Genomic DNA, 262,154 nt, shown 5'->3' with positions numbered 1-262,154 from the left:
GTGGGGGGGGGTTGAACGAGATTAATTGATTTTTTACATATACAATTTAAAGTTTAACCTCCAGAACTTGTGTAATTTTAACCCTTGCGCTATCAATTCCTAACTATTAAAATTCAAACTGCGGGTTTACCGTCTCTTCTGTAAAACTCAGAGTTCTCCAACCCTCTGAGAGATTACCTCTTTGCCATCTCCCACTTCAGTTTTCGCTGGCGCCACAAATAAGCCTCTTGGAAGATCGTACGGCGTGTTGCTCTGGAGTGAACACTGGACGGACTGGAGATAGCATAATTTAATACTCATTTGTAAATGGATCACTTTACACAGTTTAGCAAATAGGATTACTTTTGATCTAACTGGAGGTTTCTGTGGATCTCGAACCAAAGGATGATTGATAAAACCATTGCCCTCAGCTAATCTTACCCAAACAACGTCATTTACAAAACTGGGAACCGAACCCTTTTCTGAAGGGAACCCCTTTTGTTTTAAACATGGCAAAATCCGCCGTAGCAATTTAAAATGTGCGATTCCGCCGCATATTCTTAGTATGGTTCTTTGAAAAGTGATGGCACTGGGTCCAAACGCTGCAAGCGTTTCAGAAATAAGCAGGGTCAGGGCGTTCCGAGGTAGGACAGGTCAATAGTTTCACTGTTCATGCAGAGAGTTTCTTTACATTCACATTGTGTGCAGTGGCTTGGATTCCCCGGGTTAACTGCGGGGAGTAAATCACCGTGTGTCCAGTCTGTGGAAATGCTCGTCCTTTCATTCTACTCAGTGAGCAAGTGCGAGATTGTTAAAACGAAAACAGAAGTATTTTGGATTTAAGTCACTAGCTCCCCAGGACATTGAATAATAATGTTAGAAAATAATAGCTATCAGCTCAAAGAAAGCATAATATTATTGGAAGTGAGCTGGATCAACCTGTGCATGTATCAGTAGTTGGAACATTTTGCTGATTATTGATTCTTTTAAACAATCTTCATGTCAGCATTTTACATTTAAAAGTGCTGAATTAAATTCAGAACTCCTTCGAAATGTTGTCCCAACTTTTGCAAAGTGTGCTTCCTTGTATTGCCCAGATTTTAGAGGCTTGAGCAAACCTTAGGCCAACTCACGCTTAGTCGCATCACTCAACGGAATTTCAGTGATGCGATATTTAATGTTGGAATTATTAACGTTTGCCAAACTGGGAAGTGTTAAATTGGGCGCGACTTGTGATTGATGAGGATGGAGAATGAGAAATTCCAGAAATTCCTTGACATAGTCATCCGGAAGAAAATAAAGTCCCATCTGGAGTCGAATGTTTAAGCACGTTTCGCCGGTGGTTTCCGCCGTACGGGGCAGTTTCGTTGAAAGCCGTCTTTAATGGTGTTCATTAACGCATAGAAAATCATTCACTCCTTTCATCCTCCTCGCTTCTCTCTTCAAAAATTAGTTTGTGGGCTATTTGCTGATCTACAAGCTTTTTTCATGCGTAGAACCTTCGCCCCCGTTACAATCCCAGCTAGTTACTAACTAATAGTCAACCCATTACAGTATACTTTCAGGCATGAGCTGATAGAAATATACGACTGACTGGAACTAAATAAATCCATGATTGAGAATCAAATCCAATCTATTTAAACATTTAATGCCAGGACAGCCTCCGCGTTGATTTGGGGAATGAAGGGACCGTGTGAAATAAATAATTATGGTCAAATCTGGTAAATTTCTGCAATGAGTGATAAGAATTGTAATTAGTCGCTGTAGTGGGCGCTATGCCTTAACTGATGACCATTGACAAAGTAACTTAATGCCAGGAAAGATGGAAACTATTTAAGGGAGGGAGTGATTACGCAGAGTAGTTCAGCGATCTGGGGCGCTTGGAGCAGTTGGCGCTTTAGGAGCTACTTACAATGACTCACAAAACAACAGAAGCGGAAAGGTGTACAAGACGGTGAATGGACAATTTGGCGGGTGGAAGGGGCCAGGTCTAGTGAATATTCAGAGAGCACACAAAAGTGATCGCTTGATTAAATTTAACAAAGGATCATTCTAATGAACTATTTCTCATCCGAAATGAACGCCTCTGTTGTGGAAACGGACGTGGAAACATCCTTTAACCCAGAGGCTGAAGCCAACACCTTCGACGGACCATGGCCGGAAAATCACACCGAGGACTTCAAATATGACATAACTCCCAGTATGGCCGACCTCCCGATCCCTATTCTCTATTGTCTGGTCTGTGTGGTGGGGCTGCTCGGCAATTCCTTAGTGATCTTCACCATTGTCCGACATGAGAAGATGAGGACGGTGACCAACATTTATATCCTGAACCTGGCCCTGGCGGACGGCTTATTTATGTTGGGGTTACCATTCCTGGCGTTGCAAGTCGCTCTCCATCGCTGGCCTTTAGGCCACTTACTGTGCAGGTCGGTGATGATTTTGGACGGCATTAACCAATTTACCAGTGTTTTCTGCATCACGGCGATGAGCATGGACAGGTACGTGGCCGTTGCCTACCCCGTCGTATCTTCTAGGTTGCGGAGTTCTAGCCTGGCCAAGAAAGTCAGTGTCATCCTGTGGTTAACTTCCTTCGTACCTGTGATCCCCATGGCCATCTATTCGGGGGTGGATGACACTTCAGAGATGTGCACCTTAATCTGGCCGGAGCCCAGTTTTGTTCGGAGAACTGCCTTCGTTGTGAGTGCCTTTGTGCTGGGATTCGCGTTACCTTTCACCATTATCTCGCTCTGTTACATCTTGTTGCTGGTAAAGATAAAGACCACGGCGGGATCTACGCACAGCCCGGCGTCAGTGAGGTCGGAGAAGAAGATTACCGGCATGGTGATTGCCATAGTGGCGGTCTTTGCCATTTGTTGGCTCCCCTTCTACACCTTCAACATCTGTGTGGTCTCCATTTCCGTCTCCTGGAACGTCTCCCTGAGGAAGCTCTTCGAGTTCACGGTGGTCCTCTCGTACTTCAACAGCTGCGCCAACCCCATCCTCTACATCTGCTTGTCGGAAAGTTTCGGGAGAGCTTTCCAAATGATGCTATGTCCCAGACTTGCGAAGATCGCCGCACATCACCAGACGGCGGATCAGACCGAGACCTCCGGTGGGGAGTTGGAGACCGCGGTCAGATAGCCGCGCTCTTCCCGTCGTTGGCCGCCCACTCCCGCAACCAGGTTCCCTAAAATCTCCAGTCCAGAAGGAATTCCCGGTCCGAGAATTTTTGATAACTTTGGGAAGCACGGAGCCGAGCACCACAGCCGAGGGCGACGTGAAACAACCTCTTGTACAACTGCAGGCCTCCCCCTCCCCGCCCCCGCAGAGAACGACTGCGACAGCCGCGAATTCTCGCCTGATTCCCGCTCGCTTTGAATGCATTCTTGTTTAATTTGCGAATCATTTATGAAGAAAATTGTAATGCAAACTGACAAAAGACTCTCGGACGGGACGTTTCAAATTCAGTGGCGATGGATTGTCGATGCTTTATGGTCATCTTATCTGGAGAACATATTATAAATGCGCCTATAATAATATTACGGGAGAGCGTTTAAATAGATCCCCGCAAAGTAATGGTAAAGTGACGTTTATTGATTTCGCTCTGAGAATCTACCAAGCACATGAATTATTTTGTAATCTAGTTGTTTTTGCAAATAATGTGAAGACAGTCACACAGTTGTCGGAATTCGTGTCATAATGTCGAGTTTGGTGGAAGTTAACAATTAGTAATTAACAATCTGCCAGAAACTTCAGTGTTTGTGTTTTCAGAGCGAAATTAATAAATGCTACTTTACCAATAATATCCATTTATAGGTGGCTGCGGTAATTTATTATAGGCACGTTTATCAGTCTTCTCCGAATAGCTGTTCACCTAGGACCGAAAGCGATTCCCAAGAACGAATCCCCGTCTCTCCAAGACCAGTGGATTGAAATTGAAAAGTAATTTTTAAATTTAATTAATTTTAGAAGTTATATAAATACGGATTAAACATCTCTTGTAAAAATGTTTTAAATACTCAACAAAGTGCAGTGCACAGTACTGTACTGACAGTCTTTTTAAAAACAAGTATTTGCATTTTTATGAAACTTACCGAATCAAAGCGTTTCACATACAGTGATAAGTACAAAAAAGTTAGTTACCGACCTCTCATCTTTTTCGGACGGCACTGGCCGATTTAAAAGTGCCAAATCCATATCCTGCCCTGTTATTACAGGCTTTTGGTAGCAGAACCTTCCCTCAGCCACAACGTGCACCAGTTGTTTCAATTCAGACATCTCCATTCTTAACTACTTGAAGTTGCCCATTTTACAAACCAGAGTCAAAGAAAACCTAACTTTAATCAATCTTGGATTCTCAGGTGAGATGTGTTAATTCATCTAGGGCAGGTTTTCTTTCAAAGTACAAAATCAAAGTATGTATACTGTACACAACATTGAGATCGGTCTCCTTACAGGCAGCCACAGGGATACTCAATTACAATTGTAATTACATTTAAGGATCTGCAGTCTGATATCACAGATCTTAGCACTCTACCTGAGCAAATGGATTCAGACTGATAAATTACCTGACATTCTGTTAGTTAAAATGTTTTTGACAGGCCTTGAATATTTTATCAGTTAATTATAAGGTTGTAACCTGGTGCAAACATGTTTGATATTATCTTGTCAAAAGGTAAACATAAGTTAGGGTTGAGTAAGTTTTGATTTTGGCTTATAGTTTCAATGGGTTTGACAATGACCTCAACAAATTAATTCATAAAAATATACTTGACTAATACAATGCCAATCATTGATTGAGAAAGGACAGTTATGTCTATCCTCACCATTTATGAGTCATCTTATCATCAGGCTGATATACAGTCTCACATTTGCTTTATCAGCAGCAGGTTTATCTAAGCCTTCTGTGGTCCCACCAAGCATTAGTACAAATTTATGACATTTCCTGCCTTTTACATAATTGCCTATAATTATCCTGATAATGATTTATAAAATCTTACATCTAGGAAATTGGTTCAGTTTAGTGACCAATTTTGCTTCCTTAATGTAAAGAAATTCTTTTCAGTACAGTGGGGAAGCAGTGACGTCCAACTCATGATGTAATGTTAACTTATTTCCAAATATTTGGTACTGAGATGGTGCCAAAAGTTTTACATGCTAAATTTGAATTGGCAAGAGGATATTTATCTAAAACTCCATGTCAATCTGCTGTTGGACACCAAACATTTGTACTTTCCATATGCAACACATCAGAATTTAGGTCTTCCAATTCCAGTATTAGGCCAAATCAACAACTCAGTTGTAAATCTGCAAACACCTACCTTGTAATAATAACAGGCAATTAATGAATACACATTGACCAAATGATAAACCAGCCTTTTATATTATGATTTAAATTTTAATACATGAAGAAATAAATACTTTTTAAAATGGTAGGTTTTTATATGAGAATATTAATACCTATATTAAACTGTATTAAATTTAGATTATGAAGACATGCAGTCCTCTTTTATTGTCATTTAATAATGCATGCATTAAGAAATGATACAATATTTCCTCCGGTGTGATATCACAAAACACAGGACAGACCAAGACTGAAAAAAACTAACAAAACCACATAATTATAACATATAGTTACAACAGTGCAACAATACCATAACTTGATGAAGGAGTCCATGAGCACAGTAGAGTTCAAAGTCTCTCAAATATCCTACATCTCACGCAGATGGAGAGAAGGAAGAAAAACTCTCCCCGCCATACCCAACCACAGTCACACTCTGAGTCATCCAAAAACTTAGAGCACTGCTCAGCTCTCCGACACCGAGTACTGAGTGCTATCACTATCTGAACGATTCGACCCCCTTCTCGGTCGCCAACAGCAGGCAAAGCTGGGGATTTTGAGGCCTACCCTCCGAAAGATTCCCGACCACGCAGTAACGACAGCAGCGAACGAGCATTTCAGAAATTTTTCCAGATGTTCCTCTGTGATTTCACGCCCATCTTCATCAAATCAGAATTGTCCACAGCCCCTATTTAGTCAGCCTGTTAAGGGTTTACCATACTTTGTGGGCAGAACTACAAAAATAAAGCATTATCAAGACAATTAGAGTCTATTTTGAGTTTGGATCTCAATATGTTAGCTGAGTGTATGGCTTGAAACAGTATTCACGTATTTACTGGACTCAGTTGACGTAGGTATATTAAATGCAATCCAAATAATGATCATTTGGAGACGATGAGCTAATACACATGTTCTCTGAACAGTATTTTATTATGTCATGGTAAATTGCCTTGACTATATAATATGTTGAATCATGCAGGGTCGCTTGGAATTTGCTGCAGATTATGTTGACATGTTGAGCTCTGGGATCTTCGCAGAAAGCAAGGTCCTTGTTAATGAACCAAAGCACCAGATTTATATTGATGATCATTGGGATTTCAACTACCCAGGTACTGACTTGCATAGCAGCAACACAACTAAGGAAAGCGCATGGAGGCAAGGGAATATTGTTGCATTGCATTGTTGCTGGGTAACTAAAACCAGATGTTATTTTAGATTTAATGATGGGGAGTCAGACATAAACCTGAACAATGCCCAAGTCCAATAACTTTGCAGACATGAAATCCCTATGAGGATAAAAAGAAAGGTCAGCAGCATAAGAAGATTGAAGTTCAATAGACCTGATATTTATCCCAAAGGAATTTTACTATATCTCAAATTCCAAAGTACTATATGTGAAAAATTTATAATGGTGCTTGAGGCAACAACAAAATTCAAACGTGTAATGTAATAACAAAATAGAGAAATGAAAACTAGTATTTATAGGACAAAATAGAATAACCTAAAAAGAGTTTGGACAATTGTTAAGAATCCAAGTCTATCTAAAAATAAAGAATATTTGTCGTAAATATGAGAGATTCTGCAGATGCTGGAAAGCCAAAATACCGCAGACAAGGAGCTCAGCAGGTCAGGCATCATTTATGGAGAGAAATAAACACTCAATGTTTCAGGCCGAAACACTGTCAGATACATGCTAATACAGAGAATGGATAAGGGGAGATGGAGAGCATCAGAGAATTTAAAAGTGAAGGCAGATTTTTGAACCAAGTGCATAAGAAAAAGAATGGTTTTTAAATAATTATTTGCATTTGCTACACTTACAGGTTGCATTTCAAACTCATTTCAAACATGAAGATTTCAGAAATTTACAAGGATGTTGCCTGAACTGGGGAGCATGCCTTTTGAGAACAGGTTGAGTGAACTCGGCCTTTTCTCCTTGGAGTGACGGAGGATGAGAGATGACTTGATAGAGGTGTACAAGATAATGAGAGACATTGATCGTGTGGATAGTCAGAGGCTTTTTCCCAGGACTGAAATGGCTAGCACAAGAGGGCATAGTTTTAAGGTACTTGGAAGTAGGTACAGAGGAGATGTCAGGGGTAAGCTTTTTACACAAAGAGTGGTGAGTGCATGGAATGGGCTGCCGGTGACAGTGGTGGAGGTGGAAACGATAGGGTCTTTTAAGAGACTCCTGGATAGGTACATGGGGCTTAGAAAAATAGAGGACTATGGGTAAACCTAGTTAGTCCTAAGGTAAGGGCATGTTCAGCACAGCTTTGTGGGCCGAAGGGCCTGTACTGTGCTGTGGGTTTTCTATGTTTCTATGAAAAAAAAAGAAAGACTTTGCAGTGTGCAGCAAATTTTAGAAATGTTTACTGAAATGTCAGCCGATTTAAGTTAAAGAAAATAAATATGGAACAAGAACATAAGAAAGACAAGTAAGTACAAGCTGACATCTACAATTGCTTGAGCCTGCTCTGCCATTCAAGAAGATTTTGGTTAATTTAAACTAGGCCTCAGTTCCAGATTCCTGTCTGTTCCTCACAGTCCCATAGGAACCCATAACATGCAGGAAAACTGGGCCAAAAGTTAACAAATCTCTAGACAATATTTTTACAAGTCAATTTGTTTGGAATGTGATCTCAAAACTCTGAAAAGTCAAAAGCATATCCCCTTTGCTGCAAAGTTGCCAAAAGGGATTATAGGATCAACCTGTAGGGAAATCAGCAAACAGGATCCTGAATGGTACAAATAATTGAAAAAAGACCGACTTGATTAAATGCAACTATTATGTGAACAAGAAGGGTTAGTGATCTTAAACTGATGTTTTGGACAACCATACCAAAATTGGCCCAAATTTTGCAAAACCAATTATGGCATTATTTGTAAACTATAGCAACTTGGTGATGTTTGCATATAGAATACAGAAATCTCAAAGCTGTTGTCAGTGACCAGTACACTTTCATATTCAACAGAGTGTGCAGCCTTCTCCAAAGGTGTTAAGCACAATTTCTGCAGTTGCTGTTGTAACAATTAGTCAGATAATCCTAACACTTATTACAGATATCACTGCAGTAGCAAAAATATCTAGAACTGCTATTAAGAAAATATGACCATTGTAACCATTTTCACAAATTGGTGGCAATGATTTTATCAATGAAGAATGACTAAAGGATCCAGAAATTCACAGATTATCTTGATTCACCATATATATTTACATGTATTAGGAATTTGCCGTGATGTGGTGGTCATGGTGCAACATGCTACAAAAACAATATTCAATAATTATAAATAAAGAAAGAATTATATAGAATGTCGGGTTGGAGGATATTGATTAAAATGTGCATAAATACATAGATACCAGCACATATTTATAATGTAAACAACATTATAAATAGTGGTTTAAAGTGTTTACAGTGCAGTGAGTGGGATAATAAATAGAGGGTCTGGGCTAAAGTATAAACCTAAGTTACTAATACACCAGGGTATCATAAATGAGAATGCCAAAGGTTGCAAATAATTACGCAGAAGGAGGTGCAACTTGTGGAAAATGGGAAAATTAATTAAAAATGCAATGAAAGGCATAAAATTAATTTGCAGGAAATGAGAAAAGGAAGCTTAATCTAAAACGCAAAACATATGAGTAATTCAGAAAAGGAAGTATGATCAACATCTTAGAAATAATTAAAAGTATTGGAATAGATTGTAAATTAGAATATTGACTAATCAGATCTCCTATGGAATTATGTGCATTATACTGAGAATGAAACCCACCCCAGAAGAATACTTTGAGCAGATATAGTGTAAACCAATTAGCATGCACAGGAACTTAATGAGGTAATGTAAAGAGAGTTTGTTCTCATGGAAAATAAAAACATTTGAGGTGATTTTTAATGCTGGTATCATCTTTTGTTACATTTATTATTGTTGGGTAAAGACTTCTTGTATTAATGATTCAGCCATTAACAACAGAGCACTGTTCTTTTAAGCTGGAGTTGTTGTCAAATCTAATTCCTATGCACTGAAAGAAATTTCAAGTTAATGTTTCAATGTAATCTCCAACGCAAGAGGTGGTATAGCAGTGGTCCCCAACCTCTGGGCCACGGACCGATACGTTGCTGCGAAGAATGCAGTGGTGCAGCGGTAGGCGGAACGCACCCAGCACATCTTTAAGAAAAAAGACGAAATAAACGAGCTAGTTAATTAGGTGCCGCCTACAGCTGCACCACTGCATTCTTCACAACAATGTATCAGTCCGCAACCTGGAGGCTGGGGACCACTGTGGTATAGTATGATATTTTATCAAAATTCAACTTGTAACCATTTTAGATCATTTCAAGATGTGTCATCACTGTGAGGGTCATGCACTTCTGGAACAGACAAAGTAATTGAACCAGTCCAGAAAGCAACTGGGAAAAATATAATCAATTAAACAATCTTACAAGTTCTTTTTGTTTTTAGCCACCCTGTAAGATTAACGCAGTTCTATTTGTAATAGTATACAGAGACTATGAAAATTATTCGGCCCCCTTGGAAGTTTTCATATTTTATTGTTTTACAACATTGAATCACAATGGATTTAATTTGGCTTTTTTGACGCTGATCACAGAAAAAGACTCTTTTGTGTCCAAGTGAACATATCTGGACAAAGTGATCTAAATTAATTACAAATATAAAACAGAAAATAATTGATTGCATAAGTATTCACTCCTTTCAAGTCAGTATTTAGTAGATGCATCGCTGGCCTTGATTCTCTGTGGTTAGGTCTCACTCAGCTTTGCACATTTGGACACTACAATTTTTCCTCATTCTTTACAAAACTGCTTAAGCTCTGTCAGATTGCATGGGGATTGTGAGTGAACAGTTCTTTTCAAGTCCATCTACACATTCTCATTGGATTGAGGTCTGAACTCTGACTTGGCCACTCTTGTTTTTAAGCCATTCCTGTATAGCTTTGTCTTTTTTGCTTGGGGTCATTGTCTTGCCGGAAAACAAATCTTCTCCCAAGTCACAGTTCTCTTGCAGCTTGCATCAGCGTTTCCACCAGGATTTCCCTGTACTTTGCTGCATTTGTTTTACCCTCTATCTTTACAAGCCTTCCAGGGCCTGCTGCAGTGAAGCATCCCCACAGCATGATGCAGCCACCACCATGCTTCACAGTAGGGATGGTGTGTTTTTGATAATGTGCTGTATTTGGCTTACGCCAAACATAATGATGGCCAAAAAGCCCAATTTTGGTTTCATCAGACCAAAGAACCTTCTTCCAGCTGACTTCAGAGTCTCCCAATTGCCTTCTGACAAACTCTAGCGGCGATTTCTTATGAGTTTTATTCTACAGTGGCTTTCGCTTTGCCACTCTCTCATAAAGCTGTGACTGGTGAAACAACCAGACAACAGCTATTATATGCACAGTTTCTCCCATCTCAGCCGTTGATGCTTGTACCTCCTCCAGAGTTGTCATAGGTCTCTTGGTGGCCTCCCTCACTAGTCCCCTTCTTGCACGGTCACTCAGTTTTTGAGGATGGCCTGTCCTAGGCAGATTTACTGCTGTGCCTTATTCATTCTATTTCTTGATGATTAACTTAACTATATTCCAAGGGATATTCAGTGGCTTGGAAATATTCTTGTAACCATCTCATGATTTGTGCTTTTCAACAACCTTTTTGTACAGTTGCTTGGAGTGTTCTTTTGTCTTCATGGTGTAGTTTTTGCCAGGATTCTGACAATTGGTCCACCCGCAGTTGGACCTTCTGGAAACAGGTTTATTTTTATTTTACTACAATCAATTGAAACACCTTGACTACACACAGGTCTCCAAAAACAGATCTCCATTTAACTCATTATGTGACTTCTAAAACCAATTGGTGGCACCAGTGATGATTTGGTGTATCATATTAAATGGGAGAGGGTGAATACTTATGCAATCAATTATTTTGTGTTTTATAATTGCAATTAATTTAGATCACTTTGTGGAGATCTGTTTTCACTTTGACATGAAAGAGCCTTTTTCTGTTGGTCAGTGTCAAAAAAGCCAAATTAAATCCTTTGTGATTCGACGCTGTAAAACAATAAAACAAGAAAACTTCCAAGGGGGTTGAATACTTTGCAAAGGCACTATATATCTACCTGAAGGCTAAAATTGTCATCTCATTGAATTCAACCTAAACTTCAGGAATTGTAAACCCTACGTTAATGACTCAGGTGATTTGAACCACAGAGACACATAGCTCCTGAATAATTAATTTTGTATGCTAATTGTATAATTTTCATTCAATTTATTCCCTCAAACTGTGAATTTAATTAGATCCCAAACTGCATTAGAAACATAAAACAGTATTTGATTTAATTAGTTCTTTAGACTGTTGGGTCTTCGGAACAAACTTTGTTAGATCTAATAATTGATACAATTTGTTAACTGTTAATACAAAATAAGAATGCTTTGTTTAATATTAAAAGCGGCAGTGTAATTTTAGCTGTACACAGATTTTGAGTATATTATGGAATTTAAAGTTATTACACCTGATTAATGGAAAGGCTTGAAATTTGAAGTGTAAGGTTCTCCCAAGCAATCGAAAGCCAAACTTATGCACAGCCTGCACGTACAACTGAGTAACACACAAAATGCTGGAGGAACTCAGCAGATCAGGAAGCACCCATGGAAGTGAATAAACTGTCGATAGCTTGGGCTAAGACCCTTCACTGTGACTGGAAGGGAAGGAGAAAGGTGCCAGCAAGAAGGTGGGGGAGGAGAAGGAGAACAAGCCAGAAGGTGATAGGTGAAGCCAGTTGGTTGGGGGAGGAGGGTGAAGTAAGAAGCTGGGAGTTGATAGGTGGAAAAGGTAAAGGGCTGGAGAAGGAGAATGGACCAAGGGAGAAAAAGGGAAGCAGGAAGAGCACTAGGGGAGATGATAGGATGAGGAGAAGAGTGGGGAATTGAAAAAAAATGGAAAGGGGAAAGGGAAAATTAGTGGAAGTTGGAGAAAACATTGTTTGTGCCACCAGCTTGGAGGCTACTTAGATGGAATATGAGGAATACATAAGACTGTGATTGGGACACTACAGGGTGGATTTTCCGTCTCCTAAAGAGCTTTAGACATCTTCAGTTGCCTGGGTACTTCACCTGTGACCATATTAACAACTTTTCAAATTGTTTGCATCATGAACAAATTACCCCTCAACCATCAGGCTCTTGAACCAGAGAGGATAACTTCAGTCACCCCAACACTGAACTGATTCTACAGCCTATGGACTCATCTCCAAGGACTCTACAACTCATGTTATCAATATTATTTATTTACTTGTTTGTTTGTTTGTTTTTGTGCGTATTTGCACAATTTGTTGTCTTTTGCACATTTGTTGTTTGTCCATCTTTGTTGTGCACAGTTTTTCATGGATTCTATTGTGTTTCTTTGCATTCACCGTGAATGTCCACAAGAAAATGAATCGCAAATGGTGACAAGTATGTACTTTGGTATTAAATTTGAACTTTGAACAAGGGAGCAGAGTTCTGTTGTAACCTGGAGACAACCTGTACTCTTCTTTGGAGATTTAAGTCCTTCTAGGATAGAATGTATATGCACAGGGAAGAGAAGTGGGATTAGGCCCTTGTGCCTGCACTACCATTCATTAAGGTCCTCACGGCTACATTCCCAATACATCTTTCTTGAGAACTTAAGAAGGAAATTAGGTGGGGAAAATGGTGCCATGAAATATCTTTGGTAAGTAAAACTAAGGAGAATACCTGTGATGGCAGAGGGGAAGATGCTGTTTGTGAAATGTTAAATATGTGACATTAAGCTCCTGTACCTCTTCCCTGGTGATAGTGATAAGAAGAGGGCACATCCTGGATGATAAGGATCCTTAATAAAGGACACTGCCTTTTGAGACTCACTTTTGAAGTTGTCCTCGATGGTGGGGAGGTTAATGGCCATGATGGAGCATCAGGAGCAAAGGGTAGCCAGAGAAATAGTGGATCTCCTAAGGGACCAAGTGGTAATCTTGTGTGGAGCCAGGCAATGTCAGCTAGAACCTAAATTAATACTTCTCATCTGCATTGTCCAAGGAAAGGATGCAGAAGATAGTAAGTTCAGGGAGGAGCACAGGAGTAATCAAGAGCAGGTCAGTTTTAAAAAGGAGGAGTTAGATGTCATGGAATGCATAACGATTGGTAACTTCCCAGGGCCTCATGAGATCCATCCCAAGGTTGCTATGAAAAGCAAGGAAGGGGATACATGGGCACTGACAGAGATTCTTCCACCTCTGCTAGCCACAGGTAACATGTCGGAAGACTGGAGGATAGTAAGTGTTGTTCTTTAGTAAGAGCCAGGTAACTGCAGACCCATGAGCCTTATGGAGGAAAATTACTCAAAAAATCCAAAGATATATGAATTATGTACATAGGGGCTTATTGAGTATAGTCTGCATGAATTGTGTGGAGGAAATTTTACCTCATTAATTTGAGTGAGTGCTAGAGAAGACGAATAAGAATATTGATAAAGGCAGAGCAGTAGACATCTTTATATGGCCTTTCGTAATGCATTTGACGATCTTCACATGGTTGATTGGTCCTGAAGGTTAAGGCATATAGGATCCAAGGCAAGCTACCTAATTGGATCTATAATTAGTTTGGTTATGAAGGCAAAGAAAAAGATGCTTTTCCAAATGGAAATCTATGACCAGTGGTGTATTGCAGGTTCTGAAGCTGCACTTCTTGCTAATGAATGCAGGAGGTCCGAATCATCCATTTGTGGATGATACAGACATTGATGGTGTGGTGGGCAGCAAGGCAGATTGTCTACATCCACAATAAGGTATAGATCAGATTGAAACTTGGGTGAAGTGCTGGCAGATGGAATTTAACCCCAACAAGTGCAAGGTGATCCATTTTATTTTTTAGAGATGCAACACGGTAACAGACCCTTGTGGTCCAATGAACCCGCGCCGACCATTAAACCCATGTGATTAATTAACCTCCTAACCTGTACACATTTGGAATGTGGGAGCAAACTGGCACGCCCAGAAGAAACCCACATGGGGAAGAACATGCAAACCTCTTACAGACAGCGGCAGGAATTAAACCCAGGTCACTGGCACTCTTGTAGTGTTACTCTAACTGCCATGCTACCATGCCAAATAGAGATGGGACATGCACAGTAAATGGAAGGGGCACTAAGGAATGTTGATGGACAGAGGGACCTTGGTGTTCAAGTCCATGGTTGAGGAAATAGCAGATAAGGTAGATGAGATGCTGAAAAAGGCAAAGGAGATGCTTACCTTCACAGCTCAGGGGCAAGAGTAAAGGTTGAAATATAATGTTGCAACTTTATAACTAGACTACCTTTGGAAGAACAAACAATCTGCTAGAAGAAATCAGTGGGTCAAGTAGCATCTATGGGAGGAAAGGAATTATCAATGTTTTAGGTGGAAACCCTGCATCAGGAAGTCTGCAGACCTGACACAGGAAAACTTTGACAATCAACCTGAACTGATCTCACCAGCACTTTACGCAATCAATGCAGGATATGTCTAATCTTGCATTCAAATTATCTTGCAATAAATGGTGAAGTGCTATTTGCTTTCCTGCGTACAGTATTTGCTCTGTCTCCGGATTAGCTTGCAGTGACTCATGTACGAGCACATCCTGATCCCTCTCAACACCAACACCTTTCAACTTCTCACCAAGTAAATCATATCCTTTTTCTATTTTATCTGCTAAAGTGGGTAATTTCATATTTTTCCATATTATATTTCATTCATTCATTATGTCTTTGCCCATTCCCTCAGTCTGTCCATAATAGCTCAAAGTCTCTTTACATCCTGATCATTGCCCACATACCAATCACCTTTGTATCATCAATAAACATGGACATATTATACATGATTCCCTCATTCAATTCTCTGAAGAGTTGTGAACTGAAGCCCCAGGATCAGTCCCCATGACATCCAACTGGGCACAACTTCCTAACCTAAAAATCAATCCATTTATTTTGTCTCTGCTTTCTGTGCATTAACCATCTGCACCTCCACATGCAATACAACCACGCCCCTCTTACCATGCATCTTAATAATCTCTTTCATGCAACTTATCAAAGCCCTTTTGAAAATCTAAATACATGATGGCTTTTAAAGCAAAACTCTGAAACATGCAGTACTTGTCATAGATAGTCATAGAGCACTGTAGCACAGAAAAGGCCCTTCAGCCCATCTAATCTAAGCCAAACTATTATTCTGCTTAGTCCCAACAACCTGTAACTGGACTCCAGCCCTCCCTACCTGTCCCATCCATGTGCCTATCCAAATTTCTCTTAGATGGTGAAATCAAACCTGTATGCACCACTTGTGCTGGGCGCTCGTTCCACAGTCTCACCACCCTCTGAATGAAGAAGTTCCCCCTCATGTTCCCCGCAAATGTTTCACCTTTCACGCCTAACCTATGTGTCTCAACATTATTTAGTAGAATTTCCAAAGCAAAAATGTAAAGGAGAACAAAACAATTGTTACTCCAGATCTGATGAAGCACAAAAAGAACACAATAATAAAAAAAGCACAATGAATGCACATACATAAGATAGTTTATATATACATAGATAGACTATATGTCCATAAAATGACACTTGGCTGTACATTAGGTGACTGATAGGAAATAGTGGTGGAGTTAACAGGCAGAGGAGTTGATCAGACTGGTGTGGATGTGACATATTCTCCTCCCTGAAGGGAGTGGAATAAACAGAGAGGGTGGGATCCTTCATGATGTGTCTGACCCTTTTCTGACATCTTTCTGTAGTGAGTAGACTGGTGCCACTAATGCAGTGGGCAGTCTTATGCTCAAGTTCTAGTCTTATCCAACCTCAGGAAAAGGCCTATCTATATCCATCATAACTTTGCATATCTCTGTTTCCTCAATCTCCCGAGAATAAAGTCAAATCAAATCAAATCAAAATTAAATCAACTTCAATTATCATTCAGCCACAGATGAACGAGACAGTGTTCTTCTGGGGCCAAGATGCAAAAACATACACACACAGTCAAAATAGCAAGAAAGTAAAAAAGAACATAGTCACACAAGAAAGCATATTTTTAGTCTAAGACCTTCAGTGACAATTACTGCAAATTGATGGTTTCTGGCAATCCAGCTTGTAATTCCACCGATCGAACACTGGAGGGCAGCACCAATAGAAGAGGCCACATCCAACCAAACATGGACACCATGCTATACTACCTTTGGCGTTTCCTCACCTGGACTGCAGCAGCAGGCAAGCCCATGCTTGAGGCCTATTCCTCACTACAACTAAAGCAACATTGCTGCTTTGCCTCTTGTCTCTCCTCCAAACAAGGGAAACAGGCCTGTGGCAATCAATATCCACTAGGGTCTTGCGAATGCATAAGAAATTTCCAAGGCAGTCACTCACGATTTCACTGCATGCTGCCTTTGCGCCCCAACTCCAGTGCCTTCGAGTAGCAGGCAGCAGCACGGTCTGCACCCAGATCAGCTCCTCCAAACCCAATCTGGCTTCTCATGCAGCCCGCTGGTCAGACTCTCCTCTTGCAGCCCACCTGCCTGACTCTCCTCCTATGGCCACCCGCCGGCCACCTCTTCTCTGAACCACTGGCCGGCTCCTACAACATCCCAGCCGGCTACTCCGAACAACGAGCTGCTCACTGATGTAGCAGGCCTGCTGTACCCATAGTTATCGGAGTCCAGTATAGTCTTACGACTAAACAGTACACATTTAACAAAGAGGCTGCTGCATCTAATTGCACCGCCATCTTACCAAAGTCCAACTTTATTTGCTAAGATTTGTAAGATATGACTTCCTTTTTCCATTTTGTGTTGACTCTGCCCAATCCTATCTGGTTATCACTTTCATAATTATAAATGCCAGCATTTGCTCCACTATTGAGAGCAAGATTTTTATATCTTTGATTGTTCACACCAAAAAGTCATGTGTTATTGCAGAGTTCAAGAAAAACCATTGCCAGAATCTGTGGTTAATTATTGCCCAGACATTTGGGTGAGAGTGCATGGGGGACAGCCATTGAACACTGCAGCCGTGTAATTGTCTACTATTGTATGCAATGGCTGGCATTAATGCTACATAACACATGAACGGTGACTTCCTTAAGAGTGCAAACAACATCAATGGAACTGTACGGAGATGCAGAGACACCAAGAGTATGGCGCTCCCAATCACTGAGCACATTTACAAGGGTTGCTACCACAAGACAGCAGCACCTGAATCAGAATCAGGTGTACCATCAATAGCATATAAGACCATAAGACATAGGAGCAGAATTAGGCCATTTGGCCCATCAAGTCTGGTCCACCATTCAATCATGGCTGATCCTTTTTTACCCTCCTCAGCTCCGCTCCCTGGCCTTCTCTCCATAACCTTTGGTGCTGTGTCCATTCAAGAAACTATCAAGCTCTCCCTTAAATACACTCAACGACCTGGCCTCCACAGCTGCCTGTGGTAATAAATTCCACAAATTCACCAATCTCTCCACATCTCTGTTTTAAATGGACGCCCCTCTATCCTAAGGCTGTGCCCTCTTGTCCTAGATGCCCCCACCATGGGAAATACCCTTCCCACATCTACTCTGTCTAGGCCTTTCAATATTCAAAAGGTTTCAATGAGATTCCCCCCCATCCTTCTAAATCCAGTGAGGACAAACACAGAGCTATCAAAAGTTCCTTCTATGATAACCCTTTTGTTTCTGGGATCATCCTTGTGAACCTCCTCTGAAACCTCTCTAATGCCAGCACATCTTTTCCTCGATGAGGTGCCCAAAACTGTTCATAATACTCAAGGTGAGGCCTCACCAGTGCCTTATAAAATCTCAGCATCACATTCCTGCTCTTGTCTTCTAGACCTCTTGAAATGAATGCTAACATTGTATTTGCCTTCCTCACCATTGACTCTACCTTTAGGGTGTTCTGCACAAGGGCTCCCAAGTCCCCTTGTATTTCAGATTTTTGGATTTTCTCCCCATTTAGAAAATAGTCTGCACATTTATTTCTTCTACCAAAGTGTATGACCGTGCCTTTTCCAACATTGTATTTTATTTGCCACTTTCTTGCCCATTCTCCTAATCTGCCTAAGTCCCTCCGCAGTGTTCCTGTTTCCTCAACACTACCTGCCCCTCCACCAATCTTCATATCATCTGCAAACTTGGCATCAAAGCCATCTATTCCATTATCTAAATCGCTGATATACAGCATAAAAAGAAGTAGTCCCAACTCCAACCCCTGCGGAACAGTTCTAGTCATTGGCAGCCAATCAGTAAAGGATCCTTTTATTCCCATTTGCTGCCTCCTACCAATCAGCCAATGCTCTAACCATGCCAGTAACTTTCCTGTAAAACCACGGGCTTTTAACTTGGTAAGCAGCCTCATGTATGGCACCTTGTCAAAGGCCTTCTGAAAGTCCAAATATCCAACATTCACTACATCCGCTTTATCTATCCTACTGGAAATCTCCTCAAAGAATTTCATTAGGTCCGTCAGGCAAGATTTTCCCTTAAGGAAACCACGCTGACTTTATACTTTATTGTTGCCAAACAATTGATACTAGAACGTACAATCATCACAGCGATACTTGATTCTGCGCTTCCCGCTCCCTGGATTACAAATCGATAGTAAATATTAAAAATTTAAATTATAAATCATAAATAGAAAATAGAAAAATGGAAAGGAAGGTAGTGCGAGAAAACCGAGAGGCAGGTCCGAATATTTGGATATTCTGGATATTGTCCTATCTTGTCTTGTGTCACCAAGTAATCCATACCCTCATCCTTAACAATTGACTCCAACACCTTCCCAACCACTGACGTCAGGCTAACTGGTCTATAATTTCCTTTCTGCTGCAGTCTTCCTTTCTTAAAGAGTTGAGTGACATTTGCAGTTTTCCAGTCCTCTGGCACCATGCCAGAGTCCAGTGATTTTTGAAAGGTCCTTACTAATGCCTCCATAATCTCTACTGCTACCTCTTTCAGAACCCTAGGGTACAGTTCATCTGGTCCGGGTGACTAATGTATTCTTAGGTCTTTCACCTGAGCACCTTCTCCCTTGTAATAGTACTCACTGCTAGTGTCTTCCACAGTGAAGACTAATGCAAAATACTCAGTTAGTTCATCTCCCATCTCCTTGGCCCCCATTATTATTTCTCCGGCCTCATTTCCTAGTGGTCCTGTATCCACTGTCATCTCTCTTTTATTTTTTACATACTTGAAAAAGCTTTCACTATCCACTTTGATATTGCTTGCTAGCTTACTTTCATATTTCATCTTTTCCCTCCTCATGATTCTCTTAGTTGCTCTCTGTGGGGTTTTAAAAGCTTCCCTACAGAGAAGTCTTCCCACTAATTTTTGCTTTGTTGTATACCTTCTCTTTTGCTTTCACTTTAGCTTTGACATCCCTTATCAGCCACAGATGTACTATTTTGCCGTTTAAGTATTTCTTCATTTTTGGTATGCATCTATCCTGCATCTGGCTCAATTTTTCCCAGAAACTCATGCCCTTGCTGCTCTACGGTGAAATTTGTTTTGCAGCTGCAGTACATTGCAATACATGATAATTAAAACAATAAATTACAGTAAATGTGTGTATATATATATATTACATAAGTAGAGAAAAAGAGAAAAAAAACTCTGAGGTTCTGTTCATGGGTCCAATGTCCATTCAGAAATCTGATGGCGGAGGGGAAGAAGCTGTTCCTGAGTGTGTGTCTTCAGGTTCCTGATCTTCCTCTTTGATGGTAGCAATAAGAGAGTACGTCTTGGGTGATGTGGGTCCTAAATAATTGATGTCACTTTTTTGAGGCATCGGATTTTGAAGGCATTATTTGCTTATATACTTTTCAAAATTTATTTTTTCACGATTTGCTCTCTTTTGTACATTGGATATTTGTCAGTCTTTGTCACGCATGGTTTTTCATTAATCTATGTATTTCTTTTTTTCCCTGTAAATGCCTGTAAGAAAAATAATCTGAATGTAACATATGGTGACATTTATGTACTTTGATAATAAATTTACTTTGAATTTTGAACATAAGGGTACGTAGTTGCAGAATGAAAGCAAATGAAAAGCATTGAAAATAACTTCCATCATTCCAGCTGACGCTGAGGATCAAATAATATTCATCTTTTGACAACGCAGTTCAATGTAAAGGTATTTTAAACACTGGCTTTATTGTACACATGCGGTGGTGACAGAGGAGATATATTGTTCACAGGCCCCACTGGAGCCACAGGCCAATCAAATTAAAACGGTGGCAGGATTTGTATTTTTGAAAACATAATGTAACTTCTAAACTTGTTCATTTGTCCTTTCACTTCCTATTTTTTAAAACCAACACTCTAGTAATCTGCAGCAATTAGTTACAGAAGATATTAGCTGGAAGACACTTGTTAGAACAAGAAAGTTATAATTTGGTTTACATGGCACAGAAAAGACCTGCAGACATTGAACCCTTCTGTATCTCTCTGCAGCTGTTCACCATGGTGCCTTCTCTCGTATGCAAAAGGCCTTCAGAATTCCATAATCCATTTATAAACTGTCAATCCATGATGAATATCTAGTAGGTCCATATAATTCAATTTTTAATCCCTTCTCACCTATTTTTGAAAGCAACAGCCCAAGATAGAAAAGATCGCCATCTAGTGGTGTAGCTGAGCAAGTGTCAGAACCAAGTGATCAGAATCAGAGTCGGAATCAATTTCACTGGCATATGTCATGAAGTTTGTTACCATGCGGCCGTAGTACAATGCAATACATAACAATAAAAACTGTAAAATTACAGTAAGAAGTGTGTATATGTATATTTAAAAAGTTTAATTGAATTAGTGCAAAAAGAGATAATAAAAAGTAGTGAGGCAATATTCATGGATTCAATGTCCATTTAGGAATCTGATGGCAGAGGGGAAGAAGCTATTCCTGAATCATTGAGTATTGCCTATGTAACATAGAAAATGCAATAACCATTGTGAGATGCAGACAACAATCTACATCAGATATATACCTTCTGAAGAAATAGTAGAACTTAATTTATTTAACACATTTATTTACTGTATTTATGTATTATCCTTTCCAGCATTTCCCCCCCCCACCTTCCTGATAAAGGGCCTTGGCCCAAAATGTCGACTGTTTATTCCCCTCCCTAGATGCTGTTGATCTGCTGAGTTTCATCAGCATTTTGTGTGTGTTGCTCTGGATTTCCAGCATCTATAGATTCTATTTTGTTTAAGTATTATCATCATCCTTGCTTGAAAACAAATGAACAATAAAAGATTATGCTGGTGGCTGTGGGCTCATTAGGAGGGGAATAGTGACCTTGGAAGCGATGCAAGAGAACAATATTGCTGGGGCTCCAAGATTGGAATCATAAGTGATTACATAAAATAACCCTTTACTTACAGGAATGAAGATATCCAGAGTAGGATGAGCTCATGTAGTGTGTAATCATTGTACATTCAAACAGAACTAGGTTCAATGTGCATGTATGATAGTAGCAATAACTTTCAAAGATGATTTATACAAAGGCTTTGATAAAACGAGGCATTTTATGTACAATATATCATGGTGCAGTGGTTAGCACAACCCTTTGTAGTACAGGTGACCTAGGTTCATTTTGTGCCACTGCCTGTAAAGAGGTTGTTCTTTCTCCTCATGAGCACGTGGGTTTCCTCCGGGTGCTCCAGTTTCCTCCCACAGTCCAAAGCCGTTCCAGTTGGTAGGTTAATTGGTCATTGTAAATTGTGATTAGGCTAGGATTAAGTCAGAATATTGCTGGGCGGCGTAGCTCAAGAAGGGCTGGGAAGGTCCATTCCACTCTGTATCTCAATAATGGTGGCATCCATTAGTCTCACTAGACCATGGATCTGCACCTGGGTTCTCCAGGGCGCAGGCCTGGGCAAGGTTGTATGGAAGACCAGCAGGTGCCCATGCTGCAAATCTCCACTCTCCACGACACCAATGTTGTCCAAGGGAAGAAGAGCAAGGGCCTATACAACTTGGCACCAGTGACTTCGCAGAAGTTTCCAGAATAAGGTTGAAGACAACATCGGACTGCCTTAGGGACTCTAGCTCCAGATTTGTCCTCAGGATTTACTCCCGAAGCCTTTCCCAGGAGTGGGTATGGCCGCAAGGCAGCGGAGGTTTGAAATCAGAGTTTCCTTCCCTTAGATGGACTGCCTTCCCAGGCTGACGAGCTCCATCTTCCCGAAGCACTGGTCTTAAGGTGCCAGGACCCACCTTCACCCCTTCTCCTGTCAGTAGAAACAGTTCTGCAGGACTTAGAGACTAAACCACATGAGAAGGCCAGGAGTTGGACTTGTTGTCAGAGGCTACTTGAGTTGCATGTCGTGAGGAGCAGTTCTCAGGTAGTGGGAGCTTGTCCCCACTACCACCCCTCGGCTTGACAACCTCAATAAATAAACAAACAAAAATTGCCAGAGTTGCTGTACAGCACCAAACTGTCCCTTCAGTAATATAATCTCATACATGATTTATGTAACAGGATTAGAAGGGAAGGCAATGAATTTGGACACCATTTACAAAATTCAGATTCCTGGAACCGAAATATTTTACCTTTGAAGAAAACTATTTTCATTTTGACTTAATTCCAGGTAACGGCTGTTATACCCTGACTTGAAAAACAGCTGATGCATATTTAAAAGATAAATCAGGTAGATGTGGAGTCCAGAAGAAACAGGCTGACCTTGGAAGAGACGCAACATTATTCTAATTTAAAAGTAAGTTATAAGAAGTTATACATAGAATGGCACTGTGCTTCCTGGAATAAAGAAGGTGGCGTGTAAATTAAAATAGTTATTTTAGATATGTTTAAGTATTTGAAAGCTTTTTTCCCCTGCTAATGGGAAAATCCAGGACAAAGGAAAGTAACCTTAACACCAGAGCCAGTCCAAAGAGGGAGGATGTTTGTCACGCTTATGCGGATGTTCCCTCACAGCAGGCAGTATGCCGCCATCAATAGATTTAAATCTATTAACAGACATTTGCATTAAATGATATAGAGTGAAGCCAGGTGGATGGTGGTTTGGATCAGCAACTTCTGAATTTGAAATAGGCTGGAGAACCTTGGGGATTTTCTCCTGCTCTGATATTCTTGATGGTGATAGTTTTCCAGAGTTCCATGGTCACACGGAGACAGCAATATTTTACGTAAACTGGTGCGCAGCATTTACAGAGTGATCTCCCCATGTTTGATGTGTGTTATCAGTGAAATGAGTCTCTTAGATTTATAAAGTCAGTTTATGAAAAAAAAGCTACTGCACTGGATTAAAAACTACAAGTCTTTTGAAATCCTACTTCTCCTGTTCTTGTGAGACTTTTTGTGTTTGTGTCCATGTTAACTTTTCTCACCTTCCCTTCTCAGACTGTCTGTAATCTCTAACAGCGCTGACCATATGCCAACCTCCTCTGATTCATCTGCTCTTCTTCTAGCCTGTGGGTCTGACGTGGCCCAACTCTGATTTGATCTAAAAAGTCACATTACATCATCTGCAATGACTTCTTTGGCACTCCTGCACGATCAATTTTGTAATCTTTCTGTCTCTCTACTTTTTCCTTTTGCATGCTGCCACTTGGAAACATCAATAAAATTTATTCTTCGTTGCTACACCAATATTAATAGTCTCTGGATCTTTTTCGCCACTCCTTTGCTTGGTCACTTTCTCAGTTCTGGATTAGCAGAAATTTCCTGAAACAAAATGTTTACAAGGTCTAAACCATTATAGCCAACATGTTCCCTTTCTCCTCTCTCCCTCCCCAAAACTATCTGATACCAAGTCAGGTAGTGTGCAGCCTTAGAGTTGTGTTTAATTTGGAGTTAAGTTTTCATCATCTCGGCTCCATCATAAGAATAGTCCTCTCATTCCTTTGCGGTGTTATCATTTTCAAATTGAACCTTAATCCATAAACCAAACTTGACTATTCCTGCGTTCTTCTGGCTGCCTGCTAACTAACACCTTTCACAAACCTCATGCAAAGCTCTGCTGCCTCTCGTCTCTCTAATTAGTATCAAGTCTCGCTCGCCCAGCACAACTCTGTTCTGTGAGCTCTAGTTACAGGTGCAAAAACACCTCATTTTAAAAACTAAATCCTTATTTCATTTCCCTCTGTACCTCAGTCTTCCCTAAGTCTGTATCCTCTACCAGTCTTAGAGAACTTGAGATTCCTGTGTTGTTCCTTTACTGACATGGTATTGATTGCTTGATTGCTTTGATTGATTCCTTGCTTGCTTTCTCTTTGGTAATTGTGCTCTGAGTTCCAAGGTATTGTTGCCAAGGCCTTTTGTTCTGGACTCCTCCTTGAAACCCCAACTAATCATAAAGATGCTCCTTAAAATCCAAATCTATTTGCAAGATTTTTGTCGTCCATCTTGGAAGCTAATTCTCCAGCACAACATCAGTATTTTATTACTGATAAGACACTTGTTAAATGATGCGAGGAACTTAGGCATGTCACGTACATTAAATAAATGAAGATTGATCAAATACACAAGAGAGATTTTGCGATGCTACAAATCTTAAGGAACGCACACAAAATCCTGGAGGAACTCATCAGATCAGGCAGCATCTACGCAGAGGAATAAACAGTCGATGTTTTGGACCAGGTCCCCTCAACAGGAGTGGAAAGGAAGGGGGAAGAAGAGTTGATTTTAGTGGTAGTCATGGTTTCCTCCTTCAATCTCCTTTAGAGTCCTTCCTACTTCTGATAAAGGGTCTTCAACCAGTACAATTAACATCGCTTCTCATTGCTCAGAAGTGGCCTCGCCTGTTCTGTAGCTCTGTTCTTATTTCAGATTTCCAGCCACTTGGTGGTGGTCTTTGTTGAATGCTGAATGTTGAGAAGGAAACAAGGTCAATTGGATCTGCAATCACACCTAATACTTGCAATGCTTCTATGATATTATACATTTCTTTATTAAGTGGCCAAATGTTGATTAATTCAAAATGTATTGAGACATACCAATGCCCTCACTTGGAAAACCATTTCCAGGAGAGAGTGATCTGCCATTAAACCTTCAAGTTAGTGGGCAGTACTGCTGTAAGTACAAGGAAAATAAGATATTTCAAACACATTTGTACTTTCAGATGAATCTACAAACAGCCTGGAAACCTGGCAATTATTTTTCTCTTGTTCAATATTGATCGGGAGTCACCAACCCTTGTTAGTTCTTTAGTAGGACTATATGAACAGAAGTCTGTTTATAATTCAATTATGTCATGTTACAGTGTTTTTACCTCTTTGCCAATCTGAATCATAAACTGAATTCTGTTCATAATTTAGGTCAGCAAAGAGGTAAAAATACACTGTAAAATGACACAATTGCATTATAATTACTTCATACTTAAGGGAAGAAGTTGATGCTCATTCCAGTAATGCCTGCTTTGTTATGATTCAGATAGTGTTGATGCCATCTTGTAGCAATCCTAGCCTCATCTGAAAGGAACTGGGGCAAAAATAATACTTTGCCTTGGGAAAATAATTAATTCACGTTTCCTAAACTGTGGCTTTCCCCTATCTCAGTGGTCAGGGCCTTCAGCTATGACAAATTTCTTTCCTACTATAATCACCCAAACACCATCATCATTACCCAATCCATCCTGTCCACCTAGTCAGAAAAAGAACTGCCTTTCTTCTGCCTCATCTTCTGTTCTCTCTATAACTTCCACCATCTTCAATCGGGTCCTCCCACCAAACACATGTTCTCTTCCCCTTTCCTTTCTGCATTCCACAGGCTCCTTTCCCTCTGCAACTTCCAGGTCCATTCTTTCCATCTCCTCCATTATTCCTCTTCTCAAAGCAATTAGTAAATTGGTTTAATATTATACATGTACGGAGATAGAGTGAAACACTTCCTTTTGCATGCTGGCAATACTGATCATTTCATCGCCTCAGTACAGGGAGGTGGTTCAAGGGAAAAGCAGTAACACAATGGAGAATAAAGTTTTACAGTTACCAGGAAAGTGCAGTGCAGACAGGCAATAGAGGTGCAATGACGAGGTAGATTAAGCCGGCCAGTAATGTGGTGGCATCCGTGCTGGACTTCAAGGTGAATGGTCCGGGGTTCGAATCTGGCCGGCTCCTTGCGCGTGTTCCATCCACGCTGGGTTGAGTGTTGAGTTATCATCTCAACCTCATTTAAAACAAACAACAAAAGCTAAAGAAATGGCAAGGTTGTCATCCAATGCACCGCAAGGTGTGGAAAGGATCGACAGCAGTAAAGTAGATTGTGAAATGAAGAATCCATCTTATCATACTCAAAATCTATCGTAAAATTGTGCCATTCTACAGTTTTTTAAGCAGAACAACACCTCTTTGCTGACTTAAATTGTATACAATTTCCCTTGACACTGCAGGAGATGTAAAAGCTGTTACATTCCTTCATCCAGGGATCCAGGTGAGGTAGTTGCAGTTCATCCACGACAATGCCAGAATCAGAATCAGGTTTATTATCACTGCCACGTGTCGCGAAATTTGTTAACTTAGCAGCAGCAGTTCAATGTAAAACATGACATAGAAGGAAAAAAAAGTAAAAATTAATAAATAAGGAAATCAGTTACAGTATGTACTGTATATATTGAATAGATTAAAAATCATGCAAAAACAGAGATATATATATATATATATATATTAAAAAAGTGAGGTAGTTTTCATGGGTTCAATGTCTATTTAGGAATCAGATGGCAGAGGGGAAGAAGCTGTTCCTGAATCGCTGAGTGTGTGCCTTCAGGCTTCTGTACCTCCTTCTTGATGGTAAGAATGAGAAAAGGGCATGTCCTGGGTAAATTTACAACCCTCTGCAGCTTCTTTTGGCTCTGTGCAGTAGCTCCCCCATACCAGACAGTGATACAGCCTGTCAGAATGCTGTCCATGGTACATCTATAACAGTTTTTAATGTTTTTGTTGATATACCAAATCTCTTCAAACTCCTAATGAATTATAGTCGTCGTCTTGCCTTCTTTATAGCTCCATCAATATGTTGGGACCATGTTAGGTCCTCACAGATCTTGACACCCAGGAACTTGAAACTGCTCACTCTCTCCACTTCTGATCCCTCTATAAGGATTGGTATGAGGGGTGATTGATAAGTTCGTGGCCTAAGGTAGAAGGAGTCAATTTTAGAAAACCTAGCACATTTATTTTTCCTACATTTACACACTTAGTCCAGCAGTCGTGGAGCATATGGATCTCTTCTTGGTAGAAGTTGGCGTCTTGGACCTCCAGAAGTGGTCCACAGTAGGGGAGATTGATAAGTTCATGGCCTAAAGTAGAAGGAGATGAGGAGAAACTTCAAACTTCCTGCATAATCACTCAAAGAGTTGGACTGCACGTGCATGTAACGAGAGCTGTATAACTCATCTCCTTCTACCTTAGGCCACGAACTTAACAATCACCCCTGCTGTGGACCACCTGGAGGTCCAATACGCTCTTGTTGCATGCATGTGCAATTCAACTCTTTGAGTGATAATGCAGAAAATTTGAAGTTAATAACCCACCTCCTTCTACCTTAGGCCACGAACTTATCAATCACCCCTGCTGTTGACCACTTCTACAAAGAAGGGATCCGTATGCTCCACGACTGCTGGACTAAGTGTGTACATGTAGGAGGGGACTATGTTGAAAAATAAATGTGCTAGGTTTTCTAAAATTGATCCTTCTACCTTAAGCCACGAACTTATCAATCACCCCCCACCCCCCCATATGTGTTCCTTCGTCTTACCTTCCCTGAAGTCCAAAGTCAGCTCTTTCATCTTACTGACATTGAGTGCAAGGTTGTTGCTGCGACTCCACTTCATAATTGGTATATTTCACTCCTACGCCCTGTCATCTCCATCTGAGATTTTGCCAACAATGGTTTGTACCATCAGCAAATTTATGGATGGTATTTGAGCTATGCCCATCCACACAGTCATGTGTATATAGAGGTAGAACGGTGGGCTAAGCACACACCCCTGAGGTGCATCTCAGGAGTTTGCCTCAAATCAGCATTTGAGTTCTCCAAAGTAGTGGAGTCTACTTTGATGGATTTGGCGACAATTTTGAAGAACACCTCTGACTGGTCCTGTTCTTCCAGTTGCTTGTAATTGTATTTGTAATAATTTTTGTAATTGTATTTCTCCATCCCACTCCCAGTCACACTCTGATTTCACTGTCTTTGTACTCTTAAACTGTTCCAACAATGACCACCATGAGCTTCAGGAACTGGAACTCATGTTTGACTAGACACAATATAACAGTTTACAGTTTCAAGCATTCCCCATTTTATTTCTCTGCACAGACCCATGCGTACCATTCTATTTCAATTTATTATGTTCCAAATTGTTTCTGACTTATTTTGTTTCAACTGCCAATTTTTAACCTAGTTGTTACCTTGACAACTTTGGTCTGCAAGCCATTGCAAGCATTTTCTCTGTTCTCTCTGTCTCTCTTCAGCCTTTTCACTTTGTCAGTCTGGTGAAGGGCTGTTGACCCAGAATATCGAGCTCAGTTTCTTCCCTCGCTGGCACTGAGGACTTGCAGCGTTTTCTGTTTTTGTGGCACTTCTTTTTCTGTTTGTTTGCATACAGATTACAATATTTATACTGAAAAAGAGAAGCATTATAAAATGATTCAGTTAATGTGCTTGGAATCCTGCCCTGCTGCTAACAATTCTATACCTGCTCCCTTGCCAATAAATGACGCGGCAAATGCTATATATCTGCCTTATTGTTGTTCCTGATCATAAGGTGCATTATACAAACAATTGGTGGATGCAGCCCAGTTTATCACAGGAAAAGCCTTCCCCACCATTGAGCACATCCTCAAGGAGCGCTGCCACAAGAAAGCAGCATCCATCATCAAGGACTCCCACCATCCAGGCCATGCTCTCTTCTCGCTGCTGCCATCAGAAAAGGAGGCAGAGGAGTCTTAAATCCCACACCACCAGGTGCAGAAATAGCCTTCAACCATCAACCTTTTGAACCCGTCTGGATAACTTCACTCACCTCAACACTGAACTGATTCCACAACCTACAGACTCACTTTCAAGGACTCTACAACTCACGTTCTCAGTATTATTTATTTACTTATTTATTATTGTGCTTTTTGCACAGTTTGTCTTTTTCCGCACATTTTTTTGTCAGTCTTCGTGTGCAGTTTTTCATTGATTCTGTTGTATCTCTTTATTCTACTGTGAATGCCTGCAAGGAAATGAATTTCAGGGTAGTAGATGCAGTATGATGACTCGATTTGAGTATGATGTTCTCCTGAGATTGCCCGTTTAATGTGGGGAGGCTGATGCGTGGGCATCCGCCACACAGTCCTTGACAGATCGAGGGCAGGGTGCAGTGGCATGGAGTATAAGATGCCTGGCGACCCTTCACTGCCGCCATCTTCCTTCACCTTCACTGCCATTGTGATATGTCATCATCTTCTGCCAGCTCCAGTGTTGTGGTCTTGGTTGGATCACTTTGTCTGGAACCTCATCCTTGTCTATACTACCATAGGTGATCCTACCAGGAGCTAAGCTCCACATGATATTACTCATAGAATCTCAGGATCTCACAAGGCTCTCCACCACAACAAGGTAACCATTCTCAGTGAAGGGATCTCAGGGTAGTACATGGTGACATATATGTACTTTGATGAGAAATTTATTTTGAACATTGAATTTAAATATCAGCAAATGAGTATGTGCAGTCATTATGTCTCAGGTAACTTTTGCTGTAAGACACAAATAATCTCAAAGTCCAACTAATGCTACCATAGCAAATCAAAGTGCAAAATATTACTGTGTTTGTCCTTATGCTGAAAGTCCATTTTAAATCTAGATAATACCAAGCTGAAATGATCAAAGTAGATGAGATGATACATCAAAATGGCAAGTTAGAATTAACAGAAAGGGTGAGGGAATGATTGATGGAAGATATGATGATTCAGTTTACTGATCCTACAGGAGAAATTTAATGATAGCTGCATGACTGAACTTATATTTTTGATAAATATGGTTGACAGTATGCACGTTACTTTGAGTTGCGGATAGATGCCAACATTTTTAATTATCATTTAATGTTAAATTTGAAAACATCATTGCAACAAACAATGAATTTACTTTTTGATTTCTCCAGTTATCAGTTACATGTTTCAAGATTGTAGTAACTTGAAATATTTAGTCAGCAAAGTCATCTTTGAAAAATCACAAAAACTGCAGTGCTGGAAATCTGAAATAAAAGCAAAATCCTGGGAATATTCAGAGGATCAGGCAGCATCTGTGGAGAAATGAACAGCGTTAATGAACCATGTCACAGAACGTCTGTCAGAACAGGGAAAAAGAGATAAAAATGGTCATTTTAGATTGCAGAGAAGGTTATGTAGGACAAATTAAGTAGGTACAAGGGGGGTACTTAGAGGTGATCATGCTTTTTTGATTTGCTATGCATTGCAGGGCAGTGGAAAATGCCCAGTAGACAGGCATTAATAATAAGGAGAAAAATTCTGAGCCAGAAGGTAGGGTCTTTCAAATTATCTTCCCTTTCACTTTAATAGTAAGAAGATTGTCAGCTGCCAAAAATAAAAGCAGCAACTAAATTACCACTATGCTGCGTCTTTGAAAAAGATTCAGTTTTAAGCTTTGTTGTTTTAAATTGAGGCAATCAATATAAAAATAATTGCTGTTCACAGAGGGAGAAGATTACTTACCTTTTCTGTAAAGTTCTTTACTTTTGATCCTATGAAGAAGGACTAAAAGAGACTTAAGTATGCTTTGATGAAATCCCTCTCCGCTTTCCATGTGTCAGACCCCAAAATGTTGACTGTTTATTCCTCTTCATGGATGTTGCCTGAACCACTGAACTGCTCCAGCACTTTGTGCGTGTTCCTCAAGATTTCCAGCATCTACAGAATCTCTTGTGTTTTCGTTCAGCCTCCAATTATTTAATGTCTGTGATATGCCGAAATATTTCACACCATTTAACAAGTGCCTTATCAGTAATTAAATACTATGTTGGGCTAGAGAATTAGTTTCAAAGACAGATGACCAAAGCCTTGTAGACAGATATAGATTTTAAGGAGCATCTTATTGGTTGGTTGGAGTTTAAAGAAGACCAGAACTAAAGGCCTAGGTAACAATGCCTTGGAAATAAAGACACAGCTACCAAAGATAGGTAACTACAATCATCTCAGCCATACAACTTTCTTCAATATATAATTATATTTGAATAAGCCTGAGAAGGTAAAAACATCTGGGGTGACATGAGATGGACAGGAGTCTGTAAGTAATCCGGTAGTAGCTTGAGAAAAGAGAGAACTGTTGTTGTAAATTATTCTAGTTCCAATAAACTATCATTCATGCAGGAAGACAAAGGGAAAATACATCAAGGGAGCACACTCAAATTGAAGGAAAACTGCTCTTAGTTTTATTTCACAAGCAGTACAGTTTAAAAAGAAATCTTGATACTTCCCAGTATTCTCCAATAATGGCAAATGTGAATAATTCAGCAGCATTTAATGTAGTTATTTAATGTACCCGGTGTTTTTGATATTTCAAGACTAATCATAAAAGGTAGATGTGAAGACGCTGCAGTCAGTTATTGTCAATGGGAAAACAGGCTGACACACATCAATGGAAATGTCTGAAAGTGTCATTTTCTGGCTGTTGCTCTACATCCATCAGATGTAGACAGTGATGGGCATCACTATCACTATAGTGCTAGTGTGGGTAACTTCACTCACCTTAACACTGAACTGACTCCACTACCTATGGACTCCTTTTCAAGGATTTTACAACTTATTTTCTCAGTATTATTTATATGCTTATTTACCTGCAGCGTTTGTTTTCAGAATCAGAACCTGGTTTATTATCACCAGCATGTGTCGTGAAATTTGTTAACTTAGCAGCAGTAGTACAATGCAATACATGATAATATAGAAAGAAAAAAATAAGTAGATAATTTACAGCTAGTATATCTATGTAGATTAAATTGATTAAAAATAGTACATGAACAGAAGGAATATATATTGAAAAAAAATGAGGCAATATTCATGGGTTCAATGTCCGTTTAGGAATCATTTGGCAGAGGGGAAGAAGCTGTTCCTGAATCATTGAGTGTGTGCCTTCAGGCTTCTGTACCTCCTTCCTGATGGTAACAATGAGAAGAGGGCATGGCCTGGGTGATGGGGGTCCTTAATAATGGATGTCGCTTTTCTGAGTCACCGCTCCTTGAAGATGTCTTGGATACTACAGACGCCAGTACCCAAGATGTAGTTCCTCTGTGCACTGTGTGCCAGTCTTTGTGGGTAGTTTTTCATTGATTCTATTGTATTTCTTGGTTTTCTGTGAATGCCTGAAGGAAAATGAACCTCGAGGTAGTATACAGTAACATATAGTATACAAGTTCAAAGTATACTTATTATCAAGGTATGTATACTATACACAACCTTGAGATTCATCTCAAGGTTGTTAATACACATACTTTAAAATTCTTAACATACTTTGTTAATAAATTTACTTTGAACTTTGATCTCACTGTGTATGATATTAATCAAGGAAATTTGATACCGGATCATCAGCTGCAAGAGCAAAATAAAACCTTCAAAGAAACAAAATTCTGTGAGGCAACGGGGGCAGGTACAAACAAGAGAAAATCTGCAGATGTTGGGAATCCAAGTAATGCACACAAAATGCTGGAGGAACTCAGCAGGTCAGGCAGCATCTATGGAAAAGAGTACAGTCGACATTTCGGGCCAAGACCTTTCAACAAGGACTGGAGGGAAAAAAGCTGAGGAGCAGATTTAAAAGGTGGGGGGAGAGGACAGAGAAACACGAGGTGATGGGATGAAACCTGAAGGGGGAGGGGATGATGTAAAGAGCTGGAAAGTTGATGGGTGAAGGAGAGGCAGGGCTGGAGAAAGGGGGAGTCTGATAGAAGAGGACGGAAGGCCATGGAAGAAAGAAAAGGGAGGAGCAGCACCAGAGGGAGGTGATGGATGGGCAAGGAGGCATGGTGGGAAAGGGAAAAAGGGATGGGGAATGGTGAAGGTGGAGGCGGGGGGCAGGCACTACTGGAAGTTTGAGAAATCGATGTTCATACCATCAGGTTGGAGGCTACCCAGTCAAAATTTAAGGTGTTGTTCCTCCATCCTAAGCGTGGCCTCATCACGACAGTGGAGGAAGCCACGGATAGACACATCAGAATGGGAATGGGAAGTGGAATTAAAATGGGTGATCACTGGGAGATCCCGCTTTTTCTGGTGGACAGAGCATAGGTGCTCGGCGAAGCAATCTCCCAGTCTACGTTGGGTCTCACCGAAATACAGGAAGCCAGACCAGGAGCACCAGACACAGTATATGACCCCAAGGGACTCACAGGTGAAGTGTCGCCTCACCTGGAAGGACTGTTTGTGGCCCTGAATGGTAGGTAGTATGCCAATGTGAGGGGGAAAGATTGCACAAGGCAGTCAGAGAAGGAAAATTTAAAACTTCCTACTGGCAGTGGAAATCTGAAATTAAAAAAAAACAAAAATGCTGGCATCGCTCAGCAGGTCAGGTGGCATTGTGGAAAGGTAAACAAAACGGGATATGGAGGGCACTGGTCCTGTGGTGCAGGTCAATGGGAGTAAGCAGATTAAACGGTTCAGCATGGTCTAGATGGGCTGAAGGGCCTGTTTCTGAGCTGTATTGCTCTATGACGCTATGACTCTATAACTAAAGTTTTAGGTTGAAGACTTCATTATAAACTGCAACAGGGCAGCTTGCCCGCTGAACTTTGAACTGCAGCACAGCAGCACATTGTGCCCCAACACATTAGATGTAGCCACATGTCATCAGCAGATCAGTGTGCCTAACCTCTGCAGAACACAGACACGCCTCATAATGACCGTTTGCTTGCAGAGGGAATATAGAGCAGCTTTTCAGGTTTTTGCGACTAGGTGGGATATTCCCCTTACAAGAACGAACAGTGGTGATATGGATTGTTAATCTTTTATTTTGCTTCGGCAATGTCACCTGAAGCATCTCCTAAAGGCAGGTACTCCGAATATCCAGTTGCTTCAGCAACCGACGTAGCAAACACTGTTTCCAGTGCCAATTTCGCCAAACTTTGTGGAACTTATTTAAGAGCATTTCATTTCCTTTATTCAAATGAAACAAAATGCAAGAAACATTTATAGAAAGATGACAAGAACTAGGATGAAGCCTGTGTCAAAGTAAAATGCTTCAAAAAGATTTGATTATCTTTCACCCATGTTCTATTTTTTTTTCATCCCAAATGTTTTGAAAGGAAAGCTTTATCAATTGAAATTGAGAACGGTGTTATAGTGAATTCTGGGTCAGTACTGTACGGGTGAAGAAGGGATGTAAAGGGATATGGGAAAAGTACAGAGACATCGATTGGGAATAGGATCCGGAGTTAAAGAAGAGGGAAGATCCAGGCACAGAGGTTAAAAGTCATTTCTGCCACAAATGCCACGATGGTGTCTTACTGAGGCAACCTTGCAGCAAATCTTCACTTGACAAAGTGCCTCTGCCATTCCTCTTCATAGAGGCTGCCTGGCCCGCTGAGTTCCCCCAGCATTCATTTTATGTGTGTTACTCTGGATTGCCAGACATGTCCTGAATATTTTTTTTATTTTTAGAAAAACAGCACAGTAACTAACAGGCGCGCCTGGCCCACCGAGCTCGTAACGCCCAATGACACCCATATGACGTGGGGGGAAACCGGAGCACCCGGAGGCAAGTCACGCAGTCACGGGGAGAACGTACAAACTCCTTACAGACCGGGTACAGAATTGAACCTGGGTCGCTGGCGCTATAAATTGTCACACTGACCACTATGCAAAGTTAACCTCTTCTCTTTGCTAGACTCAAAGATAACCAGTCGTTTCCGGAATACGACAGAAACTCATCCAATCAGTTTCTAAATCCAGGAACTAAGGCAAGCAGTAATTATTAATGAGCTTAAGCAACAGTTGAATTAATTTCACAACACGAAGTCTCCAGCATGCGGGCAGCATCTTCTCGGGTAAGTGCAGTGGTTATTTATCTTTCGCTTCAACTGAAGCATTTCGAGAGGCGCACATAGAGCCAGTGAAAGCCTTGGGGAGATCCTGGGATAAAGGACACGCGACCTATTCCTATGTCAATAGAAGAGTTCTCTACCGATCTCCTCAAACAGAGGTGTGTAATTGGCAGTGTTGAATCCGCAACAGCATCAAATAAAGTCCAGTTACATCGTACCGAGAAAGAAAAATATGTCGGTACTACTGACGAAGGGTCTCGGCGCGAAAGGTCGACTGTACCTCTTCCTAGAGATGCTGCCTGGCCTGCTGCGTTCACCAGCAACTTTGAAGTGTGTTGCTTGAATTTCCAGCATCTGCAGAATTCCTCGTGTTCGGTACTACTAGAGATTTATTTTTAAATAATTTGAGTTTGAGAAAATGCCAAAAAAAAAGCCCATTCACTCCCGCTGTTCTCTCAGTTTGCGCTCTGACGGGTTTTCCCATTGGCGTGTCCGCGCCAGGCCCGGCGACCGTTCTCAGCTCCCGTTTCCGAGATTCCTTCCTCGCTTCAATCCCGAGACTGTGACCTCAGCGCTTCTTGAATCTCGCACACGCGTTAACAAGATTGTTAGACGGGATTTAGCCTATTTACTGTTACACCCACCCGCGAAATGCATCCAACTCAACAAACTAAAACTTCCAGCCGGCATTTCTATATTGTCATTTCTCGCCCAATTATCAAAGTTGCTAACGTTCTGCATCTCTCCCTAGTCTTGCCAGTCTCTAAACCGCTACGAACAGATGTTCTCAAGTGTCGGTTCAGTGCGATCCCCAAATTTTAGACTGAAGATCCCCACACCTCCTGGGAAAAAGTGCTCCGCCCTTAATCTGGAATACAATGTTGCCGTTTACTCCAGGGCTCGAAGTATCGCGAATCAGAGCCAGATACGTATCAGGATACTTCATGGGGTTAAACTTCCAATGTCATTTACCAGTCACTTTAGGATAATGATATCCCTTTAGCTCCTTCTCCACGTGTGTGTGTGTGTGTGTGTGTGTGTGTGTGTGTGTGTGTGTGTGTGTGTGTGTGTGTGTGTGTGTGTGTGTGTGTGTGTGTGTGTGTGTGTGTGTGTGTGTGTGTGTGTGTGTGTGTGTGTGTGTCTGTCTGTGTGTCTGTGTCTCCTTACGGCTCCCCGACTGCCGCTATCTCTCTCGAACCTGACGTAGAAGAATACGTTGGAAACGCCAGAGACACTTAACATGAGTTGTAAGCAGCATGCACAGATCTCTCTTTCTCTCTCGCTCCGTATGTGCTTCCAACAGCGGAAGCAAAGTGCGGCGCCGGCAGTCACTCTCGCTGGGAACGAGCGAGATCTCCAATAAACCACATCCACTTCGGCAACACCAAAAGAGGTGTTAATAAAATGCGACAGGACTATATAAGTATCGTCCTTGGCTCTGTATGAAATTAAGCGGTTTAGGGTTTTTTCTAAAAAGATAATTTCGACTCGCTTGATTTTATTCCGCCGCCGGGACGGTAAGTGTCTTTTACAGGTGTTTTGGTTCCGTTGTACCGGTCGTGTCTATGGTTTAGTGTGATCAGGAGCGAGAGTATTTCAGTGTCCAGTGTATGCCTTCTAAATGTGGCGTCACGTCTTAAACATCGCTAACAAGCAGGATATTTTCCTGTTTCTCCCTCTGGCTATCGTGAATACCAACCACAGGTGGTTTACCTTCGCTATACCAACTCTCATCTTTCTCAGCGAGCCCTCCTCAATCTCAAGACGCAGTTCATGAGATCTTTACCATTCTAGTTGCTCCGATTGCAAATGTCCTGGGGTTCTATAACGCCCTTAGACACGTCCGCCCGTGAAGCGTTGGTTAGAAACCAACTCCCCATTCTGCTGATCAGAGAAGAGATTCAGGAAGGTGGCTCCCGGAAATTCCTGGCAAGTGACTGTTAATAATTTGTTGTCATGTTGCAGTTTCTATATTTTAAAAAAAGGGGGGGGATTTATTTATTTTAAACTCAATTGAATCCGGTTTTCGTCAAATAAATGGAAAAAGGTTTCCTAAACGGCAGAATCAGTTTAAGGTTCTGGTCGCGTAAAGGTGTTTTACATATACATCATCTGTTTAGGGAGAACGGACAGGGAGTTAATTACACCGACACCCAGTCAGGAGTGCAAGATGTCCTTTCATGAATAAGAATTTAGGAATAACAGTTGAAGCGGTATTAATCGATTTCCTACATCGAGCCGTGTGTAAACCTGCTGAACACTCAGTGTTCGGCAGCGGTTACAATTAGTGTCAGGAACCCGTGATAATTTTTTTCTCTGACTGATTTCTTTTTCTGGTTTTTTCTTTGAAGTTCAATACCCGTCTCTCCCTGCGGCGGCGCGGGATGAGCATCTGCAGTGGCCGGTGCTGACTAAACCTGTCTTTGCTTCAGGTAGAAACGGTCAGTGAATAGCTCAGCCGGGTAACTTGCCATGGCTCAGGACACATCGCCGCAGCTTTCTCCGATACCCGAGTGGATACTAGCAGCCTACGAGGGGAGCAATGCCTCCACCGACATCCAGTCCAATCTCACCCAAAACAACACCAAGCCATTCTTCCTAGACATGAGAGGCAGCGTGCTCCTACCATTCATCTATTTCGTGGTGTGCGTGGTGGGACTGAGCGGCAACACCCTGGTCATCTATGTGATCCTGCGATACGCCAAAATGAAGACAGTCACCAACATCTACATCCTCAACCTGGCGATCGCAGACGAGCTCTTCATGGCCGGGCTCCCCTTCATCGCCATCCAAGTGGCCATGGGATACTGGCCCTTCGGTCAGGCTTGCTGCAGGATCCTGATGACCGTGGACGGCATCAACCAGTTCACCAGCGTCTTCTGCCTGACGGCGATGAGCGTCGACCGCTACCTGGCCGTGGTTCACCCCATCAAGTCTTCGCGGTGGCGCAAGCCGAGGGTGGCCAAGTTGGTGAACGTGGCGGTGTGGTTCATCTCGCTGCTGGTCATCCTGCCCATCATGATCTACTCGGGAGTGGTGCAGAACGCCCCCCGAAACAGCAGCTGCACTATCATCTTCCCCAGCGAGGACCAGATGTGGTACACCGCCTTCACCATCTACACGTTCGTGCTGGGCTTCGTCCTGCCCTTCGCCATCATCTGCCTCTGTTACCTCATGATCATATTCAAGGTGAAGGCTTCGGGCATCCGTGTCGGATCGTCCAAGCGCAAGAAATCCGAGAAGAAGGTCACCAAGATGGTCTCCATCGTGGTGGCCGCTTTTGCCTGCTGCTGGTTGCCCTTCTACATTTTCAACTTGGTCCCGCTGGGGGTGAACGTCCTGCCTACACAAGCCTCCAAAGGCGTTTTCGAGTTCATAGTCCTCCTCTCGTACGCCAACAGCTGTGCCAACCCGATCCTTTACGCCTTTCTGTCCGACAACTTCAAGAAGAGTTTTCAGAACGTGCTGTGCCTGCAGAAGGTCAGTGGCCTGGACGAGGTAGACCGCAGCGACAGCCGCCAGGACAAGTCAAGGCTGCAGGACGTCACCGAAACGCAGCGGACTCTCCTGAACGGCGACGACCTCCAGACCAGCATTTAAACCCAAGCTGGGATCGCCGCGTACGAGGGTCCCAGCCCCGTCCCACGGGAACGCCTCCAGGGCTCCGGTTTGAGATTCCTGGTGAGTCCTGTTTCCAACGAGGTCCACCCAGCCTCAAGCCCGGCCCGTGGCTCGCAGGGTCCCGTTCCCTAGCCCGCATTTACGGCTCCGCCAGTGTTACGAATTCATATGATTTAATCTTATGCCACACTCGCGATTCGTTCAATCCATGTGTCAACGTTATGTAAGTGTGCGGATTGTACAGCGGCTGAGGGCGAATTGAAGTAATTCTCCGATGGTTTCTCAATTCTGCTTACTGGAGAGGATCAGGACGTAGCGGGTTTTCTGCAACTCCGGTTTGCGAGACCAAATGATGCAAACGCCCCGCAGTCCCGCAAACAGCCTTGTGTTTTAAAGCTCAAACATCATGAATGCCAATTGAAAGTCCAGTATGCATTCAGCTGTTCGGAAGCGTTTCAGCATCGTTTGCTTATGAAGGCTGCTTCAGCTAATTCGTCTTAATTATAATATGAAATATCTATATTACGGTAACCTGCTTCTCTGGGGGAGCAGGCAGGCTGAAAACTTAATCGCGAGGGACCGACCGAATTCGCTTTCTATGAGGAAGCTCCACACACAGCGTGTCAATGGGATTACAGCCCCGGCTCTTCACTTATTGGAAAAGTTTGCAGATTGATCAAATGAACACTTCTGTAAACATATTTTCTACGGCCCAGTAATTTGCTAGTCTGTACTATCATGCTCGGCGTTAGCTGCTTTAATCCAGGTGTGGGTTCTATTTCCAAAACCCGCCGTTGTCGGCGTTAACATGTTTTAGTTCTAACGCCCTCACAATGAGTGACCTCACCCATGTGGACCATTTCAATCGCTTCCTAACTAGATAATGGCAAAACGTGAACAACAACTTTTCATATTCTCACTGCGGATTTTTAAACATGTAAGTTCTGGGAAAGATTTTCGTTTGAGGTGCTACATGGCATTGAAAGATTCCCCCACAACAACAGATGCTGGAAGTCTGAAATAAAACAAAAGCAGGTCAGGCAAACTATGTGGGAAGGGAAACAGTGAATGTTTCAGGTCAAACATCCAAGGGAATGTTGTCGTTTAAAGTTAAATTGGGTAGATATATGGACAGGAAAGAAATGGAGGGTTTTGGGCTGAGTGCAGGTCGGTGGGACTGGGTGAGAGTAAGAGTTCGGCACGGCCGTGTTGTAATTGTTATATGGTTATATGGATGGCTGGTTATGCTTGATATGCTAATTAGAGTCGAGGGAAAATTCAAAGTATTATCAGAATAGGTGTATGTCATCACATACTATATTGAGATTGATTGAGAAAGGGTTCTATGCTAAACTTGTCAAAGGAGTCCACGTCCACGGAAAAATTAGAACTTAATATCTGATAAAATTCCATTAACTTCACATGAACACATAATCAATCTTTTTTTTTGCTTTTGTATATTTACCGTTGTGCTCTAATATGTGGTTTTAGTGGGTGTGATTGTTTAGAAAAGGCCTGAATTACTGAATGCCTGTGACGTATAGAGCTTGTGGATGAATCAAGACATTCTTTAATAAGTGGATGTGGTGAGATAAAAAAAACAAATGTTCACCTTCTGACTGTTTTAGTTCATGACAAGAATACCCAAAGATCTAAGGGTCGTTTTGGCCCACCAAAATTGTGTTGAGTGCCAAAAAATTATGCGCTTATTTGAGCGGCTTTTATTCTCTAACTTCACCCTGTTTAAATGGTGTCCGCCATACAAACCCAAAGCTAGAGATTCGTGCTGCACATTGTGTTTGTGAGCTTTCAAACAAGAACACACAGACTGAGCTGTTTAATGGATAACATCACTGCAAAATTAAAAAAGCCTCACTTTATCACAGTTTTCATATTGCAAATAGGAATTCCCCAAGGAAGAAGATAATTGGAAATCGGTTTACTTTGATGTTAGAGCCCTAAGTAGGAGGAGTTTCTATCTACTGCCACAATTTTCCTTTCAATATTTCTATTGCTTTCTTACCTAAAAGGATACAGAGTTCAGGAGGATATATATTATATATCAATTACAATATATTTAAATCACACTTATAGTCCCATTACCCCATATTCATGTAAATTAAATTGAATCGTAATATTGAAAATAATAATTTTATTATACAAAAAAATCTAAACCCACTACCAAGAAAAGCTGTTCGGTAAAGAAAGAAAAAAGGAAAAAATCCTTATCATGTAGTAAAATATATTATTAGCCAACATCTGTACATAATAACAAATCAAAGATTTTGAAAATAATTCAGAAATGGTACCCACAATGTTAGAAAGTCTTGTCTCAATTTTCTAAGCTACTTCCTCATCTAATGTGAACATAAACAAAATCAAAATTATTCGAACATATCTAATGGATATGCTTTTTAATTCCGCTGTTTTAAGGCACTTTATTGGGTTTTGAACTCTAGATTTCAAAATACTTTCCAAGCAATGTCACTGATCCATATGAATCATCAGTTAAAATTATACTGACATTACTTGTATAATTTATTAAATATCCTTCTATCCTTTAAGAGCATGCTCTCCTATGTCTGGTGCTCCATTATTCAAATTCATTTTATTCCATATTTATTACTTCCTTAGAGTTAATTTTTTATCTATTGTAAATACTGCAGCCATATATGGTAAACACAACTCTCTTATCTGTTGGATTGGCATACTCTACACTCAGTTAGGGTATTAAAAAGAAAACATTCTGGTTTATACAATCTGTAGCTTTAAACCTGGTTTTGAGCTGCCAGAAACTGCGGTGCAGTTGAGCCCTGAGAAAAGTCCCCTTTCATCAATAGCTGCTAATGGTTATGTCTGGAGCAATATCTATAGTTAATTCTGACAACAATATTTACTGCAGTAGAGGACCTTTCTATTCTAACTGAACTCACTGATGCAGTGAAGCTTTTTCTCAGTTCCAGTACATTATATTGAAAAGCAAGGTTATTGAAACAGTGAAGAGGCTGCTGTACTCATTTGACTTGGATTTTCTGTTGGTGCCGTGTAGTGAAGTATATTTTTAACTGTACATTTTAAGTACATATGTAGTCTATAGGTTAAACAAGACATACAACATTTACTAACTGTGTAGTCTGATAGATGGCTGCTTTTTAAAAAATTTTCTTTACCCTCTTCAACACACACAAAATACTGGAGGAACTCAGCGAGTAGGGAGCAGCTATGGAAATTAATAAACAGTCAATGTTTTGGGCCAAGACCCTTCTTCAGGACTGGAAACTAATGGGGAAGATGCCAGAATAGAAAGGGAGGGGGAGCGAGGGGGGGTAGGAGGATAGCTAGAAGTTGATACCTGAAGCCAGGTGGGTAGAAAAGATAAAGGGCTGGAGTGGAAAGAATCTGGTAGGAGAGGTGAGTGGTCCATAGGAGAAAGGGAAGGAGGAGGGGACCCAGGGGGAGGTGATAGGCAGGAGGATAGGTAAGAGCTCATTATCGGAATAGAAGACGAGGGGAGGTGGAGGGAATTTTTTTTTAACCAGAAGGAGAAATCGATATTTATGCCTTCAGGTTTGAGTCTACCCAGATGGAATATAAGGTGCCACTCCTGCACCTGAGGGTGGCCTCATCTTGGCACAAGAGGAGGCCATGGACCAACATGTCAGAATGGGAATGGGAATTGAAATTAAAATTTTTCCTCCTAAGATACAGCCTCAGGGATGGTAGTAGCAACTACTTCCAATATGCTTCAGGTCAGATAGAGAAAAAGAGTTGAACTTACCTGGCCATATGCTGTCTGATGGAGAGACCCAAGAGTGGTCTGACAGAAGCATGTGACCTTATCCACCTACATCGAAAATGGAATCCAAGTCAAGCGGCCAGCAAGGCAATCAGAAGTTAGCAGCACTTTTACAAATCTGTACATTTTTATCTGTCAGTTTTATAAGATCATGGAACCCACAGCGCAGAACAAATTGGATTTGTTAGGAATGGAACAAATTATCCTTATTAAAGGAAATAATAAACCTGCCACTCACAGAGCCAAATTTCTGAATAGAATAACATTCTTGATTGATAATTGTGACTTCATCAAAAAGGTAAAATAAATGCTGATTTATTCATCCACATTCAAAGGCTCACGATCATTTAATTATGAGTTTTTTAATATATTAAAAAAATTTCAAAGCAGTGGGCATTATTATAGACCAAGAATTCCCAACCTGGGGACCATGGACATCTTGCTTAATGGAATTGGTTGACAGCATAAAAAAGGTTGGGAACTCCTGAATAGATAGATTTTGTCACCTATACTCAAATATAGATTACCCAGGACTTCAAAGTGGAATATGTTAAATTTTCCAGATTGATTTAGATGACAGTCTTGCACTGGGCCAGACAATACTCAAGTTTCAGCTGTGCTAGGAAAGTGGGCTTGTGATAATTTCAGTTTTAAGCAGCTTTTCAATGATATTTATAACGTTTAGACTTGGCAATGACCATGGGAATGCCTGAATCTTGAATCCACCAGAGACAACTCAGAACTTCCAATTTCAAATCAGAAATTAGTACCGACACTCTGTGGCAACTTTATTAGGTGCAGGAGAGGAACCTTCTGTGGTCCTCGGCTGCCGTAGGCAATCCACTTCAAGGTTCGACACGTTGTGTGTTCAGAGATGCTCTTCTGCACATCACTGTTGTAACGTGTGGTTATTTGAGTTACGTCACCTTCCTGCCAGCCTGAACAAGTTTGGCCATTCTCCTCTGGCCACTCTCATAGCAAGATATTTTCATTTACAGAATTGCCACTCACAACATGGTTTTTTTGCACCTTTCTCTGTAAAACCTAGAGACTGTTTTGGTGAAAATCCTATGTAATCAGTAGTTTCTCAGATATCAAACCACTATGTCTGGCACCACCAATCATTCAAAGGTCAAAGTCACTTAGGTCACGTTTCTTCCACATTTTGATGTTTGGTCTGAACAACTGAACCTCTTGACCATGTCTGCATGCTTTTATGCAATGAGTTGCTGCCATGTGATTGGCTGATTAGATATTTGTATTAACGAGCAAGTGTACAGGTGTACCTAATAAAGTGGCCACTGAGTGTAATTTTAAATTGACAAAGAGCAAATGTCACTATAAAATGTAACAGGTATTACAAACACTGAGCAAAGAACCTACCTTTGCATTAAGAAAAAATGTCTGTGTTAATACAAGACATCATCTGCTTGTTGTGATGAGTGTAACGTATGAAAACTTATCCTAAGTTTTTGCAAGTTTATCAGAGCTATAACAATAGCATTTCAAGTACTAACAAAACACAACAAAGGGGAACATTGCTACTAAGTTGCTGAAGATAAATTGAAAAAAGTTTTATTGGGAAAATGAGTGTATGTATTTATTGCAGCTGCAGTAGAAACCTCTCTTCCACTGATCACTTTTTACAAGGTAAAAGAATGACTGCTTTTCTCCATGGTCAGGTATTACATGGAATCTCTGCAAGGAATATATTGTGAATAATAGTTTCATTTTAAATAAATTGAAAGTCTGTAATTTTCCAACAAAAATCTTTTGACCTCTGCAGGAATTCCCAAATGCCACGTTATATGGCTTAGTTTAAATGGCTTGGCATGGACTAGATGGGCCAAAGGGCATGTTTCTTTGCAGTACTTTTCTATGACTCTACATAAACTTAAAGCAAAATGTACTACATATGCCGATAAGACAAGTATTTTTGAAAAAGACATGATTTTTCATTCAAGGTTTCCTCTTTGTATGTCTCAGTGAATATTTGTTGCAGTATGAAAAAACTGTATTGTGTGAGATATTTTCAATATCTGTTAAGATCTATTGTAGAGGAATTTGTTAAATATAAGGGTCAGAAGTTCACTTGTGATCAGCAGTGTTAAATATTTTTAAGAGTATCAGTTACAGGTTGTATTCACTTAAGACCGTAAGATGTAAAGCAAAATTAGGCCATTTGGCCCATCAGGTCTGCTCCGCCATTCTATCACGGCGGATTTACTATCCCCCTCAAACCCATTCTCCTGTCTTCACAGTTCCAATAAAATAACAGAGTTAAATCTGGGAAACTGAGCATGACAGACAGCGGATATTCTCACATACAGTTAGCACGTGACCAAAGATGGTGTCTCATCCAAGATTTTTCGTAAAAGCAAACTTGACAACAGTGGTGTCATTATTATATTTTTCTTCCAGGGAATAATTGCCTTCTGCTGCAAGACGCCGCATATATCAAATTTAGATCACATTATTGAAAGTTTCAAATAAGCTATCAATGGAATTGATCCAATGCAATGATTGACCTTGGCCCAGTAATAACCAAGTAGTCAACGTTTTCAATGAGGCAAAGAAAAGTGGCAACATAAGCCGTGTAAATGGGAAGATAAAAAGATTTAAAAGACAATAATAGTCTGACATAGAAATAGCTTGGTACTGAGACCATCGTGATATGCTCAGCCTTTTTAGGTTTCAGGCCTTTCTTGTACTGCCATCTAATGTTCTTTGCATGTCAACTTCAAAAACTGTGGCTTTATCTGTTAGGAATCTTTTACATCACCCAGCTATAGATTCTTTCTGATATAAAATGTTCACTATTCTAATCATTTGCTGTCATAAACACTCTTGAAATAATGTATATTCTATAATTAGAGAAAGGAGTAGCACTGTAATATCATTGTCCTGAGCAAAGGTAATAAAGCTCTAACTAACAATGATAAATGATAACTGAGTCATGTTCCACACATACTATGTCTCAATGTTGCAACAATAACAGGAAAATTCACATAAGTGATTATGTGGATTTTAGATAACATATCTACAGCATAAAAGGGTCATGGAATGTTCTCTGATGAAATTGAAGAGAGTGTATATCACATGTATTTAATTTTCGCAACATGATTGACTGTACTGATAGAAATATTGCTTTACAGCAAAAATCAGAAGATAAATTTAATATTGATACTGTTATTATGTATGTGTTTGGCATTGGGGATGGTGCTGAATAGTAGAAAAGTAAATTACTTACACAAAAGCAAGGTGAACCAAACAAAGCCCTTTAAAAACAAATCTGGAAAAGGAAAAACATAGTGGCAGATTTGTTCAATAATTAATATGTCAATCTCCACAGCTGAAAAGAGAATAATGTAGATACATAATAATGAATCAATGACTCTTCTTCTTAAGCCCATCAACCATACTGGGGCACAGGCCGCCAACAGCAGCTCACCAGAGTCAGCTGTCCTTGGCCAGTCTTTCACGTTGTCCCCAGGTGTTCCCAGGTGCCCATTTTTGAATATCCTCCCTCTGTCAGCGATGAGGACTTTGGAGCTTCTGTTGGCTTTCTGTAGCCCTGGGTTTTTAGGAATGAAGTTGCTAACTCCATGTTCAGCCCTCCTCTTCACAGCCAGGCTTGGGACCATCCATGGCAAAGTTGTATCAACATCTCAGTACTGTTTAATCAAGTTAAGCAAGGAAGAAAACTATGCTGTAAATGATAATTACATGAAAGGTTGAGAAATATTCAGGTTTCTGAAGAAAGCGAGCAATGAAGTTGTAAATGCTTTTGTCATAATCTTCCAAAGTTCTCCCAATTCAGGAATAATGCACCAAGAATGGAAAACCTGTATGTGTAACTTCATAATTTAAGAAAACTAAAAGAGAGAATTGCAGAAATTGGTCTAACTCTGTAAGAATCTTTTAGAATCTATAATTAAGAACAGAGGGACCAAGAACTTTGAGAAATTTGGAGTAATTAAATTAATATAACTTTTCATCAACTTCTAGTAAGGTTCTGCATTAAAAACTGCAACCAAAAATAACCATCAAGGAATTAAAGTTATGACATACGTTATAAAAATATTTATAGGCAGCAGAGGATAGAGGGAGAATCAAATCATACTCTAAGATCAGCCTTTGACACCTCAAACAATTCTAACAAAGTAAATTGATGGATTAAGCAAGTTGCCAAAACACGGGTAAATGCAACTAAACACAAGTAAATGCTTTGGATCAAAAGAATGATCGATCTATTACAAGTTGTGGTGGTGGTAGTAGAGGCAGATATATTAGGGACATTTAAGAAACTATCAGGATAGACACATGGATGTGGATGATAGAACAATGGGGGGCTATGTAGGAAGGAAGGATTTGATTAATTTTAGGGTTAAAATTAGGCACAACTTCATGACTCAAAGGGCCTGTATTGTGCTGTGATGTTCTACAGTATTTTCTATGTTTTACAGCAATTGAAGACAAATGAGATTTGGGAACTTGTGTTTGGTAATTATGGATAAAAATCATCAAAGCTACTAATGGAATACTCGCTTTTACTCAAGAAGATTGCAATATAAAGGAAATGTTGCTTTGGATATTTAGTGCGCTGGTTATTGAGCACTCTGATTGGCACTTGGAATGCAGCACTGATTCATCAGAAAGTTTCCAGGTTGGATTATGAAGATAGATGAGACTTACAATCAAAGGAATGTGGAATGTTAAAGGTTGATTTACGCATGAGACCTAGGAGAGGAACTGATTTAGACAGGAAGTTATTTTTTATTGATAGGTGAAACGAAGGCAAGAAAACAAGCCAATCACACCCAAATGCTTCAGTAGTAAAGAACCATAGTTATAGAAAAGTACAGCATAGAAATAGACCCATATAACTCACCTTGTACATGCCGATTGTTATGTCTATCTACATTATTCCTGTTTGCTGGCATTAAGCCCATATCCCTCTTTTCCTTTTCTATCCAAGTACCCGTCCAAACATCTTTAAGTGCTGTAATTGTACCTGCCTCCACCATACCCTTGGGCAGCTAAATTAGATGTTCACTACACTCTGTATAAAAAAAAACTTACCTCCCCCCTCCCCAAATTTCCTTTAAATTTCACACCTCCCACCTTTAACCTGTGCTCTCTATCTCTAGATTCCACTGCCTGGAGACAATGAACCTGACTATCTATCTTTTCCAACCTCGTATTTTTATAAATCTTTATAAGGTCATCCCCCCCACCCCACTGGATCTACGTTCCAGCGAGAATAATTTCAGCGAATGCATCTCTTTTTGTAATGAGAGTGTTCCATTCCATATACCATCCTGGTGAATTTCTTCTGCCATCTCTATTGCTGCCACATCCTAAGTGTGGTCTGCCCGGTGTGATGTTCCAACTCTGATACTCAATGGCTCTGCCTATGAAAATAAGCATTCTAAATACCTTTGCCATTACCCTATCCACCTATGTTATCACTTTTAAGGAGGGGTGGACTTGCACCCCAAGGTCTCTCTGTCCATCAGTACTCCTGTGGTCTTGTCACCTTTCTATATTTCTGACCAGAATTTTACTTCCCAAGTTTCATGACCTTACTCATGCCCGGATTAAATTCCATCTGCCACTGGTCTGCCCAACTTTCCAGCTGACCCCTGTCCCACAGTATTCTTAGATATCCTTTTTTCATTATCTATCCCTCCACCAATTTCTTTGTCATCCATAAAGTAAGGACAAACTTTAGTATAGTTAGAAATAACGTTGCTAGTTTTGGGAAAACTTTTTCATGGTGGAGGTGTAAAGCTCTGTGGCAGAGAAAAGAGTTGGTAGTTTTAACAAAGTGATCAATAGGCTTTTGCTCTTCTTGGGTATTTTGGATATATTGAGCCAAGGCGAGGTGATGTGGTTGAGCTGTGGTCCTGATGTGACTGACTGGGTTACTGAAGTTGGTGATATAAAGGCCTTTATTCAACTCAACAGATCCTCTGGAGAGAACCTAATTCTCCTCTCCTCACACAATGTGTGAACACCTCAAACACCTTTCAAACACAAAGATTACAGTTAACTACAGTTTCAATGGCAACAGTCATCTACTTTAACATTAGAAATGTAGACAGGTAACTGCAGAATTAAATATTAACAATGGGATCACATCCCAATTAGCAGAACCCTTTGAATATTCCAACACCAGTAACTGGTTCAAGCACATATTCCAGATACCCAAAATTTACCCTTTTTGCTACAGTGTAGAGGAATGGCTCCCTGAATATACAACTAGCCAGACTATTAAGTGACCCTGTCTTAAACTGTGCATTAATTGGCAGGGATATATGTTTAACAATGTGCTAATACAGGAGAGAGCAGCACTGCCTGTAAGGAGTTTGTATGTTTTCCCTAGGTCCTCTGGTTTCCTCTCACAGTCCAAAGACATTCCGGTTGGTAGAGTTAATTGGTCATTCTAAATTGTCTCATGATGAGGCTTGGGAAGTTCCTGAGTGGTGTGGCTCGAAGGGCCAGAAGGGCTGTATCTCAACAAAAAACAAAACAATGCCTTCCCCGATCTCGTCCTGAAAATTTCAATGACCTCCAATTAACGTGAATCTCTATCATCTTTCCCTGAATAGTTTCTCAATGTAGAATCTGAATATCTCACACCCTGATGAAGGGTCTCAATCCAAAGCATCAACTGTTCACTTCCCTCCATAAATGCTGTCTGACCTGCTGAGTTCCTCCAGCAATTTTTTTGCATTCTTCCACCTCCAATGAATGGTTTCAGTAGCCTTAAAATATCAGTTGAAGATAAATTTAGTTCCTGAAGACTCATTCTCATTTTGCTTAATGCATATTCATAATTATCAGCTCCAGAATAATCTCGGAGAGTTTCCATTGGATGAAAAGAGGTATCTGAAAAGCCTCCTCTTAGTCTTATTAAGCTGCCTCCATTTTTCAGTTATGGAAATAGCTCATCCCTTAGTTGGGTCTTCTAGTTTCAAATGCTCATGTGGCTGTTCATAATCTGTTTAACTTCAAACCTCTGCACAGTGTGTTCCAGTTAATTAAAGACTGAGTAAATGTTTTAGCATGTTTGTATAAAGGGGACAGAGAGCTTTACTATTTAAAGATACATGAAATGAACTGGCCTAATAGGTCAGTTGCAAGGTATCGCTTTCAATGTTTTCTGTTTACCATCCATGCTCCAAGTTGGATGATGCACTTTCATTAAAATTAGCTATTTTTATGATAAAGAATTGTAATATATAACAGTGGTACCTGTTTATAGAGCCTTGCTTACATCACTTTTATTTATTTTTGTAAAACCCCTTAGCTGGGTCATGTAGAAATTCCATTCCATTTATTAAGTGCTTGTAAATTAAAAGGTTCTTCCTAAATATTGTGTCATTGAGATAGCTGAACCTGGTGCTTCTATATTATTTCATTATTATGCATAAATGTAAATCAGATTTATAATCGAGTTGTTTACAGGATTGTGTAGTATGCTGCTCTTCATTGTACAATTGTGATGAATAAAAACAATGGAATTTTTAAAGTTTATTTTTAAATTTAAATTTCTGCGTTATTAATTAACCTCTTTCTAAATGGTGCTTGATTTTACCTTGAAAGAAATTTGAGCAATTTCCAGGGGATCTGATAAGTGCTGATATGGAAAATAATCTTTCTTTATACACACACTGAACTCAAGTACAGAATTTGAGGGAGGAGGGTAAGGCCAATAAAATGTCACCTTCACGGCTTTTAAGAATAATCATTTACAATCACCTCCAGTAGCATGGAGTTTTAATCACAAAGATACAAAAACAGAATTTGAAGATCAGTTCTAAACTAAAAGAATTTTAGGCACAAACTTTACACAAGTTTGTAAATGAATTCTAATGTACACATATCATTCATTGATTTGCAAATTACAATTATATAATACTGAGTTCCTTTGGCTTAAAGTATCGCTTCAGATTTCCACATTTAAGTACTTGCTGTTGCAAATTTCACATCATATAAGACAGTGATAAGAAACCTGATTCTGATTCTAAAGAATTTAAAATCTTAACATTTATCATATATTATCCCAGTATTATTAATCCCTCCAGAGGATGAAGTAACCTTTCCTTTAATTAGCCTTTGCGGTGTGGATTAAGTTTTGAACTATGTTTTTGAGAATGAAATTTTCTTGGATTGATCTCTTAATCACAAATATTACTGTAACTTTTCATCCATACCTCTAAATACTGTAATATCAGAAAAGATTCACAAAGTTATTTGTGGGGAGTGAGGAAATTGGAAATGTCCTTGAATTAAGATTGTTTTGAAAATGAACGTTGATACTGTCCTGGGGTTCTAGTTAATCACAATTGTCTATTAAAAAATATCTTTGGGATTCTCATCAAGCTTGCCACTCAGCAAATAATTCTAGATAGAAACAAATTTTCAATTCTTTCTGGTCTTCTTGACATATAAATGTATACAACTTGCTTTGTGATCTAAAAATAGTTTCTTACTGTTCAGAACTGTTTGGTAACACACTTTGATTTTATTGTAAACAACCCCATTACCTATTTCACATTTTGTTCCCTGTACTACAATGTGACATGTTTTTGCAGTTTTGGAGATGCAAAGCTCCTTTAAATTTGCACGTTACAAAGTCTTCTCTGAATTCAATAGAAACCTCTATACAGGGAACTAGATGGCCCATGGGGTCAGAGTTGCATTTTATTACCTCTCTGTGCAACCTAACAGAAGTGCAGAGAGATCCTGGATTGCTGTTCAGAACCTGCAGTTCATGGAAATACCAAAACAAGGCACGGGCATAAGAAGCCTATGGCGGCATTTACACTCAATTTGATCATATTCACACATCTTGCTCCCTCTCTTTCTCATCTGCATATCCAATCTCTTCATGAAAGTTTCTATCTTAACTACCAATCCTGGGAAGGAATTCTACCTTTTCACATCCATTTCCATCCGTTTGTTCTTAACTTTATTTTTGACTCTTTTTAGGACTCCCTTCCTCTCAGATATCCTCTTCTCTATTGGAGATCTGTAAAATGGTATCAGTAAATAGATAGGTACCTTGAAGGATTGAATGCTGCAAACTTTTGGATGTCACCCTCAACAGAATACTATGTATCTATGTGTTGATCAACATCAGGCTGGGGTTCATTTCCCACTGCTGCCCTTAAGAAGTTCATACGTTCTCCCTGTGGCCGCATGGGTTTCCTCCAGGTGCTTTGGTTTCCTCCCACGATCCAAAGATGCACATGTCAGGGCTTGTAAGATGTGGGCATGCAATGTTAGCGCTAGAAACCTGGCAACACTTTTGGGCTGCCACCAGCTCATCCTCAATGCAACAACGCATTTCATTGTACGTTACAATGTACATGTGACAAAGCTAGTCTTTAATACAAATTTAAACATTTCCCATCTAATAGATTTATTCAACAATGTGCATTATTGCAGAAACTATTCAACCATCTCCCAGTTCTGAATCCACATAGTTTTTTCTTCATATGAAGAGATTGCAACTGCACAAGGTAGTGCAAACTATCTCAAGCCTGCCTCTGGTCAGCTATTGTTTCAGTCCACCAGCTGCACATCAGGCAACATCACTCACTGGGGCCTCAGCAGCATACAAAGCAGGTAACCCTGTGGCAAGAAGACTAGCTTCAGTCGCCAGTCAGTTCCATGTCACACACCCAAGTGGTTGTGGACCTTAGGTGAACTGTCAATCAATCAGAGGACCCTTTACTCTTCAGCTTTTAGGCCGCACACAGTTTTTGTGTGATCAACAAACAATGCTGGATGATTGACTATTGACCGCATCCAATTAAATGCTAGAGGACTGGACCTCATTGTCAGGTATCATGTAGCCCAACTTGCAAATACTAAATATATGAAAACAATGCCCCAGGTACATATTCCACCATTGCTGCAAATTGACAATATTTTCCTCTCAAGGATTCCAATTCCCTTTTAATTATTTTATTAATGTTCTATATCAGATACAGCAACCACCAGTCATGCAAGTCCACTAATACTGCTTGATAAAGGAATTCTGTACAAGTTGTTATTTATTTATTTAGAAATGGAGCCAGGTAACAGGCTCCATGCACAAAAGATCCTTCAGAAGGGTTTTGGCCTGAAACATACTCCTTTCCATAGATGCTGCTGGCCTGCTGAGTTCTTCCAGCATTTTGTGTGTGTTGCTTGGATCTCCAGCGACTGCAGATTTTCTGTTGCTTGTGAGGTAACAGGCCCTACTGGCTCAATGAGCACCTAATTGCACCCATGTGACCAATTAACATACTAATCCATATGTCTTTGGAATGTGGGAGGAAACCAGAGCACCCGGAGAAAACCCAAGCATCCGTAGGGAGAACATAAAAACTCCTTATAGACAACAGTGGGAATTTTGAAATTTTGCATTTCATATTGACATCATTCCCTCTGCCTGTCCTAATAATGAAATTATAATCAGAATCTTCCAGATAAGTAATTTTCCTGTTCTACTATCTAACCTGACTGAAGATGTCTTATTCCATTTTGTTACTCAGTTTGGAGGTCTGCCTATGAAGTGCATCTGAACGATCCCACAGATGTAGTTTAAAGGAAAAGCAGCTGAGTTATTTCCATTGCCCTGGCCAATATTTAATTAAAATGTCTAAAGCAGTTAATCTGTCCTTTGCAACAGACACAAAATGCTGGAGGAACTCAGCAGACCAGGCAGCATCTATGGAGGAGAATAAATCGTCAGCATGTGGGTCTTAGTCCGAAACGTCACCTCCCAACTTCTTCATCAACCCTCCCCCACCCACCCACCTTTCCCCCTCACCTTGCTTCACCTATCACCTGCCAGATTTTACTCCTCCCCCTCCCTCCACCTTCATTTTCTGGCTTCTGCCCTCTTCCTTTCCAGTCCTGATGAAGGGTTTCAGCCCAAAATGTCGACTGCTCATCCCCCTCCATAGATGCTGCCTGACTTGCTGAGTCCCTCTAGCATGTCGTGTGTGTGTGTTGCTCTGGATTTTCAGCATCTACAGAACACCTTGTGTTTGTGGTCTGTTCTTTATCAGTTTGCTGTCTGCAAATTCTTGCTGCACTTCCTCTAGCAGTTCCTTACTCCAAAGCTATTCAACGGCCTTAGAATATCATGAAGTGAACTTGAAAAGCACTCTGTAAATGTAAGTCTCACTTTAAATACAGCACAGCCAAGAAACTCGTTCTACTTCCTTTTGATGGCATTGACTAAATGGCACCTTGCCACTGCTTTGCAAATGTCCCTCAGGTATCAAGATCTTTAGTTCTGAGGTTTGCAGAAGTACACTTCCAGGTTTCCCTGTACAGTACCACTCTGTGTTAGTTTTTGTGCAGTGCTCCCCAGGCAATGCTTACAAGTTCTCAGAGTTCACAGGGCCAGGCCTGAGTATTCTAATTCTGAACATCCCGCAGGCGTTGCTGATCCGTGCTGCTTCTACGGTATCTTTCACAGCTGTATGAAGAGAGTGAGATCAATAGTTCTTTTCCCCTATTTGAAACACATTGTAAAATAAATTCTTATGATTTAACTGGAATTCCTATCCCACTTACTCAGGTAAATTAAAGACACACTTTGGAAGTGTTGCCATCAAAATGCAGCCAGTATAGTACTGACTAATTATGTGTAGGTCCAGTTCTGTTAACAGAAAACATGGAACAGTACAATACAATATAGGCCCTTCGGCCATCAATATTGTGCAACCCCTTTAATCTGCTCCAAACCAATCTTCCGTCCGTGGAGTCACTTTACACCGCACGCTGTCGGAGCAGTGCTGCCAGGATAATCAAGGACACGACCCACCCAGCCAACACACTTTTTGTCCCTCTTCCCTCCAGGAGAAGGCTCAGGAGCTTGAAGACTCGTACGGCCAGATTTAGGAACAGCTTCTTTCCAACTGTGATAAGACTGCTGAACGGATCCTGACCCGGATCTGGGCCGTAGCCTCCAAATATCCAGACCTGCATCTCAGTTTTTTTGCACTACCTTACTTTCCATTATTTTATTTTCTATTTATGATTTATAATTTAAATTTTTAATACTTACTATTGATTTGTAATCCAGGGAGCGGGAAGCGCAGAGTCAAATATCGCTGTGATGCTTGTACATTCTAGTGTCAATTGTTTGGCGATAATAAAGTATAAGGTATAAAGTATCTAACCCTTCTCACCCACATAGCCCTCCATTTTTCTTTCATCCATGTGCCTATCTAAGAGTAGTTTGAATGTTTCTAATGTCCCTGCCTCTACCACGACCCCTGGCGGCACCTTCCACGTACCTACCACTCACTGTGTAAAAAACCTATATGTAAACTCTGACATACCCCATATACTTTCCCCCTGACACCTTAAAGTTATGCCCCCTTGTATTAATCATTTCCACCCAAGGGAAAGTCTCTGGCTGTCCACTCAATTTATGCCTCTTATTATATCATCCACCTCTATCAAGTCACCACTCACCCTCCTTTGCTCCAAAGCAAAAAACCCTCGCTTGCTTAACCTATCCTCATAAGGCATGTTCTCTACTCCAGTATTCATCCTGCTAAATCTCCCCTGCACCCTCTCTAAAGCTTCCACACTCTTCCTATAATAAGGGGGCCGGAACTGAACACACAATACTCCAAGTGTGGTGTAACTGGAGTTTCGTAGAGCTGAAACATTACCTCTCAGCCCTTGAACTCAATCCTCCAACAAATGAAGGCCAACACACCATGCATCCTTTCAATGTGGGCTACAACTTTGAGGGATTTATGGAGGTGAAAATTATGTTGACATAATTCTCACCTAAGAACAGTTAGATTTTATATGTTTTGTTTCTGAAGAGCTTGGAGTGGCCCATTAGCACACACTTTAAGAACTGCAAAGGTTTCAACAAGTTATTTAATTCAAGGAGGTAGCAGCAGATTTTTAACTGAAAAACAATTGAAGTGTAGTTAAAATTCTGACTCTGAGCCAAGAGCACTTAAAGGGAATTGGACAAGAAGGGAGTGAGAGTAAGGTCTTCTGTGCAATGTTTTCCTTTCCCCTGTGCACATGATTAACATCATCTCAAGATACACCCGGAGCTGCCACGCCCGTGCGGTCGGCTCAACTTTTGCTGTCCCCAGTATTTTCTATTACGCAGTTGGACTTGCAGCTCTGCCCACGCAAGCCATGCCCTCTGTCTGCCCCGACAAGGCACAGCAATAACCTGGATCTGATTGTTGGAACTCAGTGTTTGCAATACCAGAAACCATCACAACCTATGGACTCACTTTCATGGACTCTACCACTTATGCTCACTCTAATATTTTTTTTCATTATTTGCACAATTTGTCTTCTTTTGCATATTAGTTGTTTGTCAGTCTTCGTCTATGTATAGTTTTTCACAATTCAAATTTCAGGGTTCGAAGTACATTTATTATCAACGTGTTTATACTGCATAAACCTTGAGATTCATCTTTGTGCAGGCGGCCACAAAAAAAAACACAACTGAACCCATTAAAAGACCCCACACAACAAAGACACTCAAACACCCAATGTGCAAAAAGAGAACAAATTGTATTGTGCAGGCAATAATAAATAATGTGCAGATTATTAACCACAGAGTCCCCAAAAGTGAGTCCACAGTCAAGGAACGTATTTAGTTCTGAGGTGGGTGAAACTAGTCCAGGAGCCCGATGGCTGCAGTCCCTAGCCCATGGAGCCAGTTCAGGGCTGAGGAGAATGACAATGGTTGCAGGCCTCAGCTGCAGTTAGTTCAACGCTGCAGTGAGTAAATCTCACATAGTGAGCCGGTTTGTCCTTCACCCTCGGCCTTGAATCCTTGATCAAATCACTCAAATAGTTTTTTTAAAAAAAGAGTAAACAAAAATACATGGAACATGAACTGCTAAGGCCCCGGAAGTGAGTCCACAGCTGCAGAGCCTGTTCAGCGCTGAGTAAGTGAAGCCAGTTTGGGAGCCCGATGGCTGCAGGGCAACAACTGATCCCGGACCTGGTGGTGTGGGACCCACGACTCCTGTACCTCCTGCCTGCTGGGAGCAGCGGGAGGAGGGAGACTGGTCAATTGTAGGCAGACGGCATCGAACTCCTGTTCATCTTCAGCTCTTGTCCACAATCATTTTAATCTTGCTCGATGTTTTAATCAGCATGAAGTACTGGAGCTGAACATGGGCTTGTCGTTCGCCATTAGGCCTCAACTCAGCGTCCATCCCCAAGCAATGGCTGCCCTGGTTTTACCTGCACTCTTGAGAACCTAGTTTGCCAAAACCTCCAGGATATCAGAAAAGCACTGGATCGTTTAGTCAGTTCAAAAGAACATACTTAAAAGGAAAATGACAGGCTGCAGATTGCAGTGATCTCAGTTCCAAAGAAGTATATCTACTAAAGTATCTAGTAGTTTTATGAGCTGTTTGCAAACATCGCCATTTTGCCCTCTGTTTAATTTCTTTATTTTCCTGTAAATACCTGCAAGAAAAAGAGTCTTTATTTTCTTTCTTTTTTCTGATATTTTTATTGATTTCTATATAGAAGAATAAAGTCCAAGAGAATACATATTATAAAACAAAAAAAAATATAATAATACCAGATACAGTATGTTGCATCACATTAGTGAACTCCTTACTCTATATTCATATAGATTAGATTATTTCATGTATTAGAGTATAAGCAATTTTATTAAAAAAAGATCTACACCCACTACCAAAGTCAAAGCTGTCTGGGAAAAAAAAGAAAAAAAAACCTTATCAGATAATAAAATATACTATTAACCAATTTCTGTACTTTAACAAGAAGTCAAAGATTATGAAAATAATTTAAAAACTGCCCCCACAAATTTTGAAAATCTTGGTTAGATTAAATCTCAAGGTAGTACATGGTGACATATATGCACTTTGATAACAAATTTACCTTGAACTTTGTAAGTGCTCTAGTCTGAGTTAAGTCAAGTTTTAATTCTACTGTATTACGCTATTATTTTCTTTGGAACTGTGCAAAGGATTTTCCAGTGCCACATCCTTCTATGATAAGTTTGGGACTTGTGAAGATTTTGGTCTGGTTAGGGTTAATGTTATGAAGCCTGAAACTTTCTGGAAGAGAATTGTCTTCAGTTTATTTCCCACAAACGTTGTAATAATTCTTACCTTTGAACCACTTCCTTTTGGTAAAAAACACAACTCCCTCAAAACTCATATATCTTGATAGAATGGTGCAGTATCCTTTCAGTGTTATATTTTAGAAATAGCCAATCTGTTCTACGTTGAAGTTTCTCACTGATCATAACACAGTTGACTTACAGCACAAGAGATTCTGTGGTTGCTGGAAATCCGTAGGAACAAACACAAAATCCCGGAGGAACTCAGCAGGTCAGGCAACATTGATGGACCATTCATTTGTCTCCATCGATGCTGCTAGACCTGCTGAGTTTGTTCCTTTGGCTTCCAATAGATCTTTCTCTTTTCAACCCAAATCCAATCCTCACTGATGTTTTTTTAAGGAATCCTTAAATCTTGCTCCTAACTCACCCATTCTCCGAGCTGCCCTTGGATGAAGTCATGGGGTTATGCACTCAGAGAGCCATTCTTCACAAAAACAAGTCTTTCTTCCCAATGGTCCATGCCAAAAAAGATTCGCATCTAAGCTGGACACATTTGTCCACATTTGGCTCATATCTATCCATGTACCTGTCCAAGTGCCTTTTAAATATTGTTAATTACCTCCGTCAAACACTTCTGCCAGCAACACCTTCCATATTTTGACCACTTTGTAGGTCAAAAAGTTGCCCTTCAGGTTCCTATGAAATCTTTCCATAAGACCGTAAGACAAAGGGACAGAAGTTGGCCATTCGGCCCATCAAGTCTGCTCCGTCATTTTATCATGAGCTGATCCATTCGCCCATTTAGTCCCACTCCCCTGCCTTCTCACCATAACCTTTGATGCCCTGGCTACTCAGATACCTATCAATTTCTGCCTTAAATACACCAATGACTTGGCCTCCACTGCTGCCCGTGGCAACAAATTCCATAGATTTACCACCCTCTGGCTAAAAAAATTTCTTCGCATCTCTGTTCTGAATGGGCGCCCTTCAATCCTTAAGTCATGCCCTCTCGTACTAGACTCCCCCACCATGGGAAACAACTTTCCCACATCCACTCTGTCCATGCCTTTCCACATTCGAAATGTTTCTATGAGGTCCCTCCTCATTCTTCTAAACTCCAAGGGGTACAGTCCAAGAACGGACAAATGTTTCTCATATATTAACCCTCTCATTCCCAGAATCATTCTAGTGAATCTTCTCTGAACCCTCTCCAATGTCAGCACATCCTTTCTTAAATAAGGAGCCCAAAACTGCACACAGTACTCCAAATGAGGTCTTACCAGTGCCTTATAGAGCCTCAACATCACATCCCTGCTCCTATACTCTATTTCTCTAGAAATGAATGCCAACATTGCATTCGCCTTCTTCACCACTGACTCAACCTGGAGGTTAACCTTAAGGGTATCCTGTACGAGGACTCCGAATTCCCGTTGCATCTCAGAACTTTGAATTCTCTTCCCATTTAAATAATAGTCTGCCCGTTTATTTCTTCTACCAAAGTGCATAACCATACACTTTCCAACATTGTATTTCATTTGCCACTTCTTTGTCCATTCTCCCAATCTATCTAAGTCTCTCTGCAGACTCTCTGTTTCCTCAGCACTACCGGCCCCTCCACCTATCTTTGTATCATCAGCAAACTTAGCCACAAAGCCATCTATTCCATAATCCAAATCGTTGATGTACAACGTAAAAAGAAGCGGCCCCAACACAGACCCCTGTGGAACACCACTGGTAACCGGCAGCCAACCAGAATAGGATCCCTTTATTCCCACTCTCTGTTTCCTACCAATCAGCCAACGCTCTATCCACGTATGTAACTTTCCCGTAATTCCATGGGCTCTCACCTTAAACCTATGCCCTCTTGTTCTTGATTTCCCAACCTTGGAAAAAAGACTAAGTGCATGGCCTGGTAATGTAATGATTAGCACAACACTATTACAGCTTGGGGCGTTGGAGTTCGAAGTTCAGTCCTGGTGTCCTCTGTAAAGGGTTTGTACGTCCTCCCTGTGGAATGTGTGGATTTCTTCTGAATGTCCTGGTTTCCTCCCACAGACCAAAGACTTATCACTTAGTCGGTTAATTGGTCATTGTAAATTGTCCCGTGATTAGGCTAGGGTTAAATCGGGTCATGGGTTGCTGGGTAGCATGGCTTGAAGAGCCGGAAGGAACAGTCCACTCTGTATAATCAATAAATAAATACAATGATTTTAAAGACTTCTATAAGATCATTCCTCATTCTTCTACATTCCAGTGAAAAAGATCCTAGCCTGCTCAACCTTCTTGACTCAGTCCCTCAAGCCCCTGCAACACCTTTGTAAATCTCTTCTGCACTCTTTCCAGTTGAATGGCACCTTCCCTATAGCAGGATGACCAAAATCACATTCCAAATGCAGCCTCACGAACGTCTTGTACTATTGCAACAAAACATCCCAACATCTGTACTCAATACTCTGACTGATGAAGGCCAATGTGCCGAAAGCCCTGTCTACGCATGACACCATTTTCAGGGAGCCATGCACTTGCACTCCTAGTTCCAGTTCTCCCCAGAGCCCTACAGTTCCCTGTGAAAGTCCCAGCTTCACTTGTCTTCCCAAAATGCCACATCTTAGGCCTATTTGAATCAAACTCCATTTGCCGTTCTGCAGCCAGTTACCCAGCCTTCAGAAAATCCTGATAACCATCTTCATTGTCAATGCCACCACCCATTTCAGTGTCACTCACAATCACTGACCATACCTTGTACATTCCCATCCAGATTACTGAAATAGATAACAAATAGCAACGGTCCTAGCACCAACTCCTGGGGAGCACCACTAGTCACAGGCCTCCAATCTGAATCAAGCCAGAAATCTTTATTCATTTTGCAGATGCAAAGCAAATTACACCTACACCTAAGAACTTTCTATAGGGGCATGACTGAGGGATCCTGACTGGCTGCATCACTGCCTGGTATGGGAACTGTACCTCTCTCAATCACAGACTCTGCAGAGAGTGGTGCGGACAGCCCAGCGCATCTGTAGATGTGAACTTCCCACTACTTAGGACATTTACAAAGGCAGGTGTGTAAAAAGGGCTCGAAGGATCATTGGGGACCCGAGTCACCCCAGCCTCAAACTGTTCCAGCTGCTACCATCCAGGAAACGGTACCACAGCATAAAAGCCAGGACCAACAGGCTCCGGGACAGTTTCTTCCACCAGGCCATCAGACTGCTTAATTCATGCTGATACAACTGTATTTCTATGTTGTATTGACTATCCTGTTGTACATAATATTTATTATAAATTACTATAATTGCACATTGCACCTTTGAATGGAGACGTAACGTAATGGCGTATATGAAGGATGTAAATAATAAAGTCAATTCAATTCAATTCATTCAATCACCAGCACAGAAGACACTTGAGGGACTCAACAGGTCAGGCAGCATCCATGGAGGGAAACGGACTGTCTACATTTCAGGTTGAGACCCTTCATCTGGACTGATCTGGAAGTCCAGTCTCGACAAAGGGTCTCAACCCAAAATGTCACTTGCCCAGTCGCACTCATAGATGCTCCTGACCCACTGAGCTGCTCCAGCATTTGAGTGTTGCTCCCGATTCCAGCAGCTGCAGTCCTTTGTGTCATCATTCGGTCAGCTTCCAACCACAAACTGAACTGCAACTGCAACGTACCTTCAGGTTGACTAATACCAGCCGCCAGATGACCTGGTGGGCAATAAGAATGTTCTAGGTTCTTTCCTGTCACTTCTGGTTTCAATGGAGGATGGAGGCTTCTGGTTAGCGCGCATAGAACATATTCACCTTTGATATTTGTGGATTGGGCCTCCTTGGCAGTAATTCTGAATGCAAGTGAGCCCAGTGAATGTCAAGATGAAGAATATTGGCTCTGGAATCTGACAGGCCCTCTGGGATAAGATTCTTTATATTCCTTTATAAGTTAGGGAATGGAGGTTATTCACAGCCCACATGGACCTGTGTACTCTTGATATACTTCACAAAAATGCTGCAAGAAGTGACATTGTGGAATAATTAAAACTGGAAATACATGTCAGTTCTGCTAAGAACTATCTTCCTAGATAACATTTCCAACCAGGAGGTGGCAGATTAAAGCCTCAAGGCTGACCATTTTGTCAAAGTCTAAGTCAAAGCTCCTCGTGAATTCGGGCCACCTTAGATGCACTGAAATACTTTTTATCAGAATTGACTGTGGGGGCACAGAGTCCATCTCCTCTGCAGTTAAGCTGACTCGGCTAGGATTCTTTGGAAGTCTCCCATCTGAATACCAACCAGGAGTGAGTCCTCTTACAGAATGAAATTACATTGGATCCGGTGTTTCCAGATGAGCACCTTCCTCACACTTACCGCATTATTCTAGATCTCTGGATTACTGGGAATCATGGTGCCAATATACCTTTTGCACCACATTTTATTTCAAAAACTACAGATGACAGAACTCGAAAATGTGACAAGCACGTTGGTGCATCGAAGGTGGCCGCAACTCCTAAGGAGCTTTGACTTAGGTTTTGACAAGAATGGTGAGACTTGGGACTCAAAGCTGCCGCCTCCTGGTTGGAAATGTGATCTAGCGTGACTGAACTCGCAACGATGTTTGACAGAATTTCCATATTTGCAGTTTCTAAAACCTAGAAGGAAAAGAGATGCAAAGGCTAGGAAATACCACCACCCGCAAGTTTCCCTTCAACTCCTACATCTTCCCGATTTGGAAGCAAGTCGTGCATAAAGATGAAAGATTAGATTTGTTGGTCACATCTACATTAAAACACGGAGACATACAGTGAAATGTGTCGTATTTCATCAACAACTAACACAGTCTGAGGATTGTGTTGGAGGCAGCCTGCAAGTGTTGCTGCGCTTCCAGCGTCAAAATAGCAGACCCACAGCTCTAGAACCCTAACCGTACCTCGGTCAGGTTGGGCACGGTAGCATAGCGGTTGGTGCATTCGCACCAAACCTTACCAAGCAATCAACCTAGCTGAGCAGTCAATAACCAGGAGGCAATCATTGAATGTAACAGGGAGAAGGATTAGAATACAGTACCAATTTTTTCATCCAGTGGACCCTCAAGGGTGATGAAGATGAACAACTTCAATTCATTTAAAATAGAGGACCTGGGTGAGTTCTTTAAGCTCTGACTAAACACTATGGATTGAGATCTAGGATGTGGGAGCAATCTGTATTGCTCTTTATTGGTCTGCAAGGTATTTTAACCCAATTGCTTCCATCTGGGACATTCGTGATTCTGTCGAATAATCTTTGCAACAATGAAGTGAAAACTATTTTCCAGCTGTGCTGTGCCAGTGTATCTGCATGCTGTCCTCATGAAGTCAGAATAACATTTTAGTAACATGATACACAGTGCCACCTGGTGAGAAAAAAACATTAATACTGGAGATAATCAGATAAGGATGTCTCTATCATTGCTATCTATAGAATACTCCGCCTGCTCATTGCATAACATGGGTACAGGCACAAGACTGAAGCTTTGCGCGACACGTTTTCGAAATGATACACTTGACAGGACTTTTATTTTTCCTGTTGTCTTCTAAACGTTGTTGTATTCTGAGTGGCTTTGTTACATTAGGAGTTTGTGGAGATTTTGTATTCTGAGCAGCTGATTAGGAGGTTTGGCATCGCACCTAAAACTCCAGCAGATTTCTACATATGTACCATAGAGAACTTTCTGACTGGTCGCATCACCATCTGGTATGGTATGGAGGCACCAATGCACAAGATCAGAGAGAGCTGCAGAGGGTTGTGCACTTAGCCAACACACATCATGAGCAGCAGCCTCCCCACCATCAAGGCCATCTTCAAAATGCGATGACTCAAGAAGGTGGCATCCATCATTAAGGGCCCACACCAACTAGGACATGCCCTCTTCTCATTAATACCTTGGGGGGAAAAGGTACAGGGGTCTGAAGACACATACTCAATGTGTTGGGAACAGCTTCTTCCCCTGTGCCATCAGATTCATGAACCCATGAACACTAACTCACCATTTTCCCCTCTTTTTGTACTACCTAATTTTTTATATATCCTTTTTGTAGTTTAAAGTCATTCTTATGTATTTCACTGTGCTGCTGCCACAAAACAATAAATTTCATAATGCATGTCAGTGGCAATAAATCTGATTCTGATTTTGATGTCCTTGGGCTGAGAAAAGGACAGGGTGACTGGCCATAATCTACCCTGGTATTCTACCAACCACACGGTACAAATCAGGAGCATTTTGGAATACTCTTCAATTGCCTGGCGAATGCTGCTCCTCAAAGCTTTTTGCCATCAGGATAACGATTGAATTGGTACTCCTTCCTTCATACCAAACACTCATTCCCTCTACCAATGGCTGTAGCGGGTGCTACATTAAAAAAGCACACCTTAGTCACTTAACCGGGATCAGCTGACAGCCTCTTCCTAACTTATGACCACTCCTGCAATGAAGGACAGGGGAAATGGGGACAGAGGCACATTCCCACAGGTTCTCCTCCACATTTCATATCTTCTTGGTAGTGCATTCTCAGTCCTTTATTGTTTCTGACCCCAAGTTTTGGAATTCTGTTCGCTTAACCACTGAGGGAACAAATTCACCAGAAGGAATGCAACTGGTCAAGAGGACAACTCACCTTCACCTACAAGAGAATTAAGGCTGGGGAATGAATGCAGTCTGTACCAGTAATGCATTGTTCACAGAAAATGAGCAAAACCAACAAGAGCCTACTGCTTGAAGCCAACCTGTTTGACAGCAACAAGACCTAGGATGGTAATATAGTGTGGGGTGGGTGGTTTGGAGACACTAAAACAAGCCCCATCAATAGAAGGACATTCAGAGACTTTCAAAAACTGTTTAAAAATAAAAATGCGTCTACAATGTTATGAAATTACTTTTAAAAATTGTATAATTAAAAAACAAAAGCAGTTTTAGACAACGGTGAAACTGAAGGAAAATCAGTAAAGATGTAAATGACCTCAAACTAAAGCGAGTCCCTCACAGATTTTCTTCACCAGGGAAGATTCTTATCTCGTGTAGGTTCAGCAGCAGATTTCCCTATATAACTCCCACCGTCAGCAGCTGAATGTCATGAATAGTCACTATGTCATAGAAAGAGGCCATTCAACCTGAAATGTCTGCATTAACCATATTAATCCCACCTGGTTCATAGCCCTTTATACCTAAGTGATTCAGGTGCATATCTGGAAACTTTTTGAATGCCATCAGAGACCCAGCTTCAATCTCAGGTAATGTTTTCTGTATATCGAAGTCAAAGTAACATCTATTATTGAAGTATATATACGTAACCATCTAACACACATTGACGTTCATTTTTCTTGCAGGCATTTGGCAGGAAAATAAAGAAATACAATAGAACCTACCAAGAACTATACATAAACAAAGAATGACAAACAACCAACGTGCAAGAGAAGACAAATTGTACAAATATGTGGGCACGTGGCCAAGTGGTGAAGGCATTGGACTAGCGACCTGAAGGTCGTGAGTTCGAGCCCCAGCCGAGGCAACGTGTTGTGTCCTTGAGCAAGGCCCTTAATCACACAGTGCTCTGCGACGACACTGGTGCCAAGCTGTATGGGTCCTAATGCCCTTCCCTTGGACAACATTGGTGTCGTGGAGAGGGGAGACTTGCAGCATGGGCAACTGCTGGTCTTCCATACAACCTTGCCCAGGCCTGCACCCTGGAGAGTGAAGACTTTCCAGGCACAGATCCATGGTCTCGCAAGACTAACGGATGCCTTTACTGTACAAATAAAATTAAATAATACTGAGAACGTGAGTTGTAGATTCCTTGAAAGCAAGTCTGTAGTTTGTAGGATTAGTTCAGAGTTGTGCTGAGTGAAGTTATCCATGGTGGTTCAGGAGCCTGATGTTCGTAGGATAAGAACTATTCCTGAACCTGGTGATATATCACCTAAGGCTTCCTCTGTACCTAATGGCCAATGATTGTCATAAGAATAGAGCAAGGCCTGGGTGATGGGGTCCTTGATAATGGATGCTGCCTTCTTGTGGCAGCACTCCATGTAAATGTGCTCAATGGTGTATACTTACTACCATCTGGGTGAAGAAGGTCTCACACATATCTTCCCTAAATCACTTTCCCCTTTCTTTTAAATCTATGTCCTCTAGTATTATGCACTTAAGAATTAATGTTGGAGTGCTACTGGCAAGATCTGGACTTGCAAATTGATGCAGGAATCCTGACATGAAAATACTGGCAGTTTAACCTCTGAACTGCTGGTGTTTCCCAGAAAGGTCTGATAACTTTCGTTAAAAACAAAGATAAGGGATAAATACCACCAAAGATACTACTCTGACTCTACTTCAAAATTGTGTCATTGCATCTTTTAGATCCATGTGAGGGGTTTGAAATAACTGGATGCATTTCCTATTGTGCTCTTCTGGAGCAGCAGCCTACAGCTTAGGCGAAACCTCTTAGAGCATGACTTGAACCAAGAAGATAATCTGACTGAGGGGTAAGAATGCTGCCAACTGATCCTCAATTGGGACAAATCAGAAACACAAAGAAATTACTGGATTTGTGAGCCGCAGCTTTCCCTCAGTGAATGCATTCTTGTCTCACAACTGAACTCAATATGTCATTGCTGAAGTAGGTTTGGTGATTATGGGGTCATCAGGACTTCATGACACCCAAGACCAAAAATTGACAGGATGCTACAATCCAATATGTGTAATCTACTCAAAAGTTTTGAGTAACCTTTTTATCCATTTTTACCATGGTACATCACCAAGGCTGTTTATGATACAATAGAAATTCACTCCTGCTGAGGGGATCCACAATCTGTATTTGTTCAGAGAATTACTATTAATAATTGAAACAGCCACTCAAATCAAATAAATAACACCTTTATCAGTTGTAATATTTCTTAAAATGATCCTTTGCAAACTTAAAACAGTCATTAAAGCCATTCAGGTCAATAAATTCCAAGACTAAGTAGACAGATTATTTTAAAATACTCTGACAAAATAAAAGGAAATTAAATATGAAATGAATTTCATTTCTTAATGAAACACTCACAGTGAAAGTGTATGAAACTAATAGAAAGGAAGTGTGTTACATTGACAAATTCCCTTTGGATTAAGTTGCCAGATGTTAGATCCATTTTCACATAAATCACATAATTTCTACATACGTTGTGCACATAAATCAACTCTGCCTAGTTTAAAGTGTTAGGGATAACTTACTGCAGTAGTCTTCTGCATCATGGAATTGAAGCAAGATCTTGTTGGAGTCATGCATCCTAATGTGTTTATTTGTCTGTCATATTCCATATGTGATGATTTAATACCATGTGTGGCATGCTTAACTCTTTTACTACTGAAATTGGGCAAACAGATAGAGATCTGTGAGCTTTCTAATTAATTCAAAGGTTCAAAGGTTCATTTATTATCAAGGCATACAACTCTGAAATTCTTCAATTCTCTGGGTAGGCATGAAGTCAAGAAAGAAAAAGAAAGGCAGCACAGTTATCAATACTCTAATCCTGCCCCCCCCCCGCAAAAAAAGAACAAAAATGAAACAGGTACGTCAACCCTCAAATCTCTCCTCCTGCACAAAGACTGAACAAAACGGAACGGGCGCGTCGACATCCAAATCTCCCTTCCTGCTAATAAAAAACGAACAAAATAGAGCATGCACATCAACTCCCAAATCCCTCCACCCACCCAAAAAAAACAAACAAAACAGATCAGGCACATCAAATCCCTCCTCCCACACAAAAACACGAACAAATACGGATCGGGAACATCAACCCTCCAAATTAATTGAGCATTATATCGTGGGAAAAATATTGAACGTGTGTGATTTCAAGTATTAGGGAAAACCAAAATTGTATGGGCAAGTCTCTGATCTTTTCACCAAAGAGGTCTTGTGGAGCCTTAACAGAGATTTCTGCATTTTTGCAAGTCCCAGGTAAGGTACCAGTAGAGAGATAATGAAATGTTGTTCCCTTTTACAAAAAAGGTCAGTAGTGCTCAATCCTGGAAACCACAGGATACTGAACCTTAACATCAACAGAAATAAAATTATTGGAAAAGGTTTCTGAGTTACATTTATTTAGAAGGGTACAGGCTGACTTGGAGTCAGCATGGTTTGGTGCAGCAGAAATCCTGTCTCACAAGTCTGATTCAGGTATTTGTAGAGGAAGCTAAGAAAATTAATGAAGGCAGGTTGATAAGCAGTGTGAGAGCTGAATTCTGAAGGAAGGCAGTTTTTAAAAAAACTTCTTCAAGTGCCAGAAGGACGAGACTGTGTGGAGAGTTTAAAAAGGAGACCACCCTATACAGCAGGCAGCGAGTGAGTGATAGCAGAGTGTAGGGCTTTGGCTCAATGGACTTAGGCAGAAACAGGAAGCGGCGAGAGTGAGGCACCAACTCTTTTTTTCCCCTTGGCGAATCAGTCCAGACAGACAGAGGAACAGCAGGACTCACACAGATAACGGTACAAGATAACAGCTTAAAAAGTTTGTGTGTTTGGCGAGGTAAGTGGGTGAGCAGACTTATTTTTCCTTGTTTCACTCCTGTAGAATTAGATAGCATGCCTGCAGGTTTAGTGCTTTGTTCAAGGTGTCGGATGTGGGAATCCTGGGAGACCTCCAGCCTCCCTGATGGCCACATCTGCGCCATGTGCACCGAGATGCAGCTCCTCAGAGACCGCGTTAGGGATCTGGAGCTGCAGCTTGATGACCTACTGCTTATTAGGGAAAGTGAAGAGGTGATAGACAGGAGCTACAGGGAGGTAGTCATCCCTAGACTACAGGGGTCAGAAAACTGGGTGACTGTCAGGAGAGGGAAGGGAAATGCCTGGATAGTGGAGAGCACCCCTGTGGCTGCCCCCCTCAGCAACAAGTATCTCATTTTGGATGCTGTTGAGGGGGATGACCTGACAGGGGACGGCCACGGTGACTGGGTCTCTGGCACTGAGCCTGGCATTGTTGTGCAGGAGGGAAGGAGGGAGAAGAGGAAAGCTGTGGTCATAGGGGATTCCATAGTTAGGGGAACAGACAGGAGATTCTGTGAGCCTGATAGAGATACCTGCATGGTGTGTTGCCCCCAGATGCCAGGATACGGTATGTTTCAGATCGGGTCCAGAATATTCTGAAGGGAGAGGGCGAGCAGCCAGTTGTCTTGGTACATGTTGGTACCAATGACATAGATAGGAAAAGGGAGGAGGTCCTGAAGAGAGATTTCCGGGAGTTAGGAAGGAAGCTGAGAAGCAGGACCTCCAGGGTAGTAATCTCGGGATTGCTACTTGTGCCACGTGCTAGCGAGGGCAAGAATAGTAAGATCAGCAGATGAATGCGTGGCTGAGAGACTGGTGCAGGGGGCAGGGCTTCAGATTCTTGGATCATTGGGATCTCTTCTGGGGGAAGTATGACCTGTTCAAAAAGGACAGGTTACACCTGAACCCAAAGGGGACCAATATCCTGGCAGGAAGGTTTAATAGCGCTGTTAGGGAGGGTTTAAACTAATTTGGCAGGGGGATTGGGAACAAGAATGATAGAGTGGAGGAAGGGGAAAACAGAAATAAATCTAAGATAGTGAGCAGCAAAAATGTGAGCAAGGACAGGCAGGTGATGGGGCAAATTTGTAGCCATTGGGATGAGTTGCAGTGCAATCAAAGCAAAAATATCAAATACTGGTCTTAAGGTGTTATACTTAAATGCATGTAGCATAAGGAATAAGGTAGATAATCTTGTCGTACAGCTACAGATTGGCAGGTATGATATTGTGGCCATCACTGAGACGTGGCTAAAGGATGCATGTCTCTGGGAGCTGAACGTCCAAGGATACATGGTGTATCAGAAGGATAGGCAGGTAGGCAGAGGGGGTGGCGTGGCTTTATTGGTAAGAAATGATATTAAATCACTAGAAAGAGGTGACATAGGATTGGAAGGTGTAGAATTTTATGGTTTGAACTAAGAAAGGACCCTGATGGAAGTTATATACAGGCCTCCTAACAGCTGCAGTGATGTTGGCTACAAATTACAACAGGAAATAGAAAAGGCTTGTCAGAAGGACAGTGTTATGATAATTGTCGGGGATTTTAACATGCGAGTGGATTAGGAAAATCAGATCGGCACTGGATCTCAAGAGAGAGAATTTGTAGAATGTCTGCGAGATGGCTTTTTAGAACAGCTTGTTGTTGAGCCCACTAGGGGATCGGCTGTACTGGATTGGGTATTGTGTAATGAACCAGAGGTGATTAGAGAGATTGAGGTGAAGGAACCCTTGGGGGACAGTGATCATAACATGATTGAGTTCACTGTGAAATTTGAGAAAGAGAATCCGAAATCCGAAGTGTCGGTATTTCAGTGGAGTAAAAGAAATTACAGTGGTATGAGAGAGGAACTGGCCAAAGATGACTGGAAAGGGACACTGGCGGGAAGGACGGCAGAGCAGCAGTGGCTGGAGTTTATGCGAGAAGTGAGGAAGGTGCAAGACAGATATATTCTAAAAAAGAAAAAAATTGCGAATGGAAAAAGGATGCAACCGTGGCTGACAAGAGAAGTTAAAGCAAAGGAGAGGGCATACAAGGAAGCAAAAATTAGTGGGAAGACAGAGGATTGGGAAGTTTTTAAAAGTTTACAAAAGGAAACTAAGAAGATCATTAAGAGGGAAAAGATAAACTATGAAAAGAGGATCAAAGAGGATACTAAAAGCTTTTTCAAGTATATAAAGAGTAAAAGACAGGTGAGAGTAGATATAGGACCGATAGAAAATGATGCTGGAGAAATTGTAATGGGAGATAAAGAGATGGCAGAGGAACTGAATGAGTATTTTGCATCAGTCTTCACTGAGGAAGACATCAGCAGTATACCGGACACTCAAGGGCAGCAGGGAAGAGAAATGTGCGCAGTCACAATTACGACAGAGAAAGTACTCAGGAAGCTGAATAGTCTAAAGGTAGATAAATCTCCCAGACCAGATGGAATGCACCCTCATGTTCTGAAGGAAGTAGCTATGGAGGTTGCAGAGGCATTAGCAATGATCTTTCAAAAGTCAATAGATTCTGGCATGGTTCCGGAGGACTGGAAGATTGCAAATGTCACTCCGCTATTTAAGAAGGAGGCAAGGAAGCAAGCAGGAAATTATAGACTGGTTAGCTTGACATCGGTGGTTGGGAAGTTGTTGGAGTCGACTATCAAGGATGAAGTTACAGAGTACCTGGAGGCATATGACAAGATAGGCAGAACTCAGCATGGTTTCCTTAAAGGAAAATCTTGCCTGACAAACCTATTGCAATTTTTTGAGGAAATTACCAGTAGGCTAGACAAGGGAGATGCAGTGGATGTTGTATATTTGGATTTTCAGAAGGCCTTTGACAAGGTGCCACGCATGAGGCTACTTAACAAGATAAGAGCCCATGGAATTACAGGAAAGTTACATACGTGGATAGGGTGTTGGCTGATTGGCAGGAAACAGAGAGTGGGAATAAAGGGATCCTATTCTGGTTGGCTGCCGGTTACCAGTGGTGTTCCACAGGGGTCCGTGTTGGGGCCACTTCTTTTTACATTGGACATCAATGATTTGGATTATGGAATAGATGGTTTTGTGGCTAAGTTTGCTGATGATACAAAGATAGGTGGAGGGGCTGGTAGTGCTGAGGAAACAGAGAGTCTGCAGAGAGACTTGGATAGATTGGGAGAATGGGTAAAGAAGTGGCAAATGAAATACAATGTTGGAAAGTGCATGGTTTTGCACTTTGGCAGAAGAACTAAACGGGCAGACTATTATTTATATGGGGAGAGAATTCAAAGTTCTGAGATGCAACGGGACTTGGGAGTCCTCGTGCAGGATACCCTTAAGGTTAACCTCCAGGTTGAGTCAGTGGTGAAGAAGGCAAATGCAATGTTGGCATTCATTTCTAGAGGAATAGAGTATAGGATCAGGGATGTGATGTTGAGGCTCTATAAGGCGCTGGTGAGACCTCACTTGGAGTACTGTGGGCAGTTTTGGGCTCCTTATTTAAGAAAGGATGTGCTGACATTGGAGAGGGTTCAGAGAAGATTCACTAGAATGATTCCGGGAATGAGAGGGTTAACATATGAGGAATGTTTGTCCGCTCTTGGATTGTATTCCTTGGAGTTTAGAAGAATGAGGGGGGACCTCATAGAAACATTTCGAATGTTGAAAGGCATGGACAGAGTGGATGTGGCAAAGTTGTTTCCAAGATGGGGGGAGTCTAGTACAAGAGGGCATGACTTAAGGATTGAAGGGCGCCCATTCAGAACAAAGATGCAAAGAAATTTTTTTAACCTGAGGGTGGTGAATCTGTGGAATTTGTTACTACGGGCAGCAGTAGAGGGTGTATTTAAGGCAGAGATTGATAGGTATCTGAGCAGCCAGGGCGTCAAAGGTTATGGTGAGAAGGCAGGGGAGTGGGACTAAATGGGAGAATGGATCAGCTCATGATAAAATGGCAGACCAGACTCGATGGGCCGAATGGCCGACTTCTGCTCCTTTGTCTTATGGTCTTATGGATAAATATGGTTTACTTGGACTTCTGATGCATTTACCACACAGTCGGAGGGTCCAGAAGGTTAGGGCACATGGGATCCAAGGTGTTATTGCAAACTGTATACAGAATTGTCTTGGCAATGGAAAACAGAAGGTTGTGGATGAGTGCTTTTCTGACTGGAATTCTGCAACCTGTGTGGTACCACAGAGATTGGAGCTGGGACCTTTGTTGTTTGTTAAAACTACACTTAATGGCCACTTTATTAGGTGCAAGAGTAGAACCTAGTGTGGTCTTCTGGTGCTGTAGCCCATTCACTTCAAGGTTCGACATGATGTGTGTTCAGAGATGCTCTTCTGTACACCACTGTTGTAACGTGTGGTTATTTCAGTTACAGTTGCCTTCCTGTCAGCCTGAACCAGTCTGGCCAATCCTTCCTGAGTTCTATCATTAACAAGATATTTGTTTTCAGCATCCTCTGGATTTTTTTTTGTTTTTCACACCATTCTCTGTGAACTCTAGAGTCTGTTCTGCATGAAAATCCCAAGCGATCAGCAGTTTCTGAGATACTCAAACCACCCCATCTGGTACCAAGGGTCAAAGTCACTTAGATCACCCTTCTTCCCCATTATGATCTTTGGTCTGAACAACATCTGACCCTCTTGACCATGCCTGCATGCTTTTATACATTGAGTTGCTGGCACATGATTGGCTGATTAGATATTTGCATCAATGAGCAGGTGTACAGATGTACCTAATAAAGTGTCCACTCAGTGTGTATTAGCTTGGACAAGAAAGCAGGTGCAGCTTGACGATGTCACGAAAATTTCTCTACGTTTAAGCTCGTAGAGAAAGCAGTGAAAGGAAGCAGAGAGATGTTGAAAAGCTGGGCAGAGTGGTGGTAGATGGAATTTAATTCAGACAAGTGTGAGGCAATGCACTCTGGGAGGCCAAGTACTAAAAGGCCATATATAGTATATGACAGAGGCGTCAAGAATGTTCTTGTACAGAGGGAGCTTGGTGTGCAAGTTCATCTTTCCCTAAAGATGGTGACAGAGGTGAAAAGGGTATGGAAGAAGTTATTTGTCATGCTTGTCTTCAGAGGCCAAGGCAATGAGTATTAGAGATGAGGTATCATGTTTCAGCTTTACAAGACCTTGGTTAGCTGCACCTACAGGACAATTACTACTACAGTACTGGGTACAGTTCAGGTATTGCACTACAGGAACAATGTGGTAGCGCTGCAAAGAATGCGGAAGAGATTCACCAGGATGTTCTCTGGAATGGGTGTCTGTAGTTACAAGGAGAGCTCAGAGCAGTTCAGTTTATTCATTTGGGACAATAGGAAGCCGACAGATGACCTTGAGGTTTATAAAATCAAAGACTAGTCAGTCATATTTGGAGCTTGCAGGCCAACAGAATGATTTCTAAATCATTATAACAAAATAGTAAGGGTTCATTAAATGATAAAATAGACCATAAGATATAGGAGCAGAATTAGGCCAGTTGGCACATCGAGTCTGCTCCGCCATTTCATCATGGCTGATCCCTTCCCCTCTTATCCCCAATCTCCTGCCTTCTCCCCATAAAATGGAGGGGACTATTTCTTTTGCTGAAGTGGCCCAGAACAAAATAAGGCCTCATCTTGAAATTTTGGAACCAGATCATTTAGGAACGATGTCAGGATGGATTCCTTCAAAGAAACTCTAATGGAAGCCTGGACAACTCCCCAACATGAAAACCATTAATGTAAGTCATTACATTTATCAGAATACCTTGAGTAACATTTTTGATGTCAAGTGTGTAAAACGTTGATAAGACAATGGCCTTCTGCTCTTCTTTCAGCAGATGCCGCTTGATCTGCAGGAGCTTTGAGTGTTCTGTTTTAATTAGAATACGGATTAGCCATGAACATGTTGAATGGTAAATGGGCAAAGTCTTGGTCCAACACCACACTGGGTTCTCCATATTTTCTTATGACGAAGTAAAAAATGTTTGGCTCATTGAGTCCATGTCAGTTCACAGAGTAATCCCAACCCCTCATTTATCTTCCCTGTACACTGTTCTCCCTATACTCCTATCAGATTCTGCCACTTATCTACACACTGGAGCCAATTTGTCTACCAAAACACAGATAAAGAAGGAAACCAGAGCACATGGGGGAAATCAGTGAAAAATCAACAAATATTTAATCTGTGCATGATCCTGTTGGAAAAAGTCTTGAGACTTAACAAGCCTAAATGCAAAGAAACCAAATAAAATCAATTTGCATTTTCTTTCTAATGAAACAAAGATATCAAGACTTTGGTTCGCTTTGTCTTCCAATGCAAGTGGCAGTGGCACCAAAAATGGAACGTCCACACTGAACCCCAGTGGACCTCAATTTAGATGGCTGTCGTCCTGTCAGAAATGACTACTCATTAGGACCATAGTCCCAGTTTTGTTAAGTGTTGGAATTTTATTGTGATCACAATCACCAAGTTTCTAAGAGGTGGAAGAAAGAAGCCCAGTGAACAACTATAATGTTGGAGCTTACAGGTCAACAGAATTTGTATAATCAAATCCCTAATATCTTGTTGACAATGTTCTCCTCCCTTCTCCCCAGAGCCTGAACACGTTCCATTAATCACGCCCTGGGTGCCTCTCTCTCTGCCGCCACAATCCCTGCTCTGTAGCACCCGATTCCAAGCTCTTATTAAATTAAAACTAGATAGCTATCTATTGGTAATTGTACATGAGAGTCAATCATTGATCTCTTTCAGACTTTTCATTGGCAATAGAATATCCATGGCATCTACTAAATGAACCGACAGATTAAAATCAATTCAAATCCATTCCTCAACAGCACCTTACTAGACAAGTAAACTTAAATAAAAAATGTAAGCAGCTTTCTGAAGAGTTGTTTATTTTCATCAGCATCTTCCCAGCATTTTCACAAACAGTGCAGAAAGTAAAGCCCCTTGGCCCACAGAATTCACACAGACCATCAAACTCCCATTTACAGAAATTCCATTTTATTCTACCCCACATTTCCATCTCCTCCCTCCAGATCCGACCACTCACCTCAACACTAGGGGCAAATTACTGTGGCCAGCTAACCGAGCTGTGCAGCTTTCTTATGTGGGAGGGAGGAAAGTAGATCAGCTTGAGGAACAGGTGCAAACTGCAATAGACAGCATCAACAGGTCTGGGCGGGATTAAGGTGAGGCAGGACTTCCACCAACGGGGCCAGCTCTTCTATTTCAGATTTCCAGCAGCTGTAGTTTACTTCCAGGGAAGTAATTTATTCTCAAATTGACCCAGAAATGAATGCAGTCACATCTTCTGAGACTTCAGCATAGAACTATGTTACCTGAGAACCAAATGGTGGCATGTGTTCACTGCAGTAATTTGTGAAGCTGTCAAGTTTGTTATTCTATTTAAATGGCCTACTGCTTTGTACAATTTTAAATGTACCATTTTGTAATCGAATATTTCCCATTGTATAACCCATTCAAGAAATTGAATTTTCTCCTTCTACAGCATATTTATTGTTAAATAATTCACTACAAGTAGTCACCTATGAAATTAGTGCAATATTGAATAAGAGCACTATTATAACAATCTCACAGTAAAGGAAATTTACCCAATTTTATCATCACTAAAACAGCAGTGCAGAAACGATGCTGCATATTTGCATGAGCGACCCTGTCAAATGGCTTTCTTGAAATCTACTGCAAGTATCCATGTGTGGATTGCTTTGGCTAGAGTTATTCCATCAGAAAGATTTTCTTCCAATCCTGGGAGGGTGTCAACACCTTTGGTGTCCAGGTAATTTGAAAGAGTTTGATTGAGACTGAAAGAAAAACAAAATCAGTGTTACGAACATTAAACATTAAAGAAAGGTTGTATTTATGTAACCTCTCTCTCTCGGTCTCAACAAATCACAATCTACTTTACAACCAGTTATACAAAGGCAGCCACTCAGTTCATCATATCGTAGCACACTGCAGCACAGTAACAGGCCCTTCAGCCCACCTAGTCCATGCTGACCTAGTCCATGCTCTGCCATCTAGTCCATGCTCTGCCTACTTCCATCGACCCACACCTGGACAATAGCCATCCATATCTCTCCCATTCATGTACTTAGCCAAACTTCGCTTAAATGTTAAAGTCAAATGAACATTCACCACTCTCACCACCCTCTGAGTGAAGAAGCTCCCCCCCCATGTTCCCTTTCATCTTTCACCCTTAACCCATGACCTCTGGCTACAGTCTCACTGAACCTCAGTGGAAAAGGCATGCTTGCATTTACCCTATCTATACCCCTCGTAATTTTGTTTTCCTCTGTCAAATTTCCACTCATACTCCTATGCTCCAGGGAATAAGATCCTAACCTATTCAACATTTCCTTATAACTCAGGTCCTCAAGTCCCAGTCTGTCAATTCAATCAAGAACCACCCAGACTTATTCTACCCGATAATTCTGAAGTAATCTGAGAAATTTGTCAGCCAATTTATGGCAACAAATTCTCATAAATGGCAATGTGATGACGACCAGAAAATCTGTTTTAGAGATGTTGATAAGAAATTAAGTATCACCCAGGACATTAAGGAAATCCTCCCTGTTCTTTGGATTTTTTTCACACAAAGTGATTGGAGTCCGGAAAATGTTCCCTGAAGAAGCAGTGGAGGCAGGTCTTACCAGGACATTTAAGAAGCATCTGGACAGATACTTGAACTGAAAGCTATGGACCTAGAATGGGATTGGTGTAGATTTGTTCAACATGTGGCTTGGACATGGTAGGCCGAAAGTGTGAATCTATGACTCCATGTGGGCCTGCAAGGCTTGGATCAGCACCACTGCAGGGCAGCTACCCTTTGAAGGGGAAGGTTTGCTGAGGGGACTGATGCTGCACATTCTCATTTGATGTAGAAAATATTTTAAGATTTCTACTTCAATCAAAACGATCCACGTCCAAGTCACAGTTGGTATGTAAATGTCAGCCAGCTCTTTTGCCAGTAGCATAACATTTTGGATTAAATAAAAGGGAATAGCTTGCATTATGTAATTTCATTGTCTTTGTCCTAATATAAAACGTGTTCTGTGAATAGCCAAATCACGTCCTGTTGGAAATTTTGGACCACATCAAACACTGAAAAACACCTCAAAAATGTCATCTATTCACTGCATAACCCACCAGGAAAATCAGCCTCCACTTTCTAAAGGTTTTAAATATGTTTTTTCTGTGTCTGGCACCCTGATGCAAAGCAAGCCAGACAATAAATCTAATCAAGATTCAAAGAGGATGAGTTCATAAGGAAGGAAAAGAGAACGAAAGATTGCAGCAGGGAGGGGCTACACCAAAAATATTAATGGGCTTACTTGAATTTCTGTAAGATGTTAAATACAAGACATTGAGTTTTTGCAAAATGTTAAATAATTTTAAATTCCAACTAAAATAAAGAAATTCAGGTTTGAGGGCTCAAGAGTTTAGCTTTTTTTCCAGGCCTAGCCATTGGTTCAAAGTTTAGCTGGCATTTAGAAAAATTGATCAAGCGAGATAATATGAACAAACTCATAGGATACCATGATCAGGTGAGTTAATATATTGAGCAACACACAAAATGCTACAAAAACTCAGCAGGCCAGGCAGTGTCTATGGAAGGGAATAAACAGTCAATGTTTTGAGGTGAGACCCTTTATCAGTCCTGGAAAAGGAGAGGGAAGAAGCCAGAATAAGGAGGTGGGGCAAAGGGAAGAAATACAAGTTGGGAGGTGGGTGGGTTGCAGTGGTGGGGTGCGATGAAGTAAGAAACTGGGAGGTGATAGGTGGAAAAGTCCAAGGGCTGAAGAAGAAGGAATCTGATAGGAGAGGAGAATGGACCATGGGAGAAAGGCAGAGGGGCACCAGAAGGAGGTGAGGGGCTGGTGAGAAGGGATGTGGTATGAGGGGAATCAGAATACAGAATGGAAAAGACAGAAAGGGGAGGGGGAGAAGTTATTGCAAATTATAGAAATCAGTGTTCATGCTGTCAGGTTGGAGGCTACTCAAACTGAGTATAACATGCAGTTGATTGGATATATCAGTTGATAGATCGGAAAGACAATGTTCTCACAAATTAATAGATACTTTGAGCCTGATATCTTTACACAATAGCCCAGAATTTCCAGTGAATGGAGAGTCAACAACACACAAACATACAGCTCTACTAATTTGGCAATCATGTAGACATTCTGAACCTCCTGTAACTTATCAGGGGATGACAGGCAATTCTCAGAAAATCTTTGGTGTATGAAATATTTTCCAAGGATCATTCTTGAAAACATTCAGACATTACACACAATTACCTCAAGCCAACCAGCAGGAAACTGAAAGACACTGAAGGGTTGCCATTTTTACATTTGATTCAATTTTATAATTCATTAGGGAAAATAGAAAGTAAATCAGGCAGCATTGGGAAGTGAATATATCTGCCTAACTTAATGTCTCTCTCAGATGCCGAGGAGCCGACCAGTTGCATCGTTTCCTTTAGGAACACTGTAACTACAGGTATACATTACCCCCAAATAGGTTGAAAGTTATCCTCGTCATTGCTCTGCGTAGTCTTCAGCATCAGGATCTCATGGAGCTCCCACAGAAATGCATTCACGTCAGTAGTTGCAAAAAATGTCTTCAGCTCTGCCTCTTCAGTAGGCAGCAAGCGCTCCTTGTAAGTCTCAGGGATTCTCTCAAATGGGTCCTGTCAGGGCGAAAAGAAACAATGTTAACAACTCTCTGAATTTTCAGGAACACTGGATGTGACTAGAATCTTAGTTGACTAATTTGGATTCCATGCTGAAGTGACCACTATTTTAGACTAAAAATATAAAATAGTTACTGATACGTCCAAAAGAACATGCTGCCAAGGGGAATATTCTGAGCATACGGTACAGGTAACTTCAAGGAAAAATTAATTAAGCACATTAGGATGAAAGGAAAGAATATTAACCTATGCAGTTAGAAGAAAGGTCAAGAGGATTCGAGCGTAGAGTGAAAACACCACATGGAATCATTTAATCAAATGCTTCCTTTCTCTGGTGTTAATACTCCATTGGAGCATGTTAGCCTGTTCATTATGGAATAGTGTTCGAATGTAATATATAACATATATACACATTAGAACACCAGAGAGCCACGGGAGTGGAGCGGTTAGCGCAATGCTATTACAGCTCGGGACGCAGAGTTCAGAGTTCAACTCCTCTCTTAAGTAGTCTCTGCACGTCCTCCCTGTGCAACACGTGGGTTTTCTCCAGGTCCTCCAGTTCTCTCCCACAGCATCCAAAGACGTACCAGGTAGGTTAATTAGTCATTGTAAATTGTCCTGTGATTAGGTTAGGGTTAAATTGGGGCTGTTGGGAGAGGGAGAGAGAGTGAGAAAGGAGGGGAGAGGGAGAGGGAGAGAGGAGGGGACAGGGAGAAAGGGTGGCGATGGGAAGAAAGGGTGGAGAGGGAGAAAGGAGGGGAAAGGGAGAAAGGGGGAGAGAGAGGGAGAAAGGGGGAGAGAGAGAAAGGGGAAGAGAGAGGGAGAAAGGGGAGAGAGAGGGGGAGAGAAAGGGAGAGAGAGAGGGGGAGGGGAGGGAAAGGGGGAGGGGGAGGGAAAGGGAGAGGGGGAGGGAAAGGGGGAGGGAAAGGGAGAGAGGGAGGGGGAGAAAGGGGAAAGAGGTTAGAAAGAGAGGGAAGGAGAGAGAGACGGAGAATGGAGGGATTCCCAGGCATTCTTGTTCCCAACTGTAGTTGGTTCAATGGACAAACAAAATCTTAACAAACAGCAAATCTCACTCTCAAAGACAATTTTAGAATTAATCATAACAATAATTATACCTTGTAGAGTCATGATGATGCGATACAAGTGAGATTTACAGTATACTTACAAGAGATTCTGCAGATGCTGGAAATCTTGATCAACACACACAAATTACTAGAACAGCTCAGCAAGTCAGGCAGCATCAATGGAGGAAATAAACAGCTGACATTTCAGGCTGAGACCCTTCATCAGGACTGGAGAGGAAGAGGGCAGAAGCCAGAAGAAGAAGATGGAAGATGGAGGGAGGAGGAGTACAAGCTGACAGGTGATAGGTGAGCCCAGGAGAGGGGAAGGTGTGTGGGTTTAGGAGGGACTTGATGATGTGAGATGCTGGGAGGTGATAGATGGAAGAGGTAAAGGGTTGAAGAAGGAGGAATCTAATAGAGAGGACAGTGGACCACGGGAGAAAGAGGAGGAGGAGGGTAATCTGAGGGAGGTGTTGGGCTGGTGAGGAGAATAGGTGAGAGGGTAATCAGAATAGGGAAGAGAGTGAGGGGAGTGGGGGAGGAATTACCAGAAGTTAAGAGAAATTGATGTTCATATCATCAGAGTGGAGGTTACCCAGGCAGAATATGAGGTGTTGCTCCTCCAACTGGAGTTTGGTCTCATCCTAAAGGAGACCGTGAACAAAATGGGAATGGAAAGTCAAAAAGTCAAAAGTCAATTTTTTTTTCGTCTGTGTTTACTAAGGAAACTGGCATGAAGTCTATGGAATTAAGGGAAACAATTAGTGAGATCATGGAAACTGTACAGATCGAAAAGGAGGAGGTCCTTGCTGTCTCGAGGAAAATTAAAGTGGATAAATCCCCGGGACCTGACAGAGTGTTCCCTTGGACCTTGAAGGAGACTAGTGTTGAAATCGCAGGGCCCTGGCAGAAATATTTAAAATGTCGCTGTCTACAGGTGAGGTGCCGGAGGATTGGAGAGTGGCTCATGTTGTTCTGTTGTTTAAAAAAGGATCGAAAAGTAATCCGGGAAATTATAGGCCAGTAAGTTTAACGTCGGTAGTAGGTAAGTTATTGGAGGGAGTACTAAGAGACAGAACCTACAAGCATTTGGATAGACTGGGACTTATTAGGGAGAGTCAACATGGCTTTGTGCGTGGTAGGTCATGTTTGACCAATCTATTGGAGTTTTTCGAGGAGGTTACCAGGAAAGTGGACGAAGGGAAGGCAGTGGATATTGTCTACATGGACTTCAGTAAGGCCCTTGACAAGGTCCCGCATGGGAGGTTAGTTAGGAAAATTCAGTCGCTAGGTATACATGGAGAGGTGGTAGATTGGATTAGACATTGGCTCGATGGAAGAAGCTAGAGAGTGGTGGTAGAGAATGCTTCTCTGAGTGGAGGCCTGTGACTAGTGGTGTGCCACAGGGATCAGTGCTGGGTCCATTGTTATTTGTCATCTATATCAATGATCTGGATGATAATGTGGTAAATTGGATCAGCAAGTTTGCTGATGATACAAAGACTGGAGGTGTAGTAGACAGTGAGGAAGGTTTTCAGAGCCTGCAGAGGGACTTGGACCAGCTGGAAAAATGGGTTAAAAAATGGCAGATGGAGTTTAATACTGACAAGTGTGAGGTATTGCACGTTGGAAGGACAAACCAACGTAGAACATACAGGGTTAATGATAAGGCACTGAGGAGTGCAGTGGAACAGAGGGATCTGGGAATACAGATACAAAATTCCCTAAAAGTGGCGTCAGAGGTAGATAGGGTTGTAAAGAGAGCTTTTGGTACATTAGCCTTTATTAATCAAAGTATTGAGTATAAGAGCTGGAATGTTATAATGAGGTTGTATAAGGCATTGGTGAGGCCGAATCTGGAGTATTGTGTTCAGTTTTGGTCACCAAATTACGGGAAGGATATAAATAAGGTTGAAAGAGTGCAGAGAAGGTTTACAAGGATGTTGCCGGGACTTGAGAAACTCAGTTACAGAGAAAGGTTGAATAGGTTGGGACTTTATTCCCTGGAGCGTAGAAGAATGAGGGGAGATTTGATAGAGGTATATAAAATTATGATGGGTATAGATAGAGTGAATGCAAGCAGGCTTTTTCCACTGAGGCAAGGGGAGAAAAAAACCAGAGGACATGGGTTTAGGGTGAGGGGGGAAAAGTTTAAAGGGAACATTAGGGGGGGCTTCTTCACACAGAGAGTGGTGGGAGTATGGAATGAGCTGCCAGACGAGGTGGTAAATGCGGGTTCTTTTTTAACATTTAAGAATAAATTGGACAGATACATGGATGGGAGGTGTATGGAGGGATATGGTCTGTGTGCAGGTCAGTGGGACTAGGCAGAAAATGGTTCGGCACAGCCAAGAAGGGCCAAAAGGCCTGTTTCTGTACTGTAGTTTCTATGGTTTCTATGGAAATGGAAAGTCAAATTGAAATGGGTAGCCACCAGGAGATCCTGCCTTTTGCAGTGGACACGCTGAAGGTACTCGATGAAGTGGTCCTGATTTGTATAGGGCCTCACCTATCGAGGAAGGCACACCAGGAGCAGTAGATACTACAGATGGCCCCGAAAGACACACATGTGAAGTGTCCCATCGGTGGGAAGGACTATTTGGGCACTGAATGGTGGCGAGGAAGTAAGTGTAGAAGGAGTTGCACTTGTCATGCTTGCAGGGATAAGAACCAGGAGGAAGATCAGTGGTGAGGGAAGAGTAGACAAGGGAATTACATAGAGGTGATCCCTATGGAAGGCAGGGTGGAGGGGGGAAAGAATTGAATTGTATTGAATTGACTTTATTTCTTATTTCTTATATCCTTCACATACATGAGTAAAATTATTTACGTTACATTCCCATCTGAATGTGCCATGTGCAATCATAGTAACTTATAATAAATAGAACAGTCAATGTAACACAGAGTACACTCAAGTCAGCGTGAGTTCATCAGTCTGGTGGCTTGGTGAAAGAAGCTGTCCCGGAGCCTGTTGGTCCTGGCTTTTATGGTGCGGTACTGCTTCCCGGATGGTAGCAGCTGGAATAGATTGTGGTTGGGATGACTTGGGTCCCCAATGATCCCACAGCCCTTTTTACACACCTGTCCTAGTAAATGTCCTGAAACATGGGAAGTTCACAACTCCAGATGTGCTGGGCTGTCCACACCACTCTCTGAAGAGTCCTGCGATTAAGGGAGGTACAGTTCCCATACCAGGCAGTGACGCAGCCAGTCAGGATGCTCTCAATTGTGCCCCTGTAGAAAGCTCTTAGGATTTGGGGGCCCATCCTTCTTCTTCAGATGTACAAGGACGATATGTATAGCAGTGGCCATTGCATCATCTGTTGATCAGTTGTGTCACTAGGTGAATTGTACGGGGTCCAGTTTGGGCGGTAGCAAGCAGCAGATGTAATCCTTGACCAGCCTCTTGAAGTATTTGCTTATTATTGAGTTGAGTGCAACAGGACGCTAGCCGTTCAGGCATGTTACCTCGGTCTTTTTTGGTACAGGGACAATGGTGGATAACTTGAAGCAGGAGGGCACTCTACACTGGGAGAGGGAGAGATTTAAAATGTCTGTAAACACACCTGCCAGTTGTGCTGCGCACATCCTAAATACTCGCCCTGGGACGCCACCCGGTCCTGCAGCCTTGCGACTGTCCACTTGTTGGAAACATCTGCATACCTCAGCCTCAGAGATGACCAGGTTGCAGGTTGTAGCGGTGGATTTCCTCGGAGGCTCAGAGTTAGTGACATCGAACTGAGCATAAAAGCGATTGAGCTCCTCTGGGAGAGAGGACATGATGTTGGTGGCACGATAATGTTTTGGCTTTGAAATCTGCGATGGTATGCAACCCTCACAAGTCACGTGTGCTATTTGTTGTGGATCTTGACTCAATCTTCTCCCTATATTGTTGTTTCGTAGTTTTGTGCGGATCATAGCCGCTTTTCTTGAGCTCTAGTTGATCTCCAGTGACGTAGGCTCGGTGTTGCACTGTAAGTGCTGCTTGCATGGAACTACTGATCCAGGGTTTCTGTTTCGGGAAGACCCTGACCAACTTCTGTGTGCTTTGTGGTAGCATCTCGCTTAGGTGGTGGAAGTTATGGAGAATGAAGTTCTGGATACAGGGATCTGTGGGGTGGTAGGAAAGGACAAGGAGAACCCTATCCCTGTTATGATGGTGGGAGGGCAAATGCATGTGTGATGGAGGGCAGCATTGATGGCTGTGGAAGGAAAATATTCTTCTTGAAAAAGGAGGACACCTCAGATGTTCTAGACTGGAAAGCATCAACCTGAGAACAGATATGGTGGAGACAAAGGGATTGAGAGAAGGGAATAGCATGTATACAAGTGACAGGGTGGGAAGAGGTTTGCAAAAGATGTCAGCAAATAGTCTATGTCCAGAGATTGAGACAGAGTAATCGACAAAGGGGAGAGAGATGTTCAAAGATGGATCAAGTAAATTTAGAACACCTCTAATGTAACTTAGAACAATCCATCATATGCAGGTTCCTTCCCCATACACATGCCATTGCTTTTTTCTAATCTGTGTAATTTACTTGGCTTGAATTTAATAAAAGTGCTGATAACATGAATTCAGGTTCAAAATTCAGGGTAAATTTATTATCAAAGTACAAACATGATACCATATTCAACCCTGAGTTATGTTTACTTGCGGGCATACTCAGTAAATCCAAGAACCATAATGTAATCAATGAAAGACCGCATTCAACAGAGCAGATGCCCAATGTGCAAAAGACAACAAACTCTGCAAATACTAAAGAAAAAGGAAATAATGGTAATTAATTAATAAACAATAAATATCGAGAACATGAGATGAAGTGTCCTTGAAAGTGAGTCCATAGGTTGTGGGAACAGTTCAGTGATAGGGCAAATGAAATTGAGTGAAGTTATCCCCACTGGTTCCAGAGCCCTAAGGTTGAGGGGTTAATAACTGTTTCTGAACCTGGTGGTGTGGGTCCTGAGGCTACTATAACTTCTTCCTGATGGCAGCAGCGAGAAGACAGCATGGCCTGCGTGGTGGGGGTCTCTGATGATAAATGCTGCTTTCCTGCTCCACACAGATGTGCCCAGTGCTGGGGAGAGCTTTACCCGTGATGGACTGGGCTGTAACCACTACATTTTATAGGATTTTCTGTTCAGGGGCATTGGTGTTTCCATACCAGGCTGTAACGTATACTCTCCACCACACATCTATAGAAATTTGTCAGAGTTGGTATTCTTACCTTTTTGGTGCCCAGCATGACCTCAGATTTCCAAGATGAGAGAAGTTGCCAAAGGGAAACAGCATGTTTCAGTTTGCATGCTTCAAATGCCTGGCAGAAAGGTACAAAAACATCTCAAATTATACAAAAGCTCCAGGAATTTACATGAAATGGTAAATAAAGCTACTGTTCTGATGGAAGCCAAGTTTGTGTTTAGCAGTATGATAGATTAACTGCAGATAGCGTGTTGCAGAATCATATATACTTTGTACTCTTGCTCATAGTCTATCCACGTGCTGGAATATAGAACATAGAATAGTACAGCACAGTACAGGCCCTTCAGCCCACAATGTTGTGCCAACCCTTAAACCCTGCCTCCCATATAACCCCCCCACCTTAAATTCCTCCATATACAGTACCTGTCGAGTAGTCTCTTAAATTTCACTAATGTATCTGCCTCCACCACTGACTCAGGCAGTGCATTCCACGCATCAACCACTCTCTGAGTAAAAAACCTCCTCTAATATCCCCCTTGAACTTCCCACCCCTTACCTTAAAGCCATGTCCTCTTGTATTGAGCAGTGGTGCCCTGGGGAAGAGGCGCTATCTATTCCTCTTAATATCTTGTATACCTCTATCATGTCTCCACTCATCCTCCTTCTCTCCAAAGAGTTAAGCCCTAGCTCCCTTAATCTCTGATCATAATCCATACTCTCTAAACCAGGCAGCATCCTGGTAAATCTCCTCTGTACCCTTTCCAATGCTTCCACATCCTTCCTATAGTGAGGTGACCAGAACTGGACACAGTACTCCAAGTGTGGCCTAACCAGAGTTTTATGGAGCTGCATCATTACTTCGCGACTCTTAAACTCTATCCCTCAACTTATGAAAGCTCACACCCCATAAGCTGTCTTAACTACCGTATCGACCTGTGAGGCAACTTTCAGGGATCTGTGGACATGTACCCCCAGATCCCTCTGCTCCTCCACACTACCATCCTGCCACTTACTTTGTACTCCGCCTTGGAGTTTGTCCTTCCAAAGTTAACCACCTCACACTTCTCTGGGTTGAACTCCATCTGCCACTTCTCAGCCCACTTCTGCATCCTAGCAATGTCTCTCTGCAATCTTCAACAATTCTCTACACTATCCACAACATCACCAACCTTTGTGTTATCTGCAAACTTGCCAACCCACCCTTCTACCCCCACATCCAGGTCATTAATAAAAATCACGACAAGTAGAGGTCCCAGAACTGACCCTTGTGGGACACCACTAGTTACAACCCTCTAATCCGAATGTACTCCCTCCACCACGACCCTCTGCTTTCTGCAGGCAAGCCAATTCTGTATCCACCTGGCCAAACTTCCTTGGATCCTATGCCTTCTGACTTTCTGAATAAGCCTATCGTGTGGAACCTTGCAAATGCCTTATTAAAATCCATTTAGATCACATCCACTGCACTATCCTCATCTATATGCCTGGTCACCTCCTCAAAGAACTCTGTCAGGCTTGTTAGACATGATCTGCCCTTCACAAAGCCATGCTGATTGTCCCTGATCAGACCATGATTCTCTAAATGCCTATAGATCCTATCTCTAAGAATCTTTTCCAACAGCTTTCCCACCACAGACGTAAGGCTCACTGGTCTATAATTACCCAAACTATCCCTACTACCTTTTTTGAACAAGGGGACAACATTCGCCTCCCTCCAATCCTCCGGTACCATTCCCGTGGGGAACGAGGAAATAAAGATCCTAGCCAGAGGCTCAGCAATCTCTTCCCTCGCCTCGTGGAGCAGCCTGGGGAATATTCCGTCAGGCCCCGAGGACTTATCCGTCCTAATGTATTTTAACAACTCTAACACCTCCTCTCCCTTAATACCAACATGCTCCAGAACATCAACCTCACTCATATTGTCCTCACCGTCATCAAGTTCCCTCTCATTGGTGAATACCGAACAGAAGTATTCATTTAGGACCTCGCTCACCTCCACAGCCTCCAGGCACATCTTCCCACCTTTATCTCGAATCGGTCCTACCTTCACTCCTGTCATCCTTTTGTTCTTCACATAATTGAAGAATGCCTTGGGGTTTTCCTTTACCCAACTCGCCAAGGCCTTCTCATGCCCCTGTCTTGTTCTCCTCAGCCCGTTCTTAAGCTCCTTTCTTGCTACCCTATATTCCTCAATAGACCCATCTGATCCTTGCTTCCTAAATCTCTCACGTATGCTGCCTTCTTCCACCTGACTAGATTTTCCACCTCACTTGTCACCTATGGTTCCTTCACCCTACCATTATTTATTTTCCTCACTGGGACAAATTTATCTCTAACATCCTGCAAGAGATCCCTACACATCGACCACATGTCCATAGTACATTTCCCTGCAAAAACATCATCCCAATTCACACCCGCAAGTTCTAGCCTTATAGCCTCATAATTTTCCCTACCCCAATGAAAAATTTTCCTGTCCTCTATGATTCTATCCTTTTCCATGATAATGCTAAAGGCCAGGGAGCGGTGGTCACTGTCCCCCAAATGCTCACCCACTGAGACATCTGTGACCTGACCCGGTTCGTTACCTAATACTAGATTTAGTATGTCATTCCCCCTAGTCGGCCTGTCAACATACTGTGACAGGAATCCATCCTGGACACACTTAACAAACTCTGCCCCGTCTAAACCATTGGAACTAATCAGGTGCCAATCAATATTAGGGAAGTTAAAGTCACCCATGACAACAACCCTGTTATTTTTACACCTTTCCAAAATCTGCCTCCCAATCTGCGCCTTGGTATCTCTGCTGCTACCAGGGGGCCTATAGAATACTCCCAATAGAGTAACTGCTCCCTTCCTGTTCCTGACTTCCACCCATATTGACTCAAAAGAGGATCCTACAACATTACCCACCATAGCTGTAATAGTATCCCTGACCAGTAATGCCACCCCTCCTCCCCTTCCCCCCGGTCCCTTTTAAAGCACTGAAATCCAGGAATATTGAGAATCCATTCCTGCTCTGGTGCCAGCCAACTCTCTGCAATGGCCACCACATCATAATTCCATGTATGTATCCAAGCTCTCAGTTCATCACCTTTGTTCCTGATGCTCCTTGCATTGAAGTACATGCACTTTACCCTTCTACCTTACTACCTTTACACCCTTTATTCTGCTTCTCTTTCTTCAAAGTCTCTTTATATGTTAGATCTGGCTTTACTCCATGCACTGTACTTGCAGTTCTCGCATGACCTTTATCCTCCTCCACCTCACTATCTGCTCTAACACTCTGGTTCCCCTCCCCCTGCAAATCTAGTTTGAACCCCCCCGGAGCAGCAAACCTTCCCACAAGGATGTTAGTCCCCCTCCAGTTCAGGTGCAACCCGTCCTGTCGGGACAGGTCCCACCTTCCCTGGATCAAGGTCCAATTGTCCAGAAACATGAAGACCTCCCTCCTGCACCAACTCCTTAGCCACGTATTTAGCTGCATTATCTTCCTATTTCTATCCTTACTAGCACGAAGCACGGGTAGCAATCCTGAGATTGCAACCCTGCTGTTAAACATTTTGTGTGTGCTCGCTGATAAATTGGTTACAGCACCCAAAAATGGATATACCCCCCCTTGGATGTTTTCATGTTTTATTGCTTTACAACATTGAATCACAGTGGATTTAATTTGGCTTTTGTTTAACACTGATCAACAGAAAGACTCTTTAGTGTCGAAGTGAAAATAGATCTCTACAAAGTGACTTAAATTAATCACAAATATAAAACACAAAATAACTGATTGCTTAAGTATTCATCCCATTCAAGTCAGTATTTAGTAGATGCACCTTTGGCAGCAATTACAGACTTGAGTCTGTCTCCATCAGTTTTGCACATCCGGACACTAATTTTTCCCCATTCGTCTTTACAAAACTGCTCAAGCTCTGTCAGATTGCATGGGGATCATGAGTGAACAGCCCTTTTCAAGTCCAGCCACAAATTCTCAATTGGATTGAGGTCTGGACTCTGACTTGGCCACTCCAGGACATTAACTTTGTTGTTTTTAAGTCATTCCTGTGTACCTTTGGCTTTATGCTTGGAGTCACTGTCTTGTTGGAAAACTAATCTTCTTCCAAATCACAGTTCTCTTGCAGACTGAATGAGGGTTTTCTCCAGGTTTTCCCTGTATTTTGGGCTGCATTCATTTTACCCTCTACCTTCACAAGCCTTCCAGGCCCTGCTGTAGTGAAGGATCCCCACAGCATGATGCAGCCACCACCATGTTTCACGGTAGGGATGGTGTGTTTATGATGATATGTGGTGCTCTGCTTATGCTGAACATAGTGTTTAGTCTGATGGACAAAAAGCTCAATTTTGGTTTGATCAGACCATAGAACCTTCTTCCAGCCAACTTCAGAGTCTCCCACATACCTTCTGGTAAACCCTAGCCGAGATTTCATGTGAGTTTTTTTCCAACAGTGGCTTTCTCTTCGCCACTCTCCTGTAAAGCAGCAACTGGTGAAGCACCCGGGCAACAGTTATTGTATGCACCATCTACCCACCTCAGCCACTAAAGCTTGTAATTCCTTCAGTTGTCATAGGTCTCTTGGTGGCCTCCCTCACTAGTCCCCTTCTTGCACGGTCACTCAGTTTTTGAGGACAGCCTGTTCTAGGCAGATTTACAGCTGTGCAATATTCTTTCTATTTCTTGATTGATTTAACTGTACTCCAAGGGATATTCAGTGTCTTGGAAATTTTCTTGTTTCCATCTTCTGAGCTGTGCTTTTCAATAACCGTTTCGTGGAGTTGCTTGGAATGTTCTTTTGTCTTCATGGTGCAGTTTTTGCCAGGATACTGACTTAACAGCAGTTGGACCTTCCAGATACAGGTGTATTTTTACTACAGTCAATTGAAACACCTTAACACAACATACATCTCCAAAAACAGATCTCTATTTAGCTAGTTATGTGACTTGGCTGCACTAGTGTGTCATATTATAAAGTGGAGGTGGGGGGGGGGTGAATTCTTATGCAATCAATTATTTTGTGTTTTATATCTGTAATTAATTTAGATGACCTTGTAGAGATCTGATTTCACTTTGACACGAAAGAATCTTTTTCTGTTAATCGGTGCCAAAAAAAGCCAAGTTAAATCCACTGTGATTCAATGTTGTAAAACAATAAAACATGAAAACTTCCAAGGGAGGTGAATACTTTTTGCAGGTACTGTACATGAAAACAGTATGAATGTTTATTATGGGGCTGCTTATTTCTTTAATTAAAAGGCATAAATGCTTGTTATGTAATATAGAGATGAGAAATTTGTTTATCTGTAATATGTACGGAACATTGCCCACGAATGCTCCTGTTCGCTAAAACCACATTAGCATCCAAAGTCATATTTATTAGTCAATACTGGATTATTGTCTGATAAATATGGTTCTGGACGCTAATGTGGTTTTATGTGCCAAGAAAAACCCTCAGAGAAATGAGGAAGAGGTCTCCAAGTACTTCCTCCAGACAATTCTGGTTATTATCCAATCTGCTCTTTGTTAAGAGGCATTATGACTGGAGGCAGATTTTACAATTAGTCAATACTTCCTCTATCTGTGCTAAACATTCCCTAATTCAATTTAAAGTTGTTCATAGAGCACATATGTCCAAAGATAAATTAGCTCGCTTTTATTCTCATATTAATCCTTTTTGTGATAGATATCCGGGGCAGATAGCCTCTTTAACTCGTATGTTTTGGTCTTGTCCTACTCTGGAAACTTTTTGGAGAGACATTTTTAATATTACCTCCAAGGTATTGAATATAGATATCTCTCCTCACCCTATTACTGCTATCTTCGGACTACCTAAAATTTCCAGTAATCTTTCTCCTTCAGCCCGTAGAATGATTGCATTTCTTACTTTAATGGTGAAAAGATGTATCTTACAACATTGGAAAGAGCTTAACGCTCCAACTACCTTTTTTTGGTTTTCTCAGACGATATTATGCTTGAATTTGGAGAAAATTAGAAGTAATCTTTATGACTCCTCATTTAAATTTGAACAGACCTGGAGATCTTTTATTCAATATTTTCATTTAATGTAATATATACCCTTCTTGTTTTTTTTTTACTGTTCTTAATGGAGGTCGGGATTGAGGACGTGATTTTAAGTTTTTTTAACTCTGCTTGGTTTCAAGTTAGCCCATTGCTTTGCTTTGCTTTGCTTTTAGTTAGTTGCACGGTGGGTTTTTTTTGGGGTTTTTTTTTTCCTTTTCTCTATTGATATATATATATAAAAATTAGTATACTATTATGTTACCTTGGTACGTTATGTTTAAATTACATTGTTTGTATCTTTTTTTTGTATTAATATCTCCTGTAATTTTATTATATTCTAACAGTGTATTAGTGCCTATATCGCTTACCTTTTTGTATACTTATTCAATAAAAAGATTTAAAAAGAAAGAAAGAGGCATCAGCTGTTAAGAAATTCAGTCAATGAAACAGCAATGGAACGTTGGGAACATAGAATAGGAAAATGGGGAAGGGCAGGCTTGCTCTGCTATTCAAAAAGATCACGGTTGATCCTCAAACTCAACATCAAAACCCTACCCCACTGAAGCTTTTAACATCCAGACATCTTGAACATAACTAGCAGCTTGGCCTCCTCAGGCTTCGATGGTAGATACTTCCACAGATTCACCAGCTTCTTACCCAGCGCCCTGAGGCTGAGACTGAATTTCTAGGCCTCACCACCAGAGGGAACATCTTGCCTGCACACAGCCAGCCAAACCCTGCCAACTTTTGTTCCCTGCACATGAAGGGCAATGCTGTCATAATCAGATGGCAAAGGGGAAGAAATTGTTCCTGCACACGATTCAGGAACAGTTTCTTCTCCTCTGCCATCCGATTCCTATATGGACATAGAACCCATGAACACTACCTCACTTTTATTATATCTGTTTTTACACTATCTTTAATGTAATTATTTAATATACATATATATAATAAATATAATTGATTATTTTTTCCATATTATTATGTATTGCACTGTACCGCTGCCACTAAGCTAACACATTTCACAACAAATGCCGGTGATATTAAACCTGATTCTGATTCTGACAATTTAAAGACAAAAAGGCAAACATTGTGTCTGTCTTGGAGCTTCAGTGTTTTCCGCATAGCAACTGCAACAGTAACCTTGAGCACTGACCTTGCTGACACAGGCTAAGACTCGACGATCCATCCGTAGGGTTTCTTTGAGATAGGTAAGAAGCTGGTAATCACGGGCTCCTCCTGCGGTCGCGAGGAATCCAACGACAATCTCAATGATATCCAGAGCATCACAGATGTCACTGTAGGACTTCAATGATGCCGTTACTGCAGTGCTGAGGGAAGGTGACAGTATTTCCTGAACACAAAGGAAAATAAGGATTAATATTCTCTATTTAATTTATTTTTAATGAAATTAAAGGAACTCTTAAGTGTACAGTGAGTAGATGTTTGTTCTTGATCTGGAGGATAAGAATGGAAGAGGTCTGCAGGATATGCAATGCAGTACTTCCAGTCCATATGGTAAGAATGCTGACGATACAGCAATTGGGAATACTATACCCAAGAAGAGCAGAGCAATTAAAAGCAGAATAACAAGAAAAGCAAAAGAAACAGATGTGTGCCATGTTAGCTTGATCAGTATAGTGCGATCACTCTGATTGGTTTTGTGACTCCACAACATTTCCACTCTCCTATCAGATTCCTTCTTCCTTAGCCCTTTACCTTCTCTACCTATCACCACCCAGCTTCTCACTTTATCCCCACCCATCTCCCCTGGCTTCACCTATCACCTGCCAGCTTGTACTCCTTCCCCTCTCCCACCATCTTATTCTGGCTTCCTTTCCAGTCCCGATGAACGGTCTTGGCCCAAAATGTAGACCGCTTATTTCTTTCCATAGATGTCATCCTATCTGCTGAGTTCCTCCAGCATTTTGTGTGTGTTACTCTGGATTTCCAGCAACTGCAGAATCGCTTGTATTTCAGAATATGTGCACCATTAATGTATGTCAGTTTACCTTAGATAGGTAAAGATTTAAACAATGGAATTAACACTAAGACTGAAAGAGTACTGAGAAAATTTACAAGGATTTTGCCAGGACTTGAAGACCTGAGTAATAGAATAGGTTAGGACTTTATTCCCTGGACCGCGGGAGAACAAGGGGAAAGTCGACAGAGATATTCAAAATTATAGATTGGGAAAATACAAGCAAGCTTTTCCCACTGAGGTTAGGTAAGACTAGAACTAGAGGTCAGAAGTTAAGGGTGAAAGGTGAAATATTTGAGGCGAAGTTTCTTCACTCAGAGGGTGGTGGGAGTGTGGAATGAGCTGCCAGCGGAAGTGGTGGATGTGGGTTCGACTGCAACATTTAAGAGGTGTTTGAGCAAGTACATGGATGGGAGGGGTATGGGGAGGGGTGCTGTAGTCCAGGTGCAGGTCGACGGGACTAGGCAGAGTAACAGTTTGGCATGGACTAGACGGACAAAAGGACTTGTTTCTCTGCTGTACTGCTCTGTAAGGGCGGCACGGTGGCATAGTCCTTCGCTCAACACTTTACAGTACTGGCGACCCGGGTTCAATTCCTGCCACTGCCTGTAAGGAGTTTGAACGCTCTCCCCACGATTGCGTGGATTTCCTCCGGGTGATCTGGTTTCCTCCCACAGTCCAAACATGTGCCGGTTGTTAGGTTAATTGGTGGTTGTAAATTATCGGCTACAATTAAATCAGAGGTTTGCTGGGCAGCACGGCTCGAATGGCCGGAAGGGCCGATTCCGCACTGTATCTCAATAAATAAATCACTCTATGGTTATAAAATGTATCCATATTGGAATCATTGATCTACAAAGATAGAATAATTAAGGTGTTGATATGGTGCTGAAAGCCCACTTTCATGCTGCACAGCAAGCAATTTATTGCCATGGATCAACTCACTGGCTAAACAACACCACCAATAATCAGAGGGAGAGCAAGGGCTGGGATCTGTTTGCACATGCAGGAAATATGGGAAGGATCCAGTTGCCAGAACTAGACGGGAAGTGGGGCTGTCCTCTGCACTGTCCCTCTGTAAGTCGGAGCAGGGTGAGGATGAATTCATTAACCGTGACTGACATGAGGGCTCACAAGTTCCCGAAAAGAGAGCTGCATTTTACTCCATGGTACAAGAAGAAGAATTGAGAATGTTCTGTCATGACACAAACGTGAATAAACTGAAAGACATTACAATACAAGAGCAGGAGTAAAGTTCAAAGTTCAAAGCAAATTTACTATCAAAGTATGTATATGGCTCCATATACCACCATGTTTTCTTGCAGTCATTTACAGAAAAATAAAGAAATACAATGGAATATATGAAAACCTATGAGTAACACAGACTGACAAGCAACCAACGTGTAAAAGAAGGAAAACTGTGCAAATTAAAAAAAGTAAATAAATAATATTGAGTTGTCAAGTCCTCGAAAGTGAGTCTGTAGGTTGTGGAATCATTTCAGAGTTCAGGTGAGTGAGGCGATCTACACTGGTTCAGGAGCCTGATGGTTGTAGGTTAATAACTGTTCCTGAACCTGGTGGTGTGGGATTTAAGGCTCCTGGACCTCCTGCCCGATGGCTGTAGCAAGAAGAGAGCATGACCTCGATGAAGGGAGTCCTTGAATACAGATGCCGTGTTCTTGTGGCAATGCTCCTTGTGAATGTGATGGGGAAGGTTTTGCCTGTGTAGGTCAGTTGGCCCCTCTAGACTGCTGCACCATCCAATGAGATCATAGGTGACCCAATTTGACTTCAAGAACGTAACCCATTTCCCTCCCTCTGTTCCAGGAGTTCTTTGTAGATGAAGTATCTGTCCACCTGCAAAGTTCTATGGGGTAGAGTATTTGCTCAAGAGATAATAACTGTGCCAATTGCATCACCCTGAATGTAACCAAACATACTGCACACCTAATTGGCTGGTAATAAACTCACATGCTGAGCTCTTGCCAATCAGTGGCAGTGAGAACAAACCATTAGACAGTGCAGTAAAGCAGTTGCACCATAAAGAAATCTACAGACTATCTACCTTGACTTGCAAATAATAGAAACATAGAAAATAGGTGCAGGAGTAGGCCATTTGGCTCTTTGAGCCTGCACTGCCATTCAGTATGATCATAGCTGATCATCCAACTCAGAACCCTGTACCTGCTTTCTCTCCATACCCCCTGATCCCTTTAGTCACAAAGGCCATATCTAACTCCCTCTTAAATATAGCCAATGAACTGGCCTCAACTGTTTCCTGTGGCAGAGAATTCCACAGATTCATCACTCTCTGTGTGAAGAAGTTTTTCCTCATCTTGATTCTAAAAGGCTTCCCCTTTATCCTTAAACTGTGACCCCTCATTCTGGACTTCCCCAACATTGGGAACAATCTTCCAGCATCTAGCCTGTCCAATCACTTTAGAATTTTATACGTTTCAATAAGATCCCCCCTCAATCTTCTAAATTCCAGCGAGTATAAGCCTAGTCGATCCAGCCTTTCTTCATATGAAAGTCCTGCCATCCCAGGAATCAATCTGGTGAACCTTCTTTGTGCTCCCTCTATGGCAAGGATGTCTTTCCTCAGATTAGAGGATCAAAACTGCACACAATACTCCAGGTGTGGTCTCACCAAGGCCTTAATGGATTAAGTCATTTAATTCTTGCAATTCTACCATCTTGCAACCAGATTGCAAAACTGGTTTTGCTAGAGCAAAATAAATACCTGAGGTATTTTTGTCTTCAGCTCCTGAAAGATGGTTGAATAATTTCTTTCTCGCCTGGCCACAAATTTGGGAATCTTCTGTAATGGGAAAATGTGAACATAAATTAGATCAGAGCCTCCAAATTGAACAGAAACCTCATTCAAAAACAAGCTTACCGAATGAACGATTGTAGGTTTCCCTTTCAGGTATTGTCGTATCAGCTGCTTCTCAATGTTTCTGATATCGTACTCTGGTAATGCCTCCTGCCCTTTCTCCAGGGTGTACTGGCAGTTTGACAGGACGAGTGGGATGAAGTCTTTGTCAGGGTCGCAGAGAATTAAATGTGCATCTAATAGTGCCTCTGGATTGATGGTCAGTCTACCAGGAAATATAAGAAACTGTAAATTATCCATTTATTTTTCACTCCTAAATACAAATGATAATGTTGATGAAAAGCAACAGGCCATATTATCCTGGGCAGATCCCAGTGGCTGGACTTGCTCTCTGTGGCTCCCGCCTGTATATTGGTATATCCTGTCTCTCTCTTCAGCACAGCGTGTTCCACCATCAGGCCGCAGTCAGTCGGTTGCCCTGGCACCCGGCCTCCTGCTCAACTCTGACTTCCATGCCTAACACACGTGTAGGAGTCCTGGAAGAACTGGACACCGGATGCCTCGTGCGGTTAGCACTATGTTTCACAGCACCAAGTGTGGTTTGATTCCTACCACTGTTTGCAGGGACTTTATTTATTTTCCCCTCCTAACCGTGTGGCTTTCCTACAGGCGTTCTGGCTTCCTCGCACATTCCAATGACATATGGATTAGAGTCAGTGAGTTCTGGGTACGCTATGTTGACACTGGAAATATGGCAACATTTCCGGTACAATCCTCTCTGATTTGATTTGGTGCATAAAGAAGCATTTCACTGTAACCACCCCCCTCTGCGAATGTATGGCTCCTCCGTAGAGAGAGTTAAGTGCACCGTTCACATCACGGGTGACCTCACCTGGTCCCTCAATATCACCTCCCTGAACAGGGCAGCACAGCAGCACCTCCATTTCCTAAGGAGACTGAGGCAAGCGAGTCTCCCCTGCAACTGTCGTAACTGTGTTTTACAGGAGCACCATTGGAGTGTCCTCACCAAGCTGAATCTCCAACTGGTATGGGAGCAGCCGAGCATTGGACTGGAAGTCCCCACAACGGACCGTGAGAACAGCTGAGAGGATCATAGGGGTCTCCATACCATCGGAGACATTTATCAGTACCACTATGTTCGCAGGGTCTTTGGTATTATTAAGGATCCCACCCATCCATCCAGCAGCCTCTTTGACTTTCCACCATCAGGAAGCAGACTCCGAGGCATAAAAACAAGAACGGTCAGGATGGGAAACAGTTTCTTCCCTCAGGCCATTAGACTTCTGAACTCCCTGCTGTATCGCATTCGAAGTGTCACCGGTTAATCTGTTCTGTACCTTACAACATTTAATTGAATTGAATGATCTTTACTGTCATTATACATAGGTACAATGAAACTCTGTTTGGCTTCCTCTCAGCCAATTAAATAAATCGGTAGATAAAAACAAGACAGTAATAGAAAAACAGTATTAAATAGATAAGTAACAGAAAATAAGTTGCAGCAAGAGCAGAATTTCACAGTAATGCACAAAGTGCCATTAGTGCAAGTATTTGAGTCCCTGTGTGTGCATGTGTGCGCTCACTGTTCCAGTCATTGTTCTGTGGGAGTGGTGTGATGGAGGCCACAGCTCTGGGATAGAAGCTGTTCCTCAGTCTATTTGTTCTGGCTTTTAGTGTCCTGAACCTTTTGTTGGACAGCAGCGGGTCAAACAGGGTGTGGCTGGGGTGTGTGGTGTCTCTGGTTTTTATGCACTTTGTTTTTTTTTGTGTGTAATTCATCTGTAGATTTTATCTTTACTTTCCCAAGTTATTTTGTGTTATGTGTACTATTGAGCTTTACACCCTTGTCCGGAGAAATGCTGTCTCGTTTGATGGTATACATGTATATAGTGAAATGAAAATAAACTTGACTTTTTTTAATGCAATGTACATGTGATGAACAGAGCTAATGTTCAGCTCAGGGTTCCCATTTAATTCACTGGACAGCAGTCATTAGAATTTGGTCTAGTAAAGTATGTTGACTGATGCACTCTCTGGGAAACACTCAGTAGGCATTGCACCAGACCAATATCATATAGATTCACTCATGGTGGTGATGGGCGGAAGGTGTGGGGATTGACTTCGCATTCTCCTTAAAGCATTCACATGAAACCAAAGCAGGAAAGTACTTACTTTTTACGCTCACTAATAGCCTCAATGATATTATTTTGAACCTCAATGAGGAACTTGGTTAGCTCAGTGGCACAAAGCCCCAGACCCTGTTGTTGGGGCAACAGAACTTCGATGGGACTCTCAAAAGTCAAATCCTGACACACTTGTTTTGGAATCGCTGGTTCTGAAAAATATTTAAAAGTACAACTTGATCAGTGATAAATACACACGGTGTGACAGTGTGGGCATACAGTACACTCAGAGCCACTTTATTAGGTCCAGGAGTGGACCCATTTGGTCTTTTGCTGTTGTAGCAGATCCACTTCAGGTTCGACATATTGTGCATTCATGGATCCTCTTCAGCATTCTAATGTTTGGTCTGAACAACGACTGAACCTCCTGACCTGTCTGCAAGCTTTTATGCCCTGAGTTGCCACCACATGATTGGCTGTTTAAATATTTGCATTGAGCAGGTGTACAGGTGGACCTAATAAAGTGAGTGTAGATTAAAAACGCAAACACGAGGAAATCTGCAGATGCTGGAATTTCAAGCAACACACATAAAAGTTGCTGGTGAACGCAGCAACTTTTATGTGCGTTGGTTGAGTGTAGATTAGTTTGTCTTCAACAGGACTAAGCAAAGCTTGAGCCGAGTTGTGTGTTAGAAGAGGACTTAATGTCAGATATGTATCTAGTTATAGTATCTAGTCAAATGCTTAGAGCATTAGCCAACACTTGTTGGATTAACGTAGGTGCACAGAGAATTCTGGAATCCCTGGTGCCCTGGCTAACTGAAGGCCACTGTTGAATTTGGTCAGGTGCCTCAGCAAGTCAGGAAGAGTGTCACCACCCAGCATGAATCCAAAAGAAAGAAACCCAGAATAAAGTGGAGCCAATAGCTACAACACACTCACTATCTTTTTCCAGTAACAGTCGCAGCTCATTCCACAGCTGTAAGAAAATCTTGATCCGTTTCTCAAAGTTGTGCTTATGACCTTGTTGATCTAGAAACATAAAAATAAACCAAAAATAATCTTTGTGTCTTTAAACAGGTTTTTAATAGCACTACTGCGTTCACAATGAATCACCCCATACATCTACTCCATGCCTTCCAGTGACTGTGTTTCACAGACTGCCATTTTGCAGATTAGTCAAGCAAAAGGTTACTCCAACAATCTATTGCACAGCGTACCCTGTGTAACATGTCAGTAATACTAGATTGCAGATCAATATTGCGAGCATTAAAAATAAAATCAAGAACCTCTTACCTGAAGGAAATTGTTGAAGAAATTGGGAAATTGTCTTCGATTTCACATTTGAGCTGCATTGGAGTTTCCTGATTAACTCATACTGAAGCTCAACAAGGTCAGGCAAATACTTAAGCATCTTGATATAACGCTCCTATAAAACAACAGCCAGGACATATATCAAATTCAGAGTCGTACTGTTATTGTAATCAGTTTAGATATTCTGTGGCACTGACCAAAGAACCAGATACATTCTCAAATGTCTTTTGTAATATTATTTCAGGTAATAAATATGTTTTGTAATAAAAATGGCTCAGTGATTAGATTAACTTTATTTGTCACATGTACATCAAAATGTCAAGACATAGAGTAAAATGCACCATTTGTGTCAAATCAAATCAATGACCACGTGCCAGGCAGTCCGCAAATATTGCCGTGCTGCCAGTGCCAAGATAGCATGCCCACAACTCGCTAACCCTAAGTGTATGTCTTTGGAATGTGGGAGCAAACTGGAGCACCTGGGGAAAGCCGCGCAGGTCACGGGGAGAATGGACAATCTCCTTACAGACAGCAGTGGGGAGTGAACCCCACTGCAAAAGCAGTACGCTAACTGCTAATGCTACTGTGCTGGCCCGTGATGGAGATGCTGGCCCTAAAACTCCCGGGCTTCTGTGAAAATTCATGTGATGACAGGTTTCAAAGGGGGGGGTGGGGTTTGAGGATTGTTATGAAATATTAGCTGTGCTAACAAGTTACCTTAAGCTATGAGTGTATTTTCCCCATCTTGCTGCTCTCTACCAATTGGTGGAAGTACCATGCTACTCGGAATAAATACAGAACAAATGGTCAAGCAAATCATCCAACTACCTGATGGATATTGAATTCGTTCATTTCAGCTGACTTTGTGGAACACTGTGAATTTGACTTTGGGAAGATTTAATGAGCATCACAAAATAGAACAAAGCATGGTATAATCTGTGCATCAATTTCGGCAGAACTGGTACTTAACAACAGCATGTTATTAATCTCACAAAATTCACTCATTTGTTTAAACTTTGCAACAACTGAAAGTCCAATCTGAGAATTCTCTCAAGTAAAATGTTTGAAGTTTGAAGTAAATTTACTATCTAAGTATGACACATGTACTATTCTGTGAAGACACAAAAAAGTTGCTGGTGAACGCAGCAGGCCAAGCAGCATCTCTAGGAAGAGGTAGAGTTGACGTTTTGGGCAGAGACGTCGACTGTAGCTCTTCCTAGAGATGCTGCCTGACCTGCTGCGTTCACCAGCAACTCTTTTGTGTGTTGCTTGAAATTCCAGCATCTGCAGATTTCCTCGTGTTTACTATTCTGTGATTCATTTTCTTGCAGGCATTCACAATAGATATAAAGAAACACAATAGAATCAATCAAAGACTACAAAGATGGACAAACAATCAATGTGCAAAAGATGACAAATTGTGAAAATATAAAAAGATAAATGAAATGATAAAATAAATAAGTAATAATACTCAGAATATGAGTTGTAGAGTTCTTGAACGCGACTCCATAGACTGTGGAATCAGTTCAGTGTTGGGGTGAGTGAAATTATCCACACTGCTTCAGGAGCAATAACGCTTCCTGAATCTGCTGACGTAGGACTTAAGCTCCTATACCTCCTTCCCAATGGTAGCAGCAAGAAGAGAACATGTCCTGGATGGTGGCTGGCTTTTCACAATCAACTGCAACCGGCTGAAAACATACTACGCAGGAAAAGCAAACCAGAAGAGGGCATGAAGCTCGGAACAAGTTACTAGGCTATAAGACATAGCACCTGACCTGAGCCAGGCAGATGCTGGCAGAGGCTACCTTCAATGCAGTACAATCAGCTCTGGACCCACCCAAAGGGAATCTTCCCTAAATCAGCGTAGAAGACTCCATTAAAATTATTTTTTTACCCGGATTTGGAGGGAGATGCAATCATGCAACAGAAAACGATAAGGCCATAGGACATATGAGCAGAATACGGCTAGTTGGCCCATTGAGCCTATTCTGCTGTTCCATCATAAATAAATCATGGCTGATTTATTATCCCTCTCAGACCCATTCTCCTGCCTTCTCCTCGTAACTTTTGACGCACTTACTAATCAACCATAACCATAAAACAAAGGAGCAGAATTAGGCCATTCAGCCCATTAAGTCTGCTCCACCATTCCATCATGGCTGATCCCCGATCCCACTCAAACCCATACACCTGTCTTCTCACCATATCCTTTGATGCCCTGACCGATCTGGAAACCGTCAACTTCCGCCTTAAATATACCCGTGGACTTGGCCTCCACCAGTCTGTGGCACAGCGTTCCACAGATTCACTACTCTCTGGCTAAAAAAAACTCCTCCTTACTTCTGTTTTAAAAGGTCAACCCTCACGAATCTACAAACTTCACTTAAAATATATCGAATGACTTGGACTTCACAGCCATCTGTAGCAATGAATTCCACAGATTCACCACCCTCTGGCTAAAGAAATTCCTCCTCATCTCTGCTCTAAAGGGACGTCCTTTCTATTCAGGTTGTGTTCTCTGGTGCTGGACTCCTCCACTATAAGAAACATCTTCTCCACAAACACTCTATCTAGCCCTTTCAAGATTCGATAGGTTTCAATGAGATCCACCCCTCACCATTCTTCTAGACACCAGTGATTTCAGGTACGGAGCCATCAGATGCTCCTCATATATTAACACTTTCATTCCTGGAATCATAGTCATGAACCTCCTCTGAACACACTGCAATGCCAGCAAGAGTAAATGCTTTCCTTTTGTTCCAACCACTCTGTGCCCTTGGAAGAGTGGGAGGTGGGACAGGAGAGGACCCAAGAGGAGCCCTTGCTACAGCAAACCCGGATCTTGACCCTCCTCATCCAGCTCTCTGCCACCATTTCCTTTTGATAGTTGGCAGAATGTCACAGCTCCAGTGGCCCGGGTTCCATCCCGATTGAAGGTCCTGTCCATGTGGAGTTAGCACATCTTCCCTGTGGCCACACCAGATTTTACCCAGGTATTCTGGCTTGCAAGCAACACCCCAGAGACGAGTGGGTTTGTAGTTTAATTGGTCCTTCAAGTGCAGATGAGTGGAAGAAACTGGGGCAGTTGATGGGGAAGGGCAGAGTAAAATTATAATTAGTGTCAATGGGTACTTGATGGCCAAAGTAAACGTGGCCTGTGAAGGGTCCGTTTCTATACTGAATGACTCAATGATTTCACAGAATCATTCCCTGGCCCCGAGCCTCCAAGCAGCCTAATAGTAACGGCTGACAACTGTTTCCAGAAGTTTCGGTTCGGTCACAAAGCATGCTAAAAAAGGCTAAAAGGCAGCTGAGAGTCATCCTGAAACCAATCCCAGACATTATGCTCAGCAACATTCCCACCAGAGAATAAAATTTGCTCCTCAAATCTCTGTGCGGGATGGTGTATTTTAATACGAGAGTCCCTGAACCAACCACAGAACAGCCAACATGACAGTGTGATTAAATAGACCGGAAGTGCTAGTACCCATGACATCAGAGACCACATTACTCCTAAGTATGCTCAAGACATTAAAAGTCAAGTCACTTCTATTGTCATTGAACTATATACATGTATATAGTGTTGTGACACCGACCCTTGATCCGCCCGTCTCCAGAGCCCCGGGATCCTAGGCTTCCGAACTTAAGCTGAACTCTTAGGCTGAACCTTTAGCATGCCGAACAACGGCCAGTTACGGAACCTCAAGAGCGGGTCCCTTTCTTTGGGGTAACTGCAAGTCTGTGTCTTTACTATTGCTTTGCTCACGCTTGAGGGCTCGGTGGCCGTGCTGATGCTTTTTTATGCTGGTGGGGGGGAGGGAGGATTGTTGATCGCTGCTACTTATGCGCGGGGGGGGCACTTCGGGGTTCTAACATTTAACTGTCATTCATTCTTTGGGGCACTCCTGTTTTCTTTTTTTTTTAAATTTTATTGTTATTTGGATAAAGTATTCACAAGTAATACACAAACTTCTTTTTACATATATAACCTTTTCCATTTTTTATGTGAGTAAATTTGTACATTCCCAAGTGCACATTGAGATAATATAGAAAATAATTAGGCACTCAAATAGATGTTTATGTGCAATTGTAATTCCACTCTATTAAACTAAATAATGATAATGGTTATAAAAAATTCTAATGATAGTGGTTGAATACTAATTTCCATGTATCTCTTCCGGTCCATTTCTTTCTGGTCCAAAATTTCCCCAGATCTTTTCTTTACTTGTGTTAATTCCACATTTTCCAAAAAAAAAGAACAGTAAACATTCGAGCCAAGGGTGCTGACATTAACACTATTACTATGTTGGTGAGACAAACAGTATAAACCATTAGGAGAGTCATCTAAAATCTGCTCACTCTGGGGTTATAAATTCAATCCATTTATTCCAAATTTGATAAAAATTTTTCCTTTTGAATTCTCACGAGAGTAGGTCATCTTTTCCATTTTAAGTATTTCCAAAATGATAGGCACTCCCGTTTTCATGAAGAAAAGACATTACAGGATGTATATTGTATACATTTCTCTGACATTAGATTGTACCTTTGAACCTTTGAGGTTTTTAAGATGATGAGAGATTCCATTATGCTAATGTGTCAATTATTTCAGCTGGAGTGCTAGGGAGCACCAACAAACAGACAATGATTACGAAGTGTAGGACCAGTAGGACTTTTAAACACTGGATTTGGACAAATAATATTTACTTAATCTACTTTACAGGATATATGCTGAGCTAGCAAGGGCAATATTATCAGCCACTCTTAGTGGTGAAAGTGTCAGTAATCCCACACAATGCTGGTGGTTGGGGAACTAACCGAAGATGATTGAGTAGCGGTACATTTATAGTGACAGTAGTATCTGACTTGAAGACTATGCAGCGAGGCTGATGTGTTGCAGTCCTTCAAGAACGGGAAAAGTTTCTGACATATTCTACCACTTTGGCACTTAAAAGTCAATTTATTAAACGCTTTGTTATTGTTTTGTTCTCCCTAGTGATTAAATGAGCGAAAAAGCACTTCAGTTACCTTTTGAAGAAATTGCCACAGAATTGGTGTCAGTTTCTTCCCACCTTTTTGCTCGACAACGTGAGTGAAGGTCTCGATACATGTTCGGCGCTGACACTTCCAGGCAGAGGAACAATCCAGAATGTTACGAGGAAAGGTCAGCAAATCCGATGGGTCCCCGTACAGCATTTTAACAATTGGACTCCCACCAATTCTGTCATCAGAACTCATCTGCTTGGCTACTTCTGGCAACTTTTTGTCAAGATTCTGGGGATGAGAAGAACAGAGAAACACTCCCACTTTACATATTCAGTAACTTAAACGTTCATCAGCAAATATTCTTAGGGACAGAAGGTAGGATACACTGTTATCCATTACTGCTAATGGAGTAGAATTTTTAAAAGTCACATTGAATTTTCAAAACTCACTAGTAATCTAAGCTTAGACGTGCTTTGTCTGACTCATTCAGAATGAAAAGTTACATTTAATTATTGTGTAAAGGCAATAGAAATTATTAGGCTGTCTTCCACATCGTAATCTTCCACACAGCATGCTAAGCTGCACACTATTTGGCTAAGCATACTGCCAAACAAGCGAGGTTCTAGTTACCTGGCTAAGCTTTTATAAATGTTTTATGGGAAGCTGTTACTGGCTCCCACATCGGTCACCTACATCACAACATGTGCTCGGGGACTCAGCCTAGTCTGGGACAGCAGATTGACCTCGGGGCATTCACAAATTTAAACACGGGACCTTTTCCACGGGCGAGCATGGGCAACATACCAACCAGAAAATCTAGACATATTTTAAAGAGAAAATTGCCCAAAAAAATGATGATCTAAATAATTTTAATCATGAACACTGGATAACTCAAAACCAATTTGTGGAGGATCTCATAAGTAGCATGTTCTGGCCAGTAAGTCTCGGAGAGGCAAAAATAAAGAGCTTGAATTAATTTAGTGCCATTATTGTTTTCAGAACATCTGAGTTCTTCACAACAAATTAAAAACAAAACTTAGCCAACGTTAAATCAAAGATCAACGAGACTGCTAATTTTTAAACAGCAAGGTCTTGCAAACCTTGATGAGAGAAATGTCTAAATATTTTGTTTAAGAGATGCTGGTTGATGGATTATGGTTTGCAAGCTTTTCTAATTTTGCAACTGTATTTTTTATGTCCTTTTTACAGACTGGACAGAGCCTCAGTTTACCACTCACAAAATGCTGAAGGATCTCAGCAGGACAGGCAGCATCTATGGAAAAGAGTACAGTCGACGCTTCAGGCCAAGGTGTTGAAGGGTCTTGGCCCGAAACGTCTACTGTACTCTTTTCCATAGATGCTGCCTGGCCTGCTGAATTCCTCCAGCATTTTGTGCGTGTTGCTTGGATTTCCAGTATCTGCAGATTTTCTCTTGTTTGTGCTCAGCTTAACACTGTTAATTAATGCTCTTCCCCTGTTATCCGATTTCTGAATAGTCCATGAACCTCTGAAAACTACCTCATTATTCCTTTTTATTGTAGTATTTATTCATTTTGTAATGAATGGTAATTTTATGTAGAGCACTGTACTGCTGCCGCACAACAACAAATGTCACTGCATGTAAGACAGTGATAATAAACCTGATTCAGATTCACACTGACCAAAACAGCACCACCTCACATGGTACTGCACTAACACAGCAGCCTAGATCAGATGACGAAGCTGAGATCGAATCGACAGCCTGGGTTATGGACAAGGTCTATTCAGTGAGACACAGGGCCGAATAAGCCCTCCCGGTCCTTCAAGCTGCTCCATCCATCAGCCCCCGTTTTCACCACGGGGCAACTTACAAAGACCAAGTAACCTACCAACAGGTATGTCTTTAGACTGTGGGATGAAACAAGAGCACCCGGTGGAAACCCATGCAGAGAGAACATGCAAACTCTTTACAGACAGCAGCAGGTATTGAAACCTATTCGCTGATACTGTAAAGTGTTGTGCTCTCCACTATGCTACTGTGCCAGTTAATAATATGCTAAAGTTAATTAAGCAATGATAGAATAGTTAGTTTAAGTATATAGGTAACTGATGAGTGGTTTGAAATAGTTAACTCTGCACTCAAAGAGCATCTTTCTATGATCGTGGTCTGTTCTCACCATTTTTCCCCACTCCTTCTCACGTTTGCTTTGAAATACTCTTTAACAGTTTCCTGTGTATGATGAATCCAATAAATTGGTTGATGTTGCTACCTGTACTTCATCCACACACAACAGTCTCTAGAATTTACAGAGAATATCGCAAAAAAGAAACCATCCAGTGAGTGGCACTTCTGTGAGTGAAAGTGCCTTGTTATTGAGCGAGGTCAGAGGAGAATGGCCAGACTGGTTCAAGCTGACAGGAAGGTGACAGTAACTCAAATAACCATGTGTTACAACAGTGGTGTGCAGAAGAGCATCTCTGAATGCACAGCACAACGAACCTTGAAGTGGATGGGCTACAGCAGCAAAAGACCACAAACGTACAGAATATATTCACTGGCCACTTTATTACATATTGGAGGTGCCTAATAAAGTGGGCAATGAGTGTAATTTTGAATTATGAAAACTGAGTTGTATTAATGGACACATGTACACGATCTAGGCATTAGAAAGAATTTTTTCATTGTTTAACTTAACTAACCTCTAACAGTGGAGAAATAATAGTCTTGATGAACTGGCTCTCCCAGGCATTTCTAGCTTCCTTTGATGATAGGGATTCAGTCCACTTTGCTGTTTGTCCTGGGAAAAAAGTCACCGAGTTTATAATTTAGTTTCAAGTTTGTTCTGTATGTTATAGCGTCATAGGGCATTCCAACACAGAAACTGGCCATTGGATATTCTAGTCCAGTGGTCACCAACTGGTCGATCATGATCGACCGGTTGATCTTTGAGACTTTACCAGTAGATCCCGAAAAAGAATGAAAAATAAATACACAAATACCGTTGTAATGTGAGCATTAAAAAAGTAAGTAATACTAATTAGGATAATGGTAATATAACAACACTCTCGCCACTGAAATCTGTTTGTAAAGAGAGATCGTTTCCGGGTTGCAGGGTTTTAGTTCTGTTTTTTTCTGCCCAGAGCGCTTGTGTGTGTAGATCCCCCACTATGCACCGCGGTAGAAAAGACCGGAAGTAAAACCATGCAACCCGGAAGCAATTTCTCTTTACAAACAGCTTTCCATAGCAGGAGTAGTGCTATATTACCATATTCCTAATTTGTATTAACTTATCTTTATAATGCTCACATGACAACACTTCTCCCCCTTCAAATTCCAGCATTCCCCAAATGTAAATAACTGGGAAACAAAAAGCAGTGGTGTCATTATCTTGCGTACCTCTGAAACTTATACTAGTGTCTCAGTAACAGTTTACCAATACAAAACACCTGAAAGTCGTGGCAGATTCAACATTCAGTCTAACAAAGGAAACTGTCCATTCAAATATTCAGTCTGTCAGGTGGTTTGCGAGGGCGCTGTGCTGCAACTGATGAAAATTATGAAATCTAAGTACAGGAGCTGTCTTACTGACAGACACCTCACAGACTGTCTCAGACTGGCTGGCTGTAGTTATGAGCCAAATTTCAGGGAACTAGCAGAAAGTATTCAGCCCCAGTCATTACACTGACTGCAACAGTCAATTTTTATTCATTTATTTTTCGAGTTGAAATAAAATTAAATAATGAAACATAGAATTAAAGGTGTTGTAATGTAAGCATTATAAAAATAAGTAATACTAATTAAGATAATGGTAATATAGCAATACTCCCGCTGCGGAAACCTGTTTGTAAAGAGAGGTTGTTTCCGGGTTGCGGGGTTTTCCTGCTGGTCTTTTCTGCCTGGTGCGCATGCGTGTGACTAAACGATTTAGTAGGTCGATCTTGCCTTTCACTAATGCCGAGGTAGGGGATCTTGGGCTTAAAAAGGTTGGCGACCACTATTCTAGTTCATACCAAACTGTTACTCTGTCTAGTTCCATTGACTTGCACCTGGACCATAGCCCTCCATAACCATCCCATCCACTTATCCAAACTTCTCTTCAATGTTGTAATCAAACCCACATCCGCCACTTTCGCCAGCAGTTACTATAGACTGATACCTGCATCTCTATTGACTGAAAATGAATCACATTAAACCCATTTTTTTCTATTTAAGAAGGGATCGTTACATCTGAAGTTTTTTTGAGAACAAATATATATAACTACAATGGGCACATTAAACTGCAGCCTTGCTGAAACACAGGATATAAATTATGTACTTTTGAAAGGCTGATTTAAGATTCAGAAGAATATTGCAGTAAATGCATTGTATGAATCAAAGAACCAGAATGGGACAGTAATTAGTCCATTCAGCCCATTGAGTCATGCCTGAATGAATCAAAATACATTTTCTCAGCTGACACAAACGTGTTTTGCCAGGTTAAACTACTTCACGACTACAGTGACAGCTTCACAAGCAACTCAGGTCTGAACTTGCCAAACAATCGTGGCAAGTTTCAAGTTGGAACACCTGCCCACCTCTTACTTGAGGACCTGTGTCAGGGAAATGCGGCAATGGCTGAGATTCATAAACCTTTTCCTGCAGGTGAGCTGTTGAGGGAGGAGAACTGCAATGGGATTTAACCTTTTTGATAATAAGTCCCATCAGGGAATCTTCCTCTGTAAGCTATATCTCAGACCGACCTGCACCTCACAAGTGTGAGATAGATTGGTGACTGGTGCTGCAACAATAAATTGCACTTAGTGCAAGACCGAGGAATTAATTGTGTATTTCAGGAAGGTCAAGTTGATGGAACGCACATCAGTTCTCCTCAAGGGGTCAGCGCTTTATGAAACGGTGTGCACTTTCAAGTACTTGGGTGTCAACAACTCTGAAAATCTATCCTTGGCCAGACATATTGAATTAATTACAAAGAAGGCACATCAGCAGCTATACTTCATGAGGGGTCTGAGGAGATTAAAGACTCCTCAAAGACTAGCAAATTTCTATAGATGTATGATGGAGAGCATTCTGACTACTTGCATCCCCATCTGGTGCATGCATTGGATTGGCGAAAGTTACAGAAAGTTGTAAATTCAGCCAGCTCCATATGGGCATTAGTCTCCCCAGGACACCGTCAAAAGGTGGCATCTATCATTAAGGACCCCCATCACTCACTTCTCATGGCTATCATCAGGATGGAGGTACAGGAGCCTGAAGACACACACTTAATATTTTAGGAACAGCTTCTTCCCCTCCTCCTTCAGATTTCTGAATGGTCCATGAATCTATGAACAGCACCTCACTATTTTTACCCTCTTCTTGCACAACTTATTTATTTCATAGGTATATTGCTTATTGTAATTTATAGTGTTTTTATATTTTGGCCTGTACCGCTGCAACAAAACAACAAACTGCATGACATAAGTCAGTGATAATGAACCTGAATCTGATTCACCTTCCCTTCCTCCCATCCCAGCACCAAAGGTCCACGCATCTTGGATTCGCCCAATGCCTTCGCAAATATTGTTGGGACTGGGTGTTGCCGCATCTCATCTTATCCTTCCAAGGGATGCTAATGTCTTACTTTTACTCAAATCTTTTACTTTTTCAATATTTTTTTAACTTGTGAGAAAATGATTAAACCGGATATTACCAATATTGCATAAAATACCATCAAAAGCCCAAAAAGCAACTAAATGACACAAATGGAAATATTTCAAAAGGTTTACTTAGTTGGTTTCAAGGCTATTGACATGCCTCTGGTACCCAATATATTCAACTGATAACTTAAAGTTCAAGTTTAGCTATTGTTGTCACAGGAACACATACACAAGGCTTAAATTAACTTTCTCCAGCTGCAGGAGGGTACAAACTGAAGACAAACATAAGTTAACATAAACTGAAATTAAGATAAATTGCATATAAGCTTCATTTGTGTAAATTAAACAACAAAATAAACACAATGACACTCGAGTAAAGAGCTCAACGTAGAACAAGTCCCTTTCCAGAAATCCTAAAGTAAGAAGTGGACAACTTGTTCCATTGTCTTGACATGAAACTCAGTATAATCCTGTGGGGACTTCAGCACAAGTCCTCTCACTGTTACCTTGAGGCTCATTCAGCAGTTGATCGATGACCAGATGAATGCAGGTGGCTACATCGTCAATGTTCTTTCCCAGTGACTTTCCGAGTTGGTCCATGTCTTTTTCCAGGTGGCCCCACAAGAACTCCGACACATTTAACACCGATGGTGTAATCATTTGTGCGATCATCTGCAAAGGTAGTTAGAAGAAGGCCACTTCTATTTTATACAAAATGGAATTGGTCTGGTGCCCTTGCCTGGATTGTTGCTTACAGGATTCCCTTGCAGAATTCCCTTACTTAGTGGCTTGAAGTGTCCTAAACCCTGACTGATTGGGCTAGGCAACAGCAGGATTTTGGCAATTAAGTTCTGCTCCAAAAGCCGAACCAAGTGTTTTGGCATCCAAAAAAGCTCTCTTCCTACTTTTACTGGCTAAAAACGTTGTAAGTGTTAACAGTTAATACACATCTTTGATATTCAGATATTCTAAAATTAAAATAGAAAGAAATAAGTAAAAATTTTATTCATTAAAGAAATAAACAAAAATACTACAATACAACACTTTATTAAAGCAAGCTGAACAAGAGGCCTCCTCTTTCCCATTTTATATTTACACCCCAACAATTGCCAATGAAATCCAGAGAGGCTGTAGGTTCTGTTCTAGGCCGAACCTCCAGCTGATGCTTTTGAGAACTGTTGGAGATCCTCAGCAAGGTGAAGCTTGCTGAATCTTAGCAGCAGACCAGACTGAGAGATTCCCATTTGATCGTGAAATCTGGGATCTGTGCTTTTGAAAATGAACTTGCCCAACCCTAAATTCACTTCCATTTAATGCCAAATGACAACAGTTCTGGTTGGGTTCTACCATTCTGTGAGATCAGAAATACATCAACCTCAAATTTAAAATGGATCCCAGACTAAGCATTGATTGCCATATACAGTTAGCAGAGCACGTCTGATGCTGATTCTGCACATCAGCTTTGAATCAACACAATCCACAATATTAAGGTGGACTGTTGAAGACCCCTACCACTCTCACACATGGTTAAGTTCAACTGTTCTCTGATCTTGGCAGTTTACTTGCAAACGTTCAGTAACCATGCAAGGGGACCTCATCAGTGCGCTGTCGATTGTGGTGCGTCCTCCAAATGCTTGGCCTTTATATACTTATCAATCAGCTGATTGGACATGTATAAGTATATAAAAGTATTTAGATATAAAGTCCAAGCATTTGGAGGACACACCCAATCAACAGCACACTGATGAAGTCTCCTTGCATGGTTACTGAACGTTTGCAAGTAAATTGCCAAAATTGGAGAATAACTCAACCCAAGCATCGACCACCCGAGCTACACATCATCCAAATTGCTCTCATGTAGTTCCACTGTGACCTCACATAATTGAATTTAAAGATATTGTACAAGATAGTTTAACCTTAAAGTCCTGGGAATAAGAACATCAATATCTGAGCACAGCCCATTCATACAGAGTGGCACAGATAACAGCCCGGGTTTGATTCTGACACCTGATGCTGACTAAACAGACCTTCCTTTTCCTCCCCGTGACATTTCCTCCTGGCGACATGTTCGCCTCCCACAACGTCAAAAATGTGCTGGTTAGCAGATAACTCGGCCCAAGTGGGTGGTTATTTGGGAGAATAAAATGGGTGCTTGGTGGCCAAAGTGGATCGAAGGGCTTGTTTCTGTAGGGTAGGACTTGATGATTTTATGAGAAATTCATGATAGTGTACTTTTAGTGGGGGCAGGATCTATTTCCTTTATAAAGGACCATGAACAGAATCTGAAAGAGTGACATTCTAATAAACCAGAAGTTAGTTCTGTTTATACCCAAAATTGCTGGACAGAATCCTCGTTTGAAGATCGTTTGTCTGTTTTCCGGTAGGTACTGACCTGATCCTCAAGGCTGGGATCTGCGCAGCCGAAGGCCCTTGAATGAGATAACAGGTCATGGGGGTCAGGATAAGCCCCGCCCACAAAACAGCAAGACAAAATCCGGTAGTTCGCTTTGCCAGCTGCCAAACCTGCCAAGGATCAAGAATGCTCCTAAATCTGTCTCAGTTTCAGGCACCAAGGGGTTAGTATTGAAGAGAAGGGCCAAGTTACCTGACGATGTTGAACTGTTCCAAGCATCATTGATACATGTGTCAGAATTCGCATTAACAGGAAAGCAATAGGAGACATCTGTCGATCAGGGGCAACAACTTGACCTCTCCGTGAGGCATGTCCCAAGATATGACCAGTCTCAATTTGATCTTGGGGACTAGAAAAGAAACATAAGCTGGTTGAGTCAAGAGATCCATCAATTTCAGCTCCACTATAGGATGTGGGCTTTTTACGCACTTACCTTCCTTTATCTGATCCCACAGTCCCTGGGTCAGACCTCATCGGATAACAGGGGCAACGTTTGCATAGCTTACTGCTCCAATGGGCAAGGGTTGTCACATGAACATATCTTCCGTAGGTTTGGTTACTAGACTTCATTAAGAGTTTGGGAAGATTTGGCTTGTCACCAAAGGCTAGCAAATTTCCACAGATGTATAGTGCAGAGTCTCTGACTTGTTGCATCACTATCTGGTACAGAAGCTTCAACAATCAGGACCAAAAGAGGCTTCAGAGTGTTGTGGACTCAACCAGCTCCATCACAGGGGCAACCCTCCCCACCATCAAGGACATGTTCAAATGGTCAGTGCTTCAAGAAGGAGACACATTATCACTAAGCAGAATCCAACCCTCAGTATCTGGGACAGGCCCTCTTGTTATTGCTACCATCAGCGAAGAGGTATAGGAACCTGAAGATCTACACTTAATGATTTAGGAGTAGCTTCTTCTCTTCCATCAGATTTCTGAATGGTCCATGAACCCACGAACACAACCTCATTATTCCTCTTTTTGCACTATTTATGTATGTATGTATGTATTTATTTATTTATTTGTAATTTTTATGTCTCGCAATGTACTGCTGCAACAAAACAAAATAAAAATCATGATATATGTAGGTCAGTGATAGCAAAGTTGATTCTGTTTAGGCTGCTCCGATTTAAATTTTTAAAGTTTAAAATGAAAATTTTACCAGTCCATCTTGTACCATTTCTGTAGTAGCAACCCTGACCTTGCTGCCTACGGAAAGCAAATGCTGTTGGTCATTGTAATGTCATAGAATGTCATAGAAACATTTCGAATGTTGAAAGGCATGGACAGAGTGGATGTGGCAAAGTTGTTTCTCATGATGGGGGAGTCTAGTACAAGAGGGCATGATTTAGGGATTGAAGGGCACCCACTCAGAACAGAAATGCGAAGAATTTTTTTAGCCAGAGGGTGGTGAATCTATGGAATTTGTTGCCACGGGCAGCAGTGGAGGCCAAGTCATTGGGTGTATTTAAGGCAGAGATTGATAGGTATCTGAGTAGCCAGGGCATCAAAGGTTATGGTGAGAAGGCGGGGGAGTGGGACTAAATGGGAGAATGGATCAGCTCATGATAAAATGGCGGAGCAGACTTGATGGGCCGAATGGCCCACTTCTGCTCCTTTGTCTTATGGTCTTATGTAATATCAGCACAGGAAAGGCCATTCAGGCCCTCAAGTGTGTTCTACCACTCTGTGAGATCTGAAATACATCAACCTCAAATTTAAAATGGATCCCAGACTAAGCACTGATTGCCATTTACAGAACAAAGTTACACATTTCTACTACCCCCTGCACGTGACAATGTTTTCCAGCCCCATTCCTGAAAGGTTTAGCTTTAAAATTAAAATCCGTGCTCCCTCATCCTAACTTTCCCATCTAGCAAAAAGTAACTTGTCCCTATCTATTAATCCCCCCTGAATATTTTAATAACTTCATTCAGATTACCAATCTTTGAATCTCCAATCTTTTATGTTCCAGAGAATACTGTTAGAGTGGATTTCTTTTTGGGTAGATGATTTGTTTAATTTGGCCACCAGACTTCTATTTTAACTGTTTGACAAAGGACTGTGGATTGAGTCCACCACAATGGGCTTCCTAAAAGGTGTAAATACCAAATGCTTCTGGTGCCTGACGCTGTAGTTTCAAAGACAGTCTTATCTATACATTATAAATATTAATTGTCTTCTATGTTAGCACATAAAATGCCAAATAAATATATTGTGGATTGAACTAAAGGCTGTGGATACCAACACAGACATGTTGGCGTCAGAAGGATGAAATCCGAAGGTGTGATGATTGTATGTAACTTCAAAAGGAAGCATTGTCTGTAACTTTTTAAGTAGCGATTGCCTTTGTGTTTAGCATATAAATATCGAGCCCACATTTTAGCTAGCAGACCTTTCTGCAGAAAGCGTCTCTGTCCGTATGATGCCTACTGTACCTTGTTGTGTCGAATAAAGAAGCTGCTTTGTATCTACCAGTGACTCTGTCTCTCCAGTGATTTCATCCACGCCACAACAAATACAACACTAGTTTTTGTGCTATCTCTTCATAAGTTAAATCGTCTATCCTACATCACCCTTCCTCCACCTAGGCCAATGGATCCTTCCTAAGGTGTGGCATCTGGAATGGTTCACTATGTTCCAACCCAGCTCTGCGTAGTAACACAACTGTTAATCTTGTCCTCTCAAGTTAACGGCCAATGCTCCATTTAACTATTTATTATTTTTTGTACTTGTCCATAACATTCAAATGATCCATCACTACAGCTCATCACTTGAGCTTGACTGCATCCAGCTTCACGCTCGGTTAGAGAACATAAAAATCTACAGCACATTACAGGCCCTTCGGCCCACAATGTTGCTCGACCACATAACCTACCCTAGAAAGTACCTAGAATTTCCCTACCACATAGCCCTCTATTTTTCTAAGCTCCATGTACCTATGTAAGAGTCTCTTGCAAGACCCTATTGTATCCATGCAAGACCCTATTATATCTGTAGTAGGAATCCTGTTGGACGCTACTGTAAACAGTTCTCTTCGTTTTTTTTTAGCTACAAAGGAAATGACATCCAAATTTTCAACTCAAATACACCTGCTCCACATACAGCAGGCAGAGTGTGTTTGGTTCATGTTTTCTGAGGGAAGGCCTATCTCTGGTCAAATTTGCCTTCCAAAGTGGTGCAAAGACAGAGGCCAAACAATTCCTAGCCTAGAGATTTGTCATAAAACAGAAGAGTTGTCACAGATGAGGATACGTTGACGCAGTATTAACTGTTTTGGGCTTTTGTGTCAGATACATTTCACCTGCTGGGTGGCAGGGAGGAGATACGTCTCTACCAAAGGAGGTGTAAGGAACACTTTCCCTCTGCTAGCCTGAAGGCAAGCTGCACTATCTGCTTAGACCCCTGATCAGGATCACGAAAAGCCACGGGTGTAGGTGGATGGTCACCTGAGCAGATGGTGCACATCACAAGTCCTGGTTATGCGACCACTGATGCCAGGCAGACAACCTCTGACGAGTATTGATAATGGCTGGGGTCGCCCTCCTCGTAAAGACACTGCCCAGAAGAAGGCAATGGGCCAACCACCTTTGTAGAAAAATTTGCCAAGAACAATGATAGTCATGGATAAGACCGTGATTGCCCATGTCATATAACGATGATGGCATTTCACTTGCACCACTCACTGTGCCCCCTATTTTACTAAGCTCCATGTACCTATCCAGGACTCTTGAAAGACCCTATCGTATCCGGTACTGTCAACTGGCACAGGAGAATGTACTGACAGACCACTAAGGCTCTGTACAACTACTGCAAAGGCTCATGGGGATAGACAACAATCCAGAGACCAGCTTTTCAAATGCTTCCCTGGTGCAGTGCTGAAGGGTGAACTGTCAGTGATGTTGACGTGTTGTCAGTGAATGTGTTAAATTGCTTGGTACAGTAAACAAAGAAAATGACAAATTTTAGTTGTACCGTACATATAAGGATATATTTGGGAAAAAAAAGCATCAGCAGGCCCAGAAAGGACCCTGAGGCAAGGTCTCTGACAGTGAGGACTACAATAACCTCAAAACCAATGCAATCACTTGCGTGAACTTCCTTGCAGTTTTTAGAGGTCACAGATGCCAATGAGGACCATCTTTTACAACAACAGACTGCAGAGAGAGCGACCTGGTAAAGATTAGAGTTCAGCTCCTTACAGGCCTAGCTGATGAAGGTTTTGGTGCCACCTCCTTTGCCTTCTATTGAACACGGGAACACTTTCTTTTCAGCAGGATTTTCTCCACCATTTCTGACTACATTGTCCCAAGGGAGAGCCAACTGAAACTAGTTAGGCATGTGGTGGCTGGGAGCCCAACTGATGTTTGCCTTTTAATTTTTGAGAGCGAGCGTGAGAGAACACGCGAGAAAGAGCGAGAGAGCGAGCACGAGCAAGAAAGCAAGCGCAAGACGAGCGCGAGTGAGAGCGCAAGAGCGAGAGAGAGCGAGCAAGAAAGTGAGCGTGAGTGAGAGCGACCACAGGAGAGCGAGAGCAAGAAAGCAAGCGCGAGAGAGCGAGCGCGACTGAGTGACGAGAGAGTGAGAGAGCGAGAAAGCAAGTGCAAGAGAGCGAGCGCGAGTGAGAGCGACCACGAGCGAGAGAGCGCGCGCGCGAGAGAGAGCAAGAGCAAAAGCAAAAGCGAGAGTGTTCCAAAAAAAGAAAATATGAATCATACGTCACCCCAGACTACACTAAAGTGTACCCCTGCCTAATAGGGGTCAAAAATAATGACAGTGTTGCTCGCTGCACTGTTTGCAACAGTGACTTTTCTATTGCCCATGGTGGGTTAAGACTGCAAAAGACATGTTGAGGTGAGTTTAACAGGTGTCATTCGTTCATTAGCATAGCTAACGTTATTTAAACTAGCTGGCTAGCTGCTAAGGAGCTACTCTATTGCAGACATCCCACCTCTCCCGGAAGTTCCGGGAGTCTCCCGCAAATTGATGGTGCTACCTGCCTGAAATGAGTTTTTGCAGGGTGAGATGTCTGAATTAACATACTAGCCTGTATGTCTTTGGAATGTGGGAGGAAATCAGGGCATCCGGAGAAAACCCACGTAATTATGGGGATAACGTACAAAATCTTCACAGGGAGCGGCAGGAAATGAACCCGGGTCGGTGGCTCAGTCAAGCGTTACGCTAATGTGCTGCCCAGGTCACATGCTTGTCTGTGATCTTCCCCCACCAGTTACAGTTAGGGTTCATATCGTGTTAAGTACTTACCTGTCATTCTATGCCTTTAAAAAGCAGTCCTGAGTCAGCAGAACCACCATTTGCACTGGGCAGTTTGCAAACCAGCTGCAAAGTTAACCTGATTATAAATGTTACATACCTTATTGATTTTGTAAATCCAGCAGTAGGTGTGTGATTCACTCCACCAACCAGTGCATGGCAGTTGGGACATCCAGTAAGCATCATGGGTTTCCCACACTGTCAATCAAACAATTGCATTATTATTGATCAGCTTGACTCTGTTCACCAGAACAATGAGGCTACATTTATTAACGCGACAATCACTCATAAGCAGCCAGGAGAAAACATTACCTTGGCACATTCAAAGAAAGAGAGAGTTTGGACACTGTCAGCAATAGGTGAAAATCTTGGTTAGGGCTGTTTGACAACAATTCATTATGACAAACACAAGAAATTCTGCAGATGTTGGAAGTCCAAAGCAACACACACAAAATGCTGGAGGAACTCAGCAGGTCAAACAGCATCTATGGAAATGAATAAACAGTCAACGTTTTGGGCCGAGACTCTTCTTCAGGACTGTAAAGGAGAATGCCAGAATAAAAAAGTAGGGGGCGGCAGGGGAAGGAGGTTAGCTGTAAGGTGATAGGTGAAGACAAGTTCCCAGGAAGGATTTTTGGCTATGGTAGCAGGTCTGGGTGAGTATATGGTCGAAGAGTTGGACATTTAATACGAATTGTGGCAAAAGGGGGAAAATTCTCTCACACACACAAGCATATCAAAACCTCACACAAAACTCCCTCTCTCTCTCTCACACACACACACACACACACACACACACACACACACACACACACACAGAACCATGCATGCACAAATTGTTTCACAAATTGTTCAAATTGGATAACCTCACATAATACAGTGGCCAATTAACCTAAAAACCTTCATGTCTTTTCTCCAGGAGGAAATCTATGTGCTCACAGGCAAATCATGTAGACAGTTCACTAACACTGAACCCAGGCCATTGGTGCCTTATGGCAGCAACTTTACTAGTAAAGTTGTTTAGTAGTTTACAACTTTTACAACTAGTACTACAACCTTTCTATTGTTTATTGAGATACAGAGTGGAATAGGCCCTTCAGGCCCTTCGAGCCACGCCACCCAGCAATTCCTGGATTTAATACTAGCCTTATCACAGGAAAATTTACGATGACCAATTAATCTGCCAAACAGTCTGTCTTTGGACTGTGGGAGGAAACCAGAGCACCTGGAGGAAACCCATGTAGTCACCAGGAGAACGTACAAACTCTTTACAGGCAGTGGCGGGAATTGAACCTGGGTCGCCGGTACTGTAAAGCGCTGCGCTAACCACTACGCTACCATGCCGCTACTAAGCTTATTGAGAAGTGATGTAGTAAAGTGGGTGGGGTGCTGGACCATGAGGAGGCATTGGGGGGGGGGGGGAAGGAAAAATGAAATTCATAGGCTAGATCTATGGGTGCTGAACTAGAGCCAGCACTCTGGATATGGTGGGATGGTGATTTAGTTACTAGATTAGAAGAAAAACTAGGGTGGGTTTGATGGGAATGACGGGGGAATCTAGCAACTAATTAACTGCAAACGTCAGGAATCCAGTATTGCAATCATGCTTCAAGACATAAAAAAAGCATTTATAGGCACCTGAAACAGAGGTCCAACTGAAAACTTGTGACTGAAGAAACGGATGGTGCACATAAAGAGTACAGGAGGTCCAGCAACTCACTGACAGCCATGACATGTGTAGGCCTCTCAGTACGGTCAAGGCCCAAACCTATCATTAGGCATGAGATATTCTGACTGTAATTGGCAAGATGGATATTCAGGAAGCCATCTCTCTACACTACACATGGCTGAAAAAAATGGAGGGCCCTGTGGGAGAGAAGCGTTAGATTGATCTAGGAGTAGGTTAAAAGGTTGGCACAACATTGCGGGCTGAAGGGCCTGTACATAAAAAGTAGCAGGAGTAGGCCACCTAGCCCATTGAGGCTGCTCCGTCATTCATTAAGATCACGGCTGATCTGACCATGGACTCATCTCCACCTACCTGCTTTTTCCCCATGTACTGTGCTGTAATGTTCTGTGCTATATACACTGTAACAAATTGGTATTTGAATATTTAAATGGGTTCTGCTAGTTGGGCTGGGTTAGGGTTACCCTAATCATTTGAGTTAGGGTTCCCTCTCGTAGCCATTAGTGTCTCTTGTACGTGAAGGGTGTTCTTCAGTCTGCTCTTTTCTTCCAAGAAGGCCAGTGCCAACCCGCTCCCATCATTATAGACTATTCATTCCTTGTCAATAGTCAGAAGAGTGACATTTATGATGTGCTCCCATTATAAATATGTAATTCTGTGCATGTTCCGCACAATCTGAGGAACTCAGTGAGCCATGCAGCACTGGTGGGAGAAAATAAATGGTTGATGTTTCTGGTCAAAACCCCATGTCATGGCCGAGAGTGAGATGGCCAGGATGGAGTAATAAAAATTACCGGTCTATATTTAAATTGTAAAGATAAGCGTGTAATTATAGCTGTTAAGCCTGTAGTTGATCGTTTATTGCCTGCTTTAAAAAAAATATAAAACAACGTGTGAAGAGAAGAGACATAGATTTTCCCAGCAAGAGCTTCGATGTGGCTCATGTCAGTCGTCACTGTTATGTTTTGGATTTACATAAAACGAACTCCGAAACATAAAATTAATCAAAAAAAAACATGGAGCCAGGGATGACGCGTCTACTCCTCGTTTTACTTTACTGCAGCATGCACTTATGATGTGGTGGTGTAATAACAAATGCCATTCACATACTTTTATATACAACTCAAAATGAATTATGTAAACAACAGAACACTTCATCAAACAATATATTTACAATATTACTCAAAATAGTATTACTGAAATATTAAATAAACAACAGTCGCAACATTTGCAATTCACAAATTCTTACCAACCTGCCTCCATTGAAAGGCACTTTCCAATATTAAGGGTTCACAGCAAGGTCCTGATAAAAATGAATATTTCTCATACCTTAGAATCATCTTTCAACAAAGACAGAAACTGATAATAAAATTTACCATTGACTCCATTGCACCAGCTCAATGTTAGACCTCCAGAGGAAAAGGATCATTCTTTGCTGCTCAAGCATGTTCTCAGGGGATTGAAGATCAAGACCTCAAAACTGGCATGGTCTACTGGGCAACAGTGATCCTTGCTCTCTTATGCTTCTCAGATTTATGCTGCTTGTAACTTGCAGCTTGTGGCCATAGAGAGAAACTATTAACACAAAACTAGCATAATCTTGGGGGACTTGTTCCAGGCTAAATTCCTTAGCGCTTAGAGTGAGCTCTATGTAAATCAGGCCAAGTCGACTTACAATCATGACACTAGATGCCTAAAACTGACAACCTGGACAACTAATTTGGAGAGTGTGGTCAAATTGCAAAACAGCAACTGAGAAATTCAAATCAATAAATACTTAAGTTAGAAGTGAAAAGGTGGGATCAGGAATCGTAACCACAAGATAATAGGTTGTGGTTAAAGATTTCCCATCAAGAGAGGGGAAGTCTACCGTTGTTATCTAATCTGACCTACACATAACTCCAGGTACATAAATGCAAATCATCTAGTTCAAGGTCATTTGAGGATAGACGATAAATGTCCGCCTAGTCAGCACCTTGTGAGCAAAGTAAAAAGACCAATATACATGAAATGTAAAGGAGAAATGCTTGAATTCTTGCCCTTGATGAAATTTTACCATTAATCTCCCAAACTCTGAAAAATTCCATCCTGCTCAAGTGTGCCTTCAAGGAAGAGTACAAAGAGAAACCATGTTCCATAACCAGTCAATGTCAAGCTAATACCTAACGTGTGCCGAAGTACAGCACACATGATGTCACCATTAAATTAAAGCTACAAGTTGCAAATAATCAGTTAATATTTTAATACTGATGCAATGAAGTGACTACAGGAAATGCAAAATATTATTTGTGCAAGTTAAACATTGCTAAATTTTGTACAACATGCTAATCTTATGCAATAGATTAGCAATTGTGCAGATCCTTACCTCACCCACTGGAATTGCTTCACCACATTTACAATCTGGACAGAAACACACAAAGTGGAAGTTACTTTGGAAATGAAGCAAGAACAACAAAATTTCTTTTTGTTAAACCTTCTCTGTATGAAGCATTTTAAAAATAATTTTAAAACTGAAATACTCTGCATCTGAAAATACCTTGAATGTAAACTAGGCAAAAAAGTAGCTTGTGACTTCCTTACAAAAGCATAAAAAGCCTGCACTGTGCCTGCCCAATACCCGGCTGGTGGTGTAGTGGCATCAGTGCCGGATTTCGGGACAAAAGGTCCTGAGTTCGAATCCAGCCGGTTCCCCTGCACTCTTTCCATCCGTGCTGGGTTATGAGCTGGTGATCTCTTTGGAAACTCACCTGGCAGAAGGCAAAGGCAAACCACTGCTGTAACTTGCCTCGTACGTGGTTCCCCACTACGACAGAGAGGAAGGAAATTGTCCGCTAACCGGAGAAACTCCGGATGCGACATACCTTTTCCTGTGCCTCTCTGCAATTAGTGCCACTTCATGTGGTATGTGGAATGTTCACTTGGCAAGGTAACTGCTGAATGGTAATGAATATCAGAGAAATACCAGAGAATAGATGAGGAGATGAAGGTAGGGCAGTGGACATTGTCTGTAATGGATTATAGCAAGGCCTTGGCAAAATCCCATGTGGCAGGCTAGTCTGGAATGTTATGTAATGCCCTGGTTAAGATCTTTATTGCTAATGCTTATAAGGTATTTCATTTTGTAGCTTTCTGTAGGAGTGTGTCCCGCTGACAGTGTTAGGGTTTCAGTGAAAGGCAAGGGGTTGTGATGTTCAACTTAGGAATGCTGTGTCAGCCAATCAGGATAATGGAAGGTTCTAGAGAAAACTGGGTGGAGAGGATTCTTGATAGACACTGGTGGGGTTCAATCACAATCAAGAGAAAACCTGCAGATGCTGGACATCCAAAGCAACACACACAAAATGCTGGAGGAACTCAGCAGGCCAGGCAGCATCTATGGAAAAGGGTAGAGTCGACATTTCAGGCTGAGAACCTTCATCAGGACTGGAGAAAAAAAAGATGAGGGGTCAAGAGTAAGAAGGTGGGAGGAGGGGAGGAAGAAACACAAGATGCTAGGTGAAACCAGGAGAGAGGGAGGGGTGAAGTTGATTAGCGAAAGAGATACAGGGCTAGAGAAGGGGAGATCTGATAGGAGAGGACAGAAGGCCATGGAAGAAAGAAAAGGGGGAGGGCACCAGAGGGAGGTGATGGGCAGGTAAGGAGATAAGGTGAGAGAGGGAACTGGGAATGGGGTATGGTGAAGGAAAGGGGGCATTACCTGAAGTTCGAGAAATCTATGTTCATGCCTGTCTGTCTGTATCTTGTTTTACGGCGGTTGGCATCCAGCTTAATGGTGCATTACCGCCACCTTCTGCTCTGGTATGTGCACTAGGCATATATTCTAAATCCCTTCACCCAATTGCGTGCGCGCACACACACACACACACACACACACACTTTACCCTCCCATCTTTGACCGTCCTAGTACCCTATTCATGTTTATCCGTCATATCCTATAAAAAATCCCTGTACCCCTTAAGAACGCTAAAAATACCCGGACCTGTGCTCTCTCACCCATGCCCAGCAACCCTTTTAATGTGAATTCCTGCACCTCAACTCCCTTAGTTTAATTCTCATCATCTCCCTCTGTCTCCCATACTTCCTGCAACACAAAACTACATGTTCTACTGACTCCTCTTCCTGCCATTCCTCACACAATCCTGTCTGGTGTTTCCCTATCATTTTCAATGTTTCGTTTAATGCACAATGCCCCAGCCTTAACCTAGTCCACACAGTCTCCTTCTTCTGTTTCCACTACCTACCCTAGTACCTGCAACACTCTTTTGTATTTGATATAAATGCCTCCCTTTCCCCTCCCTGTCCCACTATGTTCATGCCATCAGGTTGAAGGAGCAACACCTTATATTCCGTCGGGTAGCCTCCAACCTAATGGCATGGACATCGATTTCTCAAACTTCTGGTAATGGCCCCCCCCCCCCACCCCCCCACCATCTCCATCACCATCTTGAAATTGTACAGGGCTTTGCATTGGAATACTCTATATAGTTTTAATGTCTGTACCCAAGGAAGGATACACTAGCTTTCATGTCAGTGCCATGTTGATTAATAAGGTTGAGATGAAGAGGCCAAGGACACTTAACTTTGACTTGAGTTCAAAAAAAAACTCAAAGGTAACCTTAAAGAGACATGCAAGATTCTGTGTTGAATTAATAAATTAGGTGCTGACAAAATGTTACCTCTTGGAGGAGAGCACAGAATTAGGTGGCACTGTGTCAAAATAAAAAAAATACTTCTTTTAAAAACTATGAGAATATAATAAGTTTGTTTTTTGTAGTGGTTTGCAGGTATTTGGAATTCTTTTCCTCAGTGTGCTGTACAATATAGGCAAGACAGAGCCATAGACCTTTGGATACAAGGGGAGGATCAGAGCAATGGAAGCTGGCCTGAGATCAGTTCTTACTAAGCGGTGAAAAGGCTTCAAAGGATGAGCTTCCTTTTATTGTGCTCTCATGCTTTTGATACGTATCATTTCATAAGAGGTTATGACAGGCACAGCAGTTGGGCACCTTCCTGCTGTGTCAACCTGCAGCCAAATGACAGTCCTTGGTCCTCTTCACGTGCCCAAGCACTCCCGCTTAACAAGCCAATGGGCCAAATGACAACTACGAAACAAACAGCAGCAACTGGTGCCCCTGCTAAGATTAAAAAATGTGGCAGTAAAGACTTTAAGGCACAAATACATTCTCTCACCATCACATTTTGGAAAAGGAGGATACACCAAGGAGAGGCAGTAATCACATCTTCAAGAAAGTCTCTCTTGTTTACTCATTTAAAAAAAAGGGCTGCTGAAGATTAAGTTGTCAGAACCAGCACAAAATCATGGTCATTGGGACAGCAGTGGATTTTGCTGTTCCTTCCACTTTTGAGATTTGGACATCCTACAAGAGGCACCTCATAGAACTGGAAGTACACCAGCTTTGTTGCTTCCACACTCTTCGGGAGGATAAGGGAGCTAAGTTAGGGTGTATTCTGGAGTTATGGCGCATAGCAAGTATTAATTTCAAGAGCAACCAGTCTTCAGATCTGAATGTGGCCTGTAGATTGAATGTAAAATGCAGCTCTTATCAGTCGTCTTCCTGGAACTGCAGATTGGGGTTGATTGCAAACCAGGAAGCACCCATTCACTTGAAGTATCTGCATATGCGTGAATGCAGCTAGAGAGACAATGCTGATTAACATTTTACCTGGGGGGTGCCTGAAGATTTACGAATCTGAAAATTATATGTAACTTGAATGAAGCACTGTCAACCCATTGAAGTAAACCATGTCATTGTAACCAGTGAAAATGTATTGAGCTACCATTGATCTTAAGGGTATGAAATTGTGATGTACTTCGAGTTTAGGAGGCATCTTCTTCCAAGAATTTCTCGAGCTTGTGTGCTGAATAAAGGCTTCTTTATCCACCAGCTGCAGTGACTCTCCGTGACTTTGTTCACAGTCATGACAATCTACATTATTGTTCGCTCCTGGCCAAAACATTTCCAGCACTGAGGTTCTAGCTGCACAGGGTCACCTCCCTTGGGGCAAGCGTTTCATCCGCCACCCTAGACTCCAAAGCAGACAAGCGATTTTGAGTTTTTTCATGGGAAAAGACTACCAGCTGTAAAGGGGAATAAGCTCCCCTGAAACTTTGCAAGGTAAATTAATTTTCAGCAAACCCACTAGTGTCCTGAAATTAATGCTAACGAGGGAGACAAGTTCCTCCTGACCATTGCATGAGCTGGCATACAACTTGAACACACTAATCATCCTTTAGTCAAAACAATTAAAGCGGATATTCCTTAGGCAATGACATTTCCGTTCACATTTGTACGCCTAATCTTTTATAGTGGGAGGTGAAAATAGGCACTTCATAAGCATAAATGTAAGAAAAGACTTCTGCACTTCATCTGTATGGAAATTTCAGATGTAGGACACTTACTGTACCACGTCAGCTTTTCACGAAACCACCTTCTAGCTTCTTTCTTAAGATCTTCAGGCATGGTGGGTATGTAAGCGTTCTAAAAATTATACAAATAAACCATCACAGTGACTTAACCATTCATCACAAACACCCTTCTCTCCTGCAGAGATTGATATAAAATCTAAGGATGAGCATAGCAGGTCTATTCTATTGAATCCCAATCTCAAGCACTCCCGGTCTAGTTGCAGGTGTAGGCCAATTGAGAAATGGTTGAAAATCTGCCTGATCTCTTTAAAGTTGGCAGAGTGTTCATGCAACATTGGGAAAATTTAATGAGTTTCATTATACTGGTCTTTGAAAAGAACTAACCATTGCTGGTAACTCAGAGAAAACAAATTTTTATCATTATTTCATTCATCTTTATTTTGTGTATGAAATGTGTTACCTCAAGTCCTGGTCACTGAAAAGGCCAGAAGGTGAATCTTACCCCACAACACACCCAACCCTCAAGTACTGGATGACAGATTGTCCCTAAAGAAATAAGGATGTCTTTGTTGACTTCTAGACCAACACCAATCTTGGACTGGGGCTGTGGGAAGGGTAGGGGCTGCTCCATGCAAGGAAAATAAAGTCATTCGGGATCAGTTACTTCCAATGACCAAATAACTTTCTTGGCAGCCATGAGATTCATGCAAAGGCAGGAAGCATTTCAACGAGCATAAAGTTGCAGCAAAGTCTACACTTCACAATGGCAGCAAGGAAGATGATGCTGTACTTAACACATTTAGTCTAGGGAAGGACAGTGTCTCTTTTGTAATGTTAATACCAAAAAATTAAGGTACAGTGGGAAAAAAAGGTACAGTGAAATCAAGAGAGAATAATGAAAAAAAATCTGAGGACTATTTCAGAACATAGACCGAGGAAAAGCTACCAAATTTATGGTAATCTTATTGTACATGCTCACAGCCCTGAAGTAGGGCATTCAGCCCTCTTTGCAATGGTTATCAAGTACCACCCTTTGCTCCCTTCCCACTGACTTGTCCTCATCAAATGGGGGTGGCATGGTAGCACAGCTGTCAGTGTGACGCTATTACAGCACCAGTGACGTGGGTTCAATTCCCACCGCTGCCTGTACATTCTCCCCGTGACCACCTGGGCTTCCTCCAGGTGCTCCGGTTTCCTCCCACCTTAAAAAGACGTATGAGGTAGTCACAAGGGTGTCATTGTACAGCACGGGCTTGTTGGGCTGCAAGCGCCTGTTACCATGCCATATCTCAAAATAGAATAAAATTAAGAAACCAAAAGGCATGTGTAAGCTTGATGGCAGTCTTAAGTGTCACTACGAAGGGCAATGAAGAGCAAAAAGCAAGGCACTGGTACAGCAACCCTTGTGTGGGGATTGAATGTCCACGGATTCCTCACCTGCATCTTTGAAGGATTGAAGGCGAGACTGCGGAGCGGAAGTGACAGAACACTACTCCCACAGAGCAAAACCAAGGCTGTGTGAACTATTATCTCAATCAGGGTGCGTCGGTGGTTCGACTGATCTGGTGTGATCCTCAACGAAGATTCTGGGCTTCCAAGTTCATTCTTCACTAAAGCAATGCAGAAATCCTTCAGGTGTGGAGCCTCTAGAAATGTACTATCCGCAATAAATTTCTGTAGCATGCTGATTGTCTGAAAGAAAACACAAACAGTTAATAAATTCATTCTAAAGTGGACCATAGTGCATTTCCTGTTTATCAAGTAGACCACTGATTTTTAAATTAAAGGTGAGTGACGAAAATTCCAATTTTATCTGCAAATTAAAGATGCACACCTCCATCCTGTCTACACAGAATCAGCATCAGCCTGACTAGGGCGTTTTAGGATTATCCCAAGTCATATTTTCATTTGGAATCAGAAATTCAAACAGCATCCTGAAATAAGATGTCTTTTTTAATATTGGTGTTATTTTGAATATTTAGCTCAGAAATGTGGAATGCAGAGAAATATGAGCATTCTAGCTTTGATGGTGCCATGGTGCAGAGATGGGCTAACTTTGCAGTGAAATGCTGACAGCTTTGTGGGGAGCCTCAGGCAAGAAAACCTGGACTTACCCTAATTCAAACAGGCCAATGTACATTTGAGTTCTGGAAAAGCATGAATGGAACAGCTGTATTAGCCTATGAACCCAAATGAAGATTATACAGCTGTGAAGAAGAAAGGTAAAAATAAGACAGTTCACAGTTTTTTTTTATTGTCTAAGATTGTTTTATTTAGTTTTATAACTAAAACTAAATCCTAGTGTCCTAGTGTCTGAGTCCACTAAGCAAGTGGTGCTGCTGGAGCTGACAGTCCCATGGGAAGATAGCTTGGAAGAGGCCTTTGAAAGGAAGCTCTCCAAGTACGCAGGACTGGTCAGCAACTGTCAGCAGGCTGGATGGGGAGCGAGATGTCTCCCAGTGGAGGTTGGTTGTAGGGGATTCACAGCCCGTTTCTTAGTTAGAGCCTTCAGCATTTTGGGCATCGAGAGAGAGAGGAAGAGGAGAGCCATACCACCGATGCGGCAGAGAGGGCCTCAAGATGACTGTGGCTCAAAAGAGGGGAGCCATGGAGTCATAAGTAGCTAGCCATCTGGACACAAGCTGGGGTCTGATCAGCCCCGGCTGGGTCACCTGGAGGAGGTTGTATGATGTTGAAAGACCCGAAACACCTGATGATTCCAGGAACATCACTGAAGATGTGTCCAGAAGCATCAGTAGATGTATGTACACAACATATTTTTAAGTTTGCCATAATTTTAACATTTAATTTTAATGTTTTTTGACTGTATCAGACTATTGGAAGCTTTGAAAAATCTTGATAGCTTTAACAAACAGCAGAGCCTGGGACTTAGACTTGCTGTCTTTTAAAGATTACTTCAATCATATATGGGCAGCTTGTTCTGGCTGTCAGCGAGGCAAGATACTGTCAAGCAGGATGTCAGCCAACAAGTTCATCTCCATGGATACAGGCAAGGTAAACAAGGAGAAATTGGGACTCTTAGTGGTGGTCTGCATTCAACAAGATTTTGACCATTACCTTTGCTAAAATGGTACAGTGGCCTTTCGCCTTCATAAAACTTCAATGGCACAGTATTTTAGATGGACATCCATAATATGAAGCAGGGCCTCTGCTACCAGGGTGCATAACTGAGCATTAAGTTTGTATTCTATGGTGTCTGATTCCCATTCCATAAATAAAAGTGAAAAAGAGCATTTTGGTTTTATCTAATACTTCTTGAACTGCCTCTCAGGAAGTATAAGAGTAAGCAGACAACGAGCACTTCCGTTAAAATTAGCTCTTGCATGTGCACCTGTTGAAAACTGAAATAAGTGACTGTTTCTACTTTGTTTAACAAAATTGCCTATATTGCAGTTTGCTGTTGTTTTATTAAATAAGAGATTTCAGCCAGCTAGGAAACATATGTGGCAGAAACATATTATTGAAGGTCGGGAATCCCATGTGGCTCATTGGTAATGATTCTTACCGTTGGTTTACAGTGCAGGCTGAGATCTTCCACTGCAAATGAACACGTTACTTCACGAAATAATGCCAAGGCCAGGTAAACCCGATGATGACTTGAAGAGCATTTCAGACCCTTTGAGGAACAAAATGGTTTTAAAAAAATAGTAAAAATGTGGGTTTATAAAACATTAAAGGTACAAAAATGTTCTATAAGGAAAGAGTGCCTTAAGAAATGGGAGCTCCCTGCAACAACCTTTATCTTGTCTGTGACAATATTCATGTGGCACCTTGCGACTGCCTCAGTGGTTGCATCACGGATGGCTTTGTATGACTGCCCGCACAGTATATAGCGATCCAGTTGTACCCCACGAGAATGCTGGAAGAAATGGCCAACTTGCATGTCAGTGCACAAAGCAATACATAACAGATAGAAAAAGAGAAAATGCTGATTGAAACTACTGGAACCTTAATTTTCTTTCTCCCTGCATAGGTGCTGGCTGATGATGATTTCCAGCACTTGCCGTTTAAATTTCAGGTTTTCAGCATTTTTCATTTGTAAAGGAAGAACCTAGTTTTCCATTGGGCACTAGGCAACAAGAACTTGGCAGATGAGTGGCACATGCCATCAGAAACAGGAACAGGAGTAGGTCAATTGACCCATGAGCCTGCTAGACAGATACTCTAATACAAACCTGGTACTTGCCACAGTAAGCCGAATGGCCACCTTGCGGGCATTTTACAGATGGACAGCGCCCAGCCAGGCCATTGCATCTCTGCCAACCCTTCCCCTAGCTCATAACCTTTCAAAGTTTACTTCCACACATTTTTACCAATTTCTTTAATGAAGCTTCAATACGTTTCCAGCACCCCCACTGGGAGATAGTTCCACGTCTAGCTCTGTGTTTTTTTTGGGGGGAATGATCTGAGAGCCATTGCTTCAAGAAATATGTAAAATTTAATATGCCATTGAAAGCGTCTTTCTGCTTCACTTTCTGTTGAGGGAATTTTTGTAAAAGAAATCGCATAAAAACAGCATGTAGAGAGCAACTATAAATTCTCTGATTGAAAGAGTGATAGGATGAGCTGGAAAAGTGATTAACAGGGTTGATCTTACAGAAGGTAAGTATGAGATCAATAGGCCAAATGGGCTCCTGCAATGATTCAATGAATTTAAGGGTTATGAAAGATACAACAAAATAACTCTTCCACATTAAAGATTAATTTGAAAAGGTGCATGTGAAGAATTACAGATGTTTCTTTGATTAATCAAATCAATTGTGAGATATTGCCTAATTTGTAGATGTTAGGAAGTCCCTTCAAATCCATAAAATGTCCTACCTGTTTTTCAATAATCTGGTCTGGAAATGACCAGTGATACTCTTGAAGCTGTGATAAAGATTGAACAAAATCCATTCCATACTGATCATACACTTCCCTCATCAAATAAACTCGGTACCAGTCATTGTCGGAATGCAAACAAATCATTTTCATATGTTGGAAGAAATTTTCCTTTGTGGCCTTGTGCATTATGTCTGCAAATACAAACTTATAAAAATTACTAAGTAAATTCACATATTGCTGGAGAACAACTGTGCTTAAAGTGTGTGTCTAAGCAAGCTGTTTCCCATTTGTTAACAGTTAATAGGTTAACACTGTGGAATAGTTAACAAAAAGCAGAGGAATAAGACAATAAGATATAAGAGCATAATTAGGCCACTCGGACCATCAAGTCTGCTCTGCCATTTCATCATGACTGATCCAGTTTTCCCTCTCAGACCTAATCTCCTGCCTTCTCTCTGTATCCCTTCATGCCCTGCCTAATCAAGAATCCAACAACCTCTGCCTTTAAATATACCCAATGACTTGCCTTCCACAGCCCGCTGTGGCTACATATTCCACAGATTCACCACTCTGGCTAAATAAATTCCTCCCCATCTCCATTTTAAGAGGATGCCCCTCTATTCTGAGGCTGTGTCCTCTGGTCTTAGACTCCCCCACCATAGGAAACATCCTCTCTACATCCACTCTATTGAGGCCTTTCCCTATTCGATAGGTTTCAATGAGGTCACCCCTCATTCTTCTGAATTCCAGAGAGTACAGGCCCAGAGCCATCGACCACTCTTCATATAACAAGCCTTACAATCGTGGAATCGTAAGATGCTCACTAACTCATTAATCATCATAGCCAGTGAGCTGTAACTGTGACACTCAGCTCTGTATTAGTATACATGGGATCCAGCCCCACTCCAGGGGTTTTTAGTGCAGACATCAGAATAATGCACAGCAGTGCTAACAGAATGCTGTATCCAGGCACAGCTTTTATACAGATTCCCACAGGATGTACGACACATGCCTGGCTATGAGCATTGGCCGATTTCACCCTGTTTAAAGCTACAGAGCACCTTTGAGAGAGGCTAGGGGCAGCAGAGCATTGAGATCCTTTTGGCCACAGAGCATCTTATATCGGCGGAGAGCATGCAATGACTAAAAGTTGGCCTTGAGTACTTTACCTTTCCTGTTGCACGATTCATACATCAGCTGAGCTGTAAGGCTGAAGCAGAAGCGTAGCCTGGCAGCGTTCTGCAGGTATTCAATGGCATTTTCTTCACAAGTGGCAACTTGCTGCCGAGCAAACCGACTGGCAAAGCCACAATTCTGTTTGAGGAGTTCGCCACTGTCAAGTCCTCCATGATGCTCAAAGTGGGCATACACCGAGTCCTTAAAGGCAAAATACAGTCTCAGACGCCTGGCCAATTTAAATGATACTGTCAGCAAGATTTTGGAGTGAAAGAGCTCAAATGGCTCCTGTTTACCTCAAAGCATCTGATGAACAGAAGGTAGACTTCCTTCAGGTGATCTTTTGAGAATATCTTCTCCTCCAGGTTTGAAAGGTATGTCTGCAGGAAGTCTTTCACCTTATCAAAACTATTGAGAAATGTAGAATTTATAACATCCTGAGTCTTTATTGCAACCTTATTAAATGTATTTACACATATATCTGCTATAGTTGCATTTATACACAAGATTTCTCATCAAAGAGTTGATGCTTCGGGCTGAGACCCTTCATCGGGTACTCAGCCAGAAACATCAACACTTTTCCCCTTCATAGCTGATTCCTGACCTGCCGGGTTCCTCCGGCGTTTTGTATGTGTTACTCTGGGAATCCAGCATCTGTAGAATCTCATCTAATGTTTAATTGATTCACCTTTACTTTATTCAATTTATCTCATCACCTACATTAATCAAAGCTATGTTCAATCAACAGCAGTACGGCCATGAGCATAATGCAAAGTGATTCAGTATACTCTCACTGAAGAGTTTTCAAAAAGCTAATTTCGCTGCAGAAATAAGGTGAATTTTCTCAGAACAATTTATGAGCTTGCAAAGTGTCGCAAATCACTTTTAAATATTCGGAGTGCTAACAATGAATCTCACAACATTACCCTCATATTGCTCTCAGATGGCAGATGTGATATCATGAACAACACAGTGGGCTTGGAGACAGAAGCCAATTTCATGCACAATGAATTCTACAATGTCAGTTAAACTGCTCTGTCTCTGCCCCTGATCCACTCAGCATCTAACCACCAATTCTTTCCCCTCCTCCATCCACTCCACCTGCATTTCCTCTCCTACACACTCCCGCCTGAAAGTCGACTGCTCAGTTCCCACCACAGATGCTACCTGATCCACCGAGACCCTCCAGCATTTTGTGTGTGTTCCTTCCATGAGATTCTCTCCACCCACAGTTCTCAACTGCCCACCGCACCTCCCTTTACTTGGTTTCTATGCTTCACTCCCTTTCCCATTGGATTCTACTGGCTGCATCTCCCAGCCTGTCACTACTCCCAATCTTCCTTCCTCCACCTGCCTATCAACCTTACGCACCTGGACCCCCCCAATCACTGGGCAGCTCTTGCTCCACCCATCCCCTCATCTCTTTATATTGGCTGTGTCCTCTTTGCCTTTCAGCCCATTCGAGAGGCCTCAAGCCTAAGTGTTGGCTGTCTACTTTCCTCCATTGATGCTGCCCAACCCACTGAGATCCTCCAGCACATGGTCTGTTGGCATACAAAATATTTGCTGATCAGGGGATAAAATTCTAATACATCTTAGAAAGAATTTTTATTTGTACCACATGTTGTGTGGAAGTCAAGGTAAGGCAAGGATTGCCTGGGTCGTACGGCCAGTGATGTTGTGGGGATGGAACTGGACTCTCTGACGGTGGTGTCTGAAAAGAGGATGCTGTCCCAGTTGCATGCCATCTTGGACAATGTCTTCCATCCGCTACATAATGTACTGGGTGGGCACAGAAGTACATTCAACCAGAGACTCATTCCACCGAGATGCAGCACTGAGCATCATAGGGAAGTCATTCCTGCCTGTGGCTATCAAACTTTACAACTCCTCCCTTGGAGGGTCAGACACCCTGAGCCAATGGGCTGGTCCTGGCCTTATTTCCATCTGGCATAATTTAAATATTATTATTTAATTATTTATGGTTTTATATTGCTATATTTATACTCTATTCATGGTTGGTGCAACTGTAACAAAACCCAATTTCCCTCCGGATCAATAAAGTATGTCTAGCTATCTATCTGAAATCAAGCGAGACCTTTGAAGTGAGACGGCCAGAGACACCATTGCTTGCTACAGATGAGATAGTGTGTAGTTGTACCAGATGGTTGAGGCCTCTATGTGAGACTTCTCCAGAAACATCTTCCTAAAAAATAGCTTCCTTTAACATAATAGTGGGTAGGCAAAATCACAGAAGGATGTGAAAGATACTCAACAACTAGGGCTTTATTGCCTTTACTAACTCCAAAATATCATTGGTGTCCGCTTAAAGTTTCGATTGACTTTAACATCATTATTGTGAATACCGTTTGATCTTGCGAGTCAGGAATTTAAACATATCCAATTTACAATATCCGTAGCTGATAAGCCAATTCCGTATTGGTATCGCAGTTTTCTTTTCAGGCTTCGGAACAGTCCGTGTGGCAGGGGTCCATGCTGTTCTTCTTCAGCACAAGTAAGACAAGAAGAATGGTCGAGTAGCAAGTGTGCACGCATTCTGGGCCCAGTTACTTTAGTTATTTTATAATTGGCGATGACAGTTACTTCGACAGTGTCACTTAGGACACATGTTTTCTCATTCAACGTTTCTTTCTGGATTCCCTGCTGATTCTCTTAAACCCAAAAAAAGTTTTTGAAAAAGCAATTTGAGAAAAATTGGCAGGTAATTTGCCCATCACAAGCTCCAGCAAAGTGCAACAAGATGACAATTACATAACATGTTTTAGTGATGCTAAAATACGGACAAAATACTGGCCCATAAGAACAAACTCTTCCTTTAAAATAATGTACTTGGTCTGCTTTCCTTTTAACCTAGATGTTAGTAAAGGCAAAGCTTTCCCCACACCAAGTTGCCTTTTTGGCATTTCTGGGGCCCCTCAATGTTAAAATTGCCAAGGAGGTGGGAATGCAGTAGGGGCAAATGAAGCGAGGGGAGAGGAAGAAAAATCTTCCTTTACTGACTCCATATTAGCCCAGGTGAACAGGAGTCAACTTGCATTTGCATTAGCAGCTTCTTGTGGCACCTTTAATGCCAGGATCGATCAGGAAAAATTGACCAAAGCTCTGGTTAATCCCAGGTGGGGGAGTGGGTGTTACAGGGGGGAAGAATTGGTGGTTGTAAATTAAAGTCCTTGTAAACATCAACACTTGTTTCCAGCAGGTAGCCAAGAACATGTATTTGTGAGGTGTTAACTTGAGAATGTTACACTTTTGGGGACAATGAGATGCATCAGGAAAATTACCTCTTCCAAAAAAGACCATGTGAAGTCCTATGAGATTTCAAGAAGATAATTTCTGTTTTTTTTAAAAGGTAGATTTTGTCTAACCCTTATGTTATATACAATGTTAGACTGTGCCCCACTCTGCTTCAGTGGAAGTGAAGACTTGCTTGGAGTTTAGTATTTCACAATGAACATTTCCCAGTCTGTTCCCGCGCCATAAGCTTAACAGCATCACTCACCCTCTGTTAGACTCACAGACGTACTCATTTGATTTAATGTCAAGTCAAGTCACAGTTTTAGCTATTTTCTCACTTCTGTTCTTGCTCATCTCCTGTCTGCATCTCTCGCAGACAGATCAGTTGTGACTAATAAATTTTCACCCTATTAGACTGCATCGTCTAACCTCGCATCATGCAATCTGTTTTGGTCCCCACTCCCAAACATTCACCCTGTTTGCTCCAGTTCTCGTTCTCTGAAATTTAACACACATGCAATTTCTACCTTTTTCCTTGTTTCTATGCAAAGTATCAAAATGAAACCTTAACTCAAGCAACACACACAAAATGCCGGAGAAACTCAGCAGGCTGGGCAGCAATCTACGGAAAGGAATACAGTTGGTGTTTCAGGCCGAGACCCTTCATCAGGGCTAGAGAAAAAAAGATGAGGAGTTGAGTTAAAAGGTTGGGGGATGGGAGGGAGAACTACAAGGTGAGAGGTGAAACCCGGAAGGGAGAAGGTTGAAGTAAAGATCTGGGAAGTTGAATGGTGAAAGAGGTACAGGGCTGGAGAAGGGAGAATCTAATAGGAGAGGACAGAAGGCCATGGAAGAAAGAAAAGGGGGAGGAGCACCAGAGAGAGGCCTTATCGCAGCAGTAGAGGAGGCCGTGGTTCGAGAAATCGATGTTCATGCCATCAGGTTGGAGGCTCCCCAGCGGAATACAAGGTGTTGTTCCTCCTGGTTCTGGGCCTGTCGCAATGAGGTCACACTCAGGCAAGAGGAGAAACACCTTATATTCTCTTTCTTACTCAACCAATGCTGCTTAATCTGATGAACATTTCCAGCATTTGTCATATTCACTTCAGTCCCAGCACCTTCAATAACTTTTTTGCTTTTGTTTAGACATTTAATTTTCCTTACCTGTAATGCATTAAAAGCTTCAGTAAAACAGAACGTATCACAGGATTGATGTCCACGCACTCAGAGAACGGGGTTAAAGTTCGAGTCATGTAGAGGTGGCCTAATTTTAGAAAATAATCTTTAGTATAAGGTACAGATTTACATTTTAATTTTATGGTTGACCGATATAAAACCTACAATAGCAAACCTAATCAGCGCAATTCAAATATGGTAGCTTAACAATTAACAAAGAAAACTAAAATTGGAGCACAGAATTACAGTATTGTGCAAAAGTCTTAGGTATATATATAGTGCCTAAGTCTTTTGCATAGTACTATACATTGGTTAAAATAGGAAGATGGTTGGGAAACAGAAGTAAGGGGTCTTAGCTTAGTAGTATCAAGTATTATTTAGTAACTAGAAAGATATAATATACTATAATATACAGTACTGAGCAAAAGTCTAGCTCAGGCTAGCTATATAGCACCCCAGCTATACATCTACACAGAAGACTTTTGCACAGTACTGTATGTCATGTGCCAGTCTATATTTTATGTAAATTTTTCATAATGGGATGCGTAATAAGAACAAACGGATCTGCTGCCTGGCAGTGGACAGCTTTGTGAAGGAGATTTGCTTTCAGAAGCACAAGAGCCTACAGAGGACAGTAAAAACTGTGAGAAGATCACCGGGGCCTCCCTCCGTCTATTTGTGACATTACTGGGGGCATTATAGCTGAAAGGCCTACAGCATTGTAGAGTACCCCTACCACCCATTTTGCATTTTCTTTGACCCACTACCACCAGGAAGGAGGTACAGGTGCACCAGGACCAGGACTGCCAGAATGGGTAACAGCTTCTTCCCCCCAGGCTGTCAGACTAATGAACACCCTGCAACCAGCATCACTAGGACAGTGAGCTGTTTATTGTTTACCTTTTACCTGTGCTGCACAGCATGTACCAAGGTAGAACGAAAGCAATAACAATGCAGAATAAAGTGTAAAAGCTACCAAAAAAGTACCATGCAGGTAAACGATAAAGTGTAAGATCTTAGCAAAGTATATTTACATTTTGAATTTTATTAACTTATTTGTAATAATATTTTATGTGCTGTGTATGATACACAGTATTAATGTGTAACTTTGTGATTAGAGTTATAGAAAATAAATCAAAACCTAGCTCGCTAAACCCTGACTGTGATCAAAATACTGTCCATGTCCATAACACTCCTTACACTCAGCCAAGTTTCCTTCAGCATCTCAGCTAATTTGTGGAGAAAGTGGCAGAGGTAGCCAGACACAAAATAAACCAAGATCATGAATTCGTTGTTTTCACTTTAGCAACTATTGATTGGCATTTCAACCTGTCTATTGTCAGTTTTTCAAATGCTGCAATGGTTCTGCAAACGTAATGCAGGGATTAGGAACATGGTCTGCACCACTGCCGTGAGCTGATGCCAAAAGAATTGAATTTATTACAAAATATGGCCAGCCTACATGTTCAGGTATCTCTAATTCCAAGTACATCACTTAAGACAGAGCAGGTCTCACCAGTCAGAATTGATGGAATCCTGAATAACTGGTGTGGATTATGCTTTTATATGTGCTTGACAGCAAGGGAAACTTTCGATAGGTTAAGTGAGTGGGCAAGGGTCTGGCAGATGGAGTGCAATGTTGGTAAGTTCGAGGTCATCAAAAAATGAAAGAGCAGATTATTATTTAAAAAGTAAAAAATTGCAGAATGCTGCTGTGCAGAGGGACCTGGGAGTGCTTGTACATGAATCACAAAAGGCTGGCTTGCAGGTGCAGCAGGCTATCAAGAAAGCAAATGGAATGTTGGCCTTCATTGCTAAAGGGATTGCATTTAAGAGCAGGGAGGTTACGCTGCAATTGTACAGGGTACTGGTGATGCCGCACCTGCAGTACTGTGTGCAGTTCTGGTCTCCATACTTGAGGAAGGATATACTGGGTTTGGAGACGGTGCAGAGGAGATTCACCAGGTTGACTCCAGAGATGAGGGGAGATTGAGTCGCCTGGGACTGTACTCGCTGGAGTTCAGAAGAATGAGAGGAGATCTTATAGAAACATATAAAATTATGAAAGGGATAGATAAGGTAGAGACAGGAAAGTTGTTTCCACTGGTAGGTGAGACTGAACTAGGGGGCATAGCCACATGACTCGGGGAGTAGATTTAGGACGGAGATGAGGAGAAAATGTTTTTCCCAGAGAATTCTCTGCCCAATGAAGCAATGGAGGCTACCTCAGTAAATATATTTAAGATAAGATTGGATAGAGTTTTGCACAGTAAGGGAATGAAGGGTTATGGGAAAAAGGCAGGTAGGTGGAGATGAGTCCATGGTCAGATCAGCCATGATCTTATTGAATGGCGGTGCAGGCTCGGCAGGCCAGGTAGCCGACTCCTGCTCCTATTTTTTACGTTCTAATGAACTGGACAAGAGGCAACAAGTGGACTGGGCAGAAGGAGCAGGTAAGGGTCATGGGCTCAATTTGTTTATTTATATACACATATCAAGAAACAAAGGAAGAAACACATTTTGCAGATGTTTGATGACTGACTAGTTTTGTTTATGCTCTATTAACTAATTCAACCACATTATAGTGCGTGATCTCAGGAGTTTCTGTGAAAGCTACTGATGTCCACAATTGAACCCTTTAAGCGCTTTGTAGGAACACACACAAAATGCTGGAGGAGAACTCAGCAGGCCGGGCAGCATCTATGGAGGAGAATGAACAGTCGACATTTCGGGCCGCAACTCTTCAAGACGGGAAAGGAAAGGGGAAGAAGCCACAACAAGAAGGTGGGGTGAAGGGAATCTGTACAAACTGGCAGATAGTAAATGAAACCAGGTGACGGAGTAGGCAGTGGGGTGGAAGTGAGCGGCTGGGAGGTGATAGGTGGGAAAGGTAAAAGGCTCAGCCTTCACCTCTTCCATCTATCGCCTCCCAGCTTCTCACTTCATTTCCCCTCACCTGGTTTCACCCATCATCTGTCAGCTTGTACTCTCTTCCCTTCCCCCCCCCACCTTATTCTGGTTTCTTCCTTTTCCTTTCCAGCCCTCATGAAGGGTCTTGGTCCAAAATATTGACTGTTTATTCTCGTCCATAGATGCTGCCTGACCTGCTGAGTTCCTTTAGCATTTTGTGTGTAAGTTGCTTTGGATTTCTTGGGTTTAAGAAGTACTTTGTAAGCCCAGGGCCGAAGGAGTTTGTTGAAGTCACCGATACAAACCTCCAGGTGCCTCCCTGACTGCAATTAGTAATGACAGCAACAACTCAATCACTTCATCACATGGAGGAGAGTCTTCACTGAAGCAAAATCTGGAAACGACCTCCATGAAAAACATATTGCACCGCTGACGGAAGTCATTGTGCTTTTTTAAAGCCATCCTTTAAAATTAAGAGCAAAACAATATATTTTAGAGATAACTAAATACATAGTATCATAAAGCCCATAAACTTTGCCATTCCCCCTTTCGCTACATAAACGTATGCACTCCTAGTTCAAAGGGAAACCAGCACCTATCTATATTGACAATGTTCTCAGTGCGGTCTATATTCTGAAGCTGCAGTCCATCCTAGACTTTACTCTGCTAACCTGGCAATGTACAATCAGTGGCCACTTTATTAGGTACACCTGTACACCTGCTTGTTACTGCAAATATCTAACCAGCCAATCACGTGGCAGCAACTCATGCAGACATGGTCAAGGGGTTCAGTTGCTGTTCAGACCAAACATCAGAATCGGGAGCAAATGTGATTTAAGTGACTTTGACCATGGAATAATCATTGGTATGAGTACCTCAGAAACTGCTGATCTCCTGGGATTTTCACCCATAACAGTCTCTGGAGATTGATGTTGTGGTGTTCACTGAGCTTAGCAATTAACTGCTACGCTCAGCGGACTCTGCAACATCAGATGCCTCAACCTGAGCTACCAATATTCCTAGTCCCTGCACTTTACAACGAATGGTGCGAAAAACAAAAAAAAAATCCAGCGAGCAGCGGTTCTGTGGGTGAAAATGCCTTGTTAATGAGAGAGGTCAGATGTGAATCGCCAAGCCAGGAGCATAGGTTCAAGTTGATAGAGAAAAAATCAGAATCAAGTCTAATATAAAATTCATGAAATTTGTTGTTTTGTGGCAGCAGTAGTACATTGTAATATATAATTATAAGAAAGCCATAATTTGCAATATATATATAGTACTGCAGAGGAAAAAAAACGTGAGGAATGTTCAAGGGTTCAATGTCCATTCAGAAATCAGATAGTGGAGGGGAAGAAGCTGTTCCTGAAACGTTGATCATGCATTGTGCTCCTGTGCCTTCTCCTTGATGGTAGCAATCAGAAGAAGATAGGAAGATGACAGTAAGTCAAATAACCACACATTACAACAGTGGTGTACAGAAGAGCATTTCCCATTGAACCTTTAAGTGGATGAGCTGCAGCAGCAGAAGACCACGAACGTGCAGAAATACACCGTGGCCACTTTATTAGGTAACTGCCATACCTAATAAAGTGGTCACTGAGTGTATTTCTACCCTAGTCAATACTTTAAAAGTAATTCAACTGAGGGAAAATTTCTGCAACTGGATTACAGAGAGTGAAACTCACTTCAGCTGAATGGAGACTTGGACTTTATGGGAACCAGGCACATCTTCCCGACACTTTGGGCAAAATGCTTGAACTGTAAGTGAGCGCTCCAGACATTCAATACAAAAGCTATGGCCACAGGGTAGGCAGGCTGGATCGTTCAGCACACCAAGACAGACCGGACATTCTTTGATGCCAAATCTGAAAAAGAACAACACAGCCAAAAATTACTTAGACATTGTAATCAATAGCTTTCTCATTTAGCTGTTCTATGCTCTACTCCAACAGTAGAGATCACTCCCATTCAACATCTTTTTTTTAAAAAAAAGTTGTTTTGAGTTTGCTGTGATTCATGAAAACAGAATTATTTGTCTTTTTTCTTATATAAAATCTCTTTCTATCTTTGGTGTCAGGTAAAGAAGTGGCCTGCACAACCGAATCCTGCAGTCTTAACCTGTGAGCAACATCAACTGGCTGATTTGGAAGCATATTACTGCATATTCTGCCACACTGATATAACAAACACAAGAAAATCAACAGATGCTGGAAATCCAAAGCAACACGCACAGTGCTAGAGGGACTCTGTAGGTCAGGTAGCATCTATGGAAAAGAGCAGACAGTCGCTTTTCAGGCCAAGACACTTCATCAGGACCTGAAAAAGGGTCTTAGCATGACACATTGTCTGTACACTTTTCCATAGACACTGTCTGACCTGCTAAGTTCCTCCAGCATTTGGTGTGTGAAGCTGCTGTATTATTTTCAGGATCTTTGTTTCAGATGCAAAAAAAAGTTAACTATTTAAGATCACAGTATCTGGCAGGTATCACAGCATTGCTGCGGCACTGGCAATGCACAGGATTTTGTAATAATTGTCAAAGGCAAATTGGATTGCAGCTCATTAATGATATCCAACGACAATACATCCAGTGAACTACTTTCAATCCTGATGACCATCTGAGCTCCCCCACTCAGTTATCAGAATCAAACAGAGACGCTTCATTACATGACTGCATTACTTATCATTCCTTAAACTGTCTTACACTTTTTTTTTGAAGACATCCTGGGGATCTATGCAAAGTCATTAGAGATAGCTTTAAGTATTCAACATAAACAAGGTAACTCCCTGATAATGGAATAGTGCCAGAATGAAATGAAATTAATGAAGGGTTAAGAGTTAATAGTTCTTAATACTTAGTGGCTTAAAGTCAGAATAGTTTCTTTTTATGCTGTACAGTTCTATGAACCTATGGCATTTTGACAGTAAAAGGTAAATTCATTCCAAAGTTACCTGTAGTCCAGTTTACTGGACACCTCATTACATGACTGCAGGACTTCAATCATTCCTTCAACTGTCTTATACTTCTTCAAATCAGAGGATGTCCTGAGGATCTGTGTAAAGCCATTGGAGATATCTTTTTATTGTTCAGAATGGCAAAGTTACTCCATGAAAATGAAATAATGCCAGAACTAAAATCATTGGAAACTTCTCAATGACACTATACAAATGTTCTAATTTAATACTAAGAAAAAATCAAGCCCAGAAATTGTTGTTGGCAGTTCTAAAAGTAGGATAATTAACTTAAACAACTTTATTTATGTCTGTTATTTTAATAGATGTTCCTTCACTTTGTTCCTGCCGACTGTTAGAACAGCATAGAGATGAAAGAGCAAACAGATGTCATAGGAAAGTTTAAAGCTTTTACCCTCTCATGTTAACAGTGGATTTGATAGAGTTTTATGCTTTGAAAAAACATTATTTAAAATAATATTATTAATGTAAAGGCCAGAGTACTTAGAAATTACATGTACTAACCATTCTTAACATGCACCCAATTATTTTTAAAAGCCTAGAATTAGCAGCAAACTTAATGATTGCAATGCATTGTTAGCAAAAACACAGACAATTTGGTGACAGTTACCTTCTGAAGTTGTGAACAATGATTTACAGCAATCTCCTGTAACCTGGGGTCAATGTCACTTGCGGTCAACACAACATGTTCGATAAACACGCACAACACAAGTGCGCGGTCCCAGTTTGTTCTGAGAGATAAAACATAATATAATGATTCTAGAATAGAAATCATTCACAAAAGGTACATCAAGTTTTTTCGCAGAACTAAAGTATCCACTGTTGTTTTAGTACAAGGATAATGTTGGATAAATTATGAAATCAGTTCATTTCCCTCAGTGTGCTGTATATCACTTGACAGACACCACTGCTGTGCTTTCCTACAAGAATAACCAAACTGCAACCCATCCTGTGTGTCCTGACTAGACTAAGGCAAAACTACTGCAACACACACAAAATGCTGGAGGAACTCGGCAGGTCAGGCAACATCTATGGAAAAGCTTAAGCAGTTGACGTTCCGGGCCGAGACCCTTCTTCAGGAATATCGTTCTGCCCTCTTTCCTCTCCACAAGGCTGTACTGTTGCCTACTTGTTATCGTGTGACGTATAATCATGCGAATGATAATATTCACGTCAGTAAATCCATATATTTACTTATTTAGAGATTCAGCATGGTAACAGACCCTGAAAGTCCAGTGAGTTTGTGCTGCCCAATTACATCCACGTGACCAATTAACAATTAGCCCGTCTGCCTTTGGAATGTGGGAGGAAACTGGAGCACCCAGAGGAACCCATGCGGTCATGGGGAGAATATACAAACTCCCTACAGGCAGCGGTGGAATTGAACCCAGGTCATTGGCACTGTAACAGTATTACGTTTCTACACAAGTGGGTATATATAGAACTATTAACTGTTAAGCAAACAATGGAAATTACTGTAACAAAAATATAAGAAAACTGTAGACAGTATTCTGGTTAAAGATGTCAAATTGCAGTTGAAAAGGTAAATGGTTTCAAGTTCCTGGGTGTCAACAACTCTGAAGATCTATCCTGGCCCCACAATCTTGATGCAGTTATGTAGAAGGCACATCAGAGGCTATACTTCATAGGGACTTTGGGAAGACCTGGTATTTCACCAGAGAGTCCAGCAACTTTCTACACATGTACCATGGACAGCATTCCATCCGGTTGCATCACCGTCCGGTGTGGAGGGGCCACTGCACAGGACTGGAAAAAGCTGCAGAAGGTTATAAACTCAGCCAGCTCCATCGTGAGCACTGCCCTCCCCAGAATCAAAGACATCTTCAAAAAGGTGATCCCTCGAAAAGCAACCACCATGGAGGACCCACACCACCCGGGACATGCTTTCTTCTCGTCCCTACCACCAGAGGAGAGCTACAGAAGCCTGAAGACACATAACGTTTTAGGATTAGCTTCTTCCCCTCCACCATCAGATTTCTGAATGGAAAACGAACCCATGCACACCACCTCACTATTTTTGCTCTCTTTTTGCACTACTTATGTAATTTAAATTTTAGATATATTTCTGACAGTAATTTACAGCACTTTTTACATATTGCTGCTGCAAAACAATGAATTTCATAACATATGTCAGCAATATTAAACCTGATTCTGACTGGACAAATTATACTTGTTGCTCATGGTCTGTCCGTGCCCCAAAACAACCTCATCGACCTCATGGGGTAGGTAGCATGATTGAATTCCATTGCCCAAGCTACTAATGATGGTTTAAGTTTCTACTGCACCATGAGAAGAATTAACTGATAGTTACGGAGACCAGCCAGACTAGTTTTGTCCAAATTCACAGTCACTAAAGGGAGTGAAAACATTGATGTGACTATAAAATCTAGAATACACTTTACATTTGCACTGATTTCTCCATTTATATCACTGAATGAAGAAAATACATCCACAGACCTGGAAGAGGGCATATCTATTTGCAGCTGAACAGAAACATCCAGCAAAATGTATGAACGTTAGCTGAAAGAAGGTTTCCAGCATTTTACATTTTACATTTTGAGCACATAAAACATTTTGCTTTTGGAAATGTGTGTCTTACCTTATCTGAGCAACTATTTGCTTCCAAGTTGATCTGCATGGTTTGAGGTAGTTCTTGTCAAAAACCAGTTCAACTGCTGGCTGTACACTGTCCATTACTTCTATTAGTTTCATGCAGTCTTCGATTGTCTTGATATCCAAAGCTTGAGCCATTTCAGCACAGACCAATGCAGCGAGCAGGTCAAATGTCTGAAAAAAAAATAAAGGCAAAAACGCACTTTCTGAGAAGATCGTTCCTTTGATTAAAGAAAAGAAGTTGTAATACTTCAAGTATATATATTGTGGTGAGTATCTGATCCACAATGACAGGCCTGGAAGCTCGTTGAACGCACCCGTTTTATTGTGATAAACACAAAACAGACCAGGTACCATGACCCGGAGAGTGAACAGCTCAGTCTAATACAGGCAGGGGAGGTGACCATCACACACCCCGGTTACAGTCAGGGTGACCCACAAATACACAGGGGAATAAACCCATGCTAACATGTAACAATAAATGAACTTGAACTTCCCATCATAATCCTACAAAAGCATTTTAAACACAAGAACAATAAAAAGCGTTGATCATTAGAAACAAAGGGGAGGACTTGTCATACATGCCCCCCACCTGAGCATCACAATATGATTATTAAAGAGTTAAATTAAACTAAATCATGATAATAACCTTGATTCTGACTTTGAACATTAACTTTGATAAATAAGATTAAAAGACCTTAAGATATAGGAGCAGAATTAGGCCATTTGGCCCATTGAGTTGGGTTTGCCATTTTATCATGGCTGATCCTACTTTCCTCACAGCCCCAATCTCCTGCTTTTTCCCCATATCCCTTCATGCCCTTATCAATCAAGAATCTATCAGCCTCTGCCTTAAACTTACATAAAAATACTTGGCCTCCACAGCTCCCTGAATTCCACAGATTCACCACTCTGGCTAAATTCTATTCTAAAAGGAAGCCCCTCTAGCCTGAGGCTGTGTCCTCTGGCCTTAAGACTCTCCCACCTAGGAAACATCCTCTCCACATCCACTCTGTTGAGGGCTTTCACCATTTGATTGGCTTCAATGAGGTCACCTTCATTTTTCTGAATTCTAGTGAATACAGGCCCTGAGCCATCAAATGCTCTTCATCTAACAAGGCATTCAATCCTGAAATCATTTTCGTGAACTTCCTTTGAACTCTCTCCAGTTTCAGCACATCCCTTCTAAGATAAGTGGCCCAAAACGGCTCACAATACTCCAAGTGAGGCCCCACCAGTGCTTTCCAAAGACTCAACATTACATCCTTGCCTTTATATTCTCACCCTCTTGAAACGAATGCTAGTATTGCATTTGCCTTCCTCACTATAGACTTAACCTACAAATGATCCTTTAGGGAATCCTGCAAAAGGACTCCCAAATCCCCTTGTATCTCAGTTTTTTGTGTTTTCTCTCCATTCAGAAAGTCGTCAACTCATTTCTTCTACCAAAGTGCATGACCATAGATTTCCCAACACTGTATTTCATCCATCATTTCTTTGCCCATTCTCCTCGTCTAAGTCCTTCTGCAGCCTCACTACTTCCTCAAAACTACCTTCCCCTCCACCTATCTTCATATCATCTACAAACTTTGCAACAAAGCCATCAATTCCATGATCCAAATCATTGACATATAATGAAAAAATAATCAGTGCCAACACAGACCCCTGTGGAACACCAGCAGTCACCAGAAGCCAACCAGAGAAAGCTCCCTTTATTCCCACTCTTTGCCTCCTGCCAATCAGCCACTGCTTTATCCATGCTAGTGTCTTTCCTGTAATACCATGGGCTCATAGCTTGTGAAGCAACCTCGTGTGGCACTTTGTCAAAGACCTACTGAAAATCCAAGTACACAACATCAAGCAATTCTCCTTTGTCTATCCTGCTTGTTATTTCTTCAAAGAATTCCAACAGATTTGTCAGGCAAGATTTTCCCTTGAGAAAACCATGCTGATTATGGTCTATTTTAACAATTGCTCCCAAGTACCCTGAGACCTCATCCTTAATAATCAACTCCAACATCTTCCCAAGCACTGAGGTCAGACTGACTGGCCTATAGTTTCTTTTTTTCTGCCTCTCTCCCCTCTTGAAGAGTGGAATAACATTTGTAATTTTCCAGTCTTCTGGAACCATCCTAGAATCTAGCGATTCTTGAAAGATCATTACAACTGCCACCTCTTTCAGAACTCAGGGGTGTACACCATCTATTCCAAGTGACTTATCTACTATCAGTTTCCCAAGAATCTTCTCTCTAGTTTTAGTAACTTCACAAACTCCATGCCCCCTGACACATGGAACTTCCACCATGTTGCCAGTGTCTTCCACAGTAAAGACTGATGCAAAATACTTATTCAGTTCATCCGCTATTTCGTTGTCCCCCAACACTACCTCTCCAGCACTGTTTTCCTGCCCGATATTCACACTTGCTTCTCTTTTACACTTTATATATCTGAAGAAACATTTGGTATCCACTTTAATATTATTAACTAGCTTACTTTTATGTTCCAGCTTTACCTTATTTACTTTTTTATTTGTCTTCTGTTGGTTTTTTAAAACTTCCCAATCCTCCAACTTCTCACTAATCTTTGCTCAATTACACACCACTCTTTGGCTTCCATGTTGGCTTTGACTTCTCTTGTTAACCATGGTTGTGTCATCTTTCCTTTAGAGTACTTCTTCCTGAGTTGCTTCCAGAAACTTAACCATTGCTGCTCTGCCATCATCCCTGCTAGTGTTCTTTACCAATCAATTCTGCCCAACTCCTCCCTCATGCCTCTGTAATTTCCTTTACTCCACTAGACCTGACTTTAGCTTCTCCTTCTCAAATTTCAGAATGAATTTGACTATATCGTGATCACTCCCCGCCCCCCCCCCCCCGGGTTCTTTTACCTTCAGCTCTCCAATCAATTCTGGTTCATTGCACAACACCCAATCCAGAATAGCTGATCTCTAGTGGGCTCAACTACAAGCTGCTCTAAAACGCCATCTCGTAGGCACTCTAGAAACTCACCCTCCTGCAATCCAGCACCAACCTGATTTTCCCAATCTACCTGCATATTGAATTTTTCCCATGACTATTGTAACATTGCTCTTTTGGCATGCATTTTCTACCTCCTGTTGTAATTTGTAGACCACATCCTTCCTACTGTTTGGGGGTCTTTTTACCCTTGCTGTTCCTTAGCTCTATCTACAATGATTCAATTCCTTCCGACCCTATATCACCTCTAATTATTTGATTTCATATATTAGTAACAGTACTACGTTGCCCCCACTGTCTTCCTGCTTATCCTTTCAATACAATATGTATCCTTGGACATTAATCCCCCAGCTATAATCTTTCAGCTATGATTCTGTGATCCCTACAACATCATACCTGCCAATCTGCAACTGTGCCTTAAGTTTGTCTACCTTATTCCGCACACTGTGCACATTCAGATACAACATTTTCAGCCCTGTATTCACCCTTTTCGATTTTGTCACACCGTGCTCAACCTCTTGATTCTTAACGTTGCCTGAGTTCTTACCAACATCTACCTCCACAATCTCTCCACTAACTGTTCTGGCACTCTGATTCTTACCCCCCTGTAACTCTAGTTTAAATCCCACTGTGCAGCATTAACAAACCTTACCACTAGGATATTAGTAGCCCCTTCCGGTTCAGGTGCAAACCATTCCCTTCTGTACAGGTCCCACCTTTCCTGGAAGAGAGCCCAATGATCCTAAAATCTTATGCACTCCCTCCTACACCAACTCCTTAGCCACATATTAGAATGTATAATCTTCCTAGTTCTAGACTCACTAGCATGTGGCATGGGTAGCAATCCTGAGATCACATCCTGGAGGTCCTGCCTTTGAACTTAACTCGTCACTCATCTTACCCATGTCATTGGTACATGGACCACGACTTCTGGCTATTCACTCTCCCACTTAAGAATGCTGAGGCCTAATATATCCCGGACCCTGGCACCCAGGAGGCAACATACCATCAAGGAATCTCGTTCTCGCTCACAGAACCTCCTGTCTGTTCCCTTAACTAACAAATCCCCTATCACCACAGTGTGCCTCTTCTTCCTCCTTCCCTTCTGAGTCACAGAGGCAGACTCAGTGCCAGAGACCCAACCACTGTGACTTTCCTCTGCTAGGTCATTGCCCCCGACAGTATCCAAAGTGATACATTTGTTTTTGAGGGGGATGGTCACAGGGGTACTTTGCACTGGCTCCTTAACCCCTTTCCCCTTCCTGTCACCCAGTTTCCTGTGTCTTGCACCTTGGGTGTAACTACATCTCTATATATCCTATTTATTACCCCTTCAGCCTCCCGAATGATCCAGAGTTCATGCGGTTCCAGCTCCAACTCCTTAACGTGGTTTGTTAGAAGCTGGAGCTGGATGCACCTCACAGTTGTAGTGGTCAGGGATACCGGAGAACTCCCTAGCTCTCCACATACTACAAGAGGAGCACTGCACTGCCCAGTTGAGCAGATATAAAGAAGAGAAGGAAAAAACTTGAGCTTTTCTTTCTTTTTGCTTTCTCTGAGTGAAGCCTCCCTTCGCTAAAGCCTCGAAGAGTTAAAGCCTCAAGATCACCACTCTTGACCACGTCCACTCAGACGACGGCCACTGTGACGAGCCTGCGAAATGCTGGAATAGAAATCGTCTTTGATGACTTTTCAGGCTTTGTAAGACAGGTGCACAGTGATATTGCTTTTGAGCGTGACCCTAGTCCAATTGGAACTACAATGTGCCTGGTGAATATCAAAACAAGTTTTCCACACAGAGTGTGATGGGTTATGGAACGGTCTGCCAAAGAAAATAGTAGAGACAAGTACAATTACAAAGTTTCAAAGACAGTAAGACAGGTACATGGATAGGAAAGGTTCAGAGGGATAAAGGTCAAATGCAAAAAATTGGGACCAGCTCAGGTAGGCATATTTATGCGCATGGATGAGGTGAGCCAAAGAGTCTGTTTTCATGCTGTGTAATTCCATGACCTTAAAAGATATGCTCACCCGGGCCATCACCTGATCTCAAATCTCAGGGCCCAAGTTCTTTTTACGAATTGGGGGGGGGGAAAAGAGGAGTGATTTGTCTCACTTTTCTAGCCTTGCCCTGAGCATTCACCTAATGTCGGACTAGAAACTTCTGACATCCTTATTTCCTTATGGCTGAAGAACAACTCACATTTCTCCTATGGTTGATCGTTCTGAGGAAACTGCCATTGTTTCCAGATTATCATCCTGACAAACAAGAAAGCTGCCAGCATTCACAACTTTAAGGCAGAGGTTGATAGGTCCTTAATTAGTAATGGTGTCAAAGGTTACAGAGAGAAGGTAGGGAATGGGCTTCAGAGGGTTAATAAATCAGCCACGAAGGAAGCATGGAGCAGACTCAATGGGCTGAATGGCCTAATTCTGCTCCCATGTCTTTTGGTATTTGGAGATAAAAAATAATCAAAATATTTGTCCAACATAGAAATAGTCCTTTGACGTGGTGGTGTGCAACCCATCATGTCAATACTAACCATCACTTCCAGCTATACTGATCCCATTTGCGTGCATGATTTCCATATTCTCCTATGCTTTGCTCATTTAAGTCTCTATCCAGATGCCTCTTTGTTACTGTTCCTGCCTGCACCATGTCCTCCGGCAGCTCACCACTTAATGCAAACTACTTACGCCTCAGATCCCCCTTTAAACCTCCTCCCTCTCGCCCTTAACAAAAGCACTCTATGAAGTGTGATGTCACAGATAATTTCCAGATAAGGAAAACATGTTTCCTTCTCTGAAAGATTATTTAATGTGGCCACCACATTAATCTAATCTAATCTAACCATTTTCAGCCCTAATTTTTATGCCAGATTTATTAAATTACCTCAGTTTAAATTCCCCAAGTGGTATGAAACAGATTCACATCTTCAGATCAAAAGGCCAAGCATTTCATACTATTTACCATACTTACCACCATACTATTGCATCGCTCTACAGAACCAGGTAGCATAAGGAGTAAATCTAAAGTGTGCACATTACACATAGTATTAAATCAAATTACAGAAATACATACTTTCAAAAGGGATATAAATACCATATAGCCTATAAGTTTAAAAAATATTATTCTGAGAACATAGAACATTAAAGCACAGTTCAAGTCCTTTTAACCTACTCTTAAGATCAATCTCGTTCACAAAAAAAATGGAATAAATACATTTAATACTGCTCTCAAATCACACTTTTAAGAACCTTATGTTAATTGCCATTTTTTTCCTGAAGATTTAGTTATTTACAGCACAGGTTCCCATCCTGGTGTCTGAGGACCTCTTTCTTACAGGTATTGATCCAGGTCATAAAAAAGGGCTGGGAACCCCTGATTTAGAGTCATAGAATAATACAGCCAAGAAACAGGATTTTCAGCCCAACTTTCTCATGCTATTCTCATTTCACAATACTTTTTACAAGACTCACCATTTCCAGTGGGTTCGAATCTAATGTTCCAGGTCTGCTTTGACAAAAATATTTCAAGACTTCTGGGCAGAGTGCAAAGGTTTTGGATAAATTTTGTAGTCTATTCTTGAAAGCATTATAGGCAATATGTATCCAGACAGGTGAATGTTCTAGAAGGTTCTGTCCACAATCATTGTGAAGTTCATTGAGGCAGGATTTAAATGCCATCTTGAAGATCTTTAATTTAAAATAAAACAAATCAATATTCACTGAAGGTGCAGAACTCTGAAATAATGTAAAGCACTAAAGTTAGTCTCTGAATTTCCATGCATTTTTGAGTAGTCAAAACTCTACCACAGGGGTAATGAAAGCCTACCACATTATGACAAAACTAGAATAAAGGAGCATTAAAGTCATTGAAAATTCAGACCTTCTGAAGAGCAATGTTTGGAATTTCCTACACATGATGTGCGTGTGAACACAGCTCACAAGAGGCCCGGTTGTTTTAATGGTACATATGATCAATCTTGCTTTGGGAACACACTAGATTACATTAGTACAACGTCAGTACTGACTGCTGTTTCAGCATAGTTAATAACCCTGTATCAAAAACACAGTAACTTTTGTCAGTTCTGATGAGAGGTCACTGGCCTTTAACATTAACTCAGTTCTTCTAGGCTTTCTAATAAGTAATCACTTGTGTTCTGGGTCACATCGTTGAAGCAATGATTTATTTCTCCTCAGTACTCACTTATCTCTCACTCTATTCACACACTCTTTAGACAAATTAATCGCCATTAACAAACCTCTCTCACCATCTCTCAAACTTCACCATTCTGCATTCATTCACTTTTATCCATTCACCCTGCTTTCATCCAATTTCATTCATTCATCAAACATCACCATTCTGTATTCATCCATTTTCTCTGTGGTTCCCTGTCATACACATTCCCTTTGTTCCCTTCCCTTCTCTGTAATTTAGAACATGTCCATTTCCTGACTTTATCTAGTTATGATGATAAATCATTGAGCTGTTTGTCTCTCCATAGTTGCCACCCAAAGTAACTTCAGCAGGTTATTTATTCTGATCACAGTGTGAAAGGTCATATTCTGCCTCCTTGATTAAAACAAGCTCATTCTTCTCCCCTTTACTTTTGCAGTCCAGGTGAAAGGTCTTTATATGAATCATCAACTGTCCATTGCACTCCACATGTGCTGTCTGACCCACTGAAGTCCCTCAGCATTTTGCTTCCTTTTCCATTTCTGGTTACACCTAAGCTTGCATAGGATGAGGCTGGCAATCTTAGTGATTCTTACATCTCCCTCACTTCCAACGTTTGCACTGCTTCATTCCGAAGACACATCAACGTCAGCGAAATTTATCATTCAGCAATTCCATTCACTGTTTTCAATTTGTAGGACATATATTGAAACTCTCTGTCTTCAGGCTCATTAACTTCTGAAACCATACTATGTTACAGATGATACAATCCCTCATTCCAACCTCTGAAATGACTGGAATTGTTGCAGCACGAATCACTTCTTCACTGACTGTGAGCTATCTACCTTAATCTGATACCTTTTGGACATACAGTTCAACTGCAATATTTTCCGTTCACTATCAGCCAGTATTAGAACTTGGAGGAACCCAGAAGTTATCTTATTCTATGTAAGGTCTGAAAAAACCTTTTCTCGTTTTCTCTTCAGTTCCGATTGGAGCAATTTTTTTTTAAAAGTGGTTGAGCAAAATCAAGTAATCTTATTTGTGATAAAGCTTCCATCGAGAATTGCATCAAATTTCTAATCAATGGGATTGAGCTGTGTGGTAACATCAAGAAAGAAGAATATGAATATTTAAAAAATAAGCACAAAAAATGCTGCCATGACTCAACAGGTCAGGCAGTTTCAGACAATGACTTTTCATCAGAACTAGTGGCAGTCAGAAAATGGGTGAAGTTTCGGGCCGAGACACTTTATCAGCAGAAAGCATTGACTCTTTCCTCCTCTGCACAGATGCTGCCTGACCTGCTAAGTTCCTCTAGCATTTTGTGTGTGTTACTCTGGATTTTCAGCATCTATGGAATTTCTTGTGTTTATGTTTCAAGGGAATGGGGAAGACCGAATAAAAATTTCGATAAAGTACATAAACATATTAATATTTCTTGTTATGTACCAGTTTCGGTTTATTTTCCCCTCGTGAGAAATCTAGAGCAAAGGTCACAATTTCAGAATATAGGCTTGCCTACTTAAGACAAAAATGTGGAGGACCTTTTCTCTGAGGTCATGAACTTTTGGAATTCTTTACCTCAGAGGGTGACAGAGCCAGATCATTTCAAGTTTTATGGGGAATGGGACAGGAAAGTGGAGTTGAATCCAAAATATGATAACTGATAATAGCATTGAATGGTGTTGCAAGCTCGAGGAACTTTAAGGCCCACTGTTGCTTTTATTGCTGATACGTTTGCTTCTCTGGATCACCATAGTCACACTACTGATCAAGAGCTCTTTCAAGCATACATATCTGCTCTTCAGTCTACCTATACATTTGTGGCATTCTTGAAGCAATGTGAATGGTGATGTAAGTTCCAATAGTTATTGCTCAATGCCAGCAGTCTGTTTTATCAGAGAAAACAGGAAAAAAACAAAAAATTTTGATAGGTTCATTTTGGGGTATGATTAGTTAAGAATTTTCAAGCACTTCTTATATTTCAGTTGCAAGGGATATTAGGGGCATAATGAAGTGGGTCTACTGGAAATCCAATGTAAAAGTTACCTGCTCAGTTAACTTATTCATCAGTAAAATATTAATAGAAAAAGTTGTAGAATTATTTTTCAAACACCTTAGATTTACCTCAACTTCAGCAGGTGAGCAGAGATCAATAGTCATCAGAATAAAATCAGTCAGATACCGCTGACTAAGGTCATGTTTTCCCTCCTCACTTTGAATTGCCAAATACTCCCCAAGCTTGCTGTTGTTAAAACTCTCAACAAATTTCAGCATTTTTGTCTTGTCTTGGTTGGCTGCACCTGAATAAAATGAATATTTCATCATATTTTATTTGGATCATCAGATAATCAGTCAAGCCAAGCCTTTAATCATGAACGCAGGTTTAAATATACTGGCATAATAATACAAACATCCCATATATGGTACTATCTTTGTATAAAATCTGTCAATGAGCAACAGAGGAACTATTAGGACAGAGACCAAACGCTCTGTCAAAGCTGAGCAGCTTAAAAACACAAAGGAGAGAATATGCTGCAGAGATTGAGGATGGGAATGTTAGAGCTTGGAACCCATACAGCTTAAAGTACAACCATCAGTGACTGAGCATTTTCAACAGTGGTAATGCAAGAAAGGAAGCAGATATTCAAGGACTATGGGACTAAAGGGGATTGCAGCAATGGAGATGATGAAATCTCTTGATCTCACAACCTACCTCATGTGACCTTGCGAATGACTGTCTACCTGCATTTTGTCTGTATTGAAAGACTTTATTCTACATACTGTTATTGTACTACCTCAAAGTACCATTGTACTGAATTGCTCTGTACGGACATTATGCAAGATAAGTCTTTCACAGTACCTTAGTACATGTGACAATAATAAACCAATTTACAAACTTACCGAATAAATTTTTCAAGGCATTGTAAAACTAAAGTCAAAAACTTACGTATTGGCTGTCAGTGTAGGTGAATGAGGAGAGACAGTATGTTTTGGGACATAGTCTTGAAGAGTTCTAGAGGAGCTCAGTTGATGGAGAGCGAAAAATAATGCTAGTTAGGAATCTAGTGCTGATGAAGGGACAAGCAAGGGTTGAACAAAGAACATAGAACAGAAATCTACAGCACATTACAGGCCCTTCAGCCTGCAATGTAGTGCCAACAATGTAACCTACTCTGGAAACTGCCTTGAATTTCCCTACTGCATAGCCCTTTATTTTTCTAAGCTCCATGTACCTAAGAGTCTCTTAAAAGACCCATATGGGACAATTTCGGTAATCAATCAAAACATCTTGTAAATTGTACAGTAATTATTTGGTTGAACCAATGTAGAATCAACTGAGTAAACTCGGTGCGGGAGTGAAGGGGTAAGTTGTCTTGTGAAGTAAATTTGGACAGGTTAGACTGGTATCTGGCAGCGTTCAGCAGAGTTCAGAAGTATGAAACCCACGTCACTGAAGTATGTATAGTCCTGAGGTGTCATGTGGCAAGAATGCTCCCTCTTGTGGGAGAATCCAGTTCTTTGGAACTCCCTTCCTCAAAGTATAGTGGAAGCAGGGTCTTTGCTTTAAGGCAAAATTAGTGTGTGAAGGGAGTAAAAGGTTAATGTAGGTTGATGGTAATGCAGATTTTGTAAATTATTCAGATTAGCTGCGATTGTATTTAATGGCAGTCCAGGCTATTGGGAACAAATTGCTCTGTGTATGTCTATATGTACTTTGTAGTTAAATACCCCACCAAATTATGAAAACCAAATGCAACAAGATTTCTATCAATGTAATGTATAGAAAAAGATTAAATTGATATGCAAATAATCCCTAAGGAACACATAAAGCTTTATGAAGCAACATTAGCCATATTTACATTCCCTCAACTCTCAGCAAGCCGTCACAGAGATCATTTCTTTCAATTAGTCAAATATTTCAATTAAAAAAAATTAGTTTTGATATCTTAGCATTTCTAAAAGACACTGTGGTTTAATATCAGGCTTAAGAGTGGAAATTAATCTGCAGAGTCTTCAGATTATTACAGAGAAATACAACATCATACCTTCCAAGTAATGGAATTCAGTCCAGAGCTGGTCAATGTACTCCTTGATCAGCCAACTGAAAGGAGCGGCACAGGGAACATCCAGTCTTCCTTTGCTCACTTTGTGATCAACTGTTATCTCGCTTGCATTTGATCTGACAGAAACAAAGATTCAAATACGTGTCACTACATTGTAATAATGGAAGGAATGATGGGAGAAGATGGGAGGCGTTCTCCTGCTGTTTCCTTCATTATTACTTCATGCACTGTTCAGCTCTCATAGCTCAAAGAGTTTAGCCAGTGATGTTTTTTTTCCCCCTGATGTTGACTTTCAAACTCAGCTACGAGATGGCATTCAGCCTCGAGATATTAGGGCTGCATGGTAGGGTGTACCGCTTCACAGCGCCAACAACTTGGGTTCAATTCCACTGCTGTTCTCCCTGGGACTGCATGGGTTTCCTCTGGGTGCTCTGGTTTCCTCCCATATTTCAAAGGCATACTGGTTAATTAGTCACATGGGTGTAATTGTTCAGCAAAGGCACCTTGGGGCAGAAGGGCCTGTTACTGTACTGTATCTCCAAATAAGGAAAAATAACAATCAAAACCAAAATCAGGTTTAATATCACTGGAACATGTTGTGAAATTTGTTGTTAGATGGCAGCGGTACAGTGCAATACATAACAGGGCAACGTCGACTCAGACCACGAGAGACCTGCGTCGGGCATTTTCATGCCTTACAAGGGGCAGACTGGAAGTCTGTGTCGGGCGCCACTCCTCGCACAGACACTAGAGCAATGTGTGGTTAAGTGCCTTGCTCAAGGGCACAAACAAGCTGCCACAGCTGAGGCTCGAACTAGTGACCTTCAGATCACTAGACGAACGCCTTAATCACTTGGCCACGTGCCCAACACAATACATAACAAAAACTGTAAATTAAATATTTATACATATTTATACACACACACATATACATACACATACGGATATACAGACACACACATATACATATTTAAAAAGTTAATTTAAGTAAGTAGTGCAAAAAGAGAAAAAAATAGTGGGGTAGTGGTCATGCATGGTTTCATTGTCCATTCAGAAATCTGATGGCAGAGGAGACGAAGCTATTCCTGAATCATTACGTGTATGTCTTCAGGTTCCTGTACTTCCCCTCTGATGGTAGCAATGAGAAGAGGGGATGTCCTGGGTGATGTTGGTGCCTACTGATGGATGCCACCTTTTTGAGGGATTGCTCCTTGAAGATGTCCTGGATACTGGGGAGGCTGGTGCCCATGGTGGAGCTGACTGAGCCAACTTTCTGCAGCCTATTTTGATCTGCCCCCCATACCAGAAGGTGATGCAAATGAGTTAGAATGATAGCATACAAAGCACACACTCAAAATTGAAGCAATATATTACAATCAGCAAAGAACAAATCAAGCTACAAAGATTTTAGCTGTTAAATTGCTAAATGTGTGGATATTGATTATAAATATACATTTTCAGATTATATTCATACTTGTTATATACAATAATGTTTAATTTAAATTAATAAAGGAAAATGAAAAAATCCTAAGGCAATATTTTACAGTTTCATGCAAAAACATTCATAAAGTTTTATTAATCATCATTTTAGTCACACTGGAAAATTTCCCTGTGATATCAGAAATTGCTCATGTCCCAACAAAGGCAAACTTACCCGAAACTTCCTGGCTGGTGAGAAACTCTTAGTATTTGCACATCGTTGAAGATTTTCATCCAGAGACACTTAATCTCTTCGTCTACATTAGGATCCACCAAAAGATTCAGGTTATAGTCCCTGTCCAGGATGGAGACCAACTGCGCCAGATTTGGAGAAACCATATTCTGAATGCACTTCCATATTGTGTGCCTACATTAGCAGCACAAAGACAATAAACACACACATACATTTAACATGAAGACTGTATTTCCAATCAACCAGTTCCAGTTTTTACAGTGTGCTAATTCATGGTAATGGGTGGCTCTTGCCTTGTGGAAGGTCTGGCCTTCTTTTACCAAAACCTGAGCAGCCCAACTGGGCTGGGTACCCAACGGTATGACAGCGAGCTTCTCAGATAGAGCCACATGGCCCTGGGCAAGGAGTAATAACCTTCCCAATCTTTTGGGTCTGGAAAGTCGCATTTCTCCCTACATCAGTCTTTCTTCCATCAGGACTTCTGATAGAACATGCTGCATTACCACACAAACTAACTCCAGAGATTAGGTGTTTCTCGTGTAGAATCTGTAAGCTCATGGTTACAAAAAGTCAATGCTAAAATAAAAATAAAGTATCCCAAAATAATACCAGTTCACCATTGAAAACTTATTACAATCAGCCCCTCAGTTACATAAGGGTTCTGTGCCTAGGAACAGTCCACAAGCAATTTCTCAGTCCATGTCTATTTTCTACGATAACCAATATCATATTACTTTGAAGAATGCACATTTGCTATAATTCTTTCTTTGCATTGAAAAAAAATCACCCTAACACCATCCATTATTAAACCAATAGATACTGCTTTCAGGCAGCAATGAATACCATGAAAATTATTATTGCTAATGCTAGCATGATAAATGCTCTAAAATATACGGAAGAAATTGCAAAAGCTTTATTTCTGCAAGACGGGTCATTTGTATCATGTAGAGCTGTAATACTGAGTTTCAGAAGTGCCTACAGGAGAAAGAAACTTCATCAATCGCACCAACTGCTATTTCAAGTATTTTGAAAGTAAAGGATGCACTGTAACTTGAAGGCAAACCCTCCTTCTTTACAGAGGCTTGCCGGGCAGGATGATGAGGAAATCTCTGAAGTTGGATGGGATACATGCAGCTGCCATACATTAAAACATAACACAGCAAGCCCATCGAGAGTACTTCAAAATTCCACCACGGCTGATTTATTATCCCTCTCAACCTCTCTCCCCTGTTTTCTCTCCGTAACCTTTCATGCCCTTACTAATCAAGAACCTATAGATTTCCACTTGACTTGGCCTTCACAGCCTTCAGTAGCAATGAATTCTACAGATTCACCACCCTCTGGCTGAAGAAATTCCTCCTCACAATTGTTATAAAGGGACGTCCTTCTGGTCTGAGGCTGAGCCTTCGGGTTCCAGACTCTCCCACTAGAGAAAACAACCTCTCCACTTCCATTCAATAGGTTTCAATGAGATCCCTGTTGTGTATTTAATATTTCAGTAATATTGTAAATATATTGTTTGGTTAAGCATTCTTGTTCATTTAAATAGTTCACTGCAGGTTGTATGTAAAAATACATGAATTATATATGTCAGTGGTCCCCAACCACCGGGCTGCAAAGCATGTGCTACCGGGCCGCAAGGAAACGATATGAGTCAGCTGCACCTTTCCTCATTCCCTGTCACGCACTGTTGAACTTGAACATAGGGTTGCCAACTGACCCGTATTTGCTGGGACATCCCGTATATTGGGCTAAATTGGTTTGACCCATACGGGACCGCCCTTGTCCCATATTTCCCCCGCTAAGGTAGAGCATTCCTATGAAACCTTTTGTGCCGAAACGGTGTGACACGAAGAAGCAATTACCATTAATTTACACGGGAAAATTTTTTGAGTGTTCCCAAACCCAAAAAATAACCTAACAAATCATACCAAATAACACATAAAACCGAAAATAAATAACACTAACATATAGTAAAAGCAGGAATGATATGATAAATACACAGCCTATGTAAAGTAGAAATAATGTATGTACAGTATAGTCAGGAAGATGAAGGCAAAACCGATTTGTGGGGGGAAAAAATCAGCACGTACGTACATGCGCACCTCACGCACGCGCACACAGGTGTCCACGCAAGGCTTCATGGTCATGGTAGCCTTTCTTGAGGTAAAGTGTCCCGAGATTTGACTGCTACTTTTGTCCCTTATTTGGGAGTGAGAAGGTTAGCAACCCTAACTGTAAAAGACATCTTAAGGTGAGTATAACCCTACTGGAACAACCCCCTCCCCCCACCCCGGTTGGCTGGTCCGCAAGAATATTGACAATATTAAACCAGTCCGCGGTGCAAAAAAGGTTGGGGTCCCCTGGTATACGTCATGACGTTACCACGTGTTATGTGCACGCCTTGCTTAAGGTAAAGAACAAATTTAAGACTTGCATTTCTCTTGTTTTCCTTTGAATTAGTTTAATGCTTTGGAGTTAAAGAACATAACAATCTGCCCCCCCTTCCACCATTCCTCAAAACTCCCATGAGTAAGGCCCAGAGCCATCATACATTAACCGTTTCATTCCCTCCACACTTTCAAAACAACTCCAGCTCCTCACCCTACAGCAAACAGAAGAGATGACATAAAGTGACAGAAAGTATAAGGGGTCAACATAAATCTCACTGAATGCACATACAGATCATTGATCTGTTGAGGAGGATGTCAGCGCACAATACACCTAATAAATCCAAGTAATAGTCCCCTGCGCAGATCAATCCAGCAAATTTCCGTTACCTGAAGGTACCCCCTTCCTGCAAAGCCCTGATCTTCAAGGCCTCATGACACATCCATTCCTTTGGATACGGTGACATCTCTTCCCGTTCTTGCAGCTGCAACATTAGTCGTTCTGTGGCCGTTCTTAAAAAGCCCACTGCAAAAACAGTGACAACTATTACTACAGTGCATTAATGTCGTGTAACACTACTGCTACCCTTTAACCATCAGGCCCCTGGGCAAGTGTGGATAACTTCACTCACCTCAACACTGAACTGAATCCACCACCATGGACTCTTCGTCAACTAGCAGGGACTCTCCTCAGAGACTCAGTAATTCATGTTCTCGATATTATTTATTTATTATTATTTGCATTTGCACAGCTCGTCTTCCTTTGCATATTGGTTGTTTGATAATAAATTTACTTTGAACTTTATATCAATCAACGACTCTTCAGTTATGTAATGCATTGATATAACACCCTGATTCTGAGTCAAAAGGAGCAGTAAACACTCAGATCAGTACATCTATGGGGTATAAATGGTGTGTTGGCAAAAGATTTCAGTTTAATAAATTCTGTCGGAACTCTCAGGATTTAGCATTGCGTTACAATGGTTTTCCAGCTTCATTCAGGCATCAGACTGGGAATACAACATACTGTTTTCACTGGTCTATGCAGTGTTTAAAACAAAATCTCCCAGATTCCAAGAGATTCCCACTGTAATATTTTACACAGCAATAGGCCAATTAAATATAACCACCAAACTTCTAATTTTATTAATAAAGCCTTTCTCACTTACTCATTGAAAGGCCCAGATAGAATGGATGTGGAGAGGATGTTTCCTACTGTGGGGGAGTCTTGGACCAGAGGGCACAGCCTCAGAATACAAATATGCGTTTTCCCAGTTCATGCAAGAACAGAGATGAGGAGGAATTTCTTTAGCCAGAGTTTGGTGAATCTGTGAAATTCATCACCACCGACGGCTGTAGAGGCCAAGCCATTGGGTATATTTTAAGCGGCGGTTGATGGGTTCTTGATTAATAAGTGTGTCAAAGGTTATGGTGAGGAGGCAGGAGGATGGGGGTTGAGGAGGACATTTTCAGAGTTCGTTTCTGGTACCACCTGTAAGGAGTTTCTACATTGTCCCAGGACTGCATGGGTTTCCTCAGGGTTCCTCCCACAGTCTAAAGACAAAATAGTTAGCAAGTTAATTGGTTATTGTCAATTTTCCTGTGATTAGGCTAGGGTTAATTAGGTGGGGGATGGTGTGGCTCGGTAGCCTGTGAGGGCTTGTTCTGCACTGTATCTCTAAATAAAAATAAAATCAGCCATGATAGAATAGACTCAATGGGCTGAATGGTCTACTTCTGCTCCTCTGTCTTACGGTCTCACTGATCTCCAGACATGGTCACCACCTTAAACCAAGAATTTGACTTACGATTCTTGCTTTCTAGAGATATTATGCAACATCTGTCACACAGCACTTCAAACTAAGGCTACAATCTTAATATGAGGTTAATACCACGCAACTAAACTACAGAAACTTGAATCAAAGGGTCGTTCTGCTCCATTAACACTATAGGTGACTAAAATTGCAGGCAGAACCCACATATTAATCCATTAGAGCAATTTGTAACAGTTGCCAGGCAGTGATGCTTACCCACACATTCACTTTCTTCTCTCAGGAGATCCAGAAGGATCTGGACGCGCTCTGTGTTTCGACTGCATTCCTTTTTACCATCACGTAAGGTGCTTACTGCACTCTGAATACAGCTTTGCAGCAGCAATGTTGTATTGAGGATGTTTGATCTTCCCTGCTTGCAATTAAAAAATTAAATCTCAAAAAAAGAATACTCCTCTCTGTAATATCTCTCATCAATTCAGGATAACACATTTTGCATCGCAATGTAATGTTATCTGAAGGAAGTGGCAGCGAAGCTTTTTTCTTTTGAAGAGTAGTCATATTTGCAACGTGGAAAACAGCAGTCAATTTCAACAATGCAAGATCTCACAAAATGTTAGATGATTACCATCAGGTAATCAAGCAGGATCAAGGATCAACTTCATTTGCCATTTGCATTTACATATATTAGGAATTAGCTGTGGTGTGTTGGCGCAACATGCTACAAAAACCAACAATCATAAAGAATTATATAAAAATAAAGTTAGAGGGTGGATAAGGAACAAAATGTGCATAAATACCAGCATGTATTTACGATGTAAACAGCATTATAAAACACGGTTTAAAGTGCTTACAGAGCAGTGCAGTGACAGGGGTAATAGATAGAGGGGGAGTAGAATGGTTGATCAGATTAACTGCCTTGGGGAAGAATCTTTAAAGGCGGCATATAGTTTTTGTTTCAATAACCCTACAATAATATACTGTATAGAATATTCTATATATTGCTATAGGGCTATTAAAACAAAAACTATATACCATCTTTAGAGATGCTTTCCCAAGGCAGTTAATTTGATACAGATAGAGAGATATAGAGTGAGATAGAGAGAGAGGGGATATATATATAGAGAGAGAGAGAGAGAGAGAGAAAGAGAGAGAGAGAGAAAGAGAGAGAGATAGAGATATATAGAGGAATAGATATATGTATATATATAGATATATACATATAGATAGAGAGAGAGAGACAGAGCAATTGATATTAATCAGTTTTAATAAGTATTGTCTGTTAGGAAACTTCATTCAGCTCTTCTAAGAACAGATTCAGAGGATCTTTCTGAATCTTCAGAAATGGAGTAATTTCAGAAAAAAAACGTCAGTAGCTTACTTCATCATTTTCACCTATTTGATCTTGATATGAATATGAATTGGCACTCAATAATCCTAAATACTTCCATCAAATAAATGCACTGAATAACTGACTGAAATCAGAGAAGAAGAAAATAATCATTTATGGATTAAACATACAAGGTTTTAAAAAAAATGTTTATACCATATGCATTTTGACTTCTTGTTCATCTTCTGCATCTTCTGGAACAGTGTCATTTTCTAAAATGAAAACAATTGTTTGTCAGCGTACAGGAGGATGGAAAAGTCAAATGTACAACATTCCACAGCAATAATCTCTGACTGGTACAAAACATGGTGTGGTCAATTATTACCTGCTAGTTGAAGAGAAGGTTCCTGTAACAGTTTTAACATCTAAAAGATACAAAACTCCAGCATAATGTGTGTGTGGGTTGCAGGTGGATTAACCCGATTTCTTTCTCCCACTGGTTCCTTCCATCAGAGGCCAATATTACATTACTGTCCATTCTACTAGAACATGTTGGAGTAAACAACTGCCTTAATTGCAATAGATTCCGTATTTATGATGTTTCAAACTGATGAGTTAATTTCATGCAAGGCAAAACCAATGAATGTTTGGAGGTCTGAGATTTTCTAAATTCTCTAAATTAGTGTCTTAAGTCATCTCATGCCGCACCCTGAAACTAATAATGGCCAACATATGACACAACATCTTAATAACCTATCAATTTGCGCGGTAACTTTGAGGATGTGACCCAAGATCCCTCTGTTTGTCCACATTACTAAGAACCTTGCTATTAGCCAAGGATGCTGCCTTCAAGCTCGACCTTCTAAAGTTGCTCACCACACCTTTCCGGATTGAACTCAGTCAGTCACTTCCCAGCCCAGCTCTAAACTCTGTCTAAATCCTGTTGTGACCTAGGAAAACTATTCATAACACCACCAATTCCTAAAGACCTATTATCCGTAGCTCTTGGTGCATTACGGAAGATCGGAAGCAGCCCTGTAGCGTAGGGATGGCATGGTAACGTAGAGGTTAGGGTATCACTTTACAGCACAAGCGATCTCTGTTTGGGTTTCGATTTGAGCTTGTAGGGAGCTCTTCCCATGACCACATGGGTTTCCTCCAGGTATTCTGATTTCGTCCAACAATCCCAAAGACGTACGGTCAGTGCTGGGCATGCTACATTGGTGCTAGAAGTGTGGTGACACTTGTTGGCTGCCCCCAGCACAATTCCTGCTGATATGATTTGACACAAGCAATGCATTTCACCGTGCGTTTTGATATTTCAATGCTTAAGTGACGAATAAAGCTTTTCTTTCAGTAGTAAGATTCAAAATGGCAGCTCTTTGCATCGCACTCCACAGTACTTTATCAAGCCCTGAAACAGTGTGGTCACTTTATTCACAGTGAAGTAACAGGTCAGGACAGATAAATTACCTTGTTTACCCAAAGACTTGGCAAACAGTTCACTGACAGTAACGTCGTAGAGAGCCGAGATATCTGAACCCATCTCTTCCGATTCAGTCACATCATCTATGTGGACAGACAGCCACTGACCTGCACAGCAATCAGCATAGAGTTAGTACTACATGCATTGTAACAGAAGCAAACATCTTCTCTTTGCAGATGCTCACTTTCCTCATGTGCATTTCTAGCTGTTTCTGGTTTTGTAAAAGAGAAGAGGGTTTACTGCAACATTACCCTCTCCTTGTGGTTGCTTTTCATTTGTTCCACTACACAACTTACAATTATATCTGTCTGTTCCTCCACTCATAATGCATTGACCCAAACATGTTCTTTCTTGACTATTGTGCAAGTATTTAGTATCACTCTTATCATGAGAAAATGACAATGTCTGGAAGAGTGTCAAAAGTAGATTCAATAATAATTTACAAAAATAAATTGGTTAATTACTTGAAAGAAAAGAAGTTGCCAGACACTGAAGAATGAGGAGGGGACAGATCACTGTTTTCAAGGGCTTATGTGCACACACACACAAAGGATGAACTAAAGCCATCCTTCTGTGTTGCATGATTCTAGGTTCAATGCAGAAAATACCACATTAGAGCTTTTCCAGTTCACATCACTCATCAGTAAATGACAATTTAACATAATATTAAGGTGCTAGAAATCTAAAAGTTGAAAATATTTCAATATTTGAACTATTATCTCGGTTACTCTTTCAATAGTTGCTGCCTAAGCTGATGAGTATTTCAAGCATTTCCTACTTTTATTACACCATACGTCAATTTTGTCCACAGGCATGTTGAGTTCAACGTACCTCCTTGAAATCCAACGTAACTTGATCTATCAGCAAGCCTCGAGAGCTTTACGATAAAGTAAACATAGCAGGTGGACAATGTGATATTCATCAAATTCATCTCATTCATTGTGCAGTACCTGGAAAGAAGAATGCAAGATCATAACTCTGAACTTCAGAAACAAAATTGCATAGGCAGCAGAAACCAACTGAGAAGTATACCGTTGCTTCACTTAGTGCATTTAATTTACGACAGCTGCTATTTGAATTTTTGGTTGCTATTTAAATAGCATCTAATCCCAGTTCATGCCAACAAAATCAGATGTCAAAATGAGCCAGTGATTTTCTGCTTATTAAATTTTAATCATTGGAAAAAATGATCAAAGATTATGGCATGCTCTTAGGAGGTGAGTTCTGCATTTTTTTTACACCTAAGGTTCCAATCTATTGGGTCAGTTAGCTTGCTTGATTTAAATCAACAGACAATTCAAAGTGAAAAATAAAATGGCATCAAATTATAACATTTCGGGCTGAGAACCTTCAGCAGGACTGGAGAAAAAAAGAAAGTGATAACTTGTTTTCTTTTTCAGGGATGAGTGTTCAAGGAACACTACCACACTACATTTTCTTCTCCTTTTACACTACTTATTTTAATTTTTATATATACTTCTTACTGCAATTTATAATTCTTTATTATTACATACTGCAATGTACTGCTGCTGCAGAACAACAAACTTCATTTCATATGCCAGTGATATTAAACCTGATTCTGACTTTGAAAACATTTCAGTTGCCAAAGTCTTGACTGATAGGATTTTTGGAAACATACAAGACTAGTTCAGTGCAAAATCCTCCGTAAACAACTATCATTAAGAAATTATTAATTTCAGAACAGCAGCTGAGTGGTATGCGTAGAATAGAGAGAGAGGTGTGGGCTTTCTTGAGTATATAAGGGTGAACAGTGACCAAGCTTACTGAACTTTTGTCCTCAGACTAGAATCTCGATTGGTGCCAAGTATCTCTTAGACACTTCAGACCAGTAATCATAAATTGGGAGTCCTCAACAAACAGAAGGATGTCCGTATCAATTATTTCGTACACTACTTTAGACTTGTTTTGATAGTAAAAGGAAGTGGGATTTGTTCTCTTATCAATTATTTTACACTTTGTTTTTGACTTTGTGTTTTGTATATCTTTATATAGATTTTCTATACTTATCATACTCTAAATAAAATACCCTGTAGCAACCTTGAAATGGTCCTTATCCCTTATTGATCTGAATCCTCGCAACCCGCTTTTCGTTCCCTTACACCTGAGAAGGTGAATTCCACATCCCAATCACAGCCTTGGGAAAGAGGTTTCTCCTGAATTCCTGATGAGACTTATTGAGAACGGTCTCACATTAAATGCTCCTGATCGGTGTTTTCGACTGAAGCATCGCGGGAGATTGAAACATTGAGACAGTGCTCGGGGCTGTTGGAGACCTCTGCACTCCAGCGATCTCCCTCTCTCTCGGTAATGAGGGAGAGCCTGTTGATTCTCAAGTCAGGGGAAACTCAAATAAGCCACATTGCAGACAGTTATGTCAGAACAGCGAGCTGCTGGCTCCTCTTCATGCTGTGGCGGGAGAAATAGTGAGAGAGAGAGGGCATGTTACGATGTTGAAGTGCTGGGATGGACAGTAGTTTTTGACAGACTCTAGATCATGGTCTTTGGAGGCTTGCTTCTGCTTGCATGGTGGGTGGTGTGGGTGGTGTGGGTGATGCTTTTTGCTGGAACAAGTGGGGGTAGGGTTGATGCTTTACTGCTGTTTGTGCGTGGGAGGGGGAGGGGAGCTTTGGGGGTTCTAACATTTTTCTGTCATTCATTCTGTGTTTTTATTCCTCTCTCTCTAATTTGTGGATGTCTGCGTAGGGTAAGGATTCCAGGTTGTATATTGTATACATTCTCCGACATTAAACATTGAATCATTGATACCAGCTCTGTTGGCTTTCAAAGGATTCAACTTAAACCCCGCAGTCCCTGTGATCACTGTAAATATCCTGATACACCCTACTTCATGCGGAAAACAGTGAACCTACTTTGCAGAAGCTATCAGCTCAGCACTCTGAGAGGATTCTTCAGTATCCATCTGTATCAGCACCACACAAGCTTGTGTGTTCAATCCTTGAAGTGCCTCTCTGCAAATATTAAAAAACAAATCACCTGTTTTAAAAAAAAGCTGAAATGAAAGTACAGATTATAGATTCTAACTAAACAGATAAAAATAAAGATGATTTTCATATTCTGAAATATACACAGGTTTAACTTTCACCCGTCTTGCTGAGTGATGTGATGGAGAGCACTCGGTGGAGGCACTCCTTGCCACACACACACACACACACACACACACACACACACACACACACATTTCCTTGTCATTCTGCTTTCATTGCACTGAACATACGCACTCTAATATCTTCCACCCCACGCCCCCCCAGGTGTATTCTGATAACTGATCCTAAACCGAGCCAATGCACTCTGGTGCCTCTCTCGCCATACACAGAGGAATATTCCATTTCTTCAGTAATGGGGATGTGTAAGTGTGTACTTGTTGTTTGTATACTCTATTTAAGGCAAATACTTCTGTTTATTTTGTAATATGATTGTAATTATATGGTGAGGTGCATCATATTCTAATTCATGTGTTGTCTTAGTTAGCTCTGAGTGTGATTAAAGATGGTGTGTCCTGGTGCCTAAAAAATGGAGCTCTTGAGAGGCGGGAGAGGAGGAGGGGGGAAGAAAGGGGGGTGGAGAGAGGGGAGGGGAAGAGTTGGGGGGTGGAAGGGTGGGGTTGGAAGAGAGGGTGGAAGGGGGAGAGGGGGAGGGAGGGAAGAGGGGGAGGCAGGGAAGAGGGGGAAGAGGGAGAAGAGGGGGAAGAGGGGGAAGAGGGGGAAGAGGGGGAAGAGGGGGAAGGGGGGAAGGGGGGAAGAGGGGGAAGAAAGGGGAAGAGAGGGGAAGAGAGGGGAAGAGAGGGGAAGAGAGGGGAAGAGAGGGAAGGGGAAGAGGGTGAAGAGGGAGAGGGAGGAGGGTGGGGGAAGCAGGGGGGTAGATAGGTCGATAGTTAGATTTTGGGGCCTCCAGGAGTTCACACTGAGCAAAGTATGGAGCTATTATTGTGCTTTCTGATAGTTATATTTTTGTAAATATTGGGAGTTTTCTTTTTTCTATTTTTGCTTATTTCTGTAAGTTTGATTTTTGACGCACCCAATAAACATTCCAGCACTAAAGTGCTGTGTGAATCAAGCCATTTTTCCTTTGGTCATAGCCCACTTATCTAACAAATACCATACTGATGAAACCAGTTTCTGATTACATCTTTGCTACCATTATAATCAATGATATGGAACAATTTAGGAGAATGGACCTTATTTTTTTGCAGAAGGAATATTCTGTGTCGAACTGGTGCAGGAACAGAAGAACAAATTTGCCCACAATGTCGCCAAGCTCTTTGTCCAGTAGGTTAATGTCTGATCTGGTCAGCAGCCTTGAAAATGTTGTTACCTGAAACAGCAGAATATCAGTGAAAACATTTGCTGAGAAGCAGCTAGCGAAATCTCACCCTGACAATAACCAGGCTCTTAGATTGAGTTGCTTCATCATTGTGACTGATTCATCTGAGAACTGAATTTGGTCAAAACCAGTAAGAAAGTAAAATGGCGCCAGGAAACGAACTGATTAACAAAAGATGACAGGTTGGAGGAGCAACACCTCACATCTTGTCTGGGTAGCCTCCCACCTGGCAGCACGGACACCGATTTCTACAACTTCCAGTAATTCCACCCCACTCCTTTTCCTCTTTCTCCATTCTGGCTCTCTTCTCTTCTCCTCACCTGCCTATCACCTCTATCTGGTGCCCCGCCTTCTCTTTTGCCCAGAGTCCACTCCCCTCTCCTATCAGATTCCTTCGTCTTCAACCCTTTACCTTTTCTCACCTACAAAACACCCAGGTTCTCAATTCATCTCCCTCCCTTACCCCTTTACCTTCCCCTTCACCTGGCTTTACCTGAAAGCTTGTACACCTTCCTCCCCCCCAACACCTTCTTCCTCTAGCTTCTACCGCCTTCCTTTCCAGCGCAGACAGTCTTGGTCCAAAACGCCAACTGGTTATTCCTCTCCATAGATGCTGCCTGACCCACTTAGCCCTTCCAGCACTTTTGTGGGTTATTCAGGATTTCCAGCACCTGCTGAAACGCTTGTGGTTATGCCAGCATAATTCCTGAACTTGAGCCAGAGGGCTGGACATCCGGATGAAAGAGGAAAATGGCACTGACAGACACAAGGCCGTTGTACAGGGCTAGGCTCATAGAACACTTCATATCATTAGATGAAGGAACCCTCTGGGACAATGCTCACAATTTTGTCCTGGCAGTCCCTCAGATTCAAGGAGAATTTGTTCCCACTTTAGACCTATAGGTTCTTATAAGGTGTCCACGGTAACACAATGTAGGACACCTTATAAGGTGTAGGACAGACACACAACGTGGAGTCAAGTATATCGTCACGTGCACAAAAACGGTGAGGTTACAGGGCAATGAAAAAAAATTTCTTGCTGTGTACTCACAATCACTTAGGTACAGACAACACATTTTAATAAAGATTTTCTATAACTTAATACAAAATTACGGCCATACAATGGAAAAAAAGACTGTGCAAATGCTAGAATTTAGAACTATGCAAAGGCATAATTGAATATTTGTCCAAGGTAGGCTATGCAGGACAGTTCAAGAACCTAACACAAGAGGTTCTGCAGACGCTGGAAATCTTGAGCAACATACACAAAATGTCGGAGGATTTCAGCAGGTCAGACAGCAACTATGGGGGTGGGGCGGTTGTAGGGTGGTGACAGCAGGGCAGTAAACAGTCTTTATGTCAGGTTGAGACCCATCTTCAGCACAGGAAAGGAAACTAGAATAAGAAGGTGGGGAAACCTGATGGTTGTCAGAACCTGGTAGCAGACATCCCACCCTGCAAAAACTCCTTTCAGGGAGGTAGCACCATCAATTTGCGGGAGACTCCTGGAACTTCCGGGAGAGTTGGGATGTCTGCAATAGAGTAGCTCCTTAGCAGCTAGCCAGCTAGTTTAAATAACGTTAGCTATGCTAATGAACGAATGACACCTGTTAAACTCACCTCAACACGTCTTTTACAGTCTTAACCCACCATGGGCAATAGAAAAGTCACTGTTGCAAACAGTGCAGCGAGCAACACTGTTATTATTTTTGACCCCTATTAGTCAGGGATACACTTTAGTGTAGTCTGGGGTGACGTACGTTTTATATTTTTTTTGGAACACTCTTCCATGGCGCGCTCTCGCTCGTGCTCTCTCTCGCTCTCGCTCAAGTGCTCTTGCTTGCTTTCGCTTGCTTTCTCTCTCGCTCGCTTGCTTGCTCTCGCTCTCTCTCTCGCGCGCGCTCTCTCTCGTGGTCACTCTCGCGCTCTCTCTTGCTTTCTCTCGCTCGCTCTCAAAAAAATTGACTTCCGTGATATTGTATATAACTTGTGGGCATCAAGGAGCCACTACTAATATACAGGAGACTCCCGGAACCACCGGGAGAGGTGGGATGTCTGTGATAGAGTGAGACTTCAAGGTTCTCTACATCCTACCTGGCATTACACAACTTATAGTGTAAAATAACATTCACTAGAAACGTACAGCAGTTTACGTTCCGCATAGAGAAATAAGATATTGTATAAATAAGACTTTTTCTTCCTTCTCTGCTCAGGTTTCAATGAAGGCATTAACAACTTTGTGTAAATGGCTTCACTGGTTGAAAGCATTTTTTAATGGTGATGGGAAGTTAGAGATAGTTATTACTAACAGAGTGGAAATCAAGCCCCCGAGGCTTCAATTTTCCGAGCACCAACATCTTATATTTCTTGCTGAGATTTTTAAAGTTTATTAAGATTATGAGCTTGATAAAAACCCAATAAGGCTGTACAAGTGCAAGGTTCAAAGGGCTAGACTATTGTAGGCTTTTAAAGCGAAGTAGGTGAAATTTTTACAAGAACAGGAACCGAGGTCAGGGCGGACCGGCCCAGGAGAGGAACTGAGGCCTGAAGCAGGTCAGCTGTGATAATAAATGAATTCCAGAGCAGGGCTGAGGAGCTGAGCGCTCCTATAATATTACGCCCTTGTATTCTTATTTGATGTGATCAGCCCATCTTTTGGACACAGTCACATTTTTGCTTGGAAGTACAAACAAAATGGAATCTTTACAAAATTATCACCAGAAGTTATTTAAGGTCTCATAATTGTATTTCACTTTGTTATGGCAAGTAAACTCACAAACTCAAGACAATACCAAAATACTTAAAAATATATAGACTTTGGCATTATTACCTCAACAAAACCATGCCGTTGTGCCTTCTTGTCAGTAAGATGTTGGTGAATGTAATCACTTAAAGATCTATGGTGTTGCTCAACAAAATATTCTTTCCACTGCTCTTTGACTTCATGATCCCCAAGCTTTGAATGTTTCAGACGAACCACGGCATCTGGGGTCACACAGTTGAGAAGGAGACATTTTGCTGATTTTAATATGATTTGCTGATCCTCATAAGTACCTTCATTTGACAGGTGTGCAGTGTTGAGAACTTGCAGCAGGACACTTGCACACGCATCAGCATGGAACCCAATGATCACCTCTGAAAGATTTAATTTGCCACACGTTCCGACCCAATTCTGTTTTATTGACACAAACTCCTCAATCCACGCTTCCAGCTGTTTGGCAATATTCTTTTGCTGAAGGTTAAGTACAGTACTCATGTCTAGGCTGTGTTTTTCAAGTCTATTGATCAAAGGAATAGGGAACTGCTTGTAGACAACATCTTTGTCTTCGATTACAATTAGTCGGAACTTTCTATGCACTCTGCACTTGACGCGATGTGTTCCTAAACCCAGGTCAACATACTGGTATTCTCCGAGGTTCACATAGTATTGGTTTAAAGCATCATAGAGGCTTTCATACAAATTCTTCAAATTTAGCAGTATTATAGTTCTTCCCATCTCCATGCAGATCTTCACACGATTAACATTTTGACAAATCTGGGTATATTCTTGATCTTTTGGGAAGCTGGACCCAAATATAATCTCAGGCTTGTCATTCAAGTCTTGAAAAACATGCTGCAGTACAATCTGAAGGGCAATGTAGTTCTTTGTAAGGAGCAACAGGTAACGACACTCTCCGTCAATGGAATCCGCTGTGATGTTTTGTTTCACCATTTTCAGTGTGTCTATCTGAGGATTATGGTCTAAATCAGGGAGAAAATACTTGAGTGGATTGAACTCGTCTTTACCACTGAAATTTCGTAAAATAGCATTGACCAGTTGTTCCTCTGTTGGTTCACGCTTTGTTTTCTGAGCTGCGATGAACACCATTTTTATGAGGCTATAATAGTCACGAAGTCCAAAATACTGCCCACGTTGATATTGACATATTTCTAAATACGCTTTGGCAAATCTAGGGAAGAGATGTTGCACTTTCTGTAGCAAAACATGGTCAGTTGAACATATTCCCTTGGCTGTTTCAATCAGCTCTTCCTTACATGGATCCAATCGGGACACAAAAATTCCACGGTTCATCTTGGCAGGATCCAAGGCCCAGTTGGAGATTCCAATGAAGCCTACTTTTTTGTGAGGGAGTGGATTGTCGTCGTCGACACAACCATCTTCCAACAGTGGGTGAAGAGTCTTTAATGGCATCTGTGGAGAGTCTTCGGCCAAGCCAATTTCATCTAGGACCACTACAGAGGCATATTCATTCAGGTTTCGGCCCTGCTGAAAGCGTGCACATTGTTTGAAAGTGTTGATGATGCCCTCAGGGGTTGAGTGAGGACTGCACTGAAATGACACCATGTGGACCTGCTTCAGCTTTTTAAACAGGTCACAGTGAGCAGACTGACCCTGCATTGCATCCAGTACAACAGTCTTTGCCAGGGACTTTGAACTACCAGGTTTCCCAACAAGGAAAAGTGGGATTCTCAGTTCAATGCAAATGACCATTAAGAAAACGTTCTCTTTTAAGGCCTCATTTTTAGCAATTCTTTCTCTTGTTTTTATGTCTTGCAGAAAAGAGTTTTGACAATTGACAATTACAGTTTCTATTGCCTCTGATGTATTATAAGGTTCAGGGAAATTATTTTCTAGGACCTTCAAATATGCTTTCTTGTCCACTAAGGAGGGATAGTAACAGACACTCACTGCCATTATCAGGGCCTGTAAGATGTTGGTATTTGGATTTGGATAGGAAAATAGCAATTCTCGGTGCTCATAAAACCACACCAAAACCTTCATGCATCGCTCCACATCACGCAAACTGACAAAGCTGCATTCATCTTTCTTTAGTCGCATGTAACGTTGTGAGTGGGCAAGGACCTTTATTATGCCTTCCTTATGAAGAAACGGAAGTCCATGGATTTGTATATATCTTTCCACTATCTGCTTTATATAAGCCAACTCAGTTTTCTCGCTCAGCTGGCCAAAGTCCCAAACCAATGGGATCATGCTTGGTGGTAGAGGCTGAACTCTGTATACCAGCTGCCTCAAAGGCACTTTTCCCAGTCTGTCTTCTGTCTCCTCTGCTTTGACTCGATATCCCAACCCAGCCATTTCCAGGCGCTTGATCATGTCGGCAGTATGCTTTCTGTAGGGATTGCAGGCTGCAATTATTTTTAGACCTGAATTGTGCTTCATTGGTTTGCCCTGAATGGTTTTATCACAGAGGACTTCTTTGATGGCATGAATAGCCTCTGTGGTATTGGCTTCATCGAAGAACAACACCGTCTCCAAATTATATTTCTGCTTATTCCAAATGGCAAGTTCCTCTGCTTCTGCAATTTTCACGTAGATTGTCTCTGCCGTTGTGCCTCCGTGTACCTTGACTAGCTTCATGTTATCAGTTTTGCAACTGCCTTTCTGTAGGTCACAAAGAAACTTAATCAGTCTCGTTTTCCCACAGCCTGTCTCCCCCATGATAATGACAGGGATTTCACACCTAAAACGCATGTGGATGGCAAGCATCTTCATCATGTTGTCTTCTGTTAGTTCATAGGTCTCATCTGGATCTCTTGGCTCTGAGACACCAAGTACCAGGCAGAGTTTGCGGATTTTCTCGTTTCTGGGAAGACTGTCAAAATCTACGTTAAATTTAATCCTCTGCAACTTGAGCCCTTCTTCAAGCTGTGAAGACATAACGTTTCCTCTCAGAACCTGACCAGTGCGATGATCCACAGCATCATAGCCAGAATGATTGTTTTTTTTCAGGTGAAAGCCAAGGAAAGTCATGGAGAAGTGGTCGGCATTGAAAAATATGTACGGATGAGGGTGGCTTTCCCATCTTCTCCGGATTATATATGGTAGTAGATCTTCTTCAGTTTGAGAGGTTGAAAATGCAAGGCTCTCATCTGAAATGTTCAAAGAAGGTGTTGCAAAATCCCGTGCCATAAGAATCATGAACTCAATAATGAATTTCTTAAATCCTACCAGAGTGTCTCCAACAAAGGCAGGATTACAAAACATGGACTGTTCACAGTTTTTTAACTGAATATTCAGAAACCAAGAGAAGTTTCTCAACTCTGCCCAAGAGGGATCTCGTAAACCGCAGTATTGGAGAAATAAGGTTAGACATTCAGCCGGCTGTCCTTCGATTCTCCCTATTCTATAGGTGAAGCCATCAATGTTTCTATTCGTACTGAACCGGTGGAGATATTGAAAGGGTCTCTGAATAGCTTCACTGGTAAACTCCTTTTCATCCATTAGTGGGTCCAAAATATTTAGTAATTCCCCTCTGCGCTTTTTCAGTTCAAGCTGACGTACTTCATTTGGTGATTTGCAGTGAATGGTTGGGAGTACGCTTAGAAGTCCCATGTTTACCTTCAGAAAAACAATAATGGAAAGAAAAAGAAACATAGTAAGGTGTGAGTTTCTACCAATCAAGGTTGCTGATACTATACATCACTAAGAGAAAAGCATTAGCATTCATCTGTGCAGCAAAATCAATAGATCAAGCAGCAGAAGAATGGAGGGATGGGTCCCATTGTACTGACAAGGTATCTTCCTAAGAGCTTCAGAAAGACGGAGGGCAACAAGGATCTCCTCTAGACCAGCAAACTGCCCAAGCTTACAGGTTAGTTGCTCCTGATGCCCAGTCTTATCTTGTGTGGGACCCTGTGATCAGTTTTCTACTAGGAAGCCTGCTTCCATCTGCTTGGCAAGAGTTAGCAGAGTGCAGAGTTTTCCCAAATCAAATTGACAAACCCCAGCTACAGAACGCTCTGATGGTCAGTTAAGTCATGCCTTCGGCTCCCTTCCCAATTTTTCCATTCCCCATTCTGGTTCCCCTCTTACCTCTTCTCTTTTGCTCATCTGCCTATCACCTTCCTTGTGCCCCTCCTCCTTCCTTTTCTCCCATGGTACACACTCAATCTCCAATCAGATTCCTTTTCCAGCAATTTACCTTTCACCTCTCACTTTATTCCCCCCTCCATCTTCCACCTACCTTCACCTATCAGCAACAAGCTTGTACTTTATTCCGGCTTCTTCCCTCTTCCTATCCAGTCTTAACGAAGAGTCTCAATCAGAAATGGTGTTTATTCCTTTCCATAGATGCTGCCTGACCTGCTGAGTTCCTCCAGCATTTTGTATGTGTTCTTTTGGCCTGAAAACTGTCAAAGCCTTTCTATCCACATGCCAAGGTCACAGGTTTACCTCATGCTCTTCATTCTCCAGCCCTAACTTGATGGGTACAAGACACGCATGAGAAGGCAGATGATAGAATCTGGAGCGAGAATCAAGATGCTGGAGGAACTTAGGCAGTTCAGGCAGCATTTGCGGAAGGAAATGGATAGATGGCAAAGTAAAACACACAAAATGTTGGAGGAACTCAGCAGGTCCAGCAGCATATATGGAAATGAATAAACAGTTGAGGTTTCAGGCTGAGACTGTTCTAAAGGACTGGAAAGGAACGGGGAGGATGACAGAATAAAAAGGTGGGGGGAAGGGATGGAAGGTGACAGGTGAAGACGTGGATAGGAAAGGGCTAGAGAGGAAGGAATGTGATAGGTGAGGACAGTGGACCATAGGAGAAGGGGAAGGAGGAAAGGACCCAGTAGAGGTGACAGGCAGGTGAGAAGACGTAAGGAACCATTATGGGGAACAGAAGACGAGGTGGGGGGGGGGAGGGAATTTTTTTTTCCTACCAGAAGGAGAAATCAATATTCATGCCATCATGTTGGAGGCTAGCCTGATGGAATATAAGGTGTGCGCCTCCACCCCGAGGGGGAACTCTGGGGCACAGGAGGAGGCCATGGGCTGACATGCTGGAATGGAAATAGGAATTGTAATTAAAACGTTTGGCCACTGGGAAGTCTCGCATCTGGTGGGGGGTGCGGAGGTGCTCGACGAAGTGGTCCTCCAATTTATCATGAGTCTCATTAATGTAGAGGCGGCCACATCGGGAGCGCCACACACAATAGACAACCCTAGCAGATTGGCAGGTGAAGTGTTGCCTCACCTGGAAGGACGGCTCGGGGCTTTGAAGGGAGGTGAGGGAGGAGGTGAATGGACAGGTGTAGCACTTTGGCTGCTTGCGGGGTTAAGTGCCAGGAGGGAGATTAGTGTGGAGGGACGAATGGACAAGAGAATCCAGCCCTGCATAAAGGCAAATGACCACTTGTTGAGCTCTCAGATCAAGACTTTCATCTCCAACAGAGACATCGACTGTCCATTTCTCTTAACCAATACTGCAGTTTGTCTTTATGCTAATGACAAGTATGATTGCTACAGGGCTGGAACTTGGCACAAAATCCAACTGCCACCATTAGCACTCTTGAAGCAATAAGTTATCCCATTACTCAGAGTGGAGAGGGTTGCACCGTGTTGGTGCGGTGTGGACCCCGTTGAGAGGCAGCTTATCACTGACGTAGACTCAAGACTGCAACCTGACTGTACAACCTGCATGGAAAGTATATTATTTGAGCATTCAAATACCTTCCCTGAACTTCATCAAATATCCTTTGCTTCAGAAACTTTATCACACGCAAGATCTAACAGATAATCACAAAACATTGCTTTGAAAGTAACATAACATGAACAACCTGTTGAGTTTGCATTTTATTATGGAATCCATTGGCATTCAGATGTTCCACAATGTACAGATGAGTGGTGCTGCGCTTCCATATCCTTCCCTGACTGTTCTTCAGCAGACCCAACACCAGAATCTTGAAAAGGAATTCTTCCAGTCCTTTCCTTACCTTGCAAAAACAGAAGACTCAGAAAGATTAACAAAAACTCTCCAATAACCCGGACTTCAGATACGATTGACATTTATTTCAAAGACAGGACTGATTCTGTCCTAAGGTTTAAATGGGAACAGGTAGACATCAAGTACATGGAACTTTTTCCCTCCACTTTAATAGAGGGGGAAATCACTCAAAGAACATATTAAATAAAAAATAGGAGCAGCAGGAGGTCATTTGCCATTTGAACCTGCTCCAATATTCATCAATGGCTGATCAGTGTCACTTTTCTGCATGACCTCTATTCCTTTATTGTCCAGAAGTCCATCAATCTATTTTGAGTCAATTCCAGGACTGAGCTTCTATAGCCTCCCTAGAACAGAGAATTGCGGAGATTTACCACCATCTGAGGGAAATGATTTCTCTTCATCTCAGTTCCAGAGGGCCTGACCCTTATTCTCAGGCTGTGACTCCTGGTTCTAGACTCCTCAGCAAATGGAAACCTTCCTCAAACACCTAACCCCTGGAGCCTTCTAAAAATATTTTGGTTCAATCTCCTCTCCTCCAGAAGAACTTTAAGTCTTGTCTTCTCTATTTCTCACATGGCAAAATGACCATACTAGCAAGAAGTCTGGTTGATCTTCGCTGCACTCCCTCGATTACAAGCTTATCCTCTATAAGGAGACCAAATCTGAACACAATAATCTAGATGCTTTCTCACTGAGGTAAATGCAGTAGAAATTGGTAGATGATTGTAGATCTCCAAATTTAGGCTTTGGATATTTGGCTCTGCAATAATCTAAATAAAGGAAACCAGTTTGGTAAAAAAAAAAAGGGGGGGAGTCATTCTGGTTGTCTGGCAGTCAACATTTATGGACCATCTCAAATATTGCAAGTTTCTTAGCACAGGCATCCTCAAACAAACAAAAATTTGACAACAAGCAACAGAAAGCTGGAAGTAATGGGCAGGGATTGTAGAAGGGATGAGGGGAAGAGAAGGGAAAGTAAAAATGGTGTGATTGAAACAAAGCTAACCATTTCAGAAATTACTAAATGATGGAGGATCGGTATCAGAATTAGACCGATACATTGATAATAACGTGCTAAGGAAGGTTTCTTGCAAATTTTTCAACTATACGGATTGAATAGGAAAAGAAGTCTATATACGAATAAGAAGTTCGAAAATAGAGGGTAGCAATGAGGAAGAAAAGCTTCTGGAAATTGCATTACATTTTTAGGGAAGAAAACTAGCTGTTGAAAATAGCTCCGATTTCCTTCAGAAAGGTGGCACTGATTTTAACTGCTGAGACTTGGCAGAGACCAAACTGAGGAACATCCAATGATGAATCTAGTAATTGAAAACCTATCTATCATCCCCTGCCATTCCATCACTGAATCCCCCATTATCAAGATCTGGAGAATTACCACTGACCAGAAAGCAAAATGGAGTAGTAATATACATAAGATGGCTACAGGAGTATTTCAGAGGCTAGGAATCCAGTGGCACAGAACTCACCTCCTAACTCCCCTATCCACCATCTACTGGCTAAGGCTCAAGTCAGGAGTGTGATGAAGTACTCTCCACTTGCTTGGATGAATGCAGCTTCAACAGCGCTTTAGCAGCTCAACGCCGAACTGGATGGAGCAGCCCACCTGATGGGCAGGCACCCCATCCAAAACCACTCCCCCAGTCCACCGCCAGCACACTCTAATGGCAGCTTGTACCATCTGCAAGGTGCTCACCAAGACTCCCAGACAGCACGTCCCAAACTCATGACATCTCCCAATCAGAAAGACAAGGTAGCAAACGTATGGTGAACACCACCATCTGGATTTGCCCTTTAACCAAACAGCACCTTGATGTGGAAATATATCACCATCCTTTACCACCATTGGATCAAAACAGAACCTAGAGCACGATAGCACAGTATAGGCCCTTCGATCCACAATGATCTGACTTCTTCACCTACTCTAACATCGATCTAACCCTTCTCTCCTACATAGCCCTCCAGTTTTCTATCATTCATGTGCCTATCTAAAGTTTTCTTGAAAACCCCTATATCTACCACCACCCCTGGCAGGATATCCCATGCACCTACCACTCTGTGTAAAAAAAAAAAAAATCACCCCTGACATCCAGTCCTATACTTTCCTCCAATCACCTTAAAATAACGCCCTTAAAATTAATCACTTTTGCCATGGGTAAAAGTCTCTGGCTATCCATTCTTATCATCTTGAACACCTCTGTCAAGTCACTGCTCATCCTCCTTAGCTCCAGAGAGAAAAACCCTAGCTCATTCAACCTATCCTCATAAGACAAGCTCCCTAATCCAGGCAGCATCCTGGTAAATCTCCCCTGCACCCTCTCTAAAGCTTTCACATCCTTCCTATAATGAGGCAACCAGAATTGAACATAATATCCCAAGTGTGGTCTAACCAGGGTTCTATACAGCGGCGACATTATCTCAAGACTCTCGAACTCAATACCCCAACTAATGAAGACCAACAGACTATTCACTTTCTTAACAACCTCAAAGAATGTTCCCCCAACCTGAAACTTTCTCCCAAATAGCATTGTGGGTAAACCCACACCTCACGGAGTCCAGAGGTTCAAGAAGGGAGACCACCATCACCGTCTCAAGGGCAACTACACATGGGCAATTAAATACTGGCCCAGCTTGCAAAACCAACACCCACTGAATGAATAGTAAAATAAAATCTTAAAACAGTTGCACTCTCTGAACCTGCTTCTTTCCTGCCAAATTCTGACTTTAAGGTGATTTTCTGAGCAGAATCTCCTTGGGAACCATGTGGGATTCCACATATTTAAGTGACTCCAAACCTCTATGTTCATTTTTTGTGAGTGTGGCAGGTGGACAGTTGTGTCTTCATACTGCTTTGCACTTTTCCAATCTCCCAGTAACGCAGGGCTATGAAATTTGATGATTCCTTACTGGTGATACATCAATGTGGAATATTAATGGCTGCCAAAGATCACATGCGCGCATTGAATCCTGTAGCTTCTGAACGATCTGGTTCTCATTAATCACAGGCTCAATTAACCGGATTCTCTTCAGAGCATCACCCAGCGACAGCTTTTCATGCAGTCGGTCAACATAAAGAGATTTTCCTATTTGGGAAGGAAATATCAAAATTATCACAAAGCTTACATTTAGTTTTGGTAGAACTTTAAATCTGTTTGACAGCAGATTGCCCATTATGTTCCCAGTATTATTTTTTTTATTTACTCAATTTGTCTTCTGTTGCACATTGCTTGTTTATCAGTCTTTGATTCTGTATAGTTTGTCATTAACTACATTGTTTTTCTTCATTTTCCTGTAAACAACTGCAGGAAAGATTGCCAGGCCTTTCTTCTGCTGCTGCCCAGGTTGGGACCTGGCTGGGTTTCAACTCAGGACCATCTGCCCTGAAGTCCAGTGCCGATGCCCCCACACCACCAGCTGGCCCCATTTTACTTCAAACTTTTCATCCTATGTCAAGATAAGCCATGCATTTGGTTTAAGAGAAGCTGGATGTTATATTAAATAAGCAGAGTGGAATGTAACAGAAAATACACTTCCACCTTTGTTGTTAATGGCTACATCTTCAATGTCCACTGCCCAGATTTTAATCTAGAACCTCCCTTCTTCTCTGGTTCCTATATCCTCCCAACAAATGTTAAAGGCACCCCCAAATTCCCAATCATAATGTAAATGACTTACCCACTCCAGGCCTTTTTGATGAAATAACTCTGACAGAAAGATTATCATGGAATACATGAGCTGCAGAGTTCTCCCATGGACGGACAGTGAAATGGTTTAGCAAGTATTTTTGAATGGCTTCTGTTTTAATATTCAGCCCTGTAGGAACTTTGTATTGGCGGAGATAGGACGGGATGTAACAGTGCTGGCGTTTAGCATCGATGATTACCGCAAGCTGATATTCGGGATTACAGTGATGCATCAATTCCTCAAAGAGCTCTCCAAACCTGACACTTGTTTCATAATTCAGACAATCGGCATGTATTAAGGTGTAGATTTTCCGTTCCTGAGATCCCCTGCTCAAAGCCCTCCGCAGAAACAGTTCCACTTCCTGGCAGGTTGTTTCCTCAGAGCATAGAAGTACTTCGTCATAGGTTGGCAGTGGCTGCTCTTCATTTTGCATGTAGATGCACAACGCAGCTGTAAGGACCTCGGGCTGAGGGCAGACTATCAGATTAGGCCTTCCCTGATGCATAGAAGGGGGAGGGTGCCTTCGTACAGCCTTCACATTCAGAGTGGAGAGTCGGCTAAGCAGTTCTCCAAAACTAGCTATATCTAAATGGTCAATTAAGAAAGCAGTCATGTTTTCCATAAACTTGTTCCAAAGGAGAGCAATTGCTGTAGGCAGGCTTGCATCCTCTGGCTGGTAAGTGGTCTTCGATATACCAGCACCATACCCTTCCTCAGATACCAGCTCAGCAGCTTCAATATCATCCAAATGGCCTGTCTCTGGGTGTTGCAATTCAGCAGGCTCCTCATGCCAATAAAAACTGTTCTGATGACCCTCATGATCTCTCTGAATGAATGCCTGAATACAAGCTCTTGGTGGACTCTGCTCTTGTGGGCTTGCATTAGCCAGAGTGGTGTCTTCGAAGCTCACAACAACCTCCTCACACTCATCAACTTCCTGCTGGGTGTCAATTTCCTCCTCATCTTTGGAATTCTCACTCGATAGATCTGCTTGACGCACTATGCTTCTGATCTCCCTGGCAGTGCAGTGAGGTTTAATGAAGGACAACATAGCAATCACCTGCTCAGATAATGGCTTCCCAGCGGCAAAGCGCCCCAGTTCCGAGCACAGATACACTATCTGTTCCGCTGTATAGTAATTCAGGTGGTAAAATGTTGCACGCTTCTTCTCCATATACTCACACCAATCCTGAAGGCATGCCTCCAGTTCTCTGCACAATACTTGGAGCTGTTCAGAGACATCTCCTCTTATTCTCAGGCATTCAACATCTTTGGCATTGAAATTCATTGTCAAACAGACATTGCTCTCTTTACTACAGTACACTTCTGCTGTCCATTTTCTGTAGAGCATGTTTCCAGATGAGTACAATTCAATAAATGCTTTTCCAAGCCTTTGTACGTTGTTAAAATTCTATCAAAATTAAAGAAGTAAAGTCTTAGCTAAATATTACAGCAAACAATGTTTAAGTTATTGATTGTAATACCATGTAAAATTACACTTGTAATAGGCTAATTAAATACTGCAGATATTTTCAGATGCAAAATAGGAAAGACACACTAGCAACGTGATATGAAGTCACGTTAAAGTGAAGAGTTCCACTGGGGCATATTGTGATGGTATAGTCATGTCATAAGACCCACTCTGCCCGAATTGAGGACTGCTGAAGGGTCTCAGCCCAAAGTGTCGACTACTCTTTTCCATAGATGCTGCTTGGCCTGCTGAGTTCCTCCAGCATTTTGAGTGTGTTGAGGACTGCTTACTACTTATGACATAAAGAGGCCATCTGGTCCAATGCGAGTATGCCAACTTCCACGAGAACAATTCCATCAGTTCTATTGACTCTTCTTTATTTTTATGTGGTCCTGAAAGTTATCCTCTCTCTTCTTCTTCGATTCTTCCTATTTATCAACTCTAAAGGGAGAGTTTCCAGTCGTGAGCTAACCTACCAGCATATCTGCGGGATGCAGAAGGGAAGCTGGAGCTTGGGGCACTTAGGGCTACCTAAGTAACAGGGGTTCAATCCTGATCTGAGGAACTGTCAAGGGATAATATGAAAACAACTCACTGACAGATCAGGATTGAGACGCCAGTCCTTAGGTAGCCCGAAGTGTGATGCTGCATACCACCCTCTGAAGCATTACCAATGTAGTTACAAAGAATGACACTCTCCCATCTCCCAACCGGACATGAATGAAAGGATTCTCCATTTCATTCTCTTATTATATGTCCTTAGAAATATCAAATGCTTGTAAACTATTACAAGTCATTAATTTGGTCTTGGATCCACCAGCCAAACCTGATATCTTAAAATAATTATATCCTAATGATGGATGCCTCATAAGGGGGGCAAACATCACTCAGGACCCTCAACACACAGGACATTTCCTCTTCTCATTACTACCATCAGGGAGGAGGTACAAGAGCCTGAAGACACACACTCTGAGATTTAGGAACAGCTTCTTCCCCTCAGCCATCAGATTTCTGAAATGTCAATATCAATAGCCATCTATTCTGAATAATAGTGAAGGTAAAACTATTCAGTTATCATGCCAGTGAGTGTAAAATAGCTGAATTTTTACATTGAAAGCTTGCCTGTTTTCAATTGAAAGTTTTCAATTTTTACATTGAAAACCTCAGGAGAGGTGGAGCGAAGTTACGATGGCACCAACGGTAGCTCCTTTGCTCTATTTCTATCTTTGATATCTCTTTTTTTCCCTTTTGAAGGTTCTTCTGAAGACCCTGACCTGGAGTTACACTCTGAATTTGGCTGTTTGCGGGAATCAGACCTGCTCCAAGGGCCTCACAACCGACAGCTATTTGATATCCCAAAGACGCGGCCTGGAAGACTAGTGAGCCTTCAGGGTGCCGGATTTTCGTGGCTCTGGAAACGGGTTGATTCTAGGCCGGTACGCCTGACTGAAGCGTCGCAGGAGAACATGGAACATTAGGAGCAGCGGGTTAGCTGCGGGGGGTTGTGCGTCCAAAGAGCTGAGCCTTCCTGGGGCCTACTGTCTGGGTGCAAAGCTCGGAAAAAGTAACGCAACCGACCTTTAACATTGTAAATCAGCGAGTTGCTTGTTATGTCTCCCCTTTCGCTGTGAAACGGGGATACCTCTTTTCCCCTTATTAGGGACAGAGATAGCCTGTAGTATGTCAAATTACTGGGTGAACAGGTAGTCTTTGGGGTACTGCAAGTCTTTGTTTTTATTGATGCTTTGCTGCATGTTTGAGTGCTCAGTAGAGGGTGCTGATGCTTTTTTACTGGTGGGGGTGGGGGGGTGTCATTGCCTTACTGCTGCTTGTGCGTGGGAGGGGGGAGCTGGGGAGGCTTTGGGGTTCTGATGTTTAAGTGTCATTCATTCTTTGGGGCACCACTCTGTTTTCATGGATGCTTGTGAAGAAAAAGAATTTCAGGATGTATATTGTATACATCTCTCTGACAATAAATGTATGCATTGAAACCTATTGATCACTGATACACTTTGTGGAGCTGGTTTTCTAGGTCCTGCATCTTGGTATTTATGAAAATCTACAGGCAGTCAACACAAGTAAACAGAAAAATCAAATTAATTTCCTTAATTGGGGTAACACACACAAATGCTTGAGGAAGTCAGCAGGTTAGGTATTGTCAATAGAAAGGAATATAGAATTGACATTTCGGTCTGAGATACTTCACCAGAACTCAATCCCTTATTAGGATAACTAAGTCTGCTTTTTCTGCCTTCAATATATCTACAGCTCCCAAGAAAAGAATAGGGGCAACTTAAAATGGTGGAAATACATTGCATCGAGCTCCAGTAAGATGGCAGCATGTATGCACGCAGTGGCCTCTCGGGGCCAACCAAAGGTGCACTTACTAAGTGTGTTTTTATACATCGTAAGGCTATCCTTGACTCCAGTAGCTAGTTGTACAGCACATCCACCGCATCAGTTAGCTGCTCATTGTTCAGAGTAGCTGGCTGGGGTACTGTAAGAGCCAGTCAGCAGCTCAGAGAAAGCGAGTCAGGCCGTCAGGCCTAGGGGTTTGTGTCGGGCCATCGGGCCTGTGGGTTCGTGTTAGGCCGTTGGGCCTGGGGTTTCGTGTCAGGGCATTGGGCTTAAGGAGAAACTGGATTGAGTTTGGAAAAGCTAGCCTGGGTGCAGACCATGGTGCTGCCTGCTACTCAGAGGCACTGGAACTGGTGCCTTCAAATTGACACAAAGGCGGTGTGCAGTGAAATCCTGACCGTCTTGGACCTTTTTTTTTGCAGTCGCAAGGACCTGTTGGATATTGATTGCCCCAGGCCTGCTTCCCTTGTGTGGTGATGAGACAGGCAGCGAGGCAGCAGCGTCGTCTTGGTTGTGGTGGGGACTAGGCCTCAATCCTCAGGCTTGCATTGTCGCATGTGGTGTCTGGGCTTGGTTGGGGGTCAGCTTCTCTCAACTGTGCTGCCCTCCAGTGTAGGATCGGTGGAATTACATGCTGGTTTGCAAGGAACCGTCAATTTGCGGGGCTTGTCACTCAGGAACTCGGACTAAAAATGTGTTTTCTTACGTGGCTATGTTCTTTTTTCACCTTTCTCATTATTTTGAAAGCGCGGTATATTTTGACACCACAGTAACGAAGTCTCATTCGGCTGAATCCATGTATGGTTTGAATGACAATTAAACTTGATTTGATTCGATTTCTTCATGTGGTATAATATGCATAATTTGAATTGTTAAACAAAACAGTATTTGTCTCAATTAAGTATCTCAAGATTTGAAGTAAAGATTGAAGCGCAGCAATTTACAAGGTATTTTACCCAAGGTATCATCCTGAAAAAGGGTCTTGGCCTAAAACGTCAACTGCTTTCCATAGATGCTGCCTGGCCTGCTGAGTTCCTCCAGCATTTTGTGTGTGTTGCTCTGGATTTCCAGCATCTGCAGACTTTCTCGTGTTAATTATTTTAACCAATAGTTTTTTTTACCTCCATGAACCTGGCCACCTCCTCTTTGCCACATGGCCTTTTCCCTGACATCAGCATTAATTTGTTTTGCAACTCTACGAGTTCTTCCAGTGCATATATCTTCCATTCTTTTGTGCTCTCGTCATAAAGATGAAGGCACAGCACATCTCCAAGTGAAAGCTGAACAAGGCAATAAAAAAAATTAAACAAGATGCCTTCAATTTCAATGCTAAGAGCTGCATACAGTCCACTGTAAGTAAATTAGCAGTAAATAACCTCCTAGTTCTACTTGAAGAGTTGTGAGGTTTTACAAATTTAAGCACATGATATTCATCTCCAGAAGACAACAAGGATATTCACACAGATCCAAAGGTTGGGCAGTTGTGGGGAGGGGTGGTATCAAGTTGGTCAAGATTAGACTTAAAGCACAGATTGAGGCAAAGTAAAGGAAGCATTTACCTCACATTTGGCCTATAGTATCATTAATCTGAGGGTCCTCAGTATAATAAATGGAAATTCTATTCCTAGTATTGTCCTAGTTCACCAAACCCATTGTCGCCAGGATCACAAAGCACAACCTCTTCCAGAACCACTCTTGCTCTCATTACAGAACCACATAACCCAACCTAATCTGGGACAACCTCATCAGGCATTACTTAGCCCAATCTCACCAAGGACAAACTAATGCAAATCATGACAACAACCTGGGCCAACCCAGGATCACCTAATCTTTCAGGATGAGGAGGCTGAGAGTATCTCATCAGCATTATTGGTTTAACTAGTTGACTGTAACAGCGCAAGTACCTTTCCCTTGTGCTGTTGGGCAATATTGCCCACTGCGTAAACTCCTTTGTTGTTGATGGCAGCTGCAAGAGATAGGGAAGATGTTTCAACTGATCCATGACATTCCTTCAGGGTCTTCAGCCATTCCAAATAACGAGCTGAATCTCTCTGTAGGGGCACAAAAAAAATTGCAGCTCATAACGTCATTCACACCCAGTCTGAAATATCAAGGTTGCTCTCTCATCTGCAGCTGTTGCCTGAACTGTTCAGCAATTTCTGATTTTATTTTAGGCTTACGTAAGCACTTGTGGCATTTTGATTATCTTTTTGTCAGAATTGGGCAAAACAAGAGTTGAAACATTAAACTTTCTGACTTCAAAAGGGCCAGAATTAAAACACTTTAAGGCCATTACCAGTTTCTCTGGAAGCCCTGGATCACTTTTTAGAGCTTTCTGGATTTTGTTCACTGAAGTCATTAACTCGGGAAAGCTTGTTTTCTGTTGCAATCCATAAATGAAAGGTGAATAGCCCATGATGGCATCGTGGAAGCAGGCAACACGATCAACCTCCATGTCATTTTCCCCAGCTGATATGGACGCTAAATCCACAAACACTTTAACTTCCCTTAAACCTGGGGAGATTGGGAGATGGGGAGATGGGCAGACAGGGAGATGGGAAACAATAATAAATTAGAAATGGCAAAACATTTTCATCTAAACGAAGCAAAAATTTTAAAGAAATCCAAAAATCAAAGTGATATCTTTACTTACCTGTCAGAGCTTCTTTTACCCACTTTATAAAAGGCTGCCTGAGAATAAATTCATCTAAGCACTCTATGCATTTTGCATTAATTTTCACTAGAAGTTCTTTAGTCTTAATTAGGTCGCTGTCAACATAACTTAATGGTTTCTTCTTGAAGAATGTTTCATTCTGAACAAAAAAGAAACAATTCTTGATGCAAGTAAATGGATAAAAAGTTTCAGGGCAAACTGACATTAACAAATTAATACCCTTGATGTGCTTAGTAATGATTCGATCTTGTAAGTAAATGATTAAAACTGAAGAATGTAACCATGTATTTACTTCCGCTGATCCTCTTCATCACTATCATTAGACGGTTTGGTTTATTTACTCTTACCATTATTCCCTCATCCAAGTCTTCCTAACTTGACATTGAAGTGTTTCTGAAAATATTCTAGAGTTTTCACTGAGACTATAGTCTAAATTTTATTGCTATTGCTACAAGCGTCTGTCATCATAAATAACTTTTACCCAGCTCATAAATGTTGACCATGATAATTTGATTAACCATTACTATATTTTTATAATGCACAATTTTTCAATGAACCCATGAACACTACCTCACTACTTTTTTATTTCTATTTTTGCAGCAGCAGTACAATGCAATACATAATGATAGAAAAATGAACATGAAATACAGTAAGCATTATAATACTTAACATAATTCATGGTCTTTCTCTATTTTTATGTATTACGTTGTACTACTGCCACAAAGACAACAGATTTCATGACATACGCTGGTGATATCAAACCTGATTCTGATTGACCAAGGAGGTAGATGAGGCGTAGCCAGGAGGGCAGCTGAAAAAGGGTAGTGGATGTAGTTTATATAGACTTTAGCAAGGCCTTTGACAGAACACCTCATGGCAGGTTACTCTGGAGGGTTGATAGCAGATCTGACTCACAATTGGCTCAATGGTAGGAAGCAGAGAGGCATTTCTCAGACTGAAACCCCATGTCTAGTAGTGTGCTGTAGGTGTCAGAACTGGGACCATTGTTGTTCATTATTTATATAAATGATTTGAATGACAATGTATAAGGCATAGTTAATAAGTTTGCAAGTGATACTAAAATAAATGGTGTGGAAGGTTATAAAAATCACAGGGGGATCTTGATCATCTAGGTATTGGGCCTGAAGATTGGCAAATGGCTTTCAAGAGAGGTAAATATGAGGTATTGCATTCTGGGAGATCAGACTTGTCCAGTGAATGGCAAGGCCCTGCAGACTATTATGAACGAAAGGACCAAGGAGTGCAAGTGCATAGTTCACTGAAAGCAGTGTTACAGTCAAATAGGATGATGAAGAAGGAATTTGCCATGTTGGCTTTCACCAGTCAGGGCACTAAGTATAGGAGTTGGGAAGTTATAATGCAGTTATCCAAGATGTAAATGAGGCCACGTTTGGAGTATTGTGTAGAGATTTGGTCACCTTGTTAAAGGAAATACGTTATTAAACCGGAAAGGATGCAGAAAAAAAATCACCAAGATGTTGCCTAGACTTGGAGGCCTGAGTTACAAGGAGAAATTGAGTAGACTAGGATTTTATTCTCTGGAACGTAGGAGATTGAGGCTAACCTGACAGAAATACATAGTACCTAGAAGGCATAGACAGAATCAGGTTTAATATCACTGGCATAAGTTGTGAAAATTGACAGGGTGAAAGCACAATCTTTTTCTCAGGGAGAGGGTGCCGAAAGAGGCCATGTTTGAAATCAGAGGAAATAGATTTAAAGGGGCCATCAGAGACAACTTCTTCCAGCAAAAGAAAGGATGGTGGGGTATTTAGAATCAGCCATCAGAAATTATGTTTGAGGCAAGCACATTAGCAACAGCTGAAAGTCATCAGATAAACCCATGAATGGGAAAGGTCTGGTGGGCCATGGGCCAAATGTAGGTAAATGGACCATACGCTGGGCAACACAGTTGGCATGAACAAGTTGGGCCAAAAGGCCTGTTTCCCTTCTGCATGACTTGGTGACCACTATTGTACAATGAAACATCACACATCCAAAACTAAAGTCAATATTATCATTCCATGTACTAATTCACAGAATCATGAAACCTATATACTTACTAATTTTGCCAAGTTCTGAATTTTTGTAAAGTCACCTGACAGCTCTAACTCCTTCACCAACTCCTGAATCACACGGGCAGAATCAGCAGCTAAATGAAGGTCGTAATACTGTTTGATCTGACGAAGCCTCTCCTTAGGCAAGTCTTTTCCTTTCACTGCTTTGAACATTATGGTTAATTCTTTTACTATCTCTTCAGGATTATCTCTCAAATCATAAAACATCCAGTCCACGTTTTGGAATGTTACAGTACTATCTTCAATATTCTCACACAGGTTTTCGTACTTAGTCCAGCAAAGGTCCCAGACACTGCAGCAGAGGTCTTCCAAGGTTTCTTCATCATAGTTGGATGTCCTTGCAGCTTCATTCCAACAGTTTAAAAGAACGATGCTGTCTGCCGTCTCCTGCATTTGAAATGCCATCGCTTTGATGCCTCTGCTCAGGTTGAAGTATCTAATGTCAGGAGGAGGCCGATCCTTGGATTGTGCATTTGTCCAACTATTGATGCTGACCAGTTCATTCAGTGGCCAGCAGTGGACATTGGTCTCATGACTTTCTTCCAGCGATGGTAGGTCAGTGACTACAAAGGCAATCAAGCAAAGGTATTTCTCCATATCAAGTATGCAACATCTTACAGCACATTAAAAATATTTAGATCTATTAAAATCAATACCACTAAGATGCAAGTTAGCTTAAGTTTCAATTCAGGCATGAGAACTGTGAAGTTACAATCAAATGGATATATCATAAAGACAAACACAAGAGAGTGCAAATGAAGTTTTAAAAAATGAAGCAAAAAGCAGCATCTGTGGAAGTAAAGGAATGGTCACCATGTTGGATTGAGTCCCTGCATTTACATACAGCCATAACAAAAGGTGGCACATTAACTTAAGACATTTCAACAGAAAAGCTGATTTCATTTATTTTGGTTATTTCAACTTACAACTTTTCTGTAGGGTTAATGTTGGTCAATACCCAACAGGATTCCTTCTGAAATCATTACAAAACCATGAATAACTTGATTTGTTCAAATCTGGGCTGAGGCAGAAAATGTTTCTGAACAAATTCTTGCCTATTGAACTGCGACTTGAAGGAAAATGTCAATCCTGTTGTTGGATCAGTTTCTGTACCCTGCAGTCATTGAAATGATATGACAATATTGGTAATAGGACAAAGAACAGGGAACAGGACTGCACAGGAACACGCCCTTCAGCCACAACGCTGTGCTGAAATATTTAAATTAGTAATCTAATGCCCAATTAATCTAACCCCTTCCAAACAAAATTCATTTAACAGCTTCATGTTCAACTTGCTGACTCATAATTATTGGTCTATTCAGAACATAAGCCACAACTGGAGAAGTAATTCCTGTGGTGAACAATGGACTGTGCAGTGCCGAACTTTAACTATTGCTACCTTTGTTAGTCGTTGCAACGTGAGAAACAAATCCAAAGAGTGAATCAAAATCTTACAACTGTAAGAGCACATGACAACGAATCAAAGAATGAAAAGACTCAGGTGGAGAAAATGAGGAGTATTGTAAGATTAGGAAGGAATAACTGAAAGGTTATATTACAATGGAAGTATTTGACATTCATATTGATCATTTCTTGAGGTAAATTGTTAGATCTAGCCTGTACATTGGTATTTCCTTTATTACTTCACAACAGTATCTATTTCTATCGGAGTTTGCAATACTTGAGAAATTTCAAAAGGAATTTTATGTATTTATTGTTAAAGATACAGCACATTGATAAACCCCTCCAGCCCAGTTACACCCATGTGATGAACTAACCTACTAACCCATATGTCACTGGACTGTGGAAGGAAACCAAAGCACCCAGAGAAAACATACGCATTCATTGGGAGAAGATACATACAAACTTCTGACAGACAGAAGCACTAATTGAACTCGGGTCAATGGCACTGCAATAGCGTTATGCTAATTGCTACATTACCACGTCGCTCCCCCTTTCATCTTTCCTCCTTCAATTCTCCAATTGTGCCCAATGGTTCTGACACTATTAGGTTAAAAAAAACTCTGCAGTTTAAGTCCTGATCTTCCAGGCATGTGCAAAAAGTTGAAGCCATTTTTTTTGGAGGGATAGGTGCATACTTCCTAGATATTATGAAGCCAATGTGGACATATCCTACAGAACCGACTTATCATTGAGAAGACTACCGCCCCATCTATCTATCCTTTGGCAAATTTGATACATATATAATACATGCAGCATCTTCAGAAAGGGAAGTTTAATAAGTACTTACCTGTAATGATTCCACAAATTTTGTTAATCATATTTATCAGAGTTCCAATGGCCTTTTTCTCATTCTGAAAGGCTTTAAGTTCTTCTTCTCTAGCTGACAACAGAGGTTCAACAGGAACCTGAAAGAAATTCTTACCCCAATGTACCGGATTTTTCCGTTCTGTAAATCAAGCACATGTCATCAGTTTTTCTTTACTGTACAATTCAGACTCCTTCCACAAAAGCCATTGGAACAGGGCAAGAAAATGTACACTTAATGGCCACTTTATTAGGCACCTCCTGCACCTAAAAAAGTGGCCACTGAGTGTATGTTCATGTCACGCTTTCAGAGATGCTCTTCTGCACACCACTGTTATATGAAGTACTGTCGCCTTCCTGTCAGCTTGAACAGGTCTGGCTATTCTCCTCTGACCTCTCTCATTGACAAGGCATTTCTGCCCACAGAACTGCCACTCAGTGATGTTCTTCCAGAGTCTAGTGATTGTTGTGTATGAAAACCGAAGGAGATCAGCATTTTCTGAGATATTCAAACCCACCCCCCTCCCACCTGGCAGCAACAATCTTTCCACGGTCAAAGTCACTTAGATCACATTTCCTCCCCATTCTGATGTTTGGTCTGAACAACAACCGAACTTCTTGAAGATGTTTGCTGCCACATGAATGGCTGATTAAATACTTGCATTATACAGCAGCTGCACAGGTGTACCTAATAAAGTGGCCACAGTGTATATTGAGCAACCACACTGTTGCATCGACAAACATACACACACGCGCGCGCGCACACACACACTTTTGGGATGAAGCAAACTTAGAACAGAGCATAGGCCACCATTCACTGAATTAAGATTCTGACTTCCCACCTTTATGTGGCAACTTTGAACAAACACATTGAAGCCACATCTTAGTTTTCAAGACACACAATGAGAAGAACCTCAGCTCCTGCTATCCAGCAACTGCTGAGCAGAATATGAGTTAACATTTAGTAACTCCACTCTATTGTACGTGGACCGTTAACAATATTAGTACTCAGGTCACGTCTACCTGAGTCAGCTATATAAACATGAGTCTTTTCCGCTCCAATAGCACCCCAAGGCATTTCTAGCAGTCTTCAGCTGAGATTACTGTAAAAGGGACTCCAATCAGTGATACCTATCAATAACTAAGTGACAGGTCAATACGCTGCGGAGCCTGGATGAAGAAAGTTAGTCTGCCATATTTTCTGCATATGATCTTTCCATCACCTTCTCTGTATTACAGCCAGGCAAATACACAGTTTTGAAAGCCATACAGCGTACCAACTGTTTGTAGTAAGGACTAATTTCTCGGATGTGCACCTTAACATGGTATTAAGTTTGGGGAGATTTGATGGAGGCTTATAAAACTATGATGAGTATAGATAGGATAAAAGCAAGCAGGCTTCTTCCACTGAGGTTGAATGAAACTAAAACTGGAGGTCATGGGTTAAGGGTACCAGGTAAAATGTTTAAGAGGAGCATGAGAAAAAACTTCATTCAGTGAGTGGTGAGAGTGTGGAACGAATTGCCAGCAGAGGTGGTGGATATGCATTTGATTTCAACATTTAGGAGGAAGTTGGATCAATACATGGATAGGAGGGGTATGGTCTGGATGCAGGTAGATGGAACTAGGCAGTATAATAGTTTAGCATGGACTAGATGGGCCAAAGAGCCTGTTCCTGTGCTGTAGTATTCTGTGACTCTTAACCTCCTACTACTCTCACCTCACTACTCATAACGTTTTCTGACAAAGAAAGTGGGAGTCCCTTCAGAAGCAACAATTATGGCAAACGAGACATTGGTTGGGAGCCACCGGATTGACAGCAATTTTTTTTTGAGGAGGGAGTTGGGTTTTGAGTCTAAATGCAGTAATGACAATGAAGACCACTGACCTGCAATCCAGGTCAATAAGGAGACCAGCTGAGTGGGTTCTTTCCTCATCTCATGAACCACCTCTCAATGAGGGCAGACACTACCTCCAATGCACCTTCAGAAATGAACGACTGAAGTATAAGGTCTGAAACCAAGCACCCTGTTCATGGGATACCTGGCCTCATGTGCGTATGGAAGACAAGGCCAACCAACAGTGAGAATCTCAAATCAGCAATGTTCTCTCAGCGTGCTCAGCCAGTTTCAACGGGCCAGATCATCTTCACATCTGACACCAGACCCACAATGCAACCACTCTATCCCGAGCTTCATCACAGCAAGCAAATTTCAGAAGCACAGAGCATCAAGCAATTCAAGGATACACACAATGCCTGCTTGTAAAAATGAAGCCTTCTTAACAACTGACAGAATCTCTTGCTCAAGACGGGCGGTGAAGCTAGCAATCACTTCAATTCTTTCTGGCCATATCTTTGTGAACGCCAAGGCCAATCATGCCATCTATCCATGCTGTCAAGCCCCACCTGACACTCCTGTGGCACAGCTAGTGGATCAGACACAGGGCTCATTAGTCAGCTCAGGACCCACAAAACAGTGGCATAAACCAGTCACTTTCAAGCCCAAAGGACACGTCATAATGATGAGGAAACAGGAAAAAATAAGATTAAGAAAGAAGAAGAAAAAAAATCTTTCTTACTCACGTGCTTCAAATAGATTAATGAATTCTTTTCGTTTGTGTAAAAGCTTCTGCAGATCAGCAAACTTCACAGAGCCATTATACATACATTCAGCCAAAGTATGAAATCTCTCCTCAGCATCTTTTAAGAAACTCTTTACTTCTTCTGAGACATTGAGTTTACTGCAGTCACCTGCGGATCACCACATTTATCAGATTTAATCTGTATTAATGCAGGCATTATAATTAATCTATCCCTCAATATAGGGTTTCATGCAATATGGATTCCTGTGCACCATCCACCTCTATTAGAATCTGACACAGGAAGCAATTGAACAAGATGGGTTCTTATTCTTGACACAAGAGATTCTACAGATGCTGGAAATCTTGAGGAACACACATATACCCACAAACAATGCTGGAGGAACTCAGCAGGTCAGGCAGAATCTATGGAAGGAAATGAACAGGCAACACGTCCCGAGGAAAGGTTTCAGCCCGAAACGTTGACTATTCATTTCCTTCCATAGGTGCTGAGGTCCTCCAGCATTTTGTGTAGGTTCTCATTCTTATCAGGTAGTTACTTGGTTACCATTACTCAGAAAGACAAGATTCTTTTTAAATTCAAAGCTCTCGTGATAGCATTTGAACTTGTGTTTCTAGATCAATGATCTACAAATGGTAGAACTCTGCCCACTCACTAACCTAATCCCCAATCCTCCAATTTCCCACCCTAACCTTGGGCATTTGGTCACGTGTGTTTCCACGTTCTGAGATTCATTCTCACTGCCTGCTGGATTTGGCAACTTACTTCAACATGGAATAACTAATATACAAAATGTACACTTTGTAGTAACTGGGAGAAAAAGATCTGAGCATGTTGCTAGAACTCAAAGGCTTGTGTTATAGCTTGAAGAAGGGGACTTTAGGATTTTATTCCTTGAAGCGTAGGAGACCGAAGGATGACCTCATGGAGGTCTATAAAATCACAAGGGCTTTGAGAAGGTGAGTGCACATTCTTTCACTCTGGGTTGGGGAATCAAGAATGTGGTCATAGGTTAAAGGTGAGAGGGGAAGAATCTGATAGAAGCCCGAGGGGCAACTTTTTCCACACAGGGCCTGGCATGTAGAGGGAACGAGTTTGATGTTGCAGTGTTCACTGAGCTTTGCAATTAGCTTCAGACGTTTTACTACTAGTTGAGGTGACATCCTCAGTGGGCAGTTGTTGGTGTTTCTCTCTGGGAGTGCTTGCGTTTACTTAGCACATCCCCCTCCCCCTCCCCCACCCCGTTCGCTTGCCTCAGTGCTGATTGGCTATCCCTTCAGTTGACCTTTCTGAATTCTATCCCCGCGCATTTCCTCAGCTTTTAGGGGTTCGTAGATGGCGTCTATTGCCATACGTTTGTTTAGGGAGTTATCAGAACGAGTGATTGAAGCCAAGTTTTGTAACGATACTTTGTTTGAACAGGTACATGGTTAGATGTAGGTAGGAAAGGTTAGAGGGATATGGGACTAGCTGAGTTGGATGCCTAGGTCAGCATGCATGAGCTGGGCTGAAGAGCATGTTTTCATGCTGTATGACTCTATCACCCATCAGATGCAGTACTGTGCAAAGCTCTTAGGCACATATCTATAGCTAAGGTGCCTCAGACCTTCACACAGTACTGTATTTGTCAACATGGAGCAGACAGCAAGCTCGTAAATCTGGTGGGAGCATAGGATGTTGGGAATAGTGAGGGTGGAGTGCCCAGGGAGGGGTGGGGGGGACAGGTGGCAGGGAAGGAGTGCCAGGTGTGGGGGTTGGCATGGCTGCAGACACACACGTACTGGCTGAGACACCAGACAAGGTCATCCCATTTTCAGAAGGCCTTTGACAAGGTGCCACACATGAGTCTGCTTACAAAGTTAAGAGCCCACGGTATTGCAGGAAAGTTACTAGCATGAGGAGAGCACTGGCTGATTGGTAGGAGGCAGCGAGTGGGAATAAAAGGATCTTTTTCTGGTTGGCTGCCAGTGACTGGTGGTACTCTGAAGGGGTCAGTGTTGGGACTGCTTCTTTTTACGCTGTATGTTAATGATTTGGATGATGGAATAGATTACTTTGTTGGCAAGTTTGCAGATGATACGAAGATTGGTGGAGGGGCAGGTAGTGTTGAGGAAACAGGAATGCTGCAGAAGGCTGAGACAGATGAGGAAAATGGGCAAGAGAGTGGCACATGGAACACGATATTGAAAAATACACGGTCATGCACTTTGGTAGAAGAAATAAATGTGCAGGCTGTTTTCTAAGCAGGGAGAAAATCCAAATATCTGAGATACAAAGGGACTTGGCAGTCCTTGTGCCAAAAGGCCCTAAAGGTTAACTTGCAGGTTGAGTCAGTGGTGAGGAAAGGAAATGCAGCGTTAGCATTCATTTCAAGAGGTCTAGCATAGAAGAGCAGGGATGTGATGATGAGGCTTTATAAGGCACTGGTGAAGCCTCACCTTAGGTACTGTGAACGGTTTTGGGCCCCTTATCTTAGAAAAAGATGTGCTGGCATTGGAGAGGGTTCAGAGGAGGTTCATGAGGATGATTCTGGAAATGAAAGGGTTATCATATGAGGAACATTTGATAGCTCTGGGTCTGTACTCATTGGAATTAGAAGGCTGACGGGATCTCATTGAAACCTTTTGAATATTGAATGGCCTAGACAGAGTAGATGTGGAAAGGATGTTTCCCATGGCGAGAGAGTCTAGAAAAAGAGAGCACAGCCTCAAGATAGAGGGGTGTCCATTTAAAAGAGAGATGTGGAGAAATTTCTTTAGCCAGAGGGTGGTGAATTGGCATTTGTTACCACAGGCAGCTGTGGAGGTCAGGTCGTTGGGTGCATTTTTAAGGCGGAGGTTGATAGGCTCTTGATTGGACACTGCATCAAAGGTTAAGGGGAGAAGGCCGGGAAGTGGGGCTGGGGGGGGGGGGGGGGGAGAAAAGATCAGCCATGATTGAATGGCAAAGCAGACACAATGGGTCAAATGGCCTAATTCTGCTCCTATGTCTTATGGATAAGGTAGAATGCCCTCAGCCATGCATTTATCTGATTCAAAAGGTACTCAGTAGAGATGGATAGTGAATAGATAGTGCAGCAGTCTTGAGGACTCTATGGTTCATTTCACCTTCTATTTTTTCTTTTCTTAGATCAACGGAAGGTAACGTGTGGTGATGTGTTTCACCATTCTAAAGAGAGGCCTAGCTCCATCACCAGACTTAAACAACCTATAAGCTAAATAATGAAACCTTACCACATATAACCTTGTTTTCATACCAGTTCCACCTGAAATAAATTTATACTGATTAATTACCTTGCAGAAGACAATAGTGTACGGCACCATCAGGATTTAGCACAGTGCTAATATCGTCAATTTTGTTGCCTGGGTTTCTCTTCCATGACTCTTCAATGATTTTTGATAAAATCTCAGGAGATTTTTGGTATTCCCACGCCTTTAACTTTGTGAGCAGTTCAAATTCCTTTTTGTCCTAAGATTTTTCAGAAAATAGCATCCATTTTGTGAACTTTTGGTAAACACTAATTATTTCACATGCATAAACTCCAACCAAATTTAACAGTCCTTATTTTCAGATTACATGCATAAAATAATGACTCCTTCCAATAAATTTAAGTGCATAAATTCATCTAGCTGCACCTTCACTATTTCACCTAAAACCGCGTAATCTTTGTATTTGAAGGCAAATTCTACATGCTACACTTTCCAATGTGGTGGAGTGTGCATGACAGTCAAGATGATGTGATGACATTATTGTAACAGTAATGATTTAGGGTGTAGCTTTAGCTCCACGAACGATAGTTTGTCACTGAGTGCACAGATCTTCAGAGAATTAACACCCTAAAAAGCCATGATCATCTCTGCATTATAGACTCCATGACAGCTTTTCTGTGAGTGAAGGGGTCAGGGATTGTTATCATCGCCGTTATTTTTTCCTGTGGGTAGGGGTTGGTTGCTATGGTTGCTTTTCTTTCTGTGGGGAAGGGGTGAGTGATTTGACGTGGGGAGATGGTGGGGAATTTTAGGGTTTGCAAGTTATATATTTTTTATTTTTTGTGCTGGGGGTTTGGGGGGCAGTTGATCTCTTTTCTTTCAACAATTCCTGTGGTTTTTCTGTATTTTATGGCTATCTGGAGAAGACAAGTATCAGAGTTGTGTTGCACGTGCATACTTTGACAATAACATGAACCTCTGAGCCTTTGAAATTAACCCTTTGACTTGCCTATAAGCACCTCAAGGTTATACAAATTATAACAGCATAATGTGCTTAATAATACCATAATATAATAGTTCAGTTACAGTAGATATACAGCTACAATGGTTATCAGGATTTCTTTTCTAACAAGCAACTTACATTGTGAGGTATTATCAGCGGGTCAACTTGATAAAAGGGACACTTTCTATCTGATAACAGCAGTTCCAATGGAAGATCACACTAAAATATATATATGGTATTGGTAATAACAAACAGACCAACCTGTTGCATGCAGGAGAAAATCTGCAGATGCTGAACATCCAAGCAATGCACATAAAATGCTGGAGGAACACAGCAGGCCAGGCAGCATCATTGGGAAAGAGTAACCAGTCGATGTTTCGGGCCGAGACCTTTCATCAGGGTGAGTCCTAAACTGTTTACTCTTTTCCTTAGTTGCTGCCTGGCCTGCTGAGCTCCGCCAGCATTTTGTGTGTGTAACCTCTTGCACACACATACAGTCATCGCCGTTTCAGATTCCTGACTCTATCTTCTCTATCCATGTGATATAAGGGAGATGGACTTACATAATGCTTGACGCCTCTTTGGGACATGCAGAAGTATTTTAGGGTTGTTACTCTCTAAATACAGTCAGTGTTGTCATGTCAGGAGCAATGGCACCAAATTAGAGTACAACCATCTCCCAGAAACCCCAAATTGAAAATGACCAATCTGTTTTAGCAACGTTTATTGAGAGATAAATACTAACCAGGAGGAAGAGGATAACTCCCATGTTCTTCCACCAAATAGTTGCATAGAAATATTTATATCAAGTGAGATGGTTCTTTGGTTAATTCCTTTATCTGAAATGCAGCACTGTAGTACTTCTTCAGCACTGCACCGTGTGTCTAAGCACAGCTCCAATGCCATAATCAGGTTCGCTGATGACAACGCTTGTCATAGGCCGAATCAAAGGTGATGACGAATCAGCATATAGGAGGGAGGTTGAGAATCTGGCTGATTGATACCATACGCAAGGAGCTGATTATTGATTTCACGAGGAAACGAGAGGTACGTGAGCTAGTGTTCATCAAAGGATCAGAGACGGAGAGGGTCAGCAACTTTAAATTCCTCAGTGTTATCACTAGGGAGGACCTGTCCTGCACGCAGCATGTAGTGTATTTACAAAGAAAGGATGGCAGCACCTCTACTTCCTTGGGAGTTTGCGAACATTCAGCATGACATCTAAAACTTGGACAAACTTCCATAGGTGTGTAGTGGCGAGTGTATTGACTGGCTGTACCACAGCTTGGTATTGAAACAACAATGCTCTGAAGTGGAGAATTCTACAAAAAGTAGCGGATGCAGCCGAGTCCATCGCAGATAAATCCCCCCCCCCCCCAGCGCTGAGCACATCTACATGAAGAGCTGTCGTAGGAAAGCAGCATCTATTATCAGGGACCCCCACCACCCAGGTCACGCTCTCTTCTCACTGCCGCCATCAGGAAAAAGGAACAGAAGCCTCAGGCTCGCACCACTAAGTTCAGGAACAGCTATTACCCCTCAAACCATCAAAGGGAATAACTTCACTTGGCCCATCTTTGAAATGTTCCCTCAACCTATGGACTAAGTTTCAGGGACTCTTCACATTCTTCATGTTCTCAATATTTACTGCTTATTATTATTAATATTGTTTCTACCTTTTTGTATTTGCACAGTTTATTGTCTTTTGCACCATGGCCAAGTCATTGGGTGTATTTAGGGCAGAGATTGATAGGTATCTGAGTAGCCAGGGCATCAAAGGTTATGGTGAGAAGGTGGGGGAGTGGGACTAAATGGGAGAATAGATCAGCTCATGATAAAATGGCAGAGCAGACTCGATGGGCTGAATGGCCGACTTCTGCTCCTTGTCTTATGGTCTAAACAGCCAAGCTGGTGCAGTCTTTCATAGATTCTATTATGGTTATTATTCTATTACCAATTTATTGCGTTTGCTCGCAAGAAAATGAATCTCAGCATTGTATATGGTGATATGTACGTACGCTGATAATAAATTTAATTTGAACTTTGACGGTATAAATCTAGACATTTGTACTCCAGTTTCTGCAGCATTGCCTGAACCACAATGTTTGAACTTAAAGGCAGGAGTGGTAACAACTGAGCAATGCCTGGCAGGCATGTTGGCTACTGAGATTGTTTGCTGATGCAGCACTAGATATGAAATTTCCAGGCCCATGGTTAAAAAGTGATGAGAAAATAATTTTACTAACTGAGCAATACAATTAGTTCTGCCTTTTTCTCTTACCTGGCAAACTGCATCCACCGCATTAAGCGCACATGTTTCAAAACAGTTCAAAACAATGGCGTTCAAAGTGGTCAAAGTTTCTTTCGAATTCCAGTAAATCCATACCTGGTCAAAAGGGCTCTCCTATTAATGAAGCAGAATTTTGAAAATAAAATATACACATTTACAAACTATTGGTCCCATAATTCTTCAGCTGTATTGTTTGCTTGAGATGTGACTAGGTTACACAGGAGAGGACTTTATTACATATGCGCTTACATCTTTAAGAAAGTTCATGATATAATGTGCTTATGTAACTACATGCATATATTTTACCTACCATGTTGTTACTCTGCACTCCAAGACGAGACTGCATGACTATAGATTGGTTTAATTAACAACTTAAAACAATGCATGGTCTATGCGCAAAGAGTGGTTCAGTTCCACACAAATATAGCAAAACAGGCAAAAAGATTGTAATATGGAACATTAAGCTACATTTTGTATTTAATGCCCTTTAATTAATTGATTTTAACATCAGGGTTATAGTGGATTATTTCCATCATGAGGACTAGCCTCTGTAGTATTCAGGTCACCTTCAAAGAGCGGTGCCTCAGAAAGGTGGCGTCCATCATGAAGGACCCCGACCACCCAGGACATGCCCTCTTCTCACTGTTACCATCACGAAGGAGGTACAGAAGCATGAAGGCGCACACTCAATGATTCAGGAACAGCTTCTTCCCCTCTGCCATCTGATTTCACTACCTCACTATTTTTTCTCTATTTTATTTCTTTTGTTTTGTACTTCTTATTTAAATTCACTACTTTACATATTTACTGTAATTCAGTTTTCTTTTGCTCTCTGTATTATCATGTGTGGTATTGCATCGTACGGCTGCTGCAAAGTTAACAAATTTCACAAAGTATGCCAGTGATATTAAACCTGATTCTGATTCAATAGTATAAAGCCTATTTAAGTATAATTAATATTAATGTAAATATAATTAATATTTGTAAAATTAAACCAGAAAATGTTAGGTGACATCAGAATAGTAGAGAAATAGCTTTAATGTTTCAGATTGGTGAACTTTTATCAAAACCACTAACTTCTAGGTCAGTAGGTTTTATCAGCAGTCTTTAAAATATGTAAATTTACAAGAAGATTCTGCCCCAAATACCTGGAGTAGTTGGATTTGTAATAAAATTTACTACCTTCTGTATCCTTTTCATCAGGTCTATTCGTGTCATTTCCATCCACGTCTTTGCCCAGTCTTCATCTCCATATTCCATAGTGAAATGGCATTTCCACATCTGTAAGGCAAATGGTATATTTATGAATTGTTTCTAAACATTGAAACAATATTCTTTAAAATATTTTTTAAGCACAAGTTTTCTTTGGGAAAGAATTCTACGTTTATCTTCATAATCTTTAGCTTCCTCGCAGATGGTCACCAGGTTCAGGGACTCAGAAGCACAACAGATTTCAGCTGATGGGCAGGTGAGGAGAAGAGAAAGAGTAAAAGTGGGGTCAGAATGGGGAATGAAACAAAGTGAGAATGGGAAGCGGGGGTGAAAAGTAACTGGAGTTAGAGGAATCGATGTTCATGTCATTAGGTTGGAGGCTAAGAGGCCTAACCTGCTCTGAGGTACTTGTCCCCATTTCCTTCATCGAGGGTCTGGTTAGGAGTCAACACGTGCCAATTAAACTATAATAGGCTGGTTAGGATTTGAAGAGAAAAGGTTACAGTCTGAGAGGACAGACCCTTAGAGAACCCAATGAGCCAAGCTTTTACTTTCCTCTGTTCTTATGTTAAATGCACGTGCAGTAACTACTTAAATACCATGCCTGCAAGAGAATATCCCATGGCGAGATCCTCATCTCCTGATTTCCAGGTGAGATGAATTTTTTTCCCCCATCTACTCATTGATGGATACTTAACATTTGTCCACGTGGAGGACAATGCATTGGGAGCACTGGTGAAGTGTTGTCTCACCTGGAGGGACTGCCTGGGACCCTGAGTGGAGGCGAGGAAGGAGGTGTATAGGCCATATTATTGAAGAAGAAAATGTTTTTGAGACTGAAAGCATTGCAGCTTAGCATTAGATAAATTTCTATATTTGAAGATAGGATAAGACTATAGAATAGATAGGATTATAGAATTTGTTTTAGGATTTGGTTTTGAATGGATTATGCTAAATCCCGGTCGAGGCAGGGTGGTTTGATCGGCATCTTGCTTCATTATAATGGAAAGAGACAAATCTACCTCCATTTCTTTCTTGTCCATGTTTTTTGTTGTGGAAAGCAGCATTTTATTCACAGCTTCTGTTCGCCAAGAACGGAGGCAAGTTTGAGCGTTCTCAATTATTGACTTTAAGTCAATATGCACTTTGCTTTCTTCAGGAGGTGACTCATTCTGTGATTCCTGGAAAGGAAGAATTTGTTCAGCACAAGCCCTGGTAGACACCAAGAATGCAAAATACATAAGATTTAAAATGGCACGATTGTACAACTATCGGGTAGCAGAGCCACTTAGGAGCAATTGTTATAGTAAATAATAACCAAGGTTAATGGTGACAGTTTCAATGTTTAAGACTGGATAACATTAAACTGGTCATCCACTATAACTAGCACTGAAGACATTCCATTGACTTCAGTAGAAAAGACTTTTAACAAAGGGATTAAATGATCGGCCAACTGAATAGACTCTGTCTTCATGTCCATTTAAATTGAAATCAAACTCCTGGCCACATAATACATGTGTTCTTGCTATGACCTGCCTTTATTAAATTCAAAATGCAGCCCCAAAATTCTGCAGATGATTCACTTTTTACTTGCTACAACTTTAGCAAAAAAAGTGGGAGACCATCCCCAGAATAGATAGTAACTCGGCTGTAGTTTTTATTTGCAATTATCTTGCTTTCTCCGATTAAGAGATGGAATTTCTCTTCTCCATTGATGACACACTTAGGGCAGATGTTATCAACCCGTTTTATGCCATGGACCCCTATCATTAACCGAGGGACCCCCAGACACGGGTTGGGAACCCCTGCTTTGGAGTCAAAAGTTGATCTGGGCTGAACAGCTAAAGTTATAGAATGAGGCCTGATGGCCTATGATAATTGGTATGTCCAGTAAATAGAGGTAAAGTGGTCTGAACAAAGAATCATGAGGTATCCACTGATGTGATCCAAGCCAGCCGAAAATGGCCAAATTCACAAAAGAAAAGAAGAAAAAACTCAGAAAATTTAGCTTGCCCTTTTGCACATGAAACCCATTTTTACCGGGCGTCGTTAGAGGTGTGGCTCATTACGCCTAGGGTCGGTATGACGTGGGTCACAACCAAAACCAGGAAGTTGGAATGTCTCGCCCACCTGAACCACGATGTGTGAATACTGTGCGACTATTGCCCCATGCAATTTGCCATCGGCAAGAAGTGACAGATCGTACACTGCATACAATTATAAAGAAAGTATATTTATGAATGTAAACTTAACAACACCATTATTAAAAGAAGAAAGGGGGAAAAAAGGGCCCACAGTTAAATGTACACAAGGTTGGAGCTGAAATCTTCCAAAAGCTGATGTGTCCAATGTACTCATTGCACCAACTCCTATTCATTGCTCACCAGGAGAATTTCCCTTCTTGGACTCCATTGAATTGCACATTCCTGTTAGATCAAATCCTATGGCCGGTTCTCTCGAGCTTCTTCTCTCTCCCTCTCCTGCTGAAAAGACCTCGACCCACTCCAGTGTCTATCACAAAAACCTCTCCACCCAGAGTTCTCTGGAACCTTCTCCCCAATTCTACCATCTGGGTTGGATGACATGACGTTCCTAAGCTGAACGTCACAACCCCTTATCTTTAATGGTAACCCAAACACTATCTTGAGTGCTGAGTGCCTAGAATGTGCTGCCAGGGATGGTGGTAGGGGCAGATACGTTTGGGACATGAAAAAGACTTTTAGGTAGGCACGTGGTCAAACGAAAAATGAAGGGCTATGTAGGAGGGATGTGTTAGATTGATCTTAAAGCAGATTTATTCAGCACAGCATCGTGGGCCAAATGGCCTATACTGTGGTGTAATGTTCTTCCACATTCTATGCTCATTCAAATACCAGCTTGTCATTTTTGTCTCAAAAATTACATAAAGGGTTAAGTTGAAGAGAAGATGACGGCGTGACGCAACGAGCAGCAGCCACTCTGGTAATGAATATCTGTTACTTGTCAAGTAGGATGCCGTGCACAATCCTGATTTGATGGAGACGGACATGAGAAGCACGGAGGAACATCCGGTGAAACTTCTGAAATGCCTGTTTCGCTGCCGCTGCTACTGTGCGGTCGAGAATCTCCGGAGGGGAAGGCCCCGAATCCTCAGCTTTGCCTGTTGCCTGTTGCTGGGGCCGGGGTCGAAGCGCTCAGCAGGGATGGTGCTCAGTGCTCGGTGTCGGAGGGCTGGTCGGAGGCTCGAAGTTTTCGGACGGACTCAGAGTCGGCTGTGGTCAGGTGCTTCCAGGGTGCTGCATCGGCAAGTTTGCGGCGCTGGAGGTTCATGGCAGGGAGAGTTTTTCTTCCTTCTACCGTCTGAGTGAGATGATGGGGTTATCGGGACTTTGAGACCTTTTTTTTACCGTGCCCATGGTCTGCTCTTTATCAAATTACGGTATTGCTTTGCACTGTTGTAACTATATGTTATAAATATGTGTTTTTTGTCAGTTTTAGTCTTGGTCTGTCTTGTGTTTCTGTGGTATCATACTGGAAGAACATTGTATCATTTCTTAATGCAATGCATTACTAAATGACAATAAACGACGACTGTGTATCCTCATAATCTAAGTCCCAATCCAAGTCTAGAGCACACAAGTTGAAGGGGACTTCAGTGCAGTACTGTAGTACTGCTAAGTTACTGGATGTACTGAGATCCCAATGAGAACTAAGCTGAGATCTAATCTGCCTTTTCAGAAATATGACTAGAAGTAATTTTCTGACTAGCCTTCGCAGGAGTCTACATCAATTGAATTTTAACTACGCAGCCAGCAACAAAGTATACCTCAGCTACATTTCACATCAGAATTAATTTAAGACTTACTTCTGCTAACAGCATTTTTGTTTTCTCAGCAACTTTTAATACAAGTTGAAATGAAACAGCCGGAACTTCATACAAAGCTATGTCCTTCGTCAGACGGCAGATTATGGAATGCATCTTATTACTCCAGTTCAAGTCATTTTCCTTCAAATTAGAGACGCTTCTACAAAAACACATCATTAGATTTAATTCCAACTTTAGTTAAATCATCCAAATTAATATAAGTTATTATTATTTTCAGTTATTGCCTACAAATAATCATACTTCATTGGCTATCTGAGGGTAAACAGTCACTTCAGATGCATAACTATTTACACTCGTTATTTGACTTGACTTGAAGACCTAATTTAAAGCTAAACATATTTTAAGTTCTTCCACACAGTAAGGCAAGTCAGTATCTACTCGCTCTCCTCACAGGCATGGGGCAGACTATATCATGGGTCCACAGATATCCAGGTTGTTCTCTTAACTACAGCATCCTCCATTCTGTTGGATTGCCTGTTGGACACCAAGGCTTAGATGAGCCACAACTACCTTCACCTGAATAACCAAAACATCAGATTTTGGTATACCCCTTTACCGACTCTGCTGTTAAGACTGTAACTCTGTCCACTTTCAAAAGAAAACTAATACAAAAGGTGTACCTTTGTGTTTCCTGGATTGTCATTTCCTTGATATAGCTGATGCTTTTCCCAAATGCCTGAAAAAAATAGTCCTTCATATCATCAATTTCAAAGTAAAATATAAACGTCTGGTTTATTAGCATTATTCTTCATTTGCTTTAAAAAGTTTTAACAGATTCAAGCATTTAAAAAATCATTTTAAATGATTAATTAGAATCAATTTCAACAATCCATTCAATTACTTATTTCTGCACTTGGGGAGTCCGCTTTGATATCCAGCAAAAACTACTCAGGAAGAACTTGTTCACTGATAGTACTGCTACAAAATGTTTCAAGGTAGCAGCGATTCAAATTCTTAATGACTACAATGAATTATTACAAAACTATGGGGAAAAGATAAATTTAATGGATGCAGGAGAATGGTGTAGGAAAGGAGTCGCTGGTTTGCCTTCACAAAGAAAATTAGTAAGTCAATTCTGCTGCACAGGACTGAAAGAAGCTCCAAAGGGTTGCAAATTTAGTCGGCTCCATCTTGGGTACTAGCCTACAAAGTACCCAGGTACTCTTCAAAGAGCAGCGTCTCAGAAAGGCAGCGTCCATTATTAAGGACCTCCAGCACCCAAGGGCATGCCTTCTTCTCATTGCTACCATCAGGTAGGAGGCACAGAAGCCTGAAGGCACCCACTCAGCGATTCAGGAACAGCTTCTTCCCCTCTGCCATCTGATTCCTAAATGGACATTGAACCCGTGAACACTACCTCACTTTTTTATATTATTTCTGTTTTTGCATGATTTTTAATCTATTTAACATACATATACAGTAATTGGGTTATTTATTTATTTATACTGGTTTTTTTTTACTTCTATATTATGTATTGCATTGAACTGCTGCTGCTAAGTTAACAAATTCCCGACACATGCCAGTGATAATATAAACCTGATTCTGATTCAGATTCTGCGTATCTTGTGAATGAGCTTATAGTTAATAAAAGTCTTTCATACAACCTTGCCCAGGCCTGCGCCCTGGAGAGTGAAGACTTTCCAGGCGCAGATCCATGGTCTCGCAAGACTAACGGATGCCTCTTCCCTAATAAAATAATTAGATCAATGATACAAAACACTCAAAACAAACCTGAATGTCATCTTGATCTGCATTTCCCAGTTCACATTCTTTTAATCTGTTCAATAGTTCTTCTACTACACAGTTCAGAGTCAATTTCATTTCTTTTGCATATTCTGGAATATCCCCATTTGCAATTAGTAAAACCCAACTCTGGATCAGCCTCGAGTCTGTCTCTTCCAGATACTTGTTTTGAAACATGAGTTCCAGCAGTTTTCTAAATTAAGTAAAAACAAGATCATACACACAAGTCATTACTTTGCTAAAAGGCTGGTGTGAAATCATTACTTTGTCAACGATGAGCACAGGTTCCTCACTTCAAGTTCATTCTCATCTGACTGTCATATACACAACCAAGCGAAACAACATTCCACTAGACCCACAAAACGTGTAACACACACAGCACATAAAACAATATTTAATCATACATTAATACAGTTCAAAATGCACAGGTAAACCGTAAACAGCACGTTGGCTTGGTGATGGGACCCCAGTGGTGGCAAGGTATTCATTAGACTCACAGCCTGAGGAAAGAATCCGTTACCCAGTCTGGCAGTCCTAGCCCTGATGACTCCACACCTCCTTCCTGATGGTAATGCATCAAAGGGATGGTCGGATGGGTAGTGGGGTCCTCAACAATGCTTTGAGCCCTTTGTCTGCATTGCTCCCGGTAAATGTCAGAAACAGGGGGGGAGGAAGATCCCAGTGATCCTCCAGGCAGTTCTAAGTCTCCTCTGTAGGGGTCTTGTGGTCCGATGCTTGGCAGCCTCTGTATCACTCAATGATGCAGCCGGACAAGACGCTCTCAATGGTGCTTAGAATGGGCACAGGGAGTCTTACATGCTTCAATCTCCTCCAAAACCGAAAATGTTGCTGTGCCTTCTTGACTATTGAGGAAGTGGTGTGGATCCAGATTAGATCGTCTGTTGTGTGCACAGCAAGGAGCAAAGTGCAAAACACAGTACACATATCACACTCAGCACATAAAATAACTAATGGATAATAAAAAAAATTCTGTAGATGTACAAGCTGACATGAAGTGCTGATATGACATCGTGAGTACAGGATAAGGCTGCAGACATTGTCATAAATAACGTGTAATTTCCAGTTCCTGAGCCATTATCTCTCAACGGCAGTGGAAACCCTGGTAGGAATTTTGCCCCCCACCAACAATATCTCTGTAGGGGTTGGTTGGCTAGCAAAGCCTCAGCTTCCCAATCCTACCATACAAGAGATTTTCAAAGTTTAGTACCAACATTTAATCCCAAACATTAAAAATTGACCAATTTTACCTTCTTTTGTCAGGGACCTTTTTAATCTGGTGTCGAAAACTTTTGTAGGGAACACCATATAGCGGCTCTGCTGCGCTGGATCTTGCTTCACTGTTCACTGAATTCTGCTCCACACACCAGTGAAGGAAAGGTACAGCCAGCACAAGCTCCACAACATCGCGCCGGATACACATATTCATCAGTCCCACACACATACTGGAAAGAATCACAAGTAGACCCGTACTCAGACTGTTTCAAAACTAACCAAGGAATAATCTGAAAATTTTCAATTTCAATTTCTACCCCAGTGTTTTAGCTACAAAATCTGTCACTTTTGCGAATACATTTTGGTATGAAGATGAGAACTTAACAAGCATCTCCAATGTAAGACCCTGATGAAGGGCCAGTGACTTTATTTTACAGAGATATGCGCGGAGTAGGCCTTCCCAGCCTTCCGAGCCGCGCTGCCCAGTGACCCCCAATTCAACCTTAGCCTAATCACGTATAATTTACAATGGCTGCGTTGTTGGTAGGTCTTCGGACTGTGGGAACAAACCCACGCAGTCACGTGGAGAACATACAAGCTCCATCCAGGCAGCAATGGGAATTGAATCCGGGTCAATGGTACTGTAAAGTGCTGTGTTAACCACTACCCTACCGTGATCCGAAATGTTAGCGCTGTTTGTCTCTCCACGTAACTCTGCCTTACCTGCTATGTATTTCCAGCAGCTTCCCTTCTAATTTCAGATCTCCATCATCTGTGTTTTATGATTTCATAGATTCATAAAGAAAATGGTAGCGAGTATTTTCAAATCTATACAAAGCACCTGTGGAGATCGCTAGGATGCTAGGCCTGAAGGGAGTTACTGGAAGTGGGGGGGAATGACACTGAAGTAGATCAGACATGATCTCACTGAACAACAGAGCAGGCAGGAGAGAACAAGCATCTCACTCCTGCTTCCATTTCTTACCCGCTTTCTGGAACGTAGCCACTTCTGTAGCTTAATAGATGAAAGAAGCCGATTTACACACAAGGCTCAAATCACTCGAATCACAAGGTTACCTCACTATTTTTGCACTCTTTTGACACTACTTAATTTAGATTTTTAATACTGTATAATTTTTAAAAAATGTGTTGCACTGCACTGCTGCCACAAAACAAATTTCACAGTGATATTAACCCTGATTCCGATTCAAATCCTGATGAGGAAGGCCCTACACAACCATAGAAAATGGGCAGGTAAAATAAAAGAGAGGAAAAATTAAAAATGCAAGGCAATCTACACAATTAGAACAAGTACTGAACCTACTGTTGAAGGTGAGGGAAAATGGCTGCAGTTTCCTTCATGTCTTGGTCAACTGGATCAGTAATTTTCTGAGGCAGCTGTAACATTTGGCAGATGGTAATTAAGTCATTTGCACTGCAATTTATAGAGCAATGATTGCATATGACAAAGGTCAACAATCCAGCCACAAATGGGTTTTTCACTATTCCATTCAACTGTTTTCTCCTTTTAGGATCTTTCTGTGTGTAAGGGTGCAGAAGTTTCTTTAATGCCTCATCTAACAATTCATTGACCTGCAGATTGAAAGAGAAAGAAACAATTGCTGATATTAAAATAAACAAATATTAAACATTCAGAATGAACTCACATCAAACAAGGTGTTGCTTGTAAATAACACAATGGAATCCATTTCGAGGAACTTGGCCTCAAAGTAGTCTGCCAGACTCTGATCAGAAAGAAGGGGAAATCTGCAGATGCTAAAACCGGGCAACACACTTCTGGAGGTGCTCAGAAGGCCAGGCAGCATCTATGCAAAAAAGCACAGTCGATGTTTCGGGCCGAATCCCTTCAGCAGGACTGGAGGATAAAGAAGCTGAGGAGTAGATTTGAAACGTCGACTGTGCTTTTTTTTTCATGACTGCTGCCTGGCCTGCTGAGTTTCTCCAGCATTTTGTGTGTGCTGCCAGTCTCCGACTTTATTTTCAGCTTTACTCGGCTCTGGATTGCAATATCAAAACAAAAAAAAAAGACAACAAGAGCGTCCATCAAGAAATTCTACGTGGAAGGCTCATTAATTCTAGCTCTTCTGTTATTTCTAAACTAGTTCTTGGTTAAGACATCAAAGTTTTGCATTAAATAAGGAAGTAAATCTGTGAAAGTGGCCAGTTGAGTAGAAGTTCTCTCTCCCCGATAATGAGGCAGCCTCAGTGGCATGCCAGAAGCAACCTGAGGAAGCTGGCAGGGGTACTAGCCCTGCTGGGAGGTTTGTGAAGATGGGGTGGAGGGAAGACAGCGTTGTCTCATGCAGATAGTCAGGTTCAGACTCAAAACGGTGGGAGGGGGATTCGAGTTTGATTGCTAAAAGTCTGAAGAGCAAATGAAGATTCAGTTCATGTTCACCTCATACAGGACTTGGCAAAACAAAAGAAATGGAGGAGTTAAGAGAGAAAAATAAAGAAGCAAAAACTGGAGGCAAAGTTTGTGTGATTGAATGATGTAATTAAGGGAAGATTGGAGACGAGTAACAGGAGGGGAGCCCAGTCTCGATCAATTGGGCATCTAGGGAAAGGGAAGAGCCATGTGGAGGATCAGAGGGATCTTGGGGTTCAAGTCCATAGGACACTCAAAGCTGCTGCGCAGGTTGGCTCTGTGGTTAAGAAGGCATACGGTGCATTGGCCTTCATCAGTCGTGGGATTGAGTCTAGGAGCCGAGAGGTAATGTTGCAGCTATATAGGACCCTGGTCACACCACACTTGGAGCACTGTGCTTAGTTCTGACCAACTCACTGTAGGGAGGATGCGGAAACCATAGAAAAGGTGCAGAGGAGATTTACAAGGATGTTGCCTGGATTGGGGAGCATGCTTTATGAGAATAGGTTGAGTGAACTCGGCCTTCATTCCTTGGGACAACAGAGGATGAGAGGTGACCTGATAGAGGTGTATAAGGTGATGAGAGGCATTGATTGTGTGGATAGTCAGAGGCTTTTTCCCAGGGCTGAAATGGCTAGCACAAGAGGGCACAGCTTAAGGTGCTTGGAAGTAGGTACAGAGGAGATGTCAGGGGTAAGTTTTTTTATGCAGAGAGTGGTGAGTGCGTGGAATGGGCTGCCGGCGACGGTGGTGGAGGCAGATACGATAGGGTCTTTTAAGAGACTTTTGGACAGGTATATGGAGCTTAGAATAGTAGAGGGCTATGGGTAACCCTAGGTAATTTCTCAGGCACAACTTTGTGGGCCGAAGGGCCTGTATTGTGCTGTAGGTTTTCTATACTTCTATGTTTCTATCTCTAACCAAGACTGGAAAGACAGGTATGAATCGAGGTGAATGCAGCCTTATCCACGAGGGACTGGAGGAGAGGCACCAAAATAAGATGAGGTGGTCAAGCACTTCATCGTCAAGGGAGTTGTTGGAGTTTTACCAGCTTGCTAAGTCTGAACACACAAACGTTGTTGGGCAATTAAATAACTGGCAGGAAATAATATCACACAATCATTCTCAATCGAAATCTAGGGCCCCTGCATGTGTGCATAGGATAAGGAGATAACATTCATAATCACCCTTAACTAAAAGCTGTCTTTGCAGGCTCCCTCCAGGGCAGTCCACCATCAGAGCAGCCAAGTCTTCTGCCAATTAAGTTCACTTCACATGATTAAGTCTGCGGGACAGATGCCAGGGTTCCAATAATATCGCAGGGAAAGTATCAGATACCTGAGTCCTGGAACTAGCTGACTCTCTGATCCAATTGAAGGCGCTGAGCTGTAACACCACCCAAAAACATGGAGAGTTTCCCCAGGAATTTGCTGTCCTGGCCTACCAAGTTATCAGCAAATCCATCAACAAAATGATGGGATGTGCTACTTACAATTATGGCAAGTGACAGGTATTCCTACCAACTGATACTGACTTCAAATTCCTAAAAACACTATTGATCTAAATAACAGAAGTTACATTTCAGAGACAAACAAGGGAAAATCTGCAGATGCTAGAAATCTGAGCAACACACACAAAATACTGGAGGAACTCGGGAGGCCAGGTTGCATCTAGGAAAAGAGTACAGTCGAGGTGCCGGCCTGTAACTTCGACTGTACTGTTTCCCTAGATGCTATCTGACTTGTTGAGTTCCTCCAGCATTTTGTGTGTGCTGCATTTCAGAGTTAAGATAAGGCTGACTGATTGTGACTACAGGAGACGACAGCCACTGAAGCTGCTCACCCAGCTTTTCTTGGGCACCTGTGTCATTGATGCCCTTTCAAAACAGGTGGGAACCTCCAACTGTAGCAGTGAGATAGAGGACAGTGGACCATGGGAGAAAGGGGCACCAGAGGGGGGTGATGGGCAGGTGAGGCGAAGAAGAGAACCAGAATAGGGAATGGATGAGCGAAGGGGGAGGGGGAGAGAAATTATTGGAAGTTGGAGAAATTGAGATTCATGCCTTCAGGTTGGAGATTTTAACCACAACAAATTCAAGTCTTCTGCAGCACAATTAAAAATTGACACATTTCTAACTTAATCTGCTCGCACGTTTCCCTATCCAGGAAACTCAAGATGGAATACAAGGTGTGGATCCTCCAACTTGAGAATGGTCTCATCATGGGTGTAGAGGAGACCATGGACCGACATGTCAGAATGGGTACGGGGATTGGAATTAAAAATGGTTGGCCACCGGGAAATGCTGCTTGTTGCACAGTGAAGATGCTTGACAAACCCCTTCTCTTCTCCTCATCTGTCTGTCACACCCCTCTGATGCCCTCCCTCCTTCCCTTTCTCCCATGGGCCACTCTCCTCTCCTTGCAAATTCCTTCTTCTTCAGCTCTTCACTTTTCCCACCTATCACCTCCCACTTCTCACTTCATCCCCCTTCCCCACCCACCTACCTTCCTCCTCACCTGGCTTCACCTACCTACATTCCTCCTCACCTGGCTTCACCTTTCTCCTTCTAGCTTGTACTCCTTCTGCTATCCCACCTTCTCATTCTGGCTTCTTCTTCCACCCTTTCCAATCCAGATAAAGGGTCTTGGCCCGAAATGTTGTCTCTTTATTCCTTTCCATGGATGCTGCCTGACCTGCTGAGTTCCTCCAGCATTTTGTGCATGTTACTTTGGATTTCCAGCATCATCAGAATCTCTTGTGTTTATTAGACCATTGTTGGTGCGTGGTATGAACATTTACCTGTAATTCATTAAAACTTATCCAGAAACCTGATGGAAATATAAAATCTCTGCAGCACAATTTAAAATGGCTGATTTGTAACTTAAATTTTTCGAGCTTTTCCCTATCCAGGGAGCTCAGAGGTTCAAAAATTTCTTGCAACATTATTCTCTGTCCATTCTTTATTGACGACAAAATTCTTTCTTCAGGAGATTGTCTTGATGGGAAGGCCTGTCTCAATGTATGAAAGAACGATGTCTGTTCAAGGTTCATGATGCCATCGTACTGGTGCCATTCTTGAAATAAAGAAGTAAATGAATAACCTTGAGAAACAAAATGATTGAGAATGCAAAACTTCAAAGCATGCTTCTGCTATATGATATCAATCATTTTATCTATTACAGATCTGTAAAAGATGTCTATGTATTTTAATTTTCACAAAATAATCCTCAATCCTCAAGGATGGTAGAAAAACAGGCCCTTCGACCCACAGTACCAAATTAAACTAGCCCATCATTTATGCACATCATCCATAAGTATCTGTGTCACTGTGTCTCTGTAAATGCCAAAATAAAAGCCAGATGTTACTGACTTCAAGTTAGAGAATGCACAGTGTTGAAACTCTTGCAGAATGGAGAGATTAGTTATCAATTGCCCTTGACAGTTTCCCATGAGCAACAGTCCAACTATATTCCCCAATTAAAGATCTTACAGAACAATCATCTCAAAGTTCTATACCACATAAGGTTGTGAGATGTAGTGGAGAACAAATTAGCTAACAGGAGGTATAGGAGGTGTGCTTACGAGCACTGCGTTCTCACACAACACAGCTCAGCACATGAACTCATAAGTGACAACACAGCTCAGCACATGAACTCATAAGTGCCTTTATTTAGGAAGGGCTACAAGGACAAGCCAGGAAACTACGGTTGGTGAGCTGAACACCAGTAGGGGGGAGGGAGGTTACTGGTGGGGATTCTGCAGCAGTGGGACAGAGGAGATAGAGGAGAGGAGACCATGCGAGAAAGGGGCACCAGAGGAAGGTGACATGCAAGGATTGATTAGGAATAGTCATGAAGGCTTTGTGCATGAGAAATAGTGCATCACGAGTTTTTTTGAAGAGGTGACAAGAGTCAAGAGAGATCAGGGAGGTAGATGGCCTTTGATAAAGTCCTGCTGGTCCAACATGTTTGATCACATGGGATCAAGAGTGAGTTAGCCAATTGATTACAAAATTGGTGTGGTGGTAGGAATCAGAGGGGTGGTAGTGGAGAGTTGTTTTCAGATTGGTGGCTATGACCTGTGCTGTGCTACAGGTCCACTGTGGTTTGTCAATATATTAAATATGTTAAAAATTTGGATGAGAATGTAGTTGACATGGTTAATAAGTATGTAGATGGCACCAAAACTGGTGGTGTAGTAGATAGTGAAGAAGGATAGATGTGGTTACAAAAAGATATTGATTAACTAGGAGAGTGGGCCAAGAAATGACAGACAGAAGCTAGTTCAAACATGTGTGAAATGTAGTATTTTGGCAAGCTAATTCAGCGTAGGACTTGCACAGTAAATGGCAGGTCTGTGAGAGTGTTGTAGAACGGAGAAATCTTGGGGGTATGCTCCCTGAAAGTGGTGACACAAGTATGAAGAAATCATTCATCACTTTTGCAGAAGCCAGTCTTCTGCTAATTCACACCACATGATATGAAATAATCGGGAATTATATATGCCTACTCCTCTAGCACTTTGTGCGAGTTGCTTGAGAATTTGTTGTTACAGTAGCTTGAAATATGGAAATTTGCCTCCTTTGATTTCATGGGGTTCAAGTGTGGTCTCAACGCAGGGTTTGAGTTTCTCAGTTGCCATCCTGAGTGCTTCTACGTACTTTAAGGGGATTTCCAGAAGTTACTGGGGACGTTGCATTTTTCCCAGGGGGGGTTTGGAACATTTTGAATTGCTTCCTGTGACAAAGGTCACAGCGTGTGGCAACTGGTCTGTAGGAGCACTGGAAACTTTCACTCTATACAGCTCAAAGCCACCATAATCCATGATGCCCCATCTTCACAGAAAATACTAAAATCCTGCCACTTCTATTAGTGAGCTGAACCTTCCTGAAAGACTGGTTGCCTGCTAATGATAGCACACTCATTTCTTTTCAAATTACAATTCAGACTCTGTAATAGAATCACAAATGTTGCTGTTTCTTACCATCTCCATGTAGAGAAGGTGGTATCCTTAAAGTCCGTATAGCACTTTCTTCAAACCTTTTATTCACTTTATTTATGACATACCGATATCTAAATGGTATTGTCTTCCAATAAACTTGCACAAATAAATAGCACTGCAGAAAATACCCATTTTTCTTTAGGTTCCTAAGAGATAAAGAGGAAATTAAATGAATTGAAAACAAAATGACGAACACTGGGAACTTGAAATATCAGATGTTCCAGCTGAGGTGTCAAGGTGGGGAAGGTGTACAATGATAAAATATTTTGGATAAAGTCTGCAGCAATGGGTCTTGCATGTTTATCCTCAAAATTCCTTCTCTGATGATAATGTGGAAGTGGTGCAGGTAGGGATGGGCAAAGAGGCAGTTGTGAGTCTTAATGAATAAAGGTGGCAAAGAATTGGTGCAGGTGGGATTAGGGGAAGATTGGTGAGAGGTAAACTCCCTTGTGACTTCCACTAGGATATGGAAGTTCCAAGGGAGAAGATCAGAAAGGTAGGAAGAAGATCGTGGGGAGGCAATTATTGAGGAGAGAACTTCAGGAAGGTGGGGCCAAACCTGGGGTAGGGATGCTGCGGGAAAGAGAGAATTAGCTGTAGGACAATAAGGATTCTCAAGAAAATACCAGCAGAGGAAAGAAAATGGGCTGGGGAACAGAGTGAGCAACCAAGAAGAGGACGAGGTGGGAAGAGGAAGGCCATCAGAGGGTGTGCTGAGGAGTTAAGGGAGGAGAACAAATGTCAGTTAGAAGATCATCATGTGGATAGACCAGTGAGAAGATAGACATTGGGACTAAAGCAGATAGAAGATTCATTGGAACACAAAGAAGAGCCTTGATGGGTCATGGAGGGCATTAGAACGGAAGGGGAAGGAAATAGACTACAGTCAGGGGGCAGCATGCATTGCTGGGAAATAAGATGGAGGTGATCACTGAGAAGGTTAGCAGCATAACTTGGAAGTAAAGGAAATTACCTTACTGAAGAAGAACCTACCATGCTGAAATCATCACTACTAAGCTTCACCCAAGGACCGTAGTGGGTTTGAGGTCTCGAAGTAACAACCCTCTAAGTAAGCCCTGCCTTCTTTGATCATATTCCTACCAAAGATTTTCTCTTCCTACCCTCTCCCGTCTTCCCCACCCCACAACTAAAACGCAAACCCCATGCCCATAATCGTTGGTCCATATCCCCACCCTACTCTCCATGTCCATGTACGATGCTTCTTCAATAAATATTCAGGCATTGAATATTTTTCTAGGTGTTTATCTCTTGATCAAAGTCTACTGCAATTTACTTACTAACAAATATGATTTGTCATTGACAATAGACAATAGACAATAGGTGCAGGAGTAGGCCATTTACTGTGATCATGGCTGATCATCCACAATCAGTATCCAGTTCCTACCTTATCCCCATAACCTTTGATTCCGCTATCTTTAAGAGCTCTATCCATCTTTTTCTTGAAAGCATCCAGAGACTTGGCCTCCACAGCCTTCTGGGGCAGAACATTCCATACATCCACCACTCTCTGGGTGAAAAAGTTTTTCTTCAACTCCGTTCTAAATGGTCTACTCCTTATTCTTAAACTGTGGCCTCTGGTTCTGGACTCACCCATCAGCAGGAACATGCTTCCTGCCTGCAGCATGTCCAATCCCTTAATAATCTTGTATGTTTCAATAAGATCCCCTCTCAGCCTTCTAAATTCCAGAGTATACAAGCCCAGTCGCTCCAATCTTTCAAAATATGACAGTCCCACCATCCTGGGAATTAACTTTGTGAACCTACACTGCACTCCCTCAATAGCAAGAATGTCCTTCCTCAAATTTGGAGACCAAAACTACACACAGTACTCCAGGTGTGGTCTCACCAGGGCCCTGTACAGCTGCAGAAGGACCTCTTTGCTCTTATGCTCAATTCTCCTTGTTATGAAAGCCAGCATGCCATTTGCTTTCTTCACTGCCTGCTGTACTTGCACGCTTGCTTTCAGTGACTGGTGGACAAGAACACCTAAATCTCGTTGTGCTTCTCCTTTTCCTAACTTGACTCCATTTAGATAATAATCTGCCTTCCTGTTCTTACCACCAAAGTGGATAACCTCACATTTATCCACATTAAACTGCATCTGCCATGCATCTGCCCACTCACCCAGCCTGTCCAAGTCACCCTGCATTCTCATAACATCCTCCTCACATTTCACACTGCCGCCCAGCTCTCACACTGCCACCCAGCTTTGTGTCATCTGCAAATTTGCTAATGTTACTTTTAATTCCCTCATCTAAATCATTAATATATATTGTAAACAGCTGCGGTCCCAGCACTGAACCCTGCTGTACCCCACTTGTCACCGCCTGCCATTCCGAAAGGGACCCATTAATCGCTACTCTTTGTTTTCTGTCAGCCAGCCAATTTTCAATCCATGTCAGTACTCTGCCCCCAATACCATGTGCCCTAATTTTGCCCACTAATCTCCTATGTGGGACTTTATCAAAGGCTTTCTGAAAGTCCAGGTACACTACATCCACTGGCTCTCCCTTGTCCATTTTCATAGTTACATCCTCAAAAAATTCCAGAAGATTAGTCAAGCACGATTTCCCCTTTGTAAATCCATGCTGACTCGGACCGATCCTGTTACTGCTATCCAGATGTGTCATAATTTCATCTTTTATAGTTGACTCCAGCATCTTTCCCACCACCGACGTCAGGCTAACCGTATATAATTCCCTGTTTTCTCTCTTCCTCCCTTCTTGAAGAGAGGGACAACATTAGCCACTCTCCAATCCACAGGAACGGATCCTGAATCTATAGAACATTGGAAAATGATTACCAATGCGTCCACGATTTCTAAAGCCACCTCCTTAAGTACCCTGGGATGTAGACCATCAGGTCCCGGGGACTTATCAACCTTCAGACTATCCAACACCATTTATCCAACACCACAGTCTATCCAACACCATTTCCTGCCTGATATAAATTTCCTTCAATTCATTCATTACCCTAGGTCCTTTAGCCACTATTACATCTGGGAGATTGTTTGTGTCTTCCCTTGTGAAGTCAGATCCAAAGTACCTGTTCAACTCGTCTGCCATTTCCTCATTCCCCATAATAAATTCACCAGTTTCTGTCTTCAAGGGCCCAATTTTGGTCTTATCTATTTTTTTCCTTTTCACATACCTAAAGAAGCTTTTACTATCCTCCTTTATATTCATGGCTATATTGCTGGCAGTGAATCAAGTCAAAGAACACGACAGAACCAAAACAGGCCCTTCCGCCCACAATGTTGTGCCACAATAATCAAATTAGTAAACAAAAATATTAGTTAAGATAACAAAGGATGCCTTTCTATTTCTCAGATAATCCAGTTCATCAAACATAAAGTCATGCCAAGTACCTGGAAACTAGTACAAATCCGACTGTAGTGTTCAGGGCATTGATGTTTCAACTTACCGGCTAGATAAAACTTCAAGTCTTTCAAGTCCATCTTCAAACTCTATCAAAACTTTGTCATTTCTTGGGTTAAAATGAACTTCGTTTGGAATTATAATATAGCTATAAATAGTGAATGTGTATGGTGCAACTGGAGTAGGCCGAGCTGTTGATTGGCTACAAAGAAAAAACAAAACCAGGCCATTAACAACTTAAGATAAAGTCAGCAGTTTGTTTTATACTCTTATCTTAAACATTTGAGAACTCTTTCCTCACCAAGATTTACTTGTATTTTTACTTTGAGATACAGCACTGCAACCGGCCCATCCAACCCAATGTGCCTGTGCCGCCCAACAACACCCATGTGACCAATTAACTTATCAGCTTATTCGTCTTTGGAATGCAGGAGGAAACCAGAGCACCTGGAAGAAAGCCACATATTCACTGGGGAACATACAAACTCCTTACAGAACCCGGGTTGCTGATTCTGTAATAGCGTTATGCTAAGCACTTATGGCCCGTTATGCTACTGGCGTTTAGAGCACCAATGAAGGTCCTCCATCTCCGGCGGTGTTCACACTTCCCTCATTGTGTGGGAACGAGGGAAGATTCCTCATCTTCCTCTAAATTCTTACTATTGTCAGCCATGCAAGTCCCAGGTGGAGACTCAGGAATACCGTGGCACTCAGGTGTAGAAGGATCCTTTATTGCTGTTTCTGTAACAATTTTGTTTTACCAGTCAGGGCTGTTATCCCCGAGCTGAACCTCCAAACCTGGAGGACCAATGGACTACTCATAGTCTGGCCTCTAACATTTGACCTGTTTGGCATGGGTGACCCAACGAAGAGCTAAAGCATAAAGCTCTGACTTCAGCCAACATACCTCTCCGGGTCATTGAGCCTCCAATCCACAACAAGGTTGTGGTCATCTTGGAGAAAACCACAGTACTGCCCTTTTAATAATTTGATTACATTATCAAGAAAGATCACTGACAGCTCTCATTTCTAAGGAGGCTGAAAAGAGCTGGACTATGCACATGAATACACCCATCCTTCTACTGATGAGCAGTAGAGAGCATCTTAACATGGTGCATCACTGTATGGTACAGAAACTGCACTGTGGCAGACAGGAAGGCTCTACAACAGGTAGTCACAACCGCCCAATGCACCACCAGCACCAGCCTACTAGCCTTTAAGGACATACATCTATAGAAAAGTGCTGCTAAAAGTCCAGCATTATCATGGAGGATCCCACCCATCCTGCGCATGGACTGTTTATCCCACTTCCATCAGGGAGGAGGCTACATAACACCCACGTCAGGACCACCGGACTCAAAAACAGTTAATTTCCCCAAGCAGTAAGGCTGATCAACACCCCCACCTACTAACCTAGCCCACTACAACCCCCTCTTTATCATTTGCTGTCAGAGTTACCTTATGCACAGACACTCTTTTGCTTAGCCTCACTTTATAACCATACAACCATATAACAATTACAGCACGGAAACAGGCTATCTCGGCCCTTCTAGTCCGTGCCGAACTTTATGGACATACAAACACTCAATGTATATAAGCTATCTTATGAAGTTTTATTTATTCTGTTTTTTATTATTCTTCTCTTTATCTTATTGTGCTTTTCTGTGCCACATTGAATCCAGAGTAATAACTATTGTGCTCTCCTTTACACATAACGTGCTGGAAATGACATTAAACAATCTTGAACCTGGCACGATGTAAAAACGCATTGGTACAACGTCATTATCAAAAATTCTGATGAACTGCTGACCACCATATGAAGATTACAGGGCAGTTATAAATGAGCAAGAAGTTCTCCCGTTTAGGTTTGTCACTCTTAACTGAAACCAAACTCAACCAGAAAAGGAATTCTGTGAAATTTTAAGAACTAATCTTTAAATTAACTTACTCAATATTACATATTGTTTAGCGAATTCCTAATTTCAGGAATAATGTTCCAATTATTTATAAGAGCACCTCTTGAATCCTTTGTTTTTGCATTCAAGTCAATGATCGCCAAAACAAAATGTTTGATTGACAGCAGCTCCTCTTTCTGTTATTTGTGCAAAACAAAGACCAAGGAAGTACTTGTTTTGTCTCCTTACTTCATTTTCAAGTTAGAAAAGTTGAGTAAAATAAAATGTTAAGTTGTGAAAAAGGGAATAAAAGTATTCGTATTTCTTTGACTCCTTTCATATACCGTTTTGAGCATCTCAGAGTGCTTCAAAAGGAAATAAATGTATTTAGAAGCGTAGCCACTGTTCCAAATGTAGGAAATATGGCAGTTAATCATGAAACACTGAGCTCCCACAAGTGGCAATCCAGTATGACCATGTAATCCAATTTTATAATTTTGGTTGGAAGAAAGTATTGCCTGGTCCCAAGGTATAACTTCCATGCTCTTCCTGAATACGACGATGGGATTCCTCACTTTTACACAGGCAGAACTTCAGATAAATGTCCCATCTGAAACATCATTTTTGATAAAAGCACAAGCTCCAAAACAAACTCAATTCGCTACAGAGCTAATTCATATTGCGTTACTCCTGAAATTTGAAGTGAGTAGTTGCCTAACTTACTTCAAATTTCTGACTCTATTGAAGAAGAATTTGAGTACTATTTGCAAGGAAAGCAGTGGGGAGCAGTGGGCCCACTGCAAGTCAAAAATTGCAGAAGAGGTCTATCTGGATGCTGCTGGACTTTGGGTCCAGAGTTACAAGAGAGGTTGTGTAGCCTGGACTTTGTTCCCTGGAATGACAGAGGTGGTGACCTCGGAGGGGTATTTAAGATCACGAGGGGCATGGACAGGGTGAAAGCATGTCATCCTTTCTCCATGGAGAGGGTGCTAAATACAAGAGGGCGTGGGTTCAAGATCGGAGGTGAGAAATTTCAAAGGGCCGTCACAGGCAGCTTCTACATGAACAGGGTGATGCATACTTGGAATGAGCTGCCAGAAATAGTGGTTCACGTGGGCAGTTCAGCAACATTTAAAAGCCATCAAGGTAGGCACATGGATAAGAAAGGTTTAGACCAAATGCAGACAGGTGGGATCAGCTCACTGTCGGCGTGGACGAGTCAGGCCAAACGGCCCGTTTCAATGCGGTATGACTCTGACCAGTAGAAAGGTGAAGAGCAATACAGCAAATGTCTGAGATGAATGGCAAGAGATGAGATTGGTCAACGTGAACAAACTTGAGGCAACAGTGGGCAATAGTGCAGGAATCATGACCGCAGGTGCAAGGAGGGATATTGGTCAAGAGAGAACCAAGAAGTGGGATGAGAGAAGATGAGATATTGTGATTGGCATTGAGAGGCAAGGGTAAAACAAGTCAGAATGAACAGGGGAACAGGAGCTAGTGAGCAGAGTAGGGTGGGAGAGCTCAGGAAAGGGATCACATTCTTCTAGGATGCAGCACAACCTGATATGGAAGTTGTCCTGTCCAAGAATAGAAGAAGCTGCAGAAGATTGTGAACACAACGAAGCACATCACACAAACCAATCTTCTGTCCTTGGACTCACTTTACACTGCACGCTGTCGGAGCAGTGCTGCCAGGATAATCAAGGACATGACCCACCCAGCCAACACACTTTTCGTCCCTCTTCCCTCCAGGAGCTTGAAGGCTCGTACGGCCAGATTTGGGAACAGCTTCTTTCCAACTGTGATAAGACTGCTGAGTGGATCCTGACCCGGATCTGGGCCGTACCCTCCAAATATCCGGACCTGCCTCTTGGTTTTTTTGCACTACCTTACTTCCCATTTTTCTATTTTCTATTTATGATTTATAATTTAAATTTTTAATATTTACTATCGATTTGTAATCCAGGGAGTGGGAAGCGCAGAGTCAAATATCACTATGATGATTGTACGTTCTAGTATCAATTGTTTGGCGACTATAAAGTATGAAGTACATGGGCTGGACCAAATGAATGACCATTATTCAAATACACATGGAGGAATAAAGGAAGTTTCTGAAAATGTTTGAGTCCCATTCACTTAATATTCTTGGGCAGGAGAGACCAGTGGGAGACAACAAATTAATTATCTGTTCTGATCTTTAAACACAAAATAAGCACTTCTGCTTTTGCTACAGTCACAGCATGACATTCTTTCCAGATAAATGCATTTTATATCCTGCAGTACAGCATCCCTCACTGAAGATTAACAGAATGGTAATGCTATTTATTCTAGTTTACAAAAGACACTTCAGGAAAACACCAGACTCACTTCTGTTTGTTCGACTGTGGCAGGTCTTGGCTTGTTGAACTTGTTTCTGGAACGTTCGCATTTTTCTCATTTGATTTTCTTTCACCCTATGAAAATAATTCCCAAAATCATTTCTGTTTCACGTTTTCATTCAGAAATACATAAACTAATGAATAGAAATATTACATTATTTGTACTTCACAGCTATGCAGCTATAATAGTTTAATATATTAAGAGATGAAATACAATTACTTTAAGAACCTTTGATTTCAAATTGAATTAATTGACACAGTACAGTTTATCTGGGAAAATTATGGATACAACACACATTTATCATCTATTCCCGCTAGACAGTCCCATATCTAGAAAGGGAAAGATGCAGTACAATACATGAGGAAAAAATTTGCTATTTCACTTTAGGTTTATTTTACATAATTCATCATAACAAATTTCATCCTGAGATAAGTCGAATACATTTGTTTTATCAAGGGACGGCTTTGAATAATTTTCCAATAGCAAATTTCAGTCAGGTGATAAATCTGACTACTTTAGAAAGTTTGAGCATATTTCACAATGAGAGATGGAGAGAGAAAAAAACACTGATGCTGCAAAGGAACCCAGATTTGTTAATCTGGTTGATTTAATATGGCAGTTAAAGAAGGCAATGAGTGAAACTGAAGATGGATAACTCACAAAAATGTGTTAACAAAAGGTGAGGAAGTTACTGATACATTTTCCTGATTTCCTAGAGCTCTTTGGTTGAAGTGATTCTTTTTGAGCTAGATGTCTGTAATTAGTGGAGTTCTGCAGGGATCAGTCTGAGACCTCTGCTGTTGGGAATGTATACAAATGACCTGGATAAAAATGTAGATGGGTGGGTTAGTAAATTTGTGGATGATACCAAGATTGGTGGAGTTGTGGATAGTATAGAAGACTGTCAAGGATAACATGACATAGACCAGTTGAAGATATGGGCAGAGAAATGGCAGATTGAGTTTAACACAGTATCTTGGTCGGGAAAATGCAAGGAGACAGTACATTGTTAAGTGCAAGGTGTTGCTGAGCAGTGATCTTGGGACCGAAGTTCATTGCCCGAGTAATATCTGGCACAAGTAATATCAGCCCTGAAGCAGTTTTACCGAGACATTCCTGGAGCTGCCAAACTACAAAAAATATTAACAGACAAGCAGACCAATGGCACGCTTGACAAACAACAAGCATAACACAAATAAACATTTGTGTATTAACTTTAATAAACTTAACTGCTTTCCTCTGTATGTGTATGTGTTACTGGCATACTGGTTATAGCAAGTAAGTGTATAGGGCGTGAATGTGTGTGTGATGTATGGAAACTGTTTTCTATACTACGGGATTGCATTCAAGATGCTGTTCAGTCAAATATGATACCAAATGATAAGGTTGTAATTTGGGCATTAAAACGTACGTGCATGTTAATTCAAGGTTGTGAAATTATTGTGGTGCTGCCTAAGGCCACTGACTGAGCCCACTGTCACACTTGATACTGTCTAGAAGCACATTATTTCTTGTAATACATTACAGGCGAGGTAGGCTTGGAGCCGAGTGCTGATGGGAACTGGAATGAGGAGGAAGAAGAGTTTGAGATTTGGAAGATTTTAAAAAACATGTGATAATTCGGCGCACCTCTGATGTACTTTTGGTGCCTTTGCCACCTTCTGTGCAACTATCTGCAGAAGAAGTCGCTTCCTTGGAGTTATCTTGCAGCTCAGCTCCATTTTGCTTGTGACCGGGTGCTGCCTGTGTTTCCTCTGTGGTGTGGCCTGGTTCAGCAGCAACTTCTTCTGTTTTGCTATTATCTGCAACGTGCAAACATCAAACTATAAGCATTGTTGTAATCCCTTCCTGCGCCTCGTGGCGCATCGGGCAGCAACCTTGCCGTTTCTTTTACGTTTGCCTGTTTTTTCTTTATGAGGCCAGCTCGACGCTCAACCCAGCACAGATAGAAAGCGTGCAGGGAGCTGAGCTGGCCGGATTCAAACCCAGGACTCCTCGCCTCAAAGACTGGTGAGGATGCCACTACACCACCGGCTGGCCATACTGTAAGCATAGGACAGAATACTTGAAGACTAATTTAAAACTAAATACTCCTTCAGATAAAACACTAGTGCCAAACGATTTGAAGGGAACATGAGCAAGTTTTACTCTACCCGCAAACATAGAGAGTGGTGGGGATAAGGAACAAGCTGCTACAGGAAATGGTAGTGGCAGATACAATTTGGTCTGATACATGACTAGGACAAGTTTAGGGGAAATGGGCCAAGTGCAGTCAAATGGAATTAGTGTAGACTGGCACCTTTAAGATGAGATGGACAAAGGGGTCCATTTCTATGCTGCATGAATCACAGATCTAATACCCACACCTTGTTTTCCTGTAACAGTTGAACTTTGAAAGAATTTTGCCCTTTTTTAATTTGTGTTCATCCCCTGTTCAAGTTCATCACACTGAGAATTTAGACTGAGTACTTTATATTGCCATTCAACCTGACATAGGTTTCATTCTTCTGTCATAGTTTTGGAACATGATAACACCAATTTATTAGTCATAGAGCACTGCAGGCCCATCTGGAAACTGTGTTTCTGCCTAAGCCCATCAACCCGCATTTAGGCTATAGCCCTCCCATCTATGTACATATCCAAACTTGGCTTAATTGCTGAACTCAAACCCAAACCCAACACTTCCACTGGCAGCTTGATTCACATTTACACCACCCTCCGAGTGAAGAAGCTCCCCCTCAGATTTCCCTTCAATATTTCATCGTTCACCTTCAACCTATGACCTCTAGCTCAAATCTCATCCAACCTCAGTGGAAAAGGCCTGCTTACACTTACCCTATCTACAGTGTACCCCTCAATTTTGTAAACCCCTATCAAATCTCCCCTCATTCTCCTATGCTCCAGGGCATAGGGCCAATCTTTCTCTGTAAGTCAGGACCTCCTGGCAACATCCTTGAAAATCTTCTCGGAACTCTTTCGAACTTATTGATATCTTTCCTGCAGGCAGATGACCAGAATTGAACTCAATAGTCCAAATATGGTCTCAACGATGTGTTATACAACTTTAACAAGGGACTTATTTTAATTACAATAGAAAATGAATGTAAAGATCCTTGCCTCATAAAAAAAACTCACAAAAGATGAATAAGAGCACTGCAAATTCTGGTAAAACTGGACAGAAAAGAAAACACAAGAATACTGGGTGAAAAGTGGCAGCAAATGTGGATACAAAACGAAGCTAATGTTTCAGCTAAATAATCTTTGTGAACTCATAAAAAAAGCATGTTTAAGCTTGTTGAGAAGGGGACACCATGGAAAAAACAAAGAGAGGAGACCAAGAGATAATTGATGACACAAATCTGGGTTCAATGAAGAGAAGATGCTGAAGGCTTTCTAATGCCTACAATCTGTTTGGAGGAGGTGTACATTGGGTAGAAATGGTGCAGGGGTGCTGCGGGGGGGGGGGGGGGTAAGGCATAATTTATAAGATACAGAACACAATTGCTGGAGATCTAAAGCGAAGGAAAATGCAGAGCAACCCCAGCAGATCAGGCAGCAACTGTGGAGAGGGGGAGAAAAACATTGCAAATTACATCTGAACTGGCCAGGACTGGAGAACTTTTCCAGCATCTTGCGAATGACACAGTGACGGTTGACCTTATCAAGAGCGATAATGAGATGGGGTATAGAGGGGAAGTGCAGCCACTGCTGGATTGATGTGAGATGGACAACCTAAGCCTGAATGTGGAGAAGATAAAGGAAATCATTGTAGACTTCAGGATGGTACAGACAAACCATCCCTCTCTGCGAATACATGGCTTCTCTATAGAGAAAGTTAAGTGCACCAAGTTCCTGGGAGTTCACATCATGGATGACCTCACCTCATCCCTTAATATCACCTGAACAAGAGGACACAGCAGCGCCTCCACTTCCTAAGAAGACTGAGGCTAGCAAGGCTCCCACCCCACATCTTAAATGCGTTTTACAGAAGCACCGTTAAGAGTGTCCTTACAAGTTGTGGCTCCATCTGGTATGGGAACAATGAAGCACTGGACCGGAAGGATCATAACGGACTCCTTACCATCCATCATGGATAATTATCAGGAGTGGCTGCATATGCAGAGTCCTTAGTATTATTAAGGTTCCCACCCATCCATCCAGCATCCTCTTTTGACTTTCTACCACCAGGCTGAAGACTCTGATGCATGAAAACAGGAATGATCAGGATGAGAAACAGGATTCCAATGGGCTTTTGAACTCCCAGCCACCCGTATTCGAAGTGTCACTGGTTAATCTGGTCCGTACCTCACAATATTTAATATTAATGCACTTTGGTTTGTTACTTATGTGTGATTCATCTGTAGATTTAATCCTTACCTTCATAAGTTATTGCCTGTTATGTGCTTTACACCCCGGTTCAACGAAATGTTGTCTTGTTTCTATGTATATTAAATACATGTAAGTAGTTACATGCAAAAGTTTGGGAACCCCTGGTCAAAATTTCTGTTACTGTGAATAGCAAAGTGACTAAAAGATGACCTGATTTCCAAAAGGCAAAAGTTAAAGATGACACATTTCTTTACTATTTTAAGTAAGAAAACTTTTTTATTTCCATCTTTTACAGTTTCAAAATAACAAAGAAGGAAAAGGGCCCAAAGCAAAAGTTTGGGCACCCTGCATGGTCAGTACTTAGAAACACCCCCTTTGGCAAGTATCACCGCTTGTAAACGCTTTTTGTAGCCAGCTAAGAGCCTTTCAAATCTTGCTTGGGGGATATTTGCCCATTCTTCCTTGCAAAAGGCTTCTAGTTCTGTGAGATTCTTGGGCTGTCTTGCATGCACTGCTCTTTTGAGGTCTATCCACAGATTCTCGATGATGTTTAAGTCAGGGGACTGTGATGGCCATGGCAAAACCTTCAGCTTGCGCCTCTTGAGGTAGTCCATTGTGGATTTTGAGGTGTGTTTAGGATCATTATCCTGTTGTAGAAGCCATCCTCTTTTCATCTTCGGCTTTTTTGCAGACGATCTGATGTCTGCTTCCAGAATTTTCTGGTATTTAATTGAATTCATTCTTCCCTCCACCAGTGAAATATTCCCTGTGCCACTGGCTGCAACACAAGCCCAAAGCATGATCAATCCACCCTCGTGCTTAACAGTTGGAGAGGGGTTCTTTTCATGAAATTCTGCACCCTTTTTTCTCCAAACATACCTTTGCTCATTGCAGTCAAAATGTTCTATTTTAACTTCATCAGTCCACAGGACTTGTTTCCAAAATGCATCAGGCTTGTTCAGATGTTCCTTTGAACCTTTTGAATAGAACTTTTTGGCCGCAATGAACAAAGGTATGTTTTAGCTATTCACAGTAACAGAAATTTTGACCAGGGGTGCCCAAACATTTGCATACCCCTGTAAATGACAATAAAGTTGACTTGACTTCAGGCTTTGGTGGTGGTAGCCCAACATGATGATGAAGGGACCATACAGCACAGTCACAGTTAGAGTGGGGAAGCTGAAGAAGAACTTTGCACTGGGCAATGTTACTCTGTATTCCACTCTCATTCCTCCATGTTCCCCTTCAGCTCTAAGGCAGGTGCAAATCACTGTAAAGTGATATATTTTTTAAAGTGTTTCAGCAACCTAAACCTGTGAAACACATAGGCCAGGTGTTAAAAGGGGAGCAACAATCCCTGAAAGCAGCAAAACTCTAAATGAACAATTTTTATCGTGATCCTTAATTAGGCATTAACACAATGCATTGATTGCTGCAAAGATACCCTGTGCCAGGTTTCTGTGTTCCTGAGGTAGTGCAAGTTTCAACAATGCTGCTTTCTAAATGCAAGTACTTTTTGCCAGGGCCATGGCTGATTTCTGAACTAATATTTACTTATACACAAGGTATAGACGTCACAGACAGATCCCGCCACCTATAATTGCCTCCAGTATTGCTCTGCTGTTTCAGGAGGAAGTTACGATGCCAGTTCCGGTAAGAACAGCAAATCTCCTTTCCTGACAGATGCTTGTGAAATAGATGTCTGCTGCTGTTACATCATCATGGTCATTTCATGGCTAATGTTGCTCAACTTTTTAAAAAAAATTGGATCTGCTTCCTTACTTGAATTTAAGTTTGCCAGCTGGCATGGCGGAATTTGAATCTCTCTCTCGGTAAACAGCCCATTTCTCTGCATACTCATCCTGTAAGCTTACCACCACTGTACCCTAAGGATTAGCTTTACTTGTCAAATGAGCATACAAACATTCAGTGAATGCATTGTTTGCATCAATGACCAACATAGTCCCAGAATGTGCTGGGGCAGGCCCACAAGTGTCACCGTGCTTCTGACACCAACATATCATACCCACAACACGTGTCTTTATTCTTGGAATGTAGGAGGACACTGGAGCACCCGGAAGAAACCTGTGCGGTCACGGGGAGAACGTACAGCACAAATTCCTTGCAGACAACAGCAAGAATTGAACCCAGATTAGCGATCACTGGCACTGTAAAGCATTGTATGCCACTGTGGCACCCTGTCAGCTTGGGCGTCACAAAAATGCCATCTGTTCATTCACAATTTATCCTACAACCAAAAAAACTTCTTTGCACCACGGTAACGTATCCTCGTGCAGACTAACACAGCAGCTGCACATCTGGGTAGCGTAGCATTTAGCACAAAGCTAATGTATGTAGATCGGAGCATTCCCCAGTTGGGTGTTTGATCCCGGTGCCATTCTTTAAGGAGTCTCTGTCGTCCTCCCCATTGAATGCGTGGGTTTCCTCCCGCTCCTCCAGTTTCCTCCCGCAATCCAACGATATACCAGATAGGTTCATTGGTCATTGTAAATGGTCCTGAGATTAGGTTAGGGTCAATTGGATTTGTTGGGATTTGCTGGGGCAGCATGGCTCAAAGGGCCAAATGGCCTACTCTTTACTGTATTTAAAGCTAAAAGTAACATGTTGTCGTGGCTGCACATCAAACTGTTTCTGCTCCAGCAGTAGGTGCAAAATACAATACCTCAATTCTGCTGTATTGTCAATTTGGCATAAAGTTGAACCAAAGTTCAACTTCTAACCTGTCACATCAAAAACTCATTTTGTCCTGACCTCCCACCATAAATCCTGTTCAAAGAAAACTTCCCTTTTCACTTAAAAGCAACGTGTAAATCAGGTTTTAAGATATCTGAGCATTACCTGCAGCAGAACGGTCAGGTTGAATGGAGGCATGGGGCTCCATTGAATCCTCAGCCTGCAATTCCATCTTCTTGGTAGTACCTTTAGACTGATGAACCAAGTTATCTTTCTCCTTTCTCCGTCCGCATTGATTCTGCCAAATAACCCAATGTGGATAAATGAACGATCTAACTCAGGGAATGAACTGTTTGATAATGTATGCTATAAGTGGATTTTACTTTTTAAAAGATAAGAAATATTAGATGGCACTATTCCAATTTAGAAGTACCAAAGTAGAAAATATGAGAATGTAAACAAACTGAAAAACTTTTACAGAAAACTGTTGAAAACTACAAATCATTTTCAATGTAGGATCTGGGGCAAAAAGACACCAGCAAATGTATAATTAAAATATGTTTGAGGTTTTGTTTTGTTAAGACCTTTTGTTTCACATTAAAGCTGCAATTAGTCCTGCTGAAGGATGTCAGCCTGAAACGTCGACTGTTTACTCTTTTCTATAGATGCTGCCTGAACTGCAGAGTTCCTCCAGCATGTTGTGTGTGTTGCCATGCAAATTCAATCTGAATCCAGTGACACAGTTTTGACGGAAGAGGGTGCCATCTCCAGTCATGAACTAACATAGAGCATTTCCCCTTTTGGCCCGCGGATCAACATGCTTCAGGTATAGTTGACAAGGGTACAAATGGCACCATTTTTCTAAATCTAGCAGTGAGGTCTAATGTACTGTATGTGAAATTTGGTTTCCATTGGTGGGTGGGAAAGGTAAAGGGCTAAAGAGGAAGGAAGATAGGAGAGCAGAGTGGGCCACAGGAGAAAGGGGAGGAGGAGTGGCACCAGGGGGAGATGATAGCCAGTGAAATGAGGTAAAAGGCCAAAGTGGGGAATAGAATCGGGGAGGGGAGGGAGAGGGAGGGAGGGGGAGGGAGATTTTCTTTTTGGCCAGAAGGGGAAGTCGCTATTCATGCCATCAGGTTGGAGGCTACCCAGACAGAATACAAGGTGTTGCCCCAAGGTGTTTGGCCAAAGGGAAGTTACGCTGTTGTCAGATGGAGCAGATCAATTCCATTCAATTTCAATCTTCCTTCAAAGTACTGTCAGGAACATTTTGCAATCATATCCTCCAGACATATAAGCGTTTGAAAAGTTAGAAGTTGGCTGTGCTGCTAGATTTCAAATCATCCTGTAGGACTCTGATATAATTTCTCAATGCACAGTAAATTGAGAAATTCAGTTCTGATGCAGGGTCTCAGCATGAAACATTTAATATTTATTCCTTCCATAGATACTGCCTGACTTGCTGTGCTCCTCCAGCATTTTGTGTGTTTACAACATCTCCTGTGTCTATGATTCTCCATCTAAATCATTTGTTTATGATTATCTCAGTGGCAGTATTAACAATTTAAAAATAACACTTTCATGATAAAGAAAATGCAGTGCAACTATGCTCTCATATCAGATTGTTGATCCTGAATAACTTATCTTAGCACTGGATCTTCCATACATACCCTTTTCCTTTTTCCTGTTTCAGAATCAGTGCTGGCGGCTGTCTCCCTTTGGGAAGACGAACACTTGCCGTCATCAGCAAGAGCAGGTTGTGCTTTGCCCTCCAATCCATCAACAACCTTCTCCCCACCCTGGCTTGTGGGTTCAGCACTGGATACTTTGCATGTTTTCTGGGTGTCAGGGACGTTCTGCTCCACTGGATGAGCTTGAACATTCAACACAACGGAAAACAGGAAATCAAGTTGAGGAATCTGTATGCGCTCCATCAAGATTACTCCATTGCGAGTTAACACAGAACCTCAAGTCTACATGTTTGTACTTGCTGCACTTGGACAACAAGATAAAATTATTATTACATTGAACATATTAGAGAATATACTGAATGCCCACCACAGCACTTGCTCCTTCAAATGGCTGAATGCAAGCCATTTATATAAATGTGAAGCAGTGTGTTCACCTCTATTTCCAGTATTTTTGGCATTGTTCATTTACAAACAACACTGTTTTATCATCAGACCTAATCTGGATATTAAGCATAGCCAATGACCCTTCATAGAAACATAGAAAATAGGTGCATTTGGCCCTTCGAGCCTGCACCGCCATTCAGTATGATCATGGCTGATCATCCAACTCAGAACCCTGTACCAGCCTTCCCTCCATACCCCCTGATTCCTTTAGCCACAAGGGCCATATCTAACTCCCTCTTAAATATAGCCAATGAACTGGCCTCAACTGTTTCCTGTGGCAGAGAATTCCGCAGATTCACCATTCTCTGTGTGAAGAAGTTTTTCCTCATCTCGGTCCTAAAAGGCTTCCCCTTTATCCTCAAACTGTGACCCCTCGTTCTGGACTTCCCCAACATCGGGAACAATCTTCCTGCATCTAGCCTGTCCAATCCCTTTAGGATTTTATACGTTTCAATCAGATCCCCCCTCAATCTTCTAAATTCCAATGAGTATAAACCTAGTTCATCCAGTCTTTCATCATATGAAAATCCTGCCATCCCAGGAATCAATCTGGTGAACCTTCTTTGTACTCCCTCTACGGCAAGGATGTCTTTCCTCAGATTAGGGGACCAAAACTGCACACAATACTCCAGGTGTGGTCTCACCAAGGCCTTGTATAACTGCAGTAGTACCTCCCTGCTCCTGTACTCGAATCCTCTTGCTATAAATGCCAGCATACCATTTGCCTTTTTCACCGCCTGCTGTACCTGCATGCCCACTTTCAATGACACCCAGGTCTCGTTGCACCTCCCCTTTTCCTAATCGGCCACCATTCAGATAATAATCCGTTTTCCTGTTTTTGCCACCAAAGTGGATGACTTCACATTTATCCACATTAAATTGCATCTGCCATGAATTTGCCCACTCACCCAACCTGTCCAAGTCACCCTGCATCCTCTTAGCATCCTCCTCACAGCTAACACTGCCGTCCAGCTTCGTGTCACCCGCAAACTTGGAGATGCTGCATTTAATTCCCTCATCCAAGTCATTAATATATATTGTAAACAACTGGGGTCCCTGCACTGAGCCTTGCGGTACCCCACTAGTCACTGCCTGCCATTCTGAAAAGGTCCCATTTATTCCCACTCTTTGCTTCCTGTCTGCCAACCAATTCTCTATCCACATCAATACCTTACCCCCAATACCGTGTGCTTTAAGTTTGCATACTAATTTCCTGTGTGGGACCTTGTCAAAAGCCTTTTGAAAATCCAAATATACCACATCCACTGGTTCTCCCCTATCCATTCTTCTAGTTACATCCTCAAAAAATTCTATGAGATTCGTCAGACATGATTTTCCTTTCACAAATCCATGCTGACTTTGTCCAATGATTTCACCGCTTTCCAAATGTGCTGTTATCACATCTTTGATAACTGACTCTAGCAGTTTCCCCACCACCAATGTTAGGCTAACCGGTCTATAATTCCCTGGTTTCTCTCTCCTTCCTTTTTCAACAAGTGGGGTTACATTAGCCACCCTCCAATCCTCAGGAACTAGTCCAGAATCCAAAGAGTTTAGAAAAATTATCACTAATGCATCCACTATTTCTTGGGCTACTTCCTTAAGCACTCTGGGATGCAGACCATCTGGCCCTGGGGATTTATCCGCCTTTAATCCCTTCAATTTACCTAACACCACTTCCCTACTAACATGTATTTCCCTCAGTTCCTCCATCTCACTGGACCCTCTGTCCCCTACTATTTCCGGAAGATTATTTATGTCCTCCTTAGTGAAGACAGAACCAAAGTAATTATTCAATTGGTCTGCCGTGTCCTTGCTCCCCATAATCAATTCATCTGTTTCTGTCTGTAGGGGACCTACATTTGTCTTAACCAATCTTTTTCTTTTCACATATCTATAAAAGCTTTTACAGTCAGTTTTTATGTTCCCTGCCAGTTTTCTCTCATAATCTTTTTTCTCCTTCCTAATTAAGCCCTTTGTCCTCCTCTGCTGAACTCTGAATTTCTCCCAGTCCTCAGGTGAGCCACTTTTTCTGGCTAATTTGTATGCTTCTTCTTTGGAATTGATACTATCCCTAATTTCCCTTGTCAGCCATGGGTGCACTACCTTCCTTGATTTATTCTTTTGCCAAACTGGGATGAACAATTGTTGTAGTTCATCCATGCGATCTTTAAATGCTTGCCATTGCATATCCACCATCAACGCTTTAAGTGTCATTTGCCAGTCAATCTTAGCTAATTCACGTCTCATACCTTAAAAGTTACCCTTCTTTAAGTTCAGAACCTTTGTTTCTGAATTAACTATGTCACTCTCCATCTTAATGAAGAATTCCACCATATTATGGTCACTCTTACCCAAGGGGCCTCTGACCACAAGATTGCTAATTAACCCTTCTTCATTGCTCAATACCCAGTCTAGAATAGCCTGCTCTCTAGTTGGTTCCTCAACATGTTGGTTCAAAAAACCATCCAGCATACATTCCAAGAAATCCTCTTCCTCAGCACCCTTACCAATTTGGTTCACCCAATCTACATGTAGATTGAAGTCACCCATTATAACTGCTGTTCCTTTATTGCACATATTTCTAATTTCCTGTTTAATACCATCCCCAACCTCACTACTACTGTTAGGTGGCCAGTACACAACTCCCACCAGCGGTTTCTGCCCTTTAGTGTTATGCAGCTCTACCCTTATCGATTCCACATCCTCCCGGCTAATGTCCTTCCTTTCTGTTGTGTTAATCTCCTCTCTAACACAGCAAATTGCCCAATATCTTGCATTTCTTAAAAATAATCTCAGTGTCCTCTACCTTCAGTGGTTTGTCGAGGATTATCGGCTTCATTTTGGTTAATTACAGCCTCATTTTTGGCAGAGTCCACAGAGGATGTTTTCTCCGGCAAACAAGGCAATTTTGGCAACACCTCGGAAGGTTTATCATTTCCATTTTTCTTTCCCTTCTTCCTGTTGCGTTTCTGCATCACAGAATAAAAAAAAAACCCATCAGCACTTACATCTCACTGCTCTGTTACAAATTATGAAACAGCACTGTACCAAAGTGCCATGCAATGACAGACCATTCCAATAGATCGGTGTTATATGGGACAGAGCTGCACTCACCAGCAGATCCTAACCGATGTTCCCTCTAAGGTATGTGCGTGGGCTCCTGAAGTGTTCTTTCCTGGACATTTCTCCAGGTCTGTGGGACATTCGGAACACATAACCACCCCATTTCCCCATTGTCCTCCTTGTCTCATTCTCCCAACCAACCATGTTGTCCTCCTTGACTCTTTTTTTTCAGAAAAGTCCTCTCAGTAGTCAACTTGTCAATTCTCATCAGAATATTAGTCTTTGATCTTCACATCTGTAGTGTTCTTTCCTGGACATTTCTCGGAGTCTGAGCTGAGCCCATAATGACCGCATTACCCATTGCCCTCCTTGGCTCATTCTGCAACTAACCCTGTTGATATCTACCTTCTTACTTCAAAAGAGAAGCACTTTCTTCCATTCATGAATCTCATTCCCCAGCCACTTTTATTTACTGTTTTTATTTACTCCAAGACAGCATTACACCACTTGTCAAACACCCCTCATTCAACCTCTATCTCCATCACCGTGGTCAAAGACACACTTAAAAAGTGGATTGTTGTTTAAACTGCTTGTAGAAGTTTTAGGTTTCAAATTATGCAGAACGAACATAATTTCTTAATAAATATTACTTTATTTCCCTATGCTAACCTTTTGAGTACTTTAACCGCTTAAAATAACACTTTTACTATGACAACAATGTGAATATATTTAGATCAAGGTTATTATCCACTGCCATTTTTTTCCAGTCTTTGATTCCGGAATATCTCATTCTAACTGTTATTCCATACATACCCTCTTTGATCGCTTGTCTTTCACGATGTTACCGCTGTTGGCCGTCTCTGTTTGGGAAGACGAGTACTCCTTATCAGCAAGTGCAGCTTTTGTTTGGTTATCCAGTCCACCAACACTCTTCTCCCCACCTTGGCTTGTGGGTTCAGCACCAGGTACTCTGCATGTTTTCTGCATGTCAGGCATGTTCTGCTCCACTGGATGAGCTTGAACATTCAAAACACCTGAAAACAGAAAATCAAGTTGAGGAACCTCTGCTCAGTCCATCAATATTTATCCACTGCACGTTAACATCGGACCTAACATCCATGTGCTTGTATTTGGTGTTCTTGGACAACAGAATAGAAACATCGGGAAATATTGTTGCACTGAACATGCTAGAGAATATGCTAGACATCCACCACAACACTTGTTCCTTTAAATGACTAACTCAGGCCATTTGAAGCAGTGTATTCACCTATATTTCCAATACTTTTAACATTGCTTGTTCATCAGACCCAATTTGGATGTTAAGCATGACCAGCTCCCTTCACTGTAAACTTCCCAATAACTTGCATTCCTTAAAAATAATTTCAGGTGTCTACCTTCTGTGGATTGCTCAGAATTACTGACTTCGTTTTGGTTATTTGCAGCCTCAGCTTTGGAGGGATCTACGGACGATGTTTTCTCAGGTGAACGGGGTGATTTTGGCCACACCTCAGAAGGTTCATCGCTTCCATTTTTCTTTCTATTCTTCCTCTTGCGATTCTGCATCACAAAATAAAACAGCCCATCGGCACAAGTCTCACCGTTCTGTTACACAATATGAAACTGCACTGTACCAAAGTGTCACACAATGACAAACCATTCCAATACCCCAGTGTTTTTAGGGACGGAACTATACTTACCAGCAGATTCTAATGTCAGACATGGACTGAGAGTACGACACTCCAGTATTACACAACGATAGACCAGCGTTAACCAGCTCTCTACCTATTCTATGTGGAATCTACAGAATTACAAAGATGTGATGTTGGACTGGGTGGGTTGACACATATTTTGGATTGGTATACTTCCTTCTGATGTTTTGAGCATGATATCAATGCTCTGGTCTTCGAGACCTTCAGCCAGAATCCTCTGCAGATTCCACAAGGTGGTCAGACTTCTCAGTTGAGGCAGTTTTTAACAAACCTATGCCTTTCCTGACCTCCTTGACAACTTCAGCTTGAAACCACAGATGAAGTTGATATAGACTTCAAGGTATCACTTCACCACCCGATATCTCGATCACCTTGACCAGACTGACAGATCACATACAGGCACGGGCTTAGTGCAGGGGAGTTTCGCACAAGATTCAAAACTAACATCTTTAACTGCATCACAAAATGTTTACGTATTCTCATAATTTGAGCTCAAAAATAATTTAATTTTACAGCATTACAAATGCAAAATACCTGTTTTCTCCAGAATTCCACCCCTGTATTGAAGCATTCAAACCTTGGCTCAGAAAACTTTATCCCTCTTGTTCCTCGGTTTCCATCACCATTGGCCCATTACTGGAACCAACCTTGCATTATTCATTCAGAGTAATACGAAACAGAATATAAGGAACAGAGTAAGAGGAGGGGTCAGACAATCAGCCACTTCATCCACTCCACCAATCAGTACGATTAAGGCTGACCAAATGCCAAGACACTTCCTGCTCCCTCCCTATACCCCAGCTCCCTTTTGGTTTAAAATGTTTTCAATCTTCACTTCCAGGCATGCAGTGACACTGCGTCCACAATTGACTGAGGTAGAAACTTGCAAAAAGTTGTAATGTTTATGAAAAGAAATTCCTCCTCATTTCAATCTTAAAAGGTAAGTATATTTTCTCTCATTATTCTTCAGAAAAATCCTCTCAGTAGTCAATTTGTCAATTTTCATCAGAATATTCTCTGATCTTCACATCACACCTGAAGTGTTCTTTCCTGGATATTTCTCTGGTCTGAGCTGAGCCCATAATGACCGCATTCCCCGTTGTCCTCCTTGACTCATTCCAACTAACCCTGTTGATATTTACCTTCTTACTTCAAAAGAGAAGCACTCTATTCCACCTGTGCATTTCAATTCCCCCTACTCTTACGAACTGTTCAACCTACTCCAAACCAGCATAACATCTCTCGCCAAACTCACCTCATTCAGCCACTATCTCCTTCACCACAGTCCCAGACAGACTTGAAAAGTGGAACATTGATTGATCCGCTTCTAGACACTCTAGACTCTAAATTATGCAGAACTAACATAATTTATTAATAAATATTATTTTATTTCCCTCTGCTAACCTTTTGGGTACTTTAACAGCTTAAAATAACACTTTTGCTATGAGAACGATGTGAAAATATTTAGATCAAGGTTATTGTCCACTGCCATTTTTCTAGTCTTTGATTCCGGGATGTCTCATTCTGTTCTTCCAGACGTACCCTTTTTGATCGCTTGCTTTCCACAATGTTAGTGTTGTTGGCCATCTCCTTTTTAGAAGACGAGTACTCCTTATCAGCAAATGCAGCTTTTGTTTGGTCATCCAATCCACCAACACTCTTCTCCCCACCTTGGCTTGTGGGTTCAGCACCAGGTACTCTGCATGTTTTCTGCATGTCAGGCATGTTCTGCTCCACTGCATGAGCCCGAACATTCAACACACCTGAAAACAGAAGATCAAGTTGAGGAACCTCAGCTCATTGGACCTGAAGTCCATGTGCTTGTATTTGGTGTTCTTGGACAATAGAAAAGAAACATCGGGAAATATTGTTGCATTGAACATGCTAGAGAATATGCTAGATACCCGCCAGAACGCTTGTTCCTTTAAATGACTAATTCAGGTCATTTGAAGCAGTGTATTCACCTAAATTTCCAATACTTTTAATGTTGTTTACTCATCAGATCCAATTTGGATTTTAAGCATAGCCAACTCCCTTCACTGCAAATTTCCCAATATCTTGCATTTCTAAAAAATAATTTCAGGTATCTACCTTCTGAGGTTTGTCCAGGATTATTGACCCCCTTTTGGTGATTTACAGCCTCGTCTTTGGTTGAATCCGCAGAGGATGTTTTCTCAGGCAAACAAGGTAATTTCGCTAACACAACAGAAGGTTCATCATTTCCTCCCTTCTTTCTGGATTTCCTCTTCCGTTTCTACATCAGACAGAAATAGCTTATTAGCCCTGAAGCCTTGTCATCCTGCACTGGATTTAGTTTTGTGGGGAGGATACGAACTGTAAGAATGTCACTCACTGCCATCTGTTCCTGACAGTTCTGTACACCAGTGTAACAAGGGACAGAGCTATGCTTGCCACTACGATCATAATTTCACACAACGTACCCATGTGTACCACACCCAGTGCTACACAACGAAAGACTCTGGCCCACCAGCTCTCACGCAGCTCTTGTAAATGAAAGGCAGGCATTTTGGTTGGCATGGACAAATTGGACAGATAGGCATATTTCAGTGCTGCTTTGCTCCCTGACTCCAAAATGCTACCCACTCTTTATGGGATACTCAACAGTTGACAGAAACGATGCCTGACAGTGCAAGTTGAGACCTGCAGCACTTCAGAATGTTATACCTCTTCCTGATTTTTGAGCATGGTCTTGGTACTCCAGCCCTAGAAATTTTCCATCAGAATTCTCTGTAGATTCCTCAGGGGATGAGAATATTCAATTTAAGTAACTTCCAATAAGCCCTATTCCTGTCCTGATCTCCTTATATTTGTGACTTGACAGCTTTGAGTTTGGAGCCACAGCTTAAACTGAGAAGGGCTTTGAGTCACTGTTTTAAGACCTGATGCCACAGAGCAACTTGACCAGACTGAAAAATATAAAAGGATACTGGGCTTGGTGCAGGGGAGTTTCTCACACATCATCCTAAATGTGACGGGTCCTGAATTGTCCCTATGAGCTGTGCTCGATTACCCCTATGAACTGTGCTTTTGAAAAGAGAGAGAGAGTTATTTAACACCGACATGTTGTTTTGAAGGGGAGAGAGAGTGAGAGAGAGAGAGAGAGAGAGAGAGAGAGAGAGAGAGAGAGAGAGAGAGACAAAGACTAACTGTTGGACTATCACTTTAAGGCACGAGAAAGAACTGGCTAACTTTTGGATTTCTGCTGAGTTGGAGACAGCCCCGAGCAACTCGTAAGTTGCTATGGTGACTGAGGACATTATTTGATGGACACTGGATGTTATGATTTTCCGACAGTGTGTTGATACTTCTCAAGGACACTCCCCTGCTTGCATTTCTTAGAGAGAGAGACGAAGGAGGAGTTATTTGAGTGACAGTTGATGCTCAGCACGGGAAGATAAAATAGAAGGTCAGGTGATAGACCTCAGACACATGTTTTGGACACTGAATGAGCTTTGTTGTGCCCGCAGAAAAAGTGGGTTTTTGGAGGAGCGATCAGTGGCTCTTGCAGTGAAAAGGAAAGGGGTTGACTGGTAGGGAGTTGTCCATGTGTCCACCCTTGCCTGGGTGATAGCTCCACCACAGAAAACCGGTCCACTTCTAATGTGGTCACAGTCGGTGACTTTTAAAGGATTTTGGAGGACAACGAGAAGATCGATGGCATCAGCTTAACTGAAGACTCAAATCTCTCCCTCTCTATCACTACTCAACTCAATACCACGAACTGAACTGAACTGAACTGAACTTTATTCATCATCGTAAGACTGTATCTTTTTACCCCTAGACTTAAAGAAGCTTGACTTTCATATATTTCCACACTTACTGGTTTACTTATATATAATCATTGCTAACCTGTTTGATTTATCTACATTTATATTACTGTATTGTGTAGGTACTAATAAATATTACTAGTTAATAGCAATACTGGACTCCAAAGTGTTTTCTATTTCTGCTGGTTCTTTATTCCTGTCACGGGGTACGTGACACTAAATGTCGACACTAACATCTCTAAATCACACCCAAGACCTATATACTGTATTCTGAAAATATGTCTCAGGAAAACACCTTTCAGTGATCAACCTTTAATTACTCTTAGAATCATAATGCCCTCAGCCTTCACTTCTCAGCAGTACTCCTCGTTTGGTCCAGGTCCGTGGGAAGTTCTCAATCCACAATGACTTCAAATCTCCCCCTTCATCTGTCTTCTTTCTTCAAGATGAAATCACTCTTGTCCACCTGTGGGTTTCACTTTCCCCCACTCATCCCACCTGTTCTGTCTATTCCACAATAGTGAACCTCTCTCCAACTCCCTTCATTTAGTCTTTTTCTCCAAGACTCCAGTTAAATTTGAAAAAGGAAACATTGATTATTTTGTTTGCAGAAATTTTGGACAATAAATTCTGTAGGAAACCAACATAATACCTAACACCTACGATTATCTTTCTTCTAACATTTGGCAAAATTAACAGTACAAAATAACACCTTTACTATAATAACTATGTGAGAATAATTAGATCAATGTGTTCATCTATGCAGTCCTTTTCAGTCTTTGATTCTTGAATAATCATACTTAGTGTTGTTCGGAACATACCCTCTTTGATTGGCTGCCTTCCATGAAGTTGGCTGTCTCCATTTGGGAAGACGAGTCCTTCTTATCGGCAAGTGCAGCTTCTGTTTTGTAAAGCGATCCGGCAATATCCTTCTCCCCGCACTGGCTTGGAGGACCAGCAATGGATCCGTCAGTTGTACCTGGGTGAGCTGAAACATTCATCGCATCTGTTAACAGAAAGCCAAAATGTGGAATCTCTATTCACATTATCATGATTGCTCCATTCCACAGGACCTTAACTTTATGTACTTGTCCTTGCTGCCCTTGGTAAAGGTCCAATTTATCAATTACACTCTCCATCTTTCACTGGGTGTTCTAGGGAATACACTGGATCACAATGGCTCCATGTTCCTCAAGTGACCAATCCAAACTACTTACATAAATTTGGAATAACGTACCTCCAAAAATCTCCTGTATTTTTAATAAAGCAAAATTTGGGTTAACTCTGCTCCAACATTAGAATTCATCTGGATATTACACAAAGCCAAGCTCATTCATTGTACGTTGCTCCTCATCTTATAATCCCTTAAAATAATTTTATTACCTACCTTCTGTGGTTCTTTGACAGATGTTGATCTCCTTTTGGCACTTCACGGCCTCATCTTGTGTGGAACCCACAGCGATTGTTTTCTCAGGTAAACAAGATGATTTCTCCAACACAATAGAAGTCTCAGCGTTTCCATCCTGCTCCATATGTTTCTAAACCACAAAAGAAACGTTATCAGCCCTGAAGCCTCAGTTCTGTAACAGATTCTGTTTTTGAAGGTTGAATATGAAACATCTGCCTTTTCTAATATAGATGACATATTTAATGAAACCATTTGTCCCCTTTAATAATCTCGTCCACACTCTTCATCAGCACAGGTACACCACAAGGCTGTGTGATCAGCCCCTTGCTCTAGTCGCTTTACACTTATGACTGCGAGGCTAAGAACAACTCCAATACCATATTCAAGTTTGCTGACGACAGCACTGTCATTGGCCAAATCAAAGGTGGTGATGAATCAGCATATAGGAGGGAGATTGAAAGTCTGGCTGAGTGGTGCCATAGCAACAACCTCTTACTCAATGTCAGCAAAACCAAGAAGCTGCTTATTGACTTCAAGGGGAGGAAACAAGAGGTCCATGAGCCAGTCCTCATCAGAAGATCAGAGGTGCAGTGGGTCAGCAACTTTATATTCCTCAGCGTTATCATTTCAAAGGACCAGCTCTGGATGAAGCAAATCAAATCAAATCAAGTTTAATTATCATTCAACTATACATAGATACAGCTGAATGAAACAGTTTTCCTCTGGGGAAAAAGGTGCCAAACATACATAGCACATTCAAAATAGTGAACAAAGAAAACACACTTATGCAAAAAAATATATATAAATCAAGACCTTGAGCGCCATCTCCCACAATTGACGGTACAGTCTCCTAGCAAAGCACAGACACACGCAATCCAGCCTGTCAGTCCACCGACTGAACACGAGAGGGCAGCACTGACAGGAGAGGCCAGTCCCTCGTTGAGCGCAGACGCCATGCTGCAATGCCTCCGGCATCTCCTCACCTGGTCTGCAGCAGCAGGCAAACCCGCGGCTTGAGGCCTCGTCTCCCTACAACTGAGGCTCCACAGGTCCCATAGCGCCTGTGTCACCACCAAACAAGGGAAACAGGCCAACGGCAACTTACATTAATAGTGTCCAACAGTCTTGCAATCACAAGTGAAACGTCCGAGACAATCATCCACAGTGATCTGCATGCTGCCTTCATGCACTGACTCCAAGATGTCTTTGAGTAGCAGGCAGCAAAACATTCTGCCTCCAGATCAGCTCCTCCGACATCCCGACCAGCTCCACTGACATCCTGACGGGCTCCTCCCCCAACATCCTGGCCAGCCCCTTCGACACCTCAGCCCGCTCCGCTGCCGACCCCAGTCCAGCTACTCCAGTCAACAAGCAGCTCACTGATGGGTAGCCCTGTAGTACCCGAAGCTCTTGGAGTAGAAGTGGATTGTAAAAAACATTTATCAAAGATAAAAGCCGCTGAGTGCAAACATGCCACCATCTCACTGGAAATCTGAAGCACTAAGTGCAATTACAAAGAGAGCACAACCGTGCCTCTACCTCCTTGGGAGTTTGCAAAGATTCAGCATGACATCTAATACTTCGACAAACTTCTATAGACGTGTGGTGAAGAGTATATTAAGTGGCTGCATCACAGCTTGGTATGGAAACACCAATGCTCCTGAATGGAAAACTGTTCTTGAAGCCCTCCCCACCATTGAGTACGTCTACACAAAGCATTGTTGCAAGTAAGCAGCATCCATCATCAAGGTCCTCTGCTACCCAAACATGCTGATATCAGGAGGAAGGTACAGGACCCTCAGGACTCACATCACCAAGTTCAGGAACAGCTATTACCCTTCAACCATCAGGCTCTTGAACCAAAGGGAATAAATTCACTCAACTTCACTTGTCCAATCATTGATATACTGCCAAAACCTGTGGTCTGACTGTCCAGGACTCTTCATCTGATGTTCTCAATATTTGTTATTTAATTATTAATTAATTAATTAATTAATTAATTATTTTTGTATTGTACTGTTTGTTTCCTTGTATTGTACTGTTTGAATGCCCACCTTGGTAAGGTCTTTTCATTGATCCTAGTATGGTTATTATTCAATTAGGGATTTACTGAGTATGCCTGCAAGAAAATGAATCTCATAAGGTGATATATATGTACTTTGATAATAAATTCACTTAGATTTTTGAATAATGAAGATTTTTAAAAAGTCTGAATTAATCTATTAGCCTTCTTAAGATGAAAACATCTGAGCTGTTCAGTAAAGAGTTTTCCCAAAAAGTATATGATGCATTTTTACCTATCTAGCTGTGTTGCACTGTGGAATATACACAAAGTGGGAAGTAAGTCTAATAATCCAATCCCAAACATATATGCTGTCCAGCTTCCATCTTTTGACAGACCCATCTTCCTCCTTTTGTTCCATAATCCTCCTTTTGTTCCATAACAGATGGTAGTTTGCAAGTTTCAGTAGTGTCAATTCACTAAGGAGAGCTACGCTGTTTGGAAACTGTACTTTAAAGGTGGAAGATTAAAACAAGGCACCTTAGGGAGCTAGCAAAGGGTCCATGGTAAATTCACAAAGCACACCATCCTATTTAACATACGCAAAATTCTGGAGGAACTCTCCAATCAGGAAGGGGTGGGGGGACAGCAGCATTAAGAAGGTGGGGAGCTGTGAAGAGATACAAGCTGGCAGGTGATAGGTGAAACCAGGTGAAGCAGAAAGCCGGCTTCACCTATCACATTCTAGCTAGCTTAAATACCTTACCTAATCAAGGATACACTTGCTATCGAAGGAATACAGTGCCACACTGGTTCATGGAGATACAGTATTGTATGTTGGCTGTTGACGCAAATGACACATTTCACTGTATGTTCTGGCATATACGTGATAAATAAAACTAATCATAAACCCAGATAATTCTGCAGATGCTGGAAATCCAGAGCAACACACAAAAAAATGCTAAAACGCTAGAGGGGCTCAGCTGGTCAGGCAGCACCTACGGAGGGGAGTAAGCAGTTGACGTTTCGGGCCAAGACCATTCGTCATTATTTATGAATGTGACAAACTGTGTGGTACAGCTAGTTAATTTAAATCATCACAATTTTTCCAACATTCATAAATGTGTCACATCCAACAACCATTTCCCTTTACTCTATCCCATGCATTTTGTTTCAAGAATGTACCTGTGACAGTAATTAGACTGGATATTAGTGGATTCTGGAAGGCAAGTGTTTTCTCTGTAAAACCCTCAGCAAAAATCACAGAATCTGTTTCTCTAGGAGCTAATATCCTACCAGCAGTAGACACCGAGATAATCATTTGTTCACTTACAGTTTCAGGTGCGACAACACCATCAGAGTCTCCGATTTCCATTGCAATTGAAGTGAGCTCCAAAACGTTTGATGCTGAACAAGGAAAGTGATCAGCAAGTGACGATGATAAGTCCAGTGAAGATGCTTTCTGGCCTTCTTGGGACACTTCAGTAATGTTATCTTCCATCTAAATGCAACATCTGAAAAAGTTTTACAAAGTTCTTTTTTATTGATATAATATCTGCATAATTATCATTGAATTTAAAAGTTATTAGTATGTGAATGAAACAATATGATACACATAAACTCAGTGGACACTTTATTAGGTACAGGATTGGAACCCAGTGTGGTCATCTACTGCTGTAACCCATCCACTTCAAGGTCCGACATGTTGTATGTTAATGGTATTTTTATTTCAGCTTTGTTTTTCTAAATAGAAAGCCATTCCTGTGAATCAGAAATCATACATAATACAGACCTGGAAGTATGGCAGATTCCCTTTCCTAAAGCATATTAGGTTCTACTAGCAATCTTGCACTACTTCATTGTCCCAAACCTATTCCAGGAACTGAATTTCATTCTCCCAACCAACTTAGTGGGGTTGAAATTGTATCGCTTGATGTTTTTGTCAGAATCTGATTTATTTTCATTGGCATACACTCAGTGGCCACTTTACCAGGTACATCTTTCAGCCGAGTGTGGCCTTCAGCTGCTGCATCTCATCCACTTCAAGGTTTAACATGTTTGAGCATTCAGAGATGCTCTTCTGCACACCACTGCTGAAACACGCAGTTATTTGAGTTATTGTTGCTCTCCTGTCAGCTTGAATCAGTATGAACATTCTCCTTTGACCTTTCTCATTTTGCCCACAAAACTGCCACTCACTGGTTCTTTTTTTGTTTTTCACACCATTCTCTGTAAACACTAGAGACTGTTGTGCATGAAAATCCCAGGAGATCAGCAGTTTTGGAGATACTTAATCCACCCTGTCCGGCACCAATCATCATTCCATGGCCAAAGTAACATAGATCAAATTTCTTCAATATTCCAACAACTGAACCTCTTGACTATGCCTGCATGCTTTTATGCACAGAGTTGTTGTCACATGATTAGCTGATTAGATGTTTTCATTAACGAGCAGGCATATAGGTGTACCTCATGAAGTGGCCACTTGAGTGTACATTATCAATTTGTATGACACTTCACATTAAAGCATCCCACTGAGTTTTATAAAGTCAGGGGTAGGAAGAGGAGGGGAATACAGCATAATGGACTTTGAGACAGTAAAGTTAAAGAAGGCGAACAAAACTTTGGCAAATAACTAGGATTGAATACAGAGCAACATAAGAAAAATAGAGAGGCCCTGTGAGGGTGGGGCAGGTTCAGAGAGCAGAACTAGCATATGTGAATCTTTCATCCCCAGTGGGGAGGCACAACAGACAGAGATAATTGGGAAAATAGTGCAGGGAATTTTAATAAGGCTACCTAACAAAAGGCCTGCAGCATAAGCATACGATAGCAGTGGCGAGGCTGTAGAGAGGCAGTGCAGCCGATCTATGGAACAAATGGGAAATCGTTCAACCTTTATCGACTACACTCCAGAACGAAGTCCACTCCAACCTCAGTCAAAGGAAGTAGGATACGTAGTCCAAGGAAGCCAATCTACAAGTCCTTGCTTACTCGTACACAGTGAAATAGGAGTAATGGAAGTTGGGAGTGATTGTGGCACCTTTAGTAAAATTCTAACACCAATTTTTCCCTTCCAGTATTTCACAGAGACCAATCTCCTTCACTGTTCTTTTGCCTATTTTTCCACTCACAATGACACCAACCAATCTTAAGGCATTTCCCCCTGCAATTGCAGATGATACAACTCTTGTCCTTTCACCTTCCCATCATCCAGCGACCCTTTCAAGATGTAGCAGCAATTCATTTGCACTTCTTCCAATCCAGTGTACTAAGTTCAGTGATCATTGTACCATGTTTAGTGTTCACGCTGTCATCTTCTCTACTTTGGAGAACCAAACAGATTGGGTGAACATTTTAATGAGCCCCTGCATTCAGACCACAGGGTGATCTCGAGCTTCCAGTTGCCTGTCACTTTAATGTTTCATCACACTCCCACACTGACATATTAGTATGTAGCCACCTGTACTGTTACAATGAGACCCAATGCAGGATTATGGAACAGTGCATCAGTTTCAAACTGGGCATGTTGCAACCTCCTACACTCAAAGCTGATTTCTACAACTTCAGATAATTTGATTTCGCAGTCTGTATCAGTCATCAAACTGTTGGGGTTTGTTTTCCTTTTCTCATCTCTGAAATGGAGGACAACCCAGCCTGACTTCCTGGGTATATCTTCCAACTCTGTATTTTGTAACACCTACACTCTTTTGTCTATGTTCTTCTTCCTCCCATTGACAATATAATCATGTTTACAGCTTATCCCCATGGTCGCCTTGGGTCCACCTTATCAAAGATATCTCTTTCTCCACTTTATCTGTATCTTAACAAACTACTTTTGTCTCCTTCCCAGGTCTGAGGAAGGATCTTCAACCTGAAATGTTAACACTGTTTCTCTTCCCACCAAAGATCTGAGTACTTCTAGCATTTTCTGTTTTTAGTTTAGAACTATATCAGTTAAACTATTGAGTTTACTGGAGGGAAATGTCTCAAGGGGAAGAGTGTATCTTTATTAATTTTACTCATACTAGTTGTTTCATGTGTTTTCACCAAGTTTATAAAATGCTTTAAAATGCAATTGATTTTAAATAGTATGCAACTCATTCTTATTGATGCCAAATAAAGCGTAACTCATTCTAAACATCAGAAATATTGAGAAAGATTCAAATATTTTGTAGGCTTTGACAGCTGGTTAAGCTGAGGCATTTTCAGCAATATTGTTGGAATACAGGTTGGAAGGGTTTGTTCTGCACCTCCTGTTTCTGACCTTCTCCCTCAGCTGGAAAGCTCTACTGCAGTGTACGACTACATTGATGAGGATCTTCATGGGTATAGCCAAGTTAAGTGTGGACATACTAAGAAAGCAATGGAGGGTGCAGACAACCCAAAGCTGTCTGCAGGATCTAGTCCAATATCATTAGACTCCTGCCTCAACAAGGACTTGGACCCATTGCAAATTACCTATCACCACGATAGGTCAATGGCAGATGCAATCTCAATGGCTCTTCCCACGGCCTTAGACCACCTGGACAATACAAACACCTATGTCAGGATGCACTTCATCAACTATAGCTTGAGAAGTTACAGAACCAGGGCCTCTGTACCCCCCTCTGCAATTGGATGCTGCTTAGCCCACTGTTCTACTCTCTCTATATCCATGACTGTGTGGCTAGGCATAGCTGAAATACCATCTACAAATTTGCTGATGATACAACCATTGTTGGTAGATTCACAGATGGAGGTGAGAGGGCGTACAGGAGAGAGATATACCAACTAGTGGAGTGGTGTCGCAGCAACAACCTGGCACTCAACGTCAGTAAGACGAAAGAGCTGATTGTGGACTACAGGAAGGGTGAGATGAAGGAACACATACCAATCCTCATAGAGGGATCAGAGATGGAGAGAGTGAGTAGCTCAAGTTCCCAGCTGTTAGGATCTCTGAGGACCTAACCTGGTCCCAATATATCGATGCAATTATAAAGAAGGCAAGACAGTAACTATAGTTCCTTAGGAGTTTGAAGAGATTTAGCATGTTAACAAATACACTCCAAAACCTCTATAGATATACCATGAAGAGCATTCTGACAGGCTGTATCATTGTCTGGTAAGGGGGTGGGGGGCTACTGCACAGGACCGAAAGCTGCAGAGGGTTGTAATTTAGTTGGCTCCATCTTGGGTACTAGCCTACAAAGTACTCAAGATATCTTCAAGGAGCAGTGCCTCAGAAAGCACCCAGAGGATACCCTTTTCTCACTGTTACCATCAGGTAGGAGGTACAGAAGCCTGAAGGCACACCCTTAGCGATTCAGGAACAGCTTCTTCCCCTTTGCCATCTGATTCCTAAACGGATATTGAACCTGTGAACACTATCTCACTTTTTTAATATATATTATTTTTATTTTTGCATGATTTTTAATCTATCCAATATATACGTTAATTAATTAATTTATTATTATTATTTTATTTCTTTTTCTTCTATATTATGTATTGCACTGAACTGCTGCTGTTAACAAATTTCATCATACATGCCGGTGATAATGAACCTGATTCTGATTCGTTGTTGTTCCATCATTCAAATCATCAGAAATGAGAAAATGAAACTGAAACTAGAATAGTTGCTTCCCTTAGTCAATGAATTCGATGTTGGCTTTCTATATTAACGTTAAACTCAATGCACACACTTAAAATTGAACTTTGAATACAAGACTGGTCCAGTAACCAAGTATAAAATGTGCCTCAAAACTTGTTCATGTCTCATGAAGACACTCTTGAGATCTGAATCCAAGCACTGCGCTCGACATTTTCTCTCTGTTCACTGCAGTTTGCACTTTATACTGCGCTGTTATCACCCGGAAAGACAAGCAACAATATTCCATGAATATATCCGTTCCACTGAGAGTTGCGTCCTGAATCAGAACAAAAACCTAGCGACCATTTTACTTTTTCCCCTCTGTCCTTCCCCCGACCCACATGAAACAAAGTATTAGCAGCTGAGTTTCGAAAATCACTTTGAAAAAAAATTATCTTAACATTTTGCAGGAATACTTCGCTGGCAGATTACAGAGCAACTCCACATGAGAAAGTAGGAATGAGTACTTATTCACTTACGCCACTTCAAGCATTGCAATGATGAAACCTAATCAAAGTCAATACTTTCCTTTATGAACTACTCCTGCACAAGTTTTTATTTTAATCCTCCCCTAATATTCTTCTGGGTGGTCGGGGTGAAATACATCTCTACGAAAGGAGGAGCAAGGCGCTAGAGGCAGGTCACCCTTGGGTAATGTGTATCGGCTGCTGTGCGCACCCCGCCCGCCCAACGACCGGGGAACAGGTACTGGATGGTCGTATGGTGTTAAGCGACCACTGACGCTAGGCAGACAATCTCTTCAGAGTATTGACAAATCGAGGGGCCGTCCGTTTAGTAAAGACACTGCCCGGAAGGAGGCAATGGCAATCTTCTGGAGAAATACTTGCCAACTTCAATGATGGTCATGAAGACCATGATCGCCCACGTCATACGACACAACACATAAATGATCATGATGAAAGTCCTTTAATCTTTGCATTTAGATGCAGTTTGAGTTAGCCTCTATTTAAAGGTCGCACTGCCAACACGACCGCATCTGCTCAGGTACTGGTCCGAAGCAGCAGTCCGGAGTGAGCCGAACCCTCTTATTTCCGACTCCAAGTCGAGAGTACCACGTACCGGCGTGTTTCGGTAAATATTTTATTTAAATCACACCAAATTGGAATTATTACTTCGTAATTAAATATGGTAAACACTTACCTACCAGGATACAGTCATTATCTGGATTATGCAGCCTTCTGTAAACAAGCTTCCGCCCCGAAGCACTTTCCGTCTCTCTGATACCCGATTGGCTTGCTTTGCTTGACTCATGTCAGCATCAGCCAATCAAAATAGTCCTGGTAGCACACGCGCCAATCATAACTTGGAAAGGTGTTGTCATTCTGAGCAAACATCTCCCAAATCCGAGCCGCTGATAAAATAACGGGAACATTTAAATGACAGCTCTTTTTTCCGGACGATATGCAGTAAACTAATACTTCAGAATATTTATGGAAGTTTTTTAAACCTATTATTATTTAATTTCGTCGCCATCAATTTATCTTAATCTGGTGATATAGAAGCGGTTTCTAAGCGCTCTGTTGAGTTTCGGTTTCCCCAGCGTGAGGAAACATAACTTCAACCGCTAGTAAACGACTGTCCGGTGAATCGGGCTTGTAATAAAAACGTCGACAATTGAAGAGATTTAGGTCAATAGAAAGGAAGTTAATGTCACTGATGGACACTTTACAGTTTCAACATGCATCATTGTTCGGGCACCCTGTGTGTTCGAACTCACTACTACTTGCTTGGGAATTTCTGAAAGTTGGTAAGCACGATTTTTGATCAATTTCAGAAGAAGAACGTTTAATATTTATTAAATCAATAGGCCTCATTCTTTCAACTCTGTCCATTGAGAGACGCTTACATTTTAACGGCATGAGATTGGGTGGTTGAAGCACCTTCAATTACTCCAAAAGACTGAGGTTTGGTAAAATACTGAAAGGCTTTTATTCGCTGTACAATACGACCTCCACAGTGAGTGTCTGCCCCCGGACTGAGGGGGAGGGGCAAGGCGAACACCTTTATACAGGACTCTGTGGGAGGAGCCACAGGGGCAGTCAGCAGAGGGGTGTGTCCAGACAGGTAACCGAGTTACAACATATATACATGGTTTACCACAGTGGTGACACACAAAAAAGTTGCTAGGAAGAGGTACAGTAGACGTTTCGGGCCGAGACCCTTCGTCAGGACTAACTGAAGGAAGAGATAGCAAGAGATTTGAAAGTGGGAGGGAGAGGGGGAGATCCAAAATGATAGGAGAAGACAGGAGGGGGAGGGATAGAGCCAAGAGCTGGACAAGTGATTGGCAAAGGGGATATGAGAGGATCATGGGACAGGAGGCCCAGGGAGAAAGAAAAGGGGGAGGGGGGGAAAGCCTAGAGGATGGTCAAGGGGTATAGTCAGAGGGAGAAAAAGGAGAGAGAGAGAAAGAATGTATGTATATAAATAAATAACGGATGGGGTACGAGGGGGGAGGTGGGGCATTAGTGGAAGTTTGAGAAGTCAATGTTCGTGCCTTCAGGTTGGAGGCTGCCCAGATGGAATATAAGGTGTTGTTCCTCTAACCTGAGTGTGGCTTCATCTTTACAGTAGAGGAGGCCATGGATAGACATATCAGAATGGGAATGGGATGTGGAATTAAAATGTGTGGCCACTGGGAGATCCTGCTTTCTCTGGCAGACAGAGCGTAGGTGTTCAGCAAAACGATTTCCCGGTCTGCGTCGGGTCTCGCCAATATATCGAAGGCCACATCGGGAGCACCGGACGCAGTATATCACCCCAGCCGACTCACAGGTGAAGTGTCGCCTCACCTGGAAGGACTGTCTGGGGCCCTGAATGGTGGTGAGGGAGGAAGTGTAAGGGCATGTGTAGCACTTGTTCCGCTTACAAGGATAAGTACCAGGAGGGAGATCAGTGGGGAGGGATGGGGGGGACGAATGGACAAGGGATTAGCATAGGGAGCGATGCCTGCGGAAGCAGAGAGGGGGAGGAGGGAAAGATGTTGCTTAGTGGTGGGATCCCATTGGAGGTGGCGGAAGTTATGGAGAATTATACGTTGGACCCGGAGGCTGGTGGGGTGGTAGGTGAGGACAAGGGGAACCCTATTCCTAGTGGGGTGGTGGGAGGATGGAGTGAGAGCAGATGTGCATGCAATGGGGGAGATGCGTTTGAGAGCAGAATTGATGGTGGAAGATGGGAAGCCCCTTTCTTTAAAAATGGAGGACATCTCCCTCGTCCTGGAATGAAAAGCCTCATCCTGAAAGCAGATGCGGTGGAGATGGAGGAACTGTGAGAAGGGGATGGTTTTTCCCCCCCATCTCCCTTTTCTTTCTCCCTAGGGTTCCTGTCCCATTATCCTCTCATATCCCTTTTGCCAATCAACTGACCAGCTCTTGGCTCCATCCCTCCCCCTCCTGTCTTCTCCTATCATTTTGGATCTCCCCCTCCCCCTCTCAAATCTCTTACTTTCTCTTCTTTCAGTTAGTCCTGACGAAGGGTCTCGGCCCGAAGCGTCGACTGTACCTCTTCCTAGAGATGCTGCCTGGCCTGCTGCGTTCACTAGCAACTTTTATGTGTGTTGCTTGAAATTCCAGCATCTGCAGATTTCCTCGAGATTGGGTGGTGATCATCTTTCAATCACATCGTTATAGCATGTAATTAATACTGCCCGTAGCCCTGAGTAGACTGAGGATTTTGTCGTATAAGTAACCAATAAACCAGTTTTTTCCCTGTCTTTTTTTTAACATGCAACTGATAGCAACATTGGGATTGTCATGTTTACGTAGATTAAAAAGGGATATCCTAAATTTGGAGTCAGTGATTCGTTAAATTTTCATAGTCTACTCCATTGAAATCATCTAAACCAGTGGGAAATTTGTCGTCACTTTAAATTATTACCCCTGGTTAGGTGAGGTTTGAATTTTTAAAATGGAGAACTCAAACATAAATGTTGCCCAACAAGCTATCTGGTCCTGAAACACTGTGTGTGTGTGTGTGTGTGTGTGTGTGTGTGTGTGTGTGTGTGTGTGTGTGTGTGTGTGTGTGTGCGCATGCGCACACAAAATGCTGAAATTTTGAAATAAAAACAGCTGATTTTGGAAATTCTTTGCAGGTCAGACAGCATCCATGGAGACAGAAACAGCTAACATTTGACGTTGGCCACTCTGGCATTCGAGTCCATAATATAGTACTGGAAAACAGAGGAGCAGAATTATGCCATTCAGCCCTTTGAGACTGTGCTGCTATTCCATCATAGCTGATTTATTATCCCTCAACCCCATTCTTGCTGCCTTCTCTCCATAATCTTTGACACCCTTACTAATCAAGAACCTATCAAAATTCACTTTAAATGTGGCCTCCACAGCCAATGAATTCCACAGATTCACCACCCCTTGGCTGAACAAAATATCCTCCTTATCTCTGTTCTGAAGTGACATCCTATTCTGTAGCTATGCCCTCTGGTCCTAGACACCCCGCTATAGGAAACTTCTCAACATCCACTCTGACTGGGCCTTTCAATATTCGATAGGTTTCAAGGAGATGCCCCCTCATTTCTTCCAAACTCCAGCGAATGCAGGAGTCTACACCGTCCTAAAGGATGTTAAAGGTGTAGAGGGTCATTGTACAGGTAAACCTGGCATGGCAATACTGAGGAATCACTCAGACTGGAAGAAGGCAATCCAAAGGTTTTCCGACACATTGGGAAGAGATTGAAAGGAGGAACGCTGATTGAAAGGAGAAGGCCTTCTGCACAATGGGACGCTAACGCAACACTTACAATGACATGGTGTTTCTTATACTTTATCACAACAAAGACATAACTGAAGCATATGTGGACCATCAATAGCATGATTTTTCTTTCCACCTCTCTATTAGCTCTGATGTTCCCTAATGATCTAAGATGGGTAGAGGAATGACAGATGGAACTTAATCTTGAAAATTGTGAGGTCAGGTGTTTTGGGAGGGCAAATAAGGTGCAGATACACATGATGAATGATAGGAGCCCAGGAAGTACTGACAAACAGGTGCACATGACGAAGGAAGCAGCATAGACGGATAAGGTGGTTAAAAAGGCATGAGAGATACACACAAACCAATCTTCCGTACACCGCACGCTGTCGGAGCAGTGCTGCCAGGATAATCAAGGACATGACCCACCCAGCCAACACACTTTTCGTCCCTCTTCCCTCCGGGATAAGGCTCAGGAGCTTGAAGACTCGTACAGCCAGATTTGGGAACAGCTTCTTTCCAACTGTTTTAAGGCTGCTGAATGGATCCTGACCCGGATCTGGGCCGTACCCTCCAAATATCCAGACCTGCCTCTTGGTTTTTTTTTGCACCACCTTACTTTCCCTTTTCTATTTTCTATTTATGATTTATAATTTAAATTTTTAATATTTACTATCAATTTGTACTCTAGGGAGCGTGAACACAGGATCAAATATCGCTGTGATGATTGTACGCTCTAGTATCAATTGTTTGGTGACAATAAAGTAAGGTATTATTTGGGAGCTTATGGTACAATTTTCTAAAATATTGGTTAGGCCACAGGTGGATTACCATCTACCATGCTTTTTCCATACTAGCGGAAAGATGTGACCACACTGGACAGCATGCATCAGAGGTGCCTGGGTTTGAGCCTTTCTACTGTAGGAAGAGATATGATGGGTTTGTTCTCTTTGTGGACACAAGAGACTGCAGATGCCAGAACCTGGAGCAACACACTAGGTGCTGAAGGGGCTCAGCGGTCAGGTAGTTCTGAAGGAGGAGGACTTCTCGGATGGCCTGGGGTGAAAGGCCTCAACACGAGAACTGATGTGGCGAAGGAGGAGGAACTAAGAGAAGGGAGTGGTATCCTTGCAAGTGACAGGGTGGAGGGGTGTGTAATTAAGGTAGCATTGGGAGTCGGTAGGTTCGTGACAGATTCTGAAAAAGGATGTCCTGGATTCCCTGTCTGACCCACTGAGTTCCCCCAGCATTTTGTGTATTGTTCTTTTAAGAGAACCTCACTGAGACATGCAATATTTTGAGTAGATAGGAAGAAACTTTCTTGCTTAGCAGCGGTGTCAATAAACAGAGAGCAAAATGTATGACATGTATAGGAAGCAGAGAGTAAATAAGGTTGTATGACATGTATAGGAAGCAGGGAGTAAATAAGGTGCTTGAGGGGTATAAGAGGTGAAAGAAAATACTTAAGAAAGAAATCAGGAGGGCTAAAAGAAGACATGAGGTTGCCTTGGAAGTCAAAGTGAAGGATAATCCAAAGAGCTTTTACAGGTATATTAAGAGCAAAAGGATTGTAAGGGATAAAATTGGTCGTCTTGAAGATCAGAGTGGTCGGCTATGTGCGGAACCAAAGGAAATGGGGGAGATCTTAAATAGGTTTTTTGCGTCTGTATTTACTAAGGAAACTGGCATGAAGTCTATGGAATTAAGGGAAACAAGTAGTGAGATCATGGAAACTGTACAGATCGAAAAGGAGGAGGTCCTTGCTGACTTGAGGAAAATTAAAGTGGATAAATCCCTGGGACCTGACAGGGTGTTCCCTCGGACCTTGAAGGAGACTAGTGTTGAAATTTCAGGGGCCCTGGCAGAAATATTTAAAATGTCGCTGTCTACAGGTGAGGTGCCGGAGGATTGGAGAGTGGCTCATGTTGTTCAGTTGTTTAAAAAAGGATTGAAAAGTAACCCGGGAAACTATAGGCCGGGAAGTTTAACGTCGGTAGTAGGTAAGTTATTGGAGGGAGTACTAAGAGACAGAATCTACAAGCATTTGGATAGACAGGGACTTATTAGGGAGAGTCAACACGGCTTTGTGCATGGTAGGTCATGTTTGACCAATCTATTGGAGTTTTTCGAGGAGGTTGCCAGGAAAGTGGATGAAGGGAAGGCAGTGGATATTGTCTACATGGACTTCAGTAAGGCCTTTGACAAGGTCCCACATGGGAGGTTAGTTAGGAAAATTCAGTCGCTAAGTATACATGGAGAGGTGGTAAATTGGATTAGACATTGGCTCAGTGGAAGAAGCCAAAGAGTGGTAGTAGAGAATTGCTTCTCCGAGTGGAGGCCTGTGACTAGTGGTGTGCCACAGGGATCAGTGCTGGGTCCATTGTTATTTGTCATCTATACCAATGATCTGGATGATAACGTGGTAAATTGGATCAGCAAATTTGCTGATGATACAAAGATTGGAGGTGTAGTAGACAGTGAGGAAGGTTTTCAGAGCCTGCAGAGGGACTTGGACCAGCTGGAAAAATGGGCTGAAAAATGGCAGATGGAATTTAATACAGATAAGTGTGAGGTATTGCATGTTGGAAGGACAAACCAAGGTAGAACATACAGGGTTAATGGTAAGGCACTGAGGAGTGCAGTGGAACAGAAGGATCTGGGAATACAGATACAAAATTCCCTAAAAGTGGCGTCACAGGTAGATAGGGTCGTAAAAAGAGCTTTTGGTACATTGGCCTTTATTAATCAAAGTATTGAGTATAAGAGCTGGCATGTTATGATGAGGTTGTATAAGGCATTGGTGAGGCCGAACCTGGAGTATTGTGTTCAGTTTTGGTCACCAAATTACAGGAAGGATATAAATAAGGTTGAAAGAGTGAGAGAAGGTTTACAAGGATGTTGCCGGGACTTGAGAAACTCAGTTACAGAGAAAGGTTGAATAGGTTAGGGCTTTATTCCCTGGAGCATAGAGGAATGAGGGGAGATTTGATAGAGGTATATAAAATTATGATGGGTATAGATAGAGTGAATGCAAGCAGGCTTTTTCCACTGAGGCAAGGGGAGAAAAAAACCAGAGGACATGGGTTAAGGGTGAGGGGGGAAAAGTTTAAAGGGAACATTAGGGGGGGCTTCTTCACACAGAGAGTGGTGGGAGTATGGAATGAGCTGCCAGACGAGGTGGTAAATGCAGGTTCTTTGTTAACATTTAAAGATAAATTGGACAAATACATGGATGGGAGGTGTATGGAGGGATATGGTCCGTGTGCAGGTCAGTGGGACTAGGCAGAAAATGGTTCGGCACAGCCAAGAAGGGCCAAAAGGCCTGTTTCTGTGCTGTAGTTTCTATGGTTCTGTGGTTCTAAAGTGGTAGGCGGCTTAAAGGGGACATGAGGAAAAACGTTTTTGCTCTGAAGATGGCTGCACTTTGGAACTCTCTGTCTGTGGGGTGGTAGGCCCAGATACCCTCACAATATTTGAGATGTATTTAGGTCAGCAACTGAAATTCCAAGCTGTTGAAAGCTATGGGCTGAATGCTAGGAAAATGGATTGAAATAGATGGTGTCTGATGGATGGCGTGGACTAAATGGTCTGAGGGGGACTGATTGACTGGATGACCTCACACTGATCCTTCACACACACCATTGCTGCCTCTCCCCGGTACCTTACAGCCTGCACATGCTGTCAGATGGTCAGCCACGGCAAACACGCTGCAGAGGAGTTGATGGGTGATCATAAACAGTGTACTGTGATGAATTCAGCCAAAAAACACGAGCAAAGAACAAGCTGTTCAACAAACTCAGTAGGTCAAGCAGCACCTGTGGAGGCAAAGGGACGGTTGACATGTCAGGTCAAGAACCAACATCAATACTGAAACTATAGAGATAGCCAGGATAAGGACTTCAAGTCCCTGAAGATATCTGCCTCTGATACAGGGAAAAAGTTTACTCCATTCTACCTTATCTATACCCTTCATAACTTTATGTATCTCAATTATGTCCCCTCTTAATCTTCTCTGCTCGGGGGAGAAAAGGCCAAGCCTCTTTATTTTCTCTTTGTTTATCTATTTGATATTGGAAAGCAAAAATACTGCAGCTACTGGAATTCAAACCCTTAGATTAAAACAGAAACTGCTGTAAATACTCAAAGAGTTTAACTGCATTAGTAGAGAGAGAAAAATAATTAATGCTTCAAATCTATCATCATTCCTCACCAACTCAGCCTGGAGAGGCACTGGCTTGATAACTCACACTCACCCTGGCAGGAGAAGCTTACATTCGTTCTATTTCCGATGAAGTTACGAAGTGAAATGTGAATGTACAAAGGGTGAGGTTGACAATTGCAATAAAAATTAAAACCTGAAACCGGAGCAGGGCCCTGATGGCAAATTACAGACTGTACAAAAAGGCAAACGGCTATCACACCATAGTCATCAAAGCCAATTGATTAGGTATAGCTTTTCAATTATTTTGGGGAAATGTGACAAGCCACTCCATAGATAATCCCATAATTTTGGTCGTTGTGACCATTCATGTGAGATGTTGTCACAACCACGGATTTGGTAGCGCAACATATACAGCAATTGCACTTGTGAATATGCACGTATCGACTAATTATTATTTCATTGGGATGGTATTTAAATCCATTCTTTTCACAGTAGCGCTTGTCAAGACTTGAGCAAAGCACTGCAACGTTTTGCTGCCTGCTTGCATTCGGCCTTGCCTGAGAAATTGGACTGTCAATTCAACTGAAGACCAGTGGTAAATTCAATTTAAGACTAGTGGTAAATTTTTAGATTATGAGAACACTCAGTCCTTGTTTATTGTCATTTAGAAATGCATACATGCATTAAGAAATGATACAATGTTCCTCCAGAGTGATATCACAGTAAAACAGGACAAACCAAAGACTAACACTGACAGAACCACATAATTATAACATATAGTTACAGCAGTGCAAAGCAATACCATAATTTGATAAAGAACAGACCATGGGCACGGTAAAAAGAAGTCTCAAGTCATGATGGACTCCTGAGTTCCCGATAGCAGGTGGCAAAAGGGAGAAACTCCCTGCCATAAACCTCCAGGCACTGACAACTGCCGATGCATTGGAAGCAGCCGACCACAGCCGACACTGAGTCCGTCCATCCGGAAACTTCCAGCCTCCGACCAGACCCCCCGATACAGCCTCCTGAGCGCCATCCTCTGCCGAGCGCCTTCGACCTCACCCCAGCGCCGAAACAAGCAAAGCCGAGGACTCAGGGCCTTGTGCTCCGGAGAATCCGGTTACCACACAGTAGCAGCGGCAGCGAAGCGGGCATTTCAGAATTTTCTTCAGATATTCCTCCGTACTCTCACGTCTGTCTCCATCAAATCAGAATTGCGCATGGTACCCTACTTGACAGATTACAGATATCATTCACCGGAGAGGCCGTGCACGCTGAAGACTAGTGGTATTCGCTCTATATTTAGTTATTCCTCTCAGCCGCAGTGTAGGCTTTGTTTTCTATTTGAGAGTAATAGTTAACGGCCCTGTTTGGCCTAGTGTTTAGTTCTTCTTTTCCCTCTAACTCTACTTGCATTAAAGCCTGTGAACTATTGACATTTTTTCCTTTTCTCTCTCTCCCCCTCCCTCTTTCCATAACGTACTAACGGATGTTATAGCCTCTTTCCTCATATTTTGCTTGGGAGAAGCTGAAAACAGATGTGCAGGGTAAGTTTTTTTTTACAGAGTGGCATGTGTTTTGATCTTGCTGCTGGGAGTGTTGGTGCAAGTGGACACGATACTACCATTTAGACAGGCACATGAACATGCAGGGAAAGGAGAGATATGGATCTTGTGTAGGCAGATAAATTAATGTTTAATTTGGCATA

General features: G+C 41.8%; 3 protein-coding genes across 7 annotated transcripts; 2 read left to right on the top strand and 1 right to left on the bottom strand.

Annotated features, from left to right (window-relative positions):
* Positions 1-1,868: 1,868 nt before the first annotated feature.
* Positions 1,869-3,963, top strand: LOC140187092 (somatostatin receptor type 2-like). The gene has a single exon (XM_072242037.1). The coding sequence runs from the start codon at positions 2,035-2,037 to the stop codon at positions 3,121-3,123; it is 1,089 nt and encodes a 362-aa protein (XP_072098138.1). The 5' UTR covers positions 1,869-2,034; the 3' UTR covers positions 3,124-3,963.
* A 33,850-nt stretch (positions 3,964-37,813) lies between these two features.
* Positions 37,814-38,941, top strand: LOC140187426 (somatostatin receptor type 2-like). Its single transcript, XM_072242747.1, has one exon. It carries the CDS (start codon positions 37,814-37,816, stop codon positions 38,939-38,941), a length of 1,128 nt encoding a protein of 375 aa, XP_072098848.1.
* Positions 38,942-75,256: 36,315 nt separating this feature from the next.
* On the bottom strand, positions 75,257-252,785 carry LOC140187284 (E3 ubiquitin-protein ligase rnf213-alpha-like). 5 transcript variants are annotated; one of them, XM_072242436.1, is made up of 75 exons: positions 252,715-252,785; positions 247,258-247,438; positions 243,902-244,052; positions 243,336-243,520; positions 240,818-240,980; positions 240,269-240,489; positions 238,412-238,574; positions 237,831-238,051; positions 236,761-236,923; positions 233,487-233,689; positions 231,982-232,114; positions 226,423-226,595; positions 224,782-224,867; positions 220,563-220,718; positions 217,101-217,264; positions 214,917-215,191; positions 211,053-211,321; positions 209,764-209,958; positions 208,484-208,688; positions 207,373-207,428; positions 206,732-206,891; positions 203,910-204,068; positions 202,858-202,956; positions 201,667-201,789; positions 198,467-198,641; positions 195,156-195,323; positions 192,555-192,713; positions 190,289-190,866; positions 188,184-188,343; positions 187,827-188,044; positions 187,435-187,581; positions 186,652-186,810; positions 181,693-183,112; positions 180,925-181,100; positions 177,830-177,985; positions 172,077-175,607; positions 169,101-169,237; positions 167,776-167,874; positions 165,716-165,834; positions 164,872-164,991; positions 163,615-163,670; positions 162,327-162,483; positions 160,687-160,822; positions 157,889-158,080; positions 156,217-156,350; positions 154,295-154,470; positions 151,465-151,680; positions 144,996-145,183; positions 142,986-143,106; positions 142,355-142,455; positions 141,088-141,267; positions 139,708-139,865; positions 136,481-136,580; positions 132,358-132,469; positions 132,055-132,262; positions 130,883-131,076; positions 129,798-129,920; positions 129,567-129,677; positions 127,478-127,732; positions 126,074-126,152; positions 122,018-122,052; positions 118,066-118,163; positions 112,887-113,043; positions 110,788-110,953; positions 107,342-107,439; positions 104,705-104,950; positions 99,659-99,791; positions 99,305-99,394; positions 98,412-98,574; positions 96,282-96,483; positions 96,126-96,203; positions 92,558-92,755; positions 85,396-85,485; positions 78,922-79,100; positions 75,257-76,212 (listed from the first exon to the last, which is right to left on the bottom strand). In XM_072242436.1, exons 2-75 carry the CDS (start codon positions 247,423-247,425, stop codon positions 76,068-76,070), a joined length of 16,488 nt encoding a protein of 5,495 aa, XP_072098537.1. In that variant the 5' UTR covers positions 247,426-247,438; positions 252,715-252,785; the 3' UTR covers positions 75,257-76,067. The 5 variants fall into 5 exon arrangements, with proteins under 5 accessions (XP_072098537.1, XP_072098539.1, XP_072098540.1 ...); XM_072242438.1 differs by having other exon boundaries at positions 162,327-162,480; XM_072242439.1 differs by having other exon boundaries at positions 243,336-243,502.
* Between the last annotated feature and the right edge of the window lie 9,369 nt (positions 252,786-262,154).

The sequence above is a fragment of the Mobula birostris genome, chromosome 24 (assembly GCF_030028105.1).
Source record: "Mobula birostris isolate sMobBir1 chromosome 24, sMobBir1.hap1, whole genome shotgun sequence".
Lineage (NCBI taxonomy): Eukaryota > Metazoa > Chordata > Chondrichthyes > Myliobatiformes > Myliobatidae > Mobula > Mobula birostris.
Note: the sequence above shows the minus strand (reverse complement) of the source record. Positions and strands in the feature narration are given on the sequence as shown.

What these genes read in the sequence shown, in the direction of transcription:
- LOC140187284 (XM_072242436.1), bottom strand. Translation starts at nt 247,425, where the DNA reads ATGGAAGATAACATTACTGAAGTGTCCCAAGAAGGCCAGAAAGCATCT. An exon ending in TTCTGAGCAATCCACAGAAG is followed by an intron (nt 238,052 to 238,411) that starts GTAGACACCTGA and finishes TTCTGTTTTCAG; the next exon opens with GTGTTTTGAATGTTCAAGCT. An exon ending in GCACCAAAAGTACATCAGAG is followed by an intron (nt 224,868 to 226,422) that starts GTGCGCCGAATT and finishes TTATTTTCATAG; the next exon opens with GGTGAAAGAAAATCAAATGA.
- LOC140187426 (XM_072242747.1), top strand. Translation starts at nt 37,814, where the DNA reads ATGGCTCAGGACACATCGCCGCAGCTTTCTCCGATACCCGAGTGGATA.
- LOC140187092 (XM_072242037.1), top strand. Translation starts at nt 2,035, where the DNA reads ATGAACTATTTCTCATCCGAAATGAACGCCTCTGTTGTGGAAACGGAC.